The 243,793-nt window shown below is 38.3% G+C and overlaps 5 protein-coding genes across 15 annotated transcripts; 3 read left to right on the top strand and 2 right to left on the bottom strand.

The window, feature by feature from the left end:
• Nucleotides 1–1,287: 1,287 nt before the first annotated feature.
• Ctr1A (Copper transporter 1A) lies at nucleotides 1,288–80,173 on the top strand. 8 transcript variants are annotated; one of them, XM_083135635.1, is made up of 7 exons: nucleotides 1,288–1,520; nucleotides 53,649–53,829; nucleotides 57,276–57,409; nucleotides 60,613–60,711; nucleotides 67,571–67,609; nucleotides 69,713–69,742; nucleotides 79,215–80,173. In XM_083135635.1, exons 2-7 carry the CDS (start codon nucleotides 53,683–53,685, stop codon nucleotides 79,414–79,416), a joined length of 651 nt encoding a protein of 216 aa, XP_082991761.1. In that variant the 5' UTR covers nucleotides 1,288–1,520; nucleotides 53,649–53,682; the 3' UTR covers nucleotides 79,417–80,173. The 8 variants fall into 8 exon arrangements, with proteins under 8 accessions (XP_082991761.1, XP_082991765.1, XP_082991768.1 ...); XM_083135636.1 differs by lacking the exon at nucleotides 1,288–1,520 and adding an exon at nucleotides 42,237–42,353; XM_083135637.1 differs by lacking the exon at nucleotides 1,288–1,520 and adding an exon at nucleotides 45,205–45,458.
• Nucleotides 7,110–7,733, bottom strand: LOC145998365 (uncharacterized). The gene has a single exon (XM_083134775.1). The coding sequence runs from the start codon at nucleotides 7,731–7,733 to the stop codon at nucleotides 7,110–7,112; it is 624 nt and encodes a 207-aa protein (XP_082990901.1).
• Nucleotides 80,174–109,976: 29,803 nt separating the features above from the next.
• On the top strand, nucleotides 109,977–180,633 carry GAPcenA (GTPase activating protein and centrosome-associated). Of its 4 annotated transcripts, XM_083135623.1 has the most exons (20): nucleotides 109,977–110,194; nucleotides 111,339–111,440; nucleotides 113,336–113,750; nucleotides 121,832–122,021; nucleotides 127,187–127,370; nucleotides 127,898–128,056; nucleotides 146,921–147,109; nucleotides 153,663–153,935; nucleotides 155,731–155,899; nucleotides 156,185–156,277; nucleotides 158,380–158,621; nucleotides 159,693–159,881; nucleotides 162,971–163,096; nucleotides 163,917–164,102; nucleotides 166,045–166,219; nucleotides 167,498–167,604; nucleotides 168,810–168,893; nucleotides 170,609–170,680; nucleotides 176,897–177,094; nucleotides 178,622–180,633. In XM_083135623.1, exons 3-20 carry the CDS (start codon nucleotides 113,339–113,341, stop codon nucleotides 178,865–178,867), a joined length of 3,294 nt encoding a protein of 1,097 aa, XP_082991749.1. In that variant the 5' UTR covers nucleotides 109,977–110,194; nucleotides 111,339–111,440; nucleotides 113,336–113,338; the 3' UTR covers nucleotides 178,868–180,633. The 4 variants fall into 4 exon arrangements, with proteins under 4 accessions (XP_082991749.1, XP_082991750.1, XP_082991748.1 ...); XM_083135624.1 differs by lacking the exon at nucleotides 111,339–111,440 and having other exon boundaries at nucleotides 121,844–122,021; XM_083135622.1 differs by lacking the exon at nucleotides 111,339–111,440.
• Nucleotides 180,634–199,821: 19,188 nt separating this feature from the next.
• Nucleotides 199,822–227,857, bottom strand: LOC145998364 (uncharacterized). Its single transcript, XM_083134773.1, has 3 exons — nucleotides 227,641–227,857; nucleotides 218,691–218,807; nucleotides 199,822–200,098 (listed from the first exon to the last, which is right to left on the bottom strand). Exons 1-3 carry the CDS (start codon nucleotides 227,646–227,648, stop codon nucleotides 199,822–199,824), a joined length of 402 nt encoding a protein of 133 aa, XP_082990899.1. The 5' UTR covers nucleotides 227,649–227,857.
• A 140-nt stretch (nucleotides 227,858–227,997) lies between these two features.
• Nucleotides 227,998–229,781, top strand: LOC145998894 (uncharacterized). Its single transcript, XM_083135621.1, has one exon. The coding sequence runs from the start codon at nucleotides 228,233–228,235 to the stop codon at nucleotides 228,962–228,964; it is 732 nt and encodes a 243-aa protein (XP_082991747.1). The 5' UTR covers nucleotides 227,998–228,232; the 3' UTR covers nucleotides 228,965–229,781.
• The last annotated feature ends 14,012 nt before the right edge of the window (nucleotides 229,782–243,793 follow it).

The raw sequence follows: 243,793 nt of genomic DNA, 5'->3' as shown, positions 1-243,793 counted from the left end.
AAGGCTGTTCACGTGTTCAGCCATTGACTGTTACAAGGTTTGCTTTGTCACCCTAATGGGAAAACCATCTACCGAGTGGCTGAATTATAGTAAATACTACTATACTGCTAGGGCATAATTCATCTCACAGATTTTTGCACTGGAAGTTGTAAGATACTTGTTTTACACAGTAACAAGTGAATTTTCTGTCGCTTCCGCGGCTCATGCTAAGTTGACGGGACGAGCAGAAGCCCCGCCTGCTCGCATTTCTAAGTGATGACGTCAGAGGACCTCCTGTCTGTGGAGAGGACGTTTTCAAATCCGTGACGTAGTAGGTGAATTTCAGCGGTGTTTGAAAGCGTGTTTCTCGAGAACCGAAACAAATATCACCGAGATATTTTGCACATCTCATGTTTGTGTCATTATCTGTAAAATGAATGGATTTAAAACATTTTTCGTGTCAAAGTGGAAATGTCCATTGGTTAGTCAATTTTTCATCAACGGAACCTTAAATGCTTAGGGCTACTTGGATCTATGACTTGGATTTGTTAAATAAACAGGTTTTCTCATCCTTGCTTATAGAAGAAGATACTTTTTAGAGAGTTTTTTTTTTTTTTTGAATAGGGAAGAACACTATGGGAACGTTGTGAAGCAGTTTCTGTCCAAAGTTAGTTATCAGATGACAAGGGTCGCATATTCTGTTTATGAACTTACTTATGAACATAAACATTAGCCTTGTCACTGTGAAGGACTTTTCATTTAATGAAAGCATCACACTGTAAATTGTTCGCGACAACCATTCATAATGCGCAGCTCTTCATGGATGTATCCGATTAAAATCGTGTGCAATGGCATGCGAACTTCTCTCCCTAGACATGACTTTGATCTCGATGCATTACCGATGCGCTCAACAAATTTTTAGGCATTTTTGTAACACCTCGAAAAGGAACAAATTGGTACAAGAATTCAGTCATAACTTTTTACTGGTTAAAGATATGTCGAAAGAACTTTCATCATTGCATTTCTCGTGACCCATTTAAAATTCTGAAGTTGAATTCAAGATGGCGGACATCAAGATGGCCGCCGACCGTGCGGGTGACGTCAATGTGGTTCCCCCTTGGCCTGATAACGATTGGTCATCACCATTTCCATGTTGCGCACTGCAGTAGCCTTGTACCGAGGGTGTTAAGTGACTTTTTGAGCCACCATGTAGAATAATTTTTAAAATGATGGTTGGCAACATTGTATAGCATTATCCTCGGATATAATCTGTGCACTTTTAGAAACCTTGCTTTAGGGCATGTACAATCTGTGCTTTAGTGCCTTGGTTGGTTGGTTGGAAACTTGCGTTGGCGGAGTTCGTGTCGTCTGTAGCTGTGGTGTGTAGAAAGTACTCCGAGAGAGGAGGAATCTTAGTCAAGGGACTAAAATCTTCTTCATATTTTTAGTGCAGTGTGTAGGTGGTGTGATTGACTTGTTAATTTTTGCAATAATTCAAGATTTGCTACGCAGTGTTAAGGTTGCGGATTAATATCTTCAAGGTATGTATTGTACACTTATTATTTTTCAATATCGTGTATAATTTATTTCGTAATATTTACTTATTTCTGTATATCCGTGTATGTGAATAGTTATCCTAAAAATAGCGAAACGAGTTCATTTGCGGGAGTTATATAAATTGTGAATACTTGAACAACTTACCATCATATCTTCATAAATGTTATTGTTTGAAGTAATGTATTACTGTGGGGGTGTGACTTACTTTACGAACGATACAAATGTTTGGGACATTTCTTTTATTTCGTAATCGTCAGTAACTGAAAGTCACACGTTGCCCTATAGGTTGCGCGGTGGTTCCCAAAGTATGCACCGCAAAATGTTCCAATATTTTCACTGAAATGACACTTACTTGTTAGTCTACACATGGTTTTAGAATCAGACCATCGCATCAATCCAAATAGGCTTATGTAGTATTTTTGGTAAATTTCTCGTATCGGACAAACGGATTTTTTCAAATTTACAGGAGAAATTACTTACCGAATGCAGTTTCTTTATAGTTGTGGAAGTTCGGGGAAGTGTTTTCTCGCATCGTTCATTGAATTTTGCTGGTTAATCATATTTTTTTCGATATAAATGTGTGACCGTTGCACGAGAGCTCTTGCATCTATTTACTTCCAGGTGGATGTAGCCTGTGCGTGATGACGTAATCTGGGCCAGTGTTTCCAAATATGCGTTTATGTAACTGGTCACACGTTTAAATACCTATGATCAGTTGAACGTGATCAACGTTTTGAAAATGACGTGTGCAGGATGCTAAATTGAACGAAAGGAGTGCTAATGGAACCTAACCTAACAGGCCTAACCTAACCTAGTAGGCATACCTCGTCCCTGTGATGGTCAGTGGGGCATCCAAAAACCATTGACGTTAGCCTAAAAATTCACAAAAGCCCCACGGACCATCACGGGGACGAGGTATGCCTACTAGGTTAGGTTAGGTCTGTTAGGTTAGGTTTCATTAGCACTCCTTTCGTTCAATTTATCATTCCCGAACAAGTTTCCGACATTCGGACAACATCGGCTTCTAGCAGCAGCAATAGCGTGTATTGTGCTCTCGTGCAGAAAGCAAATAGTGGCAGCAGAAATAGCTCGTCGGAAATAGATTTTCGTAGAGAACCACATCCATTCGCATTAAAATGGATCAAAACTTCATTCCCGAACACGTTTCCGACATTCGGACAACATCGGCTTCTAGCAGCAGCAATAGCGTGTATTGTGCTCTCGTGCAGAAAGCAAATAGCAGCAGCAGCAATAGCTCGTCGGAAATAGATTTTCGTAGAAAACCACATGCATTCACATTAAAATGGATCAAAACTACATTACCGAACACATTTCCGACATTCCTCCTCACCGGTAAATAATGAGCAATTGTGCCGATTTCGCTTATCTTGCACTTTCTACGCGTGGTGGGGTGGAAACATTGCATATGGACTACAGTGGTGAAACTGTGACGGCCATTTCCCGTGTTACGGAAGGGAAGAAGCAACCAAGGAAACTTACTCGATATGTCGCAAATATAGCTATTTTCGGTGAAATTAGCGAAGTCTCACCTTCAGGAATGTTTGTCAATGCAGAATACGTAAGTACGAATATTAAAATCAAAAGAAGTAGGAAATTTCAGCTGTTTGTCCGATACGAGAAATTTACCGTACTTTTTACTTGTAAATTTTTTCTGAATTTGAAATGTGTTTACATTTTAACTAAAGACAAGAAGCCTAACCACACTATCTGAGCGTTGCAAGTGTTTTGGATAGGCCTACATGCTGACTTAGGTGCCGCGGAAAAACTGGAACCACTGGATTACAGTATACGTCCCCTACGTTTTACACACTAGACAATTTTACCAGAAAACTGCTGCGTTTCGCATCACTTCTTTAAGTTTTGATGGGAGATTTACTATTTTGAAGAAGTGATGATAATACAAACGTTATATTTTTGAAGTAGCATATAAGGATTGAATAGTTTTTCCCCCCTCATATTTATTCTCAAAGTGTTAGATCGCAAAGTGTTAGATCGATTAAGATGTTAAAGCATTGCACAGTGTCCTTAAATCGAATACTGAGCTTTGATGATAATCTGTTTGATGTAAAAATTACATTTAATAGCTTAAATTGGCACAAAACTACAGAACTCTAGGTGTAATGCAAGCACAGGTGGGCCTGTAGCATTCCAGAGCAGTAAACCTCCAGTAATGGACAGTAAACAATATCAATTTTTTGATGAAATTATTATATAGTAAGTTGTTTGGTTAACGGTTCCGATTGTTTTATGATTTCTCCTAGCACAAAGACTAATTATCGTAGAATTTTGGAAAAAATTGTCACACGAAATTTGAACCTTCCTTAAAGTAATGAGCACTGTTTGTACTCAAAAAAGTTATTTATGTTGAAAAAAACAACCTTAAAGATTACCTTACGCAATCATGCGCACTTCCCATGGACAAGATATTCTTCATCGACAAGGGACAGTAAATATCGTAGAAGTGTGGGAATGAATGTAAAGGTAAATCAGAACCTTAGTATAATGTATTTAGGAACTTTATTTTATTGCTAAGAGAACCGAACCTAACCATGAAAGCATATGTTGAACAAAATTTTAAATAATCACTAAAACTCCACAGTATGTGTTAACAGACGTACATCGAAATCGAACCATGTAAAGATTGTATTTGTAGCACGATGTAATCGCAATAAAACAAAAGGGAACTTGGGCCGTTGTGTTGTTTGGTATAGCACGATGGATTCTTATGCCGAGAGGGACCACGGGTCACCTGTGCTGATGCAGTTTCTCAGTTGAACCTCCACAGAACAACTCCTACCATGGTTAAAATATTATGAAGCTCTAGGTATATGGCAAAATACATGCAAACCAATACTCGTGAGCGTTCATATGGAAAAACCTGATATGCCCTCACAAATGCTCGAGCAGAACAGCATTCTCACTGCTTTCTCCTAACAGTGTTGCCTTGTGGGCTTAGAGTTTGAAGCTGCCAATCGGATGCAAATTCACTCTTATCTTTGTGTCAGTTTTGGGTAGGGTTACCAGATCGCTCTGAGGAAAATGTAGGTCATGTTGTCCCAAAATGTATGACTTTTAGTCAAAATGTATGACACAAAACATTCACAATAAATAATACAAATTTCTGCACAACACATTAAAAAGTAATTTAAAAATGACACTTTTTCAGTTTAAAAAAAATGAATTAACGAATTCTTAAATGTACTGTAATAGTATACTAAACAATGCACTACTACTACATGTTTTAACTGGTGCTTCTCAGAAGAGAAAATTGCAGGTTGAGTCAAAATATATTGATGAGAGACTGAACATTCAATCTTCGAAATTATAGGGACCAGCACTGAACGTTTTACAGACTTTATGAAAAGAAAATCTCTTGTGAGTCCATTGTGCTGATGGTAGTGAAAGTAGTCTATCAACATTTGCATTATGACCTGTAGTGGCTAACAAATGTTCAGCAATTACCATAGTTTGAAATGTTTTTTTCTAGTATAATTACAGGATTTCTACCAAAATATCAAATCCAAATTTTGGTCTTTATCAGGACTTTCCTTGAGCTTATTTTTTCGTTTTGATTAACCTTTATTTATTCGATCCCTACTTAGTTAACGTTGGAAAGTAGTAATGATATCTAATAATGCATCCTTGACTGCATTTGGCAGACTAGCGAGGTTCTGGCATCTAGATTCACAGCCAGTATGTGGGGCTTGTGTTGTCGTCCCTATGTGTATGTGATTGTTTCTTCATCCATCTCATCTCACCACACCACCATTCATCCTCATCTTTGTGATTAGCCAAAGGGGCAGAGAAGTGAACTAAAATAAACTAAATCAACCAGTCAGTAATTGTGATAGCAAAAATTCTGCACCACAAGTATAGTAGCGTGCAAATTAGTCCGAACAAGATGCATACTTTTCCAGGTATACAATAATCTTAAAATACGTTGCAGTTTTAAGCTTTAGTTTCACTTTTTTAATCTTCAGTTTCACTTTTTTAAAAATAATAACTGCACATTCTCTCTCGATAATGCCCTGTGCTATGAACAACGATCCATTTTTACTCAATAGTTCATTGTTGAAGACCCGAAGTGGAGTCTATTGTTGAAGTATTTTGTTATCGTTGACAGACAAAGAGTCAGTTGTGTTGCAAGTTATGTGCCAAGCGGAAGGTAAGTTTTTTCGTGTGAGTGGTTCTTATTTCGGCTGCTACCCAAATGGATACAATGCCATGCAAACGGTCGAAAATTGTTACATTATCACGGCATACTGCAATGAGAAACTGTTGGAAGAGAAACTACCTATTCCTGATTCACTGTGTGTCAGATTAAAAGTAGGCTCCAGAAGTCCACTAGTAGTTAGTTCCTTCATACATTCCAGGCGCAAGATTTCCCAATTCAGAATCAATCTGATTATCAGCAGAAAGGCTGTCTGCATCATCTGGTGCAACAGGGAGAACCTCATGCATTTCTGACTGAACAGAGGTAGGGGCAAGAGAGTCTGTTGAAACGCATGTAGTTTCATTTTCTCCCGAAGTCACTGTTGCACTGCTGATTTCTTCAACTGCTGCCACATCAATGCCTCTTCTCTCAAGTCTATCTTGGAAGTGTTTAATTGCAACTTCACATTCATCTCTTGTTGGTGTCACTTGAATATTAGTATTACCATCTTGTAAGTTTGTGGTCAAAGACATCTGCTCCGAAGCATTCTGCACAGAGTTTGTGTAGTCTACGGCCTTGGTGGCTCACTCGGTAAAGCCTGCGTTACTCCCCTACTCCCTGGCTACGGGCCTGCTCTGCTTTATAACATGTGAATAATGGACAAGCATGAAAAGTAAATTATTGTTGACCTACTCCCGTCATTCAGTTACCTGTAGGCTAATTATAATATGACTACAACTTCCAGCTTACAATTTCAATGTATTTTTCTTATTTTAATATGTGCTCATACCAAATAAACAACCTGCTTATCAATGAAATTATTGTAACAGGTGAAAGAGGCACTTTATAATAGCTAGAATTTTTAAATGCCTGTGATTTTCCTTCTTCAGCAGAGGGGGCTGACTACAGGATAAGCTGGCACCAGTAGTCAGCCACTTTCGTGATATGGGGGCTGCCCACTGCAAGTATTTGTCTCGTAGCATTTTAAACAAAACCACGTTACAGGGATTACTGTTCTAACAGTTGGGCTGAAAAGTTCGTAGGCTGACTCATAGATGGCGTTACTAGAATTAAATCCGTGTGATTTTTACTTAGTACTAACCTTCAAAAGATACGTGTATAAATTTCACAGCTGCCGGATAATTATTGGTTGTCCAGCGAAAAGAATAGACTGTTGGGTATATGAGAACAGCGTTGCCGCTTGCCGCAGGGGCGAGTAACGGAACTGCTGGCAGTGAAAGTACAAGACCAAACAAACGTGCGTGGCGCTTGAATCGCGGGTACGTACAAATTGAAGAAATAAGTTCACGGTGAGCTATTATTAAAAACAAGAAACAAATTCACAAAATTACATAAACTGAAAGAATAATTCTTAATGAACTTACTTTTCTCTCACATGTCACTCCAGAGGGTTAATTCCTTCCATTGCAGAATCATCACCAGAATCAGTTTCTTCTGTCAGACCATCACTCTCGCTGGAATCTTCACCCAAGTGGATTATTATCTGATCAACGTCATCCTGCAATTCATCTGCATTCCACATTTCCTTCTCTATGTCCATGACATGTTTTACGTAATTTTGCCAGTTTTCAACTGTTACTGTCTTAAATGATTCAGTGATTAAATTTTCAATGTCTTTAGTTTTGAATGTAGTGTTGTTACACCGCACATAATGCTTAACCTGTGACCACACAAGTTTAATCGGCTTCAGTTCGCAATGATATGGGGGCAAACGAAGCACCGTATGCCCCATCTGTTTTGCCATCTCATCGATCTTATACTTATCGTACTTAATTTTATGAATATTTCTAAGTTCCAGGAGATCTCTGCGTAACATGTCATCATAACGAATGCCACGAGATTTCAACCATTCTCTTAAATCATTCTTCTTCCACGAGGTTGTCGGCATTGGCTCTTGCTTGCGGCTATGATAAGAGGCATTGTCCACAACAATAACAGATCCCGGAGGGAGATTGCCGAGCAACTGTTCCCGAAAATACATCTCGTACGTTTCTCCATCCATTTCATCATGGGCATCTGCTGTATTCTTTTTGCACTGAAACACAAGTTGGGCGTTTTGCAGAAAACCGCATTCGTTACCCGCATGCACTAAAGCGTATCGCGCTCGGCGAGATGTTGGATTTTTTAAACTAGTGGAAAGACCTGCCAGAAACGCTTGTTTTGCAGTTGTAATTGTCTTGTCTTTCCATTCATAATTGACTGAGGTTCCGGTGTTCACTCAGGATTCATCAGTGTAAACAATATTTCTATTTTCACGCCTAAACGTCCTAATTTCTCTTAAATATTTATGGCGAAGAGAAATTAAATCTTCTCCTTCCATTAACATAGATTTGTTGCCCCTTTTCTCATACGAAAAGCCAAGTTCTTTGAGGAAAAAAATATATGAAATGTTGATCTTTTAAAATTCTGTAATGTGGAGTCAGATTTAACAGCAGCAAGAACAGAATTAAGTGTTGGGGGTTTGTTTTTAAAAAAGAATTCGTGAACTTTACGTCGCACATCACTTCTGACAAAATCATTATATTTTACATTTCTACTTGTAATTGGCGATCTTTTCCTGGGTCGTTTCTTACCTGGTGTTTCAAGAGGACCTTTTGAAACCTCGCCCCGAATTTTATACACAGTAGCCCGAGAAACTCCAGTTGCTTTCGCCGTCTCGCTGGTTAACCAACTTACACTGCTATCCAGATTTTTCTGTTTTAAATAAACAAAAATATTCATTACTATTTGCCTTTCTTTACTTTTGAGAACCTCACCACGCCTTCTCTTATTTACACTACTTTCGCTCACATTTCTGTCTTAAAACCAACTGTTTTTTTACAACACAACACAACCCAACGCACAGATCCGCCACAGTCATTCCTCGTCGAAACCAACGGTCAGTCACCCTCCCCTTCCATGGAATTTTGTCTACCGCAGTACTGGCTGAGGGGGTGGGGTGGAAAGCAGTCGACAACGCTGGACTCGCCGTTCCCCTCCGTGCACGTGCCCCTGCACAAATAAAATTAAAAACACGCGCTGCTGGAAGGAAATTTTGCTGGTCTGAAAGCTTAACCAGTTACAGAATAGTGTTTTACATTCGAAACAAAAGCAAGTGAGTTCACCTTTGCGCTCAGTAGTGAAAACAATATTTAAAAAGAGGGAGGATGTCAGGAAAGTAAAAGCCCATTTGAAGCAACAGTCTATTCTTTTCGCTGGACAATCTATAGTTCGTGAGATATAGCATTGTGAGTGAAGCAGCTTTTGTTATTGTGAAAAAATGGATAAAAAAGAATTTCGTGTGTTAATAAAGCATTGCTTTTTGGCGAAAAAAAATACTGTTGAAGCCAAGGCTTGGCTTGATAAACATTATTCGGACTCTGCACCAGGAAAATCAACCGTTGAGAAGTGGTTTGCTAAATTTAAACGAGGCGAAATGAGCATTGAAGACGATGCACGCAGTGAACGCCCCAAAGAGGCTGTTACCGACGAAAACATCAAAAAAGTCCACAAAATAATGTTAAATGATCGTAAAGTGAAATTGATCGAGATAGCTGAGACTTTAAAAATATCAAAGGAACGTGTTGAACATATTGTGCATGAATATTTGAACATGCGAAAGCTGTGTGCAAAATGGGTGCCGCGCGTGCTCACAATCGATCAAAAGCAACAACGTTTTGATTATTCGGAGCAATGTTTAGCGATATTCAACCGTAATATACACAAATTTTTCCGTCGATATATTACAATGGATGAAACATGGCTCCATAACTACACTCCAGAGTCCAATCGACAGTCAGCCGAGTGGACTGCACGTGATGAACCGAATCCAAAGCGTGGGAAGACGCAACAGTCGGCTGGCAAGGTTATGGCATCAGTATTCTGGGATGCGCATGGTATTATATTCATCGATTACCTCAAAATGGGCCAGACCATCAACAGCGATTATTACATAGCGTTGTTGGAGCGTTTAAAGGATGAAATCACGAAAAAACTGCCCCATTTGAAGAAGAAAAAAGTGTTGTTTCATCAAGACAATGCACCGTGTCACAAATCAATGAAAACGATGGCAAAATTATATGAATTAGACTACGAATTGCTTCCCCATCCACCATATTCTCCAGATCTGACCCCCAGTGACTTTTTCCTGTTTGCAGACCTTAAAAGAATGCTCGCTGGAAAGAAATTTAGCACTGATGAAGAGGTAATCGCCGAAACTGAGGCCTATTTTGAGGCTAAAGAGAAATCGTACTATAAAAATGGCATCGAAAAATTGTATGACCGCTATAATCGTTGTATCGCCCTCGAAGGCAACTATATTGAATAATAAAATCGAATTTTGTCAAAAAAATATTTTTTACTATGTTAGCCTACGAACTTTTCAGCCCAACTGTTATGTCCAGAACATGGTAAGATAGTCCCAACGAGCCAACCAAGGTTAAAACCAGCAGTCAGCCCCTAGAGGCTGACCACTGGCAGGAAGCCAGAATTCACAACCCTGTACTCAGCCTCCCCCCTGTCGACGTAAAGTAAAGTAAAGTGTTCCCCTGTGCTTAGCACCACGCCATGAAGGTGTATAGGGGGTGTGGGGGTAATGCCCCACACTTTCTTGATCCGGTCGTGAGTGAGTGATTCATGTGATCAGCATCACACCCCTGACCGCCTTTACCCCCCAGGGTTTCCCCAGGTTATTCGACGCTGGGTGGGCGCCGGGGCCGCTTCCATCGTTAGAAAAGTTCCCGGGTTTGAACCGGCCGGGGATCGAACCCGGGACCTTGAGCATGGTAGTCAGACACGTTACCGACTGAGCCACCGCATACAGACATTAATATACAGCTTAAAACGTCTTTGAAACTATTCCTTATTCCTTCTAACACAACTACAAACAAAATATTTGGTAATTCTTCAGTAAATAACCTTGTTACCTTTGTTATCACAGTTGCTGTTGTTACTTTTTTCATTAGAAAACATCAGTAATACAAACAGCTCCACTGGATGGTTTATTCCTTCTTCACCAGATGCCACCTCCTTTCACACAAAGGCTGGCTGACTCCTGGAATATGGTTTTCCAAGTCTGTTACCAAGTATAGAGAAAAGGCTTAGTGGCGGCCTTATAAATGTACATTTTTTTGTGATGTGGCTGATTACTGGAGGAGGCTGACTTTAGGAACATCCACCCTATCTTGTTCAGATTAATTTCCACGCTACTGTATAATTTCCTGATTTTTATTGACTTTTTTACCTACTTGTTGATTTCTTTACTTCTTCTTAACTTTCTTGACTGGTAGACACCCTGAATAACTCTGTTCTCTATACTCCCTGTTTTACAATAAAAAATATTGAATAAGAATGGGAAATACCTTGTTTCATCAGTAAACCCCAAGGCAAGAAATTCCGCTCAGGCACTGAACAGTAACATCAGAATGTAGACCCAGAACTTTGTTCATTAGTTGTTTCTGTTTTCTTGTTTGTTCTCTAGCAGGACAGACTTTTATTTTCATTTTGGGCAATGGACTTGTAACTTGCATGATTTTCCTTTGTTCAATGAAACATGTACATATTTTCCTAATTAATATTATGTGACATTCAAAATATAGGACATTTATGATATTTTTCAAATTTCTTCCGGATGCCGGACATACACTAAAAATGTAGGACATGTCCGGGGAAAACCGGACATCTGGTTACCCTGGTTTTGTGCCAATTTTCTTACAATAATTGCAAGACTGTGGCAGAGGTGGATGAGTAACAATGAATGAGAGCTGGAATTAGAGGTTGAATTAATAATAATCCGATTTTAATCGGATACATCCATGAAGAGCTGCGCATTATGAATGGTTGTCGCGAACAATATATATATTGTCAAAATTTCTTGTGCATGCATTCAGATGCTTTTCCTTAAAAGTGGAAACACTTCTGGTAAACGGAAGTGAAAGAATAATGCAATCTTAGACAAGAAAGGAAGATGCGAGTTACCCTGTTATTGTCTCAAGCTTGTTTGTTTTTGAAATGCTTGGATTGTTGTTAGAAATTACTAAATGATGGTTTGAGTGAAGTGAAGGGTGGACTGTGTTTAGGTTGCATCATTTGAATCTGTGTAGGCAGGCGTTGCTCTGTCTGCAGATAAGAAATGACCACTAGAAATGGATATGATCCAGGGATCCCAGGTTTGAATCCTGGCCTAGACATGTGTTCTTAATCTATGTCAACATATGTTGCACATCCTATTTCAACATCCCCATCTTTGTGATTAGCAAAATGTTGCAGGAAAGCAAAGTAAGATAAACCAACTCAATCAATCAAGTGTATTTCAATCAGGTTTGATTTATAGTATGTACATATCATTGGTTGCAATCCCTCTTTAAGAACTGTAATACCAGTTCTCATGAGTCGTTTTGCAGGTGTAGTTTACAATGGATATTTTAGTTTTTCTCCATGGTGCAACAGCCCTCTGAGGGCCAGGGCCTGCCAAGCAGCTTTCAATTGGGTGATTCATAGTCAGTTCATTGAGTTCCTCTGCCTTTCAAGACCAGAGCCTAAAAATTTAAAAGTGGTCCGTTGATCCCCTCTAGAAATTGACATTGTTCATTTGGAGTTACAAAAAAGCAGAAAGCTTGCCATTTTTATTATTAGCATCATAAAGTTCAGTTAGTACTCAAACCATGTGAAAACTGCGCTGATGGACAAAATGTGAGTATATAAGATACAGCAAATGGGGTTATATTTTCTTTTTCATATTCCACCATTTAATGAAAATAATTAATGGTTCCGCACTTTTCAAAATTACAAAAATTAGTTTTATGTGAGAGCCACAAAACACAAACTCCATTCTAAAGCTTTTTCTTAAACAAGGTATGTAGAAGTTAATAAGATAGAGTAAACTTGCATGCATTTCAGTGCATTATCTCTATGAATTGAAAAATTAAAAGAATGAAAAACTGCTGTGCTAGATATTCACTTGTATGATGGATGAAGTAGAAGAGTCTGCCTAGAGTTATAATAACAATAATGATGATAACATTATTGTTTGTACTGTTCGGGTTGTATCAATGGCCCGATCCCCCTTCACGAAAGATTCTGGCGACGTCCATTCCTGTAACCACATCTGTGGTGGATGTGGTCGGCATCCTGATTATGGCACTGTACGTTCCTGGTTCAAATCATGGCTTTGGCATGGGCGTTTTTTACGTATATCCCAGGACCTCCTCGAAAGCGAAGTGGTAACTCTGTCGCCTTTTACTTAAGAGGTTCTGGATTCGATCCTAGGTTGAGGTACATTGTGCAGTGGTTTTTAACTGTAGTTTCAGGCCACTATTATCCTATCTGAGAATAAAATAGACAAACTTCGACAAATGTTTGCGTGTATTCCATTCACGAAGTTAATCTGATCGTCATTCATTGACATCGTCGCGTTTAGCCTTATAAGGAAGAAAACTGTGTAAAATTAAAATACACTAATTTAATACCAGGTGGGTATAAGTACTATACACGTATGCTAAGGATTTAGCTGTTGCCACAGCTCTCAAAAATCTTTATATTCCGTAATAGATTAACATGCTTATGATAGTCAGAGACAAAAACTCCATATGACCTCGATGTGGAGATTTAAAGACCAAAATCATTCTCCCCGTTGTTGTTCCCCTAGCACGCTGGAATGAAGAGCGATAGGGGAATATCATGGGTTGCGACCTTGTGGCATTAAACTTCAACAGAGTCCCTAGTGACTCGGATTTCAGATAAGTACATCACATCGTAGATAACTTTGAACAGTCTGGGTTGAAAACACATGATTGCAATGTGGATATAAACACAGAACGTGGTGTTTGCTCAAAACAACTAACGCGACCTTGTGGTGCACATTTGTAAGAGCTGATGACCTGCAGAATGGGTGTTTCAAAAACATTTGTCCAAATGCATTGGTGCTCTCTCATGATAAGGTTAATAGGAAAACCTATCATCAGTTAGTTATGGGGGACATGTCCTGTGGCGTGGAATGTTTGCAGTCTCCAAAAATCTGGCGATGTTTTAAATCCACTTTATCTTTATGCACAGATATGCTAATCAGTACACCTAGTCATATGTGGGATCCCTTGATTATAAGGCGACGACATTCCCACTACGCCACCTGATATATGAAGGAATTTGTTATGGAGATAGGTTCTCGTCAAGGAAAGGGGTCGGACAGAGCTCATGAAATAGAATATTTCTTTTGACAAAAATACAATTTTCTTTCGTATGAATTTGGGAATTGTGTAGTGAATGTTTTACACTCAGGGCAGTGGCGTGCCCAGGATTTTCGAAAGGGAGGGGTTACATACACTTTTTCTGGTAGTCACCCCACATTTTGCCATATTTTCCTACCTTCGACGTTCTTTTTTTTAGGAATACTGGGCCAAAGGGGATTATGCCCCCCCCCCTCTTCGGCACGCCACTGGCTCAGGGTTTGTACAGAGTGACTCTCAAATTGCACATCACCACAGACAGTTTTTCGCTTCTGCGTGTGTAGCCTCTCTAAGGCGGCCCCTTAGGATTTTTGTTAACATTTATGCCATGACCAAAATGCTACCATGTAAAGTGAAAAATCTTACGGTATTTCAGATGCCTTTGCATATTTCATGGCATTTCTCAAGGATAGAATCAGAAGCGAGTGCAGATATAATGGCCGAGTGAGATGTGAACAATGTATCACTTCACATTTTTGAAAGCTGATAACTATTCAACCGAGAGGAATAACGTTTTCTATAATAAGTCAAAATCAACAGCTTAAATACGTACATTTATGGAAGAATTACGTCCCGCACCGTGGTCTAATGCGAAAACCTTGGGCTCCAACTACGGGACGCGCGCAGGTTCGAGTCTCCTAGGGGGAGGCGTAACAACTTTTCTCCTGAGATTTCGGCCTGTGTATGGGACCGGTGGCCACCCACCTTCGCCAGGAAATTGGGGAGCTACGAAGGAGTAACGTAATCCGGTCATAGAAAACCTACAAAGACAACTGGGGGTTTGTGTTGCTAACCACACGTCACCCCGTAATTGGTTGGATGATCCAGTGGGAGAACGCCGTGGGTTATTAAGAATTGATTTGCAAACACCGGGCGCTGGCTCGTGGACACGGATATATCAATATGCAGGATATTGAAGGTTAGCAAAAAAATGTATAGGTTTTCAGTTTGTTTGCACGATGACGTCAATTCATAACCACGTTCTATTTTAAATTAAATTTATTTGTTATTAAATTAAAACCGCGTAACTCGTACGCCTTTCGTGCTGTATGTAACGTGCTCTGCGCTCATCGCAATTGCAAATGCTATGTGAAATGCTTCTGCTGTAACAATGCTATGAGATTTTTCGAAGCCTTTGTGCTGGCAAAAATGTTAAAGGAAAAGTTTCCGTCTAAAGCGAGCCTAACTTTAGAAGACAACTTATTGGGTTCCCAACAGCTGTCTCAGTTGTCGCCCGAGATATTCCGAGTGTAAGAAGCTGTGATTGAATCTACCCTTGGTGTGTCTGCATAATGAATTGCACGTGCGATGCAAGTCAAAGTTCATATGTTTGGCATGTGAGACTAGATAGATGTTTTATCATTAGGAGGAGAGTGCCCTGACGACAGTGGCGCAACCACAGGGGGGGCAGGGGAGGCATTGCCCCACCCAACCTTGGACAGAAATGAGTTCTGGGGGGGGTGAACATTGACGGACAAGTGTACTTGCTGGGGTCAATTACCGCCCACAACTTAAAATTTTATGCAAATAAAAATACTTTTCGTAAAATTCTCTTGCTCGCTTCGCTCGCAATGTATTATTCTTGTCAAGTTTCGAACCATAGCTAGGTCGGCCTTGGGCGCCGACCGATCTAAATGAAATAAGGTGTAAGATTGATTGATTTGATTGAATTGTGGTTTTAAGTCCGCTTTATGCACAGAAAGGCTGATCGGGACTGGACCTACAGTTTAAAGTGGGATCCGAATCACTGTGTCATGTGCCTCCACCGGGTATTGAGCCCGGGACCCCATCACAAGGCGGCAACGTTACCACTACACCATCGGGGAGACCTAAAAGTTGTAAAAGAGAGAAAGCATTGACTGCAAAAAAATTGGATCTAAAAATTTTCTTGCTCACTTCGCTCGCAGGTTGTTTTCTGTAATGCATTCTAAATTACCAGAGAGAGAAGTAACACTTGTATTAATTAATTTTGATTTAAATGTATGAACAATTGTTTTGAGGAAAGGGAGCGTGCACAATTTATGCTGTTGATTTATTGTGAGATGGATGAATTGATTGTGTAATGTATTGAAATAATATATATTGTATATAATATGCATTAAATAAACTGAATACGTACACAATTTAGTGTCCACGTCGCTCCATGTTGCATATGTGCAAAACATATAGTGCTTGAACGTTATACATGTTAATGTAAAAGAGAATTATATTTGGAATGCATTTATCAAGCATTTTCTTTCAAAAATAGTTTGTGTGCTTGTATTTTCCATTATGAATGTGTTGAAAAAATAATTCAATAATTATAATAGTAACATACGTTTATCCTGCGACTTGCCACCCCCTCCCCAGACAAAAATTCGTGGTTGCGCCTCTGCCTGACGATATAAATGATACGAAAACTGTATTTAGCATTTCTTGTGCTTTTAGGCACTTTCCCATCTCATCACCGTCGTTATAAAGAATAAAAGTAACTTTTTTGTTCGTTTAAACCCGTTTGAGTAGCAAGCTAGTTTATTTTAAATTTTAATTAGGGTATTTAATTAAGATGTGATATCTTAGTCTGTGTGTTCTGGATTTAATTATTTTTCCGTCTTTCGTGAAGTTTACATGTTTATGTATCATTGTTCTTAAGAACTGAGTATTTTTAGTACATTTTCTTTGATTTGTTGTTTCGATTTCATGTAAGAACTGTGTGTTTGACATTTCAGGAGAATTTTGTTTTTAAACGAAGCTGGTATTCTCTCCATTGTTTTCTTCCAATCCGATTACGTAATTTTTTTGTTCTACTGCAATAGTGATGTGAGCATACAATACAGGTTGAGTATTATATTTATACTTACCAGTGAACCGTTTGTATACATGAAAAATTCTTTCAGTGCGGATTCATACTTTCTTGCACTCCCTCATCTTTGATGAAGAGGACTTCAATAGAACATATTTGCTTATCTTTCTCGGTTGACAGATAGCGTTTCGTCTGGATGCTTACTCAGTTGACATTCTTTGAATAAATTTGACGAACTAATCTCTTACCCGCCCTTTGACCAACCTACAGTTTAATGTTCAGTCCACAATAGATTGCATCAAGAGTGACAGTTAATTTAGTCACGTGGTGTTAACAGACTTTCCCTTAGAAGTTCAGGAACTCCAGAAGGCGATTTAGAAAATTTGTTCATCGATTGACACAATCTTTGGGCGACTGACGCTTAGTATGTATTGTGTATTGAAGTATAATTATATTTTATTATAAACCCTGCAATTGACTGTTAAGTATTATTTATGTGTAATCATAGTTTCCTGTGAGGTTATTGACTCCCTGCTTCCCTTCCTTAACCCGCCGACGTTGCTACGATACCAGGGGTCCCGGATTCGAATCCCGGCCTTGGCATGGATGTTCTTTGTGTGTGTCCCTTCGTTAGTTTCATCATATGGTAACTCATCCTCATCTTCGCCATTAGTGAAGAGTGGCAGAAGAGCGAAGTAAGATAAAGGAAATCAATAAAACCCTTCCTTATCAACAGCATGTTGATTTAGTGAGGTATAAGTTGGCGTCGGCAGGGGTTCATCCAGAATTTTCCATGTGGGTTAAAGGGGAGGGGGACTGGGTATGCAATTTAAAGTGGGATCTTGAAAGTTTAAACCCTCTGACTCCGCCGAGTGTCGAGCCCGGCATCCCTTGATTTTCAAGGTGACGGTATCTGGTCTCGAGTCGCGAAATACGTACAACTTATCATCGCAGAAACTAACGTATAATGGTCATTAATGCAACCAACTTTTCTTGATAATTTATTTCCACTTCACGTCTCGTTATGACGCTACGTCCCATGTAAGAATATAATTTTATTTTCAGCAATGCAACCATGCAGCATAGGTTCACCATTGCCACTTGTTGGATTCTGTTTGTAATTATTATAAACAAAATATGACTCGGGTACCGCCTGGAATGCTGAAAAAGTCGCATAATATAGTTAATTTGGTATACATTTTCAAGTATCACATCAAAATCTCGAACGAGAGTCGCGGTATCGTCTCGATTTCTACAAGCAATTAGCATTTCTATAGTAGTGTTTTGTTTGTCCGCTTCTATGTAGCAATTGCAGCATACTGTCATAATGTGAGTTGATTGATTGAATTCTTTAAGTTTCCTTTATGCACAGATAGGCTAATCGGGACTGAACCTACAATTTAATGTGGGATCCCAACCACCGTGCAATGTACCTCCACCGGGTATCGAACTCGAGGGGGCGGGGGCGACGACGTTACAACTTCGCCATCATGGAGACCCTCATTAATCTGAGGACAAAGCAAAAGGAGCTTTCTCTTCACAAAACATCCGTATATCCTCTGTAGATTCTCTTCTATTTCCGAATCGCCATCTCGCAAATTACAACCCTTTATTTCATCCACATCTTCACATCCCATCGATCTTTTCTGTGTGTGCTAGTCGGACCTCTGACTATAGAAACTGGAAGATGAACTTAAGCTTCGGCATGATAGAGAAATCCCCTTTTTCCAGCTTGTATTGTCTTTTAGTTCTCCGTCATGACAAGCACGTGCATGGTGCAATTAGACAATCTCGTAGAAAACATTCCTTGGGATTAACTTGTTCTTATGTTCTGCACGTGATTAAGATATAAGATGCAGCGTATGTTGTCAACTGTATCATTCACTTATTTCAGTATGAAGTGCTTAATACGCTGTTTGCGTGTCTTGTTGTCCATACGAGACATATTCTGAACTTTTAATTCGTTCATAGAAATAAACTATAAGCAACAATACACAAAACACATTGTATCATAGGTGTAACTAGATTCATTTGATTTTTCTTATTTAGCGTCGCTAGATGTAACTAAAAAATAGGATTTTTTTAGGGGGTCTTAAGTTCACAATGTATAAGTTATGTATTTTATTTTAAGAAATGTTCAAGTATTATTTATATACGAAATCCCTGACCTCGTCCACTCGTTATAGTTACGCCTTTGCGCGGTTCAAAGTTTTGCAGAAGGAATTGCTACAGGGAAGTACCATGTCAATAAGCGATGAGTTATGACATATTTTAGATAGGCTGTGTTACATTTTACCATCCTTCCACTCATCGATGTTCTTTTTTATGCAAGCTGGAGGTTATAACTCCTCCCCCCCTCCGAGCACGCCACTCTCCGCTGGCTAACCAATTTCGAATTTTGATCAAAATGTTAAGAACGGAGTGCATGCGAATGTAACGCACACTCTGGCAACGTCAAACCCGAAGGCAACAAAGGTCCTTCAGCATCCCGTGGAGTGTGGGGTCCCCACATCCATCGAACCCCATGGCATCTCACCTGCCAGCATTTTCAGTGGGGTGTAGGTTCTAGAATTCAAGTAACTTATTTTGAAGCTTAGGGGTTTCACACCTAGAATTCCTCAAGAGGTTAAAATTTACAACCTCATCCCATCGTTACGAATACAGCCCTGCTCATTTCCATTTGGTAACCTGGATTTAAGTAGAGACTCAATATCCTTAAGCTCCCCTCAAACACTCGTGCTCGTCTCAAGAACTACTTTTTGTCTATAATGGCACGTTTCGAAAAACATTTTACCCCCGAAACGAGGCACATTTTCTAAAAGTCGTCGTTTAGAAGACAGGTCAAAGTTTGTTGCAATCTTTCAAGTATACTTTTGTGTATGATGCCACTCGAAGTGTAGTGGTCTTTCCGAGCCAGCATATCAGTGCAGTGTACTAATTTCATGTAGTTGTTAGTTTCATGAGACTGTTATTAGTCACCGTAAAAATTACAATATTTCACCGTCAAAATTTAACAACTTGCCTGTGAATTTTAACAAACTGGACACAACCGTTTTTTAAATTTAAATTTGAATATTGTATCATGCATGCCGATAGAAAGTGATTGTAAATTTCAGTTCCGTGTCCCTTAAATATATTTTTCACAGCAGAGTTATTAAAATTAACTAAGTAATGGCCGTTAATACTAAGTCGTCATGGTCTTTTTCACGGTGGTTGTATAGTAGCTGAAATTGACGGTCTTAGACCGCTATTTCTTCAGTCAACTCTTTACGGTGTAGAGGAAAAATCTCACGCCGTTTATGCCCCGTACCAAATCGAAACTCTCCCCTTCGACCATTGAAATGTCGACATGTGCGAATCGATTGGGAGGTTAATCACCCCCTTTCCTAAAAGTAACCGCAATTATTAATTAACATAAGTCATATTGGTCTTATATTTACCCTCATACCCTCTCCCCTTTTCCATATGGGGATCGCTCCACACCGATGGGTATAATTGACTTGATTGATTGATTTGGGTTATTTTACTTCGCTTTTCTGCCACTTTTGGCTAATCGCGAAGATGAGGATGATGAAATTGATGAAAGGACACTCACAAGGAATGCCGATGCACATACCGAGATTCAAACCCGGTATCTCTGGCGTCGAAGCGCTGTGTGCTAACCATTCCGTCACGGAGGCCGGCAATGATTAACTGACAATCGCCAACTTTACGTCTAAGATTAAGTCGTCACCCCCGTGGGCACCGGGAGGGAGGGGACTGACTGACACCTTGGAAATCGACATAGTTAATTTACAGTTACAGAAAAAGCAGAAAGTATCAAACTTTCATTGTTAATAACAGAAATAAAGTTCAGTTAGTTAGTATTCGAACAGAACAAGTAAAGTAAAAACGACTCTAGATCGAAAAACTGTGTAAAATACAGGAATCATGTTATGTTTTTCCATATTGTAACATTTAATCCAAAGAATAAATGGTTGTACAGTTTTCAAATTTCTAAAAAGTAGGGTTTTATGTGAGATGTCAAAATAATAAAATTTATGACTGAAATTACCGCCTAATTTTTACAATTTTTTCTTCAACGAGCTGTGCAAAAGTTAATATCAAAGATGAAGAATGATCATGCATTACACTAACTTAGGAATTTTTTGAAAAAATGAAACAGTTGTGCTGGATATTCACTCATCTGGTGGACCGAGCAGAAATTCTCTCTAATCATGATGATGGTGATAATATATTGAACTTAAAGTGGTTTATTGTTATTAGATTGTATTAGTCATAATTACTGTATAACAGTAATAGTAATAATTACTGTTATTACTTCTACTATTAAAGCTTTATCAATGGGTTGATCCCCCTCCCTACAAAAATTTCTGGGCACGCCCTTGGTCACTCCCGAGACAAGTAAATCTTCATTGCACCTAACGGGTGCAGTATAAGAAAGTTCATTCGCCACCTCGCCTCCAAGACAATTCGCCACTGAATGGTGACATTGTACTTGTACCTTGCAGTCAGTCAGCTCTCACCTTTATGGTGGGATCGGTCACGAAAGAAAAACAGGTGGAAAGTGTTTTGTTTTCTTCCTTTCTCAAGGCACCGTTTACGTTTACTCCCCTCTTGCGAAAGTCTGTGATCTGTAATGGAATGCAGCCCAAATGTCTGGGTGTTCGATGAATCACGAAAGAGACAGTTCATGTGCAAATGTGGTTAGCACTCTGTAATCTTCACAGATTGAGGTGATACAATTCACTCCATCGAGTATAAGGTGTGCCTTCCAGCCTCTTGTGGTGGCGAGGTTTTCAGGAATTTTTTAGGTCGCTGGGTTTTACACATCGGTAACTTGAGTAAAAGTGCAGCCCCGTCGTGTGTAAAGCAAGACTAACAGTTGCATTGATGAATGTCTGTAGTTTCACTGATAGAAAAGAAAGTTTCTCCAGTGCAACTAACTCTGTGGCGTTCCCAAACCCGGAGGTTCATTGGCGCAACATCGTAAGTTTTCCATCTCTCCCTATTCTTCGCCAGACCAGTCCACTCTCTACCATCCTTTCCAGTTTCCTTAATATTGTCATTCCATCCATTAATTGGTCGATAGATTTTTCATTTCATAGTACTCGAACACTACTTAATCTAACATTAATTGACTAATGGATATCTTAAAACTGTCGGTTTGGTGTCATTGCAATACTTTTTCGATTATCATCCAGCGAACGTGTTCTATGCGGTACTCCATGGACTTCATTCTTGCAGACTAACGAGACTGTTTGACTTCTGGACCCACAGCCAATATAATCCTCTGAGGTCTGTGTTGTGTCCTGTCCATGGGTGTTTGACCTTTCATTAGTTTTATCTCATTACTTTTCATCCCCATATTCGCGATTAGCCAAAAGTCGAGAAGCAAAGTAAAATAAATAAATCACTTAAAACCAGCGAATATGTATTGCGAAAGAATTTTGATAGGGACTCCTCGATAATTTTGATGGAATGTTACATTAGAAGTACAAGATTCGGCAAGTCAGTGTGTGTGAAAGCATTGTGTTTCCCTTTCTCATTATATGGTGATCTAGTCAACACTGGCGAAAAGTGGTAGGGTAGGGGCAGTTGCTCCCCTACTTTTTGCCTCTTCTTGTCCCCCTCTCCCCCCATTGTCCCCAGTTTGGCATCCAATCGTCGCTACTGCTGGCGAAGTAGGGTTTCTGAAAACATTTAGATTAAATTCCAATTAACAGGGTCAGTTTTGTGAAATGTGCTTAGTTGTTTCTGTTTACTAGCGAACACATTCAGTCAGATTGTTTGGCTTTACAGCAACACACCTTGCAACCAAGAGGTTTTGCTTCTGATTGCCAGTGGAGGGTCCTGCGTTAGGGAGAGTTGGGCTATAACATTTCAAGATTAATTGATTGATTTAGTTTATATTGTTAAAATTATGGATGTTATTCCTATCATTAATAATATATTGGTTTGTTGATGGAATCATCTAATTTGTCAATCGATAGATGAGAATGGGTGTTGAGTGAACGGAATATGGTATTCGGCTGTTCGAGTGTAAATGGAGGCTCTTGTGCCTTGGGGCATCAAGATGACGTATCAGAGTATCGGAAGAACTTGAACTTCATTTTCAAGGCAATGGTCGCAGATGAAAAAAATCTGGGTCAGGAACAAGTACATACTTTTTGTTCCAGTACAACAGTTACTTGGTTGTTGCTCACAGACCTAAACGTTGTGGCTGTTTCTTTACCTTACGGTTTGTGTAGAGTCAACTCTCCGACTCTCAAGGGTTCGCGTGCGTAACAAATTGCACAATGATATCTAAAATAATAGATATGTACAGTGTTTTCGTGTTGGAGGGGAGGAAGAGGATGCCTTCCACAGCTGCATTCAGATGTACCCAGGTATATAGGAAATTGATGTATTTGTGTAAGGAAATCCCTCTCTTTTCGGAGACATAAATGCACATTATTTTTTTAACGGTGGTTAAATGATAAAAAAATAATAAAATTACGATATTTTCTCGATTAGATATATTTCCCTAGCGTACGCTGGAGTGCTGAATTTTCATGTATGTTAGTCGTTTTCTCGTTCTGTAACATTTCTTGTTCGTAGAACCAATTTTTAACTAAATTAACATTTCCGGATCTCTTTATATATAAACTTCCGGAAACAGATCATTAACGCCACCTTCTGGTTCAAGGATTTAACGTGACCGTGCAATGACGTAACTTTCCCGTCCTATGAATATCTTGCACTGATTTTATTGCACGTATACACTGATGAATGGCGTTTGAAAAAATGAAAAGTTATTCTTGGTTTTAGAACAAGTGTACATTTGAAAATCTAATCGACAATATTTGTGTAATGTGACTATTATTGAGGGGACAACCGGAAAAATATGAAAACTTACCTATGTAGCAAGGGATGCTTAATCTAGTAGGAGTAGGAGCGGGAGGACTTTAATTCGCACTCTTCATTTCTGAAGTTAATTACCTATTCGTGCTTTCTTCTGTTTGCTGTGCTAGGAGTCAAGCGTTCAACTGTATTTTAGAAACTGTAGATAAGCCGCATAACGGAATGGCCTGTTCTTCTGATAAAAATTACCACGTATGTAAGAAACTCGTTCGTCTACGCTTGTTTCTCCTCCATTGCTGCTTTACGAAAATCGTCCGTGGTCCAGTCGTTATGACCTAATACAGGGCCAGTGTGGTTTGCAATAATAATAAAAAAAACACCATTCTGTAAAGAACTGTGCAAAACATGTGCTCAGAACAATCGACATCACGACTGTTAGAGATAATTGATCTTTTTATTCAGAGTTTCCTTCTGTTTGCCATAGTAAGAACCTGATGGGTATTTAATATTTCGAAATGATATGTTGGAGCATTTGCTTATGTTCATCAAGAGGACGGAGAGTGTGTGGTCGATGCTCGTAGTATTTTGTTAGTTTATTATTATTGAGTTCCCAGTTACTTAATAGAGGTTACGAGATACATAGTGATGTCAGTTGGATGCTGTTAAAGGTCATCCATGGAACATCTCTGTTTTGATTCATTCTTACTGTGAATACACAAGGTGCGTTTACTTTAACGTTCTTTCATTCGATCAGCCATCTCCATCATTTGGAAAAAGGGAAAGCTAGAACTTACAAGGCTGCTGCCATTTGAAACATCGGTTTTCTCAAGGTTATCTACTCGCTCAGCTTCCGCCTCGGTTGAGTCACACGATATAGTCCCGTCTGGCGGAGTCTGTGTTTCTAAGCTCCAGGAGCAAAGCTGTTCGTACACGATCAAATGTACCACGAACAACACATTTGTTTTCATACTTAACGGAAATGACGTCAGAATACAATACACGTCATGTTGCTTCTTGAATTCGTAGTTAAACGTCAATTTTTTTATATTTAGAAACTGTTGTAAATGCTGGGCAGTGGTGTTCTTTGCAAGTGTCTTTATCAGTTTCGTCATGTCGCTTATGGTCGCGATTAGCCAGAAGTGGAAGAAAAGCGATGCTAAATAACAAATCAAATTATACAGGAAAGAATAATGTATATTTCTAAAACAATGGGTGATAAGGTAATAAATTATATTCGACATCGGACCGTGAAATTTAATATTTCTGTGTTGATCTTACATTCCAGTTAAGATAAACAAAGGGGAAAACAACTACTTATATATAGTACAGGCTGCTTCAAAATGATGTGAACGATTTCAACTCCTTATATTTTTTTTGTAATTCCTAAAACTGTCCAAGTTTTTTTGATAAAATTTTGAACACAGTATCTCACAAATGTTCTATGTGAGCTCCCTTTGTTACCCTGCATACACCAATTCGGTAATCCAATTCCGCCCAGACCTGTTTCAACATGTCTGCATCAACAGTTTGCACTGCAGCAGTAATGCGCTCATTCAGTTCATTGACATCTGTGGGTAGAGGAGGTTTGTACACGATGTCTTTTAGATGTCCCCACAGAAAAAAAATCACATGGGGTTAAATCTGGGGATCTTGGTGGCCAACGTAGTAACTGTTGATAATTTTGAGTAGATCGCCCAATCCAGCGGTCTGGCAGTCTGTTATTAAGGTAATTTCGAACATGGCGATGAAAGTGGCATGGGGCTCCATCCAGTTGATAGATGTGAAGTTTGCACTGTCACCAGTGGCGTGCGGTGATAAATCAGGCAGGGGAACAGGTCACCTGCACTTGCTCCCCCTCGCATGGGTGTCTTAATATAATACAATAGATCGAGTAAAATTCAACCCTTATTGAAATGTCAGAAGTGACAAACATGAGGCACGTTAAAATTATATGACAATAATAAATTTAAAGCAAATGTGATATAATATAAAGAAAACATTAAAAATAAAATTGTTGATGCGCAACAAAGAAAAAATTGATAATATAAATTTATGATTTGATTTAGTTTATTTTACTTCGCGTTTTGTGCCTCTTGGCTAATTTGCGAAGATGGGGATGATTGATGAAATGATGAAATTGATGAATAGACATTCACAAACAACCAAGCCCGACCAGGATTCGAACCCGAGACCCTTGGCGTCGCAGCGCGATGTGCTAACCACTCGGCCACAGGGTCGGGCTATAAATTTATGAGTCATCAGAGAAAGAAAATAATATTTTGTCGTGACCTGTTTCATCTCTTTATTCGTAGATTAAGTTGACGTTTTTCATAGAGTTCAGTATTCAAACGTCCTCAATGCAATAATGGCACACAGATGGTTGAGTTTTTTCATGACGTTCGGTAGATTAGTCAGGGTGGCTACTGTAGGACCATAATAAAATTCAAGTATAATTCCCGGTTTTCAAGGCGAACTGTACAAAAATTCAAGCAGATGTTTTATCTATTTCAAACTAAGGTTTTACCGTCTCTCACCACCCACACACATACACACCAACAAATACTTATATTAACAATATATGGTTTGTGCGATTCCAATGAATCCAATAATTCTAATCCACTTGGACGGTACATATATATAATTTAAGGCGCGGAGTTTACATTTGTCATTTCACATAGCTACTAGGCAGTGGCGTGCCCAAAGGGGGGGTTGGTAGGGAGTTTACCCCCCCCTTTGGCCCAATATTCCTAAAAAAAGAACGTCAATGGTAGGAAAATGACAAAATGAGAGCGGACTACCAAGAAAAAGTATAGGTAACCCCTCCCTTACAAAAATCCTGGGCACGCCACTGCTACTCGGGACTATAAATACATCTACAAACACAAGTCACAAATGTTACGGGAAATAGTAATCTACGAAAAATTGTTAATTCTATAAGAATTTTAAATTTACCTAATCAACTTCAAGATATTTTATCTTGCTATAATCTTCCGTCCATCAGATGGATTGTTCCGCAAAGGACACTAACAAAGCAAACGGATTGACAGAATTCTGTTTTATTTTCCACGCAGCTTTCTTTTCTTGATAAAAGTAAAATCTAAACTGTGAAAAACTTGTTTCAGGTCATTAATAAATATGTATAAATTCAATGGAATTGGGATTTTAAAAAGTTGCAATTTTCATGTCTACAGAGAAAATTTCAAGCAGAATGCACGCACAATTCCCGGAGCCAATAATTCACGCATAATTCCCGGAATTCAAGAAATTCCCGGTGAGTAGCCACCCTGTTAGTAGAAGTTGTTAATGTGACAAAACCCGACCTGTTCCAGACTCCCTTCTCAGTATTAAACAAGGACAACAATATAATTTGCCACTGGTAGAATATCCAGGTAATCATTTTACAGAGTTGTAACTCGTTTGAAAATGCCTTGTGTATGATTTCGTTTTAGTTTTTAATTCAGTTAGGATGTGTGTTGGTTTGTTGTATTTTCTGCAAAGTTCAATGAACTACAGGCTTTCGTACTCAGCCGGTCGATCATACAACACTCGCAACATTCGCTTTCTTGTCCTGCAGCTGCGTGCCTTGGAACTTTGGTCTTGGGGTTGGTGGAACAGGTGGATGTGAGCTGTTCCCTCGGAAGCTATTTCGCAGCGTTTAGCCAAGGAATTTAGCAGACGCTTAGACTGTAGAAGATTTTTTCAGTTCGTTATGAATGTCAGACGCAAGTTCTCAACGAGATTAGGAAGTTATGGACTTTCTACACTCAAAAGTATCACTTATGACGCGATTAAACTTCAGCACATAGCAAAAACTGGAAGAAAAGCGAATCCGCAATATCTCTCTGAGGGAACAGCTAGAGTTTTCAGCTTCCGTGGTGCCGTGGGGATCGTTTACCTTCGCGCGTGGTCGGAAATACTCGGCTTCAGGCAGTAGAGGGCATGATACTAAGAGACCATGGTAGAGCATGGGGTGAGAACCATGATGCATTGGGGGTAGATGACGTCAACAAACGTCCAGCCACGGTGAAAGATTTTCTTCAGTGTTACTTTTGGAAACGTTGATTTCGGGAGAAAGAAGTGTTCTTATTATGTTAATATAAATAATTTAAATAACCCAAAGCGCAGTAAGTAGGAGGGAACAGCCTGTTCCCTCTGTTCCATGGAGGGACCGCCACTGACTGTCACGTTCAAGCTGCGGCATAAGCCATGTAGTAAGCATGTGTAGGAATGTTTGTACAGTCACAGTTTCTTCGTGAAAGAAGCACGGACCGTACACTTAGGCAAAACACATTAGTCTTCGGTGAATCACGCACAACTTCATTGTTCACTCTTCCTGTCACATGGAACATAGCCTCATCACTGAAACAAAGTTTGTCAATAAAATCATCACCACCACTGCATAACTCTAGAAATGACTCACAATTTTTTTTGCGGGATGTGTGATCATTAGGTGTTAAATGTTGTAACAACTGCACTCGATAGGGATACATCTTTAAAGGCCTACGCACTACGCGCCAAACAGTTGCTCGAGGCATTGTTAGCTCTTGACTCACTTTCTTTGTAGACTTTTGGGGGCTGTGTTGAAAACTAGCTCGAACTCTCTCGACATCTGCCTCAGACGTGGACGGTCTACCGGACGATTTTCCTTTGCAAATGCAGCCCGTTGTCTTGAATTTATCATACCACTTACGTATGGAGTTCTTGGATGGTCGTTCTTTACGAAATTCCGTACGAAACTCATGCTGAACACTAACAACAGACCGACTAACGTGAAACTGTAGGACACAAAAAGCTTTCTATGCACCACAGGCAGCCATCTTGGAACTTATCACCCTGCCACCTACTGGAGAAATTTGGAACTACTACGACCATTGCAAACAAAACTTGAGGATATGGTTGAAAGTATTTACATAAAACTTTATTTGTTGATAGAGTTTTATCGCTCGTGGAACGGTTTCTTATCGTTCAAACCATTTTGAAGCACGTGTATTTGTGGAAGTGCTATTTTGTGTCAGCATGGTCACAGACTTTCGAGTTTCTGATAACCATCTTCCATTGAAAAGAAAGTTATATTTGTTAAGGCTAATCTTTTTTTTTTCGTATACACTCAACTTTCGGTGAAATTTGAATTTGATGTCGAATTTTTATTTCGTGTACATGTGCAGTTTCAGACCTTTATAGATTTCCGATAAGAACGTATTGACGTAACACTTTGTGCTATAATCCATACGGCGAAAGCAACCATGGCCACTTTTTGCGTGGATGTAGACATTCTGGATCGTGCTGGACATCGTTTTCTTTTGTATAACACCGTGGACCTGTGGTTCTCAATTTCCTAAAAGTGCACCTCGTCTGAAGTACGTATATACAGGATGTGACGAAGTTTCCGGACTGCAGCTGCAAAACCCAAATACAACTGAGAGAGGGAAATGTTTGCTTTTATTCTTACCCTTAGTACGCCGCGCGGTCTGACGAAAGTAAGCCCAGTGTCGCCAAGGCTTTGAGCGCGAAATTTGAATTCGTATACATAATGGAGAAAAATCGAAATAACTCTGGCACTATGGGACCAATCTACTTCGGATAACTTTTGTTTTGCAGGTAATACATCGGTGCATGCAACCATGTAAAATTTGGATGCCCCAACCGCGGGGGGGGGGGGGGTTACGGGCGGGGGCTGCATCCCCCGAATTTCAATGAAAAAATCATAAAAATGAGGAATTTGCCCCCTCTTCTCCAGCTACTTTGGGGAGAAAACCCGAACTTTTGCTTTTTTCGTTCGCACTTGCATCTTGTGTAGCTACTGTGGATCTATTTATTCCCTGTTGACTCGGCTCTTTGTGGAAATATGTCCGGAAGGAAACGATTGTGCGTTAGGGAAATCGATGAGCTGTTATATGATACGAACTGTTTATGGTGAGGCCTTTCCTAACAGAGGAGGGAAGGGAGCCTTTGCAATCGTTTGTTTTGTCTATACTTCTGGATAGACTCACGCTTCTGGCTGGCTATCGTCAAGCTTCATTGCATTTCTAACATAGAGGCGACAGAAAGCTGACACCGCCAAACCTCATCCAATCCCCTCTCTCCTTGACCCCCCCCCGGCCACTACTTCAGCTGGATCACCAGGTCTAAACACAAAGAAGAATGTGTGCCTTATCAGTACTAAATCACAGCGTTGGAAGCTTGGAGGAAAACAGCCTCGTAAATACCAAGCATTTATTGTGTCTGTCAACTGACCAGCGAACACGTGAGCCCAACTCCCAAACACGTGACATATTCCGAGAAAGGAGGGGGGGATTTGGAATTTTCGTAAACACGATTGCAAAACATGTTCCCGAACGAACTGCCAGTGTTTCAACCTCAATATACAAATATAAGTGTGGCAAACCCTCGATAATTGTATCTAAAGCTGTTCGTTGCATATCTGCAACAGCGGCTGCAAGGGACATACTTTTTTTGTTGCATATATGCAACGGGGGCGAACTAAGGGTTCCCCCATGCCACTAGTGCACCTCACACATCTTTTGATGTAAATCATCAAAACTTTTACGATTCAGGAATGTTGTGTAGAGCCTTTCTCACACTCCTCTGAATGCAAAGGGTGTTCCGTATAGGACGCCGAATTTGAATCGAGTGCTATTGTTTTGTTTCGAGGTTGGCAGGCCTGTTCTTACTAATGTTGGCATCTGTTGTCATGCCGATTAATGTAGTCAATTGTTTTCACTCGTTTTTTGTGGTTTCCTTCCGAAAATCCTCGAATAATCCAGTACCGTGAAATCCATCCATCCGCTGAGTGAGAACGACTGGGTGGTGTGGGTTGTGGCAGGTGGAGTGTGATCTTACACCATGTGATTTCTTCGTATGAGGGTATGTGAAATCACAGGTGTACGCCAACAAACCAGGAACCCTTTTGGAACTGAAGGCGGAAATCATACGGGTGATTGGAGGCATAGGGACAGACATTTGCGAGAGGGTTATCAATATTTTTGTGGAGCATATACAGGGGTTGGACAAAAATATGGAAACACCTGCAGAAATGCACATTACCTTTATTAATATCGATTAGGACCACCTTTGGCACGCAGAACGGCCTGCAGTCGACGTGGAATGGACAAATACAGGTCGCGTATGGTTGTCAAAGGGATGGTATACCATTCTTCCTCCAACGCAGCTGCAAGTTGTTGTAGAGACGATGGTGGTGGGGAGCGGGCTCGCACCTTGGTCTCCAAAACCGACCACAGGGGCTCAATAATATTGAGGTCTGGCGATTGTGGAGGCCATGGTAGATGTGACACTTCATCTTCTTGCTCATCAAACCAGCCCTGGACGATGTGAGCTGTATGAACAGGGGCTCTGTCATCTTGAAACACGGCATCACCATCTGGGAACAAAGTTTGCACCATGGGATGCAGCTGGTCACTCAAAATGGTTACGTAGTCCCTGGCAGTGACATGTCCATGCAGGGTGATGATCGGTCCTGCAGAATACCAAGAGATGGCTGCCCAAATCATCACTGAACCACCGCCATGCTTCACTTTCGGTAACAGACAGTCTGTATCTTACGCTCGTGCTGGCGTTCTTCACACGTACACTCGGCCAGCAGTTGGAAACAATGTAAAGGATGACTCATCCGACCAGATTATAGTCTTTCACTGCTCCATTGTCCAGTTTTTATGGGCGTTGCACCACTGTCTCCGTGTAGCAGCATGGTCAACAGTCACGAGTGGTTTGGGAATTGCAGATCTGTCATGGATACCCTGCTTGTGGAGTTCTCTTCTGACTGTTTTGACGCTAACAGGGTTTGTAAGCACTGTATTCAGCTCAGCAGTGACTTTTGGAGCCGTGGTGATCTTCTGCTTGGTTACAATCCTTCCCAATGTGCGTCTGTCTCTGTCACGCAACACACACTTGCGCCCACGCTGGTGCTTCGCTGATGCGGTTTTTCCGGAAGTCTCGTAGGCAGTCATGATCTTCGAGACTGTGCCTCTTGATACACCAAACATTTCCGCTACTTTCGTCACGGAAGCTCCCACCATACGCGCACCCACAATTTGCCCTCTTTAAAACTCTGTCAGCTCAGACATGATTCACGATAACCTGCACGGACCGGTCGCTGAACTGTAACTGGCCCACCTCGCAGGAAGTGCCAGTGACCACAGCGCCACCTACCATTGAGACGCAAATCGTGTTTGAAATGGCTACCTGTTTTATACCAGGTGTTTTCATATTTTTGTCCAACCCCTGTAAATGCATGCAGACTCAGTAGTGGTGGACATATGCCTGACATAGTCTTTCATACGTAAATGGGAGATGTTATTGTTTACATACACAGTGCAGCAATTTGAAATCGAGACTGATTTTTTTCCCTAGGTAGGTGGCGCCACTTTGCAAGCGTTCTGTGATGCGAACAAGTAACGGGTATCTCACGAACAACCGACGCAGAGATCGTTGGCCTTGAGCGACATTGCCACTTGTGGCGTTGTTGAATGTGGCCACGTGTCGTGAAAGTGCGTCGTGATTTAAACATGGAACAAAGAGCAAACATAATGTTTTGTGTACTCTTGGGTAAAACTGCTACGGAAACGTTTCATATGTCGTAGCAAGTCTATAGGGACATTTGTTTATCCTGTACGCGTGTATTTGAATGGCACAGGCGTTTCAGTGAAGGACGGGAGCCAATTGAAGATGACTAGCATCCAGGTGTAGCATGAACGGTGAGAACACCAAAATTGGTTGAGAAAGCGAGGACAATCATTACTGAAGACTGAAATTTCAGACAGACTGTTACTGCTGCCTTTTATCTTGAGGCAATGAAACGTTTGATGCAAGGAATAACACGTGTGAGGCCCGAGTATCGGGATGATGGCAGCTGGCGTCTGCTTCATTACAGTGCCCCAAGTCACAAGACTGTGATTGCGAAGAAGATTTTGGCCCTAAATCGACTGTGTGTGTGTGTTGTAACTCTCTGCCTACTCATCGGATCTGGCTCCGTGTGATTATTTTTTATTTCCTAAACCAAAATCTGCACTCAAAGGTTCCAGCTTTGATGATATACCAACAATCAAGAAGACTACGACATGGATTTTAAATAGCTTTACACAAAACGAATTCCATCAATCCTTCCATCCACTGGTAGGCATTGCACTACGATGTGTGGATGCAGGAGGGTCCTACTTTAAATGATCCAAGGTAAGTAACTTTTTATTTTTTACAGCACCAGTCTCGATTTCAAATTGCCGCACTGTGTATATGTGAAATATAACTATTTTCATGATATTTTCCGTATGTTTATTTAATTTTCTAATTCGGCGTCCTATACGGAACACCCTATACTTAACGATGTCAAAATGTTTCCCCTTAATGACAGTTTTCAGCTTAGGAGACAACATGACGTCGACAGGGGCTAGATCTGGAGAATGAAGGGGATCAGTAATCTTTAACAACCTCTTTTGTAGCCGGAAACTTCTTGTGACGAGACATTGTCGTCTGAAGAGGTTACAGCTGTCCGTTTACTGATGTCTAACCCGCCGGATTCGTTTCAGAAGGCGAGTAAGAACTTCTGTGTAATACGCAGCATTGTCGGTAGTATCAGGAGCAGTTGCGGATCCAAAAATTACTGTTGGGAGGGGCAAATTTCAGAGTCTGGTACAGAACCGAACCTACAATTGCAATGTTTTATATGAACAATATATGGTTATTTTAGCAGGAGACAGCTATGCTCTACGGATTAGCTTTTTTAAGGGGTCCAGAGTGAATACATGGTTATTTTAGTACTATATTTTAGGTAGTCTACCTCACATTGGTCCGTCGAAAGAAACAATCGTGTTGTAGATTATGAATATTTAGTGAGTTTATAAGCGACATAGGGAGTTTGAATGTACAAGTGCTACCAATTTATTTATTACAGACTCAGCTTTTGAAGTTACGTATTCCATGTCATCGTTGCATTTCTCGTAATTTCACACTTAGATATTTAGCTTCCTTTACTCTTCTAAAACTTTTCTCTGAGTTTCATCTGTGGGTGTTTATTAACATTCAGCTTAGCCTGTAGGATTATAAAGTGGGTCTCCTGGGTGGCTATCATCAATTTTGCCGTATCACACAAATCCTCGAAAGAGTTTATCGCAATGCTGGACTTCCTTTCCAACTCTGTTATTGAATTATCTTATATTACAATTATTACGTCGTCTGCATAGTCTACTTGTGCTTTTGATCTCGAAATATTTTTCTAGAGATGGTTCCAGGTTTAGATCCCACAATTTTGGACCTAAAACTCGTCTCTGTGAACATTCTTGTGTTGTTGATTTTGAGGCCGTGAAGTTAGGGCATCTGATATGCTTTCCTGTCGGTGCAATAGCTTCCATAATTCTGTCGAGGGTTCCTATATGTCTCCTAAGATCCTGAAAAGATTCGGCTTGGTTCGTACAGGTAGATGTCAGTTCAAAGCCTCACAACGCCGTCAACGTCTCTACCATCTGTGAGGGCCTCTTTTTTTCAGTTGGAAGAGGGACGCAAGGTCATTTGTACCTTACAGCCTTGCGCCGGAGAACCAACTGCAATCGACTTGATATATCGCATGCAAATACACTCGATATAAATGTCGATTGTATCTGTGTATGACAAGATCTCGCTTTCATGTCCACAGCGATCTCTTGTAATACAGCATTCTTCCATTTGAGTCTGCAATACTAACATGGTTAAATCTAATGTAATAAAAATTGTACAAGCACTTGAAATACCTATCACTCAACCCAACCTACAAGCTTAAGGAATTACTTCGCAGACCCAAAAGGAAAAACCGTTAGTGGTCTTACATTGCATACCTACACACACACACACACACACACAGTGGCTATCAAGACTTACTTCATTACATAGCTACATTTTCCTGAAGTAACATGGAAGATCTCGGAGATTACTGCTATTACTGTAATTGTACCTTGGTAAGCTGGCCAAGTTCACCCCAGCATAACAACAGTGGACACTGATCCACAGTAGGACCTTCCCGACCCAGCAATATTCCAGAGCTGACGAACTCTCACAGCTCAGAAAACGTCATGTACTATCACACCATAGTATAGGGCCACCAACGCAGAGGCAGGCCCAATGTCCTAGGTGGAACTTCCACGACGTCTCCTTCCGAACGGTAGGGAAAAACCTTATCGGGAGAGGTCCTACAGTTTGACTTGCCATCCAAATAACAGGAATCCGCGAGATATAGGGTGGAAACTTAACGTGTATAGTGCTTTTAATTAAAAAAAAAAATTGTCTTCGTTAGCAAAGTGTTTAATATGGAAACAAGGCATAATCGTGTTACAGCAAGGATCCAAGTTACTTCAGGAAAATCCTGTGTGTTATATTTTGTTAGAACCAAATATAACACACAGGATATAACTACGTAGTAGATAAAATAGCAGATAAAGAGAATAACTAGCATTCGTTCTGCAATCTAATCTATCAAGCTGTATACAGCAGCGGTGATGGGTGATGGGATTCTATGAGTTTACTAGGCACCTAACTGAAATCTGGTTGGCAGGCTTTGGCACTCTAAGACGTGTTGGCCACAGGGTTTATCTATTTTATAGACAAACAGCTTTGAACACATATAGCATTAATAAGGCTCCCAATTCAAATGATGGCCTGGGAATGGGTATTCTTTTTTGACTGTCCCATCATCTTCATCTTCGAAAGTAGCCAAAAGTGGCAGAAAAGTTAAGAAAAGTAATCCAAATCAATGTAGCATTAATAACATAAACACGCCGGTTCGGTGACCGAGTGTGTTAAGTGACGGACTTTCGATCTTGGCATGGGTGTTCTTGTAAGAGTCCTTTCTCTAATTCAATCAAATCATCACTCATCTGCATCGTCGCTATTAGCCAGAAATTACAGAAAAGCGACTGAAAAATAATAAAATTCAAAAACTTGCGTACTATCCTGCAGATGTCAGCATCTCTCCACTTTGAATGGAAATCCGGTATGAGAAACTTTTACTTTAAGTAAAAGTACAATGTAATTCTTATGCGTGTCTGGTCGTCAGTTTTTGGATGTTGGATGTACGTAGTTTCATAGCTACTGTAACTAGCTTCAACAATGAACAATAACTGTTAAACATTGTTGTGCTGTTTTGTGTTAGGTCACGTTCACTTACAAAATAATAGAATGTAAAAGTAGTAGTTTCGAACTCGATGAAAGTAAATATTGAAAATGAACGTGAAGTTAGTAAATCTCTGGATTTAGCTAATTTTTTTTTTAATATAGTCATTTTGACATCGTTGCTCTTTACCTGTATCAGTTCATTTTGAATTTCAGAACGTAAATAATTATTGTGAATCTCATTTTATTGTATACGTCTGTAATGTTCTTGTGGTAATCGGTCATATTTCGAAAGAAATTCCACCTAATACGTGAAGTTTCCTCAATTTTCTGTTGTTTCTGCTGTGTATAATGTTTCGCGATGTTCTAGAACCGCTAAGTTATGAGAAGTCAAGAATTGTGTTTATGCTTATCAACCTTTTGTAAAAGAACGTTTCATTGTTGTTGTTTGGCTTCCTGGATATTCTAAAATCAGATGGCTACCACCCGGTTTATTTAAAATTCTAAATAGTTGACATATTCAGTCGAAGTGTAATGTTTCACTAGAATTTATAACCGGTTAAAATGTAGTTTTATCGGCCACAAAAATTAGTCCTTTCCACCTATCTTCTCGCTTCTATTTATTACATTTAAAAAAATAATAAGGCCATGGGAGGCAAGGCCTCGGGCGCTTGCCCACTTCGCCCACCCGTTGCTACGCCTCTGTTGTTATCATAATTCCTCCCATTGTCACGCTAAACTGTCAGGCATGAGAAGTAAAAAGAATAAACAAAAAATAAAGACGCATTCTCTGCAGTGGAGTCGGGTCCGATTCCCATTTAACGCATCTTGTAGACTCGTTCTGATCCAAATTTGAACTGTAGGTCCAGTTCCGATTAGACTATCATGAGCATGAAGTGGACTTCTCGAGCCTGCTAAACGTGGTGATAAAAATACAGAACGAATGAGTCTTGAATATTATTAGGTATAATAACAATATATTCAAACCATGGCAGTTGGGAGGGGCCATCGCCCCTATCGCCCTCTCCGTGGATCCGCGCTTGGTCAAGAGTGTGAATAATCCCTGCCGAATAAAAAAACAACAACATGTGAACAACATTGTCTCAATTTTCTATTTTTGCAGGCGAGCATTTTTTCCCCTTTTCTTTGGGGAATCCCTTTTGCACAACTGAATACTCTGACGTTTGGTCTGAGGGTCATATTGGTTACACCATATTCAGTTTTTAATATTGCGTATGTTTCTGTTGCCGTTTTCCCGAGTTTTTGCATGGAAAACTTTGTTCTATTCTAAACTTGTGTCGAACCAGAAAATGCTACTATTCAACTAAGTATTTCACGTACTCAACGTGATATGTGTAAAAATGAATACACAGCCAATTATACTGTCAACCTCAAAACTCGACATATAACCCCAGTCCGGAAACTTTGTCACACCTTCTGAAAATGATGAAAGAGTTCACTTTAATGAAAATATGTTAACATCTTTAAATATGCATTTTTTTATATTAACAATATATTTTTTTAGAAGTTCTAAATTATTTCTATACAACATTTGTGAAGTACTGTTCATTCATTCTGTTCCCTAATGTTTGAAGTAAATATATTTTTACTTAAGTTAAATGTATGATATAAATATTAATTAAATCTTAGTAAAATTAATACCAGTTGCAATCTTTCATGAAAAATATTTCTAGCTAAGTCGCGATCAGAAGTTTCTTCATTTGAGGAGGAGTAGGTTCAAAAACGAGAAATAAAGGCTTTGTAATGTAGTTTTGGTATAGCATTTATTTGTAATTGATTCGTACTTTCTCATCTTATAGGCCTATATTTTGTGTCAACCTACTTTCTTAAATCAAGTGGACACCCTCAATATACCATTGTTACTCTTTTGTCAATCTCCCGGGTTCGTGTACCTGGTTGAGAGCCACTGTTGTAGACATTATTCCGGCATGTTGCTTCTTATTCAAGACTTAACCAACTTCGATTCTTGCTTCGGGCACAAATCACTGAGATCGAGCGGGCGGTAAAAACATGCGACATTAATTAGTGTAGAACAGTAAAATAAATTAAAGAATTCTTTCGGATTTCTGCATTAACGTGGGACACGCGTTTCCATTGTAAATGCACGTGTCATACAAATGTCAGCCATAAATTAATTGACGTTGATGTAGTTAAAAGCTCTGTCCCTGTTGCATACATTGTTATTTTTACCTGGGCACTGAAATACACGGTAGTCTCTTCTCCATGATTTTTTTTACAACATTCTCTAACTTGTGAAGGTGATTAGGATGATTAAAATATCATTAAATTGTTAGTTCCTCACTGCCTCTTCCATATCTGACAATGTTCATTTTCCATTATTTGCATTCAACGCATTGTCTTACATGCTGTATTATAAATACTTACTTTTTACTAAATGTGCATTTTTTCTTTTCTTACCATGTATATGAAAAATTGTAAAGGTATGGCGCAGTAAATTTAAGAGGACGTTGAGCGAGTCGAATTAACTCTTTCGCTCCAGGAGACTGGCAGTTTTTATGTTGCTGCCCAGCTGGTAGTTTTCAGTGATAGTGATTGATTGTTCGCTTCATCTATAAGCAGGGGCTTTTCTGACCCGAAATTCTTGGAAAATTCGGGGCAATTAGCCTTGAAAATGTAATGGAAAAGTCTGGAAATTTTGAAATACATTCAAGAACCTGAAAGAGTCCGGGCAATTAACCTTCTAGTGAAAAAGTCAGGAAAATTTGAAGTACATTCAAGAACCTGAAAAATTAGGGCATTTAACCTACTAGTGAAAGTTTAACACTTTAAAACTTGATTATTAACCACAAAATTCTCCAGAAAAACGTGGAATAGTCAGATAATTTGTTTTGAAAGCGGGTGGACACACTCGTAAGTCACGTGATAGGTCAGTAATATTTTATTAACGTGCACAAACAACCAATAAATAGCATACTGTATGCAAACTAATTAAAGATTTATCTCAGTTAATAAATTTAGGCGACTGATGCAAACAACAATTTCAATGGAGAACACTGTAACTGCTTGGTATGCCGAGATGATATCGGTGTGTGGAAATCTGTTTGAAAATTTATGTTGTCCTCATTCGCCGTTACTCTTGGCTGAGATGCTATGGAGTTTCAACTTTGCTCTGAAAGCGGAAATGCAGCTGTTAGCAATTACACAGGACAGATTTAAATTATGGAAAGACTGAAAAAAAAAAAACCTCTGAACTGTCCTGAGACATGGTTATCAGTATTTTGGAAACTTAAACACTAAATCAAATGAATCTGACAGATAAGCTTGTCCAAAGGGGAAAATGAGGAGATAGCCCTTACCTAATAGCCAGAATATACAAAGTGTATCAGTATCTAATCAGGCCCATAGCCAGCTTGAAAATGGGGGAGGGGGCTGCTGGGAAACTGGAAGAGAGGCACTGTTGTGGCATAATAGAGGTGAAACTGAATAGAAAGATGACCACATGATGTAATTTGGTTTGTATGCTTGCACGTAAGGTTGAAAAGAATGAAGCAAGGAAAACTCATTATAATAATGATAAAATAAATATTTTCATTACTTTGCAGAAATTATAAACTTTTCTATTGACAGAACGGTGCAGCAGGTAATTTTACTAAAATAATTCCAGTTTCATCCCAGCCTAATGTTGTTACTTCGAATCATTTATTCTGAAGAAGCTTTCTGGGTTGATATCCCCAGAAAACCTCTTCAGCATTCGCCGCCAGGAAAGCTTCAAGAATTATTTCAATTACTTATTCTGTTGAAAATACTATATTAGTTATTAATAACAAATTAAATTTAAAATTCTCTACTTCATATTTGAATAAGAGTTTGGCCCAACGTTCTTCAGATACCCTTCTTACTTATAGATATCTCGCCTCCCCTCTCCCTCTCTTCGTATTTTGTTGAATTTCTTGAAAGTGAACCCTCATTCTTGACGAAGGTAAAGGATAGGAATGAAAGGACAGTTCTGACGATGTGGTTGTAAATTAAAAATTGTAATTGTCTCCTGTGTTTACATAATTAACTAACTCTCTAGCCTTCTTAAACTCGAAGGGTTATGGCTGCAGAAACACAAGCCTTCCATCTGTCCCTATCCTGAGCAAGATCAATTCAATCTTTTCCATCCCTATCTTAGGTCCATGTCAACGTTATCCCTCCATCTTCGTATTGGCCTTCCTACAGGTCTCTTATCATCATGGTTTATATACAGTAGACTCGCGATTAACCGAGTCCCGATTAACCGAGGTTCCGGGTTAACCGAGGGAGTGGTTGGAAAACATCGAGTCTACGCCGCTTGATCTACTCTCCCTACAGCGTTGGCGTTACATTGCACGTCAAAGAGAGGAAAGAGGTTAGTCCAAAAAACTATGAAAGACTTTTTGAAAAAGTAATCTTCTCATTTATGTTGTACTAGTAATAAATAATTACTATACAGTTTTAAGTGTTGTTTCGTCATTTACGACCTATTAGCACATTATCTCCGTATCATCAGTTTTTTTCCGTATCCGAGGTAGTCTCGGTCCCAATTAGCTCGCATAATCGCGAGTCGACTGTACTTATCTAAATTGGATTCTCCAGTTGTCCTGGATTTCAAATTAGTTTCTAAAATTTAGTGGCACTTAAGACAAATTTAGGGGGTTGTGCCCCATTGACTACGGGCCTGTATGTAATTGCTCCGGTTTCTTAATGTTTTAACTCCAATGAAGATATTTCACATGCCCCTTTAGAGTGTCTCTTTTTTTTAATAAAAAAATAAACAGGCCGTCGCGCCGAAGGTATATATTCTCTATACCTTAAGTTTTATGCTCACTTAGGTATTATTCAAATTACACTAGTCTCTTACAGAAGTTTAGCTCTTTAGAAGAAGTTATAAAATGTTTCCATTGTCTTGCGTTTCATGTACTTGCCCCAATTGTCTTATGCGTGATTTACATTATTCTCACACATGTTTACTTTCCGAGACTTTGTGTTTCTTTCTATTGCCGGTAACATATCGGTGTCAAATTCGCCTTCAAGTTCTTCGTACTGATATTTACACGTAGGAATGTTGCTTGCTAGCTTTGGTTCTTGGTTCATATTTTCAATGGGTCATTCGTACATTAATAAATTCTGTTGCTTGCTTGTGAAAGCACGTGTTATTTGTGAAGCTTTAGAAGATATTGTGGTATTTTCGTTTAAATTCCCTACCGCCTATCCAAGGAGTCTGTGGAGCAAGGTTGTGCATAACGGCAGAGAAGGAGAGAAAGCCTATGGGCGGAACAAAGCAGTGCACGCTGCTGAAAACAGCTCGTAGCTGCAGCCGCGTTGCCTCCTCCAGGCAATCCCTTTTCGTATCGCGTGTTCATTAGTCGAGCTCTCTGGAGTCACTACTTGCGCATAGGCCTTGTTTTCGTTCGCTTGCTTCAAAGACTCCTGGGAAAAGAGTAGGGAGAGAAAGAGATAGCAAATTATGATAGTCATAAGCAGTAGAGTGAGCAAGAAATATAGACTACTGGTTTGATTTTTATTATTAGCGTCGCTATTCTGCCACTTTTGGCTAAGCGCGTCAATGAGAATGATATGATAAAATTGATGAAGGGACACTCACAAAGAACATCCTTCCCAAATCCTGGATTCGAACCTGGGACCCTTGACATCGTACCCTCTGATCATCAGACCGCCATGGAAGTCGGCAAATACACTTGTTAGTTTTATGTGAGGAATTGTGTGCAATGTGTTGTTTACGCTGAACTCTAAGGTGGCCGACCCATATTCGGTAATTTGCAGGTTCACACTCTGGACGCCTCCGTGGCAGAGTGGTTAGCACATCGCGCTAAGACGCCACGGGTCTCGGGTTCGAATCACGGTCTGGGCATGGAACATCACTCATTCCCATCTTCGTAAATTAGCCAAAAGTGGCACAAAAAGCGAAGTAAAATAAAGCCAATCAATCAATCAATCAATCACACTATGGACGGACGTTCAAAATGTAGTATTTTTGGAATAGGTACCCTGTATCCGATATCCGAATTTCGATCCTAGATTTGAATCCGCCCATCCTTAGTTCCAACCCCGCGGACGGCCAACCCAACCGAAGTTTCGACCGGGATTGTTCGCGGTCCCTCCAGGCGAATGTTGTGATGGTATCTTTAACGAGGACCACGGAGCGCTCTCTTCCCATCCATCGTAATGTCGCTTCCCCATCGCGGTTGACTATAAAGCACAAATAAGCGGCGGTAATTGAATCAGACAGTCATCTGAGGATCGCTTGTCCTGAGGCAGTACTGTTGGTTTGACTCACCTTGAACTTGCAGGGGAAATACGAGCCGCCTACTCCTTGGAAAAGGATGAACGATTTGTCAGAAGATGATATGAGCTGGTAATCCCTGACATTTACGTTGCCATTTGCACAGATTATTTGCGGTCCGTCGCTGGACTCCACTGCAATGAGCTTCCTCGCAACTTTTAAAAGGGTTCTTCCCCGTAAGCATCATCCTAATATGCCTCATAAGCTTACATACTAACAACTTCGGAACTCGAAGCTAGGAGGAGGAGCCAGCTGCGTAGATTCATATAGATATGGTTTCGGAAACCAGCGTCATTTCCTTGCGTACATCGAGTGCCTCGCCCGTGTCTGGATGGTTCAGTGTTGATTGCTTTTCCTGCGAACCTTCGGCAGAGGACTCGTACTGCATTCCGTAACAAGGTCAGTAGGTTTTCACAGTTATCCACAGCAAGAAACACTGTACAGATTGCCTTTAGGGCACTTTTTTATTAGTTCCTTTTCCTGGCCCCTTCCTTAGGATTAAAACTGAGTAATAAAAGTGTTATACATTTTCTGTATTGCACTCTTTTTGATCCTCTTCGATTCATTTTATAGTAAAAATATGAGCTCTTCTGCAGTGTTTTCCCCTAATTTTCATCACACTTCGGGCCTTTATCCTTCCTTTTTCGGCAAGTGTGTCACTCGTTTTCATCCCATTTCAAACATTTGTGCAGATTGTCCATTATATTTAACATTTATACAACAAAGATATACATGGGCGAACGTATATTATTGGAGTATAATAAATATTGCCAACGATCAACAAGTTCACTACTGGTTACATAAAAACCACCCATTGGCGGATTTGCACGTGACACGTGTCTCTCAAAGCCAATGGCTAAGTATTACGAAAAGAAATAATAACTATACAATCTCAACAAACAACAAAATGTTCGAGCAACATAAAATAGAATCCTTCAATAATATCCTTTTCTTCACTGCCAGAGATTTACTATAGTCTGTGCTGGGTCTCTTTGAAATTCATATTTGCCGCCACCGGAAATCGAGTCAGAACATATTCATTTTAGGTCAATAAAGTTAATAGTATGATAATGATGTTGATATACACATCAAAATATTCCATCTGTGGATGATAGTAAAAGCAGAGCTAAAATTACCATACATTTGGCCTTTGTGAAAAATTAAAGGGAGGGGATGGATAAATCAATGGGATAAGATTCTAAAAACGATAGTACGCTATTGAAACAATACCATGTCAGTAGTTAGTTACTGTATTTGTTGGGTTTGCGTTTTTAAATATAAATATTTTTTGTGAGGCATATTCACTCTTCTGAGGACTTATCTAGACTGCCCTTATCGTACAATAACTTCGTCTCTTTTCGACAGCAACTGTCAGTGAGAACAGTAAATGTCTGTTACCAGTGGCGTGCCCAAGGGGGGTTGGAGGGGGTTATAACCCCCCCCCCCTTTGTCCCAGTATTTTTTTTAAAAAAAAAACGTCAAAGACAAAAAAATGGCAAAAATGAGGGCTGAGTACTAAAAAAGTTACAAGTAACCCCTCCCTTTGGAAAATCCTGGGCGCGCCACTGTCTGTTACATGGTTGCCTACATACTGAGTCCTGCATGGGACTTTCGCATGCTCGTGATCGTTTTGAGTTCCCCACCCTCCAGCATACCGCTCTCGTAATGGAATGATTGACAGGTGTTATCGCCAGGCAAGAATTCGTCCTTTGTTAAAGAGCCTAAGTTAACAGCACTGTCAACCTAATACCCATACATGGACGGAAACTAGTCTATGGAATTACAATTTTAAATAATTCCCAAATACAGTATACATTATAGTACGTAATATCTTCAGACCAAAACGTAAAATGGAACCCCCTGGTTACATGCTGACGGACCTGCGTAAGGAATTAAAAATATCCTATCACAGTACAACAAATACCTGTACATCATTAGCCCCGTCTAGTCCGCTGCACTATTTGACTCTGCACTAACTAAATTTTCAGAAAAAGAGGAGAAAAAGTCACAATTTTTATTTTCAAATGGGATTTGCATTTTGTATTTAATTTTTGTTATTTAGCGTCACCCTTCTGTTATTTTTGGCTAATCGTGACGTTGGTGATCAGGTGAGATTTGCAATTTTATATTCAATCGGTAGAATATTTGAGGATATTTTGAACTAGAGATATATGTATTCGAATTCTACACCTCAAGATCGATACACGTAGCATGATTCGCATTTCAGAGTCCGTCACGAGGGCCTCCGCAACAGTGTGCTACTTTCGCTACTTTTTTAAAAAATACAGAATACATTTTCCATCGCTGTGTATTCTGTAGGAAGTGATATCCTTAAATGGTATTAAATACCGTGCTGCAGTGTAATTTGGGTTGCCTATCCGTAAGGGTGGATGTTAAGGATGTAATTTTCTTATGGGCGTGCTGTGCCATACGATTGGTTTTTGCTCTTGGCGAAAAGCAGTAGTGGAGCAAGTTGAACAACTGGAAAGTCGATTGTAGGCCACACGCTGTCTTGGGATTCTGTGGAGCAAAGCAGGACATGTTTTCGTTCGGTTGCTCCAGAGATTTCCGGGATAGAGTGTAGACTGCATGGGACCAACTAATAACCATCTGGCGCATGAACGTTTTTGATTTGGGGGCGGGGAGTACAAAGTTCAACCTCCATATCTCTCTTTTCTACATGGACCGTTTCACATAGCTCTCAATTCTTAAAATAAAATTTGCATAAACCTCTACTGCCAGTAAGAAAGCAATATTCAGCAAATATTTTTGAGTTTTTTTTAGAAATTTAAGGCTATTTTCAAGGTAGTATTAACAGGTTTTGAAAACGTACAATTCAGGAACAACATGGTCGATCTTCATTCCATAGTTTTACACCCATTGTAAGAAGTTTTTACATCCCTGTAAAGTCTTCCAAAAGAACAGGTCACGTAAGGTAATTAGTGCCACGATGTAGCAAATTAGGTTAATAGAAACGTTTTGCAATTAGCAACTAAAACTAGATTCTTTGAACGGCAGCAATTTGCGTATTAATATTATTTTAGGCTTTATGGACAATCTGTAGGAATACCTGTTTCATTTGCCAGCAAACCATTTATTTCTATTATTCAGTGTTTATTTTTGTATTGTTTATACATCGTGATTGCCGATGCAGTTTGAGCTGAAAAACAATGTATTGTTATGTTCGTGTCGGTAACATGCTATTGTGCCTTTGAACCCGTGTGCGTGCATGTTGTCATACTTAGAAGAGATAAGCGCGCAGCAAGTGAAAGCAATTCGTGCCACTACAGCGTACTCAGAATTATTTGCATAAGCACAGTGCTCCTTAGCAGATGAGGAAATTGAAAGTATTTTTAAGTGCTTCGTTATGCAGGCGAGTTTTATTAATCTCATCGAAATACATATTGTGGGATGAAGTCGCCATGATTGCGACCTGGCAATGCACGTGGACTCAAGAATTGTTGACAAGAAGGCATGGCCGTCGCCAGACTTTTCTGTAGCGAGGTCAGGCTAGTGATAAAACTAGAATTGTACAAATAATAACTATTATTATTACTATCACGGTTATGATTATTATACAAACTATTATACACTAATAAATATAAACCACTTTTATAACTATTATTATTATATCCTTGGAGAGACTTTTTACTCGATCCACGAGAAGAGTGAATATCCAACACACCGGTTTTACATTTCATACTGTACACTGAAATACATACATACATTTAACGCAGTTTGGTTCGAATATTAGCTAGCTGAACTTTATTTTGTTGTTAACAATAATTAATGAAAATATGTAACTTAAAATGAACGATGTTAATTTCCAGGGGGGTCGACGGATGGGTTTGCCCCTTTCCGATGCCCATGCAAGACTTTAGCTTGTTAGAATACACTGTGCTGGCCTTGATGAAACAAGTAAAAGTTTCTGAGTGTACAATGAACATTTGGTGTCAGGTAACTACAATTTATCACGTATTTTTCTGTATGTTAGTCAGTGGTGGCGATTTTTTGGGGGGGAGTTTGTTCAAGAAACAGGATTTTATTTTTTACATCGTAGAGATAATAACCTTTATTTCATAAAGCGAGGAATTTTTTTCACAGTGACCATAATATAACTTACAGCAAGATACTGCTTATTATATTAATTTCTTTAGCATGAAGTTCTTACGGCCCAGTACAACACAACTTCACCTTTTCACCAGTCCTCGAATATCTTTCTGGCGGTTGTACAGTCACGGACACTTCTGTTACAACCCAGAAGTATCCATGATTGTATATGCAAAAGTTGTAGTGCTATTTCCAGATGGCACATTATTTCGATTAACTGCTTTTCCCAGACAAGTAGAATGAACATAGAAAACAAATTATTCAAAGCTACACTTAGCTTGTTATTAAATATTAACACCAGGTTTTATTATCCTATATGCATGCGGTTTGAATAGGTGTTTTACCGGACAACAATTTTATCCAGCATTTTCAAAATGGGTAAGGGTGTAACAGTACACTCAAAATATTTTAAAAATTGACGTCCTTGGAGAATTGTGTTGAGGGTTTCATACTAGTAATTCTTATTATCGAACACAGCTCTTATACCTCTATAGGCTAATCACAAGAATGAGGATGATTTATGATTAGATCCAGTACCTGCAACCTGACCATAGGCACACCGAAGAGGGTATATGGTGGACAAAACTCACCCTTTTGGACTTAATTTTCTTGAAAAGAAAATAGGTCATTATTCTGTCCATAATGGCATTCAAAATGCTTTTATAGCAACCTAGCCCCTCATTAAAAACTTTCCAGTTGCAGATATGGCTCTGAAAAAACTTAATTGTTTTTATTGAAGGGGGAGGTGGTATTCATTTCTGCAACTACCAAAGAAAGATTACAAAGTTTACATTTTTGTTGTGTCAAATGAATATTTGAAATCTTCCACTGCCTACTGTCTGGCACTTTAACTTGTATCTATAGCCTCCAAGAAACATCTCCCTTAGGTAATATTTAAGAAACATCAAGGTGTGTTCAATGGAAAACCACATGTTTTTGTTTACAGAGAATTTATTGCAAACTCTGATATAATTACATTATCAATGTTCAACAGTCCCATCTAGTTCCATACACTTAGGCCAGCGCTTGACAAGAGCATAGATACCACGGGAAAATAATTATTTGAGACGGATGGACAGCCACTTTTGCACTGTCATCCCGGAACTGCCTTCCACTCAGCACACCCTTCAGGGGACCAAAGACGAGGAATTTCGATGGTGTGAGGTTGGCTGAGTATGGAGGATGTGGAATTTGCTCCAACCACAGCTCCTTAATAGTTGCCATTGTTGCTCTAGTAGTATGTGACTTCGCATTGTTATGGAGGACACACATACACACTTTTTGGAACTTTAGCTCGTTTTGTATGATAACATGGACTGATCCAACACTAAACGCACAGCTATGAAATTAGGCAGGTGGCAGAATTTTGCGCTGTTGCCATGTCAGAATACAAGCCCGTGTGTTCGGAGCTTTAAGAGCAGTCCGACATGTAGATATGGGACTCCATTTCTGGGGCCTGTAACGAACTTTCACTACTAGTTGATATGAGTGATTTTGATTTGTTGACATTGGTTATTTATATTCTCTAGAGTAAATAGCAATTAATAATGCAAATACAAAAGATTGAAGGCTTCGGCAGTTTCTATAATAATTAATAGAATTTGTGCTGAAATTAATATTGAAAGTCCAATAATTTCTAATATTGTTCCTGTGCTTCCAATAAAATACAATTCATTTCAATATTTATTGGAGTTAATTTAACATTTTTCCCACAACATTTTCTAGGGTTAAGAGGAATACCATGAGAATATTCAGACTACCTGGATGCTTACACAACATGAGATATTGTATCAAGATTAGGGTCAATTCTATCATTTACAGCACTTATTATAATAGTGTTTATTACCTGAGAGGCCATAGCAAGCACCCGCCCCACATTATTTAACATACAGCAAACATCATCAATCGAATGATATCAAGCAGCACCACCATCTGAACATACATATTCAGAACTCCCTATATTATTAACCAATTTTTAAGGTGGCAGAACAGTGCATTGAATTTAAGCTTCAAATATAAGGACACCTTTTCTTAAAGAATGCAACCTAAAATCAACTTGGGCTTCAAGATAGATCATCCCCATTAATAGAACAAATAATATTCTTTCATGATCATACAATACTAATTTTAATTATAATTACAACACTAGTAGGATACCTATTAACATCCCTATTTAACAACAAATTAACTAATTGAATATTATTAGAAGAGAGAACTCTAGAAACAACATGAACAATTAATCCAGCATACGCATTATATTTATTAGACAAAATTAATCAACCTTCGAAAGTGCCCCAGAGAGAGGTCTGTCTCATGCTAGAACTAGGCAACACAGTCCGGTTGATGTTGCCACAGTGCACAAGAACCATCTACTTTTGTCCAGTTCTCGCTTTGCTTTTCCCATATGTGGCACCAGTGCAATTCTGCCTAGCCACCTATTTTAATGGCCGTACGTTTAATGTTCAATAGTGATGCCACCTCCTTGACTGTGAAGTGCCAATGCTGGACCTGAGCAAGGAGAATCCTTCACACTAGTGACTCCAATGTTGAACTTCTCAGTACATGCATACACTTGCGTACAGTCATGGAGACTTCTGGGTTGTAATGATCACATTGAAAGTTAATAGGATTGTTACAGCCCAGAAATGTCCGTGGTTATACAAGTCATACACCAGTCACTGTACTTAATTCTAATCAGACAATGAATCTATAGATTTCATGCCTTAATAAACAAAAATCTTAAAATGCTATGTTGCTCTTACTTGGTGCACTGTTGCAAGGGTGCTGTCATCTTGTCTGTTTCCCAGGTTCCCATGCGTGCTATGCCGACTCTTGGTAGCTCAAGGTAGCCTCCGCATACCCTACACACAATGTTATCTGTCTTAAATGAGATTTTTAGTACAACTTTTCCGGGTTTCCACTGAACTGCCCTTGTATTTTACTTGAAGGAGCTATTATAATTATTTCCATCAATTATACTTCAAATACACATTACTGGATCATAGTTTTCAAAATAAATATTATTACATTGACACCAAAATAGCAACAAAACTTTGAAAATAACTTAAGTTCTAGATGGAACTTTGCACTACATTTTGTTGGATTTATATGAAGTTTTACTTTGATGGAAATCAAGGTGCCTTTGCAGTATATCTTTTCACTCCTATGAGTTGGTTGATTATTTTTCTTATATTTTTCTTATTAGCAAACAATAACAGTGCAAATGAAACATGTGAAGAAGAATGTAAGTTTTATCTTGTTGCTTTACTTGGCTTAGAAACAAAATTTGCAGCAGGGCATTATTGCAATCCAAGGTCACAAAGGGAGTCACCAGCATATGTGTTTTTCCCTAAGCAAACACTACACAATGAGCCTGTATTTACCTACAAATGACAGCTGAATTTACACAGCAAATTTTCCTCAGCATTCAGGAAATCGAGCACATGTTGGGTTTATTTGTTCCATCCACTCACAGATGGGGAAAACAAAGAACGTGTGATTAGTTGAATCCTTGGCTGTGATAAAGGTAACAAAATTTTATTCAGCTGGAGGAAATTATTTTCGTTTGTAGATACAGCATCTTTATTGCACCACACACTAAATGTCAGAAGGTGTAACATTCTTTCAGTGTAGCTATGGATGTTGTTGCTTCTTTCGAGAGTGTTAGCTATGTGGTCAGTTACATCAATGAAGCAGTCCAATTTTGTTGTGCGATTCCAATAGTACCATTGCCAGATATACAGTGTGTCTACAAATGATTGAAGTGGTTTCATGATGTTGTTACTGTACATGTATTATTGAACGTATCATGAAGTAACTTTACAGTTTTGTAGAGAAACTCAACATATTTTGTGACACATTAGAAGTTATGGAGGTTTTCTGTTCCCCATGCCATTGTTGAGCATATTCGTGACTATCTGAAACTCAATGCTTTTTGTGCTGTCTCAAAATTTAGAGTTTACGGCCCCTTCTTCTACAGTGAACAAGCCATTACAGGATACGTTTATCTTCACATGTTAGAAAATTGGCTCATGCCACAGTTGCAGACAGACCGTGTGAACTTTACCTACCAGTTTGATTGTGCTCCGCCCCACTTCCATCGCAATGTCCGCGAATTGTTAAACATCAGACTGTCTTAAAGATGAATCGGCCATTGTGCAAATGATGACAAACTGCTATCATGCCTCCATGCTCCTCTGACTTAGCTCCGTGTGTTTGTGTGTGTGTGTGGGGGGTGTAATTCTAAAGGTGGATTGTGCATAGGAAGGTGGTGTACACAATTATATATTTAGTATATTTAAAACATTCTCCTCTCAGAAATAGAAATCAAGGGCAATTTTAACGGGATTTTGTATTTACCACTCTGGTTTTGCTGAGCTCTTCTCTACTTTTATTTGAAAAATGTTGATTTTTCTCAATTTCGCAGGGGGCTTTAGCCCCATCAGCTCCTCTGAGTATGTGAATGCACCCATGCACATAACTGAGATTCTTCCAAATATTAGTTAATAAATGCTTGAATCGTGTATTTTTCCATCAAAAGACTCCATTTGGTCGAATTTATGTGGAATCATTGTGGAGAAAATGACTAATGTTTGACGACAAAAAATCCATTAGGGATTTCCTTGGAAATGGAAGCAGTAGAACTGCCATCCTTCAAAGATGAATAACAGTATTGAGACATTCAGGAAATTACATTTGTCAGCTTCTTAGTTATCTTTAACCATTTGCAACAGCCTAATATTTCAAGGTCATCTGGTGTAACTTCAGGTTAATCATGTTCTTATATACTAACTTGCATGATCTGTAGCTTTGTCATGGTATGTTCCTGCTGGCTCCTGTAACATATCTTGAAGTGCCTGATTGTAATGGTTTCACAGTTGAATCAAATATGATGTTCACCTTCCTTAATGATAAAAAACTTATGTCCACTTCTGCTTGGTAGTGGACATGGCTTTCTAATCTTCACATGTATCTGAATGCAGTTCTGTTTGAGCATGAAAAGTTTTGTCAAAATGGTCTATATGATGAATGTTAACCATGTTGAAATGCAGGAAATGATATTAGCTGTTAGGAATGTGATAAGTACAGATTTTCTTCCTTGTATTTTTTACCCTTTGCCCGTTGTCAAAGATAACACTGTTATTGAGAAAAAAATTCCTGCCAAAATTAAATATGGTGCATATATTTTTGGTTTATTTTCTAAAGATGCCAAGTAAGTTTATACTCAGAGACTCCATATTTCAAGTTTTTTTTTTTTTTTTTTTTTTTTTTTATGGACACAAAATAATAGAAATAAAATTATGCGAGTTGCCTGGAAATGTTAAAATTGTGATGGTTTATGATATGCCATCTATGCTTGAGGAACATGTGGTGTAAATATACAGAATGAGGCAAACATCACTACACAGGAAAGCAAATACCTGTAATGGTTACAGTTACAGTACATGTTCAATATGCGCATCATCTGTTTGAATGCATGCTTCTATCCATATAAAACATCTGCTAGTGTGGTGGTGGTGATTTAGGAGATGGCACCTGTTACATTTTCTTTGAGGTGGTCTAGGCTCTTAATTTTCGTAGCGTACATAATGACATTTATGCTTCTGTAAACAGATTTTTCCTCGGCTCTATCCCTACAAGTAAAAATTCAGGGGTGTTTGGTCTGGCAACCGTAGTGGTTATGCACTTATGTAACCTGACTTTTATCTCACCCTGTACTCATTGAACTAGAAGCACTTCCATGCATGGCTTCCTTTCCATTATAAAATTAATAGGCACACTGCGAACCATGTCTAGCTTGCTTGTTAATGATTGAAGAGTTTTATTTTTCTTTAGAGGGTCTTCTATACTACACTGTAGTTCAGGCTCAGAATTAATAGCAAATGCCATTAACAGAGATATATGGATAGATTCATGAAGCTTGTATATAAAAACATTATCAATGTGAAGCCCTGACACTCAATTTTGAAATCAAATTCCAAATTTATCACTGACTCAGTTTGCAAATAACCTTGGTGCAGCATGTAAACAGTTATTATCCATTTATATAGGTATATAATATTGAGCCTAATCTTGCATTGTGTTGGTGCCGTGATAAGATAATCAGTGAAGAGCATCTGCAAGATAAGCCTTTCAGTTGATATATTGTGAACCAGTGCTTAAAGTGGGAGGGGATGGAAAGTGACATCCTTGCATTTATCTCTGAGATGCAAGAACCCCCACCTTTTGGCAAGGTGCCAAAACTGGTGAGACAAAGACACTATATTTCCCTTTGCATATAAGGTTTAGCATAGTGTGGGGGCAAAAGTGGTGAAAAGTGCCCCCCCCCCCCCTAATCGCCGCCACTGTCCACACATGAATTTCAGGGAACAGTTGTTTCACTAATGACCTGTAATGAAGGAAATATGAACATTACTTTTCATTAAATTATAATTTTGGCACTATATGTGCAACATTTTTCTCATTTATATTCAATAAATCATCAATTCTTTTTAGCAAGCATTTGGACCAAGATATTTGAAAAATCTGGCTAAAGAAAATGTTATAGTATGCCAAAAGTAGGATGCATTCCAGTGTAATGGGCAAGACATTCAAATAGCACCTGGCTCCATACAGTCAGTGTAAGATTCAAAACATACAATCAGTGTAGACCACGGCAGGATGTTTATTTTCTGAAAGATATGTGCTTACAACTCGAATTGTGCACTAAGAAAACAATATGGAATTTGACATAACATGCATAAGCTAAATTGGACATAACATGCTTAGTGCTTATGGAAGATTAAATTTCCTGTGAAAGTAATATGGTTTTATGCCCTAAACTTCTGACTGTAGAAAGTCATTGTATGTATGTACTTCATTACCAATGTGAACATATAAACATCTTTCAAACAGATTCCAAGTGTCAATTGCTTGAAAGCCTGTAACAGATGTAACATAGCACCGTCTACTGCAACAGCTTATCTTTATGGTTCCTTCAACCATGTGACCAGCTGATCACATGATGCAGGGTTGCCAACCCCATGTTTCTATGTTGTTGGAACCATACACATGACACACACGTTATTACTTATGATTGGCAAATTGTTTCATTTCATGGCCATGTCCATTTCCTTGTGGAATGAATTACAGTTACACTTTCTTGCAAGAAGTAACTGTTACTTCCAAACATAATTGTGCATCACCATGTTTATTGTTTTTGTTTTATGCAATGATAGTTTCAAGAATTGTAACAAATAGCCAACAAGCTGCTTATAACCTGTGAGCCAGTATAATCAACAATCTGGGGCCTCCCCGATGGTTCGCCTTGTAATCAAGGAGTCCCAGGTTTGATACCCGGTGAAGGTACAAGTGGTTCGGATCCCACTTTAAACTGTAGGTCCAGTCCCGATTAGCTTTACTGTGCATAAAGTGGGCTGAAAACAACAAATCAAATCATCAACAATCTGTTCTTTAAAAACACGTGGAATGCAAGAAAAAAATTAATGAAAATAGTTGTGGACAATTTGCTGAGCAATACTTGTACATTCCACTGTACAAATCTATATGCAATGAACTTCTAACGTTGTTCTTTTCTACCCCCAGGGAATTGAAATATTAATAGGTGTGGATTCAGAGAATGGATCATAGTCACATGGGACACAACATGCCATCAAGTGGAGATCATGGAAACTCCCACCATAGCACACACATGGATGACATGGATATGGGTGATGGCTCAAGCAATCATACAATGGGAAGTATGGAAGGGATGTCACATGGATTGGTGAGTAGTTGTTAGCAATTTAAGCACATATTAAATCACATCACACATTAATTATGGAATTTTGATACCTTTGTTGCAATGAAATGCATAATGGCACTTGGAATGTTCTCTTTGGTGTTAGATCTTAGCATGCAATATCTGTGCTCAAGTTGCCAACTGGTATGTTGTAAGGAAAGTTCTAGAAAAATAGCCTGTATCAGCACAGGTACCAATATGTAGCAACAACTGTGAGATTTCTGCCACATCTGTCTTATCTACAGTGTTATATTTTACATACTTTTACACTGAAACTTGCTTGCATTTAACCTAGTAACATTTACAGAAGATGCTGGAAATATCCTCCATTTTATTGTGAATACACAAATTCACAGGACAACACATGCTGTTGTTTTTTGATTGTGTTTATTTAGATGTTCCTCACAGCTCTGATTATATTCTTTTGTAGATCTTGCACAGTTCTAAGATTGTTGGAGTGCCTTGTGTTTGTCAGAAGGCCCTATAAATAAAAATTTGATGAGCTGTGGACACAAATTTTTGAAGATCAATCAATCTTGGAAGAACTCGTGGAACATCTTCATTCTCGTTCGATATATTTCAGTTTGGACCACCTTGCTGGAACCAATAATAATGTTAGTCTTCTTCCAGCATTGTTATGAATTGATGGATGATGTCTGCATACGTTGCTGAAGTGACAGTTGTTTTTTTTTTTTTTTAAAAAAATGACCAACACAATTCACTACCTACAGAAATTGCACACCACACTCCCAACTTTTTCAGAATGAAGTGGTACTTCATGTAATGGGTGTAGATTTTCCACAGCCCTGATTCAAGTATTATAACTGTAGATATATACATCTAAGTCAAACCACACTTCATCACTGAAGATAATATTGTTAAGCTGGTTAATTCACATTATTGTGCAGGATTCTCTCAAATCATTGGCACTTTTACTTTAATCTTGTCTGCCCATAAATTCAGACGTGTGGTAGCTCTCTGGCAGGAAGAATAAGATGTCCCTACCTGCTGTGACAACTACTGAAGTGACTTTCGAGAAGAGCACTGCAGTCTTAAGCTGAACTTTCTTCAGTAAAGAGTGCATCACGACTTCTAGGCTTATCTTTAATGCTGTCTGCACCACAAAACCATTTCAATAGATAACACACAATTGTTTTCCCTGGTACAGGAAATTCAGGGAATCTCCAATGAAAGATCTGGATGCAAGGGCCGTAAGATTTTACAGCAAAATGAACTTTTAACATACATGGTTTGTCCAATAAGTATTGGGATTGATTTTGTCAGGCCAATGGAAAGGAGTGGAGGGCTGTCTCTGTGGGTGGGTTCGGTGTTGCGGGATGTCACGTGAGCTAGGAGACCCAGCTCAGTTGCCTCTGAGCCTTTGGAGTGTGTAGGTCACGCCTGAAGTGAAAGTGTGTTTAGTGCTCACGTTGAGAGTCAAGATGCAGCGAACCATCGATCAGCGTTATGCGATCAAATTTTGCGTTAAACTGAACAAATCTGCTAAGGAGACTTTTGATATGATCCGTGAGGCTTACAAGGACGAAGCCATGTCCAGAATGCGTGTTCTTGAGTGGTATAAAAAATTCAAAGATGGCCGGGAAGATGTCAAAGACGAATAACGTGCTGGACGTCCAACATCGATCCGAAACACTGAAAATGTGGCCAAAGTGCGAGAGCTTCTGAACAGTGATTGCCGGTTAAGTGTTTGTTTGATAGCACAGGAGTTAAATTTACTGAAATCCACTGTACATTCAATTGTGACCAATGATTTGCAAATGCGGAAGGTGTGCGCGAAGTTTGTGCCGAAGGTTTTGTCAGACGAGCAGAAGGAACACCGTGTGACAATTTGTCGTGAACTGTTGGAACGTTTGGAGACAGATCCAAATCTTTTGGACAGAGTAATAACCGGTGACAAAACCTGGATTTTTAAGTACAATCCGGAGACCAAATGGCAAAGTGCTGAGTGGCACACAAGCACCTCTCCTCGACCAAAAAAGGCCTGCACGAGCAAATCAAGAGTAAAATCGATGCTCATCGTCTTTTTTGACGCAAAAAGTGTGGTGCACAAGGAAAGGAGTTTGGGCCTGCTGGACAAACAGTGAACGGGAAATTTTACGCAGACGTGCTCGAACGTTTGAGGATTAGGGTCCGCCACATCCGAAGGGAGATTGCCGATTCCTGGCTGCTGCATCACGACAATGCACCCAGTCACACGTTGCTAATTGTGAGGGAGGCACTGGCCAAACACAATGTGGCAATGCTGCTGCAAGCACCGTACAGTCCAGATATGGCTCCCTCGGATCAAAAGGAGCCTGAAAGGACATCGTTTCGGAACGATTGAGGCAGTCGAAGCAGCTTCGACGGGGTGCCTAAACAGCCTTGCAGTTGCTGACTTCCAGGGGGCGTATGAAGAGTGGAAAAAGCGCTGGCAGTGGTGTATTGATGCAAGAGGGTCATATTTTGAGGAATATTAACACACTGTACATACGCGTATACCTTCAATAAATTTCTTTTTATGACTTCAGTCCCGATACTTATTGGACAAATCCTGTAAACTCTGTTCTTGCATGAAACTCGTCACAGACTGAATTCTACTTCTTACTAACCCCCACACACGCACACAATCATGTACAGCTATCGCATGCTGCAACATGTTTCCAAGGTTACCCACACATACCACAAGCAACAATACTTGGAAGTACATTTTTAGTTTTACAGCATTCATTTCCAATGAAAGTTGGAAATCAAAGTTAAGGGAGTTTTGAATTGCACTTTATTCATATTGCTTAACTCAATCAACTGTATTCAAAATTTTATTTGTGGGGTGGAGGGATCAGTGTAATCTTCCTTTAGGAAAAGTCTACTTCAGAGGTGTTCATATGGGGGCAGGGAGGCAAGGTGGTTGTCATCAGGAGCACCAGGACAAGGAGGGTGCCATATAAGCAAAAAGACAAAAGGTTATATAAAGAGTAAATGTTGTCGAGCCCTTTGAAATGATTGGCATCCCCATTTAATTAATATTATTTTAGTTTGCAAAGAAATACGAGATCTAAAGTTTTCTTTCTTACTTCAGTCACAACAGAGCCAGTAGTTCTTTAAATCAGCTCAAGTTTGTATTTATTGCCTAAAAACAGATATTATGTGCACTTTGTTCATGATGCGATATTAAATATCATTTTGTAATGACTAAAGGCTTGTGCATTATCATTTCCAAAATTGAAAACTGTCAATATTTGGAAGTGCATGTTTGGTAGTCCTGCGTTGTAGCAATACCATTGAAAGCTAATGGGAGCGTTACAACCCAGAAGTGTCCACAACTGTATATTACGTTTTACCAAGGGAGGGGAGTAGAAATAGAGAAATATGTATTTTAGATACAAACAAACCTTATTTTTTCCATGAATTTGACTTTGTCTGCTAATTTTCAGATGTATTTCCATTTTGGTTATCATGAAACAATCCTATTTGAATCATGGAAAGTTTCATCAGTTGGAACTTTGATAGGGTCCATGATTGGCATTTTCATTATGGCTGCACTGTATGAAGGCCTGAAATATTACAGGTAATTATAAATTTATGGTACATAGTTCCAAATAATATTTAGTAAACTTATTGCTTTTTTTTTCTGTAAAGTTAATCATATATCATCTCTTGTAATTCTGAACCCATAGTTGAAGAACACACACAATTTACCTAATCTGTTCACATACACAGTTGGAGATGAAATCTCCATTCTTCATGCAGCACTTTGTGGATCACAGTTGGCTGTATTTTAACCTTGTTCACCATGGCCCCACAAGTAAAAATCAAGCAGAGTCAGATCTGGGCTCCTTGGAGGTTATTCCACTTTCCTTTGTGCCCAATGCAATATTAGGAAACTATATTCTTCAAATTATCACACGCACAAAAAAGAAGCTCTTAAGGATCCGGACTTAGAGACACGCTGTAGAGAGATTCATGGATTGCTAACATGGTGAGAAATGTTTCACATATACAAGTTCACAAGCCTCAGGTTTACACATGAATCAAGAACATTACATGCAATGTGGATTGCTGTACTTTTGTCTGCAGATTGTTAAAGCATGGTTATTACTAGAGTCCGGATTTATAAGCACAATCGAACAGTAAAATAAGCAAGTTAATAAGCACAAAAAATGAAAATAATAAGCACCAAAATATGCATAAACAAATACAGGAAAATCTGAAAAAATATTTGTTTATTAGATCTCTTAACTTGTTGTTACAGTATGTAAGGAAGATCATCCTGTGGTTTTCTTGTGTGAAGCTCCGTCTGTCAGTGAAGTATGATTTGTACAGTGAAAATGTTCTTTCCACATCGCATGGCGTCACAGGCGCATGTGAAAAACACCACAGTTCTTTTTCTGTGAATTCCTCTTCAATGTCTGTTTCTTCACCAGAAATCTTTTTATAAATTTGACACTGTTTTGTAACAGAGATTTTTCAGTAATACCTGACTGAGCTTGTGGGGTGCAATTTTATCATGGCATGACGTGGATCGCGTCAGCTGACTTACGAGGAAAAGAGGTCAGGAAATTCCTGTGCGGCTATTTAGAAGCATTGATCTCGTCATCCCAATGCCATCGTGTGATTGAAATATGACAGATTTGGGTAAAATATGCTATTTTAAATCAAAATCATAAAATAAGCAATCATAACAGTTTCCTGCAGAAATAAGCATTTATAAGCACTTTCAACCTTAGTTAAATAGCTCATCAAGGTATGTAATACGAAGTATAACCTTTCTCCTTACCATTAGAAGTCTGGAAAAGAATATGCATTTCGCTTATAAATCCAGGCTCTAGTTATTACTGAATATCTAGGAAATTGAACATTATAAAAATCAAGAAACAAAAGAAATAGCAGGTAAGAAGTTAGTGACTTTTCATTCTCATACCATGCCATGGCATTTTGGGTTTATTGATCCAAGTTCATACACTTTCCACCCAATCACCCCCTCCCCCTCTCTCCCCCCTCTCTCCCCCCTCTCTCTTCTCTCTCTCTCTCTCTCTCTCTCTCTCTCTCTCTCTCTATATATATATATATATATATATATATATATATATATATATATATATATATATAGGATAAAAGCAAGGAGGGCCAAAAGGGCTAAGTAAAAATCAAAGAAGGTAAAAGGAAACACTCACCGGACAGTAGAAAAATTCAAAATTTTCGCTAATTTCATAGCATCATCGGTGTGAGGAGAAATAGACGGAACCGTTAGCGAAAATTTTGAATTTTTCTACTGTCCGGTGAGTGTTTGCTTTTACCTTCTTTGATTTATATATATACAGAAAGGCTAATTGGTACTGAACCTTCAGTTTAAAGTGGAATCCGAACTCTATGTACCTCCACCGGGTATTGAACCTGTGACTCCTTGATTACAAGGCAATGATGCTACCACTCCATCATCTGAGAAGTTCCCCACCAGCAGAAACACAAAATGTTTGTGTTGAAATCATAAATTAATTATTAAATGCAATTCAAATTGTTCATTTGCATTGATGAGATTCTGCCTGAAACTGTTCAGCACTAACCCAAGTCATGAAATACATGATAGATTATATTTCCGATATGCAGGTACAATGTTTTCCACCACATCTAAGTGTTATGTACTTTGCCATGTCTTAGGAGAGACAGGTGGATGGCAGGTGGGAGGGAGTTTTTTTTCTCTCTCTCTCCATCAGACTCCCCTCTCCTCCAAATATAATTGGTGAGAGGGGGAGAGAAGGATACCTTTTCTCTCTTTTTCCCCAGGCACTTTGCCTCCACTTAAATGTTATATACTTTGCCATGTCATTTAATGTTTATATTTGTCCCATGCGAGTCATGCACTTTTGATATTTCAGGATCATTTACAAATCTGGTTTTAATAATGGGATTTTCTCCCATATCATGAGATTGATGCAAATATCCTAGAGTGCATAATTTTTTAACAAACAATAAAATGCAGTGCAGATAGCAAATACATGATACCATCTCCCAGATTGTTCACAGTTCATTGCTATTGATGCAGGTCAACAGTTGACCTTAATCCTCATTTGAAAGGCTGTAGCCAACTTGTCACTGTTTGGTACGGCAGAACACGATCACTCATGCTTCCTGTAGCTTAACATGAGACTGTCATGCATTTCTGCCACAAGAGAACTGCTAGTTTGTTTTCACATAGCAGAAATGCTGCTAAACTCTGCATACTAGATTTCCAGTGTTGTTGCATTTTGAGAGAAAAACATAGTTGCTATGACTTTCAAAATACCACTTTCCTTTACATTTCCGGTTGAATGTATAAACTTTAACCATAGCAGAATAAGCAGTATCTTGTTCTAGTATGTGGTAGAATGGCTTGTATATTTAATAGTTAGTATTCATTTTTACTACAAGGACACAAGCAATTAGTTCCATTTTTAATAATATTACCCAAAACTGGGAGCTTAAAAGAAGGAATAGCTATTTTTGTAAAAGATAAAAAAAGTTTACCATATTACCTAAATTGCGGTATTTTGCCTTCAATGGTGCAAGTAATATTTGTGTAACATATCTGTGAGATCGAGTAAAAATTCACTTCTTAAACAAATACAGAATAATTCCATGTAACTTGCCAAAAAAATGTGCCTATCTGCCCCAATATTGTCAATGAGCAGCTTTGTGTGATTATTGTATTCAGTAACAATAGAGTATTTACAGTGTGTGTGTCAGGAAAATCACTTGTATTTGTTGAATTTACATTGCATTTGTTTACTGTAGGGAATACCTATTCTGGAGAACGTGCCAGTCACTTCAGTACAATTCAGTTCCAGCAGCATCAGAGAAAGAAGTTGTTAAAGGGACACGTCAAATAGTGCAGTAAGTATTCAGGAATATATCTATTTGCATGTAAATATGCACAATGTTTTATTTTAACTTTTACTATCATCATTTTACATTAGATAGTGCCCAAATTTAAGAACAAGTATATATTGTGATGATAAGTTTCTGCAATCAATGCTTTTACAAAATTGTTTTCTGGAAAATATTAGAATTCTCATCATTCCCTATTTCTTCCAGTCTTATTTCTAACAAAGCTGAAAACTATGCATGGTTTTCACTTGTAACTCGTAGGAGAATATGAAAATATAAACATTGACAACAATAATTAATTGGTTGATGGAAAAAGTCTTATTTATATATTAAAAAAGTAATTATCTTGACATGTCGTAAGGCTGTTATCACCAAGATCAATGGGCTTCTTGAGGGATAGGTTTTGAAACTGGAACACTTACATGTTGGAGACTGTGGTGTTAAAAATAAAAATGTGTACCCATTAGAAGGTTAAAATGGTGCTCTAGTTTTAACATGGAGGAGATCCTGTTTTAAAATTTATCCTTGAAGAATCCAAGAGAATGACAAAATAGAGGATATCAACCTTACATGCCAAGATGAGTACCTTTTTCTTAATATTGCAATGTTGGCATGACACGTAGCGTAAGCCAAGCTTTAATTAAAGTCTTATTTTTAGTTTATAAGTGAAATTTTACTTATTTTGATTATGGCTTACTGAAGATTTACCTTGACCTACAACTAATTTTATGAAAGAACTAATAGTGTACAACTAATCATATTTGCACATGCAGCAACTGAACTTGTTGGATCATATTAGTAAAGAAGAGTAGGTAGAATATAGTCAATTTTCATATGAATAAATTCCTCTCTGATGTTGTTTCCAACCTAGTAACTTCTCATGGACATATAAACTTTTTATGACCTGTTAACGCACATAAAGGTACCCATGCTTGAATCTGTGCATGTGTGTATATAGGCATAAGCACTGGCTCGACATCTGAAAATGTGCTTTTTTTCAAATCAAAATCTGAGCACATGCCCACTACAGGTGCAGGTACTTGCTAAGTAGTAGGTTCTCATTGAGGGGGTACATATTCCTTGAGAGCAAGTTTTCAGACTTTTTATTCATACAAAATTGAGTACATGCTCCAGAAAGTTGAGAAATGAGACGATGTTCACTTTTATTGATGTGATCCATTTTTAATAATGTAGTGTGGTTAACATATTCTTTTCTTACTGAGCAAGGATGGAAAGGTTTTTCCTATTTCAATGACTGTTTTTATTCCCAAACCTATTGATTTGAAGGTTAACCATGTCGTTGAAATGTGAAATATTTTTCATTCTTGTTACAATTGTTTTGTAATAATGAATAGTAATATTGCTTTGTGTAGTTTTTATAGTATCCAGGGAGACTTTTGGTGGTAGTTCTGATATTAATTCTATTTGTTGCTGGCCATGATTTTGATCTGTTTGCATGAAATATATCACATGATGTTAGTGGATGCACAATATTTAAGGTGATTAACTTGTTGTCAGCATTTCCTTAGTTCATTTTCGATCTGTGAACAACAAAATAAAACTACTCACAGAATGTAAAAAGGTAACTGAAAAAGTTTTATTTGGGAATTCTATCCTTGCTACGTAGATGGTGTGGGAGATTATCATATTCAGTAAGCAACCCCATACTCCTGCTTCCTGCCTCCAGCTTGAAACAGGGACAACAATTTTAAATCTTTGTACTGTGTATGTAAAAGCATGGATAGCTTGCTCTACCAAGTTCATGGTGATAGTTTCCACCCAGATCTTCATACAGAAGCTTGGTCCAACTGATGAACACAATACCTGGGAATAAGTGTACTCTCTCTCCCCCCCCCCCCTTCAATCCAAATTGAACAGACTGTCACATTTTTGACATTTCTGTAACTTCTTACCAAGAAGAATTTCGGAGAGTTTGCAGCCTAGTATTTGATGTTCCTGTGTAGTTCTGAACTGAATCTTCAGAACCCAAAGAAGCACACCTGCATATTTGGTGCATATAACCAGGATAAACTGTGGTATTTTAAGCATTTAAAGTTCACGTGGCCCTGTGAACCCCTCCAGGCAGTGGCGTGGCGTGACTTTTTTAAAGGTGTTACCATCAGTATAACAATTATTCTGCTAGACGTTATCATCTACACCCCCCCCCCCCAAATGCCTTCGAACTAGATTTTTGTTCATTCCCTTTTTTTTATTTTTTTGCAATCCACTCACTGATTTAGCCACAAACACTCTTAGCAAGCCCATGTGGAGTTCCTGGTCTTCTATCGAATGCCTCCTCAGGTGGCTGATAGAGGAAAACTCACTAGATATAGTGGGCACTGGGCAATCAAAATACCTAGGATGGACCAAAACCAGGACTACTGCCTTGTAGTTAGTAGAGGGATCTACAAAGACTAGGGGAAGAAAACCCTGAAAACAAATCACCTGGCCCTCCTGGTTGGGGATTGAGCGAAAGGCTGACACCCTTACGTTGTAAAAGAGCAACTCGTTGCGAAGCCAATAAACAAGCCTCTGAAGGATGGACTTGTTAAGACGACGACCAGGGCAGACCAGGAATATGAGAAAGGTCAACAAAGAAAGAACAATCAACATTGCAACCTGGAATGTACGCACTCTAAGAAAACCAGTTGTACTAAGAGTCGTTAAACAACAGGCTGAGAAATATGGGACCAACATTATGGCAGTATAAGAAACAGGATGGAACGGGCAGGATACCTTTAAGTCAGCAAACCACATAGTGTTTAATTGTGGCAGAAACTGAAAGGAATATGGGACAGGTTTCATTGTAAATAGAAATATGAAGAACGCAGCACTCAATTTCACACCTATAAATGAGAATATTCACCATGAGGGTCAAATGAAGAATGTTTAACATCGCAGTAATCTGTGTACATGCACCAACTGAAGAAACTAATGATGAGATGAAAGATGAGTTTTATGATAAATTGGAGTATGTTTATGATACAGCACCGCAACATGATGTAAAACTATTAATAGGAGATGTAAATGTAAAAATTGGAAAAGAAGAAATTTTCAGAAAAATAATTGACAAAGAAAGCTTACACAGTGATAGTAACGATAATGGTCTGCGCATAATAGACTTTGCTGTAAGCAAAAGAATGGTAGTTAAAACTACTCAGTTGCAAAGAAAAAACATAAAGATGGAAACATGGATCTCACCAGATGGAACCAGAAGAAACCAAATAAACCATGTGGTAATAGATGATAGACATTCTTCAGATATAATAGATGTCAGTAGGTGCAGACTGTGGATCTGACTACTTTTTAGTAAGAATTAAATACAGACAAAAAATTGCTTTTTATAGAAATAGCAAAGGAATGAAACAAGAAAAATATGATACAACAAAGGTAATAAAAGATGAAATGTATAGAGCAAGATATAAAGAGGTATTAAAGACTAGATTTGAAGAGAAGGATGAGGAATGGCATAATTCTGATGTAGAGCAAAAGTGGAAAGCAATCAGAGACAGCATTGAACATACGGCAGAAAAAGTACTGTAAAAGAAGAAACCAAAAATAAGAGAAGAATGGTGGGATGAGGAATGTGATAAAACCATAAGAGAAAGAAATAAAGATGAAAATGACAAACAGAAATACATGAGGAAATAGAGAAATGTTTAAGGAGAAGAGAAAAGAGGCAGATAAATTATGCAGAAGAAAGAAAAGATAGTATGAAAAGCAAAAAATAGCAGAGATAGAAGAGTCACGGAAAACAAGAGAACTTATAGAGTACTTCTGGAAGCTGAAAGAAGAAAAGAATGGATTTAAACCCAGGGTTGCCTTCTGCAAAGATAAAGAGGGCAATCTGATAGGAGACAAGGAAGGCATGCTCAATAGATGGGCAGAGTATTTTGAATGGAGATGATAATGAACATGAGAATGAGGACATGGGAAATAGTGAGGAAGAAAGAAGCTTGAGGGTAGAAGAAAAGGACATGGAAACGGAGGACATAGATCAATCAGAACTGATCAAACCCTCTTTCGAGAAATGAGTTTAAAGAAGCAATTGGAGAACTAAGGAACAATAAAGCTCCAGGAGATGACAACGTAAACGCTGAACTGCTGAAGGCAGGAGGGGACTTCATAGTGGACAAATTAGAAGAACTGTACAAGCAAGTATGGGAAGAAGAGAAAATGCCACAACAATGGGGAAGAGGGATCATATGCCCAATACATAAAAGTAAAGATAGAATGCTATGTGAAAACTACAGAGGAATTACACTTCTCAATATGGCATATAAAGTATTAGTCAGGAGTAGGGCTCAGAAGTTGAAGACCTGTAAATTGCCAAAAAGAGACCTATAAAAAGACCTAAATATATATAAAAAAAAAGGACCTAAAAATGAAAAAAAAAAGGACGTATAAATGTAATCCAAATTAATTAATAACTTCAGTTTTAATTTCATATTTAATGAAAAAAAAATACAAAATTCTGGTGGTATGGAACACACAGTGCGAAAAAACTATATGAATGAAATATATCTTCTTTCAGATATTATATATTTTTTAGATTAACATAATTTGAAAAATCATATTTGAAGAATCATATTTGGCCTAACCACACTAGGGTTACAGAAATAGTGTTACAGAAGAAGGTGAAGTTACAAAAGAAAGCCGTTAAGACCTAAAAAGAGGCTAAAAACGGACCAATAAGCCAAAAAACGCCGAAAAAGGCAAAAAAAAAAAAGGACAAATAAAACCCACCTTTTTCTGGCCTACAATGACCCAAAATGAACATATATTTTGTTGGGCCTCGTCTTCGGACACTAAGGGGGAAAAAAAGGATTTTTCCTCAACTTCCAAGCCCTAGTCAGGAGACTTACCCCAGTAGCAGAGAAGATGATCGGAGATTACCAATGTGGTTTTAGAAGAAACAGATCAACCACAGATCAAATTTCTTCAATTAGAATGATAATGGAAAAGTGCTGTGAATACGATATTGACCTGCATCACCTCTTCATTGACTTCAAACAGACATGTGACAACATTAAGAGGAACAAACTGCTAACAATCATGAAAGAACTGCAAATACCAACGAAACTAGTAAGATTAACAAGAATGACATTAAATTAAACAACAGATAAAGTAAAGATTGAAGGAGAATTGTCAAGAAAATTCCAAATAAAGAGAGGAGTAAGACAAGGAGATGTAATGTCAACCCTGTTATTTTATCTAGCACTAGAAAAGGCTATCAGGCATTTGAGTATAAACCCAGGAGGGACAACGTATAATAGGATGTGTCAATGCCTAGCATATGAGGATGATATTGATCTCATAGCACAAAACAAAGCAGAACTAAATAAAGAATTTCAAAAAACTAGAAGCTGTCAAGAATATAGGACTACATGTAAATGTACAAAAGACTAAATATATGCTTACATCAAAAAGAGAGGGGAAATACGAGAGAATGATAAAGGTAGGAGGTAAAAGAATTTGAGAGATGTGATAACTTTAAGTACTTAGGATCAATAATAAACCAAGCAAACAATATATCTGATGAAATCAAGGCAAGAATACTCACAGGATGTTGAAGAAGGTTTTCTCTTCCAAAGAAAGAAGCAGAAAAAACAAGATTAATATATACAAAACAATTAATACACCCAATTGTAACATGTGGGTCAGAAACCTGGACCTTAGTGAAAAAGGATGAAGATCTGTTAAGATGGGAAAGGAAGATGTTGAGAAGAATTTTTGGAGCAGTGAGAGAGAACGAAACCTGGAAGATAAGAACAAACAGAAATACAAGAACTGTATAATAATCCAGATAATGTAACAGAGATTAAGTGTGGACGAATTAGATGGTTAGGACATGTGTGGCGAATGGAAGATTACAGAGTGCCCAAGAAGGTATTAAGCGGGGGACCAGGTGGAAGAAAAAGGAAGACCTAGGAATTGATGGCGGCTGGATGACATGCAGGAAGATCTGAGAAGAAGGACAAAGGCAACAGATAGAGATGACTGGAGGCTGGTTGTGAAGGAGGCCAAGGCCCTATATGGGCTGTAGCTCCATGGAGTAAGTAAGTAAATCCATTATCAAGAACTACCACTCATGAGACAGTTACCATGAAAATTCAATGAATAGTGGTCGAGCCTTATCAATTCTTCATTTGTTTCTTTGCAAATGAGTTGGAAAGGGGAAGAAGAAGAACAACACATTTCTTGGACCAATTTGATGTTTGTACAGTGAGCGGATGACAGAATTCCGCTCCTCCAGCGACAGTCAAATTGTGAAGGGGAACTCCAGCTGTACGTACTACTGTTGCCAACTTAGTATTTTGGAGCAAGGTGTGTCCAAATCACGAATCGCACAAAGGAACTATATTTTCATCTAGTACCTAACTGGTCTCAACTGGTAACTGGGTCCCTGAACAGGCATATGAATAGCCCCGTAGCGCACTGTCCCAAAGTCATCCCCTACTCTTGCTTTGCATTGGTGCCCTCTCCTCTTGTTACCTCTTCAGGGTAGCGGAATGGCCTCCTTCTTCGCTACTGTCGGCTGCAGAAAAAAATGTTCTCTACAGTATCTACTCAACAGCAATGCAATTGGTTAATATATTTACAATGTTGTTATTTTATTCAAAACAACTTTTTAATTCTTCACATATTGCTGTTACCTGCGGCAACACCGGTTACATGCACGCCTCTGCCTCCAGGCAACCTTATAGAGTATTGGGTTCAGTGTCTAGTACTAATATCTATGTTACTGCTTTCTGGTGTGTGTCCAAAAAGTGTTAACTCTCATTTTGAAATATTGGAAAGAAAGCTGTGTGATAACATTGTTGTTTTGTTTTGAGTGCACTCGTTCAGCTTTTTGTCTCTGCAGGAGTCCTCGGCTGCTAAATGCTGCTGAAATGAGTGTAAGGTGAGCCATAGTTTCTCCTTACCCTGTTCTGCATGACTTTGTTTTTAGGATGGGAAGAATAATTGCATGCTGTTATATTTAATAAGGTCTGTGTGTGCAATGCATGGGGTCATTTAGGCATGTAATTTTTCCTTACATTATATTGTATGGTAACACTATTAAGCCTTGTGTCTATGTTTAATAAAGCACATAAAATGCTGACCAAGGTAGAATTTGTTGTGAAACAACACACTATCGTTTATAATGTATTATGTTTATAGCATGCTATTTTACAATAAATTCTGCCTTGGTCAGCATTTTGAGTCTTGTATCCTTACCATATTTGTGTTTTTCTTTTTTTAGTGAAGTGACAATGTTTTATTTTAACTAATAATTTCATGTACATTTACTTCACTCAAATAAGTGGAAACTCTTTATGATACCAGTAACTAAGGATCTGAAAGATTGTGCATAAAAGCACAAAAATCAAAACTTGAAAATTCAGATTGAAATCATGTAAAAAGTAAAAACTGGACATGTTGTTTTTATGCATGTGTATAAAAAGACATGTAAAATTTACTCATCCAGTCTCGCAAACCAAAGGGGAAAAAAGCTCCTCCATAAAATATTCACATTGCAAACAAAAAAAATCTCAAATTTGCATACATATTTTTCTCTTTAGCATATTTGTTTACATGTGTAACAACCAGATAAACTATAAAAGGATATAATTTTGAAGTGAAATTCACATGTGTGAACTTTTTCAGGTCCTTATCAATAACCAATAGTGTTACCATTTAAACATAAAGGTAAATTTTTTCTCTGTGCATTGCGTGATGAGTTTGAAGGCAGAGCCTCACATAGCCTCTTTTCTTTCTATTTATCATTTACATTGCTGGGATTTGAACCTGTGACTCCTTGCTTTATAGCAATGCTTACCACTCTGGCTGCATTTCCCAACCAGGATCATCCAAGGTGTCGCTGATTAGAGGCTGGAATAGCAAATAATTTGCAAGAGAAAAAAGAATTGAAATATTTGTGCACACATTATGGCTCTCGCAAGCAAGAGAATTACGTAGTGCAGGTGTTTCAAAATATAACATGAATGGCAAATTTTGTGCTTGTGAGTTATGCTATGGAACATTTAGAAGATTACGAAGTTTGGTGTATTTATTGTATTTTCTTTATTCACTGGTGTTTACTGAAAGTTGAGTCCTGGCAATGTATATATGTGTGTGTGTGTTTAATTCAAAGGGTTTACCATTCAACTGCAAATACTAATACTTCTAGTTTGATACTATTGAGCACAATTGTTTATGGAAGGATGCATTTTTAGTTTTGAAGGATGCATCTTTAGCTTTGAAAGTAAATTTTAAAGAGAAAAAGCTGTAGTGCAGGCACTTTATTCAAAAGCTTTTCATGATGAAATTTTTAAGTTCCATTTAGTGAATTAAATGCAAGGTAAAAAAGATCTGTTCATTTTTCTGTTAAATACGAGGGAAAAAGTGGAGGAATGGATTTTTGTCTTTTGAACAGTTGATGATGGAACCAGTATTTCATTCATGATAGTAATCAGCCACTGTAACTAGTAGGTGCATTCTCATCTATGAATAGTATGAAGGAACAGAAAATATAAGAAATTCTCGTTGCACTTAAATGGAGAAGTATTATACTACCATGATTGTTGTACTGCATCATGCAGAATCAGAATAAAAATTAAATGTCTAAAAAGAATCTGAATGTAGACTTCCTGACATGTCTTTGCAAGTTCTGTACCCTTGTCTTGAACTAATTCAAAATCCCCCAAAACAGTAGTGCATTTATAATTATACGCCCATATGTCAGGTAATGACAGATTTATGTTGTAAATGCAACTTTCAGATCTCGAGAAAAATGTAAAACAATCAGTAAATTTAATCATGTTTTTTTCAAATGTTACTCCTCAGATTTACACACATGCAGTCTAAATTGTAATTTAAAGAACAATGCAGGTGTAGTTGAAGTAGTAGGTTACAAGAATGTGCTTGTCAGTTACAATTCCAGTTAATGATTAACCGTAACTAATATTATTGTATACAGTATTATGATTCGGATGTGCTAATGTGGGTTTATTTTTCTCTCCAGAGTTGTAGGCGAAGTGATACACGGCCAGCCGTAAGTTTTGATTATTTTAATACTCACCACACTGATTCTCTTTAGCTAATTTGTTTTCAGTCTTACTCGGTGTGAAGCATTCTTTGGAGAAGCTTTCTGTTTGCAGCATGCTCCCTTTTTTTATTTACTGATCTGGCAGGCACAACTTTCTTCTTTAACATCTTGCACTCTGTGTTTTCTAGGCTGATCTATTCCTGATTTGCATTTATCATTTCCAGTTTTATTATTTTTATTAAAGATAGTGAGTACATATACATATGCACTATTGTGTGATTAATTGTTATCCTTTTAGTTGGAATGTGTTTTTATTAATTATTTTAGTGTGTCTACTAGTTTTCTTTGTAAATATGTTGTTTTAGAGTTAATAACAATAATGAAAAGTTTTATTTTTATGTGGTGGTTAACTCAAAAAACTTTAGGGAGGATATGAACATAGGGTGAAGAGTTAGGGTTTCTGCTTTCAGTAGTCATTGCTAAATTTTATGCTATATTTTTAGATGACAGGTGAAAGATGGCACCAAGACAGTACTGATACCTGGTACGGTATCAAAAATTGCCCCAGTATTATTACTATTATATATAAAGGATAGAATGTGAAAGAGTGCCAGAAGGGCAGATAAACAAAAATGGCGTGGGGGACAGTAAACACCACAATTGAAGAAAAGTTTGATATTTCGAGGTCTTGACCTCAATTTCACAGTAGGTAGAAAGTATGTAGTACAAAAGCGTAGAGGCACAGAATACTGACGGCAGCATCCGTCAGCACAGTGGTGCCAGAAACAAGTGATAGAACACAGGTTGTGCGAAAAGATCCTTTCACCAGTGTTTACTGCGGGATGGATGGTAGGTGGTTTGTGGTTGAGGGGGAATGGGAGAATACTTATTGGGTGGCCAGGTTGAGTCTGGGGAGGTATGGTGGCATGCATTCCTGAAATGTAAGCCCTTTCCCATCGCCTGCGGGTGGAGGTGTCAGTGTGCTGGGGTATTAGGTGTATTATGCCTACATGGAAACAGTTGTTGAAGGTGGTGTTGTGGCTGTTGGTGTGGGTGGCGACAGTGAAGTCTGAGTTTTGGGTGGAAGCTCTGTGGTTATTGGTGTGGAGGTTCAGGGGGGTAGAGGTTTCACCCAGGTAGAAGTAACCACAGATTTGACAGATGAGGGTGTATATTAGGTTGGAGGAGTTGCAGGTGCCCTTTGGGTGAAGGGTGAATTCACCAGCTGCAGTCGGGATCTGGAGGGTGGGGGAGGTGATAAGTATGGGACAGGCCTTGCATCTTGGTTTGTTGCACTTGTAGGCTGGGGGTGGTGGGATGGGAGCAGTGGGTGTATTATGGACCAAGATGTTCTTGAGGTTGGGGGGGGGTGTCTGAAGATGACCCTAGGTTTGTCCCGAAAGATGTCTCTGGTGTCGGGATCACTGTGGAGGATGGGAAGGAGGGAGTGGATGGTATGTTTGATTTTCAGGAGGTGAGGGTGGTATTGGGTGATCAGAGCGGGAGGGTTGGGTTTGGGTTGGATGGCACGGGTGTGAGACGTGGCTCTGGTTATTTGTTTGTTGATGAGGGTGGAGGGATAGCCTCGGTATATATTTTTTCACTGTTCCAGAGCCTTGGTATCTTGTGAGGCTTGCAAGACTTCGCTTTCACAGAATCCAAAATTCTGCAAATTATTCAAGATTTACAGTTTTCATTAAGTTTGTGCTAACATGTGACAAGATGTGGATTTCACGATTGGCACCTTATTTTAATATTCTGATCACCTCATTTGTGAAACTGAATATTCTAAAGCTAGAGCAAAACTCAGGCAGATTAAAGTGATAAAGTTGCAAAGCAATGTGTGCATATTAACATTTATAAATGTCGCTAACAGCCTTAGTTTGTTACTATATTCAGTGGCCTCAGCTCAGATCTAGTTTTAATCATCATCAACTCTCCCATCTGGGCAAGTCACTACTTTTATATACTCTAGATTTGTGTGTGTGATAGGAATGGAACAAGTGTATGTTACGAAGGGAGATGGTGGGAAGCATGGAATTTCCCCTTTTCCCTTCTACATTTTTGTTTCCCCATGACCTCTACCTTTTCAGTTTTGTTCCCAACCGATCACTTTTGTCTTATTATTGATCATCAAGTTTTTGAAGTATTAATAGTAATTTTAAGGAAGAAAAGTATTATTTCAAAGATAGAATATGTTTTTATAAATTTACTTCAAATATTACACAATTGTTGTTCTGGTACTATAATGAAACAGTTTGAATTTACTTTTTTTTAATTTGATTTTTTTTTTTTTGACTGGGCAGGTCATAAATTTCAAGAAATATAATTTGTGAAACACAAGTTTTTTAATCTATCCCTTCTATATTATCATTAATTCCAACCCTCCAATAGAGTACAAATATGAAATGTTTTATCAATACCAGTGGCTTATCAATATACCCTACTCCCTCCTCTTAATTGTACTCTATATTTCAAAGATATTGTTACCAAATCATATTCCAAGTTATACCGTAACTCTCATTTGAGTTTTGTTCCATAAGCTCAAAAAATATAGCCTACACACAGTTTTGAAAATGTCAAAAATTGCTGAAATATATGTCATTTGCTGTGACCATTTTGAACAGCATATGTACTGGAGTTCTACATCTCAAGATGAATGAATAAAATGCAGTCGGGACCTCATTTCCACCATGAGTGTCTATAATAGTGTATTTTCCTGTGGAAAAATACACTAATATGCCTATACAAATAACCAATAGTATACCAATCAAACGAAGTAAAAAAAAAATATTCATGGTGAATTATATATACACAATGAATGTTGAAGATTAGGCATGCACAGGAGATGTACTACATATAAAGTTTCAGCGAAAAATGCAGGCTTGACCAGGACTCGAACCTGGGTTTCTGGCATACCGAACCATTGCTCTAACCACTGAGCTCCCGAGCCAGCCTGGTCTTGCCTGATTTTTTGCCATTGCTGTTTTACCTGCGTGGAATCGTCTGCCAGTGCTACCGCAACGAGATCTGTTGCCTTTGAATGTATATCTGCGTGTGGGAGGGATGAGGTGTAATCATAATCATGTGACCATAACTTTTCGTAGGAAAGTTAACTGCATGTTCAGAAATTGAGAGACAGTTACGTTATTTTGCCTTGTTATTTATAACAACAATTTTAAAACTGTAAGTAAGTTGGTGTTTTAAGCCCACTTTATGCACAGTAAGGCTAATTGGGACTGGACCTACAGTTTAAAGTGGGATCCGAACCACTATGTGCCTCCACCAGGTATCGAACCTGGGACTCCTTGATTACAAGGCGATGACGTTACCACTACGCCACCAGGGAGGCTCAATTTTAAAACAGAAAATTGGCTATGTGCTTCCTAAAATTATTGCTAATTTGACTGATACCTATAATGATATGCCATTATCAGCATATCAGTTCTACAGATAACCCATTTGTTTACTTTTCTAAGGTTCTCTGAGTTTTACAAGCATTTTTGTTAATTATTATTTCAGGTCTTCAATGTTTTCTTGGTCACATGCCTATCAGACATTCCTGTTTACCGTTCAAATAATAGTGAGCTACTTTCTCATGTTTATCTTCATGACTTTCAATATTTGGCTGTGTGTAGCTCTTGTAATGGGTGCAGCTTGTGGGTATTTTCTCTTTTGCTGGAAAAAGTCTATAATGATGGATCAAGTAGAACACTGTCACTGAACCATGTGCATGTATTAATTGCGTCAAGCAGGCTTTGCCAAATTTAGATTACGTTGCTCACTGGTGCGAAGGTGCTGTATATATGAAGGGACAAAGTATAAAATGTGTTCGAAGGAAAGTAAGAAACACCAGAAAGAAGAGTGTGGGATATTGCAAATATTTTAATATATTGATGTGAATATCTATAGAGTTTGTAAGCGTAAAATAAAAGTTTTGTATTGTTATAGTAAAATTTGTTGTGTGCCTTACTGGAATTATTGTATTTGAATATTTTTTTAATAGTTCATGTTTTTTATTAGTAATTTTGTACAGTGGTGGAGATTTTATGTAATTATAAGAAAACATCAATAAGGAATTATTTGAAATGTAAGGAATATTTATGAAGAAATTTAAAATGTCTGTACATTGATAGACATATTTTCAGTGCTCTGTAATCTGTTACCATATCTGATTTTGTAAATGAAGAAAAGAATACATTATAAAATGTAAAGTAGTTAACAAATATTATGTAATAGCATTTTCATGTTACCAATCTATAAGTAAGGTAATTATGGAAACTGGAGAATTGCAATGCCTTTTCTGATCCCTAGATCATAATATATTTCCATGATCAAACCTCCTCTAATTACATTCACATTAGTGGAAATATTTACAAACATGTGAAAAGTTAAAAACCCAAATTGTAAAGTTTAAATTATTATAATGTTTCAAAACTACATATAAAGAATTATTAGCTTTCAAGGGGAGAGGAATTGTAATAGACCTGAAGGGGAGGAGGGATGTAATAAAGAGTAGGAATATTGACTGGATATTGGGGCATTATTGTTTTCCTCAAGTATGTTAAAAAGTAGATTTTAGAAAGAAGGAGAAATGCAAGTTTTTTGGGGACAGCATTAATGTATGTTACATTGGACAAGACAAATATTCTTTCCCCCTAATGTAATCATCTAGGACAGGGAGGATCTGCTGTTAACCTTTAGCATACTTTTTAGGCTGTAAACCCTTTAAAGATGGCATGTTTCCAAGTGTGTGATATTTAAATTTTCACAGAAGTAAAAGGAAATTGTAGGAGGAAAACTATTTATCACATTTTTTTAAAAAAAAGAAAGACTACATCCTCCCTCTAAAGAAGTATAATTGAAAGAAGAAGAAAATTGAAATTTTACCCATTTTTAGGGAGCAAGTCATACGAACCAAAGTGAATCATAAAAATTCTAAGAATAGATTTACTGTTATTTAGCTGCAAACATGCAAAGCCACATTAAAGAACATTAAATACGAGGGCAACTATTTTTTTTTTCATGCAGTAATGCAAAAATTCAAAATATACATATCGAAGATTACACTTTGATGGAATTGAACAATGTATGAACAAGGCAGGTCATTTGTACTAGGTGTTAATAGGGAAGTGCCAAAAAACATTAAAATAAGTTTTGGTATACATGCGTGTATTAGTCACAAGGTTACATTGTTAGTACAAACGCAGAAGGGGCCAACCAAGCACCGTATGAACCCCCAAAGTAATCCCAGAGAGCATCCACAACATGCTGCAATGATGTGGGAGATGTTTTCCCACCTGTGGGAGGTGTCTAATACCATCCACCTCATCAGGTGTAAGTCGGCACATCTCGCATTTCACGGCGATGGCAATTTCCTCTCAGTCCGAAGTAACCCTTATCATGTATAATTATTGAAGCAGAAATCATCTGAATTGTTCAACCCTCTGAAGTATCTTGTTATCATTGTTTGTGCAGTTTGTAGATGTTATGTGTAGCAATGTGCATCCAAGGTATCAGTCTGCTTCGGTGAACTTGAAATTATAAAGGTAAAAAGAAAGGAAATATGGTCAAAGATAAATGCTACATCATTGCATAGTACCATGAAGGCACATAAGGCCCCCACACATTCTTCATCTAAGCCATACTGGATAAGGCCCAGAGCTGCTGTATGCAGGGACATTGTCCGAAAAATTCCTTCTGAGATCACCCACTTGTGAATTGAACCCATTCTTCCTGTGTGGAGTCAGCACACTAATGACTGTATCACCATGGTTCATAAAATGCTATATCATATCAAAGACTGTAACCACATTGCACATCTTTCTGTATGACCTTGTCAGTCACATCAACCAAGACAATATAGTATGCAAGGGCTGTTGTTTCTAATCTGAATTGATATATTTTCTCAAGCCTCTGTAAACATTCAAAGTAGAGTTGCAGGTGAGATGGTGGATGTCATTTCATGTAATTTGTCTTGATCTTGGACAATGTCAGGTTATTCAAAAGACTTAGAAGAACCTTGTTAAAAAATATTTTCGATGGGCCTAAACAAAAGAATTGATTGATTGGTAATAACTATAGTATAACAGTCATGCAGTAGTATACTCAGGGTAATTTATGGAAATTACATTTCTATTGCCTCATAGATCTTAAAGGGGAAAAAAATGAACATTAAATACACAAATAAGTAGCTGATTAGGTGAAAAGGAATCATACAGTTACACCTGCTGTTACAAAAAAAAATTGAGTGTCTATATTTGTAAGTATTTGAAAATGTCTGCTGGATGTATTAATGCATAAGATTGAAATTCAAAGCACCATTTAACTGTTGATGGGAGTGACAAGAATTCACCATTCTGCACAGTAGTTGAAGAAATATAAGAAATAGACATAATACAAGAGCCAAATGTATATCAACGCCATCATATAAAGGAAAGCTATATTGAAGCAACTGTAATGCACCATGTGATAGACACATTATGGTGAGTGGATTTGATGTAGTTCAGCTTGAAGCAGTAATGTAGTGAAGCTGCAGTCTGTAGATAGAAGCATGTGACAACAGTAAAAGGATTAAAGTTGCTTAAAACTAGTCGTGTGTGTAGGAATTGTATCATTTTGCATTTACAGTACAAATACAGGCTCACCAAAAAAGAATGCCAGTATTATAAAAACGTACTAAAAAGGAAACTTATCCTAATGATTAAAGTGTTAAAATGAAGCAAAATAATTAAGTTTTGGTTGATTTGAGATGTCCAGCAGAACTCCCACTCAGTGTCAGTTACAATGTGGACCATGCGGACTTGGCACAAGATCAAATACCATTTTCGAGGTCTGTCATGTGACAAATAGAGCACACATTGAAAGTGGATAATGTAAAATGAGAACTTCAGACATTTCATAGCATTTTGACATATGAATCTGATAAGTTTAACGTTTTTCGAGTAATTCATTTCGATAATCGTGGCATTTTTTTCAGTGACCTTGCATATTTTAGTTCCTTTTCTTATGAAAAAGATCACTTAGTATGTCGGTTCTAGAACTAAGTAAGCTTTTTGATTTTGGGTAGAGTATTGTTTAGTTTTCCTTTCTTTACAACATACAAGGAATATATTTTTTATACTTTGTAGTAAACTCTTACTAATTGTAAGGGGATGTATTTGATGATATGTATATGATATATGATATGTATATGATGGATGTATTTCAGATAAAGTTATAGCCAATAGATAATTATTTGAAAGTTCTGGATGTTTGTGTGGCTCTGATGATAACTTGAGATTCGATGGATTCTATGGCTCTATTGGTCAAGCATTCAGCCAATATCATTCCACCTTGCATCACACTTGTACTTGCTCTCTCCAATTTAAGAAATAGTTAATTAAGCTATTTTAAGCTCTGGTACTGATTTAGTTTTTTTGTTGACTCTGCATCATGATGACAATTAGGAGCTACTTGAAAATGAGTCGAGGTAATAGAGGAAGAAAATTACAATAAGGATCAACACACTGACCTTATCTCACAATGAAAACCCTTATGGTAGGTCTGCCCTTATAGCTATCTTAGTGGAGGTCAGTGTACTAGAAAAGAATGTGGTAATTTGGTAAATTGATGAAGGGTATGAAGAACCTTGTTCTTGCAGCTGCCATTTCTGATTCAATTCTTACCTTGGTTTTCCTCAGTCATTCAGGCAAATGATGGGATGATGTCTTTAGTAAAACTGTGTGTTTCTTCCCATTTCCTTGTCCCATTCTTTTCTCCATTTGTTCTCCTCTTCCCTGTTGTGGTAAACCTGATGGTACAACATGTGGCATTGATTAAATCAATCAACCGACAGAGAGGCAGTAGTGAAAATGGATCACCAAAGCTCACCCAATTCAGTATTGTGCATGTATAAAAATGTATTTTCTTACTTTAACTGTACTGCTTATTTGTACAGAGTGGCCAAGATAAAAGAGGCCCCGTGTTATACGTGATATAAAAAGAACATTGAGCAAGTAAGAGCTGCATTTATGTTACAAGAATTTTTTTTTCGCACGTTGTGTGATGACGTGTTGTTATTTCTTACCGCTAGGGCGGCGCTCGAGCGGGGTCACGTGATGTCGAGCAGCGATTGAGTGATCAGTGCTGCGTTGTCAGTAGTCTGTTTGAAGTGTGTTGTGAAGTGCTGCAGAATGCCTTTGTCAATCGAACAAAGAGTGTTCATTATTGAAACGTACTTCGGATGTAAATCGTTTAAAACTGTAAATGAAAGGTTCACTATAAAATATCCAGAGACAGCTGCTCCTGCGAAAAGTGTTGTGCAGAAATTGATCACGAAATTTAGAGCAACAGGTTCAGTCGCTAACGCCAAACGTAACCGTGTAAAGACAGTTTGTTCGCCGGACAATACTGAACGTGTTCACGAGGCTATGGTAAGGAGTCCACGGAAATCAACTAGACGTCTCTCCTCCCAACTAAACATCAAACGAACGTCATGCCAGAACATGTTGCAGCAGTTACATATGCGACCATACAAAGTAAGAGTGATGCAAGCATTAAAACCTACAGATTACGGACAACGACAACACTATTGCGAATGGTTACTCACGAATGTTGCTGATGGTTATCTGGATCCTCATCTTTACTTCCACTCAGACGAAGCATGGTTTCACCTTAGCGGGTACGTGAACTCTCAAAACACACGCTATTGGTCAACAGACAATCCCAGGGAACACTTTGAGGTGCCTCTGCATGATTTGAAAGTAGGCGTTTGGTGTGCTGTTTCAGGCCAACGGATTGTAGGCCCCATTTTCTTTCACAACACTGTGAACTCGCAAGTGTATGTAACGGAATTGTTGCAACCATTCATAGCGCAGCTAACTGATGAAGAACGAGAGTATGCGTTTTTCCAGCAAGATGGCGCTATGGCGCATACTTCACGGTTTTCAATGTCATACGTCCATGAAGCTTTCGGAGAAGAACGTACAGTTTCCGCAGGTTTATGGCCTCCCAGATCGCCCGATCTGTCGACCTGTGATTTTTATTTGTGGGGTAATTTAAAGGGTAAGGTCTACAGTAACAACCCGCATACAATTGAAGAGTTGAAAACAAACATTCGCAATGCGATTGCGGAAATCACACCAAATGAATTGGCAAAAGTTTCCAGAAACATGTTGAGACGTGCTGAGTTGTGTATCGAGGTTCATGGTGAACATTTTCAGCACCTCCTGTGAACTATTGACCTATTGAATGTTCAGTACGTTGTTTTTCATAATAATACTTTCCTACTCTGTATTCTGTATATACAATAAATGAGTGAATTGTCTGTATGTTGTTTATAAGACATGGGGCCTCTTTTAGTTTGGCCACCCGGTAGCTTTATCTTTATTTGGCTTCTATACCTAGCTTCCATGTAGATCAAAAGCACCATGTATCATGCTGTAATCTAACACATGTATAAATACAAGTAACAATAATGTGTTAATTATCATTCCAGGTCTTCCATGTGCAGCAGAATGCATTTATTACAAACATTCCTACATGTGGTCCAGATAGTAGTGAGCTATTTCCTTATGCTTATCTTCATGACATATAATGCTTGGCTGTGCATATCAGTGGTCTTCGGAGCAGCTGTTGGCTTCTTCCTGTTTGGATGGAAAAAGTCTGTGATTGTTGATGTGACAGAACATTGTCACTGATGCAGTGGAACAATTAGAAGAAAAAGTGTATCATTACAGTGTTGAATAAGCTTTCCTGATTTTTGAGTACAACGCTTTTCTGCATGGTATTGTTTGGAACAGACATGGATGAAGTTCCTGGGTCTGTGGGCCCTGCATTTCGTAGCCTTGAGAATCAATGAAGTCTGGTACAAGTGTGGTATGATGAAGAATATGTTGCAACATAATATTACATTTTAGATAATTTCTACAAATTTTAATATATATTGTGTTAAGATGCTCAAATCGCTTTTACTGAAGTATCCATTTTAATTTGTTTTTAGTTTTATTAAAAGCAGTATAAAGATTCTGATTTTATGTGTGCGGTATATTCTCATATAAAACTAAAATGTGAGATTTGTGAATTCTGTACAAAATACTGTATAAAAGCCATTATTGGAGTTGTTGCTAAAGTTTTTTGTTGAAATATGTGCAGGCATGAATTCATATCAGGTTTTACTTTGTTGTTGGTTTCTGTGTAAGATACAGTCATGGTGAATTGAGATTCATTTTATTCGTATTTTGAGAAAAGCCAATATGAATTATGTACTTAACAGTCATGCACTTTGTCTAAAAAATTAATAATTTAGAATGTAATTTGAGTGGTTTATGGATATGCCAGTGTGCTCATGAATGATGTGAAAATGGTTGTCTTCTATGGAAATAAATATATATATACATATATTTTAGTTAGTGGTGGTTGTACAATAATTTTCAATAAAAAACAAAAACATCTATTTTACTAAATGTGTTTATTATTGACTTATTATGCATCCTGTATAGTTTCTAGCTTTATCTCGCCATTAACTTGGACAACATGTAAAATCAGAAATTCAGAGAAACTAACAGAATTGAAAAATTGAAATGCCTGGTGAATATTCTACCCTGAAAATGAGTTAGCTCTCGAAAGCTTGGAATGTTTTCCACAACTCACCTGGTTGATAGCCCGAGAGAATCTTTTCAAGAATGTCACAAATTATAGTTGAAAAATCATAGGAAAATGTCACACTGCACAGTCAGTGAAACAGCACATAATGTTGAATGACCATGGGCAATTTATCTCCCAAACAGACAGATGATGACAGCATAGCATGTATCACCCAAGCCCTCACTCGACTATGCAAGTCAAGTCAGAGCAGTAAATAAGTTAGGCAGGACAGGGCAAACCCAAATGGTAGTGAACCAGATGCTGTATGCACAATAATGTGATAAAGGTTTGTTCCAACAGGGTGGAAATGTCTCGTGACACTGCTAAGTGCCATTTCCTGGAATATCATGCACCAACAATTGGACAAGTATGGGTTTTATGCCTATAAGATGTGATTAACACTATACTGGGTGATTTTTTTAACCTGAATCATTTGAATATCTTGAAAAAAAAATCATTCTACAAAAAAATGTTCCAAATAAGAAGTTGATAGTTTGGATGGGGAAGTTTAGTGGTGCAACAAAAGAACACCCCTTCCCCTTTTGTAGGTGCGGTAGGGCGCAACTTTGAAATTTCAAATAGAAACCCCTATTTTTATTACAGATTCTGATTTTACGGGAAAAAATACATAAGTTTTGTCTGAAACATTTTTTTCGATTCGTGATAGATGGCGCTATAATCGACAAATTTTCATTTCTTGAATGTTTACACTTTAAAACCAATGTATTTCATTTCGCAATTCATTTAAATTCAAAAAATAAAACATTCTCGTGCATGAACTTTGTACTAATTCTTGACAAATCTTTTGAGATTTCATTAAGCTGGTAATTCGCCTATTTACAACATTTAAAAGAGTCTATATTTGTTTAATTTTTTTTTTGTTGTGTCAAAGATGCTTAACAAAGCTACAACAGAAAAATAAAATAAAAAATAAAATAAAACAAAGTCAAGAAACAGTTCCTTTTTGGACTTTTCCTGGTAAATCATTGTTTGTAATTCATTGATTTTTAGATCACAAGAATGCTTCGAGCGATTAATTTGACTAAGCTGTTGATACTTTTTAATATCAATGGATGTATTAACTGTAGAAGAGAAAATTGAAATGATTCTCGTGTATGGAGAATCTGGCAGGAATCTCCGTCAAGCTGTCGTTGTTTATGCTCAGCGTTTTCCAGACAGGGTGCGTTCTTTCGCTTCGTTTCAACGTACAGTCAATCAATTTACTACTGAAGGAAGTGTTAGACCTAAACAAAGGACCCGTCGAAGAACAGTTATTGGAGAAGAAAATGAAATTAATGTGTTAGCTTCTGTGGCCCATGATCCTCATGTCAGCTCGCGAGAAGTAGCTCGAAATTTCGGATTGTCCCAGAGCAGTGTTTTGAAGATTTTACAGCGTCATAAATACCATCCATATCATGTGTCATTGCATCAAGAACTTCACGGCGATGATTTTCAAAATCGAGTGACGTTTTGTCAGTGGGCACGTGAACAAATACAAATAAACCCAAATTTCATTCGTCTGGAATTGTTCTCTGATGAGTTATCTTTTACAAACCACGGAACGGTCAATCGGCATAATATGCATTACTGGAGTGTCGAAAATCCGCACTGGCTGCGCCAAGTTGAGCATCAGCGCCCATGGACTGTAAACGTGTGGTGTGGAATTATTGATGACAAACTCATCGGTCCCTACTTCATTGATGGAAATTTGAATGGCCAACAGTACCGCGTCATTCTTCAAAATGAACTGCCAATATTACTTGAAGATCTTAACCTGGAACTGAGACAGAACATGCGGTTTCAGCAGGATGGATGTCCAGCGCACTATTCGAGAGCAGCACGTGAAGTACTCGACCGTGACTTCAACGGCTGATGAATCGGCAGAGCTGGTCCTGTAAATTGGCCTGCCAGATCACCAGATTTCTTTTTGTGGGGGTACCTAAATGATAAAGTGTAACGAGAATTGCCAACTACTCGTGAAAATATGATAGATCGAATCCAAAAACGCTTGTGCGATAATTAAACCAGAGGTACTTTTGAGTTGTGTACATTCATTCGAAGAGCGGATCAATAAATGTATTGAAGTTGAAGGTCACCATTTTGAACACTTAATGTAATTGAGAAGTGAATGTAGTTTACTAGCCATCGAGATATCTAGAGCTAAGAATTGTCGAGTAATTTTGTATTTTCAAAATAAATTTATTTGTTTTACAACAATTTCAAGTCCTGGAACAAAAATGTTTTATTTTTTGAATTTAAATTAATTGCGAAATGAAATACATTGGTTTTAAAAACTCAAACATACAAATCAATAACGACAAATCACACTGTTACTTCCGCTCAAGTGCAGAAATCGGAATAGAGAAAGCAGATGCAACACGGTGGAAAATTACTACACAAAGGCTTACGGTCCGTTGTATTTGGAACTTTTTATTTGGAACATTTTTTTGTAGGATGATTTTTTTTCAAGATATTCAAATGATTCAGGTTAAAAAAATCACCCAGTATGTTTGTGATTGTCCCTTCATCCATCTCATCGTATCACTATTCATCCTCATCTTCATGATTAGCCAAAAGTGGCAGAAAAGCAAATTAAAATTAAATCAATCAAGAGCAGAGAGGATTCGGAATTCATGGCCAAGTAGTTGCAGTAAACCAAATATTTCTAGTGTAAATGCAAGCACTGCCTGGAATTGTGTAAAGAGCAATGCTACTGGACAGTGGAACACTGGAAACATGTGATTTGGAGTGATGAATTATGTTATACCATGTGACGATTAGATGGTAGGGTTTTAGTATGGCATTACATGTACCAAGAGAACATTTCTGTAGTGCCTACAGTGAAGTTTGGAGGAGGTGGTATTATAATGTAAAAAAAGGTAAAGTGCTCCCTTGTGCTTAGCACAATGCCATGAAGGCGTATAGGGGGTGTGGGGGTAACGCCCCACACTTTCTTGATCCGGTCATGAGTGGGGGTGATGTGATCAGCATCACGCCCCTGACCGCCTTTACCCCCCAGGGTTTCCCCCAGGTACCCATGTCATTCGACGCTGGGTGGGTGCTGGGGCCGCTTCCAACATTAGAAAAGTTCCTGGATTTGAACCGGCCGGGTATCGAACCCGGGACCTTTAGCATGGTAGTCTGACACGTTACCGACTGAGCCATGGGGGATGTTTTTCCTAGAATGGACTCGGGCCCTCTTTAACACTGCACAGCATCAATGCAGCAGAGTACAATAATATTTTGACCATTTATGTACTTTCTATGGTGGAGAACTAGTTTGGTGAGAACATTGTGTAATGTTTTTTTTTGTCAACATGGACCGACCTTCCGGGTAGAATACCTCTGGGATGATTTAGAATGTCTACTTTAGACCCAAACGTCCCACATTAGTACCTGCTTTAGCTACAGCTCTTGATGAAGAATGGGCTGCCATTTCTCCAGAAGTGTTCAGATTTATGGTGGTAAGTCTTCCTGGGAGAGAATGGGCCATGATCAAGGCAAAGGGGGCAGACCTGCCCCATATTAATGTCCAGTAGTGGGGAATGTTTGAATTTTTTGAATTTGAATTAAATTTTTTTGGGTGCGTCAGCACAGGCTATTTTGCACCTGTCACACTATACGGGGTCCAGCCCTTATCATAACAAAAATAAAAGCGTGTCTGAAAACTAAAATTTCCTTGCCTTGGTTAAAAGCTGAGGCTATAAAAGTGTGCTCAGCACAAATAAAGACAACACAATTATACTGGCCAGTCGCCAGAGCCTCGTTAGTCTGCAGTCCACAATGTACTAGGTGGAAGTGAGGTTGACTCTTGGGTGCACTACGTGGAAGGAGCACTCCTAGTGGGAAATGTGTCACAACTTGATATGCGTAGTTAGAGATCAATTAGTTCATTGAACTCTCCAGCCTAACTTGCCTATTTTGGGGGGAGCAGGAAAAGGTTTTATAAGCTCTTGCCTTGACTCATCTCACCCAACAGGTTGTTAGGTACTGGGGCTTGCCCTGAGTTGATAGCTTCCTGGAGATGAAACCTGCTCGAGAAAGTTTTTTTTTTATATAAATGTGTCACAACTTTTAATCAGATAGTGTATGTATTGCTTTGTATGTGTGTGTGTGTGTGTGTGTGTGTAAATGAAGGACAATCTTAATAATGCAGAATATGGGTGCTAATAAGGATCCAAGAACAAATCCTCTAAAAGTAAAACCATTTTATATGTAGTAGAATACAAAATTACTTCTTGTTCCTTGTTTTTCTAGGTTCCCCACAGTTACATATTTAAAATAGCTTTTCGGCTTGATCCTCACCCAGAATTTGCTGGCTTGTACCATCAGAAGAAAATTGTCTGTGTTATGGATCATAAAAAAAATAATTCTAAAATTCCTATAATTTAGGTTTCTTTTTGAGAGAAACTAGATAATGGTAAATTGAGAACCAATACATGATGAATGGTTGATTTTCAGGATAGAGTGAAAGTGTAGGAATTTCAGCATGTTTTTAAGTAATTTCCAGTGACAATGTTCTCCTAACAAATATAAGAATTAACAAGTTGTCTTACTTTGTATGTGTTGTATAATTCTGCTGATGCAATGTTTAGGTAATGTGCGGTGTATCACTGCCATATTTTATCATCCACTGCTGTATGCAACAACATGCTATCACACTGAACAAGAAATAAAAATTAGCTTCCCTAGATTCCTATGTAACAGGATTCAAGTTGTTTAGGTTTATCAGCTTAAAAGCCTGAAGTGCATGCGTCAGCATTGCATTGCACTGTGCTGTTAAGGTATATTGAGGGGATGGAAGTATAACCCCCACACTCAAACTTTTCCATATTGGAGGTGATGTGAACAGCACCATGCTCCAGCCTTTACTCCTCTAGTATTATCCCCATTGATTAGAGGCTGAGTGAGCCCCAGTGTCGCTTTACGCAGGGACATCGACAAATTCTCACTACATGGGAGCAGTGGCGAAGCGTGCTGTCTCAGGGTAGGCACAGGATGGAGCAGGGATTGGTGGGGGAGGGTGGGAGCTGTGCATTTTTTGAAAAGTAGTATGTTAAAATATAGCCCCTAGAAAATAAAAGATAACATATTGCCTGAATCTCATCTACTTCTGTTCGAAAAAGTCTGAATAGGGATTGTAAAGGATAATGTAGTGATTAATGCTCTCGCCTTATAATCAAGAAGTAGAAGGTTCGATTCTCCCTGGAGACATTGGTTCAGATTCTACTTTAATCTAGTCTCGATTAGATATCTGAAAATAAAGGTGCTTCTGTCTCGAAAGTCAGAAAACGTGACGATGGGACTCAATGTTCTGACCATGCATCACCCAATGAAAAAGCCATTCTGTGAGGCCCTAGTCCTCTTACATTTGTTATATTGAAGCTGCTTGTAAAAATTATTTGCTACTTCAATAACAGTATTGTAAATGTTTCTCACATTAAAGAAATGTATCACTTGATCGTCACTTAGTATTTATTTCTTTTTAATGCTCAGATTGGTTATAACAGCATGCTATGACAAGGGACTCAGGTTCGAATCTCCGCTTGGCCATAGGTGTTCTTTGTGAGGGTCCCTTTGTCAATGTCGTCATATCTTCGCTCATCCTCATCTTCCTAATTAGCCCAAAATGGCAGAAAGCCAAGTAAAATAAACTAAATCTATCAATCAATTATTTCTTTTTAACTCTTTTATGCATATAATTCTTCTTCAACACGTGACTTTTTTTTAAAAATTATATGTTTTAGAAAATGATAAAATTCTAAATGAGAACACGGACACCTTTCTGTGTAACACACCGACGAGAAAATTTCAGAAACATGGATTTTCTCAATACGTTTGCACTGTACTTTGCCCCCTTTTAAAAGTAGCGCATTTTCAATTATGTCACTAATCATGATAGGAAATTTCGCCTCAATATCCCTTTCCTCAAAGAAATAAAATACTTTCCCTCTCTGAATCGAGATTGGTGTGGGGCACATCCAGCAGCTAACACTTCGCGAAAAGCAGTTTCTCAAAAAAAGCTGAAAGCACCAAACTTAACACTGGTAACCTACTTACACGTATTATTTGCAGTTAGAATTCTAATAATGTCTACGTTGATAGGTTAGGAGGCCAGGTTTAGAGGTGTTAGCAACACATTTTCCTTTTCGCGACGTGTTAGCAGGTGGGTGTGCCCTACTCCCGGCACAGCTCTGAATCTTCCATGGAAACGTTGCTTCAACAAGCTCTGTGCGTCCACTGCCTGCCTGCCTGCTCGTACACGATCGGCGCTCTTCGGATGTCAGGGAGAGAGAGAGAGTGAGAGAGATAGAAGATGCTGGCCTCACAGTTTATGTTACAGGCGAACGTGCTCCTGAAATTATGTTTTCCCGCACGAATCTCTCAGGTTGTTATGTGACCAGCTGAGGCAATCTCAGGCGGGCCTCACTGAATGTGCAGATAGAGTTCCAGGCAGGGTTGGAAACTTGCGGTAATTATCGGAAAACCTAGAATTTCAGTTTTCTTTTATTTATCCATTTCCAAGGCTTTTCTCCTGCTCAAGGTCGCTGACCCTCGTGCCAGGCATGAGAACGGTTTATTGCTATCCCAACCATATTTGAAAGTGAATGGGGGTTGCGAGTGGAATCAAGTTCAACGATCCCTTCAGTTTTCCACAAAATTTAGGCATTCCAAACATTTGGAAGTTTTGCACAAGTCTGCCCAATTTGCGCATGCTCAAAGCTTGCTTTGTTGTTGTTCTGGTGTTTGATGGAGATGGTTGGCAGGTTTGGGGGGAATTTTCTGTGTTGGTATTTATGCAAACTTTGTAATCGCCCCTCCCAAATCAAGAGCTTAGACTAGGTTTTCCATACGTTATATTTAATTTATATTTCATTTGTATATCAGTATTATACAGTAAGCTCTCCCTTATTTAATTGGTGTAATCATTATAGGTGGTTATTATGAATATTTTATAAATATTGTAATACCGATTTTTCAGTTATTATTATTATTATTATTAATTATTTGTTTCCAAGCTTGTATTGAAGATGTGTGCTAAGAATATACTTTCTAAATCAAAATTATAAAAATAAGTAAATAACGACCCTAATGCTTTATGCATATTTATACATTTTTACATCAACATGGGTGACATGTTTCTATAGGAGAGGTTCTTGTTTCTTCATTTCCCCAATTCTATTCACGTCTTTATGTAATTGTAACAAGACATCTTTACCCCCCGATGAACCCCCCTCGGTTAAAATATCCTAGGACAGAAATACCCCCATGAAACGATAATTTTTATGATCTCCCATCCTGAATGAGGGTAAAAAATGTCCTAGGACAAGTTTACCCTCTACCCAAAACATTGTTATTGCCTGGTTTTGAGGCAAAAGGGGTACAAATGTCCTAGGACAAGTTTACTCCCTACCCAAAACATCGTTATTGCCTGGTTTTGAGGCGAAAGGGGGTACAAATATCCTAGGACATGTGACTGTTCTCTACAGCATAAATTTATTTTACTTCTTATGTTCATTTATAAATGTACAATTATAATTATTATCTGTATTTAACTTCAAATGTTAATGTTAAAGTTGATGTTTTATAAAGTTGGTTTTCTCTTTATGATAAGTTGTATTACATTAATCTGTTTGGCAACATTGCATTGGTTGGAATGAAATGCTCAGGACAAATACTAATCTGGCTTGCATTGTCAATCATAATTTCTAGGGAGGTATTATTTACATGAGCTTGAATGAAGAATAGGTTGTTTTTTTCAAGGATAGGAACTGTGTCAAATTTTGTCTTGCGTGTGGATCCGTCCCATCGATTCACACGGTTTTTCAGTTTAAATCGCCTTTGTTTTCATTGTTTGGGTTATAAAAACAGTCCCTGGTAGAGTGATTTGAACGGAAACAAATCTGGCATTGTGAAAACTGTGAATTTATTGCCCCCCGACTGGATTATTATTTCCACTCGAGACAATGATATGTGAACGTGCATTTCCGTTAACAGCAAGAAGGCTAACAGCAGGAAGTACGTGACATAAAAATTCTAAAAGCAGATAAGAATCGCAGTCAGGTGTCTGAAAATCAAGTATCTCAGTAGGAAGTCGCTGCTTCTGTTTCTAATTTTTCTTTTAAGTCTGACAGGTTTTGTACCTGCAAGTGTGCTCGAATTAGGGATGGCCAAACGGATCCAAAAGTCACGGATCCCGATCCGGGTCTGAAAGTTTTGGATCTGGATCCAGATCCGAAAGTTCTGGATCCGAAAATCCAGATCCGAAAATCCGGATCCGGGAGTTTAGTATCTCAATCCCATTATAATATTACCACACCTTAAAAGGTATTATGATCTTCGATTACAAAGAAATTTTTCATTTGTTAGTCCTACAAGAATTTTTTTCAAGTCTTGTTCCTAAAATACTTTGCTACTCATCAGCTAACACACTCGTGCACAAAAATAATCTTACTTGTTTAACATAAAATGTCAGAGGTGATTTTGTAAATGCCATTGAAACGAATATGTATTCATTCGAATGTATTGGAAATGAAAACACACATAAATGTGAGACATTCCATTCCAGGATGAAACCTTTAACACATATAACAAGATAGAAATGTTATACAAAAATTATACAATTGTTCTACAGTTACAGTTTTACAAATTAAAATAAAACATTATAATATATGCAGTGTTATATAATTACAAAGTGTAAGACTAACAAGGGAGGTTATCTAAGTGTCCCCCTCCGATTTCCATGAAACTTTGCAGGTGTATAGAGGGGCCCATAGGAAGAAATACGTGTTTTTTTGTTTCGGTTAAGAAACTGTTTTAGGGGGCAAATCCCAACTCAAATGTCAAGATGAGGACAAATTGAAGTGGGGATCTGACTCCTGTGTCCCCCTCTGATTTCCATGAAACTTGGCAGGTGTATAGAGGGGTCCAAAGGAAGAAATACGTTTTGTTTCGGCTAACCACACTCCTTTACCCCATGCCTATCCAGGAACAACAGTGTCTATGAATTCAGCATCTCTCTACAATTGCACTGTGTTCGGAACCGACAATCCTACAGTTCTGTGCTGTGTGTGTTCCAATTATATGTGCGTGTTCTTCCTATGCCAGATTTACGTGGTTTCGAGGTCAGATCCCCACTTAAATTTTTCCTCATCTTGACATTTGAGGGAGGGTTTTGCCCCCTAAACCAGTTTCTTAGCCGAAACAAAAAAACACGTATTTCTTCCTATGGGCCCCTCTATACACCTGCAAAGTTTCATGGAAATCGGAAAACGTAGTAAATTTTTCACCTTGAAAGTTAGTTGTACAGAAAAAATCGACGGTATGCAGCATCAGGCCCAATTTCGTCTTAATCTTAACATTTTTACTAAAGAGTTTCAAAAGATGATGTGCATGAACTAGGGGAGTGGATGGGACGTTCGGGCTACAAATGGCTCTCCCATGACATTCAGAACGAGATCGTTGATATGTTAGGGATAGCCTGGAGCAAATTCTCAGAAATGTGGCTGTAAAAAGTGTAGGAAGCATTTTTGAGGAAAAGCAGACAAACAACATTTTCTGAATGGAATTGATGTGCTGATTCTGAATATTTTGTTTGCCACTCTCGATTTTGATGTTATGTGCTTCAAATCGCTAAAAAACAAAATGGCGGCCATACGAAATGAGCTCCAAATAATTTTTGAAGGAGCAGAAACAAAATAGTGATCTTGGTGTCAAACATTATGTTTTTGGGTATGCTGAATCCAAATATTATGTTTTCTAATCTGAAATTTTAAGCTATGTGCTCCAAATCTCTAAAAAACAAAATGGCGGCAATACGAAATGAGGTCCTAATAACTTTTAAAGGAGCAGAAAGAAAATAGTGATCTTCGTGTCAAACATTATGTTTTTGGGCATGCTGAATACAAATATTATGTTTTCTAATCTGAAATTTTAAGCTATGTGCTCCAAATCGCTAAAAAACATAATGGCGGCCATACGAAATGAGCTCCAAATAACTTTTGAAGGAACAGAAAGAAAATAGTGATCTTGGTGTCAAATATTATGTTTTTGGGTATGCTGAATCCAAATATTATGTTTTCTAATCTGTCATTTTTGAAAAGTGTTGTAGTTTTCCCTCTTTTTTAAACAAAAGAACCACAAAAATGACTAAACTTTGTTTTTTTCTTTTAACTTTATTTCAGAATGATAGAAACATAGAACCATGGATCCACTTATAAATTTGAAAAGACCTGCACCTGTGAGCCATCATCTTAAGATGTTTCTTATCACTTCCTCCAGAACATTGCCACAAACAAAGGATTTAGCTACTTCAGATATTCAAGATACTTTCCTCAAAGCTGAAACATTGGGCCAGGTAAAGCTAGACACCTTCGTGAAGGAAAGGATGATGATGGCCCCTGGTAAAAGTCACACACAAGTCAAGTTAAATGATCCTCTACATAAGTCAAATGCAAAGACCTTTAAGTTCCTCTATGAAGTTCAAGTGGTAGTAAGTGGCAAGAAAACCATTTTGAAAACTGACAGGAATATTCTTCAGTTCCTCGCAACTGCCTATGAGGCAGGTCGTACTGTGGATCTAAATCGCATTTTGTGTCATGAACTAATGCCAATTCGAATCTCCCTTGCTAACACAAACGGAAGTCTGAGAACAGGAAACAAAGTCATTCTAGCTGACGTGATGACCAAGGATGTAATTTGTCCACCTGATATATCAATTCCGTCTGCGTCATGCCTTAAAATAGATGGTAGAGCATTAGATGTTGCACTTGGAAAGCCTGCAGGAATTTTTAAACTTTGGTCAACTGGCAGATGTATTTCTTATTCTTAACCTTGTTCTTTCTATGGGAAGAAGCTTTAAGAGGATTGATGTCACCTTTGATCGGTATAATGCAACTTCAATCAAGGCTGGAACAAGGGATAGGCGCTTGAAACATGCTCATTTAGTAAGGAGAATAATAGAAAATGGATCCCTTCCAATCCCCAACAAATTCAGTGACTTTCTTGCTAACTAAGAGAATAAAAAAGATTTGGCCTGTTTTCTCTCTAATCATTTGATCAACAATGCTCCTGAAGACAAAATATTTGTGGTTTCCGGTGGATTTCACAAGGAGGATGACGTACGGACAAACAATCGTGATTTGTCTATTGACGGATTGCAGGTAAACCACAAAGAGGCGGACACGCGCATTGTCCTTCACCATTGTTGTCTCAGCACGTGATGCAGATGTATTAGTGCAATTGGTAGCGTTATTTCACAAGATTAGATGGTTGCAAGCAGGAACATATATAATAAAAAAAAATTAAAAAAACAAAAACATTCCAGTACATGAAGTCAGGCAGAAGCTTTCATTTACGGATCCTGTCTTCAAAACTCTCATCCCATTCCACGCCATAACAGGATGCGACACAGTATCCTACATTGCTGGGATCAGTAAGAAGACAGCATGGAAAATAATTAACACTAATAATAATGATCTACTAAATCTTGGTGTTGACGAATTGAAACAAGAAACAGCACACAAGGCAGAGAAGTTCGTATGCAAGTTGTATGGTGTACCGGAGGCAAGCAGCTGTGATGAAGCCAGAGTGAAGCTGTTCAGCAAAGGAAAACACCACAAGCACTGCCCCTCCCCCTTACTACCGATGCTCTACGGTTACATGTACAACGGGCCCACTATCAAGTCATGGTGTGGATGCAGTCGGTCATACCAAAACCTGTGTTACCACCACCTACTATCTTTAGATGGAAAATGGTTGATGGACAGCTCGTTCCAAAACTTCAATCGCTGTGACCAGTTCCACAACCCTGATACGACATTGTCACCTGTGGATGTTTGGGTGGTTGTATATCCGCTACATGTTCCTGCAGGAAAGGCCAGCTTGTATGTACTGCAGCTTGCAAATGTGCAGATACTGGCACTAAGGAGTGCATGAATATCCGTGACTAGAAAAATGTTATACTATTTTTGTAGGCAAAATAGGTTGAATAAGGATAACGTGCAGATTTATCATACACTGGTACTGTTAATATTTCAATATGGTCTTATGCTTTGAATAATATTATTATTTTGCATCTTTACTTTAGCAATGTTCTATACTTTTTTCTGTATTAAAAACCTACTGTTACACTTTTTATTACTGGTTCAAAAGTATGGATACGAAACATACATAGCATGGATGCACGTAGCCGCCATTTTGTTTTTTAGCGACTTGGAACAAACAGCTTAAAATTTCAAATTAGAAAACATAATATTTGGATTCAGCATACCCAAAAACATAATGTATGACACGAAGATCACTATTTTGTTTCTGCTCCTTCAAAAGGTAAGAGGAACTCATTTTGTATGGCCGCCATTTTGTTTTTTATCGATTTGGAGCACATAGCTTAAAATTTCAGATTAGGAAACATAATATTTGGATTCAGCATACCCAAAAACATAATGTTTGACACCAAGATCACTATTTTGATTCTGCTCCTTCAAAAGTTAATAGGAACTGATTTCGTATGGCCGCCATTTTGTTTTTTAGCGATTTGAAGCATATAACACCAAAATCGAGAGTGGCAAACAAAATATTCGTAATCAGCACATCAAATACATTCAGAAAATGTTGCTCGCCCGCTTTTCCTCAAAAATGCTTCCTACAGTCAGAATTTTCGAAAATTGTCCCAGTCTAGGGGATCTGTTTTGCGCTCCGTGGTAGCAGATATTAAAAGTCGGGAATGTGAACAATTGACATTCTGCATTTGAACTGTGGATGAAAATTTTGATATTTTGAGGAATTCATGGGCTTTTGCGAGATTCCGAAAACCGATGCCAAAACTTAAAAAGGGAGGGAGGGAGTCATTCATTAATTTATTACAGTGATCAGAGCCCCCCTCAATAATTTTGACAAGTCGGCGCCCCTGCCTGTATATACATATTGTAATGTTGGACCAGAGTGGAGAGGATGATAGGAGGAAGGATAGAAACAAGGAATCTGAAACTGTACCACCAGAGCTGCCAGATAAGCAGTTGTGCATGCGGCGACAACGACCCTAAAGAACAAGCGAGAAGGAAGCCAATATTCAAATACAAATATCACACTCCAAAATTTTAATTTTATCTCTTCTTTCTTAATGAATGAATAGCAATCAGTGTTAGTGCAGGATGCGGACTTGTGAGTTGGGTTCTGTGGGTTTGATGAAGAAAATAATCTTGTATATCAAACCGCTCTGGAATGCCCGAACGGAATCCACTGCGACTCCGAGATTATGCATGCCTGTCTCACTGCCCTTGAAACGTTATCGAGAATGTTATTGAAGATGCTCTTCATGATGTTGTTAAAATAATATTATTAATATTGTTAATACTGTCCTACCATGTAAACATAAGAGTCGAAATTAGAAACAGTACAATAATGGAAAATGTTATATTCACACTATTTAAATTGGTTTAGAAAAAAAAAAATGTTTACATGTAATGTAATGTCACTCAGGAGGTTCATGTCCTCTGTTCTGGATCCCAGAACAGAAATAATATCACATAAAGTATTGTATACATCAATTATATCTTGTATAGCATTACAACTTATTATTATACCTATTTTAAAATGCAATCAAATAGTAATAAAAAGAGGAAATAAAGTCGGGGGAACCGTCAAATTCGGAGCAACTGACTTCCTGGTATATTTTTAGGAACCAGGACAATAAGACCATACCCTCGAATGTAGGCGGGAGGAGCAGGGCTTACTTCGGGGGTTCCCCCCTTATTACATGTATTGAATAGCTGTAATACGTACGTGTATATTTTGTTGCTTATAGTTGATAAATTATATGATAATGCAAATTCAATATGTAATGTAATGTAATAAAGGGAATTATTATTATGTACCACCAGAGCATTCGTCTCTGTTGATTGTGAAATTTTAAGAAAATCTATTTGTTTGTCAGTAATGTACATTCAGTGGTGTCACTTGAAGGGTAAGCACAGGCGCGTGCTTGGGAGAGGGAGGGGGGGTTGAGTTCATATTGTTATGGCTGTAATTTTTTTAGGAGCAAAAATGTTTTATGTATTAAAATATGAGAAAGCACCTACAAAATAAATATACCATATTACCTCAATCTCAGCGACTGCCTTAGCGATTAGCCAAAACGGAAGAAAAGTGAAGTAAAATACGTAAACTAAATCTCTCATTAAATTATTTATTTTAACTCTTTCATTCATGTAATTCTTCTTTATTATGCGACGTTTTGGTTAATATTATACTACGATTTCAAGGGCGTATCCAGGGGATGGGTCGCCCCAAATTCCTTTATTTTTTGTGGTCTTTGAAAGTAACATCCACTAAATGAAATACTAAACAAAAAATACATTGCATTATGTACCAGATATTAAAAGACTATTGTCAATGTGTGAAACTCGATTTCTAGAAAGACATGATTCACTATATGTTTTTGTTGTTAAATTTCTTGAACCTTGTCAGTTAAGCGGAGCTGTCCGAGTGAACCATCCCAAGCAAGTGATGTAGCCGAAGTTGAAAAAGGGGACTTTCTTAATTGTACACTTTATCCGAGAAGAGCTTTTGAGTTTTACTGTACAGTTGTCAAAGTATTTAGAGCCTTCATCAGAATTTAGCTTCTGCTCTTCCTTAGCCAAGAGACGTCAAAGAACTGCTTCAGAGACTTCGTGAAATTTCAAATGAAGAATTCAGTGAAATATTTCATATTGCTTCTGAAAAGTGTCAACAGACATACAATTCTGAAATTACGGTTCGAAGAAGAACAAAACACAACAATAATAATAAAAAAGAAGATAACTATCATTTAATCATTATAGAGGAGGACACGCCATTGGCCTTGGAGGATGGGCACCCCTGGTTGAACCCCCCCCCTCAAATTTTATTTCTGGATACTCCCCTGTACGATTTATAAAATGATAAAATGTCTTCTTTGCAACACAACGATCAGAAAGTTTCAGAAACATGGATTTTCTCAATACGTTTGCATGTACTTCGCCCCCTTTGAAAAGTACAGGGTGGTCCAAAAGTCGCAGTACAGCCTATTATTTCAGAAGTTGTAATGAAAATGAAACATTTGAATACACTAATGTACATTGGGTATGAGGGCCCACCTTTTGGGGCATAACATAACAATGGTCGCCATTTGAAATCCGCCATTTTGAATTGCCGTCCATTTTTTTTTAAATAGGAAGGGATTCATGTGGGGTATCAAAACACATTAAAATTTTGTCAGGAATTCATTTCTGGAATCAGATTTCACATAACTGTTACGGTGTAGGCATTATTGGCATCCAAAGTTGACACTGAAGGTCTCAATGATGTGTTCAATATGCCGACCGTCTTGTTGATTGCGTAACTCCAGTCGCGTAATCCAGTCAGCAGACACTCGCAGAAGCAGATGGTGAACATCACGAATTTTCTCTGCGTAAACGAGTTGCTTCAAATGCCCCACAAATAAAAGTCCATAGGTGTGAGGTCGGGTGATCTTGGTGGTCATTCCACTGGGCCACGTTGACCAATCCATTACCCAGGTAACTGGACATCGAGCCACTGACGAACAATTAGCCGATAGTGTGGCGGAGCACCATCTTGGAAAACGAAGGGAATGTACCATCTTCATTCAAAAGGGAAGGAAAGACAGTGTGTCTTAGCATGTCCAAGTATCGCTCGGAATTAAGGGTTCCATCGATAAAGATTTGTCCAACCACACGGGTGCCCCATATCCGACACCACACCATGATTTTAACATCTCCAACAAAATTGGATGGGTCAATCTAGTGGGGATTTTCATCACACCAATATCGGTGATTCTGCCGGTTCACTTTGCCACTGACATAAAACATTGCCTCGTCACTGAATAGGATACTCTGTGGGAATGTAGGGTTGTTCTGATGTTGACGTGATGCCCACGTACAGAACTCGAGACGTCTGTCTGGGTCATCCTCAGAAAGTTTTTGCAGCATTCGGATCTTAAATGGGTGCCACTTGTTGCTATGAAGAATACGCATAATGGAGGAACGACTAACACCAATTTCACTTGTGAGACGCCGAGTGCTGCATTGTGGGCTCTTCGCAAAGGCAGCCAAGACCATCGTCGAAGTTATCTCGTCAGTGGAAGATTTGGGACGACCATTACGTCGCCTGTCGGACACACTTTTAGTTTCCTTGAATATGGATAGGAGACATGCAACAGTGTATGTGAAATCGGTGGCGCCTGTTGAAATCTGCTGCAGCGACTCGACTGCTTCGTTCCCCAGACATCAGGATCACTTCAATTTGCTCTTGCTTCGTCAACGCCATCATATGTCACCTGCAATAGAATAAGGCTTGCAGACTTTTGGATGCCAATAACGCCTACACCGTAACAGTTACGTGAAATCTGATTCCAGAAATGAATTCCTGGCAAAATTTTAATGTGTTTTGATACCCCACAAGACACCTTCCCATTTTAAAAAAAAATGGACGGCAATTCAAAATGGTGGATTTAAAAATGGCGGCCATTGTTGTGTTATGTCCCAAAAGGTGGGTCCTCATACCCAATGTACCAGTGGCGTATGTTGAGTCTGAGCTATCTCACTATGACACCTGGTCCTAGGCTATGGAGGAAGGGAGACGACTAGACTCATTCTTGACGTCTTCAAGGAAGCCACGTTGCCAACCCAACGGTAGTCAGGTTGCAAACTTATAAAAATTTAGGTTGCCAACTTCTAAAAATTAAGGTTGCCAACTCCTAAGAATTAAGTTGCCAACTTATAAGAATTCAAGTTGCCAACTCCTAAGAATTCAGGTTTCCAACTTCAGAATCGCCATCATCTTCTTTTTTAAAATCAGCTTAATTCACACAGTTTATAATAGATTTCTCTTCAGTATTTTACTTTCTAGGCTTCAGGCTTCGCAGATAGCCTAGCTAGCCTGGAATATACGCTCCTGCAATGTACATTGGTGTATTCAAATGTTTTCTAAAAACCAGTTGGTAGATTTGAAAACCTGCCCCCCCCCCCCACTTCAAAATAAGTTCCGACGTCCCTGGCTTGTATTCACTTGTTTTGTTGATCGAGTGTCCCCATTTACATAATAATAGTAATTAATTATTATTATTATTTCGAATAAAATTTATTTTTGTTAGTTTACATTATTTATTTTATTATTATATAATAACATTTATAACCGTGGTAATAATACTATTTTTATACTATTCAACTTTTATCATTTGTCCGCCCCCACTGCAAAAGTTTCTGGCGACGCCCATGGGGTTACCAGTGTTTTAGTAGTCAGTCTTCATTGTGCCATCTTCTTCTGTTTTGATGTTCTTTTTTAGGTATACTGAGGCAAAGGCGGAGCCACGGCAGTCTAGTCGGTAGGGCGTCTATAACTGCCATGGGAGATCTGGGTTCAGTTCCCGGGTTGGGTGATCTAAGGTCGGTACTTTTTCCGAACTTATCCCCGCATAAGTGGTTCTGGGTTTCACCCAGCCTCAATTAAATGGATACCTAGGAGCACCTGATAAGTAAAGGCGACCGGAGCGCGATGTTGATCACATCACCTCCAAATTGACCGAGATCGATAGAATGTGTGGTCCCTACCCCCACACACCCCTTTATATGCCTCCTGGCATGGTGTAAAGTGCACAGGGATCTTTGCCTTAAATGCGGCAAAAGGGTGGGGAGTGGTTATGATTTCCACCAACACCCTTTGGGCACGCCACTGTTCTGAGGGTTGGTTTTCAAGTCACACGTTTGGCGTATCGCTTGTCACTTCGAAAAGCTTTCCGGTCTGTACGCCCACTGAATAAAATTATATTGATTCACCGGGAACTTCCACTTCGTCACGCTGTTTTTTCTTGTTAACGTGATGATATTCCCTTCCATGCAAGGGGGGGGGGGGGGCGTGGCATCCAATAATCCAGAAAAATGTATCATATGTAAGATATTGGCGTGTTGTACAGTCAGTGGCGCAACCACAGGGGCAGGGGCATTGCCCCCAAACCTTGGACGAAAATCGATTCGGGGGCAAACATTGACGGCCAAGGGCACCTGCAGGGGGCACAGTGTGACGTTCACAAGTCAATTATTTGCACGATTACAACTAAAACGCGAAGGTGAAGATACAACTTCTATAGGTCTATATATTAGTGAAATAACTGAGCAATATGCAGTTCACTATTACCTATATTTCCATTTTTGTCAGACACACTACTACATACTGACTATTGATTCTCGTTGCTATCGCAACGTTAGAATTACAAATATCTCGTTTATACAGCGTAGAGTGCAATGAATAACATAACATAATTAACGTTGTACAAAGTAATAATTATACATTTTTTTAAACGTTAATATAAAGTGATTTTTATAATATGAAATTAATAATTTCAATAAACATATAATTATATTGTGCGGATTCACAGCACCGTCACAACATTCCCCTCCTCCGGGAAAATGAAAACTACGAAACAACGAGGAGGAGTTTTCATTTATAAATCAGTCAGATGTGTATCAACATAACTACAACAAAGTTACAAATGGACAATATTATCTGACATTCGACAACAACGTGCACATAAACAGATTTGTGCCTAACAGGTAATAACAAATCAGAACATAATACAACATTCAATTGTACAAAATAATAAACAGAATGGTTTCATTTTTTTCAAGTATCTACTCTCATAAATTTAATTCTCAGACAAGAGTTGATTCCTCTTTTCTTCCGAACAGTTAAACACTCGAAGATTTGAAAAGTTCACCTTGTCATAATATTGCTGGTTCATTGTGTAAAGAATTGCATTATTGTCCTTAATTTCCTTGACAAGGAATAGCCCAATATACAAGTTGAACAATTTATGAATCTGGCTGTTAATTTTGGAACTAACTTGCCTATTTTTTATCATAACCAAATCTCCTGTTTGAAGTTTGATCGAGTTCAATGCATTCTTAATCTTCCTACTTCTTCTAGATTGTCTAGTCCTGTTCTTCTTCTTCTTCTTTTTTTTTTGTCCCTGTCAGCATTATCTTGTCGACTTTGGACATCGTTATTGTTTTTGTTTTTTTTATTTCTTTTAATGTTTTCTTCTAAAGTTGGCAGTTAGTCTCACAAAATAATCGGAATCACAAATATATAACAATTATTATAAATAATTCACTTTTTTTTGTCCATTTTGCTGTTTCTTAAAAATCACTTTATATTTCAAGTCTACATTTTCGAGAATATGCATACAGCATCCATATTAATGAAGGGGATAAATCTGTTAAAATGGATGATAGTGATATTGGAAATGGAATTTTTAAACGTTGAAAACCTTTGTAGAGTATGATTTGTTGATCTGAATAGATTGGGCATTCTAGAATTAAATGTTGAGCATCAGGATTATTATTGCCACATTTACAATTTTCTTGAGTTTTAATTTTTATTTTTGCTAAATGTGCTGGTGTACGTACGTGTCCTGTTCTTAATCTATTAATAAAAACTATGACTTGCCGTGGGAGTGTGTATGAATTGAACCAAGGGACTTTAGATTTAAATTCTGCAATCCATCTATATGTGTTGCCAACAAACTTAAATTGATCTTTGCACCATTCATTCCATTGTTCCATAAGTTTGATTTTTACTCGTGGTAATAAATCAGTATACATTAACCTATTGAAACTTATGAGTTGTAAATCTCTGGCCTGTTTAGCGTATATGTCCACTCTATCATTTCCTACATTAATATCATGTGCTTTGACATAACTGAATTGTATGTCAATGTTTCTTTTGAAAGCAAGTTGAATTTGTTGAATAATTAAAATAATAAGATATGATTGGTGACATAATTTGGGATAGGATGTAGATAATGCTTGAAGAACACTCAGCGAATCTGTAAGGAGAAGAATTTTTTTAAAGTCTTCCGCTATTCCATATTGTAAGGCTTTGTATAGGGCGTAACTTTCCGCAGTAAAAATAGATCAATCTATAGGTAATCTAAATTGTTGATAAATGTTTTTCTCTGGGATGTAATAGGCACATCCTACACTATTGTTATTCTTAGAACCATCGGTGTAAATCATTACATGCATTGGCCATTTTTCTCTGTACAATGCATGTAAACCTAGATCTCTGAAGTGGATTGAACATTGAGTATATAATGGAATATCTAGTTGATAGATCAAAGGATGTAAGAGAGTGAAAGTATTAGATCGAAGTTCTGGAAATAAGTAATGACAGTATACAAGGAAATATGAGGTGGTATGAGGATTTATTACATTGTCTAGTCCTGATTTCTGCTAAAAACAATTTGCGTTTCCATGGCAAAGATTTAATTTGTTCTGGCCAGCTGATTTCTTCAAATATTGAGTCCTTCATATCTTCATGTAAGAAAAGTTCACTAGGACATAATCCGGTAACTGAAGAGCATGAATGATTTAATAACTGAATAATAGAATTTATTCTTGGATACCAACTGGTGTGATTATCATTGCAGAATAATCGCAGTAATCTAACAATCTCCTTATTGTACCTCTCAATAGGATTAGATTTCGGATTGTATGTAGTGGTAGTAATATGCTTAATTTTTCTTGAATCCATGTAGGCTTTCCACTCATTTGATGTAAATTGGCTTCCACAATCTGATAATAATACATTACATACAGGGTAATGTTTAAAATATTGTTCTTCAAAACGATTGATAATTTCCCTGGCAGTTGCTTTTCTTAACGGATAAATCATAACAAACTTTGACATAACGTCTACAATTGTGAGGAGGTATTCATATGTACGTGATCTTGGTAATTTTCCGATTAAATCAATAGAGAGGAAATCGTGAGGTTGGTGAGAATCGACGTGATATTCAACTCTCCGCAACGGCCGACCTACAATCTTTATTCGTGCACATTCTAAGCAATCTTTCAGGTAATTTCTAATTGATTTTCTCATGTACGGCCAAAAATATGCCCTTCTACAAGCTGCTAAAACCTTCTGATAACCAAAATGTCCATTTAAATCATGCATTTTGTGCAATATCAAAGGTATAAGCTCACGTGGCACTACAAGTTTACAAATTTCATCTGAATTTGGTTTATAAAAAAGAATTTTGTTGTGAAGAAGATACTTTGAAAAGTTTTTATCAGTTGTACTATCTTCCAGGTGAGAAATTACATTATTGCATTTTTCATCTGCTCGTTGAGCTTTTAACCAAATAGAAGAAGTATCATCTTGTGAATCTTCCACAATTACTTGATTGATATATAATTTATCATCAAGTGCAGAATAAGTAGTACAAGGCGGAAATCTGCTCAACGTATCAGCAATATTATTCGAAACTCCTGGGACATGATATAACGTGAAATCAAAACACTGCAGTTTGAGAGCCCATTTCGTAAGACGAGAATTAAGTGATTGTGCAGTTTTAAGCCAAGACAACGACTTATGATCTGAATATAAGTTGAAATCAGTTCCTTTAAGATATATAGCAAATTTTTCCAGAGCAAATAATATAGCTAAACATTCCAATTCGTGTGTACTATATGTAATCTCTGCTCCTCTAAGAGCACGACTGCCATATTGTATGACACGAATTTCATCATTATCAACTTGCCAAAGTACACAACCCAATCCTTTCTGGCTTGCATCAACAGAAACACAAAACCTCAACTCAAAGTCGGGTTGACTCAATGCTGGTGCTGAAATTAGAGCATTCTTTAATAACAAGAAAGCTTCTTGACACTGAGGTGTCCAATAAAATGGCACATTCTTGCGTAAAAGATGATATAATGGACTAGCGATATCTGAAAATCCCTGTATAAAACGATTCCTCCAATTTGCCAGTCCTAAAAATTTGCGAAGTGACTTTTTGTTTTGAGGAACAGGAAACTGTAGAATAGCTGAGTCTTTATCATGATCGACCTTAATCTCAGAACCAGACACCACATGACCCAAAAACTTAATTTCCGTTTGGAAAAATTTGCATTTGGCAAATTTTATGGACATGTTCGTCTTCTGCAATGTCTGTAGAACATAATCAAGATGTTCAAAATGTTTCTCTATTGTTGGGCTAAATATTAAAATGTCATCCACATATATCATCAGAAATGAATGAGTCTCTGGTCCAAACACCTTATTCATTCTTTCAACAAAAACAGAAACAGCTGATTTTATACCAAATGGCAAGTAACAAAACACGTGCTGTCGTCCTCGATACGAAAAAGCTGTGTACTTATATGAGTTGGGCGTAAGTGGTATTTGAAAATATCCACAGGAGAGATCAATCGAAGAAAAATATCTTGCACCCTTAAAATGTTGAAGTAGCTCGTTTATCGGTTCAACATGGGTAAGTGGTGAAATTACATGTTGGTTTAGGCGACGAAAATCCACCATTGGACGCCACTCACCATTAGATTTTGGGACGATATGTACTGGGTTCAAATAAGGTGAAGACATCTCTTTAATTATTCCCCAGGCTTTCCATTTTTCTAGTTCCTTTTCTAACGCTGCTCTTTTGGCGAACGGTACTGGATATATAGGTGCCTTAATTGGTTCCTTTGTGTCTAGTTCAATTTGATAAGGTTCTACGAATGCAGATCGGGGTCGATCAGAAAACAAACTATGATATTCTATTATTAGATTCTCAAGCTGAGACTGCTGCTCCGTGTTGAGTGCTTCACACGACCGCACCTTCGTTGTGATCTGATCTAGAGAAACAACAAGTAAATTTTCTACTTCTTTGACTATAGTAACTTCCTGCATCTGGCAGGAATCCCTATCAGTTGTGCTTTTGCTAGAATTTAATGGCTGAACCAATTCGGAACCAGTAGACGCCATCAAACTAATTTCGTTTCTTCTAAAATCGAGTACAGCTTTGTATTGCCTTAAAAATGGTATTCCGAGAATTAATTCAGCATGCAGTTGCTTCAATACAACCATCTCCAAAGAAAAAACTTCCGAGTTAATTGAAATACTTATAATCTTCCGACCAGCAACACGAAACTTCTGATATCCTGCAAACGGCAATAACTTAAGTTGATCCACTGTATCCAGTTTGGCACACGGAATAATTGATTTTATAGTGCACCATAATTCATAACTGACTAAATTACACTGGCTTCCACTGTCGATGACACACTGTATGGTAATACCGCAAACTGTTCCTGTGATCAGAGGTTGATCAGTAATAGGAGTAGGTATACCAGTATCATTTAAAATCCAAGTAGGTTCATCTTCGTACCAATCTAATTGAAAAAATATTGAAAGTGGATAACAATGATCAACTTCAGATAAAACGGAATTACTTAATACAGCATACTGACAAGTTGTGCCTATATTATCACTACGATATGATTTAGCCGGACCCTCCATTATGTTAGTGCGAGCAAACTGGTCCACATTCACCCGCGACGTTCGTTTAATGTTGCTTCAGGGACAGAAGAAACGAACTGTTTACAAGAAGTTTCTCTTGGATCGAAAGATGGAGCATTTTCATTTAATGGAGTATTCGCCACTGCAGTTGCATTGCAACTGTTTCCCGTTGACAACTGAGAAGACGAATATCCGCAATTGGCACATACACTGCATGGTTGGAATGAGTGGAAATTATTGTTAGAGAAGTGAGAGTTAGGACGCAGTGTAAATTGCTGTTGTTCTTGCTCGTTTCTGGCATTGAAACTGTTGCTCATAAATCTACCATTATTGTTGAAGTATCGTGAGCTTTGTGGACTTCTATTTTGCCGGAAATTTTGAGTTCCTGCACCATTACGTCTGTAACGATTATATGGTCTGTTAGTTAGGTTAGATTTCCCAAAATTATTATTTCTATTAAATATCATCGTCTTTTGGCTGGAGTTTGATTGTTGGTTTTCAGCAACAAACGGAACATCTGTACGTGGAATCTTAATTCTTTTATTTTCATCGCTAGAAGAAACAAAATGAACACTATCATCAGGTCTTACGTTACGTCTTGAACCTTGATTTCCATTAGGTTCATCATCGTTCACAAACGATGAACTTTTAGCAACACTTTGAACTCTCAGTTTTGCCCTTGCACTTTTATTGTCTGTACAACTTTTCGAATTATTCCCATCATGTCGGAAATTTTTTTCACGTACATTATCATGAACATTAAAACTCTTGTTTGATCTTGAATTCACTAAATCCAACCTCAGTAACGCAATTACATCATCCATTTTAACTAATCTAGCAGCTAATATTGTTTGTGCAATAGATGTGGGCAACTGATTGATTAAAATATCAATAACTTCTGCATCATTCGGACGATCAACTAAATTATAATATGCTGAATGCGTACGAATAGCAAAAACTTCCATACTGCTCGTCGATTTAGGATCATATTTACGACTTTTAAGTTCAGATAATTGAGCCTGAGTTAACGAATAAGACGTGTAGTGATTCAGAAATTCGTCAACGAACTGTTTGTACGATGTAAACGAATCGACATGAGTATTATACCAACCTTCTGCAGGTCCTTGAAAACAATTAGTAATACATTCAAGCCTTTGCATGTCAGGAACTTGCAGTAAGTCTAAGTAGGACGTTAAAGTTTTAATAAACTTATGTGGGCTTGATTTTTCAGGATCTCCAGAATATTTAGGAAGAACAGTAAGTTCATTCAATCTTACCAACCGTCGAGGTTCTTGAGTAAGCGAACGCATGCAATTGTCAAGATAATCACATCGATGATTCTGCGGATTTGCTGACTTTTGGTTTACTTGCCTCTTTCTTTCCTGACCAGAACCATCAGAATATAAAGAACGGGTTGATTGACATAACTTGTTAGTATTACTAGTTCTCACTCGATTATTTCTAGAACGTTTGTGTCTTTGTGAAGCAATGCGATTGTGTTCATCATCAGAAACATCACACGCTGAAGAATCAGATGATTTCGGAGAGGTTAGGTTCCGTGCAGGAATACCAGGTTGACAGTTACTATTCACATGAGAACTGTAAACTTGTACAGGATTACTTGATTCAACATTAGTCGAAATATTAGATGTTAACTTAGTAATATTTTCCTCACATGCTTCCACGCTCTTAGTTATTTCATCCTTGCTCACAACGGCTCAAGTCTTTGAACTTGCCGAGACAATCCTGAAACATTGTTCTGGCATTCTGTAATCTGATCATTCAAGCCAGCAAGTTTATCAGAATTCTCTGTACAAGTAGTGTTTACTTCCTCGATTTTCTCTGTTAGTCCTTGCATTTCTCTTTCCATTTCCTGATGTAATGAACGTGTTGCTAATTTGCAGGACTCTGCAACTTCAGCTAATTCCTTTCGTAACGATGTACTCAATTCGTGGAAGTCAAGCTTGAGTAGTTGCTGTGAATTTTGAATTTCCTGTTGAGATTCCCTGATTTTTGTAAACTCAAGCTGTTGAGACTCTTGAGTTTGCCTCATTTTTGTAAACTCAAGCTGTTGAGACTCTTGAGTTTGCCTCATTTTTGTAAACTCAAGCTGTTGAGACTCTTGAGTTTGCCTCATTTTTGTAAACTCAAGCTCTTGAGTTTGCCTCATTTTTGTAAACTCAAGCTCTTGAGTTTGCCTCATAGAATCTTTCCCTAATTTTTGTAAATTCCATCTGTTGTGACTCGCTGATTTTTCTTAACTCTGCCAGCAGATCAAACATTTGAAAAGGAACATTACTTTGCCTCGTTGACGTCTCTGCCAACACAGAAGGACGAATGTCAATTTCTTGAACATTTTCTTGACTTCTTTTCCATTGCACAAAAGCTTCAATACTGAACGGATCATAAGATGGATCACAATCTCTACAGAAATAATTTTCATTTAACTGGTATAATTCCCAATGCTTATCGGACAAACCCAAACATTCTAAATGATACCAATGGCCACAATTTTCACAAGCTACCAACCTTTCCTTGTCGGGATCTTTGCAGCACTTCACCATATTCATGGCACCATTCTTATTTTGTGATTCATCAGGTTCATCACAACAATTGATAGATCTAGCTGTAAGACTTGTTTTGGATCTCAGATTATAAGGATTACTTGACGCGTACATAATATAAATTTATGTACAAACTAGATTCACGAGAACAATGGTGTAAGTTAACACGCAAAACACATCACTCAAGATCGTGCTGATAATGTTCCACAATACTGTACAGTCAGTGGCGCAACCACAGGGGCAGGGGCATTGCCCCCAAACCTTGGACGAAAATCGATTCGGGGGCAAACATTGACGGCCAAGGGCACCTGCAGGGGGCACAGTGTGACGTTCACAAGTCAATTATTTGCACGATTACAACTAAAACGCGAAGGTGAAGATACAACTTCTATAGGTCTATATATTAGTGAAATAACTGAGCAATATGCAGTTCACTATTACCTATATTTCCATTTTTGTCAGACACACTACTACATACTGACTATTCGCGATTAAAATTAACCGATATGCCATCTGGTGGGATTTTCAGGAAGTACTCTAAGTAGGATACGTTGTATTGAAGTCTGCTAAAGCATGGGGAATATGCGAGAGAGTAAGGTCTACTGTTCAGGTTTTTTTTTTTTTTGCTCTAAATCGTTTTATAGGTCAGAACAAATTAAAAGTTTTCATGTGTTTCCACCCAGTGGAATCAACAAAATGAAATTTGTTAATAAATCAGGGAAAACGTAATTGAAAGAAGATTGGTATGGGGAATATAACACTGTAATTCGACAAGGAAATTACGAAGAATGCACGAGTCTGCTTACTTTATTTTTCGAGAGATAAATATATATTACTATGAAAGTAAAGTTTTAAATTGTACTTTATAAATAAAGCTTTTTTTCTCGAAAAATCATGAAGCGTCTTACCCAATGTGTCCATGTATTACCGGTATTACGTATGTGTGAAATTTGGAACAGGTGCAAGTCGATTAAGAGAGAAGATGAAAATAGTTTGAGAATGAATTAATGTCAAATGTAACCAGAAAAAAAGTGGACATGCTAATGTTACTGTTTCATTCAGTACGATGTCCTTTCTCAGTGAGTATAGCCTGGTCATGAAATCGTGAATATTATTATTAAACCAGCCTTTCTCTTTCGAGAAAGAACTGCAACGATATGTTCGCAATTTTCTCCTGTCCCAGCTTTTCAAGTACAGGTCAATTTCAATTCCTTTATTTTCAAATAATTTCCGAGAACCCCAGTTACAACATGATGTGCAGATGATACAGCACTGCTTTGGACAACCAGTGAGTATACATAGTTTCGTCTGCATTTTCCGTGTTATTTTTGCCTATCATTATTAAATGCTTCGTTCTCAGTACAGCTTCACGTTTGTTAGAGAACCTGGAATTCACATCGCATTCACAATATTTAAAAATAATGCGTAATTTAAACGTTTTTTTACCATACCAGTCATGATAACACGCTGCTATTTTGTACTACTGCTGAATGTAAACAAAGATTTATCCTACTTAGAGCGGCCATATTGGAAGCCACACTAGCGCTCAGGTGGTAATTTTAATCGCGAATTGATTCTCGTTGCTATCGCAACGTTAGAATTACAAATATCTCGTTTATACAGCGTAGAGTGCAATGAATAACATAACATAATTAACGTTGTACAAAGTAATAATTATACATTTTTTTAAACGTTAATATAAAGTGATTTTTATAATATGAAATTAATAATTTCAATAAACATATAATTATATTATGCGGATTCACAGCACCGTCACAACAGAGGAGCAATTGCCCCCTCGATTTCAAATATTATGCACCGTCGCCTTGTAATCAAGGGGTCCCGGGTTCGATTCCCGATGGATGCACATAGTGGTTCGGATACTACTTTAGACTGTAGGTCCAGTCCCGATTAGCCTTACTGTGCATAAAGTGTACTTAAAACACCAAATGAACCAACCAACCAAATCAAATTTAATGCAAATAAAAATACATTTCGTAAAATTTTTTTGCTCGCTTCGTTCGCAATGGCCTCCCGTCAGTGGCGAAGCGTGACATTTTTACCTAGTCATCGCAAGACTTGCCGAACGCCAGGATCAATCTTTCATCCGTGAAGGGGGAGGGGGGGATTTCTACATTGATAATGATGATAACAGTGTTCGTACAGACGTGTGAAGTACAGATGGCCAAATTCATTTTCTTCTACGTTGTATATGTTCGTAAAATAAGGAAGACTAAACTTTCTTAAATTCTACCCGAAAAATGAAAAAAATGTTAAACGTCATCGCCGCATCTCCTGCTGATCAGATACTTCTGTCTCCTGTCTCCTTTCCTCCATTTCTAGTCTGTGTTTCCCAGGCCCGTAGCTAGAATTTATCTTCAGGGGAGGCTCGTGGGTTATCAAGGGGGGGCTTGGTGAATCAAATCCATTTTCAAAAGTATGACAGTGTTAAATGAAGGTAAATTATGTGTGTGTGTGGGGGGGGGGGTAGGGAGGTCACTAAGTTACATAAAATTTAGAAATATCATACAAATAGCCTACTACATTTTTTCTATATATTTTAAAATATCGCTTGAAGTGTTAATTTGCTGCTACTGACATCATCCCTTACTACACACTCCATACTACTTTTGATGATACAGATATTTATATCACACAAGAAAAAATGGACAATATTCAATTATAGTGCCTAGCGTACATTCTACCCCCCGGCCGAAACAATAAAACTCTCCTTCGTTCCCAAAACTTGGGAGCTGTTGACCTTTGACGCAGATGCGGAGGGAATTTGCATAATGACGTCAAAGTCACAGATTTCTGTATAAATGGGGACACGGGCAACGGAGGTACAGATAAAGAAACTTCCCTATGAAAGAACTTTCTAAAGCCGCTACTTATAGACTTCTTCTTATAAATAAGATGAACGAATGTAATAGGTGCTGTTCATGCTCTGTGCATTTATCCTTCACCAAAGCTGTGAGCAATATAATATTTGCTGTCTACATTTTCAGTCTTCACTGCAAACAAATTACATAAAATAATTTTACTAATGTCAAGGGGGCTGACCTCAGTGCCAGGGGGGGCTGACGGCAGTTCCAGTTGGCTCAGCCCCCCCCGGCCCCTGGCTGGCTACGGGCCTGGTGTTTCCTAGTCTTATCAAGTTCACATCCGCAATTAGGGGGCGGCGAGAGTCGGCTCTGCGAGCTGAATGATCTAAATGAAAAAGAAAAATTTGTAATAAAGAGAATGCCATAACACCTCTTGAAATTATTTGCCCCCTATTAAATCAATTTTGTTGTCAGTGTGCAAAAAGTTGGATCTAAAAATTTTCTTGCTCGCTTCACTCGCAATGTGGACAAAAATTCGTGGTTGCACCTCTGTGTACAGTACAGCATGCCACCTCCCCTCAACTCAAAGATAACATTACTATGATAACATTTGAAGATAACGAATTCAAACACAGGCACAGCCTCTTCCCTGGCTGTGTCACGTTAGCAGATCTGCCAGAAGTAATGCTGTCATCACACTATAAATAATTTAAAGGGGAAATAAAACTAATGCAATCCAATGAAACAAACTAACATAATAGATTAGGAGATGCTAGAGGCTTTAGTTTAATGTTAAGATAAGAGTGCTCTTTGTTACACCGAAACCAGTGCCGAAACACGCTCAAACCAGTCTCATTTGTTTACAGTGGTTGTTCTTCCTTGCTCAGATGGCAGCAGTGACACAAAGTGGGAGGAGAAATATCCGGATTCGCTTGTTGTAGATTAGTTTGTGCCTCTGAAAAATGATCAAATTGGTTTTTCACGAACAACTTTTGATTGTTATGATTACCAATAGTACCGTCCATCACAGTAGGAGAATGGTACAAGTGCATAGAAACAAATTGGCATCAAACGATGCTGCCCGGTGCCATAGAAAATAAACAGCGGGCACAGTAAGTGTGGGGTTCATAACTTGTGTGTTACTGCTCTGAGGTTTTTTCTATCAATTTATCGAGTGTTGACATAGTAATAGCAAGTTCTGTGATTGATTTCTCAGTGTTGTAACATATTATTAACTTCATATGTGGGAATTTGAACGTGACTAGTATTTGCGTATGCGTTGGCTAACTTCGACTACTTTGAGACAAACTCCAGCTAGATTTTTCGTAGGCGTACCTGTTAAATAAACCATACGAAATTAATGGCATTTTCTAGGGTGCGATTTAATTGAGTAGTTTTTACTGGTTATCGATGCCGAGCGTAAATGTTAATTCAGGGGCGTGGTTTTGAGTTGTATTGAATGACACTGTACACCTTGACACAGCTGTCAAATCTAGGTTAACATACAAGTTTAAATTCATAGCACAGCATCATCAATTAGGCAGATACGTAGAGCGACAACGCAGTAGTTATGTTATACGCAAATATTTTATTTTCTACCTTTGAACTTCCGAATGCTAGAAAGTTCCAAAATTTATGAAAGTAAACATGCATGACATGTCTTGTGTACGTACCAATGTAATATCTAGATAATAGTCCTACTTGAATTGCAATTTTGACCGATGAAAAATAACGACCGTTTTATAATTTTATGCTGCATCTTGTTACATGTACATCATGTTAAAACTCGCAGGCTGCATGCTTCCTCATCAACTTCATGTTGGCCCTTTATATTTTATAAACACTACACTAAATTACACCAGGTGTTCATGACATATCTGTATTCTGCAATTATTAAAAGTAATATGTTAGTGTTTGAACAGTTTTTCATTAACTTGTTTAATCATTGTAAATGGCCAGGCTCTTTGTTGTTGGATGCTGATCTCTTCGTTTTTTCTGCATATGAATTGGCTACATGGTTAAATGCACGTAAGGCTCCCTGATGGCTTAGTGGCAACATTGCCACTTTATCAAGGGGTCCCAGGTTTGTTACCCATTGCAGGCACATAATGGTGGTCATGTCCCACTTTAAACTAAAGGTCCAGTTAGCGATTAGCATATCTGAACATAAAATAGACTTGAGGCAAGCTTTGACAATAATCACAAGCTGAATACACATGTGAAGAGAGGTAATGAATAACTGCATCTTTCTTGCAGTACAATTATTGTGTCCCATGTAAGTCCACATATGTGTTTCACAGTGAGCAGCCATTTGCAGACTTTTGCCTAGGAAAATGACCAGTGCTGCCACCTGTGCAGGTATGTTCACTTATGTTTTGCAGAATTAAATTTAGTTTTGTTTACAAATTCTACACATTTTTTTAATATATTTCCCTAACAAATTGCTTACACGAGTAGGTTAGGCAGGTTTGATTTCATTATCTTAACATTTCCTCTTTTTTCTTCTTTACATGTATTTATTAAAGTGCCAATACACGCTTGTATCAACTAAAATTTACAAGTGCAACAACTTCCACAACCCTACATTTTAGTATGAAATATTACCACTATTACTGCTTCCCACAACAGATTCACACTTTACAAACTTCAAACATTGAAAATTGTTCAGATGCTTTCCTCGTCCACTATACACCTTCTGAAAATTATCCAGCATACTGATAATTGTAAAGATTAGAAATTTATACAGGGTGCTCGGAAATTCCCCTTACAAACTCCTAGGGCTAGTAGAGGGGACTGAGTAGACAATATTTGGAATAGGAACACATGTCCGGAAATGTTCCGTCCGTTTCCATGCTACAACCATGACAATGTGTCAGATGTGCCTTGTGTTGGTATGCAACCGGGTAGGCAGTACATGACTTCCGAAGATCACCTAATGATCTAAAGTGTAACCATGTCCAATGATGAGCGGCCGCGGTGGCTCAGTCGGTAACGCGTCTGACTACCATGCTCAAGGTCCCGGGTTCGATCCCCGACCGGTTCAAATCCGGGAACTTTTCTAACAATGGAAGCGGCCCCGGCGCCCACCCAGCGTCGAATAACATGGGTACCTGGGTTTAACCCTGGGGGGTAAAGGCGGTCAGGGGCATGATGCTGATCACATCACCCCCACTCATGACCAGATCAAGAAAGTGTGGGGCATTACCCCCACACCCCCTATACGCCTTCATGGCGTGGTGCTGTGCACAGGGGAGCCCTTTACCTTTACCTTCAAATGATGTGTTACGTAAGGTACAGAATTGAATGATGTGTGACAGTACATAATACAAACAAATTTATTTGGTAACAATGCCAAGGGAACAACAAAGAAACGTACTATTCATTGATCACAATAACACTTGTGTCAACAGTGGAACACAACAATTTGTTTCTGTCTTATGCACTGGGTGTGTCGCATACGGCACTGCTTAACTACAACAGTGGCTCGATATGACGACCACCAACGTCGTTGCACACATTATACCGACGAATCATTTTCCGGTACACTCGCTCCATCACACCGGTGTCCCGTTAGTTTCTTGTGCAGCGACCAGAACTCGTGCCAGCAGATCTTCCTCTGTCTCTACATGAGTCTCGTACACCATACTCTTCATACCCCCAAGAAATAGTCCATTGTCGTTAAATCCGGCGATCGTGGGGGCCACGCGGTTGGATCACCTTGGCCTATCCATCTTTGCCCAAATCTTCGGTTAAGATGTGTCCGAACGTCATGTGTAAAGTGAGGCGGTGCGCCCTCGTGCTGAAACCACAGTTGCTGATGGACGTTCAATGGCACAGCATCCAAGAACAGGGCCAATACTTCCTGTAGGAAGATCAAGTACGTGGCACCCGTTAGCCTGGCTGGATAATGTGGCAGGGTAGACGTCACGTGCCATCAGGTGATCTTCTGACGTCATGTACTGCCTACCCGGTTGCATACCAACACAGGCACATCCAACACATTGTCATGGTTGTAGCACGGAAACGGAACGTTTCCGGACATGGGTTCCTATACCAAATATTGTCTACTCAGTCCCCTCTACTAGCCCTAAGAGTTTGTAAGGGGAATTTCCGAGCACCCTGTAGCCTATATATTTAATTTACATGTAATTTTTGCTTTTTTTTATTTGTACTGTTTTTTCCTTATGAAATAAGGTTTGTTGTAAAATCCAAAGCACAACTGCTCTGATGAGCTTGAAATATTATTATTTCAGATAATGGAGGATAGTTCTCGTGTCCAATCAAATGAATCTTTAGCAACAAGTGATGAATATGAATTTGTGAATGGAAGTGAAAGAATCTGTGCTGATCGGGAACCTAGGTTGAACATTGCTAATAACGGAAATCTTGATGATCTGAAGCAATCATTGACTGAAGTGCTAAGTGAAGACGTTTCTAGAATGGATCATCAAGCAGAGCGTAGTGCTGCAGATGTAGCTAAGCCCCCTCCTGCTGTAAGCAAGGAAAAAGGAGTGATTCAACACCTTCCTGTGACTGAAACTGTAAAGAAAGTTGGAGAAAGTCAGTTTTATGGAATATATGATAAGAAGGAAGCATTAAAGGAAACCAAGAATAAGAGTGAACCAAAAGATGATGATAAGGAGGTAGAGGAGGAGGAGAATGAACCAGGTAAGCTAAAAATGATCTCTTATCATGTGTAAAGTCTTCCCCCATATACATTCAGATATGTATGTACTCCTGCATAACTGAATAGTTAGCACTTTTGCTGGTACTTGTTTACTATTCGTCGGACAGATTTCTTCATTTCTACAGAAGAAACTACTTACCGTAATAAGTTCCTGTAGTATTGTTTACATTCGGGAAGGTATTTTGTGTGAAATTCAGGTAAGTTTTCCGTATCCTGGAAAAGGATTTCTTCAAATTTAAAAGTTTGGGGCTCATTTGGGGGCAGGTGACTCCGGCCAATTTCTAACATGCCTTTAACAGGGAGTCTATAGAGAAAGCCAGGGAGCCGGAGTTGAGGTGGGACCACGTTAGCAGTTGGGGGCAGTAGGTCAATTACTCCAGGGGCGGAGCCCAGAATCGGTGGGAAATTTGAGTCAAAAATTTCAAACTAAAATACTTTTTCTTTAAATTTCGCACTGATTCCAGGATGGATAGCCCCAAAAACCATTCACGGAATGTTCCGCGAAGCAGATAGGTGAGTACGAATGTCAAAAATTGACGAAACTCAGAAGGTATAGGTGTCCGACGGATAGTAAACTTTTACCCTTTTGCCTTTGATACAAGAAGTTTCATGTTTGGGAACTCTCTACAAATACCCCTGGGTCAATCTGACCACATTTTCCACTCTTCCCACCAGTCTCCATTGGTTTTGATTTCTTGCACCTCTTCCATTGTGAGTTTCATTTTGGTGCCCCATTTCTGAAAGCCCAGGTGCCATAACCATTACCCCAACTCTCCTATTATTTGCTGATCCTGTAGAACTTTGCAACTATTATTTTTAAATTGCAGAACATTTTTTTTTATTTGGCATAGTCCATATCAATTCAGGCAGGCAAAGAAAAAATCTTACCTACATGATCTCAGATGTTATTGAATTAAACATATGTTAAAATTCAGGACAAAGTAAGGGTATGACTTAAGATGACCGGACCCCTCTCCTAATTTCTTCATATTTGACATACTTACTAATTGAGGCCTGCTAATGACAAACCAGAAGTTAAAATTTGTCGGAAACGTCTAGAAATAGCAAAATAATTGCGAACCATTGACGCTAGCCCCACAAACTATTGGCGCTAGCCCCACGTACCATTGACGTGTGGTTAGGTTAGTTTCGGCAAACGTAGTTAAAATTTGGTGTCGTGGTAGTATCAGGATCTAGAATTTGCAAAATAATTGTGAACCATTGACGCTAGCCCCACGAACCATTGACGTGTGGTTAGGTTAGGTGAGGCAAACGTAGTTAAAATTTGGTGTCAAGGTAGTATCAGGGAATATATATATATATCCTTGTGAAAAAAAAAATTCACGAAAAATAGACTGTTTCCATTCCGAAAACTAACGCCTTATTTTCGCCTATTATGCAATTTCTAAACGTTTCCGACAACTTTTAACTTCAGATTCGTGATTAGTGAGTATGCCAAATATGAAGAAAATCGGAGAGGGGTCTAGTCATCTTAAGTCGTTCCCAAAGTAAGAAACTTGTATTTTTTTTGTTTTGTACAAAAAATTCATGGCCCGAGATAAAGGCTGCCAAAGATGGCACCTCGGGCATCTTTTCTCACGTGCGATTTTTGGCAAAATATTAAAATGCTGGACAGAATATCAATAATGACACTAACTGAACAAGAAGAAGACTCCCATGGTGTGGATGATGATGAATTTGTAACTGCAGAAGAAAAATTAGATTCCCTGAATCAGTCAGCTATAGAGGTTGGTGTTAGTCCTGAAGCAACCATGGTCAGTGAAGTCAAGTCATAAGCTGTATGCATCAAGAAAGCGCAGATAAATTGTTGAAGCTGTGGTTGAGTACACCAAAACAAAACTGACCAAACTATTCAAAGTAGAAATTTCATCTACAGAAGAAAATTAACCAAAAGAAGCTTGTGCAACTTGCCGAGAATTTATATCAAACATCAATTCAGCTGTTGAATCGTGTGAATCCTACAATGAAAAGGTGCAAATTCTAACAATTATCCCAGTGTCCCTTTCTAAGGTACAAATTTTGCACCACATTCTATCTGTAACAAAATGCATGGTGGACAAAACAAGAAATGTAAGGTCTGCAAAAGGAATGTTTGGAAAATCGGATCCCTATTATGATCATCCTGTGAATGAAACACACGTGGAAATCGCACAGTCATTTTATCTGGAAGATAAATGGGACTGTTCTCACCAGAGCACCAACAAAAAAGACACTGTCACTATAACAGTTTCAGGAGAAAGAGTGGTGAAAATGAAAAGATACATGACCAGCAGTATTAAAGAAACTTTTGCCATATATAAGAAGGAACATTCAGTATTCCACATTGGAAGATCAACATTTTATGCACTATGACCTAAGTGGGTGGTTCCACACCCACCTAGAGATGTCTGTTTGTGTGTGTATTGTGCCAATTTTGAACTTTGCGTGGTAACTTTGAAGAACTTACTTGAAGGCGTGACATGTGACACCTTGGTTGGACGTGTGAAGTCCTTAGTAGTCTGCGATGTAGAGCGAGAGACCTGTTTGTTTCAGGAATGTGGTGACTGCCATGAAAAGGGAGGACTTGCCTTACAGACACTTTTTCTGGAAAACATAGTAGATGACTCTTCGGATGTTACATATGCAACATGGGAGGAAAATAAACTCGTTAAGAAAACTGTTGCCATTGATACCTTCATTGACGAACTTGGGAAATGAACAGAGAAAACAGTAACACACCAACATCTGAAGAAATTGCAACAACAAGACATTGCAGAAGTGAAGGGGCGTGTAGAGGCTGAACAACTATGTTTAGTGCTTCACTGTGATTTTGCTGAGAATTTGTCTTGTGATTCTGCCACAAGAAGTACAAGGGTATCACTGGAGTAATGACCAAGTTTCAATTTTTACAGGAGTCATATTTTCAAAGCAAAACCACAAGTGTTGCAGTTATGAGTGATGCCAGAGGACATGACTCATGCATTGTTGGAAATACGCAAAATTCAACAACAGTTGCAATCACAGGCAGAAAAGATCATCATTATTTCTGATGGTGCCCCATGTCACTTCAAAAATTGTTACCAACTGTTTGAATTGATGAAGTCGCGTGTGCCAATGGAGTGGGTATACAGTGCTACTGGTCATGGGAAGGGGCCTTGCGATGGTGTAGGAGGCCTGCTGAAGCACCATGCTACAAAACATAATCTTTCCAGCCCAAGTACAGCTGCAATTCAGAATGCCGAGAATTTTACAAGAGTGGTGAAGTCATACACATCAACAGCCCTCATCCTGTTGCCCAAATAGGAAGTTGAAGAATTCCTCTAGCAGAAAATAGAAGAATGATCCCTGTGAAAGGAATTCAGAAGACACATGTCTGGACTCAGTGATGGGTGAACCTATATTGCACGAACTTTAAAGAGCAAGAAAGAATCAATTTCATTTGTCCAATCATGATCTCAGAAACGGCAGGAGAATATTCAGATTCACAACCTACAAAGAGAGATGTTTGTGGCCTGTGTGTATGACTGTGACTGGTGGATTGCCGAGGTTATAGATATCAGTTGTGAGTTAAATTAAATTGTTGTGAACTTTATGCTACCACATGAACCGGCTGCTGGATATAGATTTCCAGCTGCAAGACAGCAACACCACCACCAGTGCTCACTTCCAATTCGTGATGTTTTAAAGATTGTGGGTGCCCCAGTTCCTATTGGTTCAACAGGAAGACATCGCTCAATATCAAAGGAAGATACTGATGCAGTTGAACAGATTTTTAGTTCATTGAATTGCTAATTTCAGTTCTAAGAAGAATGCACAGAACCTGTAATATGTTTTGGAACTTGTACATATTTTGGAAGCTTTAATACAAGGTTCATTCAATAAATAACCGGAAATATTTTTTTGTACAGAATCTATTATTAGAATGGAATACAACACATGATTATTATTCAAGGTAGTCCCCCTCAAGTTCAATGCACCTGCGCCAGCGCTCGACAAGCCTCCCAATTCCACGTGAAAATAATTATTTTGGGCGTGTGCGTAACCATCATGCACTGCTGCCTAGACGTCTTCATCATCCTCGAACCTTGAGCCACTAAGAGCGTCTTTAAGTGGGCCAAACATGTGATAATCTGAAGGTGCCAGATCCGGGGAATATGGGGGGTGGTGGGGGTAAGCAGACAAACTTTAGGTCATTGATAGCTAATGTAACTCTAGCAGTGTGTGGTCTCGCGTTGTCATGCAGTAACAGGACACCACTTAACACCAGACCATGTCGCTTCTTCAAAATTGCTGGTTTTAAATTTTCACCCATAAGGTTTGCGTATGTTACACTGTTTACATTTTGACTTCTCGGCATGTAATGTTCAAGAATTGTTCCCTTATGATCCCAAAACAAAGTCAACATGCCTTACCAGTACTTCTTTCGGCTCGTACCTTCTTGGGTCTTGGAGATGAAGAGTGTCGCCTCTCCATTGTAGCCCGCTTTCGTTCAGGTTCGTAAAAATGTACCCAACTTTCATCTCCCTTCAGCCTCGTACTGTTGCAAAAGCTCCCAGCACACATCCATGTGCCTTTCTTTCATTTCTGGTGTCAAATGTTTTGGCACCCACTTCGCACACACTTTCTTGAACAATAGTACGTCATGAACAATACCAGCATCAACTCGTCAACTATCGCAATGTTGTTCTCTGTGACTGCAGAGACAGAGCATCCTGGACGTGGCTAATCTTGACCACTTGTTACACCCTGTTTGAACTTCACTGCCCACTCGTACACTTGTGTTCGACTCAAACAGCTCACCATATTGCACTGCCATCCGACGGTGAATTTCGATAGGTTTCAACCCTTCAGAAATCTAATGACACTTCACTGCTCCAAGTTGGTGCAAACCTGCAAGGGTGCCGCCATCTTGTTTCACTGATTCCCAGCACCCCTTTCGTGAGGCTGGGGTGCCAGTCCCAACTGTTAATAGTTCTGGGACGCCACCACAAAATAACAAAGAAACACCAAACATGGTCGTATTTTAGATTTTTTATACAACTTTTCCGATTATTTATTGAATGGACCTTGTATGTTTTGAAAGCTGTGTCTGTTAGTTATGGTTTAATGCATGGCAAAATTTTCAATTGTTTATAAAACCTGTGGCTCAGTCGGTAACGCGTCTGACTACCATGCTAAAGGTCCCGGGTTCGATCCCCGGCCGGTTCAAATCCGGGAACTTTTCTAACGGTGGAAGCGGCCCCGGCGCCCACCCAGCGTCAAATAACATGGGTACCTGGGTTTAACCCTGGGGGGTAAAGGCGGTCAGGGGCGTGATGCTGATCACATCACTCCCACTCACGACCGGATCAAGAAAGTGTGGGGCGTTACCCCCACACCCCCTATACGCCTTCATGGCGTGGTGCTATGCACAGGGGAACACTTTACCTTTTTTTTTACCTTTTTTTATAAAACCTGTTAAACTCAAAAGTGGAAGTTTTCCTTTTCAGGGAATGTTGTACTGCATGGTACTGATCAACAGTAAAAAAATTTTTGGTATTGGCATTTTTGAATTTTTTAATTTTTTTATTTTTCAAAAAAAAAAATCAGAAGGCTACAGCAAGAGAACTTGGACACATATTTCCAAACAGAGGTTATCATTTTAATCATAAAATTATTCTCTTTTCAAATAAAAAAAACTGCAACAAAATATCATGAACTGTTCCAGAGATATAATATTTTAATATTTTGCCAAAAATCGCACGTGAGAAATGACGCCTGAGGTGCCATCTTCGGCGGCCTGTGGCCAGGAATTTTGTTTTGGACAAAACCAAAAAGCACGAGTTTCTTACTTTGTCCTGAATTTTAACATATGTTTAATTCAATAACATCTGAGACTATGCCATTTACACTAATTACTTCAAAATTAATATTTTTTTTATGGAAGCACTATTAACAATTTCCAAAACCATATTATTGTAATGAGGAGAGAAGATGCAAATGCCCACAAATATCTTGTAGTAATTTTTTTTTCCAATGGAACTTAGCCCAAGTTGCAAAAAGTAAATTTTATGGCACTAATGTTTGGAGTTTTGAAAACACACTAGCTCTTTCAACTTGTAACACAAACTGGAAACATGTAATTTTATGTTGCATGTGAATGTGATATTTGGAATCTTTATGAAGTTGTGAAATACATGGTGAATCTCAAAATTTTGTGTTTATCAATTTTCGTGAAATTTTTTAAAGTTGAGTATGTGATTCCATTAAAAAATTTCCATCAAACAGCAGGAATTTATAAAAACATTTAATTCAAAACTGTATTCGATATTAATAAGAAAAGACATGGTTTCTTAGGTCTTATGCATGGTGATACTGTACAAGAGTGACAAACTTCAGGAGGTAATTCCTGGCAGGTCAAAGAACAACAGAGTCCATGTGAACATATGACTGGAAATGCATGTGTTCCATGATAGATGGCACCACCGATCATCATGCCAGGTGTCTATTGTACGATCTCTAGGTGCCGAACATGCATTCGATGGGCTATTTTCGCAAACTGACCAAAATTCTCGTTTTCAGTTGCTCAAAATACCCCTTTTAGATAAATTGTGCTCTTTTGAGGGACTCCTTGTGCAACAGTGGGTGGTGCCATCTATCTTGGAAGACCTGCATTTCCGGACTATGTTCACGTGCACATTTTTGTTCTTTATTCTGTCAGGAATCACCTGACAGAAGTTTGTCGGTATTGTCGAAAGATACAATGTACGAAATTTCATCCAAATCTTGGGTGGTGGAATGCTTTTGTGGGTAAGTCATTTTGAATAGTTTAGGCTAATTAAGTTTGTTTTCCTCCTCTCCTTCATGTGTACAGAATGTTTTTTTAACATGAAAAATTAAAAAGTTTCAAACAGTTTGCAACCAAGGTAACTTACACAGTGTATTCTTTAAAATGTATTCTTTGCATGAGTTACAAACATGGCATTACTTTCTCAAAGATTTGACACTAAATTTGTATCTTAAAAACTTTTGCTTCATCCACCTTGTAAAAATCCCCACCATGTGGAAGTCAGATCACTTAAAAGTAAAAGGACTTTTTTACTTTTGTATTTTCTGAAGTATTAAATTTGAAAACTTTAGTTGCAAATATAAAACAGTCATTTTCAATTGTGATGTGTTGTAAGTAAGTATGGTTTCTTGAATTATTTTCCAAGAAATTCTTTGAACAGAAGAAAATTAGTCAAGAATAGTTGTGCATAGTACAGTGTCTTTCTTTTGCTACTTTGTGAGTGGTTAGAATATCTTGATTTGGTTGTCTGTGAATTTGAAACATCATTTGTTATTTCTACAGGTGTGCAACAGTGAAAGCACTTTCACATTGCACAAGATTTTTATAAACGTTTAAAGCACTGTCAGTGGTAAAATAAATTATAGTGTGTTCCTTTCAGCATCATAGTGTTGTTTGAGGTACCTAAAAGTAACATTTAATAATAAACATATACTACAATATTGCACAATGAATTTTGGTACCCAGATATTACAGATTATTATCAGTCTCTTTTTTTTCACAAATGTTTTCATAATGTTCACAGATATTTACTCTGGCCAGGCATTGTCTTTTTGTGTGTTACAAAACCTGTCTCAGTGAATGGATCATTTAAAGTTTTTATGGTCTGGCAGCCTAGATTTAGAACTTGATATGTTTAGAATACCCCATGTTTTGGGAAAAGAAAGACATGATATGAAATGAAGTTTGCACTTCTATGCAAAAACTAGTTTTGCAGAAAAATGTATACTTCATTTCAGTATAACGATTAGAATACTTGCGTATTATATTGTGAATAGACACTGTAAAGGTAATTTCGGTTAATTTACTTAGTTATAGTCAGAGTGCCATGAATGTGAAGGTACAATACTTGCATAACTCTCTACCCCCATCCCATTTTCTGTGGTGCACTGTTTACAGTGTGGCACTTTTCTTGTAACTAATTTTGTTTGCTCTGCATCTCTCCCACTTTTAGAAAAAGAGGAGAGACATATAATCCTTATGTTTTCACTTAAATTATTTTCAGTCTGTATGTAGTTATCTTTCCAGAAGTTGTACAAGAGTGCACCATATTCAATGGGGTGACCTACTTGGGAGCAGCTGCTATCAATGCCCCAAAGAGCGAGGCCGAGATCCAGCGCAACATGGCTATTCTGAATGAGCAGTCGTCTGATCAGGCCATAAAGATTTCAGTTTCTGTACCCAGTACTTCAGAAGGATCAGTTGTGTATGTACTTTTCTTAATACCAAAAAGAATGTTATTCACCTGTTCCATATTAAATTTCATTAAATTACTATATAAAATTTTGCATGCAGCCTCATTGGCTTTGTTAACTACTCGTATTTTCAATTCGCGATTAAAATTACCACCTGAGTGCTAGTGTCGCTTCCAATATGGCTGCTGTATGTAGGATAGACCCTTGTTTACATATTCAGTTAGTAGTAGGTAGCAGTGGCGTCTCATCCCTTGGGGCTTCCGGGGCTTAGCCCCTAAAGAAAAACGGACGTATTCATGTAATTATCAATCACCATAACACATAACTATCACACAGTCTTTTAAAAGGCGATTTTTATGCACATAAATTCATCGTCTGTTGCAATGGATACGACAGCGCTCCTATTGGCATTGATGTCAATTATCGTTTTCCGGGGCAAGTCGCAAAGGAAGGCATGGCCTACACCCACCTATGCTACAGTGAAGGTCACATGCTAGCAGAGAGAGAAGGGGAGAGTGCAATGGATTTGAGTGCTGAATCGGGGCTAGTTCCGTTGCGTCGCGTTCGATCTCGCGTGTTGTTCTGTAGTGTTTTGGTGGCTTTCATTCGCTATGTTTGAGTGATGTTCGAACACAAATTGATGAAGGACATAGGCTGTCAATTACAAGACACAATGAATTTGTCCGGAAATATATGCATATATTAAATAGAATTATCGATTGCTTAAAATTCTGTGGTCGACATGAACTTGCTCTACGAGGACATAATGAAAGAGAACAATCTTTAAACAGAGGCATCTTCCCAGATTTATTATCCCTTCATATTAGAGGGAAAACTAAAGATGGAACTTCGTGTTCTTTATTGTAGTAAAGAGTTGAAAAACATAAACTCTATCAGTAGATTGCATTCATTTTTTATTTAAAATTATTTAGAGGGTACCTTTTCAGAAACAGTAAAAATGACAAACATAGTTTTAATTACTCCAGTGGCAACAGCTGAATCTGAAGGATGTTTCAGTACATTGAAGCATATTAAAACCTGCTTAAGAAATGCAATGGGACAAGACAGACCAAATGCCTTGGCACTTGCTTACAATAGAGATAGAATACGTTTCAAACATAGAGGGCTTCATCGAAAAAGTAATAACAAAATTTGCTGAGCAGAAGAACAGGAGTCAACGTTCGTAGAAAGGTATGTTTCACAACAATACCTGTTTCTTTTGTAATCATGTGAATTGTCATTATATTTTAAATTCTTTAAAAAAATAAGTCCAGTTTTGTAGTTTAGAAGAAGATAAATACCCGTTTTTTTGTAATTCATGTAATTTGTCATTACATTTTAAATTCTTTCAAAAAAATAAGTCCAGTTTTGTAAGAAAAAAATACCTATTTTTTGTAATTCATGTGAATTGTCATTATATTTTAAATTCTTTAAAAAATAAGCCCCGGCCAAATTTGAGGCCAGGAGACGCCACTTGTTAATTGCCAAGACAAGCACCTAGTCTGGCATCGTGACTGTCCCTCTTTCCAACAAGACAAGATGATCAGTGAGTTGGTAGTCACAGAAAATCTCTGCTGGTTAAGCAAAATGATGTCTCCGTGAAAGTGTTTGGTTTGAGTTGCTGTTTTAAGTCCACTTTATGCACAGTAAGGCTAATCGAGACTGGACCTACAGTTTAAAGTGGGATCCGAACCACGTGTGCCTCCACCGAGTATCGAACCCAGGACCCCTTGATTACATGGCAATCACGATATCACTGCACCATGCGGGAGGCCCGTGAAAGTGTACGCACTACTTTACCTGTGCCATTCGCTACAGCTGCTGCAGCTACTCTTACCCGTTGCAGTATTGGCGTTCAAACCAGCAACATGTCCACTCAGACAACAACGCTTGCCAGAGTAGCTCGCCCTGATTCGAGGAAACCAGCAAACACTAGTCGCTTCACAGAGAAGAAATTCAAGCAGGTACATACCAAAGAATATTTTCTGAAGTCCACTTGCTCTCCAGTCAGGGTGGCATCAACCACCCTGAGACTTAAAGTGCAGCTGAAAGCTGCCCGGCGGCCGCTGAAAGCACCTGCCACCAACCCCCCTTCCCCATCTCATTCGCCCTCTTTGTCCTTACCCGAGGACATGATAGAGGATGTTGCCGCAGATGAGGAATTTTCAAAGGTGACGGGGATGTCGAATACAGTATGCCTTAGAAGGCCACGCTAAACCTTACATCATGGCCTCTTGTCTCCGATGGAACCTTAACAGTTTCCACACGCATCTCGAGAAACTGTAAATTTTAATATCCGAATTTGATCCTCCCATTATATGTCTCCAAGAGACTCATTTTCACCCAAACGAATCAGTTGTCCTTAATGGGTACACACTTTATTGCACCGAAAAGCTTCCTCAGGGTTGTCGTGCTCACGGTGGTGTAGCAATCGGTGTTCGGGATACCATCTACTAGACACCCATCTTTCTCACCAACCCCCTCCAAGCTGTCGCCGTGCGAGTCTATTTGCCGCAACCTATTACGATCTGTTGCATGTATATAACGAGGGAGGAACGCTTCTCTCTTCTTACACGATCATCTTCCTACTCCTTTTGTTCTTTTGGGCCATTTTAATTCATACAACGGTCTATGAGGATCTGTTTGTACAGAGCCCCGGGGTCAGACTCTGGATGAGTTCCGTGAAATATCCCAACTAACGTTCCTGAACGATGGAATTCCCACATATTTCAGCCCATCTTCTGGGACTTATTCTGCATTGGACCTGTCCGTTTGCAGTGCCAGTCTAGCTCCGACCCTTTCTTGGAGCGTTCATGGCGATCTATGTGGGAGCGATCATTTCCCATTACACCTTGTTTTCGACCATCTTCAGGTAAGCCAAGAACAACTTCCTCATTGGAATCTCAGTCGCGCGGACTGGGTAGTTTTCCAGCGAGCAGTGGAACTTGATATTGATCTTGCGTCGTCATTGTCACCGCTCGGCACCATACATCATTTTGGTTCGTGCACCCTTGATGCTGCATACACTTGGATCCCGCATCCCTGTGGACCAGTGAAGCGTCGCCCTGTCCCCTGGTGGTCTGCAGAGATCAGTGCAGCCATCAAGGACCGCAATCGCGCTCTAGATCGATTTAAGAGAAACCACACTGCCACCAATCTAGAGCAGTTCAGCTCCTCGCGTCAGCTCCCCGTCAGCTCCAACTGACTATAAACCGTTTGGTTGAGTGGTCTTCCCAAGCTGGTTTCATCTTTTCATCCGAGAAATCCGTGTGCCTTCATTTCTGTCATCAACGTACGTGTCGTGTTGATCCTGACCTGTACATGGGGAAATTGCCCCTAGGCTTCGTCAATGAGGTCCGATTTCTCGGCCTCATTTTCGATAAGAAATTAACCTGGCAATCTCACCTTTGCCAGCTAAAGTTCTCTTGTCTCAGAGTTCTCTTACGCATTTTAGCACATACATCTTGGGGTGCTGATAAAATGGTACTGCTTCGACTGTACCGTTGTTTAGTCAGGTTGAAGCATGATTATGGATGCATTGTGTATTCGTCTGCCCGTCCTTCTCGGCTTCGCATCCTAGACACAATCCATCATGCTGGTATTTGGGTATGTCCCGGTGCTTTCCGTTCCAGTCCTGTTGCCAGTTTATATGTCGATTCATCTTTGCTGTAGTTGTGACCTTGTTTTAAGTGTTTGACACATTCTTCTTGAATGTGCCGATTTTAACAACCTCAGACACAGTTTTAACCTTCCCAAGGACTTGTCATCCATGTTGGGTGATGATGTCAGTGTTTTAAGCTACATTTTTAGGTTTTTGAGAAGAGCAGGTCTCTTCCACTGTTTCTGAGATAGTTTTAAGCTTTCCTTACCTTTTTAATGTGTTGTGTTTGTCCAATGCAGGTCCGTTTACAACCTGCATTTTTTAAACCATTTTTGATGGGCTTTTTACACCCCTTTTTTATCTTTTAAATGTAAGGTAAGGGTTTTAGATAAGGGGATCTTCCCGGATTCATTGAAGGGTGCAAAATGGCCTGATGTGCCGATGCACCCAAAACTTTTAATTCAATCAATCAACATAATACATGGATGCATTGGGCAAGGTTTCTTTATGACTTTTCGAAAAAAGAGAAGGTTTATTTTTAAAGTACAATTTTAAACTTTACTTTCATGGTTATAGAGGACTCGTGCATTTTCGTAATTTCCTTGCCGAATTTCAGTGTTATCCCCCATGCCAGGCTTCTGTCAATCAATTATGTTTTTCCCGATTTATTTAGAAATTTCATTTTGTTGATTCCATGGGGTGGAAAAACATGAAAGCTTTTCATTGGTTCTGACCCATAAAACGATTTAGAGGGAAACATAACTGAAAGCATATTCCCATGCTTTAAACAACTTCAACACAACGTATATCCTATATAGAGTGGTTCCTGAAAATCCCACCAGATGAAATATCAGTTAATTTTAATCGTGAATAGTGGATGTGGCAATGTGAATTTTCATTTTGTGGATAATATGAAGGATTTATTGGTCTCTTTGTTTGACCAGAAATTTGATGAGTTTCGTTGTATTTGCATAGGGGGGGAGTAAAATGTTTAGAGATTCATTGAGAAGACAATGTACATGGAATTTTTCGATGTTGCAACATTCAATTACTTAATCTTAATGAGAACAAGTTCTATGAATCTTACTGTGGCGTTGTTTAAGTCGCGAATGTTTTTCTGTTATGTTAAGGAAGATAACACCATTAGTTTACACTGTGCTTAATTTTTCAACATTACTGCAGTGAGAAATATAAATTCTCTGACCATTTTCTAGACATTCCCTGTTTTTTTCCCCCTTGTTTTATGTAAGTGCTGCAATAATTCACTTTTTACAAGGTACAATCACTGACATGTCTATGCTGTAACTCGTCCCCAATGCCTTTAGCAATTCCTTATCCTCCACTTCCAGTAACACACAGAAATTTCATGAGGGGTATGTCTCTGCAAGACAGGAAGAGTACTCTCTTCTTATCAGTTAGTTTTTTCGTATGGTTTTCTTTGGATAAACCTACAATTTACATGAACATGCACACATACTGTATGTAACTTTCTGATGTTGACTGAGACATGTGTGTCTTTATGTTCAACTACATTGCAACTCTGATGGAACTTTATTTCTCTCCTTAAATATTCAGCTTGTATGATGCTGCTACACAAACTGAGATGGCCCAGTACGAGATCCACAGGATCCTGTTCTATGCGAGAGGAACGGCTGGGTCGAAGGAGGCCTCCTGTTTTGCCTTCACTTGGTCACACGGAGATTGCCAGGAGTCTGCAATATTCCAGTGCCATGTCTTTCGCTGTGACATTCCTGAAGCTGTGAGTAGGAACTGCTATATTATTGTCATGTAGTCCGGTTCTCTGGCATTATTTGAAGGACATTCAGTTCATTATAATACTCAGAAAATAGGATACAGTGAATATGAATAGTATACTACTTTCATACATATCATCAAATGATACCACAATGTTTCGTTCCTGTTTCACAGAACTTTCTCTGATGCCCAGACAAGATTTATTGTATTATGTATTAGTTTGTTATGCACAACAGTGTTATAGAAATGCTTATAAAATGAGTTGTGTGTGATGAAATCTAGTTTGGTCTTTCATGATTTTAATTCTCTTTAACGAAATGCTAAAAATGAGAAACTCCAGGTATGGGACATGATGACTTTTAACCATAACTTGCACCATATTGATAACATACAGTGTGAATCATGCCATTTTGGAACCTGAGCATAACATGTTGCTAGCAAAATTTTAATCTTTAATTGGTTATTTAGGGTGTTAAATAAGTGGTTTAATTTTCATGAATAATGTATGTGATAAAATCTCTACATTTGAAGGTTGGTCCTGTGTCTGCATGTTTTGCGAAAGCATTTCAACGTGTTCCAAAGTCAATGACCAGTTCCCAGATGGATTTCAACCAGCAAGGACTGGAGAAGCCAAATGTTCAGGTCTTCATTTTTGAAGTTAACATGGAGATAAAGGAAGATGACGGAAGGGTAAGATAGACACATAATCATTATTTATAAGTGATGTGACAGAGCAAGACATTTAATAGTTTGTATGTATTTTTCTTCCACTTTGTATAACAGTTATTGAGTGAGGATGAATGATGGTCAGACGAAACTGATGGGGTATTCACCAAGCAATACTCATGCTCAGGCTGAGGTTCGAACCCAGATTGTGAGTTGACAGTTCAATACACTCAGCCACTGTGGCTGCTAATTCCTATATACAGTGAAACCCCAATTTTATGTTTTTCAGGTGCCTGTAAATAAAAGAACGTAAAATGCGGGAAAGCATAAGGGAGGGGTGAAACTCAAGTGTCAGTAAGAAAGGACTACACAATCTACTTTGTAGGTGGTATATTGTGTCGAAAATTATTTAACAATGGGAAAGAAGTATGATAATGAATTTCTAAAGAAAAAATAGGGATGTGCGGGATCCCAAAAAGTCGAGACTTGGATCAGGATAAAAAAAACTCCCATCCCAATCCCAACTTCGGGAAATTACTTCCAGACTTTTCGGGATCCCGAGCAGTTGGGAAATACCGAATGGTCATTTTAAAAAGTTGTTAATTCTCGACGTTTTCTGGATTGTAAGTGTCTGGAAATTATCATAATTTGTTAGTTTTTATTCCAGAAATGCAAAAACAATCACGTAAGGTGAAAATGACATGTAGACCAGATTTTCGGGGTCGGGAAATTGGGAATTTTTCCCAGCCCGAATGTCTGAATTGAAAAAAATTTCCCATCCCGACCAAAAAAAAAATCTGTCCCGCACACCCCTAGAAAAAAATCAAGACATGCTGTGAAAGTCAATGACGGATTAACGGGACCCACTTTCGAATGTAGGGACGGTGGATGACTGCTTGTAATGCATCTGATTGTGTGAGATTTCCTTTTACTATGTAAACTGGTAATTAGTTGCTATTTTTAGAAGTCCCAGGTAATTGGAGGGGGGTGATAATTTATAGCTGGGTACCAAACATCTTTATATACTGTAATCAAAGTGTCCTGAAGACATGCAGAATGAGGGCCTTCCCCATGGCGTCATTGCCTTGTAATCAAGGGGTCCCGGGTTCGATACCCGGTGGAGGTACAAGTGGTTCGGATCCCACTTTAAACTGTAGGTCCAGTCCCGATTAGCCTTACTGTGCATAAAGTGGACTTAAAACACCAAATCAAACCAAAGACATGCAGAATGGTTGAGATTCCACTTTGAGCTGCATTTGTATCCAGTCCCGATCAGCCCAACAGCATGAAGTGAACAAAACAAGCTTTGTCAAACTTACGCATGTTTAGATGTAGCAATAAATTATCAGTGACAAGCGCAGGATTTTCGAAAGAGGGATGGGGTTACTTATACTTTTTATAGTAGTCAGTCCTCACTTTGCCATCTTTTCCTGCCTTGGACGTTTTTTTTTTTTTTAGAAATACTTGCTTATGATCCCCAACCCCCTATGGGCATGCCACTGATTGTTATTTACATCAATGTTAATGGACGATTTATTATTTGATTTAGAAGTCTTGCTGAGGGCAAACACCCCTTCCACCAATAGTTTCCCCATAAATAACGTGTTTCCTTTTTTTTTTTTTGTCTTCCGTCAACGTTTAATATTGCGTGATTTATTTTCAGCACGTGAATCGTTCTGATAATAAGCGATGATTATATTATTCTTAGCATCATGTGCATTTCCTTCCTGCACTGCTGTTTGTTGAAGGTGTTTATCAGATGGAAGAACAAGAACAATAAAAAATAGTTTTTTCTTTTTTTTTACTCCTCGCTTTGTACCTAGTGCTAGTGTTTCCTATCGTCAAAGCAAAACAACCTTTGGAGACAAGATTCAAAACAATGTAATTTTTCTTTCCTTCAGAGTGGATGAGTCATAGCTCTGGAGCCTCGAGACAAAAAACATTGGCGCGTGTTGCCAGCTGCCTGCTGCTCGCAGACATCCCTCGACTGGTTTGTAACGGGAGGAAGTGGAAGTGGGAAACAGACAGGTGGTGGAACGGCGCCAATGCAGTTGAACAAGTCGTATCAGAAGTGAGCTCATTCCGCGCCAAGTTGCAGAAAGAAAGGAGGAGGGAGGGTGGATAAGGATCACTGATTAGATGCTCTCCCATGCTGTCATGTCAATTCTTCCAACATATGAGCAAAATATCCAACCCCGGGCATTAAAGAAAGAGAAAAGGGTTGAATCTTTCAATTATTGCATAGCTGTGCACAGTAGCAGATTAATGATCTCCTGTGGGGGAAAATGGGCTTTTTTTTCTTTTTACAGGCTGTATGCTATGTTTGTGGAATGTGCATATTTAGGTTCAAAAGCAACAGCGTAATTTTAGATGTCGGAGGAAAGGAGACGGGAGATCGCGTATCGCCATTAGGTTAATTGGTTAAGATGTTTTGTGCAAGGGGCTCTCACTTCCACACGAGCAAGAAAATCGGGGCAGAAATACTTGGCACTTTTCAGTAATTACAAGACTAGTGAGGATACCATAGGGGACATGAGATAGCAAATGTCCCCCCCTGCAAATTATAAAAAGGTGAAGGTAGTTTCCCATGCACTTTGCACCATGCCGTGATGAATATATATATAGGGGGATGTGGAAGATGGTTTAATCAGCACCGTGCTCTGGCCTCCTTTACCACACATATTCTTCGATTTTTGCTAATTTGAAGGTGATGTGATCAGCACCATGCTTGGGCAGCCACCTTGCTATTTTGGCCCAAATACACATTTCAATGGCATTTAGATGCACACTAAATTTGGCTGCTCTCAGAAAATATTGCCGGACCCCTTGTTTATTCACTAATTTTTCCTGGCCCCATCACTTTACAACATAGGAGTTACACAATATGCATTCTCTGCCTCAAGTAGAAGAATCATTTATCCCAACTTCGCCCCCCCCACACAATTGATTTGACACGAATATTTTTCCGTCATCGAGTAAAATATCGCCCTATCTGCCCATAGAAAAAAATGATCACTTTTGCTTGTGTGTTTTCAACTTCATTCTGATAACCAAATGATATAGTGTCTGTGAAAAGACTTCAAATTAAAAATAATCGAACTAGATCCAATCATATTTCCTTAGGAATCTAAATGAATTTCCATTGAAGAAAAAGTGCCGTTGTTATCCAGTATGGTAAATACTTAATTTTTTCTATTTTCAAAGTTGCAAACAAGGAAGGAAAAGTTTTTGCAAACAAGTCTCCCCATCTTTTTCTCGTTCCCGTCAACTGGGAAAGGCAAAGAAGCGAATGGTGATCGAGTCCCGTTGTCAATTTTGCACTCACATTTTTGTGGAGGGGAAGGGCGAACAAATGCACCTCAGTCACACACATTGTGTCCAAACTCTACGGAAGGCATCATTTAGAGAGCATCGGTTTGGCAACAGTGGGCTTGTTGTCTGAACCTGAGGCAGAAGGATCGGCCCATTTCATCTTCACTGGGAATGCAAGAAGTGCTGTTTTCCCTTCCTGTCCCTCAAGGGAGGTATGACAATTGCAACTTGTGCACCTCCTACCCCCTCCCAGGAACTAGGGATGGCCAGATCCGGATCCTGGCGGATCTGAAATGCCGATCCGGTTGGTTCCGGATCCTAAGGATCCAGATCCTAAAATTTTTCGGATCCGGAATTTTCAGATCCGGATCCAGAACTTTCGGAATCAGATCCAGAATTTTCGGATCCGGATTCGGTACTTTCGGATCCGGATCCAGAATTTTCAGATCCGGATTCGGTACTTTCGGATCCGGATTCAGTACTTTTGAATCCGGATTCGGAATTTTCGGGTCCGGATCCATTTTGCCATCCCACATGCGCTTCTTTGGAAAGTAAGAATGTGTTTATAACATATTGTTACCTGCTAATATATATATATATATATATAAAAAATCAAATAAGGTAAAAGGAAACACTCACCGGACAGTAGGAAAATTCAAAATTTTCGCTAATTTATAGCATCATCGGTGTGGATAAAAGCAAGGAGGGCCAAAAGGGCTAAGTAAAAATCAAATAAGGTAAAAGGAAACACTCACCGGACAGTAGAAAAATTCAAAATTTTCGCTAATTTATAGCATCATCGGTGTGAGAAGAAACAGAAGACGGAACCGGAACCGGAATTTTTCTACTGTCCGGTGAGTGTTTCCTTTTACCTTATTTGATTTATATATATATATATATATATATATATATATATATATATATATATATATATATATATATATATATATATATATATATATATATATGTATGTATGTATGTATTGTTTCCTACATCAAAGCTACGTCCCATGCACGCTTCCTGCACTCATGTTTGATATTAGGCCTAACACCCAAAAGCCTCACACCCAAACTGCCATTTTCCGCCATGCCCTCAAGCATAAAACCCACGATTTTCCCACTAGCGAGAAATTTCGCTATTGTACTGACCCACGCCATGCACCGATCCCAGCTAAATCGCGCCCGAGAACTGTCCATCTCTATTCAATCCCTTACCAAAATCCTGTTGCTGACCCCAGGTAACCACCATCACAAAATAGACTCCTTCTGGTACACCACCCATTTCATTGCCAGTGACCTTAACACTAAACACCTCCAAAAACTCTCCAATCTCTGCCGTCAAGCTTTTCAGACTGGCTGCACCCTTCCCCTTCCACTGCCGCCCAATTTCAGTCCCACACCAACATGCCCGCTATTACCCGACCCCCCTCTACCATTGCCCACCCCTCCCACACCACCACAGACCCCCCCTTTAAACCAAAACTGCACTCCCACACATCGCACCTTGGGAAACAACCAGTCCACGGACAAACCCACCCCCACCAGATCCATGACCACCAATGACCCTAACCCACTCAAAAACAACCAGACTGTACTCAATTTATCCAGCCATAAACTGAGCACGGATGAAATAGCTGTTTTATCCAAAGGCCCCACAACTCCCCCCAACCAATTTCGTCTACTTTTTGACATACACACATTTGCTCGCAACCTCCGATGGCAACACATCTGGGCCAAAAATCCCTCACTCCAAACTACTACCAGTGAAACCCATCCGAGCCTCCTTCAATTTACCCCTCCCTCCTCCCAAGATCCACCCCCCCCTGCCCACCAACCACCCCTTGGAAAGATACATTACTGCTGTCATTTCCACCACCTCTGACAGCTCATTCTTAAATAACTTTCACAACCAACCTAACCTCAACCCTCCCCAACAGAAAGCTCTCAGAGACCTCCGCAACAACCACAACATCAAAATCCTCCCAGCTGACAAGGGGTCCACCACGGTGGTCTTGAACTCTCAAGACTACCTGGCGGAAGCCAACCGCCAGCTGGCTGACCCCTCCACCTACAAACCCACCACAGTTGACCTATCTGCCGAACACCTCACCAAAATCCGGGACTTCATCCACACCCGCGGCCCCCCTGAAGGCCTAACAGCTCGTACCACTGCCATGTTAATACCCGACAATCCCCGCACCCCCACCTATCTATTGCCCAAAATCCACAAACCTGGCAACCCTGGTAGACCCATTGTGTCCAGCTACAACTCACCTACAGAACGAATCTCAGCCTTTGTTGACTCCCATCTCCAGCCTCTTGTGAAAGCTCTGCCCTCCTACCTCCGTGACACCAACCACTTCCTCCAGAAAATCAGCACCCTCCCACCATTGCCCCCAAATACCATCCTTGCCACCATTGATGTCACTTCCCTCTACACCAACATACCTCACTCCCATGGCCTCCGCTCCATAGAATTCTATCTCAATAGCAGACCCAAACCTCACAACCCCAGCACCAACTTCCTGACCCACCTAGCCCACCTTGTCCTCACTTGTAACAACTTCACCTTTGAAAACCAAAATTTCCTACAGATCCGAGGTACAGCCATGGGTACCAGAATGGCAAACCTCTTCATGGGCAAACTTGAGCAAGAGTTTTTGGCTACCCAACCCCTCCAACCCCTCCTCTGGCTCCGCTTCATCGACGACATCTTCATGCTCTGGACACATGGAGAACCATCCTTGTCAGCTTTCCTGGACCAACTTAACCACTTCCATTCCCTCAAATTCACCTGGACGCACTCCCCCAACCAGATCACCTTCCTGGATGTGGACGTGCACATCGAGGGAGGACACCTGACTGCCTCCATCCACATAAAACCCACCAACCACATGCAATACCTACACTTCTCCAGCTCCCACCCATTCCACACCAAAAAAGCCATTTCATTCTCTCTGGCTCTCAGGGGACAGTGCCTGAACACTTCACCCACCTCCCGCCAGAATTATAAGCTCCGCCTACACCAGGCCCTGGTTAACCGTGGATATCCCTCCATCCTGGTCAACAAGCAAATATCGCGAGCTGCCTCACATACCACCACCACCAAGAAACCTGCTGCCACCAACCCACCTGCACTCATCACCCAATACCATCCCCACCTCAACAAAATCAGGCACACACTGCACTCTCTTCTCCCAATTCTCCACAGTGATCCCGAAACCAAAAACATATTTCCCGACAAACCCAGAGTAGTTTTCAAACGCCCCCCCAACCTCCAAAACATCCTGGTCCACAACACTCCTTCACCACACATCCAACACCCCCCTGCCCATAAATGCAACCGCCCCAGGTGCAAGACCTGCCCCATCCTCATCACTTCTCACACCCTCCAGGTGCACACGGCCACTGGCAAATTTACCTTCCATCCCAAAGGGACCTGCCATGCTTCAAACCTTATCTACATCCTCACCTGCAACATCTGTGGTGATTTTTACCTGGGGGAAACATCAACGGCCCTCAACCTCCGCATCAATAACCACCGCTCCTCCACCCACAACCTGGACTTCACTGTCGCCGTCCACACCAACCACCACAACATCAGTTTCAACGACTGCTTCCGGGTAGCGATCATCCATCTCCTACCCCAACCAGCCAACACCTCTGTTCGCAAAAGATGGGAGAGGGCCTATATATCGGCCATGAGTGCAACCACTCCACCTGGCCTGAACAAGGCCACCCAGTAATGCCCAACCCTCACCCCCCTCCTGCCCCCCCTCCCAACTCATCCTACACACACAGTTTACGAGGAGCCTTAATGCCCAACTCTCACCCCCCTCCTGCCCCCCCCCCCTCCCAAGTCATCCTACACACTCACAGTTTACGACGAGCCTGGTGACGAAACAGTGTTTTTTTTCGTTCTACCCACCGCTTCTTCTTCGATGGGGACCTGGCAACTCTGCAGGGCCCCAACTTCCGGTTCCGTCTATTTCTCCTCACACCGATGATGCTATGAAATTAGCGAAAATTTTGAATTTTTCTACTGTCCGGTGAGTGTTTCCTTTTACCTTCTTTGATTTTTACTTAGCCCTTTTGGCCCTCCTTGCTTTTATCCATTATATATATTATCCAAAACTCCGATTTCACAGTTGCCATCCACACCAACAGCCACACCTTCAATAACTGCTTCCGTGTTGCCATCATCCACCTTTTACCCCCCCGCTCTGACACATCTTTCCGCAGGCGATGGGGAAGGGCCTATATAGCAGGCATGCACGCCACTATACCCCCCGGACTCATCCTAGCCAACCAGTAACTCTTTCCTCTCCTCCCCGAAACTACCCACCCACCTTACAGTAAACACTGGCTAAAGTATTTCGTGTTTCCTTTCAACTGTTTCTGGCAACACTGACCGTAGAGACGCTACGGTCAGTATTCTGTGCCTCTACTCAAAGTGTCGTCGATCTTTTATCTACCTTCTTGAAAATGCGACTCAGATCGCGAAATATTGAATTATTTCTATTCGTGTGGTAAGTGTTTACTGTCTCCTTCATCATTTGTATATATATATATATATATATATATATATATATATATATATATACACACACACACACACACACACACAACCTGGACTTCACTGTCGCCGTCCACACCAACCACCACAACATCAGTTTCAACGACTGCTTCCGGGTAGCGATCATCCACCTCCTACCCCAACCAGCCAACACCTCTGTTCGCAAAAGATGGGAGAGGGCCTATATATCGGCCATGAGTGCAACCACTCCACCTGGCCTGAACAAGGCCACCCAGTAATGCCCAACCCTCACCCACCCTCCCGCCCTCCCTCCTCCCTCCCAACTCATCCTACACACTCACAGTTTACGACGAGCCTGGTGACGAAACAGTGTTTTTTTCGTTCTACGCACCGCTTCTTCTTCAATGGGGACCTGGCAACTCTGCAGGACCCCAACTTCCGGTTCCGTCTTCTGTTTCTTCTCACACCGATGATGCTATAAATTAGCGAAAATTTTGAATTTTCCTACTGTCCGGTGAGTGTTTCCTTTTACCTTATTTGATTTTTACTTAGCCCTTTTGGCCCTCCTTGCTTTTATCCATTATATATATATATATATATATATATATATATACATATATATATATATATATATACACACACACACACACACATACATACATACATACACATATACAGGGTGACTGGTAATTAGATGTATTCCCTGAAAGGGGTTAAAGTAGACACAATTTGCAATAAATTTGACCATATGATACCCCGTCCGAAAATTAGTAGTTTTCGAGATAATCGAATTTCAATTGTTTTTTAAAAAAATTACAATTTCCCACATAAAAACATGAATTGAGAAAAAACTGCTCATTGTATGGAACTTATTTTAGCGTTTTCTGATAGCTAGCAAATAAGTGGTTTGTTGAAAAAAAAAGTTTTTCCCAAATAACAATCACATGTAAGTAACTGGTGGGTCTAAACTTACAAGTGATGATAAAAAAATGCACTCTTAGTTTACTTGGCAATGTATTAATAACAAAAATGGTATGACATGAAGCGTACAAATTACTTAAATTACTTCCTTGTGACATCTGCTATCCAACAAGGTACAAATGTTGTTAACATTAACATTTGTGTACAAGAAATAATATTTCATTCATCTTCATGTGAATGGAATCAATGAACAATACAATTAAAGAACATTAGACGTCTTGCTGAAAGTGGGCATCTCCGTTACGAATGCAGGCACGCAGGTTTTTAAGGACATTTGGTCTCTTAACTCGTGATGTGATGGTGCCCTTGATGTGTTTACCAGCTGTTAAGATCCTCTCCTTGAGCTCTTCTTGCGAGTTTACCTGTGTCTTGTCATGTGGCTCAAAATGTAAAAGTCGAAAGGCGTCAAATCGATCGGGGGATCGAGCTGGGCAGTCATCATGCTGATAAATCATGTCACGTCTTGTAGCTAGAGGCACATCCTCCAACAACATTGCCTTCCCGTTCCTCAAAAAATGTTCATAAGTGATGCCATTTAAGATTTGGGGCAGGAAAAATGTCTCAATCAAATGATTGTTGATTACACCCATCCATGCTTCTGCCTGGGCATGCGACAGTGGCTGGATGAAAATTACCCAAAGAAATGGATTGGCCGAGGCGACCCGATTCCATGGCCGGCTCGATCCCCCGATTTGAAGCCTTGCGACTTTTACATTTGGAGCCACATGACAAGACACAGGTAAACTCGCAAGAAGAGCTCAGGCAGAGGATCTTAACAGCTGGTCAACACATCAAGGACACCATCACTTCACGAGTTAAGAGAACAAATGTCTGTAAAAACCTGCGTGCCTGCATTCGTAACGGAGGTTGCCACTTTGAGCAAGACGTGTAATGTTCTTTAATTGTATTGTTCATTGATTCCATTCACATGAAGATGAACAAAGTATTATTTCTTGTACACAAATGTGAATGTTAGCAACATTTGTACCTTGTTGGATAGCAGATGTCACAAGGAAGTAATTTAAGTAATTTGTACGCTTCGTGTCATACCATTTTTGTTATTAATACGTTACCAAGTAAACTAAGAGTGCATTTTTTTATCATCACTTGTAAGTTTAGACCCACCCGTTACTTACATGTGATTGTTATTTGGGAAAAACTTTTTTTTCAACAAACCACTTATTTGCTAGCTATCAGAAAACGCTAAAATAAGTTCCATACAATGAGCAGTTTTTTCTCCATTCATCTTTTTATGTGGAAAATTGTCATTTTTTAAAAAAAACAATTGAAAATTCGATTATCTCGAAAACTACTAATTTTCGGACGGGGTATCATATGGTCAAATTTATTGCAAATTGTCTCTACTTTAACCCCTTCTAGGGAATACATCTAATTACCAGTCACCCTGTATATTGTAGCGTGACGTCGGGTAAGGTACGGGATCGAGTCACGCCGGGCCGTAGCTCAGATAAATACAATAGGTCTTAAGTTTGACTTGGCTAACCACCTCTATCCTTAAGGAGGCTGATGAAGGATTGTTGGGAGCCTGTGTTGTTGAACGCTACTCACCCCTTGCTGTTGGTCTGGCCCCCGGCTTCTGGCGTCGGCGACGGTGACAGGTGTCCGCTGGAGAGATCGAAGATGACGATAAGAGACGGCAGGCAATTCGGTGACTTGTTTTATTCTTGCAGATTCTTCGGTTGGCTTAATCCGGACTGCTTATGGACTTCTCGCTTGTTGCCGCCTCGTAGTGTCGCGATCTCTCAGCAGGCCGTCGTCCTCTTCTCGTCGATCAGTTTGGTGGTGATATTGGAGCGAAGTGAGAGATCGATTTACTGTCTCCAGCAGTTTTATACATTGGATTTGAGTCATGGGTTGGTGGACTTTGCACCTCCACTGTGCACCTGGGGTATCCCTGGATGCAGATGGAAATTTACAGTGGAGGTGCACTCACCGCTGGCGAGGGCCGTTGCCTTGCTGACTGTGCAGAGCCGAGTGGAAAATTCTTGTTGCTCAACTCTGCATCCGGTGGAATGTGGGGTGAATGAGCGTTCAACTTGCGAGCTTCTGAGCGATGTTTGAGGCAAATTAATGTTTCTAACTTTATGCTCCCAATTCCTTCATCATTCCCCTGGCCAAGATGTATCCACTGTGAGTGGTTACGAAGCAGAGTAGAGATGGTTATGGAGAGTATATTTTGAAATAATAATTGAAGGTACATTGAGTAAAGAAAAATAAAAACCCTGTATATAATAATGTGTAAAAAAAGAAGTTGGAGCTGTCGGTATAGCTGGTACTGCACTGGTCTGGCTGCATGTTCAGCTGGAATGCTGACTGATGGTGGTATGCTGAGCTGCAGGCTGCCTGTGGTCTGCTGGCTACATGTTTATGTGCCTGCTGCATGATGTCTGGCTGGCTGCATGGTGTCGGCGTGATGATGTCTGCAATAGATGTTTGTTGGTTGGCTGGCTGCATGGTGTCTGCATGAAGATGTCTGCAATAGAATGTCTGCTGGCTGGCTGGCTGCATGGTGTCTGCTGCAATAGGAGTTCTCCTGGCTGGCTGACTGCATGATGGCTGCAATAGATGCCTGTTGGTTGGCTGGCTGCATGGTGTCTGCAATAGATGCCTGTTGGTTGGCTGGCTGCATGGTGTCTGCTGCAATAGGAGGTCTCCTGGCTGGCTGGCTGCATGATGTCCGCAATAGATGGCTGCTGGCTGGCTGGCTGCTTGTACAGCTGCTCCAGGATGACTGCTGCGCCATGATGATTCCTCGCTGACAGACTGCTGGGTGACTGGCTGTATGCGGAACTGCCGAAGAGATGCTTGAGAAACGCCGTGAGTGTAGTATGGCCAGATGGTGACTTTGTGCAAGGGGGAGCTGACAAGCGTAGGGAAGGGGAAGTTATAATAAAAGGTGTTCGCCTAAGTGCGGAAGAGTAAAGGTTGGAGTCGAAGGTGACATAAGTGAAATGACAGGGGTGGGTAGACAGTAGCCATCATCGAAGGTGATATGTGTGGGAAGAGGAGGAGCTAAGCGAGTGGGAGTTGTAAGTTGACGAAGAGGGGGAGGGGGTGGTGCGGAATGTGCGGGACGTTGAGATATAGCAGCTAAGGAAATAGGAGGACTAATAATTGGGACGGAACATGTCTTAGGAGGAGATGGGGTTCGCCGGTGACAACATGAACAGCAAGAAGTGTGACGTTTTAGACGTAAGTATATGTATGTAATGCAAATACAAAGAAGCAGGAGAGCTATGAAAATTAAGAAGAGATAGGAGGTTGTATGTGCAGGAGATTTGACAAGATCATGAGGGGTAAGTGCACGAGCCTTAGAAGTAAAACATAAGAAAAGGGGAATGTGGAGAAGTTTAAATTGGTATATGACACCTAGAGTGAGACATGTGAGCCAGACAAAAATTATAATGATGGGAAAATCCGCATGTCTGTAAAGTGGAGTTATGGGAGGGATTGCAAGAACTTTATATTGGGAGAGGTTAAGGTGAGGGATATGAAATGTCCATTGTTTATGATAAAGAGCCGTTGCATTCACAAGGGGGGAAATTTTATAATGGGTGTCGAGTAGAAAATTGGGATTGTTAGTCCAGGCAGCAGGAAGGATATGAATTGTTCGGTGGATTGTTGAATGATCGAAACCACAGGGAAAGATAGCATGAATTTTGATATCGGGGGTGATAAGTACATCTGTACGGCAAGCCACGTGTAACAATACTGCACCGGGTTCATGAAAAGTGGTAAGATTGTAATGTAAAGTGGAGCCATTAGTGTAAAAAAAGGTGATGGTAGGAGGAGGATTAATTATTGCATAAACATTTAAATCTAATTTGACCACATCAGTGAGGTGGGATTCGTGACATGTGTAGGTACACCCATTCATCGTATCAGCCACGGTTGTTGCTTGAATCAATTTGGAAAAACAGAAATTGAGCCCATCGTGTCTTCCTGTGTGAGAAGGCAGAAGGCACAATTTCTGTGTATGGACCTGACAATTTTCAAGGTCTGTACCACTAATAGTGACAATATTATGAGAATCATCAATGGCGATATACGATGGATTATGCGACACTACACATGTTAAATTTTGATATGAAAAGGGGACAGGGATTGCTAAATAAAGTTTATATTTCTTCTGAGTGGAAGTGATAGGCACTTTCAACTCAATATTGACAGCATCAGCAGAAATTCTGCATTGGGACAGTGGTGAGTTTATCGCCTTTCCAAGCTAAAACATCAGCATAATCAAATACTAACTGTATGATTTTTTGTTTGTCTGCCTCTGATAAGTTAGGGTTAATACTGATGCAAGATGGGTCAAATTTTTGCTGACTTTCCTTCAGTCTTGTGTTGTCTGTATTGTCTTCTGTGCATGCGTATGTAGTGGTAGTCATATCAGTGTTGGATGTGTCTGTCATGTCTACTAGAATGTCACATGGGGTTGCTTGGCCAAGTGGGGTGTTGGATTTGAGTGTGACTGGTTTCTCTGAGGGGTTATGAATTAGTAACAGAGGGGAAGAAGTGTTAAGGAGAGCATGGGGTATGAGGATATTGTATGTAAGGAGTGTTTCCTGAGAGGGTGTGAGTAGGATATTGTGGGGGAGGGGGGGAGTGATGGAAACTGGAACATATGTTCGGGTTCTAGGTTTTAGGGTTACATTTTGTGGGATTGTTACTAAACTGTGTTGGTTGCTAGTAGGGTGTAGTTTAGAAAAAAATTACATCAGGGATGGTGTAGGTGTGTGATTTTGTGGGAAGGTTATAGTTCGGAATATGGCCTAAGCGTCTAAGAGTTAACAAGTTAGTACTAAGTGAAATGTCACAATTTTGTGTCTTCAAGAAGTCATTGCCAAGGAGAGGAGGTAATTCTTTGCATTGCACAACTCTAAAAGGGTGGGAGTACCTATATCTTCCTATGTGAAGGGGGAGTATTACAATTTCTGAGATAGGAAGTCTGTTACCAGTGACGCCTTTAATAATGCTGTGCATTTGAATTTTCTTTGCATTGGGTGGAATTAAATGCTGAGGTAAAATACTAATCTGGCTTGCGTTGTCAATCATAATTTCTAGGGGGGTATTATTTACATGAGCTTGAATGAAGAATAGGTTGTTTTTTCAAGGATAGGAACTGTGTCAAATTTTGTCTTGCGTGTGGATCCGTCCCATCGATTCACATGGTTTTTCAGTTTAAATCGCCCTTGTTTTCATTGTTTGGATTATAAAAACAGTCCCTGGTAGAGTGATTTGAACGGTAACAAATCTGGCATTGCGAAAACTGTGAATTTTGTCGCCCCCCGACTGAATTATTATTTCCACCTCGAGATCTGAAATTACGTCTCATGCCGCGAGTAGAACCTCTGCGGTTGCCATTCCCCTGGCCGTAAAAAGTAGGCCGGGTCTGAAATTGATTACTGTTATTTGATTGTATTTGATCCGCCAGGTTCTGGACAGTGTGACAGAACGCTTCAACTTTATTTTCTAATGTCAAGGTTTGCAATTGATTTGTGACTGTATCTAGTTGATTCGCTGTTGAACCGCCAGATGGCAGAATTGCGTTACAAGACTGTGAAACGGCAGCGCTGGTAGAACTAGCGGACTGCGTGTGTGGAGCTTGACTGGAGGGGAGGGAAGGAGGGGCTGTGGGTGTGGTTTGTACCTGCCATGAGTTGGTCGGGAGAGCTGGTGTTGTTTGATAAGATTGCTGCGGAAGGAAGTTGTATGGAGCTTGAGAGATCTGCGGGAGGGGGGTATGGGGGGAATACGTCACAAATGACGAAGCAGGCTGAGGTGTGGGGAAAGGATGCGTGTTGCTGACCTGTGGTTGCGTATATCTGGGAAACTGAGGGGAGGCTGTTGCATAAATGGAGTGCATGTACTTAGCGGCATCTATCAGTTTCATCGCTTCACTTTGTTCCTCATTGCGTCTAGCTTGAATCAGCATGTCTTGCCTTTCTTGATTCTGCAGATGTGCAATAAGAGAACTTGTGTCGGTGAACTCTTTGTCTCCTATCGCAGCGATGTGTTTAGATCGAAGTCCCGACACAACATAGGAAAGGATTTGAGGGTTCGTGGCTTGCGGGAAGAATTGAAGGACGAGATTTTTCTTACGAATTACGTAATCATGAATGGGTTGGTTAATTTCCTGCTTTGTCTCTAATAAAATTTGGATAGGCATGCTGACTAAGTGACTGCCTTTAAATAATGAAATTAATTCTTTCTTGATTTGCGGAAAGATGAGGGTGTTGAAGTTTGGCTGCTTCTTGAGATCGTTCAAAAATGTGAGCGCTATGTCTGCGAGGAAAAATGGCAACATGTCGCGTTTTTTATTTTCCTCCCACGCCAAAGTGCCCGCAATGCTATCGAACTTTTCAAAAAACTGCTCAACTTCTTGAGGGTTTTTTCCTGTGAAGGGGGCGGGGTATAAACCATGGGGTATATTTACTGACATTCTTGACGGGGATGGATTGATGGTGGTAGGGGTAGGATTGATGATGGTAGGGGTGTTAGTTTTAGGTGTACTGGTTTGGTGTTCTGGGTGTTTCTTTTTTCGTTTGGGTGTTTCTAGACCACCTAGAAACTGGGGATAATCGGGATGTTGAGCCTTGGATCTGGATATTCGGGGGGAAGGAGCGGGGGAATTAATAGCGGAGGCTAAGGAGAGAATCTGGTCAAGAGAACGGTCTAGCTCTTCGTGAAGAATAATTTGGGATTCGTTCATGCGAATTTAGGGAGGGGGAATTTTTATGCACTTATTCACAAGAAATGAAGGATAGTGAGCGGAAGAGAAATTTTACGAGTGCGGAGTTTATAAAATGAAGTGTATTATCGAAAAAGAAGAATTTCTAGGGTTGCTGCTGTGTGCGGCGGGGATTTTAAATTGTGGGGTTTTGAGTGACGTAAAAAAAATTAAAATTTTATGGAAATCCACGGAATGGAGCCGGCTATCTCCACCATGTAGCGTGACGTCGGGTAAGGTACGGGATCGAGTCACGCCGGGCCGTAGCTCAGATAAATACAATAGGTCTTAAGTTTGACTTGGCTAACCACCTCTACCCTTAAGGAGGCTGATGAAGGATTGTTGGGAGCCTGTGTTGTTGAACGCTACTCACCCCTTGCTGTTGGTCTGGCCCCCGGCTTCTGGCGTCGGCGACGGTGACAGGTGTCCGCTGGAGAGATTGAAGATGACGATAAGAGACGGCAGGCAATTCGGCGACTTGTTTTATTCTTGCAGATTCTTCGGTTGGCTTAATCCGGACTGCTTATGGACTTCTCGCTTGTTGCCGCCTCGTAGTGTCGCGATCTCTCAGCAGGCCGTCGTCCTCTTCTCGTCGATCAGTTTGGTGGTGATATTGGAGCGAAGTGAGAGATCGATTTACTGTCTCCAGCAGTTTTATACATTGGATTTGAGTCATAGGTTGGTGGAATTTGCACCTCCACTGTGCACCTGGGGTATCCCTGGATGCAGATGGAAATTTACAGTGGAGTTGCACTCACCGCTGGCGAGGGCCGTTGCCTTGCTGACTGTGCAGAACCGAGTGGAAAATTCTTGTTGCTCGGCTCTGCATCCGGTGGAATGTGGGGTGAATGAGCGTTCAACTTGCGAGCTTCTGAGCGATGTTTGAGGCAAATTAATGTTTCTAACTTTATGCTCCCAATTCCTTCATCAATATATAGTGTGTGTGCGCGCGTGCGCGATTTGTAATTAATTAATACACTTACAAGGGAGGTCTAAGTCTCCCCCTCCGATTTCCATGAAACTTGGCAGGTGTATAGAAGCCCCCCCCCCTCAAATGTCAAGATGAGGAGAAATTGAAGTAGGGATCTGACCCCGAAACCACGTAAATAGGGCATAGGAAGAAACAGGGGCCATAGGGCTTCTCTATACAACTGTCAAATTTCATGGGAATCGGAGGGGGACACAGGGGTCAGATGATCCCCACGTCAATTTGTCCTCATCTTGACATTTGAGGCGAGTTTTGCCCCCTAAAACAGTTTTTTAGCCGAAACAAAAAAAAACACGTATTTCTTCCTTTGGGCCCCTCTATACACCTACCACGTTTCATGGAAATCGGATGGGAACACAGGGGTCAGATCCCCACTTCAATTTGTCCTCATCTTGACATTTGAGGGCAGGTTGCCCCCTAGAACAGATTTTTAGCTGAAACAAAAAACACGTATTTCTTCATTTGGGCCCGTTTATACACACACCTGCCAAGTTTCATGGAAATCGGAGGGGGCACAGGGGTCAGATCCCCACTTCAATTTGTCCTCATCTTGACAATTGAGTGGGTTTTGCCCTGTAAAACCGTTTTTTAGCTGAAACAAAAAAACACGTATTTCTTACATTGGGCCCCACTATACAGCTGCCAAGTGTCATGGAAATCGGAGGGGGACACATAGGTCAAATGCACACTTAAATTTGTCCTCATATTGACATTTGAGGGGGGGGGGGTTGCCCCTTAAAACAGTTTTTTAGCCGAAACAAAAAAAAACCGTATTTCTTCCTTTGGGCCCTACTATACGCCTGCCAAGTTTCATGGAAATCGGAGGGGGACACTTAGATAACCTCCCTTGTTAGTCTTACACTTTGTAATTATATAACACTGCATATATTATAATGTTTTATTTTAATTTGTAAAACTGTAACTGTAGAACAATTGTATAATTTTTGTATAACATTTCTATTTTGTTATATGTGGTAAAGGTTTCATCCTGGAATGGAATGTCTCACATTTATGTGTGTTTTCATTTCCAATACATTCGAATGAATACATATTCGTTTCAATGGCATTTACAAAATCACCTCTGACATTTTATGTTAAACAAGAAAGATTATTTTTGTGTACGAGTGTGTTAGCCGATGTGTAGCAAAGTATTTTAGGAACAACACTTGAAAAAAATTCTTGTAGGACTAACTAATGAAAAATTTCTTTGTAATCGAAGATCATAATACCTTTTAAGGTGTGTTAATATTATAATGGGATTGAGATACGAAACTCTCGGATCCAGATCCCAAACTCTCGGATCCGGATCCAGATCCGTAACTTTCAGACCCGGATCCGAATGGATCCGGATTTTTCGGATCCGGATCCGTTTGGCCATCCCTACCAGGAACCAGGCCCCTTCCCTCCCTCCTCTAGCACGAAATCCTAACTTCCGGAAGTTCAAGGTCACGTGGGGAGTGTGAAAGCAAGAAGAGGGAGGGAGGGAGAAGTCGTGTGGTCAACAGAACAGGTTTCTGGCAAATTTTAAAACATTGTCACGGCTCGGAGAACGTATAAAGCGGGAAACTGGAGTTAGAGCAAACGTAAGATAGAGGTGAACGTCCTATTATTTAAAATGGCCTTTTGCAGCAGTCTGACTGGATGAATGTATTAAGCAGGAAAACGTATAATGTGGGAACGTAAAATCGGGGTTTCACTGTACTTACTTCTTTCATTTTTAAAATTGATTCTGAAACCCTTTTGTGTATGTAAAAAGGTGACCCATTTGTGTACATTGTATTTGTTTCATTTCCAGTGCTTCAGATAAATATGTATTTAAGAACCTACCCAATGGCACAGTGGTAGTATTGTAGCCTTGTAATCAAGGGGTCCCGGGTTTGATAACCGGTGGAGGCTCATTGTACAGTGGTTCAGATCCCACTTTAAACTGTAGGTCCAGTCCCGATTAGCCTTTCTGTGCATAAAGTGGACTTAAACCAAAAACTCAAACGAGATAAATATTTATGTAGTTTTAGTAACTATGTGTTAATTTCATTTCCTTAGGAGAGGAAAATACAGCTGCTAGAATATTACTACAGGTATAATAATATCTTGGAACTTTTTTTTAAGGAAATGTGAATGAAACTGAATAGGGTATACATTATTACCAAGATTCTGTGAAGGAAAGCCAAACCATAGAAGAAATGGAACTTGGTTATTATTACTATTAAATTTTCTTCTCAAATTGAATTTGTCTTTGCAGTTTGATAGTTCAAGTATCAACCTTTGGTTTTCTTATTTTCTTTAACTGTTTGGAACATTGTGTAATTTTTTTTTCAGGGTGGTTTTGCTGCTATGCCTAAAGACAGGAGTTGTTTCAAGCTGCGGGTTAACCTTGAGAAGCAGCTGTGCCTCACTGTGCATCAAGTGTCAGAAGGCACCAAAGAACTAGAGATTGAAAGGTGTTTCGGAGTACTTGTAAGTCCAGGAAGGCATGTGAAACACAGTGATATGCAACTCTTAGAAATGGTGAGTATTGCATTATGGACAAGTTAATCCTCTTTTTGATATTCTGTTCACAAGTCCACATTTCATACAGTAATAACTAGGCGTCAGAAGTTCATGACCTAAATTTAAAAAAAAAAAAAAATCCTAAAATATTTTTTTGCTCTGAAAATAAAAGCTTCATTTTTTCATAAATTACAAGAGAGTAGTTGAATAATTCGATAAAACCCATTGTTTAGTGGTTTAAATGACTGAACCAAAAGGATAAAAGCAATGAAGAGCTTATGTAGTTTTTTGTTGTTTTTTTTGCTTCAAGATTACATAAAATACATCTTCCACGATACAGTTGTTGGCCAGCACGGTTGTGTTTCGTGTACATTACATTTTTTTTTTGAAAATATTGTTGCTAATTTTACTTTAAAATCACACTTTAAAGCGATAATAGAGGCCACCAAGGGAACCTCAAAGCAGGCTTTTCACACAAAGTATTTTAAGTTTACTGGAGGAAAAGTAAATTTACTGCAATAAATGACCGTACTTTTGATTAATGGCGAAATTGCTAAAAGGATCGATCATGTCAGGAAATTGAAAAATATAAGTTATGCCAGCAAATGCATTTAAAATTCACCAAACAACAAGGGAGGAGGAAAGAACATCATAAATGAAGAAAAATTTAATAAAAATAACACACAATACTGAAAAATTACCTAAAAGCCAAAAAAGCTGAAAAATGCAAAATTAAAATATAATTTCTGGTTCTAACTGAAGGGAAACTGACTGATATTGGGTTTAGAATTGTTTTCAAGGCTCGGAGGAAAAAAAAAGATTTGTCATCAACTTCCGAGCCCTAGTAATAACAAATTATGCTAGCAGGGGTGGCAGGCAAATGGTCATCTTAGTCTGTAATTTGTCAGTTTTTTGATCTTACTGTTAACATAGTCAGTATGATTTTGATTTTCATGGCTGCAATTTATTTTTTTGTTTTCGTTATTGAACTTTGGAAGATACATGCTGACCTCAATAAAAACCAAATGCATAATGATGGGTGCTCAGGAAAATAGAATCGTCTTTATTAGAGTGGGCGTGTTTCGGCCTCGAGGGCCATTCTTTTTTTATCTGCTCTTTTTTCTTTTTGTCAATCTTATTGCACCAACCGTTCAATTATTACACAATTATCTTTGACAATGCCAGTGGAAGCCAGCAAAATGTCGGAACTTTTAAAGTTTTATTTTTATGTATGCTACTTTTCTTTCTGCATTCCTGCTCTGACAGGTAAGACAAACATAAAATTTATTTTCAGCTTTATTGGTTAACACATTCGGGTCTGGCCTCATAATACAGCATTTTTACCTCTGGTCTGCGGTTTTTGGTTGTTTTTAAAAAAAATCATAGAAAAAATATTTTTAATTTGTTTTTATTTATCACACAGTTCTTAAATCTACAAAACTTCCTCTTTTCAATGAACAAAAATTTGTTAAATTTTCTTTTCATTTTCGGACATTTTTGAATATTTTTTTCAGCAATGTTTTGTGAAAAAAAAAGTATAACATTGTAATGTTAATATAGAGATATTTTAAGTTCATAATCTGGAAATTTCAATAATTAACTACATAAACTATCAATACATCTTTTGAATCTTTCATAAGAATACTTCTTATGTGCACATAATAAAAAATAATTACAAATTACAGGTAATTAGCTTTTGCATGAAAAAGTGGCTGCAGGACAGGACCAGACGATGTATCAGTTGGTTCTGCATCATTTGTAAATATCAAACAAATAAATAAATAAACTAAATAAATAAAATAAATTTTCATTTGACATACACTATACAAAATAATAAATGGAAAAACTAAAAATACATCAGTGCATGTAGGAGAATCAAGCAAGAGGCAAGATGAATAGACCCAAAAACATTACCTCTTCTCACTTCATTTATAAAATACTAGAGTTTGCAACACTGCTTATTTTGTCAACAATTAATTATTACGAATATAACCTACCTTCCAAATCTTCAAATTCATCTGCATCATCAAAATCGTCGCTAACTTCAAACTCGGGCAGAATCCTCATGCAGAATTTCCACTATGCAGTCTGGATCTAACGACGCCATTCTAAACAATTTAACGTACATCAACCCGAACACAAACAGTCGCAGGTGCGAGATAAAAATAGCACATGAGTTACCTAGCGGTCGGAATTTCAACAGAGGGGCTTGAGTGAACACGCACATGAGACGAAGTACGAACATTGCCCGTAGTTCAATCGGCAAAGCGATTGCATACCGCTGGATGGGCAATGCCCATCGTTCGTTCTCATTGACTTTAAGTACACTGCAGGCTATGCCCATCGTGAGACCCCAATGTGTTAAAGGAGAAAGAAGAAAATAAAAAAAGAAGAAGCCAAGTCAACCTTTTACTGTCCCAGCATTACAAACATCATCCTTATTTCACCTGAAAAAGACTGTTGAAGCAATGGAAATACATATTGTGTTTAATTTTGACTGCTTTGGGAACCTCCTCTTTCACATGGAGTTTCACATTTGAAAGATATTGTTTCTTGTGCTGTCACTGATGTTTACACTAGGGATTGCCAAATCAAAATAAATTTTTATCCATGGGTAATTTTCTATCCGGATGTTGGATATTCTGATATTCAGATATATGAATTATCCATATATCTGAATTGTCCAGATCGTTTGTTATTTGAATTATTCCAATATCCAAATTATCTGTACATTTGGATTATCCAAATTATCCTGATTTCCAGATTATCTGGATATCCTACATATGGATATTTGGATTACACAAGTATGCATTTTGAAACTTTTTATCTGCTTCACTGCAAGTAAGAACTGATTTACATAAACGTATGTGTGCTGAATTCAGATCTGCTTTCAGTTTTCTCCTATCACGTCATTTTCTTTTGAAATATCGTTTTAAAATTAATGTACATTAATCAAGTTTGGAGTATTTTCAATGAAACTGAAGTATTACAACAAGTCATAGGAATTAATATTTTATACAAGTTTTGTCATTGATGTCAGTGCACCATCATAAAGAGAGAAGTTCATAGAGTGTGAGTGAACCCTAACATATCAAACAGAAGATATTTTGCGCCGTTTCACTGAGACATTGTTGTATCAGCAATACTCGGGCACTGTTGGAAGCCAATATCAGGGCATTATTGAAAGTTAATATCAGGCCATTGTTGGACGCCAAGTTTCTTAAAACAAAATTGAAATTAACTGCAAATTACTTAAGTAGATACGTATATTCTAACTAATTGTGTTATATTAGCAAAAAGGCAGTTTCGTTAGAAATTGAAAAAGCGTAAAAAAAAAAACCTGACGTGATGAGAAGGAACGAAATGTCATTTCTGTCATCACTGATGGTAAGCTTTCTGAAAATGTAATTACTTTCGCTGAAGCAAATTGGTCGCATACTTGTGTTATCTGATGTCTAGATATCCTATGTGTTCATTATCCAGACAGTTTTATCCACGTGTTCTTTTATTCGTCATGTTCATATTTCATTGTACTATCCATATATTAGGATTATCTGAATACTAACTAACTAACTAACTCCCTAGCCTTCTTAAACCCGAAGGTTCATGGCTGCAGCAACACAGGCCTTCCATCTTTCCCTATCTTGAGCAAGTTCTATACACACTTTTCCATCCCTACCGATTTCCCTTAGGTCCATCTCAACGTTGTCCCTCCATCTTCTTCTTGGCTTTCCTACAGGTCTCTTACCATCAGGTTTCCCAACAAGAATCCTGTAAACTCCTCTTTCCTCTCCCATTCGTGCCACATGGCCTGCCCACCTAAGTCTTCTTGATTTAATTATTCTAATAATATCTGGACATGAATACAAATTATGTAGTTCTAAATTATGTAACCTTCTCCACTCACCTGTCTCCTCATCCCTTTTAGGTCCAAAGATTTTCCTAAGGATCTGATTTTCAAATACTCTCAATTTATGTTCCTCTTTCAATGTAAGGGACCAAGTTTCACATCCATATAATACAACAGGCAAAATTACTGTTTTGTATATTTTAACTTTTAGTTTTTTAGATATTAAACGAGAAGACAAAAGTTTATGAAGAGAGAAGTAACATGCATTTCCTGAATTAAGCCTACTTTTTATTTTCTCTTTAATATAATTTTCATTTGTTAATATTACTCCTAAGTATTTGAATTTGGAAACTGGTTCAAACGAGTTTTTATCAATAATTAGATTTTGATTATTACCTAACACTTGGTTTCGGCCTGTAAGCATATATTTAGTTTTCTCTTTGTTAACTTCCAAACCTATCTCTTTAGCAGTTTTGAAAAATATTTTAGCATTATTCTTAATTGTATTCACATCATCCCCCAGTAAGTCTACATCATCTGCATATGCTAACAACTGAGTCACACCATTTAATTTTAGTCCTTCTTTAGTTTCTTTTACCTTCCTAACAGCATATTCTAAGGCAAAATTAAAGAGCAATGGAGATAATGCATCTCCTTGTTTTAACCCATCATGAATTGTAAATTTTTCAGACATATTAATACCCACACGAATTTTACTTTCTGTTTCACTGGTGCATATTTTTATCATATTAACAAGCTTCTTAGGTATTCCAAACTCTACTAATATATTATATAATTTATCTCTTTTGACCGAATCATATGCTTTTTTGAAATCAATGAATAGCTGATGGACATTTTGATTATATTCCCACTTTTTTTCAAGTGTCTGTCTGATGTGAAAAATTTGACCTGTAGTTGATCTGTTACGTTTAAATCCACATTGATAATCACCTATAATTTCATTAGCATATGGGGTTAGTCTTGTTAAAAGAATGTTAGATAATATTTTATATGTTGTTGAGAGTAGAGAAATTCCACGGTAATTATTGCAGTTCATTTTATCACCTTTTTTAAACACAGGAACAATTATGGATTCTTTCCACTGTTGAGGGATTTCTTCTTTATTCCATATTAAACAAATTAATTTGGATTCTTTCCACTGTTAAGGGATTTCTTCTTTATTCCATATTAAACAAATTAATTTATGAATTTGACATATTAATGAATTTCCACCATATTTAATTAACTCAGCTGGTATTAAATCAATGCCAGGTGCTTTGTTATTCTTTAGCCTTTTAATAGAATCTTTAACTTCAGTCAAGTTAGATTCTGGAACTAAAGGTTCTGCTGTGTGTACTTCATTTACTTCTGATTTATCTCCTACAGGGACATTTAAAAGGTCATTAAAGTAGTTCTTCCATCTATTTAGAATATTGCTTGGGTCAGCTAGAAAATCACCGTCTTTATCTTTTATCAAGTTTACTTTAGGTTGCCACCCCTTTCTAAACTCATTTACACCTTTATATAAATCTCTGATATTTTTATTTTTGCAGTTTGTTTCAATTTCGTTAATTTTGCTTTTCAAGTAATCTCTTTTTTTTTACTTCTAAACGTGCGGTTAACTTCTCGCTTTATTCTATTATAATTGTTTAGATTTGTATCATCATCAGAGTTATTTAACCACCTAAGTCTAGCCTGATTTCTTATTTCTATTAGATTATGACATTCATTATCAAACCATGGCTTACTTTTTCTCTGTTTATGGTATCCTATACTTTCTTTAGCTGCTGATTCTATTGCATTACGTATGTGCTCCCAATTCTTATTTACGTCTGTTTCATCTATGTTTTCATCATCATTTAAATCCTGCAAAACATCAAATCTATTTGACAGTTTAATTTGGTAATCTTTCTTAATTCTTTCATCAGTAAACTTTCCTGTATCAAATTTTAGAACTTTTAGATTTTGTTGCTTATGATTTATCTCTGAGAGTCTTTCTCTTAATTTAGCAATTACTAAATAATGGTCACTGGCACAGTCAGCACCTCTATGTGTACGAACGTCAATTATACTAGTATGCCTTCTCCTATCAATGAGAATATGATCTATCTGATTATGAGTTTTACCATCTGGAGAAGACCAGGTATATTTATGGATATCTTTATTTTTAAAAGTGGTAGTTTTCACAATTCTTTGAGATTGCAAAAGTAATCAATCTTATACCATTATCATTACTTAATTCATGAAGACTTTCTTTACCAATCGTGGGTTTAAATGTCTCTTCTTTACCAATCTGTGCATTACAGTCACTTAACAGAATTTTCATATTATACTGAGAAAATTTATCAAAGACCTGTTCTAACTCTGTATAAAAATCATCTTTAGTATTATCATCTTTATCTTCCGTTGGTGCATGTATGTTTATTAAAATAATTTTACACCACCTACCCTGTAAAACTGCATATGATATCCTATCATTAATAAATTCTACTGTTTTAAGAGCCAAGATTATCTGAATACTCAGATTATAATTCAGATATCCAGATTATCCTTTGCATTTGAAACAGATATTGGATAATCTGAAATGCAGATATCCATTATCTGCATTTTGTGGCCATCCCTAGTTTACACTTCAGTACATGCTGACAATTTACATAGTTTTTAAATTTAATTTCTTCAAGATGCATAATATAACCCATTAAAATTTATTTGCATCTTCAGGTGTCCATGGGTTCGGGAACAGGCGACAAACAGTCCTACATCATAACGGGACACTGGGACCCTGGAGATCCTGCCTTTGAGTCCTTGAACCAGGAAACTCCCAAAGAAGGAAGGACGTACATAACAGTTGCTGTGGACCTTGTGATTAAGGGGATACAGGAGCCTGTAAGATTCGTTATCGAAACACATGTGAAAGTGTTTCCTCAGAACGAGCGCTTCTGGTATTTCAGCAGACGACCACTAGTTCAGCAGTTTTTCCTGCATTTAAAAGAGGTAATATACTAACATATCTATTCTACTTGGGTTACAGCTAAATTTGTTGTTTCAGTGAATTACCAGTTGTGAACTTTAACTCTGGATCCCAACATATTTCGTGAATGTTATGTTTCCTAGAAATGGATGTGTATAGAATGAGATTCTTGTTCGTTTATTCAAAGTTTAGTGTACTTTATTATATTCAGGTACTGTTTGAATGAACTAGGGATTGAACAGATTAATCTACTTTATCAGCATTGGCTGATATATACATATCAGTGAAATTACCGATCCGATATATGTGTATAGGTAAGGTAAGTAATGTTCCTCATGTATATTCCACCATTCCATTTTGGAGGTGGGGAGGGGGAGCGTAGGGCCCCACACATTGTCGATCTCTGCCATTTTGGAGGTGATGTCATTAGTGCCATGCTCCGACTGCCTTTACCCCCCCCCCCCCCCCCAGGATTGCTCCCTTCGTGAGCCCCAGAGCTGCTTTATGTGAGGCCAAGGTGGGAACAATTCTTTCCTTAGATCACCCAGCCTGTGAATCAAACTCAGATCTCCCACATGGCAGTCAGACACCCTATTGCCTAGACCACCGCAGCTCGATATATGTACATAAATATCTTAAAATTTAGTGCAATATTCTGCCATTTTGTTTTGAGTTTTATCAATGTAAACATGTAATCTCCATTCCCTAATTTTTTAAAAGTAATTGTTTAAATATGCAGCTTGCAGCTTCTTTTATATTGGAGTCATCTTGTAAAACATACATTTAATAAAGAGATCAATGAACAATTCAGTAATTTACTCTAATAAGGTCACTTTTCATTTTTCCGTGCAAATGTTCTTCGCAATCGATTTCGCTGATGGCTTCACCAGGCATGTACCGTCTTGCTGCGGGTGGCATGGTTCCTTCTTCTTCCACTTGTGCTCGTGGCTGGTTGACGTGGTCCTTTCACTTTGTGCGGTTCCGGTGTGGGCATAGTGCTTCCATCTTTTGCCACGCATCGGGGTTTTGGAACTGTAGGTGTCAGTTTTCAGGTTAGTCTTCTGCTTCAGTGGAAAAATAGTTTCTTCGCATGCGCAGGCAGGCTTTTTTGTGAACGCTTAAGCCACTCGCAGCAATACAGTACATGTCTGACGAATCCACCAGATGGGTGGCAAAATCGATCCCAAAGAAAATTTGCACGCAAACAATAAAAAGTGAACTTATCAGAGTAAATTATCTATCTCTGCGTAACCACCAGATACAATGTGAATACTTCAGGTTCTTCAAGGACCATTTGGAATTTTATATCTTGCCTTCCCGATGCCGTAGTGTTAAAGTCATCGCCTTATAATCAAAGGGTCCCAGGTTCAATACACAGTGGTTTGGATCACATTTTATATTGTAGGTCCAGTCCCAATTACCTATCTGTGCATAAAAGTGAACTTAAAACAAAACTCAGAGATACATTTACTCAATTTTGGTAAATTTTATATTGATACTTTATCGGTATCATCCAAAATGTCATATTGCTCCATTCCTTGTCTGTACAATAGTAAATTATGCTGTTTTCTCTCACTTGCTTTTCCTTGACCTGCAATCTTAATCACTGAAGTTCAACACAGTCATCTGTTTTGTAGCCGTTCAACGTTTCAGTCAATAAACATCAATCTTATTAGGTTATCATTGATATTTTCTATAATGTGCACGTGTGTTATACCACCAGGAAGGAATCAATTCCTACTTTTGATTGATGATTCATTTTCACATTCATTGCAATATGTTATTTTATTGTACCACTTGATGTGAAATCTCTTACAGGTTCCATCAAGTGAGACCAATGAAATTCTTTATGAAGTGCTTAGCATAGAAACTTCAGGAGAATTGGACAGAAGCCGAATGAATCTCTCTCTGAACCTTGCTAGTTTGATCAGAACTCCAAGCATTACTTCAATAGATACATTAACTCCAAAGGATGAAGCCATGTCAGGTATTGAATTATTCTTTGTGTACTCAGAGTTGAAAATTGAAATGTCAAGCTACTTATGTTTTTGTATTTTAATTAGCCACTAAGTATCATAATTTTATTTCAAACTGCCACATGTAACTAACTTTTGTGTCAGTTAACACGTATGTATAAAGTTAATTTCAAAATCAAATCTAAAAACATTGTGCTGCAAGGAAGAACAGGATTTGGAACAAAGAATAACATGAGAATAGAGAACAACCGTACCTTGGACACAGCCTATTTCTTATTTTTTTTTGTATTTCATAGCATTCCACGGCATCCTTCGACTAGCGGTTGCTACCATGGGAAAGAATGGAGTGAGCATTTTGGAGGGCGTTCAAATTTCAACCTCCTCTCCACGTAATACACATCAGATATTTTATTGCTTTTTGTATTGTTGAGAAGCATCTCTACGAGGTAGTAATGTGACAAAGCAGAAAGTTTACTGGTTGCGATATACTTGCTGATTTTTTAACTGATTTCAATGTGAATATTTAAACAATTCCCATGTACATTATTATTTAATAGAAATACAACGTGATTTCCTTTATGACAGAAGTAAATATTCAGCAAAAATGCATTTGTTTGTATTATAAGTATCCTCAGAGATATTACACTGGTTTAGAAGCACTTATTCGAATGTAGGGGAAAGGCATAAATTGTGAGAGATTAGAGTTAATTACAAGTGAGCTCAAAACCTGTTTTTTTCTCTTTCCAGAGATCAATACAGTACTAAATATGCCCACTTCTATTAAAGATTCAAAGGTAAAAAATTAAAAAGTTGGAATCGGTTAAATGTCAGATTTTACCATGTCCAAGACAATTTTTGAGATGAAATTTTTGGCAGATAATTTTATCGAAATCTGCTTAGTCACAGCTCTACCACAAGATTAATATTGATCTAGATATTCTTTGTTATAATTTATGAGCCGTGTTCTTTACATGGTTGTTTGAGTGTGTGTCCTCGTGTTGGTGATGGGTACATATAGTCTAAGTGTTGATGCAAAAACCAAAGCTGAATATCAACCAATCAGATGCTACTCTTCTTTTATAATCATTGGACACTAGTCACCAAGTGTGCTGCTGAAGATGCATTTTAGACACCATAAAATGTAGAGATGGAAATTGTGCAGGGTTTTGACTGAACTGGAAATCCTGGAAACATTGGAGATATCGACCTGTGATCAAAAAGATCTTGGGAAAGTTAGGGAATTTCATAGAAATATTCAAACACATGGAAAAGTCTGGGGATATTATATTGCAAAACATGGTGGCTGTACAGAGTGGTACAAAAGTGTGGAACCACTACTGTAAAAGAAATGGGCTGACACACAGTAATCCAAGGTCATGATGTGGGTTGGGGGAAAGCAATTTAGACCATGCTACCAAAATGGCTGTCATTTTCTTAAATATAGAAAGGTGGTCATTTGACATCAAAATGAGCTAAAATTTCACCGGAAATACAATGATGTGCTCAGTTTTATTGTAAGCATCAATAGAAAAATGCTCCCACGCATACCACCATATCATCACTTTTGCTGAGCCTACCTCCATCTAGTGAGGATTTTGTGTTAGACCAGTACCATTGGTTCTGTTTGTTGACCTCACCATTGATGAAGAATTTTGCCTCATCACTTAAAGAGTAACCTGATAAATTTTGCTTCATCACTAAAGAGTAACTTGATATTGAAAACAAGGGCTTCTTTGAAGTTGCTGTGTTTTCCATTCTACAAATTCCATCCAACAGTCTGGGTCTTCCTCTGTCAGGTGTAGCAGCAGTTGCAGTTTATGTGGGGTGCCCCTTATGTATAACCAAAATGCAACATATGTACATATGACCATGGACGTCCGCAGGATTCTTTCCAGGGAGGGGCAAGGAAGGTATTTTTTTCAAGGGGTGGGGGCAAACAAGGCACATTCTCTCCAAAAATAGTCATATGACTCACTCCACATTCAAGAGACAGAGTGAGAATGGTTACAGTTACAATAAAACTGATCATACCATAGTGTTTGTTGTGAATTTTAAGCCCATTTTGAATTTTCATATGATCATCTTCCAGTTAAGAAAGTGAAGTTGACTCTTAAATGGCGATTTTCAAGATGGTAGCCATTTTGGTAGCATCAGATAACCAGTCCCCTCCCTCTTGATTACAGCGTGTGTCTGGACATTGGATTGGTGCATGTCAGCCTGTTTGTCTTTTACAAGGTTAGTTCTAGCTCATCCTGTACAACCACCATACTGTGGTGGTGGATTCTTCAAATATGTAACATACATGTTCCTTGCAACTGGAAGCCATTTCTTATTTGAAAATACCCCCAAAATGTGGAAATGTCCAGGAATTTACTTTGGCAAGGTAAGTGGGAATCCAGCTGTGTGTTCTGAGGTAAGACAGAATAAGGTCTTGTGTAGTCTGGTTTCTTGAAGCTGCCAAACTTCATCAGTTGGCGTTCATTACTTTCAGACAACGACGAGCCTCTGTTGAGTGGAACTGGTGAAGTGTCAAAAGACTGTTCTGAAGTGGAGTTGGAATCGTGGGCAGATGTCTTGCAGAAGTGGCAGAACACCAATCAGCGCCCAAGGCAATTGGCTACTTTAGTGAGGCAGGGGATCCCAGAAGCTCTCAGGGGAGAAGTGTGGCAGAGGCTAGCAGGCTGTGAAAATGACATGAATATGATGGATACATATAGAATACTAATCACAAAGGTAAGCACGGTATTATTTTGATGATCTAATATGCAATATTGTTTACTTTTTTGTCACTGTAAATGCAATGAAACATCCTTAAAGCATTAAAATGCTCTTGGCATATATTATTCCAAGTTCCACTGAGTATGATGGTAATGGGCAGTAAAATAGAAAGATCATGGAAAAACAAGGCCCACTGGGGAAAGACACGTTTATACATTTTAAGACTAGTGTGCATCTTGTGTGAACAATAAGAAGGAACATAGATAAATTTTATGGGTTTATGAAACCAAGAAATATTACAAAAACAGTGAAACCCCATTTTTATGTTCCTGCATTTTCATTTTCGTGCTCGTAGCAAAAGGCCATGTTAAATAATAGGACATTTACCTCCCCATTTCCAGCTTTCTTCCCAGCTGTACCGATGTCATAAAATTTGCCAGACGACTGTACTGTTCGCCTCCCAACTTCTCCCTCCCTTTGCTTTTGCAGCAGTTTTTCATTCACCAAGCAACCTTGAACTTCTGGCAGGTAGGTATTTATTGCGAGGCAAGAGGCATAGGTGAGTTTGGTGGAGAGGGTAAAGAGGTTGCATACTCACTCTTCCTTTCTTGGATCCATTGCGAAATCACCCCACACCACATACACAACTAAATAAGTATATAAACTGTCAGCACATATACTCACCTACATGAAATTTTGTACACTGACTAAGGCATGATTATTAGAGATAAAATGCAGAGTTTACTTATGTGTGGCTTATAAGGTTCTTTCTAATACTGACGTTTCGGGTCAGTTGCTGGGATCCTTCTTTAGTGTTCAATAAAATTACATTAAAAAGGTAAAATGTTTGTGTGTGTTATGACTGTGAGTTGAGAACTCCTAAATTATATTGTTTCGCATTGAAAAATAAACATTATTAAGTGTTATGATGTTAAGTTATCAAAGTGTTTACTCAAAATGATACATAAATTGCAGTAAGGTTTGACCTACTTCCTCAGTGATTAAAATTTAAGTCTGATCGAGTTGAAACTATGTTTTGTAAGAATTGTAGGATGGTAAAGTAATTTTTTCATATCTCTCTTTCAGGAAAGTAGTTCGGAAGCAGTTATAAAAAGTGATATAAACCGAACATTTCCTGCACATGACTTCTTCAAGGAAAGAGGAGGTTTAGGACAGGACTCTCTGTACAGGATTTCTAAAGCTTATGCTGTGCATGATACAGAAGTGGGCTATTGTCAGGGACTGAGCTTTTTGGCTGCAGCTCTCTTACTTCATGTAAGTATTTTCATCTTCTACCTGCAGGATGGTTGAAAGCATCTCTGTAATCTTCAGAAATATGGTTTTAGAATGAATTTTAAGTAAACATTGTCTAGAAATAACTTTTTTGTGTGTTCAATATTTTGTAATGCCAGGAGAAATACCACAAAATGATTTGCACATAGAAAGGAAACAGGATTAAATTCAAATCACCAACCCTGAGACCTTCTGTAAATCAACCACGTGCATGCAGAAAGCATTGCAAACTCATAGAAGTAAAATAATTCACACGAAAATCCAGCGTTGTTACAGGATTCATTACGTAAGGTAAAACAACGGCCAATTTGTAGTATGGGATACGCTGCCACAAATGACGTCTCAATTTAAACCCAATGCTCTTTCTTTTGTACTTATTGCTTCACCTTTATGGTTAACTCTTTGCACCAGTAATAATTTCCCATAAATTTGGCTTCTTTCTTGCATGGGAATTGAATATATTTTACTTACATTTTTTCAGACAAAATGATATAACATGGTAATGTATATTTCTAAGGTTTGATATAGATAGGAGTGTATTTGAAATTTGTTTGTAGGTTTTATGTAAATTGTATCTTATGTAAATAAAATATATAATGGGCATAAACAGCGATATGCAGTGCTGTAAGTCCAATAAATATATTGATGATGATCAAAACAAGACAAAGAAAGTTCATAAATTTATTGCGGTTGGAAACTTTGACAAGCATCCTAATAATGATTTTTGTTCCGCCAAATATAGTGCACTTCGTAAAATAACTTGGTGATATGGCAAGGCAAGATAAGTGTGAACATTTTGTAGGAATATGCATTGTAACTTTCAATGAGCTTAGAGATTTGTGTACATAATGATATTTTATAACATTGTTTATTTTCTAAAAATAATCATGTGAACAGCAGGGAAGTAGTGCCACTTTCAACATGGCGAGTTCTATGCATGCGGGAAGGTCTCCGTGTTCTCCCAGCTTGTTTTCAAAGCACCAGCAAGGACAGCCTTTGAAAAGAGGCGAGAAGCAGATTCTACTCAATATTTATGTAACGTTCTGTCAGTGGTATTCTGAGAAACCAGTAAAAGAAGTTTTTAAGTTGGTATCCCAGTGCAGTGGTGTGTCAGTGTCTGCAGTTTTAAGGGTTATGAGAGAGAGAAAATGACCGGGAAAGTTGTCTCCCCCCAAAAAAAACACAAAGTTGTGTCTTGTGTTAATAAGTATGACTATTTCGAAATAAGTGCAACAAGGCGCAAAGTGCATTCTTAATTATGAAGTTTCCAAGTTTCAGTGTATGTACGTTAAACCGCCTCTTGCTGGAGGTTTTTTTTTTTTTTTGGAAAGAGGAACCGACAAGCAGCACTCGTTGATAGGGATGATATTGTTGTTAGGCGGCGAAAATACCTCCGATCCATTCGGGAACTATGAAACCAAGGTAAGAAAATCTATTACTTGGATGAAACGTGGGTGAATGCCGGGCACACTGTAAGCAAGGTGTGGCATGATAGCACTATAACCTCAAAGAAGCAAGCTTTCCTCGAAGGACTATCAACTGGACTTAAACAAACATCAGGAAAAGGCAAAAGACTCATTATTGCTCACATTGAAAGTGAAAATGGCTTTGTTGAAGGTGCGGAATTTATTTTTGTGTCCAAGACGACGATTACCATGAAGACATGAACGGTGATGGTTTTAAAGAGTGGTTTTTGTCTGTCCTTCCTAAACTTAATGCGGACAGTGTTATTGTGCTCGACAATGCTCCCTAGCATAGCGTGAAATGCGAAAAATTACCGACCACTGCTTGGAGGAAAGGTGATATTTTAAGATGGCTACGTGGCAAAGGTGTCGTACTTTCAGCTGATTCATTAAATTTGGAACTTTTGGATCAAGTTTCCCACTTGAAGCCAAGCTACGATAGTTACGTGATAGACGAAATGGCAAGGAGAGCGGGGCACACTGTGTTGCGCTTGTACCCCTTACCACTGTAACCTCAATCCCATTGAACTGATATGGACTCAAGTCAAAGGATACGTTGCTAGGAACAACAAAACATTCAAGCTTGAAGAAGTGAAGAGACTGACTGAGAGTGGCATTGCTCAAATTTCAGCTATCAAGTGGGCAGATGCAGTTCAATACATTATTGAAAAAGAAGAGAGAAAACTGTGGGATGTGAACAATTTAACTGAGAACTTGAATTTTGAAAGATTTGTTATCAAGGTCAGCGACAGGGAAAGTGAATCCGAAGACAGCTGTGACGAAGATTTGGCAGTAAGTGAACCCCTTCCATTGAATTATACACATTTTCCCCCTGTCTCAACAGTTTGGGTATTGTCTTGACTTATGAAATGTAAAGTGAAGAGGAAGAATCAATGTTTCATTTTTCTGGGCTTACGTTTGATTTGAGTCTGATTGAAAAAGTGGCGATCTTTTCGTTCTGCCACCAGAATACAATACTCTACACGTCAACAATATTGAGAAATGTTTTGGTGTGAGTGAAATACTGAAATAAAGTATAGTTTAAATATGCTTAAGATTGTCTTTGCTTTGTCACTGATAACAAAGGAAAATTTAGCATACTATGTTTTTGTTAGTAAATATACACATGGGACAGGTTATTATAAAACAGTAGAAAATAAGATTTGAAAACTTTTAATTCACCAACATTTCTGTTAGACATCCATTTTGGCTCTTAATATAAAATGAATAGGTGCGGCGAACTATGAGTGTAACAGCAGATGATTGCAATAGTCTGTGGTCATGAATCGGCTGACGCGGAGTGATACATCGAATCGGTGAGACTATTTGTTTATAGAAGGTCTGATTTACACTTTAAGTATGTAAACATGAATCATTTACCAATGGTTCTGGGTTTGAGTTTCAGTCAGAACATGTGTAAATTAAATTTAACCCTGTTAGCATATAATTTTAAAAACTTTCATAAAAAATGTAATAGCATTCATTGTAACACTAGTGATTGTTGTATGTACACATTATGTCCTCAGCCTAAACCTTGGCTGAATAGTACTTCAAAATTTATGTTTTTATAAATGTGTTTATTAATTCAGGATTTTTTTGTTCTTCCAGATGCCAGAAGAACAAGCTTTCTGTGTGTTGGTGAAGCTAATGTTTGATTATGGTCTGAGAGATCTTTTCAAAGATGGCTTTGAGAATCTGTACATGAGACTGTATCAGCTTAACAGGTTGATGGAGGTAAATTGAAGCATCATTCTTTTGTGCTAATTGAGGAAAAATTGTAACCATTTAACTAGGGATAGTAATGCTAGAAGAACTTCTTTACTAATTAAACTAATAAACTATTTAAGTCTTATTAAATGGTTATTCTTGTTACCTTATAATTATGAACATCATTGCCATATTTCTAGAGTTGCAAAAAAGCCAGCCTGTTTGAATGGATGTTTTTTCCAATAAAAAATGTAGATTTTTGGCTTTTGGAATACAAATATCCTATGCTAAATACAAATGTAAAGGGGTCGAAAACTAGATTTTCAATTTTAGATATACGGTAGTTCAAGAAAAATCAGTATCATGGGGGTACATTTGATAAGTGTGTTAGAGGATGTAGCAATTTTCTTTTTTTTTTTTTTTTGCATTGTGTGTATGTTCATATGTCAAATTCAAACATTGAAAATTATATATACTATTATATTGCTTCCTCATATCACTGCTGTAAACTATATGAAAGTAAGTTTATTCATTACACATTGGTCTGGTAAGTTATTCAAAAATACCTGGAAGATCTGCAGAAATTAGGGAATGAGTTTTGGTAAAATGTGTGTGGGGATCCTGTCATTGAATTGGAAGCTTACTTGCTGGATAATTTGCAATGCAATTCACTGCAAATGAATATTTCAATTGATACTGTGTACTCCATTACAGATATTCACCATTCAAGCTCTGGATATGCCAGAAATATTTAGTTTTAGACATGTCCACTATTTTGATATCTTGTACCTACAAATGAGAACTGATGTATATTTGAATTACAGTGTATTGCTTTACATTGTTTCAGGAACAACTGCCTGAATTGTGGCTGCATTTTCAAGACAAAGGAGTGGAGGCACACATGTATGGATCACAGTGGTTCCTGACCCTTTTTACTGCTAAATTTCCATTATACTTTGTGTTCCATATATTAGATGTCTTCCTTCTTCAGGGAGTTGAAACACTTTTCCAAGTTGCACTTGCCTTGCTTTCTGTGAGTATTTAATATTACATTCTGTAACATGTGTGTTTGGATATTCTTTTAGTTACAAAAAGTCGAGTTAGCTGAAATTAAGTTTATAAGGATGGGTCATATATTTGTAGTGTTTCATTCCTCTTGACAATGTTGTCAGCAAGCAACTATTCTGCAAATTACAATCATTGAAATCTATTGACCTTCTCCAATGTTAAGCCATTAATTCAAGTTATTTGTTATACTAGGTGGGTTGTTTTGATGAAAAAGAAAAACCCTTTTTGATGCCGTATATATCACATCTTTCAAGGAATTGGAACTGTCTGCCCATTAAGAAGTGCACCATGTAATGATCCTCTCCCTTCTTCTCATCTTTTGCCTTTTCCTGCCTCTGGCTGGGTCTGCATAGAAGTCTCCATTTTCATCTGGTCTTCCACCATTCCTCTCTTTCCACGGTGTTCGAATCTTGTTCTCTTCTCCTAACACTCTCCACTATCTGGTCTTTCCTTCGACATCTTGGTCTCCCCCTTGGCCTTATTCCCACTCCTTGTGCATTATAAGCTCGTACTGGTAGTCTTTCTGCATCCATCCATCTTCTTCATGTGCCCAAACCATCTCATCTGTGCCTGATCTATTCTGTCCTGGAGCTTCATACCCCCTTCCCCCTCATGTCTGTCGGATCTCCTCATTCCTTATTCTATCCCTTCTAGTCACGTAATGAATCAGGTAAAAATCTGATGGAGCAAGATTTTCTAGACCATACAAGTCTTGAATTTGCTCTTGGACCACACAGACATTGCCAGATTGCACGAGAGCCTTCTTTTGGATCACCATTCCTAGGTAATACAAACCAGGGGTTGGTCTGCATAAAGGTGCTCATTAATTGCCCAACCATGTGGCACAAGCTCCTAATGTATAGGATCCTCTAAGTTCGACTGCATTCGGACATAATGCCCATAATTAGTGATGATTCTCTGTGAAAACCTGTTATTGTGCTTTTACAATAATTCTAAACAGAGATAAACTGCTGAGCTTGCTTTGGGAGTCAACTCATGGGGAACCATTTTAGGTTACAAACACCTTGCTTATCAAAAAGATTGGTGTCTCGAGACCGGAAGCATTGGAAACATTTCCTTACTGTTGCAGGGTGTACTTCACCTTTTGTGCTACAGGTTTCCTTTGCTCCAACTGTTGTGTTCAATCCCCTTTTCCAGAAATGCTATAGGAGCCCATCAACAAGTACAATGAGTTGCCTTTCCTCTGTACTGCACATTTTACATGTGCTGTTCCAATGCTGCAATGTCTGGTATCTTCTCTGAATGATACAATGTAAACTATTTGTTTCAGTGAAACCTGTAACTTACTCAAGTACATTTTTTTGAGGTAATGCCTTTGCTAAGGACAGTGCATCAGTCTTATTCAGATACATTGCTGTACTATGCTGAGTAAAAGTGTGTTCAACTTTTTCCGAACGTGAGTCTACAAATGATAATTGTGTTTTTGTCATATCTCTCATCTATTCCATTACTCTTTAACAGAGTTTAAAAATTAGAATACCATATTTTATCCTTAGTCCAGGGACTAAGAAGAGTTTACAGGATTCTTGGTGGGAAACTTGATGGTAAGAGACCCATAGGACCAAGACAAAGATGGAGATGGACCTAAAGGAAATCAGTAAGGATGGAAAAAATGATTGGATTGATCTGCCCAGTATAGGGACAGATGGAAAACTTGTATTGCTGCAGCCATAAGCTTTCAGGGTTAAGATGGCTAGAGAGTAGTTAGTTAAACATATGTTATAAGCTAGAAGCAGTTAAGTTACGATTTTGTCTCAACCAGCGATCTAACCTGAATCAGTGTGCCATAAACTCCAGTGAAAAGCATTTTGTTTCAGGATTTTCTTGCCACTTTGTAAATTTTGCATATCAAATGAAGAACTTGTTTTTCTCTTTTTCTATTTCAGATGTGTAAAAAAGATCTGCTGTTGTTAGATTTCGAAGGGATTCTAAAATATTTCAGAGTTCATCTTCCAAAGAAGTGCAGAAACGAGGAAGTTGCAAAGCAACTAATGAGACTTGCATGCAGTATGAAGGTGAAGAAACTGAAAAAGTATGAGAATGAGTTCATGGCACTCAAAGGTAAGTATGTATACTCTGTTGCAGTGCCGGTTCTTGGTTTTGTAATGATCTTTTTCTCATTGAATAGATTACATGTAAACTAAAATTTTACCAATATGAAAGTGTGCCAGTCTCAATAACAGTACACTAATCGGATATAAAATGACAAATGCTTTGATCAGAACTAAATGATTCGTTCACCTTCATTAATAATTGAGTGTAACCAGTTTACAGAAATGGGGTTTGCCTCAGATAAAGAGACTCGATGTTAGTGAATAGCGCTAGCACAGAAGTTTCTGGAACTTTTCAAGAATTTTCTATTACACTTGATAACATGTAATTTTACATAATCTCAGAAAGTAAATGTGCAGATAATACAAGGAAAATTTGCATGTTGAAATAATTATAAGCAAAGACAATGATACAAACATTAAGTTGTTCCAATTGTAAGGTTAAGCTTTGCATTGTACATCAAAACCTGTCAAATGTAAATGAACAACAGTGTTACATGACTATAATATTTTGACATATTATTGACATCAGGTCTCAACAGTTTGTATTAGTTCCATAGCAACAGTCTGAGAAAGTTGCAAAATGAGAGAATGTGCAAGGTTCAAGATAGAAGGGCGAATGATGACATTTTTTATATATAACTGGTTGCAGTTTCATGTTTTGCATTGTAGTTTTGTATCATATATGCCCACCTTGCATATATAGAAATCACAAGTATGCAATAGCTAGAAATGTGAAACGTGCATAGTTTGGCCTGTCTTTTCTGGCTCTAGATTAAAACTACCATTTCTTCCTTTCAAGTAGCACACAAATTGTCCCCATGATGCTGAGTCAACACTGAAATTTTGGTGCTCCCAGCAGAGATCAAACTTGGACATTTGGTGCAAGTATTAACCATTTGTCTACATGAGAGCCCTTAAAGTGATGATTACAAAATCAATATATATATATATAGAAACAAACTGTTGTAAAGTGAAAATTTTGAGGTGAATCTGAACTGTGTTCCTGGACATTTGATATGGAAAAGAGTGGCATAATAGCATTAGGATCATAGGTGGTATTAATAATTTTGTGTAATCTGTTTGGCTTGTAGCATGGAACAACTTACAGAGTCACATTTGTGATTGTTGTAATCAAGATCACTCATTAGTTACCCACGTATAATGCTGTAGCAGATTTGGTCATCACAATGCAAACATTCCTAAGTGCAAACTGTGTGCTTGTGCATATATTATCACTAATATTTATTTGCAAGGCGTATTGATGTTTTATTTTGTTCATTTGTAGAAGCCCAAGACAGTGCTGCACAGTACACAAATGAATTAGAGAAAATGAAAACTCTGTTGATGAGAACAGAAGAAGAAAAGAAGAGATTAGAGGAAGAAATAACTCAGGTGAGTAACTGTAAATAATAGAATTTGTATATATGTTAGAAATGAGATAAGAGAAACGTTTCACAAAGAATGTATTTGAAATCAGTTGTTTTTAGTGTGTATAAAATCTCATTTCAGTTCATTAAAATCTGTGTGTTTCAAGTAGTAGTCTGTTATTTTCAAAGTACTTCCTCAACTATTGTGGAACACTGCCAGAAGTTATTGATGATTTTTTAATCTTTGGGTGGTCCTGTTTCTATTTTCATTTCCACCTTTTTCTGTCCAGATGCATTTTAACCTAGTTATTTTGGGGGGAGGGGGGAACTATAAGCAAGTTGTAGGTTTTTTTTTATATTGGGTTTTTCTTCAAAACCTCAGCAAACTTCATCTGAAAACTTGCTCTTAAAGTAGTATTTTAATAAGTATTTTTTTTTTGTATTTTTCACTTAATGTCTGATCATTTTATGACAAAATAATGCACTTTGCATTCTTTAAGAACTCATAAACTGAAAATTGCCACACGATTTAAATTTTTGCCATAAACTATATATACATATTCCAAGTAATGATTCATAGTACTTTTTGAATTTTTTGTATTAAGGTTATTGCTTTGTAAAATAATAAACTGACACACACTTAATTTTTTCCACAGCAAATCACTTTTGAGAAAGACCTTTCAGAATAGCTGTGATAGGTACGGCACAAAGAATATAATCCTCTGTGAGGCTCATGTTGTGTACTGCCCTTTTGTGTTTGTGATTGTCCTTTCATCCATTTTATCTCATCACCATTCATCTTCATCTTCATGCCTCACCTTCATGATTTAGCCAAAAGTGGCAGAAAAATCAATCAATCCATGTTAAAACATCCTCCCAGCTAGCCCCAAGGTTCAAGTAAGCATTCCCCCATCTAACAGTTTCCACCTTGAGCACTGCTAAGTTTGAATTTATGGCTTCTTATTGTTAATCATGGAAATTTTTTGATTGTATTACGTCATAATTGACTGTCAACATTCAGTTGTTTGTAAAGTTGTAGATATCTGAAAATGGAAGTTCAGACATCTTGAAAGAGTATATAAGGTATGTATTAAATATTTGTTACTGAAAATTCTCGTGAAGAACCTACATGTGTCCAAATTAACCTCTATCATCATTGTGTACTTTGTGGTGATCTGTGGAAAGGGGGAGAGAGATGACATTTTCTCATATATTCTGTTTCTCTTCCAGGTAAAGGATATGTTCAAAAGAGAACTCCAGCGTTCTGAGAATGAAAGTACACGGAACAACGCCATCATCTCAGACTACAAGCAGGTAACGACACTGTTAAATCTATACGCTGTGTATATTGGTTGCTGATTCTGCTGCTGCTGTATTGAAGTGCTTTATTTAAGTTATTAAAATTTTAGTTTGTTGTTATAATGCTTATACAGGGTCTGCCAGTGAATTGGGCGATTTTGCAACAGTGTTTCTATTTTTGGCATGAGCAGGAAAGGGGAATGATAACTGCCACGTGGTGTGGCCTTCAGTAGCATTAAGTTTGAAATGGAGTCGTGGACTGGTGCACAGCATGCATTCGCCGTAAAAGCATTTTACAAGAACAAGGAAAGCAACGTTGCCGCCCAACGTGAATTTCACAAGAAATTCGGGATTCATCGAAACAGTAAAGTGTCGTCAGCTCGTGCCATAAAAATATGGGCAAACAACTTTGAAGAGACCAGCTCAACTGTTAAGAAGAAAGGTGGTAGTGTTAAAAATATTCGCACCCTACAGGATGTTGACGGTGTGAGAGTATCATTCGAACAAAGTCCTTGCCAAATGTGTGCAGCGTAATGGAGGTCATCTTGAGGATGCAGTATTTAAGTAATATTTTCAGTGGAATGATGTGTTATGTTACGTTTCTGCAAATGCTATGGTATGTACTTCCTAATAAATGTAACTGTATCATGATATACAATAATTTTAAACACTTAAAAGTTGCCCAATTCATGGGCAGACCCTGGATAAAAGCTAACCTTTATGGATGAAGTTTCTTCACTTCTGCATTTGGAACCATCTATAGATAATAAAAAGTTTTATTTAATCAATATCTAATGTTAAAAGATGATGTTTTGATGTCATTGCATTACACATTTTCAACATGATTAATAAGATTTACTTCTTTAAACTGCCTCAGTGGACAAGGTTGTCTCATGATCTTGACACTGAGCCTCCGCATGCATGTGGATGTTCTTTTATGTGTGTCCCTTTCATAAATTTATTTTCTCATTCATGCTTTCTGCCATGATTAGCGTAGAGACGTGGAAAAGGATATGTTCGATTTGTAAGCACCGGGAAGCTCCAAAATTTGCATGTTGTGCAATTTTTTTAGTGTCTTGGTATTAATACTCTTTGGAGCAATTCCACTCTGGAAGTGCACTAATTCGCTGTACTTTTTGACACTCGGTGTCAGGCTGGTGCAAGGAAACTACGTTGACCCAAGTAGACGAATAGTGGTGTTCAAGTTCAGAAGATTCAACAAATGCCTGTCTCATGCTTTAAACGTTCATTTGATTAGTTAGCACACACCACATGATCATACACAACACATTACACTGCTACAGAACATAGTGCAGACACCAAGTGACACAAAATCAACGAAGTAGACGAGTCAGTGTTGCACCATGTAACCAACTAGACACGCAAGTGCAGAAAGAGTCAAAAAGTACAGCGACCTATATGGAGCTAATGTGTCTGTGTGTGTGGTGGGGGTTAGTTATTGTTTTTAAAACATAAACATAACTGACTATTTGTTCCATGTGACTGTTTTTATTTATTCTTGTCAAAATTATCTTATGCATATTTATACTGTATGTTAATTATAAACTGTGGAGAATTACATTATACATTGTAGAGTAAGAACTATTTAAAATGTACTTGTAATGTTCAATATTAACTTCTATAAGTTAATTAAAATATATTCAAAAATGTGAAGAAGAATAATGAATTTGTATCTAGAACTTCTTTTAATATGTTCCCTTCTTCTCTAGATATGTTCTCAGTTGAGCCAAAGAATTGACAAGGAGCAAGCTGCTTCGAAGATGGTGTTGAATGAGCTTAAAGTGAGTACATGTTCTTGTTTGCTACTAATACAATTAGCTTTGATTGGCTTCCAGTGATAGGCCATTGGCATTATTCCATGATCAGATGATGCTGGAAATATCTTGAGTTAAGAATGTGCCTTACGAGGGTCACTATTTATATTTTGAGCCTAACATTGAAAAAACAGGAATTTGGCATTGAAAACTGCTTTATTGTTTTTCGAAGTATTCTCCTTTATGGTCAATACACTTTTGCATTCGTTCGAACCATTTGTCAAAGTAGTTTTTCCAATCTTCTTGAGACACCTCAATAATATGGTTTTTGAACGCATCAACGGCGTCTTCCGCCGACGAAAATCGTTGTCGACGCAATTTATTCTTGACATTCGGGAACAAGAAGAAGTCATTGGGTGCCAAATCAGGACTGTACGGCGGATGAACCATCAATTCGATTTTTTGACTATTCATAAAGTCGGTTGTTAGACGAGATGTGTGACAGCTGGCATTGTCTTGATGAAGAATGATCCGACGACGTTTGTTTGTTTTCCGTATTTGACCGAAGACCTCTGGCAAACAAATTGTTGTGTACCATTCAGAGTTGACCGTTCTACGTTCCTCTAAAGGCACAGTTGCCACATGACCACTTTTCCCGAAAAAACAGGCGACCATTTATTTCGATGTGCTTCGAGCGCGAACAACTTTTGTTGGATTGGGTTCATCTTGAAACACCCATACAGTCGACTGCTGTTTACGTTCCGGCTCATATGCATATATCCATGATTCGTCACCTGTTACAATCTTATATACGTCTTTTGAAGCACCACGATTGTATTTGTTGAGCATTTGTTTGCACCAATTGACGCGAGCGTCTTTTTGAGTTTTTGTCAAATTGTGTGGGATCCAACGAGAATATACCTTTCTCACAGCTAAATGATCATGTAGTATTTTATATATGCTGGTGGAACTAATGCCTATGGTTGCCTCAATCTCACAGTATGTCACATGACGATCTTGCAGTATTAGGTTTTGCACAGCATCAATGTTTTCTTGAACAACAACTGATTTTGGACGACCTTCGCGAATCTCGTCGGTGAGCGAATGGCGGCCACGATTAAATTCGTTATACCAGCGTTTCACAGTGGCAAAGGATGGGGCTTCATCGCCAAATGTGGAAGTAAGTTGATTGAAGCACTATTGTCTTGATAATCCACGTCGAAAATCGTAAACAATCATCGCACGAAAATGTTCACGAGTTAATTCCATTTTATTGTTGTCGCGCAATCTCCAAGGCAACATAAACAACACAAATCAAGCTATTGACAAAATATTTGAAGTACATTATGGTCAATAATGCCAGACGATTCCGTGCAAACGTCAAATCGCACCTAACTTCAATCAGTGTTGCCAAGGCTCAAAATATAAATAGTGGCCCTCGTATTTTACATGCCAAATTCCCCTACCTCATCATATCACAATCACATGTAAAAAAATTTACGTTGCTCTATATTGAGTATAGATATATTTTAAAAAGCTAAAAACTCAATATGCTGACCAAGGCAGAAATTTATTTTCTTCTAAAACATCTAAACGTTACGTTTCAACCTTCTAGCAAGGTCTTCTTCAGACTGTACCAAATACAAATTTCAAATACAAATTTTGTATTTGGTGCGAAGACCTTGCTAGAAGGTTGAAACGTAACGTTTAGTTTATGTTTTAGAATAAAATAAATTTCTGCCTTGGTCAGCGTATTGAGTTTTTGGTTATCATGGAAACAAGGCTTAATGGTGTTATCTTTAAAAACCCATATATTGGCCAATATGAAATTTTTGCCAGTACCTTTTAAATGCACTAATACTGATATTCCCTGAGTTTATATAAAATTGCAAATGTTCTGTGAAGAACCTGATTGGTTCATTCACCTCCTTAATTTATGTTTCCCAGGTGACTGCAATAGTTTTGCCCTGGCAAAAGAAATCATGTATAGGCATTACTTGTTCATGAATTGTGCCTTTATATTCATAAAAATAATAACAAAATGATGGAATTTTGCGACAAGGGCTCCTTACAGGAATATTAGATTGGTAAAATTATTGGCAATTTGATGCACTTATATGTTTTTCTTGGCCAATACTGATAGGTAAGATAAAGTTTCCCATGAACTTTGCACCGTGCATACATATTCTATCGATCTCGGCCATGTTGGAGGTGATGTGATCAGCACCATGCTCCAAGCACCTTTACCCCTGCCTCCCAGGTATCCATTTAGTTGAGACTGGGCGAGCCTCAATGCTGCATTATGCAGGGACAAGGCTGGAAAAATTCAGACCGTAGATCACCCATCTTCCGAATCAAACCGGGGTCTCCCATATGGCAGACGACCTACTGACTAGATCATCGTGACTCCCAATACTGATAGAGGACTGATCAATTTGTTTTGTCCCTCCTTTAAATTACTTCATAATATTTATTCACAGAAGACTGCTCCGATTGCATAGTTTAATGCTGGTAATATTTGTTACTTCTTAGTAGGTATATCAAAGCATGCTCTCCTTCTTCCCAACCCCTAACAATTGTTATGTTCTTCTCTTCCCTTGAAGCACTGCTCCCTTTGCATTGAGCCCTTATATTCTCCGTTTATTAATCATAAAGATTTTTTGTACTCGTCAAGACTACCAATAAGTAATGCTAGATCATCTTGATATTCGAGGCCAAAGAGATCAAAAAGAACACTAGAACGTTCTTGCTTACCTAATTTTGCAACTGTTTCTAAAAACTTAACTAATGTGCCTTGTGCATTCTTACCGATTGCTTCTTCAAATTCCTTAGCATTTATTTTTAGCTGCTGAAAAGCTTTTTGAAAATTGCCACCTTGTTTACTTGCTGTTTGCAGATTTACTACATCCGTGAAATCGAAAGTAAATTTAAGTCAATATCTGCAACCAACTCCACATGCAAAAATTGATAGATATGTTACCCCAGAAGAGTTTGAGCATTATAAATAAATATATTACTTATTCCAAAGGGTCGCAGTTTGCATCTGTGGGGAGGTGTTTATTTTAATTTGTTGAGGGGGCATTCTTTCTACAGGTGTTTAAGCTTCATACTTGGTTTTTTGAGTTTGATGGGTGAGAGGGATGGCTCAGGAGGGGAGATGGGCTTTCATGAATTTTTCTAATGGTGGGGAACCAAGTTTTAATAGCACCACAGGGTTGGCATTGATATTTGCAGGGGTGGTCACTATTGCATATGTCTCTTTTGTTAGTTTCTCCGTTGATCCATCTTTCATGGTTTATTTTGTGGCCTTCGTTGGTGACGTGGCAAGCAAGGCCAATTCTCCTTCAAGTTGGTGGTCTGCATCGTGCTCCTTTAGCCTACCTTCCAGCTTGTTTTGGAAAATGGATTACCTCTCTCCACATAACCAGCAAATGTATAACTTTAGATACAATGTACCTTGAAGCTGATTTTACAGTTATTGAATTTTTATTTGATTGTGTATGTTCAGGTTTCAAATTTTTCCTCGTAAGAGTACCATGCCATTTCAAATTAAGGAGTCATTGATCTGTTTTGCCAATTTCTGACAAGATAAAAAAATGTCTCTGCCACTATTTACCACATATGGTTGAAAATGTATGATTTTATTATACTGAAATGAAGTACTCACTTGTCTGTGAAACTGGTTTTTAAGAAGTTCTATTAATTGTAATGCCAAGCGACACTACAAGTCCCCAAGAGGATGGTGGCAGTGGCCACGGAGATTGATTGAACTGTTTTTTAAGCAGTTTGGCAGAAAAGTTAATACTTCATTTCATATAATAATTTGCAACCACTCCATTCTTTCCCTGAAGCATGAATATGATTTTGTCTTTGTGAACCACCACCACCTGCTTGATTTCATGTTGTCAAGAACATCACGAAGTTGGCACATTTTCACACAATGTAAACCTGCATTATCACTTCTCCTACTTGATAATATATGTTTATTTCTAGTTCATGTTCCATCGAACTTGCAAATTCCAACAACACTCACCTCGAGAAGCACTTAATGAGTTACATCCCTACATAATATAAATAAGTTTTACCTCTGGTCTGGAACTTTAAACCCAATTAAGGCACACCCCTTTATTGAGTTTAAGGCAGTGTCCCAAAGGTGCAAGACCGTACTTGAAGCGAGCATCCTCCAAGTATGGTCGTGCAGTGCGGTCTTGAAGTCGTGGACTGGAAGTGAAAGTCTTTCGAATTGCACTTCGACTGCAGCGCCAAATACGATCAGTAGATAAAACTTTAGTACTCGTTGTTTTCCCCACGTTTTGAACACTTGTTTTTCACCATAGAAATCACATAGCATTTTCAAATGTTCGCACACATACATTTCTACACATTATAAAAACTTCAAAACAACTAGCTGGCCCATAACGTATATTGAACCTGTGTTGCTGGTTTTCTACCTCCGTGATTTTAAACAAATGAACAACGAGTGTGGAAATCACGTGACCTAGTCACCTCCCGTCTGTACTGCAAGCCGTGCACTTGCGTACTTCTGTTCTTGGTGTTCTTCGAACTGTACTAGGTGATGTCACTTCCGATAAGACCATACTTCAAGTTCGTACTTTGTACCTTTCGGACAGAGCCTCAGTTTTATTGATTGAGTTTGTGTTTGAGTCCACTTTATGCACAGTAAGAATAATCGGGACTGGACCTACAGTTTAAAGTGGGATCCAGACTGGACCTGCAGTTGAAAGTGGGATCCGAACCACTATGTGCCGCCACCGGGTATCAAACTTGGGACCCCTTGATTACAAGGAAATGTAAATGCAAGGTAAATATGGTATATACCAGAGGCATATATTCGGGGCTATCTAGGCTGTCTGCGAAGCCCAGACTCAGGGAATAAAATATAGAAAAAATATCTATCAGAAAATGTGCATAAAATTGTTCATTTCAATAAGAAGATGAACCTGATCCATTGCCCACTTTCTTTGAATTCGCGAGACAGCTGGCCCAACTGGCAGGCAACTCCACGGGGGTGATGGGTAAGCTTGACAGGGCTCCGATCAATGTTGCAAACCAATTTTTCCCACCATGTAATTTCCCCAGGATCGGGAAATTGTGGAATCAAACTGTTACAGGATATAGAACAGGGTTGCATATGGTGGGGAACAACCCTCTGAACTTCCTCAACAGTCTGGGTCAATGTTGCGAACCAATTTTTCCCAGCATGTAATCTTCCCAGGAATGGGGAATTTTGAAGCAAAATTATCGCGACCAAAGGGGAAAGAGTCATGTGGCAGGGACAAGAAAATCATTGAACGCTTGCAGAGGAGTTGAAAAAGAGGTTGTTGACCTTTAAACAACTAGATACAGTGGGGAGTAGAAAATTGTTGGCTGAGTGGGAATGGTTTACCGAAATGACAAGGACCAGTTCTAGTCTAGATCGCGTCGAGTGGTCTTGGTGCGTGGAATTTATTTAGAGGCAGGGTGTGAATACAGTAGTGAGTGGATTGTATTTTTGTGAATGTTATATGCTGTGTTGTGTAGTGAACTGAAATGAGGGACATAATTAACAAGCTGTCTTTTCGGCTTACGAATGACGATAAGCTCCAAATCATTGTGGATTTTCCTTGTATGTCCACTTTATGAACAGATAAGCTAATGGGGATCGGACCTACAGTTAAAGTGGTATCTAAAGCACCATGCAACATACCCAGGACCCCTTAGTTTCAAGGCAACGACGTTACTCCTGCGCCAAGAGTACCCGAACTTAAAATCGTGAAAATAGGTAGGTTGAAATTTTATTTTTATTCTCGTATATAGGCCTACATAATATTTCACAATATGGGCCTCTCATTTATGCAAATAAGAATAAAATTCTTGAAATCCTTTCCTTACTGACAGTGTATATTTCCATGTTTATTTATGAGGTATGTGTTTTTAATCACAGAGTCACATCACTTCAACCCGCCACCCCAAATGAGTTAAAAGAACAAAAACACCCCCACCAACAAATTTTTGTCCATTTGAACACTATGATATGGTGCGATAGCCCAGGTTCTTAACCCAGTATACGCCACTGGTATATATGCTCTCCTCTCCCTGCCACCACCATCAAGTATGTACAGCAGGTTAGTATATATAAAATTTTGAAATATCAGTTACTATGTGTAGTAGTTCCTGATTTTCTGTCATGAATTGTTAATGTGTAGGAGAAACTTTCTGTACAAGCTCAATTTTTTTCACCAGGTAAAATTGTCCCAGTGTGAAAAGTGTTCCAAAGGACTCATTATTGAAGGCATCAACTCCCCAGACATACCGAAGACGAATGCAGTCAACAACTCCCATGACCCTCAGTTGCTGAGAGCCCAGGAGAAGATCCGGGAGCTAGAACTAGAGCTTGCGCAGACGAAGCTAGCACGGGTTGAGGCCGAGTGTCTGAATCAGGTGAGATTTGCAGAATCATGTAATTATTTGTACCTAAATATGTAGTGACACAGTTCTCCCCATAAGAAATTCATTGATTATACTCAGGGAGGGATTTATAATATTTGGGCCCCTAGGCTATCCTTTGTTTTGGGCCTTGCTTATTATTATTATTGTTATTAACAGTTTGTTATCATGGTACTACACTTCCACTAATTGCATGCTCTGTATTAATAACACTTGTAAACTTCCAAATATACACACATCTGATTAAAAATTACTCATTAAACTTCAATAAAAAATACACTTAGATTTAACAAGGGAAAGACAATTTCTTGCAAGACACTAGCATTTGCTTTAAAGAATGCCAAAATAGAAAGTCTGTTATCCGACATTGAATTTCTGAAGGCAGTTTTAATTATTTTTAGAACACTGATTGACCGCTCTCCACTGGCATTTGATGGTAAAATACAAAAATTCTGAGAAATGTCAAGATTTTGGAAAAACACTGTTAAATGTTTTTACGAAAAAGTTTAAATAGTGACCAGCCGAATTCTTCATACTTTGCTTCAGTCAAGTGTAAATCCCTTTTAAATTCTTGAAAGTGCACACATTCTTCAATTAGCTCATATGCAACATCGCCTGGAGCATTTTTTTCTTTCATCTTCTGAAGAAAGAGTTTTTAAGTTATCAAGGAAACCAAAGAAGGCTTCAAGTTCATGGTATACAAATTTTCAACTGTCAATATTCCTCCACTTGACTTGATTTTCAATTTTTGGCATTCAAAATGTTTAAGGGCCTCCCTGATGGCATTGTGGCAATGTTGTCACCTTGTAATCAGGGGATCCCAGGTTTGATATCTGGTGGAGGCACAGTACTGAATAATGCGAAAACTCCTTCCTTTTACCTTCTTTCATGAAATAAGCAACTAAAAGGACTTGACATGTTTATTTTGCTATTATCACAATATTAAGGAATTTTAATAGTCAATGGTATTTGTTTCTTCTGCCTCTTCAGCATCTAATTTTCATGTGGCTGTGGTCATAGTGGCTCAGTCGGTAACACATCTGACTATCATGCTAAAGGTCCTAGGTTCGATCCCTGGCCGGTTCAAATCCAGGAACTTTTCTAACTGAAGTGGCCCCGGTGCCCACCCAGCATCGAATGACATGGGTACCTGGGGGGTAAAGGCAGTCAAGGGTGTGATACTGATCACATCACCCCCACTCACGACCAGATCTAGAAAGTGTGTGGCGTTACACCCACACCCCCTATACGCCTTCATAGCATGGTGCTAAGCACAGGGGAGCACTTTACCTTTTTTACCCCTGGACTTGAAGCCCCTAGGCTATAGCCTATGATAGCCTATTGGCAAATCCACCCCTCATTATACTTGTAAATTAGTACTGGTACAAATGGAAAAAATATTTAATTATTTTGTCGCTCAACATCATGGAGATAGATTGCTGTGGATTTATGCTGTGCTTCTAATGAGATGTGTGTAATTCATCTGATACCAGTAAGATAATACTAAATATACTTGCACAGGATTTGACACACCAGCTGAATGCAGCCCTAGCAGAGCTTCAAGCTTCCAAAAACACATGGCTTCAAAAAACCTTGACATCCATCAAGGAAGTGACAAAGAAGGAACTGACAAAGGAGATTATCCTGGGTAAGGATGGGGTAAGGAGAGATTCCTTGCCAAAGGATGCAACTCACAGAGATTCGATTCCCCGGGATGGACAGAGTAGAGAGAGTTTGAAAGATATTCGAGAGAAAGAAGGAACGTAAGTGTCTTTTTTTCAGAGAAGATATCTGGAACTCTGAAGAGCATTGCTTTTAAACACAGTTAAGAAGTACACTTATTATGCCATTATGTTATTTATATAATATTTTAGCATTTTGTGCATATTCAACTCAGTGAGGCTTTTTTCTAAACCAAAAATAGATGAGTTCAACAAGATGTCTCTAATTGTACGAAAAAAAAGTGTGATGTGTGTGACAAGGAAACAGGCATAGTTTAAAACTTTAGTTTCTGTTCTGTGCGTACAATTGCTGTAACATTCCTGAAGTCATTCCCAGTGTGAGTGAAGAGATGGTGCTGTGTCTGTTGAACAAACAGGGCATGCCTTCAATTAGCTTGTGATAATTTTGACAATTTAATTAATATGTATGAGCTTGGTCAATGCAAGAGTAAGTTTCTGTATAAATGCCATGTTTACTTGTTCGTAATGCTTGTCCATGGCAAGTAGTATTGTGGATCTTACAAGTTATAGAGTATAAAGAAGTGCAAAGAAATAATGTAGTTGTAACTGTCTTGGTGTAACTTTAGGAAATGTATGATCAATAAGCAAGAACTTCCATCTGTGATTGAGCAGTTATCTGGGAGTAACTAGTGCTACAGAAAGAAACAAATTACCATATCAGGTCAACTTGGGGGTAAACACAAAACTTTAAAATAAAATACATTTACTGTTTAACTCTGTAAAATAAGAAAAAACAGAAATGGATGCATACACACACTTTTACGTTAGTACTTGTCAATACCAGCTTCTTTGCCTCTCTTAAAATACTTGTACAGGGTGTAACAGAAATACATGGCAAACCTTCAGGAATGGATTTCTCATGTATAGAGTACGCTGCAATCATACTTGTCTTATTACTCGGAAAGTATGCCTTTCCTGACCCATGTTGATATCACCCTTTTGCCCCCCTCTATGCAAGATAATTCTGTTCATGAAGTTTTGCCCTGTTTTTTTTATACATCCTGTACATTAGATTATTGTTTTGCTTTCAGTTTTCACATAATGTCACTATGCATCACACCAAATGGCCAGTTTAGTTATATATACTTAAAGGAGATAAAAATTAATACCATTACAGTCTTTGGTCCATTACTGATTACATCTGCTTTTATGAATGAACAATATATAGGAGAAAGTTGTTATATATATACATACGAGACTGTGGTTTAGGAAGGTCCAATTGTCTCTTTTGGTTTAATATTTTATAAGAATGAAAACTACTAGTTAAAATTATTTTTTTGTGTGTGTATGTAAATTTCAGATATGATCTTTATTAAGTAATTCTTTGGGTTATTGGGCCAAGTATAGAAAATTACAATTGTGAGAAATTTGCAAGTTTACCACAAAATAGGATTAATGGACTAATGCAACATGTGCCAGTTCTGTTTATACAGGAATTACACGATAATGTTACAGTAGTTTTGCACCTTAAAAGGGAAGTTCTTTATTTTCTTCCTTACTCACCCTTACTACAATAAGTTTATATTCTGTTGGTAACATGTAGAATACTGCAAGCAGCCTTTATTCTTGTGTTGGGTTTTTCTCAAGGCAGGTAGCACAGAATTCTTCACATTCATTTTTCCTATTCTCAGTTATATGAAAGTGTTTTTGGTACCGTCAGTTTACATTATTGTGTATGTTTTGGTTATCAAAGTGTAATCAACATTTTAGATAGTACCAACATTTTCTAAAAGGATTGCTTTATAGATACTTGAAATATTATTTTGATTGTGCGAATTCTGCCAATTTTTTTTTAAAAAAATCAGTATACCTGTAGAGAAAATATACATAATGTATGTCTTCATTCGTATTTTTTAAGTGACTTCCTTCAGTACAAGTTTGTATGGGAGATGTTAGTGAAAGAAAGAAATTAAAACTTGATAAGCAAAACAAAACACATTTCTTTCATCCACTGGAGATATAGTAGTTAAAAAAGTAGACGAATTTGTCCAATTTTTTTTCCATGTTATTTGAACAGTTTTATCTTATGCCATTACAAATTTGGAAGCCAAAAGAGTGTAAGAATTCAAGTGTGGTTTTTGTTACAAATTCACATATTCTCTGTTGAATATGCAAAAATTTAAGTGCCAAAGAAAAGGTTACATTGTATTATGACATTCTAAAATTAATACTGATAAAGAACAAATATAATAAATGTTGAGTATACGTGGATATAAAAAATTGCTTAAATAAGCATGCCAGTGCTGAAATGACTAAAGTAGTCACATGGATTATATAAATTAACCCAAGTTTAGGATTTTTTCAAAGTGCCATGTTATGGAGAAAACCTGCAATCCCTCATAGAAGTTAAGTAATTATTTTAGGTAGCAAGATTATTTAGTTGTGTAGGTACATATATTTTTGTTTGCCTTTTTCCTATGTTAAATGTATCTAGTCCATTCTTCTTTGTGCATATGCTATTACTATAATTTATGTCTTATCTCATGTTTATCTATTGTATGAAGAATGTATATATATACATATATATAGTTATTTATATGCAAGAGTAAATGCAATGGTCCAAGTATACTTAGTTCACAAATTTTCTTTTTGTTTTAAGAAGTGTTTATATAATTTGTTTTCTGCTAGATCGTTCAAGTTTTGAGGATAAATCTTTTTTAAGAGTACATGACTCCATATGTACATTTCTAATGTAATTTTTTTGTTAAATATTTGGGATATGTAAGGCTTGTCTGTGCTTGGACAAAATTTGTTAAGGTAACAATTGTATAGCTTTGAAAAGAATGGCTTTGAGTTGTTTTTATGAAGTTGAATGGTCAGAACGACAAGTGTGTAGAAGGAATTCAGAAACCCCAAACCAAAAGAAATTTTAGATACTTTGTAACATCAGCTGTATCTTTTGCATGCAGAGCACAGATGGTTTACCGAAAGATGTAGGTCATGCTGCAAGATATCTAAACTGTATTTTGGGCATTTCAGTTCCTTGTATACTTTATATACATATATTTGACATTATTGGTCACATCTTCAATGCAGGTTGGGAGGTCAGAAATCAATATGGTGTACGATGAAGTGGCCATGTAGCAAGAATACTCACTGGGGATGAGGGAAGGGGTTTACTGGAAGGTGGGGATTCTAAACATTGCCTTTGGTGGAAGAAGGGTGCAGTTGGGATGATCACTGCATGGAAATGGTCATTGAAAGTGATGTTACGGCTGTTGCCATGGATGACGATTAAGATTGGATGGAAGAGGAGTAGTTGTTTCTACAGAGTGCATCTAGTGCTGTGTCTCAGGATCGACAACCACCTCTATCCCATCCAAAACTTTGATTTCACTGCATCACCATCACAGCGAAGCCGTCTAAGATTCAGTGTTTTGCTGCTTTCCCATAGGTGCCATCAAGGAATAAGTGTAAAGAAATCTGTACTGCTTCTCACTAAACTGCGCTTGATGTTTGAGCATTGATTATGATACTATGTTAGGACTGATTCAGTTTCTGGTCATCTGCAACTGATATGAATACAATATCCCAGAACTTGTTGCTTCCGTGAGTTACCTAGGTAGAAAAACTCGTTTGTAGTTTAATTCCAAACTTTAAAGAAAGACAAAAGACAGAACTTACCACATTTGTCAAACAACTGCTTACAAATATCAGATGAGCATTCTGTAACTGTTGCAATGCCTTGAACACAAAAATCTTCCAGAATAAACCTAAGTTTCTCGACAAGAATTTTATTAGTTATTATATTGGAGTGAAGCTAGATGGAAGAATAAAAATGCTTTAGAGAAATTGTTATTTATTTAATCCAATACAGTATTAAAAGAATGTAAATTGTAGCATTCAAGTTTTACATCTTGTTTGCTGGGATCATGTTTTCTAGGAAATATTTCTTACACATTCACACACACACACACACACACATGTATGTATTGTCATAAACACCTATGAGTACAGATCATGTCAAAAAAAAAAGAGTACAAGAATGTCTGGGAATTGCAACCACATTTCCTTACTTTTTTTATGTGAAATGCAACCACATTACATAATATAAGTTTTATTAAAAACTGATGTATAAATCTAGAGGCATTGTTAAATATTGTAATACTCAAAACGACCATTGCAAGAATGACATTAACTTTTCTTTGTACTTAATATAGTTGAGTAGTTGCAGCTACGGTGTAACAATTGTTATTTTTTATTTTTAAGTTTGTACATGCTGTGTATAGATTGAGTTTTTGTGTAAAATGACAAATTGCTTTGATAAATAAATGTAAATTCAATACAATGTGATGGTAGTTTCAGTAGTGACACCAGAAAAAAAAATGGGGGGGGAGCAAGCAGGATCTAGAGTAGCAATTAGAGGTGGGGTACACAAAAATTCTCACAAGTTCTAAAGTTAATACAGATTATTGTATATGGGACTAATTATGCTATTATATATAGTCACATTTTTCTAAAAACACTAGAGAGGCTAAAGGGGTGGCAGCCACTTGTCTCCTACCCACCCAGGTAACCTTTTAGCATCAACACTAAACGCATGGCTATGAAATTAGGTGGGTGGCAGAAGTTCGTGCTGTTGCCACGTTGGACTACAACCCCACAACCCTTGTGTTCGGAGGTTTAAGAGAATGAAAGGTGCCAAAATGGTCGGGGGGGGGGGGGGGGTAAGAACAGTTTACTTTCCCTTGGTAGATAAGGTTTAGCATAGTGCGGGGCCAAAACTAGCAAAAAGCAGGGTCAACTATCCCAATCGCCACCACTCATGAACATAAATTACTGACTGAAATGAAATTGTATGTGTGAAATGTAATAACTTCAGATTGACATTCATTTTCCAGGGAGGCTGTGCCCCCCTTGCCCACCCCCTGGATGTCCATCATGATATGTATTAAGTCTTAATACTCCCAAGAAAGTGGTCATACAGTGTAAACACTCAGATACATGTTGCAGTCTTATTGAACTATGCAGTGAATGAAGTTATCCTTGTCTTTAAAAACACAATTTTTTAACCTTTTCAATGTAAACCATGAAGGTACAAAATACCTTCAGGACAAAACTCCAAGTGCACAGCAATTTCGTCTTCGTTAATATCCCTTCTACCTCACTATCCCCACCAACGAACTCTAAAATTTCTTCGTGAACATTGGGCCTCTTCCTAACGGGTTTTGAAAAAGGCTGAAATGGTACATTTACTAGATATGTTACTTGGAGCAAATACACAGAACTACCCCTCACGTTACAACTCACAATAAATAATTTCCCGAGCACAACTTGGTGATACCTTGAAAGCAGCTAAAATTTGTGCTCCAGTGTGAGGAAGAACAAGTAGGTGGAAAATAAACCGTTTATCAACAATGCAAAAAAGAAAAAGGAGTTGAATTGAGTTGGTTTTTTAAGTCCACTTTATGCACAGTAAGGCTAATCGGGACTGGACCTACAGTTTAACTCTTTCGCTGCGGTCGTCGCATTTATGCACAGCACGCCAGGTGCCTTGCTCTGCGGAAGTCGCATTATTGCGAGTTCATACTTCCACTCGCTGCGGGTGTCGCATTTCTGCAGTATGTCGCTTTTAGTAGCCTTCAGATATCTGTTGATACTATTTGGAACTATTTGAACTTGTAGTTTTGTTTATATCCGTATGATGTCGCTAATTATGCCCCCGTTTAGAATATGAGCGTTGAGTGCTCTGACATGTCAGTTTCAAATGCATGTTCGTATGTAAACAACATGGTTTCGTCAAGTCGTCAACACTTGTCTGATAATGATGTTACTCAACTGTTGAATCAGGTGAATTAAATTGTGACGATAATAGCGACAGTTTTTATGAGACTTCAATTGGTGACTGATTGTGTAGTGTCTGATGAAGAATTTGTACCGCCGTCCGTAACATCATGGAGCAGACTGCAAAGCAGCATTGATCTAGGTGCGGGAAGTTCGACAGGCAAGTGCTAAGTTACTTGGTGACAGTACAGTATTTAGCACACCATTTTCTTGTTTTATCAAATATTTCCCCCGCTCGTTACCCCCACACCCCCTATACGCCTTCATGGCGTGGTGCTATGCACAGGGGAACACTTTATCTTTTCTTTTTTTTTCTTTTGCTCAGTATTTGAACACAAAGCAGAACAAACTGAAGTTTTCACCACCCAGTATCTTGATACTACTTACGAATTTCCACACCGCTCCACCACTCTGTGTCATCCCGTGTTTTGAGAAATACCATACCATCAGGGACTACAGAATGGTTTGCCAGTGCAAGGAATGACTTTTGTAATTTCTCTATAACATATTTTGCAATGTAATTTTTTAAAATTATTCTTTCTAAAAATTTTTTTAAAAAATTTCAAAATATTTCAAAATTTTTCAAAATATCATACCACCAGGGACTACAGAATGGTATTCCAGTGCAAGAATGAATTTTGTAAGTTCTCTCTCATATATAACGCAATGTAATTGTGAAAACTATTTGTTTATAAAAAAAATATTTTTTTAAATTTAATTACGCAGCCAAGGGATATTGTGTGCCAGAGAATTCCACAGCGAAAGAGTTAAAGTGGGATCCGAACCACTTGTGCCTCCACCGGGTATGGGACCTGGGACCCCATGATTACAAGGCGACGACGTTACCACTGTGCCATCGGGGAGGCCCCAAAAGAAAAAGGAAAAACTAACATTATGACAGTATTGATTGATTTGGTTTATTTTACTTCGTGTTTTGTGCCTCTTGACTAATTTGCGAAGATGGGGATGAGTGATGAAATGGATGAATGGACATTCACAAACAACCAAGCCCAAGCGGGATTCGAACCCGGGACTCTTGGCGTCGCAGCACGATGTGCTAATCACTCGGCCACGGTGGCTCAGTCGGTAACGCGTCTGACTACCATGCTAAAGGTCCCGGGTTCGATCCCCGGCCGGTTCAAATCCGGGAACTTTTCTAACGATGGAAGCGGCCCCGGCGCCCACCCAGCATCGAATAACATGGGTACCTGGGGGAAATCCTGGGGGTAAAGGCGGTCAGGGGCGTGATGCTGATCACATCACCCCCACTCACGACCGGATCAAGAAAGTGTGGGGCGTTACCCCCACACCCCCTATATACCTTCATGGCGTGGTGCTATGCACAGGGGAGCACTTTACTTTTTACTTTTTTTACAGGTCCGGCATTATGACAGTATTGTCATAAGGTTCATCTATTATACGGTATTTGCACATATTCAGAATGGATAAGATAAAAAATTTACATCCAAAGAATATATGTACCTTATGTTGAGAGATTTCACGACAGGTGGAGTTTAAATGCTGAACACAGTCGTCTCTGCTTTCGTTAATACGTGAAAAAGTCACTAGATGGCATTGGCTTTTCTACATGAAAAACCAAAAGTTCTAAAGTTACTTTTTATATGATTATTATTTGAATAATACAATTAATTTCATTCTTAATTGAACCTCATTGTAGGATGTTTCGGTCCTAAATCTAACAATTCTTAAGTTTCTCAAAATATATGCAGAAAATTTTGTGTCTGCATACCCAAGGGGACAATTTGGGGTAAAGCTGAATTTACTGGATTCCGCAAACTACACGAAAAATGATGTAAAATAATCTTCGGCATATTACACTTTTATGCTTTTACGAAAGGTAATTATTAAAAAATACTAATGTTCAAAGGATACACAGGGATCCTTAACACACTTACCAATGTAAATATTTATATCAAAAACATCCAGTGGTTTGCCAGTTGACAAAAGTGTTGTACAAAAAAGAGTAAAAGGACTTTGGTTCCCGCAAAAAAGATGGAGTGCCAGGTGGTATGTGGATAGCATCCAGAGGTAGAAATCTTGTGGTATTTACATTTGTGTGGCATTTGGATGTTCATGGTGGATTGTCCTTCAACTGTGAAGTTATGGAGAACAGTTTAACGTATGCATGAGATGCGGTACGTTAGCTGGACGACCGGAAATACGTGATGTAAGGTATGGAAAGTCATTGTCCCTGAACTCCCCACCACGCCATGGAGGTAAGCTGGATTTTATCTTCAAGTGTCGCATGAGCTCATTATAATATACACGTTAGTTAGATCTACCTTTTTTGTGATAAGTACTTATAGCATGCTTGCAAGTGCACCGTGTGTTGCACAGAAGATCGGGAAATGCTCGTTCTAAACAAAGTGGTTTGAATGTGATGGCGGGTGATGCCATTACTGTGAAAATTTGGTTTTTCATATAATAAGGACGTGAAATTAGTCCAAAATACTCTGTAAAGTTGGAAATAAACGTAAATGTTAATGAATGTTTCCTATATCCCAGTTTTGATATGTGGGTTAGTGTATTTTTACGTTCCAACTTTTGTCACGTGCCCTTATATGGGAATGTTCATAGTTGGTCAAGACAATACAAGCTAGAGTGTCTCTCGGGTTGCATAGTTATGAACAACAGAAGTTGGCTTATTATGATTTGGTCGAGTTATAAAACCGCCACATTTTATTATATATATATTCTGGTTTGAAAGATTTATCTGATATTTTATTTGTGGTGACAACATATGGACATTGTAGCCTAACATTTACTTCCATTTGTGAACAAGGAGTTTGAATATGTGTTGTAACAAGGTGTTACAATATATATATCCTCAGCTGAAAATAATCACGTGGGTACTCTTGAAATTTAAATATCAGCTGTTATTTACAAGATCAGATAGATTTTATTTCTTCTTCTTTTATGAAAAAAAATAATACAAGAAAACTCATACTGCACGTTGATGGTAGGATTGTAATCTGTTTATCATAATAAATGTGATCAATAATATTTCCGAGTACCATTTCATCCCATGAGTATATACCAAGGTTGCTTAGTATAATGTTGCATGTATCAGTGTACTAATTATTGTTCTTTCCTTCTAGGAGGGGGAATTCTGGGTGTGTACTGGTCATGAAAACTAACGTGGTTAAGCTTATGGAACAAGATTGCTATGCATACCGTATTTTATATTTTCATATAAGTGCTCCACGCAATATAGAAAAACACTTCACAGAATACAAGAGAGAAGGAAAAGAAAAATGAGGAGGAAGAGAAGGGTGTATATAGAAAATGATGTGTTTGTGATAAGGAATATATTGGGCAAATAGGAAGAAACATGGAAGTAAGGTGGAAGAAACACAATAAGGATATCAGGGATCAAATACCCAGAACAGGTTTATCTGAACACATCATAGAAAAACAACATAAAAATAAGAAAAGGGAGGTCATTAGAAGGAAAACCAACAAATAAATAGGAATGTGTATTAGGCTGCTAATATATGCAAGGAAAGGAATAAGAAATTGAATAGACATGTATAACCAACCAAAGGTTGGGTATACATCCCCAATACATACAGGCAGCACTCCACTCCAACCAAAGTACAAGGCCAATTCAAGCCAGGTAAAATTAATAGGAATAGATATTCCCAGATATGTTAAGATTAGCAGAAATTAGGCCTAATTAGTAAAAGTATGATAAAACATCAAAATATTAAGTAATTAATAAGCCCCAGACCAAAATTCATTGGTTATCAAAAAGACAACCTTTTGTGGATAGGTAGAATTCAGAGAACACATGTTGTTTTTCATGCAAATTTTTTTATTAACACATATATTTTCAGGATAACATTTGTGCAAGCACAAATTAACTTGCTTTCCCTGAAAATAACTCCAAGTCACAGTTATTAGTACAAATAAACCACAAAAACATCAAAAAATTGATGTTTTTGACAAAAGACAATCGGTCTCTCAGCACCAGAGCCATCTGGTGAGTGCCAGTGGAACTAGCCCCGACTAGACTGCCATCTAGTGGATTTCTTTAGGTACTAGATAAAGGCAAGTAACCCAAGGTGCTGTGGACCAATCAGATGGCCTCATGGGCGTGGCTACCAGACAATACAACTGAGATAGTTTTAACATGAGAGGAAGCCATCTTGATTTCACTTTGTGTTGAGATTTAGTACAGTTCACATCGCTCCAAGTTTTTGGGCCTGAGTAGGCCAGTGGAGAGAGGAACAATGGAGTAGCCATTGTACTCCAACATGTGAAATATCTACTAAGTGCTTGGAAATAGTCCAGTAGCGTATAATATGGACAAATTACAGCAGTTAAAGTGCCTTAAAGTGCATGGAACCAGTATCCATGAAAATTCGGAACTTTTCAAAACCACATGGTGAGGACAATGAGCCTTCAGGAAACCATGGTGCCTTGTATCCAAAGACATCCATGATTATTCGGCCCATCCTTTGTCATACAGCTCCCTGAAACAGTTCATGTGCAAGCCAATACCCATATGTATTAAGATACCGCTATATCTTTAGTGCAAATTCACAGAAATCCCCCCATTTATAGTTGGAGTGATAAGTGTTTGTAGCAAGGCCGAGGTGTGATGAGGTGAATGCAGGATATGTAAGTACCATGCTTTTCTTACCCATTTGTTGGTTCCATGTGTAAAAGCGAACCTATAAGTTTGTGCAGTGCTTGTATATAGTTAAAAGTGATAATACCCAGAATATTAAATGTGTCTTTCCAACATCTTGATTTATCAATTCATATTTGGGCGGGTAAGTCCGGGAAGCGTACTTCTCGCTCCGGAATAACTAGGCTGAAAGTCCCTATGATAAACCAGCAATCATTCCTCGGAATGGATGCTGGTCTACTGGGGACATCCTCCATGTTAATGGTCACTGGAGGACAGCGTAGAGCTGCACGGGGATGGGTGCGTCCAGGTTGCATAGCAGGGTAGTTTCGTAGGTTCAATCAAGCCCCAAGTGGGTGAGTAGGTTAGGTTCACCTATCCTATTGTTCGGCAATGTAACCTGGAGGCACGTATCCCTGGACCAGCCGCGTAGACGAAGCCATTCAACTCATGAATCTATCGTCTGTCTTTTGTCTCCCGCGGATCGCACATGACTAGAACCTAGACGAAATTTAGATAAAGATGTTGAAAAGGTGGGATAACAGTAGAAATAACAAAATAGGATTTCATGTCATGCCGGAAGTAAACCACGCAGCCCAGGAAACACAGTATTTCAAACTGGACATGACGTAAGCATAATGTGGGGAGGAGGGGAATAGCCACGAGGAACTTCCTGCATTCCGCTAGAAACCATCGGGAAACAACACAGACGTTTGAGTAAAGTGGATTTTTAGTTTTAAGTTTTAACTTTCATATTTTTCCGTGGGTTTTACATGAAGGAAGAAATAGAAAACGGAAAGCTCCATTTAGGCATGTGCAAGTTTTTAACCTACTTTTTTACCAAGTGAATCCTTTTACCCTATTCCTTGTTTGACGTAAATTGATGCCGCATGGAGTACTGACACATGCCAAGAAAAAGCCTGAAGAAGGGGGCAGTATGACCCCCGAAATGTCACTTTTATAAACTGAGTATACTCACATCACGTAAGTAAACTATTTTTATTTCTTAAAAATACTTTTTGTTTCCAAAAGTGAGTAATTCGCACAAGTGCAAATATGAATATATTGGGTTGAAACGTATTTATGCTATATAATATTTTGTTGACTACTTCATCTTTATAGGCATTATCATGTGGAACGTTTTGCTCATTTCGATGCTACGAATCCTTGGAAGAACAATTTCTAACCTATGTGTATGCAATGACGTGACAAACATTCACAATTGACACTGACATTAATTTATTTCTGTCAGAGTGAAAAAATTGTAGTATGGTACAGATAGACTGCAGGAATCCTGTGTATTTTAAATATCTCTTACAAAACTTAAATTCTTTTTTCTGAAACATATCAAATAGCCTACGATTAACAAAAAAATCAGGGTGTCTACCAGTCAAGAAAGTCAAGAAATCATACTTGTGGTCAAGAATTTTTGCTATATATTTTTTTTCATATAGTGAATTTACATTATTATATAATACCGTGCGTTCATTTCGATCTTCAGTCGAGAGATAGGGAGAATCGTAGATATGTGCAATGTCTCAGCTATCACTTGAAGTCAAATTCGTTTGTTACTCAAAATCAGGTCATGAACCTCATCCACTTTTTCCAGAGTTGACACTGACACTGGCCTCCAACATCTTTCACCATCTTCTGTGGAAAAATCACAAAAGCTTGAGCACCATTTCTTCACAGTGGAGTGTGAAGGGCAATGTACACCCAATGTGTCTAGCATGCAACCATGGATTTCCTTCGGCGACTTCTTACAGGAAGAACAACTTCATGACACCTTGCAACTCCTCCTTGGTAAATTCCACATTTGGCTGTGCCATGCTTCAATCAATGGCCTGTAAAGAAAAAACTGTTAGTGATATGATCATCCCAGCTGTCACTGAAACTTCCAAAAGATGAATGGTTCAATTGCAATGCATGATTTCAGGATGACATGTGCGGAAGGGGGTCAGGCCGAGAACTTATCAGCCCCACCTCGTAGAACAAAGAATTTTTATGTATGACATTTACGTGAAAACAGACTCGTGTCGAGACATGTGTAGGCAAGTTGTACAGAAATTCCCAGAGTTTCTCCTCCACATAGAGATACGATTAGACATCTTGTCCTTAAATTACGAGAAACTGGATCGTTAAATTGTAAAACACCTAAGCAAAAACGACGGATTCTAACCGAGGCAAAACTCGATGAAATTGGTGCAGCGTTAGAACGTTCTCCAAACAAAGCAGTATCAATTGATGTTAACAGATTTTTTGTGGCCAAATTTAGATGAAATTGATTTGGAGGACATGGTGGTTCCAACAAGACGGTGCCATGCCACTATCGATGTATTGCAAGAACAGTTTGGTGAAAGGATAATTTCAAGAAATGCAACTGTTAGTTGGCCTCCAAGAAGTTGTGATTTAACTCCTTTATATTGATTTTTGTGGGGTTATTTGAAATCTATAGTCTATGCAAACAGACCACGAACCCTTGATGCATTAAGATTGAACATCGAACGCTGCATTTGTGATATTAGGCCCGAGTAATTGCACGAAGTCATTTGAAAATTGGGTTCATCAAATTCACACGTGTGCACGAAGCTGAGGTGGACACTTAATGATGTGTTATTCAAAACATAATGTAATAAACTATGCTTCAAAACAATATAAAAAGTTTGGTTGTATCTGAAATCGTTCTTATTTTATTTCATTGTAAAATCATATTGTTTTTATTGGAAAACCCTATATAAGAATTCATGGGATGTGCAACTACTTGCAATCAAGCAATGCCTACTTTTGAGCTCTGCAATCTAATTGCAGTGTCCAAAAATAGGCACTGATTGAATGCAAGCAGTTGCTTATACCATGAATTCTTGCATAACCAGTTCCACGGATAGGATGTGTAAATTTTCTAATAAAACTTATGCTTTTTTACCTGAAAGTTTTCTTATTAATTTTCAGTAAAAAGTGATCAGAGGGGGGAGGAAGGTTAAAAAAATGAGTTCATTTTTTAGCATTTGTCTCGATATTTTCAGTTCAAAATATATATTAAATCAGAAACTACTAAACTCCAAATATTTATTCACAATGCTGTTACATGAATTGACAAAATTATCTCTACCAATTAAATGTAAACTACAAGCAATGACATGCATACATAAACAGAACTGCATTCCTGTCACTAAAAAAGTTCACAACAAATTGAACAAAGTAAACATTCTTACAATTTTTGCCTCTTCTTGACTGTTGTGCACATCAGAATGAAGCACGGCTGATATGGGAGTAAGGGCCACCATTGCCGCAGGAAGTCAAGCAGAAAATGATACATCACTTGGAAACTTCTTCAAATATCCACCAGTAGCTTCAATGAGCAAAAAAAAAAAAAAAAAAAAAGAAGTCTCCCACTAGAATTGTCACCTGAAAATTAAAATGGTTAGTACTTTAAAATTAACTTCTGGTGATTATATATAAAATTAAATGTTCAATATTTTAAATATACAGTGTGTTGCAAAATAATGTTTACACTCTTTGAACTTTAATAACAGAGAAACTATTAAAGATGACATAGGTCTTCTTTTGTTTTTAGTCCCATCACAGCCCACCAAGGGGTAGTCATTAATGTACACAAAATGACAAGAGGTGAGAAATTTCTTTCGAGAAACGTAAGAGTGAAATATCCATCCAGATCTCTTGATTTAACACAAATAAATTACTACCTGTGGGGAACTGTGATGAATGCTGTGTACGCTACAAAGCCAGAAACACTGAGTGATGTGGGACATGCATACGCTTCCCTTTCCGCAGAAACCGTATCTTCTGTTTATCGATCTGTTCAGATTGCACATAATGTATTACTGCCAATGGTGGTCATTTTGAACATCAATAACTTTAAGGTATGCGACACCAAAAAAAAAAGTTCGTGCTTGCTGTTATTGACATTCAAAGAATGTAAAAACTATTTTGGGACACACTGTATACATCTAAAGACAAAAAAATAGTGGTAGGAAATTATATTCAAAGCAACCCCCCCCCCTTTTTTTTTGCTGCTAACAAATTCCACTTCAAGGATTGGGTGGCAATAGCAAAGACAAGGGAAAGAAATCATATTTTGAATGCTATGAATTTGTTCAAAATGATGGTGTGCTACTGTTATTCTACAGAGTGATTATTTTCCTACACGACCCTGGAAAATGCAAATATCTCAAAGGCTATGCATTTTATTTAGAACATACGGGATGGTATCAAAAAGTCTGTTTGCAAGAAAGTACTTTATATACCTACGTTTACACACTATCACCTTCAAAATAGTTATAAAGAGTTAGTCTGCATAACATGTACGTATGTAGATTTTGGTTGGCATATTCAGTGCAATCATGGCTGTACTGTATATAAGGGGAGAGTTTAACGGGTCCAAACCCCTCCCATTTTTAATAAACAATTTGCATTAATTGAATAGTCGCTTTAACATTAATATTTCAAATCATTTTGAAATTATAACATTGATTACAGGTGATCCACAGGCATAATGCATTCTCTTATATTCTTCATGTAAAATAATTTTATTTTATCCATAATTCTATCAGAAATCAGTGTTAAAAATAAGCTTTAAAATGCAATAAAATCGTCCTCATATATTTTGAAACATAATTTGAAAATAAAAAAAATCTAAATGTATGTAATAAAAATATTGTAAAGAATAATAATAATAATAGTTTATTTATTTAAAGTACTGAGAACAGTTAACATGAAACCTTATACAGCACTATGTCACAAAGAGTAACATGGTTTTTACAGCAAATCACATCCTATACCTAAATATAATATTTTAATGAAAATTTGCTATTAATATTTTTATAAATTCACCACCATTTTTCAATTTTACTGACAATAATGAATTCTGTCTTGTTTTATATTTTGGAACATTATATACTATTGTATTTATAAAGTATTCACTATCAATCCTATTTGACAAAATATTTTGTATCAATATGTACATTAATTTTATCTTTTCTTCTTGAGCTCAAGGTTGTTAAATTAAGTATCTCCAACCACTCCATATAATTTAATGATAATGTACCTTTTCTTCAGTTTCATACACAGTAACGTAATAAATAATTTCTGAATTGATTCAATTTTCTCAGTGTGATTATTTGCTGCTACATTCCATAATTCACTTCCATATTCCACTAATGGGCGAACTAAAACTATAAATAGAAATCTAAAAGTTTCCATTCTATTAAGGGAAGTCCAATTAAAAAATATAAAACCTAAAATCTTTTTTATAAACTTCAATTATATGTTCATCAAATAGCAATTTAGGATCTATGATTATGCGAAGATCCTTATGGGTCATTCCATGCCAAATGATCCAATGGTGGTTGCACGACCATTTTAGAAAAAAAATCTTTTTAGTACATACATTTGTACATGTTTCTAAATATCAAAACCAATGTTCAAAAAAATGTATTGTCTTTAGTTCTCCTGGGGCCCATTTTTCCAACATGGCGCATGGCTTTTTTTGTTCATGTAGCAATATACAGAAACCTTAATATCTCAAAAACTATTAGAGCTAGACACCTGAAAAAAAATGTATTGTCTTTAGTTCTCCTGGGGCCCATTTTTCCAACATGGCGCATGGCTTTTTTTGTTCATGTAGCAATATACAGAAACCTTAATATCTCAAAAACTATTAGAGCTAGACACCTGAAACAAAATTCATTTTATAGCTAATGAAGTATACTTTCTATGATATTCAAGTATGTTTTGCTTAAAATTGCATCGTAAGTAAAAAAATTAGGGTGGAAATTGGGGTAACAATAGTTAAAAAATTGGATTTTTAAGCCTGATTTTTTCAATGAAGGGGTTTAGTCTAAGGCTTAATTTTTTTTTTTCATGTGTAGACCTGCCTGCAGGGTGTCTGTAAATAAAATATCAGTGCTTAGAAATGCCACCCTTTTTTACAGCATGGGCTCAAACATGGCTGTTCATTGAATATTGACAGTTTTCGGAGTTAAATATCTCAGATGGGCCCTCTTGAAAATTTCTGAAATTTGGCAAAAAGGAAGCCCTGCCTGAACCTAACTCACAGTAAAAATCTCAACTTTTAGATTCAACTCGTTTTGGTCAATACTACATTCCATACTTAAAATAATGAAGTCTTTTCTATTTCTTTTTTAAATTTGGGCTAAATAAAGGCTCAGAAAATATAGTAAATGGAAAAATGGCTGCCCCAGGAGAACTAAAGACAATATATTTTTTTGAACATTGGTTTTGATATCTAGAAACATGTACAAACCTATGTACTAAAAATGAAATTGTTCTAAAATGGTCATGCAACCACCATTGGATGGTTTGGCATGGAATGACCCCCAAGGTAATTGAACACTCACGGGTTCATCTTTCAAAGGTATTTTCTTTTCTAATACAAATTGGACAGCTTTGTTAAAATTCATTATAGATTCATTTATCAATGTTCTTCTTGAAGGTTCGCATAACCACTTTTTGTGCATGCAAAATAATATAACAGTTATTTTTAGGGGTTTTTATTTGATTTCATCTGCGATGTTTCACCCTGGTTTCCCAGAACTTTTTCAAGCTACACAGTTCTGGGAAACCAGAACGAAACATTGCAAATGAAATCAAATAAAAACCACTAAAAATAACTGTGTTCAATTATTTTGTTGATTCATTTATATAAACTTCAATTAAAAACACATTTGAAACCATAAGAAAATCATTATAATCCCCTTTTGCATAATTAAAGTCACTGCTGTTTACGAAAACAATACTCACTTTATTTCCTTGACCTAAATAAAAGGTGAAGGAAAATGTAGGGTGGTAGTTATCAATCCTGCATAGAGGGAAACTCTTAGTATCCAATTTAATATTTTGTATATTTGATAAGCCTAGGTCAAGGTGTTTGCACTGTTGATCATAAGATGCATTAAATTGTTTAACGTTTGCAAGAATAGCAACTTCACATATTTTCTCAGCTTTCTTTTTAACGTAATAGTCAGTGCATGCAATATTTCTAGTACTCCAATCAATACCACCTACATTAAAATCCCCTATTAAAATAACATTAACATATTTCATTAATATTTCTTGTAAAACCTAAATATTAAACTCATTTATATTAAAATCTGGTGGAAAATAATGAAGTCCAAATAGTATAGAATCATATATATGATTAAGCAATTTTATCCAAATTACATCATTATTTGGGAAAGGAACTTCAATTGTTAAAAAATCAACTGTGTTTTTTTGCCAATAAAGCACAACTACCACCACTTTTTCTATCTTAGAAGCAAGTTTCTATCTTTTCTAATCACACTATAACTAGGATCAAGATGGGTAAAATAATATTTGTCTTTCTTACAACAGTTTTCAGTTGTAAGTACTAATTCAGAATTTTCCAGATTAATATTATCTATAAATACATATATCCAATTTTGATTTTGTGTTTAATCCTCTTACATTTTGATACTAACAATTCAACTCTCTTTTAGGTGAGTTTGTCATTCAGATAAATTGTTATCACTGTTTACTATGTTATTAGTAATATTGTCTGTATTGCTCACGATTACATTATCATTTTTTAACTTTCCGTAAAACTGTGAAATTAATATACCTTCAAATCACACTTTCGGATCAAATAATATATCAAAGTTCTCTAATGTAACTGCTATGTGAAAAGAAGCATAAGTATTATATCTTCTTTTCAGCCTTTTTACTTGGTAGTTTCTATGATATAATCTTGAATTTCTGTAGAGGTAACATTAGGATAAAAATCTAGTAACAAATAATGCTTTTTCTTTTATACCTTTCTGTAAAACCGGTAGTTTTTTAGAAGAGTTTTGACCTTGCACCAGTTTCTTAGCTTCACTTGCTTTGTTTACTTTTTGCGACAGAAAAGTACGGATCACTGAACTGTTTCTTTTCTTATCTGATACAACATTGTTATGCAGAGCTACTTGCTGTTCTGACCTAGATACGTTTCTTATTTCCTTGTTGGGAAGGTTTGCTGTATGGCCTTGGCTTCTTCAAGAGGCTTATTAGTGTTTTGTTTACTTTGCACTGAATTAGATTGTAAAACACTAGCATACAAATTCTGCTGGTTAATTGTTTCAAGCTTCTTACTTAATTCTATATTTTGATCCCTAATTACAACTATTTCAGCCCTCAAACATTGCACCTGATTATTTAACTCTTGCACAGTTAATATCATCACTATTACCACCACTAGAATTTTCTTCAGAAATCATGAAATCGGAGTGGAGTTACTTACTGCTTTAATTCTAGTCTCAGATGGCGTTGGGGTCACCGGCATATCATCGTTGCAGAGTTGAATACATTTCATGCATTTATATGTTGAAACTTCATTAATTATGTAACATTCCACTTCAATCTTGCTAAGTTCCAAACATGGTTTCGCATGAAACCTAGTATTACAAACAATGCACGGTAAAACTTGTTGTTTACCGTAAATTCCTTTAGCACAGATCCCATAGAAGTCAGAAGCTGGCACCTTGTTGGTTTAAATGTTGACATACCAGACTGTCCCACCATCAGCACACTGACCTCCATAAGGTGAAGTTTGCGAGGGTAGGTGGTGCCACCGGTGAAAGGCTGTTGGCAGGCATAGAGGACAAGTTTGTGAGATCAAGTGAAGGCACACACTGTATGTTTGGTTTGAGTTGATGTTTTAAGTCCAGTTTGTGCACAGTAAGGTTAAACGGGACTGGATCTACAGTTTAAAGTGGAATTCGAACCACTATGTGCCTCCACCAGGTATCGAACCCGGGACCCCTTGATTACAAGACGACGACGCTACCACTGCGCCATCGGGCGATGCCCACGCACTGCATGTGTAGCAAGTGTTCCCGTGAAGTTAAAGTGGGCACGATGAGTGAGCAAATTGCACTTCAAGCAGTGCTGCATTTTTTATGGAAAAAAGAACTAACAGCAAAAGCAGCAGTGGAGGAAATTTGTTGTGTGGAGAACGAAGAAGTGGTGAATCGAGCGACAGCTTCCCGTTGGTTTAAAAAATTTGCTTCAGGTGATCTACGCCTCGCGGACAAGTCCCGCACAGGACGACCTCCGATAGACATTAACGAGTCTCTGCAGGATGCTGTGAATGCTACACCACAATCCAGCACACGTGTGTTAACAAGAGTTGGTTAGCATCCAAATCGACAGTAATCCGTCGCTTGCATGACATGGATTACACCAATAAACAGCCCCGACAAAGTCTGCATGAGCTGACAGAGGTGCAGGCCCAGCACAGAATTGCAATTTGCCAGACATTGCTACAAAACCCACGTGATCTTTGTTTCTGGAAAAGAATTGTGACAGGAGACGAGAAGTGGGTGTTTCTGAAAAACCCTGATACACGTAAACAGTGGGTGAAAAGAGGACAGGGCAATCATGTACAATTGGGTTGTATTAATACGCATGCGCGAGATACATGCATTTCGCGAGGCGGAAGATCTACAATGTTGCCAGTTCTCTTTGTAGCGTCTTCGCTGGCATTAGGGGGGTGCGTAGGTTGCAGCACGCATATTAATGAGCAATTGCACCTTCCACCGGTATCATGGGTATTTGTTGTTGCAGATTTTTGCTCGGAAATTCACGTTTTGCGAGGTGGAAGATCTCCAACGTTGCCAGTTCTCTCCTTTTTAGCATCTTCGCTGTCATTAGGGGTGTGCGGGAAAGATTTTTTTTGGGTTGGGACGGAATCTGGATGGGAATTTTTTAAATCCCGACATTCCCTGCGTTCGGGATGGGATTTCCGATAATTTTCACACACTTACAATGCAGTAAACTTCATTTTAAAATGACCATTCGGTATTTCTCGACTGCTTAGGATAACGTAAAGTCGGGAAATCATTTCCCGAATTTGGGATCGGGACGGGAAATCCGGGTCCCAACTTTATGGGATCCCGCACACAGCATTTACATCATTTGAGGGATGTGCGGGATTCCGAAAAGTCGGGACTGGGATCGCGAAAAAAAATTCCCTTCCCGATCCAGACTTTTCGGGATCCCGAGCAGTCGAGAAATACTGAATAGTCATTTTAAATAGTCGTTACTTTGTGTACGAGAAATGAGAAAACAATCAACTAAGGTGAAAATGTCGTGTAGATTTCGAGATTTTCAGATATTCTGGAAATTTCAAACATTTCCCGTCCCGACCCAGAAAATACGGTCCCGCACACACCTAATTATATTATATAAACATATTTTTTTTTTACCTGGAATCCTAAAATTTATTGTCTTCCAATTTTCAAATTATACATCTGCATTTAAATAGCATTACATTATTATATAAACATTAAAAAAATGTCACCTGGAATCGTAAAATATATTGTCTTCCAATTTCAGTTTCCCGTTGCTTAATGTTTCTGCGAATGCACTATCACTAAAATGAACACTAAAACTAAGAAGTACTGTTTAACAAAGAAAAGTAGTTTAATGTTTTATAACTAACTAAAACTCATGCTGATTAATTCAAAACAAAAACTCTTACACTGGGTACTGATTATTAACACATGTTAAAAATTCACCAAAAATACCAGTGTGTGGTTACTGGTTTCTCCAGATAAAGTCATGTAATTATGAGGCAAACAGGGCTTCAGAGGTACCAACTGGCATCTAAGTTTCCTTTTTGCTCTCATCCACATGTTCTCAACATTTTGTGTATCGTTGGGGTCTACAAAGTTTTCCTCGTGGACAACAGCCTGATGTTCGTAGATGCCACCTCCAATTTCGTTTATGCGGTTATAGGCTCTCCAGGCATCTGATACAATGATGGTTCCAGGTAGTATAAACCTGAAAGAAGTATAAACTGTTTTTAACACTAGAACGGCGAAGGATTTGATACCCCCTAGAACAGTGGAAAGGGGTCATTTTGACCCCTCATAAGGAATGCATTTAAAATTATAATTATATTACAATGGGAACATAATTTTTATTTTGTATTATTTTCTGCACTTTAGGTATTATAATCACAGTGTTTAGGTGGGTTTATGATATATTTTGATATAAAATAAAAATGATAATCGTCAACAACTGAATACTCCAGAATACACAACATTTCACTATGAGAAACTGCTACTTGATACCAAGGTCCATGAAGACTTTCTCCTACCCCGCTTGAAGATATCTGTTCATAACAGCCCCTTTTCCGCGAGGGGCTGGGATTGTAAATTTGTGACATTATCGCGGACGCAAGCTTTCCCTCTGCCTTGAAAAACTCATTTGAAAACAACGATGAGTTGTCAATATTTTCCAATAGTTACAACTAAATTTTGACTCATTTTGACTCATTATATCGTTTACTTTATTTCTGGGGCATGGCATAGACATATAGGTGCTTATCTAGAAATACACAGTCCGTCCATTAGGAAAGGTAACCGATTTTTTTGCCACGGAACCACCAATGCCATCTATGAAGAAATATATATACTACGTAGCGACACATCTCGACTTTCTTCCGGCAAATTTGCAAAGCACCAGCGTCGGCAGTCGAAGCATACGGATCTTGTGACTGACAGTACCTGTGGAACGTCGGTCGGAAACGGAGCAATGTGCCATTAAATTCTGTTTCAAACTGTTTACGGTAGTGAGGCATTGAGCCGTAAGAACGTGTTTAAGTGGTATGCAAGATTTCGTGGTGGTCCAGGCTCTCCAAAACCGAAGATAGTGCGCATGCAGAAGAGCCGAATCAAAATTTCTTCGATCCCAAAGCATCATCCACAAGGAATTCACTCCAGACGGTCACACTGTGAACGCTGAGTATTATGTGGGTATTTTGCATTGTCTATTGGCCAGGATTCGTAGAGTTCGGCCTGAATATCGGGAACAGGGCTCATGGTCTCTGTTGCACGACAATGCACACGTGCACAAGAGCAGGTTGGTACACCAGTGTTTGGCCAAAAAAGGGATAGCGGAGCTCAATCATCCCCCATATTCTCCAGATTTAGCTCCATGTGACTTCTGGCTATTTCCAAAACTGAAATTGGCGTTGAAAGGAAGGCGTTTCGACACCATTCCAAACATCCAAAACGCTTCGACCGCGATTTTGGAGGCAATTCCGAAAGAGGAGTACCAAGACTGCTTCACAAAGTTCTACAACTGCTTCAGTGCATGTATTGACTCATAAGGTGTCTATTTTGAATAAACGTTATTGTAAACTACCAGTCCACAACGTCTTGTCTTTCATTTCTCAATAGTCACCTTTTCCACTGGATGGACTGTGTATATATCGGGAAGAGTTCTTGGACGCTGGTCAATTATATCACATGTAATAATACTAGCAAAATTGTCTTGATATTACAAAATCTGCCAATAATACTATAAGACCAAAAGTGTTAAATAGTCGACTTTCGATCTCGCCACCGAAGTTCCCGTGTCTTGGCCTGGCCATGCGTGTTCTTCACCAATTTCATCCAATTATCACTCATCGTTGTGATTAACCAAAAGTATACCTGCCGCAAAATTAGTTTGGTATTGATGCTTGGGAAGCACGTGGAGAAAGTGGGTCTACTTTACTGCGGCAGGGTGGGTTGCTGGCATGTGAGCCAATCAAAATCGTCCCAGTGCTTCACCCAAGCTCTGGTTACCTAGCAACAGAAAACGTTTATCACGGTGTTGCCGCTTATCGGGCAATTGTTCTTGTGATCAGTTTTCATGTTGTTGGGAGAGGACGTGTTGTTTGTTGTGTTGCTGTGATATTTTAACTGGTCCGTTTGTTTAGTGTTTACTGAATTTAGATTATTCTTTGTTGTATATAGCGTGTTGTTTTAGGGTGTTTTTTTTTGTACATAATTTTCTGCTTGAGTGTGTCGTATGCTTGTGTGAAGAATGTCAAGCACAGGAGGCAATACTCGAGGAATTCCTCTCAAAGGCCAAACGTGGGAAAACGTTTGTTCTGTGCGCAAGTATTTTGAGCAAGAAAGAAACAATGGGGGTCCAATCATTTCTGTAAATAAAGTTCTGGACAGGACTGCTGTTGCTGTCGGCGTATCTAAGAACACTATTGTTACCATGGGAAAAGAAGAATATAATGTGGTAGAAATAAATCAATGCGAGGCTTCAAAACTGGAAACCCCAGGAAAGAAGAGGAATATCAGTAAACGCGTAACAAATTTAGATACCTTTTAGCGAGATGCTATTCGTCGCCATATTTACTCTTATTATAGGAGGAAGTTCATCGCACTGTAGGGAAACTGCACGTTTTGTTGAAAGATTCGGGACTTTTTCAAGGTGGGAAAACACCTTTAAGGACAGTCATAAAAGCTCTGGGATTCTCATACAAAAACAAATAATGGACGCAAATTAAAGTAAAGTATGGAGGCATATGGGGATGTGGAGGTAGGGCTCCACACATTCTCGACCTCAACCATATTATGGAGGTGATGCGGTGATGTGGTTCACCAACTGCTTTTACCCCATGTTTGCCCTAGGTACTCATTTGGGCTGAGTCGACTCCGGAGTCGCTAGGGATATTTGATTGATTGATTGATTCATTCATTTGTTGTTTTAAGTTCACTTTATGCACGGGAAGGCTAATCGGGACTGGACCTACAGTTTAAAGTGGGATCCGAACCACTGTGCCATGTGCCTCCACCGGATATCGAACCCCTTGATTACAAGGTGACGACGTTACCACTACCCCATCGGGGAGGCCTGCTAAGGATATTTGAAAGAGTTCCCCTTACCACCGCGGGTCTCCCACGTAAAAGTCAGACGCCTCACCAACTGGACTTTGTGCAATTCAGTTGCGGTATAATTGAAAGATGGGCAGACTTTAATGGCGACTTCGGAAAGAAATTATTATTGAAAGTGTATATATTCAATATTTTCAGAATGAATTGAAAAGGTAACCTGTAAACAATGCTCGTTTCGTTAATTCGTTCATGTTGTAAGGGAGATGGAAATGAAGAGAGAAAACAATAACACATTCATCATTGTTGTCATTATTGTTATTCCTTTTTCCTTGAAAAACAATAACACATTTCATCATTGTTGTTCTTTTTTATAACACATTTTCCTCGACACAGCGTCAGAAGGCTGCACTGCGTACCGTACCGCATGATATGGCAACACCGTGACGCATGTTCCTTCAGCTCTCAATACCAAACTAATTTTGCGGCAGGTATAGTAGAAATGATTATGGATTAGCTATGGGAATATAGGTTGGGAGGACGTCTGACTGCTACGAGACCGAGTTCGATCCCTTATGTGTGTGATCTAAGGTCGGAAATTTTCCGGCTTTGTCCCTGCATGAAGCACCTTTGGAGTTCATCCAGCCTCAAATAATTGGGTTCTTGGGGACAAACCTTGGGGTGGGCTAAGCCAGCGGGAGCGTGATGGGATCGAATATGTGTGGTTAAGGACACGGTGCAATGTGGAATGGGAACTTTGCCTTACCGATATGAACAGTAAAGAGATGGCGTAAGAATATGTAACAAAACACATTCATTATCTACCTTCATTATTTTTATCACAGATATGTGTTCTACTAAGAAAATTGATGTAAATAAATAAATAGTAAAATGAAAAAGTTATAGAATAACAAAAAGATTGATTGATTTGTTGTTTGAAGTCCACTTTGTGTACACATAGACTAATCGGGATTGGACCTACAGTTTAAAGTGGGATCTGAACCACTATGTCCCTACACCGGGTATCGAATTCGAGACCACATGATAACAAGGCGACGACGAGATTAACGAAAAGGTTGTTAGTTACAGGTGATAAAAATATAATGTATTATTGTTATCATCATGCACTAATTTCCACAGACACTGTCACTACAAAACTAATTCATTCAATAGCCGGAACGCCAACCACAAATGAATGGACGTGGGAACTACTTTGATTTTATTTGATTTAGTTAATTTTACTTCACTTTTCTGCCACTTTTGGCTAATTAAAAAGATGGGATTAGTGATGATGATACGCCTCTCACAAACACCCATTCCGGGATTCAAACCCGGGACGGGACCCCTGGCATCGTAGCACGATGTGCTAACCAGCACTCCGTCATGGTGGCCAGCTCATGGGAACTACTACTACTAATAATAATAATAATAATAATAAAACAATGTAATTTTATTTATAATATTATTATTAATATCATCATTAGTGATTTTTTGTTTTTATTATTATTATTTATGTTCATCATAAAAGATACTCTAAATATTGTGATATGATCATAAAGGATCGTGCGGGGTGTAATTAGTGACCCTTTCTCAATCCACCTAAATGACAACCTCACCGTACTGCATTATGCAGGCTAACAAGGTTCTGGCGTCTGACTCCATGGCCATGGGACTTGTGTTGTGTGCTGTCAATATGTACTACCAATATGTACTTGTAATTTCTTTCTTTTTTTTTTCTTTTCAGGCCACACACGGACAAAAGAAAAATTTCGTTCAAGTAATATATCTCCTTCCTCTTTACCTATTATTAACAAGGTGTAATAAAGGATGGACTTTCGTGTATTATGTCGCAGCAGGAGCTCAGGGAGTTCCGACAACAAACAGAGTGTCGGAGTGTTCCAGCTCACTAATCATACCGCAGACAATTGTCTGTGATCATACTGTAATCAAGTATTTTGCTTATTTAGTAGGTACTTGGCAACTTTTCCGGGGGAGCCTGACCTCCCGAACCCACCATCTAAATGCGACGTTGCATACAAAACCTCCAACAATAATTGCGTACAAATACTAATCGAAAACATTTGTGCCTCTAATGCTCTTCCATGTAAAAAGACTGGCGAAGGAAGGAAGGTGCTACCACGATGACGTCACAGAATTCTCGCCCGCAGGGGTTGTCAGAAAGCCCAGTTATGGTGGGACCTTCTCAGGCAGGGAGCAAAACCAATTCCATGGACCTTGACTTGATGGGACATGTTCAGGACGTCCTTCCTTGTCCAAGAACTCTACCTACATGAGTTTTTGTGAACTGCGACAAGTGGGAACATGCTATAAACGCAACCTACGTAACGCAGATATTGCAGCATGCATAAATTAAATTTTATAGGGGTCAAATTGACATCTCCCGCTGTTCTAGGTGAAATTTCACTGAAATAAATTGTACTTTGTAGATATCAATATACCATCTTCAAAGCAAAAAAATTACGAAAAGTCACAAAATTTCAATTACATGCCCACACCTTGTGTAAGTTGGGTTGCCTATTATAAAATGTCGTTGTCCTAAAACTTTTGAGAGCTACTTTTTCAGAGAAGTGTCAAAACACTTATAATGTAGAAAACATCAAGAATTAACCACTTTTTAAAACGAGCATTTGGAAGTTCCGAACTGCTCGGGATCTCGAAATGTCTGGAAATCATTTCTGGAAATTGGGATCGGGACGGGAATTTATTTAACCAACTTTTCTGGATCCCGCACACCCCAACTAATGACTCAGTCGGGAAAGTGATCATGTTCAGCTCCCAGATGTTAGATGAACATTGCTCTTAAACTTAACGCGCCTCAAGTGATATATCATTATGTGTGGAAGCATTTTCTATGCAGAACATTTGCTACGGTCGAATACTCTTTCTAAAAAAGGAGGACATTTACCGACTTCTAAAAAATCTGCCCAGATGCTGGACAGACACCTAAAAAGAAGGACATGTCCAGATAAAAGAGAACGTCTGGTCACCCTATTTGTAGTGCATAAAGCCACGTCCACATAGGCATCCACCGTTCCGTAACTGCATCGTGTATCACACGTTCTTATCTGGATGGTATTGCGTGCAACCTGAGCCCTAAACAATTATGTTAAGAGTTGGGGTTTGCTCCATTTCATGACTTGTTGGTTTTTCCACGTCACATCAAAGGGTTCAGCTCATTCAAGTTGCAGCAAGTCTGGACGTGCATAGAACATTCATAGAACAGAGACGTGTAACACTCATTCCGTGACAGTCGAAGAGAGACATGGAGTGGACCCAAGAACAATGGCGCAACCACAGGGGGCATTGCTTCTCCCCCAACCTTCGACGGAAGTCAATTCTAGGGGGCAAACATTGATGGTCAAAGACACCTGCAGGAAGCACAGGTGAGCAATTACCCCCCTTGATTTCAAATTTTATGCAAGTAAAGATAAATTTTGGAACACTTTCTTGCTCGCGTCGCTCTCAATGTCGTTTCTCAGTTTCGTCAAGTTCAGATCCGTAGCTAGAGGGTGGCAGGAGTCGGCCATGAACGCCAAATGATCTAATGAAAAAATATTTTGAAAGAGACAATGCTTTGGCACCCCGTGGTGCACCGTAATAAGGGCTAATAGGAAGGGGGCAAACATTGATGGCCAAGGGCACCTACAGGGGAAGGCACAGAGGAGCAATTGTCGCCTTCGATTTCAAATTTTATGCAAATAAGAATAAATTTCGTAAAATTTTCTTGCTCTCTTCGCTCGCAATACTTCCTTTTCTCAGTCTTGTCAAGTTCAGATCCACAGCTAGGGGGCAGCGGGATTCGGTCAAGGATGCTGAGCACAGGCATGCGTGGACCCTCTGATTAACTCGAGGGGGGGCAAAAACCTTGAACCTCCATATTTAGTTCTAAGTTTGTATAATTGTGTTCCTCACCAAATCTCGGTTTTCCTTTCCTTTTCAATGTGTCATGCATGTAAATGTACGCTGCAGCGACTTCCATGTTCGTACACACTCAACTGGGGAAACTCGGGAATGTTGCAGTTACGGACTCCGGTGCAAATTGAAAAACTTTCATGCCGTAACATCGTCGCGTGCATTGCCTTACCCTGTATCAACCTTGTTATGTTATGCGGTTACGGAACGGTGTTCTGTTACACCTATGTGGACGTGGCTTAATATCTGCACATTTCAATGATACTGCGAGTAAACAATAAATAAGAAGCTATGCCTCTTTGCGGAGATTTCGGATGCAACAACAGACGTTGCAAGAATTTTTTTTTTTTTTTAAAAAAAGATGGAATTTAGAGGCCCAAGAAGATTAGGTTTCCCAGATAAACATGCTTACAAAACATATTTAAGTTTATTATACACACATTTCTGTTATGATGTTTTAGTGATATTATTATTAATGTAATGTATACAATTATAAATTCAAAAATTACCACATATTGGAATAGAAAAAATTGTTCGAAAGTTTCCTAAAGATAACTATTGCGAATGTTTATATTTTTATTCCAAACTATGTGGAATGTAAATTCATAACCAACAAAGAGACTTCAGACATGGAAAAAGACACACGTGTCGCTTGGAAACCAATTATCATAAAAAAATGAAACCTTCCGGACTGAAGTGACATGCCAAACTGCACGTGTCACTCGAACTGGGCCATTTTCTTAATAACCGTCCATCGTGTCACCTTGGTCTGTTTGTGGCACATGCATGGTCGTTTTTTTTATTCAGACTGAAGTGGCGTGTGTCGCTTGTCGCCTCCAATAATGGAGTTTTAAGATCGAATGTAGACGCGACGTGGGAACGAGCCAGGCAACATTTAAACCAGCCTCAGCGGAAAGATAGGCTGCAGAAGCTTGCATTGGTGAAATCCTCAAAGTGGCAATTATCACTTGTTGTTTCGATATGAAATATATCTATTAATACCGAAGCGACAAACAACACGTGCTGCTTGAAAGTAAACCAATGCAACTTTTCGAACGGAAGCGACACAGCAAGCTTGCATGTCACTCAGACTGGTCCGTTTTCTCAATAACATATATCATCTCGCCTCGTTCTGTTTGTAGCGCATGCGCGGTGAATGCTTGCTTTTAAGGAGATTTTACACCGAAGCGACATGTGGCATGTGTAGCTTAAGGATTTCACCAATCGAAGGCAGGCTTTGTGCAACCTGTCATGCCTTTACAGTGTGAAACGTTGCTGTTGATTGGCTCGTTCTCAAGTGGTATGTGACACGCAAGCGCTTGAGAATTCACACCGGAGTGGCAAGCAACATTGGCTTGCCCCTTTAGTCCGAGGGAGAATTCACATAAAAGTGACAGGTGACATGTGTCGCTTGAGGATTTCACCAACCGAATGCAGTTGCAGCCTGTAATCAGCTACTGTGTGAAACGTTGCTATTGATTGGTTTGTACTCATGCGACACGTGCCGTCTATCGCTTCTGTGTAAATTCTTCCCAAGGCAAAATATTTACCGCAGTTTAGCGAACAACACAACGAAGCGACACTATGCATGATGTTGGAAAAACGACTCTGTCCAAGTGACACACAAGCGAAAAGCGACACGTGTAGTTTGTCATGTCGCTTCGGTTTTAAAAAAAATGCATTCATTTCTAAGAGTCGGTTGCCAAGATATATACGACACGTGTCACCTGTTGCTTCGATCTGAATGGTCCCATTGACTGAACGGGTTCCTATCTTTTGTCGCCTGTTGAGTGCCGCTTATCGCCTGATGTTTCGGTGTTGACATTCTCCTGAACGTAAGAATTAATATATTAAAGAGCAATGGCAAGGTAGCTGAGACGGGCTAAATATAGTATGATTATAAACAAAGAACACTAAATTTGATGTAATTGGGCCTTCCCTAGCAGCCATGGGTCAAAAATATGAAAAGTTAGATTTTTTTACACTACGCCTAATGTTTTCTTTTTCTGGTTGTGAATACTAATTCAACAGCGGAATAGGAATCTGATATAAATTTCTCAAAATTGTAAAGAAAATGTATTAAGTGCGTAAGCGCATGATATTTTTTATTATTATACACTATGACACTGTACCCTATCCGATATTATAATATTAACACATGTTTTCTTTCCCCTCCTATTCTCGTCCTTTATTTCTTTGGTTACAACAATTTTAAAATTATAATTCCTGTAAATAATAAAGTGGAAGAGATTGCGAGACATGAAACAGAATATACAATATTTTTGGTAATAACTATTCTCGATAAATGTGCATGTATAAAATAAAAAAACATATTTACTAGCCATGAGGGAAAAGTATGATATCACGTTAAAAAAGAGTTAGTTATGAAATAACAACTATAAAAATAAAAATACAGTCACGTGGAAGTATTATGTAGTATTATTTACCAGATTCACAAGAATAAAGCACTTAAACTGTGAAAAATTTAAGGCTTTTTTGAGTTCCGATGTCTGTTCTGTTGACGATTCTCTCACTAAATTCTTAGTGTCACACACCTGATTAATCGTCTATCATGATCTGACATAATTTCTAAAGTTAAGATGAAATTAAACTTGCACTTTAATGTAATAGAAGCAGGTTCTGCATCAAATTCCTTATGTATTTAAATGGGAGAACAATTGGCCATCAAAAGCGTAGGGATTGAACAGGGGTGCTGCCAGTATATTTTCGTTTCACACTTAGGTCTAGCCTTTCACCAAGCTAATGCATCATTAATGAGAAATTGCACATTCTAATATCTATCAGTTAGCATGCATGGTTGATTGATTAAAGTCCACATTATGAATGGGTGACCGCAGCAGGTGGAGCACTTGCCTCCCTTGAGATATCTAGAATTAACGTAATTTGAATAGTGATATTTTATAACAAAGAAATATTGTCTTCTGTGACTTACAGGCCGTAAATTACAGCAACTATTATTATTATTATTAACCGTGTATGTCTCTATCACTTCACGAAACACAATCTGTGCAATAAAATTCCATGTGCTTAGTTTTCAGTGGCACAACGGGTCCAAAGAGTCCTGCCAAGCGTATTTTCTTCGATGAATGGCTGTTCAGTGCATCGAGTCCCATCGCGTTTGTGTTTTAGTCTTGAAGATCGATGTCAAGTAGCATCCTTTGCATTGCTGCTCCCACAGGGGATCAAACGAGGGACATTTCACACAAGAGGCGCGAGAACTAAAAATCTTTCAAAGCGAAGGCTCTAATCTTGAAAATAGCCATGCAAAACATTTACATCTTGAATATTCATATCATGAAAAGTCCTAACTGACATCAAACAATGACGAATACCATAATGAAATAGTCAAAGAATATTAGGTGAGTGGGCAGAACGAATACTGTATTCCCTTCCGAAATCTAAATACTTTTAGGCCTCCCCGATGGCACAGTGGTAGCGTTGCCACTTTGTAATCAAGGGGTAACTGGCGTACACAGGAATTTTTTTTTCAGGAGGGACAATTTATTTTCCTTTGATAGATAAGGTTTAACAGCCCCCACGCAGAGTAATCGCCGCCCACTAATAGTTTTTTTTAGCCTCCCATAATTCTGTTCATTTAACATTCACCTTGTTATGCTTATTGCCTCTAGATGATGTGTAGTACGAAAAAATATGCAAAGTAATTATTTATTGATTGCAATAATAATCCTTATTGTAATTATATATGATATCCATACTTCACACTTTGAACAAAATTTTAAATTTTTTTACATGGGACCCGCATATATTTTTTTGCCCCAGACTCGGCACCCACCCAGGATCGCTTTCTGTTGTGTTTCTGTTCTTCTCACTTTATTGTACTTAACATAGCTCTTTGTTGCTATTCTTTAGACTAAGATGGGTACAAATGCTGTTCTAAAATACCCATGATACTGGCAGATATTGGAAAGTGCAATTGCTCATTAATATGTGTGCTGCCTACACACCCCTAATGCCAGCAAAGATGCTACAAAGAGAACTGGCAACGCTGGGCAGATAATAGAATGTGCAATTGCGCATTAATATGTGTGCTGCCACCTTCACACCCCTAACGCCAGCGAAGACTCTACAAAGAAAACTGGCAATGTTGTAGATCTTCCGCCTCGCGAAACGCGTGTATCTCGCGCATGCGCATTAATACAACCCAATTGTACATGATTACAGAGGACAGGAGGCCATCACCCATGTGAAACAGGACAGATTTGGGAAAAAGCTCATGCTGTGTGTGTGGTGGAATATTGACGGGGTTGTCCATTATGAGTTTGTTCCAGCAGGTCGTGCTGTAACAGATGAACTGTATTCTGAACAATTACGCTGAGTGTATGCCATTCTGAATGAGAAATAACTGGCATTAACGAGCAGGAAGAGGTTACTGCTGCAAATTGACAATGCTCCGAGTCATCGGTCACAAAGAGTGACCAACACCCTGGCTGAGCTTGACAGGTTTGAGTTGTTACCTCATCCCACCTATAGTCCGGATGTTGCACCATCGGATTACAGGTTGTTTCGCTCTCTCTCACATTTCCTGTGTGGTCGGCAGTTCAATTCCTATGATGAGGTAAATTCTGCCTGTCACGAGTTTTTCAATTCTAAACCTGCCACCTGGTATCGCCATCAGATTAAACTGTTGTCGCAGACATGGGTGAAGGTCATCGAACATGCAGGCCTGTACTTTGCTGAATAAAGTCTGTCTTTGTTTCTGATATTCTGGGTTTCATTTTCCGCCTTGTATGGTGCAAGACTTCTGGGACAGCCTGGTAATTAGTGCACGTCGATCATTTTCAGGTCCTAGTTTTTCCGATTTTCTGTCTATTCGGGTCTTTGGCAAAACCAGTCTCAAATCAATGGATACCTGGGTGGTAAAGACAGCCAGAGCATTGTGCTGATCACATCACCTTTAAAATGGCCGACATCGAGAATGGGTGGGGCTCTACCCCTCAATTTACCTCAGGGCAGCCATTAGGGAATGTGAGGCCCTGTTCGAACTATACCCGCGAGGCCCTTGTGTTATGTAATGATAAAATATCGATAACATCCATTTCTCGTAAAATTCTTCTCTAGCGCCAACCTGGTTATTAGAATTGTGTAATTATTACTTACTGTTAAGCACGAGCGCACGTTCGCAGTATCGCCGTTTAGCACTAATAAAATTTAAAATTTGGCAACCAGCTTTTCTTAATGACTGCTGGTTGAGACCTGCTTTAGTGATACAAGCCCTAGAAAAAAAAAAATGTTATCATGTGTGTTCGCAGCAATGTATTATAAATTTAACCTTGTTGTTGTTATGTATTTTTTCTGCCACAAAACGCACTAAATACGGAAAGGAGATCATGACACCAGGGGTTGGCAACTTGGGCACTCACCCGAGGCCTCACGCTCCCGGGGTCACCATGCTAGATAAAAATAATAGTTTGTGTGAGGTTTTTTTACGAGTTTATAGGATGCTGGTGCTTCCAATTAAGTAACTAATCTGATACAGCCTGCATTCATATCTTATTTTGACATACTTAAACAAAGTAGCTACTATAAAAGATAGTGATCCAAATATTTGTATCAAAAATACTTAACATATATTGTTTCTTTACTTATAGAATGAAATATATGAAAATATTATTTTATGGAAACAATGCAAATTCACTACAGTGTATAAATTCAATAAATAGTAAAGAAAACAATTATGTTATTATTGGATGTGATTAACACGGCCGCGGTGGCTCAGTCGGTAACGCATCTTGACTACCATGCTAAAGGTCTCGGGTTCGATCCCCGGCTGGTTCAAATCCGGGAACTTTTCTAACGATGGAAGTGGCCCCGGCGCCCACCCAGTGTTGAATAACATGGGTACCTGGAGGAAACCCTGGGGGGTAAAGGCAGTCAGGGGTGTGGTGCTGATCACATCACACCCACTCACGACCGGATCAAGAAAGTGTGGGGCATTACCCCTACACCCCCTATACGCCTTCATGGTGTGGTGCTAAGCACAGGAGAACACTTTACCTTTTTTTTGGATATGATTAAATATTGCTACTTTTTTAGTTAAAGTAACAATATGATATTGAACATTCCCGATTTTGCAATTAAATATGTACTAGAGTACATGAGATTGATTGAGATATTGATTTTTGTTGTTTTAAGTTCACTGAATGCCCTGATAGGTTAATCGGGACTGGACCTACAGTTTAAAGTAGGATCCGAACCACCGTGCCATTTGCCTCCATCTGGTATCAAACTCGAGACCCCTTGATTATAAGGCAATGACATACATCAGAATGAAAACGAAATGAACATGTAATAGTGTTTAAATTATGATTTTGTAGGACACTTGTACTTCAGACTAAGGAACAAAAATTGAAAAAAATAAATTAATTATACTTCCTGCAAATATTTTATGCCCCAGGCCCCGTAATGCAAGTTTACGCTCTGCCAAATACTTAAGGACATACAGTATTCGTTTGAAGACCTCACGCTAGTGCTGCTTTTACTGTGAAATCAACAGTCCCTGTTGCTCATCAATACTTCTGCAGTCTAAATTCACGTTCGGTCAATTTTTTTAGGCATTGAATTTGACTTAAATGCCTTCAATCATCACAGCCTTCATTTACCCTTCTTCCCAAACAGCTTACAACAAAAACAGAAAATCTTATCTTTCCTCTTCGAGTACAGCAACCACCTTCTGTTGACCGTTTCCCCACTTTGCATAACACGCTTATAATGTCCAGGTAAAAAGTATTGATTATCACCATTAATTGGGTAATCATGATTTATGATGCGATTGGAGCCCTTTTGAATGATTGCATCAAATTCAGAACGATTTAGAATTGACGTCCACTCACCTGGATCTAAAAGCAGAGGCGATCTGTCACCAGACTCAGAAACCTGGATCTAAAAGCAGAGGCGATCTGTCACCAGACTCAGAAGATGAACATGAAACATACTCCTCCTTGCAATTACGTCTTACATTTGGCACCTGGTTCACAGACGAGCTACATTTAAGGTCACCGCCCACCACTGGTACATATGACTTGGACTATATCGCGAACACACTCCGTAACACCAACATCAACACTAACACTAGAGCACTTGACCTCAAATGTATCTACACTATTTCAGTTTATTATGGCGAAATTTGAAATGGAAACTGTATTTACAGACAGCAAGATTTTCTCGAATGCACCTTTCTTTCCTTTTTTAGCCATTTGGAATCTAGATTCAAATTTACGAAATTTGTCCCATTCCCTAGACATTCCTACTGTGTCAAACACCAATGACTTGAAATTTGTTGATACTTCGGCATGGTTGTAATATCTGGAAGAAATCTGGAAACATTCCTTCCCTGGGAGGGTTTGAGAGGCAATAAAAATAAAGTACTCATATCTCCAGATCTTTACTTCTATTTTATCAGTGGGGGCAATATGCCGACCCAAGGTCCGATGACCTGCACACTGCCTGCCTTGAGAGGCCTGTTTCTGAAGCCCCTTTTTGAAAATCGATGAATTTGTAAAGATTGGCGTCAGAGGGAGGGAAGGCCGTGAAAAAAACACAGTACACCCCTGATTAAAAAGTGAAATAACCTTGTGTAATTTTTGTTGTATTAGTGTGTTCCTTATGATTTATTTTTGTAGAATTCTCATTTCATATCTAAGTTTGAGACATAAATACTGTCGTCAAGTACAGTAAAACGCAATATTAAAAAACTGATATTGTTTTCCATTTTTCCTTCAGACAAGGACTTTTGAAAAATTATTGAGAAGACAAATTTGACATGGCAAGTTCTAAATTTGCCGTTAATTTTTTTACAAGCGCTATTTACAATCTGAAGTGCTTGGAATATCACCAAATAAGGGACAAAAGATTGACGCCAATTCTGTGTTGCAAATAGCTTGCCTAAAAAATCGGGAAATTTTTTGAGAATTAGATATTTGAATAGTAGGAATTAAAACATGGAATGATATGAGTGAAGCAAAAGAACTGAACTAATCTTTAATCTCAAAATTCTTCACAGTAATGCTGCTACAAACAACTCCGTGGTGCAAGAGCCGTGTTAGGGGCACAGCCTGTCATTCAGCTTTTCTTTGGGTGACCCGTGGTGAGTGCATCGAATCCCATCGCCGCTATTTTCTGGCTTTCGAAATTGGAGCATGCTACTGCTTCTTCTCAAGTAGCTCCTTAATTGTTCTTACGATGCTGGGTTAACACCGAAATTTTGAGAGTTCGTACTGGGAATCGAACCCGGGACCACTCGTGCCAAAATCTAGAGCGCTAACCAGTAGACTTTGCGGGAGCCATCTTCACAGTAATGGGTACGCTTAAATTTATTTCTTTAATATAAAATAACATTATCCTAATTTCATCTAATCAGCATTCATCATCGTCACTATGATCAGGCCAGAAAACAGAGAAATGCATTTCTTATCCTTTGGGTGCCTATTTGATTCAGAGGTTTCTGCTGACTACAAATCCGCACCCCTACCCATTAATCTCGAAAACGAGCGTTACGTGCTTTGTACTAATGGAGTATTTATTAGACACTCGGTAGAGTTTCATCTTGCCGCTGCGGTTGTAAACATTAGAGGTTGTAGGAAAAAGCCCAGTGGACCTTCAAGGCTTTGATGCCGACTCTTGTTCTCACCTTTTCGCAGACCGGCACACCCTCAAATTTGTTGGTCCTCAGTTTCCAGACAAATAACCATGTTATTATACCTGTCTTCGGTCGAACATTAGGCAGGAAATCAGGAAAAGTTGGAGTCACAAATGGGTCGTTGATCCTTGTCGGCGAATTTTCACTGGTGGCTTGACAAGAGGGGACATACTTGTCCATTACCAGAAATACAACTTTGTTATGATGCAATTTTTCTTCTCACAGTTTTATTTTCTTCCTTCTATTCGAGTGCAATCGCGTTTGCAGAAAATATGAGCAAATAACTGATTTGGAAGCACGAGGCCTTTGCAGTGGCACACTTCGCACACCCCCTAACAGCGGCCATGATGTACCTTCATGGCACGGTGTTATATACAAGTGGAACTTTACTTTTAAGTTGCTAATGTGTAAACTATCCTTTTGAGGGAAAATTTTACAAACTTGTGTAATTTAAGTAATAAATATTTTTCTATACTCTTGCAGGAAGAAAGGTGAACTACAGTTTTCTAGTCATTAGAACTCCTCTCCATGTTTCTGCAGTGCTGATCTCAACATCATGATTGGCTTCAAACAAAGATGTGAAGTTATTTGTTGCAGTTTGGAGCAAGGGTGAGTTTAGTCACAATTAATGCTATTTCTGGATAGGACCTGCTAAAATCAGGATGGAAAAATTGCCCCTGGATAATAGCAGGTTCTGTCCAACTTGTTGGAAGCTTTTTATATTTTTTTCCCTAGAGCTGGAGGGAGGTATATTGAAGCAATCAACCATAGCAAAATAACAATGAATTTGTAATGTACAGTGAGTGGCTATTGGAATTACCACTTTCTTGCAAACATTACACAAAAGCTTAACAGTACATTTCTATTCAATATCACTTTGTTAGCTAAAATATGCTGATCTTACAAAAATGTTTAAATACATTAATTGCCTAATAACTAAATTCAGTGAATTTTGTTTCTGAATACTTTGAGATGTTTAGATTCAAGATCACGCCCTTCATTTTTCAATGAGCATAGAAGCTCACTTAGCTTTTCCTAAGATTAACCCTTTACCAGGATAATGATGCTGTTAGCAGATATTTGCCCATGTTTCACCACAAATTTACCACCGTTATAACTTTTCTTGTTCACTGAAGCAATTCTATATGCTTGTTAACTAATGGTATGTTAGAAGCACTTTGATTCCTTTGTGACAAATGAAACATCTTTGGAAAATAGAATTTCAATCAAAGATGGTAAGCTTATTGTTTTGCTCAAAGGGAGTATTTCAGGAAAAGTTGATCCACTGGGCAGTAACACCTAATATGTGTACAAATATGTACAGGGAGGTTAATTTTAAAGTCCTGCAATATTTTGTGTCCATACTTAATTCCAACTGTTGATCTTGCCTAGCATTTTTGAAAATGAACATACAAGTTCATATAAGCGAATATTATTGGCCTGATGTATTTTTCGAATTGTGCAATTATTACAAAAAGTTTTGAAAAGTACTGCCACGTGGTGCTTGGAACACTTATCAGATGGTCAGGAATACAGCACTCAGATCCCACTCATATTTCACTTATGAAAAATTGAGGACATGACCTTGAAATTCAACTTTGTATTTTTCACTTTTGGAACATACTGTGACTCAGGTAATGCTCAGAGATACATGTTTTTGAGTGCTTGAGCCTTGAGGCATCCTATTACTACATACTGATTTATTTTTCTCCAAAAGTATTAGCAACAAGTTTGCAATTCTTCTCACAAGAATGGAACACTTATAAGTAGGGATATGAAGTTTTCATTTTACTGATAACATCAAATTGTTCAGGCAAGTAAAATACATTGTTTAAAATGTATTTGAGTAGGTAAAGGAGGCAAGTTTTGCTGTTTCGGAATCATGGAATAACGCAAATTATTCTGAAAAATGGCATAACATCGAATTTTGCACATTAATGTGAAATATCCCCAGCTTGTATTGCCTAACACTTCTGTTGAAAAAGAAAGAACTACCTTAAGCATTATTTCTAGTCAAGCTGGGGAACGATCGATTCCAAAGAGACTGTCACACTTCATGTATTGCAGTTTAGAACAAACATGACTGACAGTGTTTAACCTCATCCTGAAATAGAAATCTGTGGGGGGGAATCTTCCCAGAAGGAAAATTTTGTAAGAACAGGAAAATTTCCAGGAAGAAGCACCAGTTCTGTTTGGGGGGAGCCTGTACACAAAATGGTATTTTGAGGCGATTTTTTGGCATTGTTAGGGAAATGTAATATGAATGATTGTTTTATCATCTGAGTGTTATCATTCAATGAACATTTCATATTTAGGGGATGATGAGATGAAATAGTTGGGTCATTTCTCACAAAGGTAAGCCATATTTTTTTGTCATTAAAACTAAAATTTCCAGAACTACAACAATGCGAAAATCTTAAGCATAGAAGGTACAGTAAAAATAACACTGAATTGCAGTAAAAAAAAAAAAAAAAAAAAAAAAAACACGAAAGTTAGGGACATTAAACGAAAACTTCACGTTCCTACTTATAAGGATATTTTGAATCCTCTTGTTCCTAGGTTTCCTGGGTGGGGAGCCCAAGAAACTTCAAATGTAAGAAAGCATCACATTTTTTTTCTTTCATCTTCTTCTATTTGATAAAAACAAAACAACCTTAGCAGCTAAGAACAGTGTATTTCTAGTTAATTTTGAATGGTGCTGCCAATCTCAATACATTTCAGTCCAGACCATGAGATGAAAAGCTTTAACACAGGAAATTTTGACCAGCACATTTTAATAATTTCACAGCTTTAGTCAGTATCATTTTATCAAAAACTTAGCAAATGAGTTTGGAGGGAAATAAAATTATCTGATTTACTGAAAAGTCAGCACAAAGTTGAAGCTATGCAAGGTTTTACACATGATTCATTCTAGTGGTTTGCTGTGCAAGAGCAGGCAGGCATTTTGTGTTGCTTTATAAAATAAAATTCATGTATATCTTATCACTGGGGATGCCACTAGTTGCAGGGATCTAAAAAAAAAAATCAATGTCCCTACATATGGCCTTACATTTTATGGTTCCCTGCAAAATATATTGAGATTGGCACTATATTGAATCCAATATGGTGGTGAATGGAGCCATTTACAATAAAAGGAAGTGCTCACCTGTGATTTGCATATTTCCAATATTTCAGAATAACTGCAGGATGGTGATGGGAGGTACAAGCTGGCAGACCAAAATCCACGCTGGCTTTTGTCTCATCTTTTCCAATCAGGAGCTTTCTGGCAACACAGCAGAAAAGTTTTACTAACATTTTATTCAGGATGGGACAGGTTGATTGTTATCAGACACATTGCTGAAATGCCTGCAATTTTGTTACAATTTTTATGAACATTATTTTGTATACCAGTTTTTTTTTTTTAAATAAATATGAAAATATACAATATTGTGGAGTTTGTTGATTTTTTAAAACCAGTTCTCACAGGTAGTGAAAGTGAGATGCTGACAACTTCCTCTCAAGTGTGGGTATGAGAAAATGAAAGTACCTCTTCAGCACACAAAATACACTATTTCCCTTGCAATAAACCCATGTGCATTGAAGAATTTAGTATTATGGGTCTACGGTCATGCAACGTTTAAAATTAAAGAGTTTCCTCATCATGCACTAAGTAATGTTCCAATTTTTCACAAAAAATTCAACAATTTCGACAGAGGAGTGGAATATTCTTTCATAGTCCTCATGTGTAAAACTGATTTTTCAGAATAGATATGGCAATACTTTTTTTATTTATTTTATTATTAGGCATTGTATTTTCAGTTTTTGTATGTAACGAACCCGTCTCGTCACAAGTTATACGAGTCGCACCTCTATTTTCATGAACATTCTAAGAATATAAGAATTTGAGATTTATCTAAATTTAAAAGATGAGTTCCACCTCTACTTAGTCATATCATAAATACTGACACAACATTGAAAGTGAATTATGACGAAAGTGTTAAAGATACTTTATTGTCCTGATTGTATAGGTTACTTACAGGTCTAACGAACACATAACACCAATCATTTTTCAAAATGGCCACCTTTGGCCTTCACACAGGCCTGAAGTCTCTGCGGCCACTCATCTACAGCATTACGCACTGTCTCCGTACGGAAAGTCGCCACTGCCTTCACCAGGGACCGTTTCAGACTGTCAATATTGGCATGCCTCCTCGTATAGACCATGCCCTCAAGCACTGACCACAATTTGTAGTCTAACGGGTTGAGATCAGGGCTGCTAGCAGGCCAATCAACTGGAGCAATGAAGTCCGGGACATTGCTCTTGAGCCACTCCTGGGTAGAGTGTGCCTTATGGGCTGGTGCAGAATCCTGTTGGAAGGTCCAATGTTGGTTCCTGAACAAAGTGTCACTCAAAGGCTTCACAACAGAGTTCAACACAGTATTTTCGTACACTCTGGCTGACGTTTTCACCCCTTTTTCACAAAAATGCAGCTTGGTGGTGCCATCATACGCCACGCCCCACCAAACCATGACTGAGGCTGGATGATGACCCCTCTGGATCTTCGGGGCTTTCTCCCGAGCTTTGTGGGATGTTGACGCATACACCCGGTCATTTTGGCGATTGAAAGTTTCCTCAATGTTGAATATCTTTTCATCTGTGAAAAGAATTTTCCTGTGGCCATTGTTGGCGTAATGTTGCAGGAGGCGTTTTGCTTTTATCACCCTCTGCTCTTTCAGACGTGCATTGAGGAAGTGACCTGTACTTCGCCGGTAAGCCTTCAACCCCAAGTCACTTCTTAACACACGAGACACTGACATTTTGGGAATGTTCAGCTCACGAGCAAGCACTGCCTGCTTTCGTACAGGATTTCTCCGAATACGGGCTGCCACTGCTTGCACTAACTTTTTGGTTCATACGCTGCGTGGGCGGCCTTGCCTTGGGCGATCATCAACTGTCCCAGTCTCTGTGAATCGCTTGATGGTCCGATACACGAAAGATTTGCAGATATTCAACTTTTTAAGTGTTCTGAATATCATGGGGCTGTTTGACCCACTTTATGAAGCACTATTACTGCCACACGATTTTCGTAATCGCCCCACTCCATAGCTACACTTTTACGAACACACTTCCTCTATGACAGCTCAACTCACAATGGCCCACCCCAGCCTCTTGCACAGGAAGGTTGGCCGGGACCTTGAAAACCGGTTGTACACACTGCCTCAAACTTTCTGTCAGTATTTATGATACGACTAGGTATTTTGGGAAACTTACTTTAGAAATATACTTTTATTAGTTTATTATTTCCCCACCCATCTTCGCTAGCGTCACAGACCTTATATAAAGGCCAAAGCTTAGCTGGCAAGTCAGTTAGACTCCGCCTGCGGGTGAGAGAAGGTGTGCTCCGCTACGGTGAGTGACCAAACACCAAGAAGGAAGGTCCGCTCCATCTTCGGATGAGAGAAGGTGCGCTCCGAAAACGCGAGAGTCCAAGCACCGCAGATGACAAGGTGTGCTCCGCTTCGGCGAGAGACCAAACACCACAGATGAAGGACTCCGCTTTCGGGCAAGAGGAGGTGCGCTCCGCTCCGGCGAGAGACCAAAGGAAACTCACTCCGCCGCCTCCCGCGAACCAAGAGTACTAAGGGCTCCATCTTCGGATGAGAGAAGCTGAGCTCCGTCTCCGGACGAGAGATGAGGTTGGACTCTGTCCACGAGTCAGAGAATCCGCTCCATCTTCGGATGAGAGAGAGCCTCGCGCCATCTTTGGATGAGATATGTCACGCTCCGTCTCAGGACGAGAGAAGTGAACTTGGCACGCCAAGGACACACTCCACCCTCGGGTGAGAGAAGTGACTAAATCAGTTTCCCTTTACTACTTTCTCTCCCCCCCCCCCACCATCGTCCAACAGCGTTGTAAAAATTTAAGAATTACTGTTTTAGGAGATACCTTAGTAACTAGTTTCAAAAATGTAAACGTTGGAGTTCCTATGTATCTAGGTAAATTAGGAATAGACTAAGTTTATCCTTTGTATAACCTTTCTGTGTTTGTTTCTGAACTTTGTTGGTAAATAAAAGTTTATATGTTAAAGTCTATCCTGCGTATCACTCTGGTCAAGCTTTTGGGCGCTATCCTTTCATCTGGCCACATACACCCAAACTCTGAGTCAGAGGCATGGCGTGTATGTAGCCGGTGTTACCGCAGGTAACAGCAAAATGTAAAGAATTAAAAAGTTGTTTCAATAAAATGACAACATTGTTAAATATGTTAATGAACACCGTTCCCGTCGAGTAGATATTGCCTAGGACATTTTTTCTGCAGCCGACAGAAGCGAAGAAGGAGGCCGTTCCGCTACCCTGAAGAGGCAACAAGGGAGAAGAGGGCGCCAATGCAAGGAAAGAGCGGGGAAGGACTTTATGGGGTTATTCATATGCCTGTTAAGGGGCCCTGTTGCCGGTCAGACCTACCGGGGCAGCCAGTGCTGTCACATCGGATTGGCAGAAAAGAGCTAAATCCATCTTAAAATAGGAATACAATTTCTGTGAAGCAACTAGAGGTAGACCGGACACCCTAAATACGTCCTTCGTGTCCCTCAAAGCCGTACGATTGCAATATAATCCTTGTCTTCCAATAAGTTAAGGAGGAAATTGTACAACAAATGCTAAATGAGTATATTTTCATTATTCAATTTTTCTTCAATAGTTCTTTCGGGTGTGTGTGGGGGGAGGGGATCAGGACCCCCTAAAAAATACGTCCTTCCTGTCTCTCAAAGCCATATGATTGCAATATAATCCCTGTCTTCCAATAAGTTAAGGAGGAAATTATACAACAAATGCTAAAAGAGTATATTTTCATTATTCAATTTTTGTACCTAATAGGTCTTTCGAGGGGGTGGGGGGGTGTCTGGACCCCTAAATATATCCTTCGTGTCCATCAAAGCCCTATGATCCCAATATAATCCAATAAGTTCAGAGGAAATTATACAACAACGGCTAAACTAATATATTTTTCATTATTTAATCTTAGTACTTGATAAATCTTTCGGGGGGGGGGGGGGTGATCCAGACCCCCTTAAATATGTCCTTGCCCTATGTGTATGTTCAATACACTTTGTAAGAAAAAAGTTTGTATAACTCAAAAACACTGTGATAGCCAAAAGTGGCAGAAAAGCAATCTAAAATAACATAATTCAATCAATCAAGCAACAATGACTGCTTAAGCTATGGTGTTCAAAAAATAATTTTTTCATGGATAAACCTTAAAGATACCTCTTGCAACAAGCAGATTCACCAGCATTGGTGAAATTCCAATGAGAATTTCAAGGTCTAGGTTTTGAATTTTGGTAGTTCCAATAGAAGTTTATGCTTCTTGGTCAATGCAAAGGTTTATGGTCTCCATATTCAACTGAGGGAACAGGGTAACCAAGAACTCCTGTAGCCATGATGAGAATCAGTCATTGCATAGTACAGAAGTAACAACCCAGTCCATGTCCTGATAAAGAGGAAAATGTATAACGGTGAACAAAATTATAAAGAGTATATAGTCTGCAATTTGAGACTGAGGGTTCAGAAAATCGTGAACTACGTTCTGAAAAACTTAAATTGGTTCAAAATTTCTGAAAAATATTGATTTTCTAACCAAATGTATGCATAATTTTCCAAATTATGTACTAATTGTTGCGAAAATTAATTATGTATATTTTGCCACACAGTACATACCAATCTTTCCATGTTATGCAGTCAAACTCCCACCTTTTGTATGTGATGATCATGTTTACATTGCAAAGCTTGAATGCCCGAAAGTACTGACAGTGAGCAGACCACATGGATCAGAAATTTACACTTTGAACAATGGAGGCAACACATATTTTGCTTTGTTTCAAGCTTTGAAAAAACATCATGAACTTGGAAGGAGCAAAATCGACATAGACTATCTTTCAAACAAGTTAGTCACCGAATTTTTTCATCACCAAACAGAGCATATACTTCTGTGTGATGTACAAATCCTGTAAAACCTTAAAAATAATAATAAAAAAGATTTGCATGCATAAAAGTAATATAGGTTATTGCATTTTTAATGAAATGCTTCTGACATAACATTTCTTTTCTGCCTGTAAAGAAGAAATACACTTTTAACCTAAAATCAGAGGTCTACTGATCACTAGACCCCAGATTTTTATGTAATATCATATCAAAGTATAAAATATGTAACAATAATTGATAAAATATATACCTAAATATGTAATATCAAAAGGATATGTAGCTAAATATGTGGTATCAAAGAATATGTAATATTAATAAGAATCAAGTATCCAAGCAATTTCAGGAATTCTGCTAGATATGTATTTTATTCAAACATATTCAACATAATTTTAAGGACATAAGTTGTTCAAATTAAAATTTGTATCAGGAACAACATTTCCTCTTTCCTTAGCAACCTTGCTCCATGACCCTCACCCTGCTGTCATGTGGATTTTATACGGGTTCGCCGGGAAACAAAACATCCTAATATAAACAAACCCATGTTGATCAACAAAGTGACCAAAACAAGGAAGTGTGATAAATAGTGCTAGCTAGTCTGTGTAGTGCTAATGACAAAGAAAAAGTGAAAAGTGCGAAACAGGTGAGAACAGAAAAGTGTATTATAACCTTCACATGTTTTAGTGTATTCTCAAATTCTTGGTAAAAGTTGTCAATCGGAATAACTGATTTCTTCAATTTTACAGGAGAAAGTACTTACGGAACTGAGTTTCTGTAGACTTTTGAAAGGTCGTGCAAGTGTTTTCTCCCTTTGTTAAATTTATTCGGCCGGTAACATGTATTTTTCGACATTAATGTCTCTCCGATGCACAAAAGCTCTTGCCTCCATTACCTTCGACTTTGTGAACCAAATGTTCCGTGTATTCGATGACGTAACCCCCGGTCAGTGTTTCCAATTACCCCATTGTTTTCCCAGAAGCCGTGAATAGTTCATGAGGCTATCCCTACATGGTTCATGGAGCTAATTGAATGGTTTGTGGGGCTATCCGTAAATGGTGTGTGGGGCTATGCGTGCATGGTTCGTGGGGTTTTGGAACCTGGAAAAAAAATCTGTAACACGAAAATAGGAATTTTTCGGTTAAGATGGTTTGAAACACTGCATATCCACTGATGATAGACAACGCTAGTTAAGATTTGCCCGCCATATTGCGTGTAACACAAGCAAAAGGAGAACGAACAATAATTACTCGATATGTGGAAAATTGAAGCTATTTTCATGAAAGAAGTGAAATTGAACCTTAAAGAATGTTTCGGAATGCATTATAGGTAAGTACGAATGTAAGAAATGATGAAATTAACAAGTTAGAGTTGTTCGGCCGATTGACAACATTTAATAAATTCTTTACCAGCGCTCACCTCTCAACCAGTGATCAAGATAGTTTGTTTTCCCAGCAGAAGAATAATAACAAAACCAATCGGAACTCGAACCCGGGTCTCTGGTACACTGTGCCATTGCTCTAACAATTGAGCTACCAAGCCGGCCTGGCTTCGCCTGATTTTTCGCTATCGCTATATTACCTGCATGCAATCGTCTCTGCCAGTGCTACCGCAACGGGATCTGTTGCCTCTGAAACACAGTAGACTTAGTAGATGATAATTATTGTAGATTAGGCACACACAGGAGATGTACTACATAGAAATTTTCAGCGAAAAATACAGGCTCGACCAGGACTCGAACCAGGTCAGACGAGGCCAGACCGGCTCGGTATGCCAGAGACCCGCATTCGAGTCCTGGTCGAGCCTGCATTTTTCACTGAAAATTTCTACGAAGAAGAACGTAGCATGATGAAAGCATTCGTATTATGATGAAATAGCAATAAAAGAAAAGGAACTTTGGCTGATTTTAGAACAATTTTCAAAAATGCAAATGAATGAGAACGTTTGCTTACAACTGCACATACTTACCGTAGCAACAAGAAAAAGTAGAAGTGTAGGGCTAGCGCATGTAATGAATTTTCTATAATTAATTTTGGTAACATTATAGTATAAGGGAAACGGATTTCTTCAAACTTACAGGAGAAAGTATTTTGGAAATCATTTTCTGTAGCTTAGTGGAAGTTCGTGAATCTAGTTTTGATCCATTTTAATGCGAAAACATGTCTTTTTCTGCGAAAATCTCTGTCCAACACGCTGTTTCTGCTGCTGCCATTTGCTTTCTGGGTAACACTTTACTATACCGGAGACGGATTTCTTCAAATTTACAGGAGAAAGTACTTACACAAATCATTTTCTGTAGCGTTGTTGATGTTCGGGAATGTAGTTTTGATCCATTTTAATGCGAATGCATGTGGCTTTCTACGAAAATCTATTTCTGACGCGCTATTGCTGCTGCTACAAGCCAATGTTGTCCGTATATGCTAAATTGAACGAAAGGAGTGCTAATGGAACCTAACCTAACAGGCCTAACCTAACCTAGAGTCGTTTTCACGTTCAGAAGACACAACGGCGCTTATGGAGAAACCGCACAGTGTTGCCAATACAGCGCTAGCTCATGTCGCCGGGAAATGATGACCTTCCTTCACAATGAAGGTGTTACATATTTTGTATATATAATGATAATTATATGTAATTATTAATATCAATATTATACTGTGAACATTACAGTTACCATTTTTACTATGATCCATTGCGATCACTACACGCGCGAGTGTAATGCACGAATATGACACTTCAGAAATCACTTAAAAAAGTAAAAATCACTGAGAGCTCACACAACTGAAAACACTTTTTCGGGAGAGGGAAAAAGTCTAAACAGACCAAAGTAGATCTCTCACTCAAGTAAGGGGAACCTGGCACATGGGTTAAATTCACGTTGCAACCCAAACAAACAAATGAGTTATGGCCCACGTGAACTGATAAGACGTGAATGACTCAAGCAAGGCATGTCATATTTCTATCTTGAAGTCCCATATTTTGTCACGTGTTGGAAAGCCTTTCAAAGGTTAATATGGTGTCTATGAATTTATGTGTATGTTGGAAACTGAAAGGTGATCTTCATTTTTTTTAATGTTGCTCACAACAGCAGCATTGGAAATAATTGTCAATTATTAAATTTAAGTAATTTCAATTCTATTATAACAAACTGCATGAAGTTCATATTTTTACTGAATGGAAATAAAGTAACAACTCGAAAACTTGGTGGTGATAGCCGGAATGCTGCGGTGAGTCGGCTCAAGATGGCCAGACAACGTCTCCTTACTTCGCGCACGGTTCGGGTTAAAAAGAAACTCCAAATGCATGGAAGTAATATTTCTGGGAACCTTTGAGTGGTTATAAAAAATAATTTCATTATTTTCTCCACAACTTTGTCGCTGGAAGTTTTTACTTGGAATTACAGAACAAAAAATGGCCAGCGACGACATTTTCTACTGCACAAATATAAAAAATCTCCACATACTTTATTTGAATATTTTTTAATGCGAATATGCTTTAAAGTATTGATAAATTCTGAGTACCACCATCTCCTATGACAATTAAAAAACAGTGTCAATTTTTTTAATAATGAATGCTTCAATTTTATGGCATGTTTCAACGTTAGGAATGAAAACAATGTAAAAATTGTGTTTTCACGGAAAATTTGCGTTTTTAATTTATCTAAAATTATGTAAGCAAGTTACCAGTTTTTTGTGTTCACCATCGTATTCTCTACAAAATTCCCTGCAAAACTGCAGGTACCGATTTTACTTAAGCTAAATTTGTAAATCCAGAAATTTCACAACAGCGCGCTCGTATTTCCCATAAGAGCCCATTGTGTCTTCTGAACGTGAAAACTACTGTAGTAAGCATACCTCGTCCACGTGATGGTTCGTGAGGCTATCGTGAAATTTTGGGCTAACATCAATGGTTTTGGGGGCTACCCGTGGATTTTTTGTGGGAAATAAGGAACAAGAGTAAGTACTCGTTAATGTAAGCAATAGACATTATTTTCGTTAGAAATTCAGAATTTCACGTTTGGAATGTTCCGCAATGCAGAATACGTAACTATCAATGTGAAAAATACGAAAATAAGGGAATTAGAGACGTTTGGTGGTTACTGAAATTTTAATCTTAATTTTACCAAATATAATATTCTACCTACCTCATCATCAAATTATTTCACCATAGAGTAATTTATTACAAAAATTCGAAAACCTAAACTCCATTGAACAAGTAATCGCAGACGCAGGGTTGCCACAACCAGAAATCAAAATGTCCTTTTTTACATGTGCAAAATTTCCCCCTTCATCTACATATTCCCGAATTGAAATCCGATTGCAAAACAAAAAGGCCGAATCACACGGAACTGAAAATTTCACTCGATTTTTCAAAATGATTTATCTGATGTTGGGTTCCGAACAGTCAAGGAATTTCGAATGTTCGTATTTAGAAGTGGTGTCTGTCCGATAAGTCCTTGGTCCTTGGTTATCCTGTGAAACAATCAAAGTGAGTCGAGTAGTCTGTGTGTGTAGTCAAATGTTTACGAAATGTGGCGGTGTGTATAGAAGACATCCTCAATACAGAAATACAATTGTTGCATTGTGAATTACTTAACCGTTGCAGTAATATGTGTCAGTGAAGCTTAAGAGTGATTGTAGATAGTTAAAATGTAGATTTAATGAAATATAAGTTACATTAATCTGTCAGTGAAGCTTAACATGTTAGCCTTCTGCTACATTTAATGATCCATAACCATGTCTGATACACCTGAAAGTAAAGACAGTAAACATAAAGTGATATTTGCTACTGCGGAAGACCATAAAACTCCGAGTAAGATAATTCTACCGGATCCTGAAGAACCACCAGGTATATTGCTTCCTAATGGAGAAATAAATTGGGCTTGCCCGTGTCTTGGTGGTATGGCGACGGGACCATGTGGCGTGGAATTTCGCAATGCTTTCTCGTGTTTCCAGTACAGTACTAGTAATCCAAAAGGCAGTGACTGTTATGAGACATTCAAAACAATGCAAGAGTGCATGCAAAACTATCCAACTGTATATGGATTGAAGCAGGATGAAGAGGAAGATGATGAATTTGGGGAGACTGAAATTGAAGAGAAGTACTCAAAAATTTTGGACACACCAGAACATGATTTACCAATACCAGAGTTCAAGCAAACATCTTATGGTGAATTGGAGGACTTGGAGGATAAGAAAACGATGGAATCAATACTTAGTGCAGCAGAGAAAGGGTCTGAAGACAGAGATGCAGTAACAATGGATGCCGATGTACCTGATGAAGATACAGAACTGACAAATAGTAGGGGCTCAGGAGACAAGGAAACAGAATCATCAACTTCTGGTGTGGAGGAAGTTGAAAGGATGGAAGGTTCAGGAGATTACACAGAAGCACAGGAATCCACAAGCAACAGCAAAGGAAAAGCTACAGAAGAAGCAGGAGGACAAGAAGAATTCATTAAATCTTGACTAGCTATGCACATTTTCTTAATGTTATAGTAGAAACGATAGGTTGGAAACTGGTATGTTAGTTTAGACATATTTCAGGTTGAGACCTGAAGCAAGAGAATACTTGAGTTTTTAATTTTGTACGTATAATTTGTAAATCAAAGTGCAACTACAGAGACATCATGAGAGGCTTCCTTTGTAAAACCAAAGCAGTAAATTAAAGCAATACAAATTGTATTTTACGATAATATATGTGAAATAAAAACATTTGTAAACATAGGGGTAAAGGCCCAAGTATGTTATGCTGCCAACTCTTCAATTTTATATTCAACTCTGTGAGGTTTACCATTTGCTTAGTGGTATTTAATGTGCATTTTCAGTGACAATTAGAAAGTTTATTTCTTTAAGATTGCTGTTTATGTCAGCACTCAGAAATTGTGTTCCTTTTAAGAATAATGCTTTTTGAAAATTGTAAGCCATGAATACCACATATTTCAATTATGGTACATGCAACTAGAGGTGATGATATTCTAGTCAAACACCACTTCCATATTTGAGAGAAGTGGGAAACTTGTGCGAATAATGTCATGTTCCTAACTGATGACAGTCTGTACAATTACTTTAAGTGGTGCTACATTCCTGTTTCATAAAGGTACATGCAACAAACTATTGTAAATGTAAAGCTTATTAGAAATGCTGAAGTAAAACTTAGTTTTTAGTGTAAAATTAAGAAACAATGCAAAACTGTAAGATCTCAAAAGAAATATGTATATTATTTTTTATTGTATTTGTGTGTTGAAATACATGTAAAAAGTTAGCCTATATTTCATAATTTAAAAAAAACAACATATTTTAAGCATATTGGAGTAGCGATTAAAAATTGTAATCTCACTAAGCATATTAGAGCAGCTGTTTTTGAAGCTAGAACATATTAGAGCATTGACGAGCCCAAGCTCTGAGTGTTTAATTCCGAATTCATCATGGTGCACAGGCAATTTTTACATGGTTCGATTTCTAATTGTCTATTAACACATACTTCAGAGTCTGAGTGATTACTTCTGCTTGTTTTCTGATTTTTCCTTTCCATACATTCCTATATGATGTCAACATCCATTTGTTGGATATGGACTGCTGCTGCCATATACTTCACATGCATGGGGTGCGAAGGGGTATTTCATTGCTAAATGCAGTCGTTCTTAGGTTAGGTCAGGTTTAAGGCTCTTAGCATTAGAATTTGTAGAAAATCATTAAGTATTTGGAACAGTTACCCATTGACCTTGTGAGACAGCCATTTATGCCAGAGTTGCATCTAGCAGCAGAGCTGACTGCAAGAGCAAATCTGACATTTTAAGGAGCAAAGAAAAATCAGTACAACTTATAGCTGAAAAAGCTTTATGGCTAGTAGCATCCTCAACATTCAAATTTTCTCTAGAACATAGTTGAACTATTGTGGTGATATTCTATCTGCAGTAGTTTTAGTATGAGAATGAGATGATGGTACTCTTCACACTTCTGTGTACATTCACAAATTTAATGAACCCATTCTGTCTTTTTCCCTCCACAAGAGCTTATACTTTTGAAACTGGAGAATCTTATATTGTACATTGCCCCTGCTCTGTTGATGTTTCTACCCTAATCTCTGATGGTCCATTTTAGATTAACATAAAGGCTATAAATAAATACATAAATATCTGATGTAGGAACTGATTAGTATGATTGATGTCCGGTGGTGTAAGTTTATCGTGTGTGTTTGATTGTGTTACTGATCACTAATTTTCTAAGACCAACAAGAAATGATGGACGTTGAAGAAAAAAGTCTATACTAGAGCTGGGTCAATACTATAAGGGTTGCCCAAATGAAACAAAGACTTTTGCCGTAGCTTAACTACGGAGAGCTTTATGTTTGCCCTGATAGGTGGCATTGTATGTAAAAAAGTATACATTGTATGGATACTTGGTATGGTCTGATGGTGCAGCGAGCAGGGATTTAATTTTTGAGGCAGAATGTGTTAGTGGAGCTGAAATTTATCGTCGTATGGAAATGCGTGTCTTGTCACGCAGCACAGTGTTCAGATGGTGTGGTCAAGCACACTTAGCCATCACCGAGGAATTAATTGCAGCCGTAGACAACTTTGTAAGGGAGAATCTGCAAATCACCACGTGAAAGATTGCAGAAACATTGTCCTCGAGCATCCTCCGTACCGCCCTGATCTCTTGCCCTGTGACTACCACATCTTCAGGCCACTAAAAAAGAAAAATCTGAAGAGCCACCAAGGATGCTGAGGTCCGTGATGCCGTTGAAGATTGGTTCTGCAGTCAACCACTGACGTTCTTCGCTCAGGGTATCCATACCCTATGTTGGGACACTTGCTTGAACAGACAAGGTGACTATGTGTGGAGGATATGTCACCCATAGATCACTATTACTTCCTGTATGCTCATATTTCCCAACCAATAAATAATTACAGAAAAAATAAAACCAAGTGTCTCATTTTCATTTGGGCAACCCTTATACTTTTAACATGTACTGACATAGCAATGAACAGGGACTTTCTGATTCCGATAATGACACCTTTTCTGCAATTGTTGCACTCATTTTGATCCGATTTCAAGTCTTTTTTTTGGTTTGTTGCATAATATTAATAATTCTTTCTATGTAAGTTCTCCATCACAACTATACGTTAGTTTGCCAGAGTTTTATCTTTAAATATTCATAATTTCACATAGGAGAGAGAGAGAATATTAAAAATAGCTGTCATTTAATGACAAGATCCATTTTCACATGATACTTGTGTAAAGTTAATGGAAATTACACATTTTGCATTATTCCTTAGGATTTTGAAGACTCCGTGAAGGCTTGTGTGGACAGCAGCCATTAAATTGCAACCAATACTATCTGATATCAATACAGCTGCTAAGGATGATGTTCAGCGAACAATGTCCCACATAATTCATTGCACAAAATCACACCGATGCCATATTTCGGGCTCAGATTGTGTGTTGAGAACATCTTGGGTAAGCATTGTGTGTATGATCTTTGCCAAAGTGATTCAAGCAGTGGCGTGCCCAGGATTTTTGAAAGGGAGGGAGTATGTATACGTTTTCTTGGTAGTCAGCCCTCATTTTGTCATATTTTCCTACCTTTGACGTTATTTTTGTAGGAATACTGGGTGAAGGGGGAGGGGGGCTACAACCCTCATCCAACCCCCCGCCCCCTTGGGCACGACACTGGATTCAAAGCATGATTGTCATGATCATATGAGCAGAGTATACATATTAAATATCATAACACAACATTGATTTATTTTGGATGCAGTCAGTTTTTATTATTGCTTTTACACTGTGGTTATGTTACATTTGAAACAAATTTCATGTAACCTGCTTCACCTTACTGCTTAATAGGATCACTGATGATGCTGAACCATGCAGTGTAATTGTTGGTGTTACTGATAAACTCATATATTCCTCTCCACTCCCTAGGGCCTCCCCAATTGCATAGTGGTAACGTCGTCACCTTGTAATCAAGGGTTCCTGAGTTCAATACCTGCTGGAGGCACATGGTGTAGGTCCAGTCCCAATTAGCCTATCTGTGCATAAAGTGGACTCAAAACTACAATTCAATTAAATCAATCCACTACTCCTCGCTTGATGCATCCCTAATATAATTTAATTTTTGAATTGCAACACTTATGAACAATGAGTGGTAGTACATGTGTTGGTTTTTACGACAACCAACTTTTACCTCATTCTTACAGTCATGGTATGTTGAATGACCTAAACTGGTTTACAACATTTTATGGTCAAATGAAGCAGTATTTCTGGTTGAGGATTTTGTTAAAAGATACAACTATCAACAATGGGTGGGTGACAAACTTCGCATTTGTGTTGAGAAGGCCCAGGGATGTCCGAAGATATCGGTATGTTTTGTTTTCACATCTTCCACCACAGTTCTGTACTTCAATTATGAAAATGTGTTAAGTTTTGAATTATGCCAAACAAAACCTCAAAGTGTAGATTACAAAGCAACATTAGTTGGAGCAGAATTGGTTGGCAAATAAAGAAGTTACAATAATTTTAAAATAGGGAGTTACTTATCAGACACCCTGCATAAAAGAAATACATCTGTCTTACTCTGGTGTTCAAACATAGGAGCTTTGTCATTTGCAGCTCCAAATCCCAACAGAGGGAAAGTCTGCCCACCACAGTTGTATGCATCACATCCTTTCACACCGTAAATTCTTTGTCAGTTGCAAATCATAACAGGCATTTCTTTATTATTTGTATTTTATTGTTTATCATCTTCATTCCCTTAATGTTACCTAAGCTGTGCATCAAGTTAACTTTGCAGCAGATTTTTGCATATGTAGATTCAAACGTGCACGCAAGAATATAGTTCCACCGAGAAGGGTTCTATTCCGACACAACTGCATACTTGCAAGAAAACAGTTATTTAATTTGTAAAATACAGACAAAATAGTACATCCATTAGCAGGTGTGGACTTGATTGATTGCAATCACTGTGCAGACGAACTTGGATCCGCAGATTTGCCAACTGGAGTTTGTATTGTGCTGAAGAATCACTGAAGATCAAGAGCGAGTCGAGTGAGACTGAATACGTTGCAGAGCGCATGGAATCCGTGATGCCAGTGTTGCACATCCCACTATTTTAACTCTATGTTTATTGTGATTCATAATCGTGCTATACAGCAGCGAGAATGGCTGAATCAAGGTCTCCTGTTCAGCACGTGGTTTTACCCGAGTGTTATTTTGAACATCATTCGAAAGTAAAAGCTCTTCAAAGTCAACCAAGTTGTTTTAAATGCATATTCCTCCTTACGGCAACAAGATCAAAATGAAACAGGTCGTGAGGTGATTTGCCGTCAATGTGGGCACGAACAGTGTCACGGGTATTGAATGATTTGGGGTTTGAGTTTAGGAAGAGGAAACAATTGTTTGTTGTTTGATGACAAAAGAATCTCCATGGTATTAAAATATATTGCCGTGAGAAGAAACATGTTTATTATTTGGATGAGACATGCGTCAATTCAGGGGGAGGGGGGGGGTACATTGAATCAAGTGTGGAAGGATACCACCGTGTAAAACCACCACCAGAAAGACTACGAGAAAGGGGGGAGGCTTATTGTTTCACTCACTGGCAGCAGTGATGGCATTGTTGAAGGCACATATTTACTGTAGAACACCTACTCAAAAAATTCTGGACGTAGTTGAAGGAACTACCAACATATGGTGCCTACATCTCTACTTTGTAGAAAGTTTATTGTAACAAATCGAGCTAGTGTTTGTTGTTTCACTGCCATTCGTGTTGTGTTATGCATGATTGAAGTTGAGTGAACAGACAGAAAATGGATAATTACCGTTTCAAATATGACAGGTAAGGCAAACACACATTATTTACAGTGCTTTTGAACTGGTGGCCTGATTATTTGTTTTAGTATATATCCAAGATTTCTATAAAGTTTTCGTAGTTTTGAGAACAACTGTCAAACAGACTTGCCAACTGCTGAAAGTTAGGTGTCCTACATACTTGGCTATCCTTTATCAATTGCAAAGAATCACTTAGTCTTTTTGAATTCATAGCTATCAGATCTAAGAGCCTGTGTACTTATGTACTATAAAAGTGACTGTATGTCTGTGTGTGTGTGGGGGGGGGGGGGGAGCAGGACGGTTAGGAATAACCTATGTTTATGTTTTTGCAAGCCAATAAGTCTTTCTTGGAAGAGAATTGTTACAAATTCGTTTGTTTTATATATAATTCATTTTATGCTTTTGGCTGAATATCACTTTTTTTGTTTCAGAGGGCTTACTCTTCATACCATTATGAGTATGATTGAAGAGGATGATGACGACATACCAGCCAACAGTGCTACCATTTGTCTTCAACCACCAGTCAACTCCTGTGGTAACATCACGGATGAAGATTCAGGAGAAGAAGATAATGTTTCAATAAATCATCTTCCTGGTAGCCAACTGCGAGCAGTCGCCGAAATTCAAATTGAAGAGACTGGTGATCAACATTTAGAGGAATTTCAAGATTTGGCAACAGATGAGAAAGCTGCCACAGAAACTGGGAAGTGATGCGAGTGAATTGCCCTCCCCTCCTTCCGTGAAAACACGAAAGATCTATTCATGGAAAAAATGTGATTTAGTTACAAATACACCTGTTTGGCCAGTGCAGTGTTTGGTTGAAAATCAAGAGAGCCCTCTGGAGTTGTTTTGCTCAATATTTGATCAACAAGTGATAGACATGTTCGTTTCCTACAGCAACATGTATGCAGCTGCAAAGAACAGTCCATCAGATATCACTTCAAACGAAATGAAATGTTTTTTTGGAATTCTTCTCCTTAGTGGATATGTACAAGTTCCTCGATGAAAAATGTACTGGGAAAGGAGTTCTGATGCTCATAATGACTTAGTGTGCAAAGCCCTAACTAGAGACAGATTTGATTTTATCATGTCAAATCTTCACATAGTTGATAATAATGAACTGGACCCTGCAGACAAATTTGCTAAGGTTCGTCCTTTGTTTGATATTCTGAACAGGAAGTTCCAAGAGTTGGCTCTACTGAAAGGAAACCATAGTATAGACGAAGCAATGGTCCCTTATTATGGGCGTCATGGCTGTAAGCAATTCATTCGTGGAAAACCGATCCGCTTCGATTATAAACTTTGGACTGGTGCTAAGCTGGTATGTCACTTAGGTTGAGCCTTATCAAGGTGCTAGGACGATACTCAATCCACTGTACAAGGAACATGGTTTGGGAGCATCAGTTGTACTTCAATATACAGATATATTGCTAAGTATTAGTCCTGATTCTCCTTTCCATTTGTATTTTGATAACTTTTTTACGTCCATTCACTTACTTCAGAAGTTGTCAGGAAAAAATGTGAGAGGAACTGGAACTGTGCGAGAAAACCGAATTTGTAAGTGTCCTCTCATTGAAACACGTGAAATGAAGAAAAAAGACAGGGGTTTCTTTGACTATAGAGTGACAGGTGACAAATCCATTGTTGTGGCTAAATGGCTCGATAACAGTGTAGTGTGTTTAGCTTCAAATGGACATGGAGTATTTCCTATTCATTCAGCAAAAGGTACTCACTGAAGGTGAAAAAAAACATACAGGTGCAGCAACCACATTTGGTTCACATGTACAATTCTAATATGGATGGTGTAGATCGATGTGATCAAAACATAAGCCTCTACAGAGTCAACATAAGGGGGAAAAAATGGTACTTTCCTCTTGTTGCTCACTGCATTGACTTAGCAGTAAATAATGCATGGCAAATACACAAATTTCGCAAAGGTGAACTGGATCTGCTATCTTTTCGTCGTCGAATTGCAACATCCCTGCTTGCAAGTAATGCCAGAATCTCAAATCCAAATTCCAAAGGATGCCCAAATGCATCTGGCAACGAAGACGTGCGATACGATAGAATTGATCACTTGGTAATACCGCAAGAGAAACAGACAAGATGCCGACAGTGCCATGCAAAAGCAACAACAAGGTGTGTAAAGTGTGACGTTGGATTGCACGTAAAATGTTTCGTGGATTTCCATACTGTGTAAAACATATGCAATTTAGCAAGACATTTGTATCATTCACATTTCTGGCATCCTATATATAGGATGGGCCAAATAATTGCCTAAATATGAACGAAAGTGTATAATTATTTTTTTTTCACATATTTCAGTTGGCAATGAAACATTTTATGCGAATAAAAGTTTGTTTTTATTTATAGTCCTCTTTTAGGGTCATCTGGGTTAAGTAATGACACATTTATTACATAATCTATGCGCAGAAAAAAACTTTCAAAATTTTATGTTTCAGGATACAAAAAGAAGCAAAAATAATTCTGCTTGACATGCATGCATGTTTTGATGTGTTGTGCAGTTTGCAACACTGCGGATTTTCTCAGTGTGTGCGATGTAAGCAGCTCGGTGGTTGAAACAAGACTGGCATGCAAGATTCTGAGCTCAGTTCTCGTGCAGATTGATACATAAAACCTGCTGCAAAGTTAGCACAAGAACAATTAAGATCAAGATTCTTTTCCACGCAATCCGATAAATTTCATAGCTAGCATATTTACTCCCTGGTCTGTTATTGATCCATGTTCATATCTTGTCAATGAGAATTGAGAAAAATAAGAAAAAATACAGTATAATCAACAACCAGTGACTATAAAGGATGGTACACCTCACAACCAAAATATGGAACAAACAAGATAAGGACATATATGGGTTAATGTTAAGGGTTCTTTTGTGAACTGTTTTTTTTTTTTTCAATAATAAAACCATGTTCCTTCTATATAACTTTTCTATATTCATTTCATTTCCATGCCAGAAATGTTCATCTATTTCACAATATTATCTCCTGGTTAAATGTTAATCCTTGAGTTATTGTTTAATATTCATCTCTTAAGGATGTAAACTTGTAGTACTGAAGCACTGAGAATAATGAGCTATACTACAGAATTAATATTGTTTTTATGTGGACACTTGCAAAGAACTTTAAGAATTTGGCATACTTGTATTAACACATTTAACTTTAAAAAGATATAAGAAAGGAAAGTTAAAAATTGTACTTACGTATGTGAGTATATTGTTTCTACTTTAGAACAACTTTTCAGAGATTGACTATCTCCTTCTTCAGGTTCATAAAAAACTAGGTACTTGGCATAGTACTGCGTCAAAGAATATATCTAAGAAACCAAATGTTTCAAAAACTCCAAGCACCAATAGGATGAAGTTAGTACATTCTTGCACTTCAGTTTGGCTAGTTTTGACTCTATTCTTTCATTCCTATAACCTACCTTAACCTCTAAATGAAAAAAAAAAGGTAGGAAATTAAATGAACACCTAAAAGGACTGGGAAACAGAATAAGGAGACTCCAGACACCAGACTGGAAACTTGGGCCTTTTACATGGGTCAACTTGAAGCCAATAAATGTTTGGTCTGGGTGGTAACAACATAACGGTGAGCGTACATGCATATTTCTACCTCTTGGAACAACTGTTTGAAGATTGTAAATCATTGCATCACACAAAATTGCAATTTTTAAGTTTACAGCTGCACAAGTGAATGCAACTAATTTCTTCATAGCAAATGAAAATGATAAGTACATTTCATCCCTTCTCTATACCAACAATATATGCATAACCATAGTCCCCGCCCGGTTCAAATCCGGGAACTTTTCTAACGATGGAAGCAGCCCCGGTGCCCACCCAGCGTCGAATAACATGGGTGCCTGGGGGAAACCCTGGGGGGTAAAGGCAGTCAGGGGCGTGATGCTGATCACATCACCCCCATTCACGACCGGATCAAGAAAGTGTGGGGCGTTACCCCCACACCCCCTATACGCCTTCATGGCGTGGTGCTATGCACAGGGGAGCACTTTACCTTTTTTTATAGTGCATGCTTCTAACTGTGCAACTTAAAAATTAATTTAGTTATGGAATCTGGTTGAGACAATAATGAATGCCAGCCCATAACTAGATATTTGGCACCCTAGGCAAGATTATGGTTAAATGTGATATCTAGCATTCCTGTGTGCTAACATAGGCATGTTAGATGGATCAGGTTTTGTGCAAACATATCAACATGGTCTCGGTGATACTATCTGTCCATTTTGAGTAGGTTCGGTTCATTTGATCACTAGTATTTCCATACTTTTCTTCCTTGTCTGCATTGATACAACGTGGTGAAGCAAGCTTCACATAACAGCTTGTTATAGTACAGGGCTGATCACTTTTATTTCGATTTGCATTTTCTTATTTAAGCTAATTCAGATGATAGAGAAATTAGGTAAAAATTCATGAAGTGACACTCGCAAGGAAACCTACATGGGAAGAGCAGAATTTCAAGCCTAAATCTTTGCTGGCTCGGCCATTTATGCAACCCACCCTTCAAGACAATCTTGCACACATTAATATTCTTTGCTACTTTAACCTTTAGCCGCCAGCTGGTACATACGTGCACAACATGGCAGCAATTAATGTGCAATTTCTTTAAAACTGCAGTTATTTTCAGTTATATCTGTTTTGTTCATTAGTACCATAGGCATGCACACATGGGGTAAATGACCCCCCTAATCATGGACGTCCAGAGATTTTATCCATGAAGGGACAAGCATGGTATTTTACCATGGGGCATATTACCCCGATAGTAGTGTTGCCTCCTCAAAAAATACCTCTCGATTTTGAGATTATCGCATTCCTGCATCCCCATTATAATAATTAATGTAATTCATTATGACTGAAATCAAATTATACTTGTGGAAATTTACTTTTAGGTTGACACTCGTTTTCTAAGGGGGGGATATGGCCATCCTTCCAGATTTCCATGCCCCTATATATTTTTATATTTTCACCTAGAAATTTAGGATAGATGAATCTTATCGCCGTTATTAAACGATATTATACTCTTAAAGAAAATGAAGTATTTTGAAACCGATGAAAGTTCAAAGCAACTACGGGCGAAGGGGGTGGTGGTGCAAATAGAAGGGGCAGAGGGCATTACCCCCAACCTTGGATGGAAATCAATTTTAGGGGGGCAAACATGGAAGTAAAGGAAAGCAAGACTAGCAGAAAAGCAGGACAAAAGGGTACTCAAGATTGTATTAATTTTCATGTCTATCTTGCATTATTTCTTCAGACGGCCAAGAACACCTGCATGGGGGACACAGAGCTGGAATTGGCCCCTCGATTTCAAATTTTATAAACATTTCGTAAAATTTTCTTGCTTGCTTCGCTCACAGTATCTGCTTTTCTTAGTCTTGTCAACTTCTGGATGCCAAAGATCTAAATGAAAAAAAATTGTAAAACAGAATCGCATGGTGCTCCATGATTTTTTTTTTGCACCATATTAAATCAATATTTTTTCATTTTGCAAAAATTTGGATCTCAGAATGTTCTTGCTCACTTTGCTCACAATTTGTTGTCTATAATGCATTGTAAATTACCAGGGAGGGAAATACTTCTGCTAAACAGTTTTCTCTTAAATGCATGAACAATTCTTTAAATCTACGCATGAACAACTGTTTGGAGAAAAAGGAGCGCGCACATTTGAGAGACAATTTATATGATTTTTGCTATTGGTTTGTTATGGGGTGGATGAATTGATTATGTATATATAGCCTATGTGTGTGTGGCAGGGAAGGGTGTATATATACACACACCCATCGAGGCAATAAAACAAACAGTGAGATAAAATTGTTTTACTTTCCCGATTGAACTTTCATCAAGGCTTTTAAAAATTCTCACACAGTGAAAACAGAATTTTCAATATAATACCTGTATAATTTGAATTTTACAGATTTGGGTATACTTAATTTTTTACATATCACGTAAGCTCTGATAGCATTGTAATAAACAGTGAATTTAAAAACAACAAATTTAAAACAATATAGGTATTATGAAGGTTTTTTTTTTTACATGTTGAAATCCTCAATGGTTCATTCTGCAGGCTCAATGGATGATATTCAACTTGATGTCATCAAGCAGTGCACTTTGTGAAGAAACAGCATGAAGTCCAGCAAGCAGATTCATGGATGTTAATGAAAATTTACGACAAGCCTTGTGATCTGTTTGCAAGAAATATGACTGTGGGCATGATTTCATGTAATGAATTGTTTGGGTTGTTGCTTGCTGAATATAATCCATTTAGAATGCGCATCTGCATATTTCAATCACCCTGGGTAGTGCGTGGCTTCAACCAAAAGCACATTATTTCCAGTCTGCTAATTGGAGGTCTGTGCTCCCAACAAATTAAGCATCAATACAGAACATCCAGAACCAGCAAAGGAAATGTGGAACAAAACCTATCATTACATTTCTCTGCTAGCATAATATGGTCAAAGGTCTACACTCAGAGTTGGAAAGGGGGGGGGGGGGGGAGGGGATCGATTTTATCATTTTAAACCATACAATCATTCCACACCCATCCCCAAGGCTCAAGGAAACATTCTCCTCACCTAACAATTGCAGTCAAAATTCTTATCAATAGAGACTAGAGTCATGTTCATGTTCTTGCTAGATCATCTAGGTTTAAGTCAATGGGCAACCCCAGTATTTCCCCTGAAGCTGCCATCTGGTATTCAATGAGTCAAGTTTTATACCTAGTAGAGACATTGCACAATTGTTCAGATCCCAATTTGAATCATAGATATAGTCCCAATTATTTTATCTGAGCATAAATGAAAAACTATGTATTATGTACAATACGTGCACACATACACATACATTCCCATAGTTGTGAATTTGTTCAAGTAATTTATCTTATTGCATATAACCTGTGCTTTTTTTTTCTGGCACTACACAATATTATGTCATGCCAGCACCTCTGTATAGGTGAGAATAAATCAAATAATATTTTAACAATATATATACCGGGTGATTTTTTTAACCTGAATCATTTGAATATCTTGAAAAAAAATCATTCTACAAAAAAATGTTCCAAATGAAATGTTGATAGTTTGGAGGGGGAAGTTTAGTGGTGCAACAAAAGAACACCCCCTCCCCCTCTTGTAGGTGGGGTGGGGGGCAACTTTGAAATTTCAAATAGAAACCCCTATTTTTTATTACAGATTCGGATTTTATGGAAAAAAATACATAAGTTTTGTCTGAAACATTTTTCTCGATTCGTGATAGATGGCGCTATAATCGACAAATTTTCATTCCTTGAATGTTTACACTTTAAAACCAATGTATTTCATTTCGCAATTCATTTAAATTAAAAAAATAAAACATTTTTGTTCCAGGACTTGAAATTGTTGTAAAACAAATAAATTTATTTTGAAAATACAAAATTACTCGACAATTCTGAGCTCTAGATATCTCAATGGCTAGTAAACTACATTCACTTCTCAATTACATTAAGTTTCAAAATGGTTCCGTGGTTTGTAAAAGATGAATCATCAGAGAACAATACCAGACGAAAGAAATTTGTATTTGTTCACGTGCCCACTGACAAAACGTCACTCGATTTTGAAAATCATTGCCATGAAGTTCTTGATGCAATAACACATGATATGGATGATATTTATGACGCTGTAAAATCTTCAAAACACTGCTCTGGGACAATCCGGAATTTCGAGCTACTTCTCGCGAGCTGACATGAGGATCATGGGCCACAGCAGCCAACACATTAATTTCATTTTCTTCTCCAGTAACTGTTCTTCGACGGGTCCTTTGTTTAGGTTTAACACTTCCTTCAGTAGTAAATTGATTGACTGTACGTTGAAACGAAGCGAAAGAACGCACCCTGTCTGGAAAACGCTGAGCATAAACAACGACAGCTTGACGGAGATTCCTGCCAGATTCTCCATACACAAGAATCATTTCAATTTTCTCTTCTACAGTTAATACATCCATTGATATTAAAAAGTATCAACAGCTTAGTCAAATTAATCGCTCGGGGCATTATTGTGATCTAAAAAACAATGAAAAACAAACAATGATTTAACAGGAAAAGTCTAAAAAGGAATTGTTTCTTGACATTGTTTTATTTTTATTTTATTTTATTTTTCTGTTGTAGCTTTGTTAAGCATCTTTGACACAACAATAAAAAAATTAAACAAATATCGAATCTAACTTTTAAATGTTGTAAATAAGCGAATTACCAGCTTAATGAAATCTCAAAAGATTTGTCAAGAATTAGTACAAAGTTCATGCATGAGAATGTTTTATTTTTTGAATTTAAATGAATTGCGAAATGAAATACATTGGTTTTAAAGTGTAAACATTCAAGAAATGAAAATTTGTTGATTATAGCGCCATCTAACACGAATCGAAAAAAATGTTTTAGACAAAACTTATGTATTTTTTTCCGTAAAATCCGAATCTGTAATAAAAAATAGGGGTTTCTATTTGAAATTTCAAAGTTGCCCCCCGCCCCACCTACAAGAGGGGGAGGGGGTGTTCTTTTGTTGCACCACTAAACTTCCCCCTCCAAACTATCAACTTTTTATTTGGAACATTTTTTTGTAGGATGATTTTTTCAAGATATTCAAATGATTCAGGTTAAAAAAATCACCCGGTATATATATATATTACTTTGTGTGTGTGTGTTTGTCATTGATGAGCATATCACAATATTTTGAGTTGTTGTGATGAGCACAATAACAAACCAATTCGAAGAGTACTGAAATACTTATTTCTTCCCAGAAAAAAAAAAACACTGTGTATAGCTATTGCCTGATTCATAATTCAAAGCAGTATTTTGCCTATATATATCATTTCATTATGTTACACAAAGCTTCAGAAAACTTACTGTTTAATAAAGGTAATAAGTTACAGAAATAAATTGAAATATTGCACAAAAATTATGTATTTCATCAAAAATAATCTATACAAGGTATTCGACATAAACAAATAAACAGACATATTCAAAGTAAAAATAGACTTTGGCAACTGACCAAACAACGAAACAATATTGTCTGTATTCTGAAATTATGATTATGAACTGAAGTAGTTGCATGATAAAGATTAATGAAATAAATAGTTTTTATGCTGGATATTTTTGCATGATCAAATATTTCATGGGATAGAGGGGAGAATAGTTATTTCAACAATCTTTACTCCATATTTTTTGATGGTTGAAACCACAAAATGAAGTATTAATCTTAATAGTTGCTGTTTCCTCTGGAAAGGTCACTACCTCACTCATTTTCCCCCATTGGTTCTTTCAAAGAAATTCATAGACTGAAAACAATTTCTAACAATAACCTTATCTAGCTTTCTTGGATTCTGTCAAGAGAAAATTCTGCCAGTGCTTGGAACAAGACTACACTTGTCCCAATAAATTACATTCCAATTTCAAATGGTGTACTCAATTT

The sequence above is a fragment of the Lepisma saccharinum genome, chromosome 14, assembly GCF_977018435.1.
Source record: "Lepisma saccharinum chromosome 14, izLepSacc3.1, whole genome shotgun sequence".
Lineage (NCBI taxonomy): Eukaryota > Metazoa > Arthropoda > Insecta > Zygentoma > Lepismatidae > Lepisma > Lepisma saccharinum.
Note: the sequence above shows the minus strand (reverse complement) of the source record. Positions and strands in the feature narration are given on the sequence as shown.

Bases quoted from the DNA above. Each gene is read 5' to 3' on its own strand.
- LOC145998365 (XM_083134775.1), bottom strand. From the start codon at position 7,733: ATGGATGGAGAAACGTACGAGATGTATTTTCGGGAACAGTTGCTCGGC.
- Ctr1A (XM_083135635.1), top strand. From the start codon at position 53,683: ATGGATCATAGTCACATGGGACACAACATGCCATCAAGTGGAGATCAT. The intron at 53,830-57,275 runs GTGAGTAGTTGT...GCTAATTTTCAG, and splicing joins AAGGGATGTCACATGGATTG to ATGTATTTCCATTTTGGTTA. The intron at 57,410-60,612 runs GTAATTATAAAT...TGTTTACTGTAG, and splicing joins GAAGGCCTGAAATATTACAG to GGAATACCTATTCTGGAGAA.
- GAPcenA (XM_083135622.1), top strand. From the start codon at position 113,339: ATGGAGGATAGTTCTCGTGTCCAATCAAATGAATCTTTAGCAACAAGT. The intron at 122,022-127,186 runs GTATGTACTTTT...TTAAATATTCAG, and splicing joins ACTTCAGAAGGATCAGTTGT to CTTGTATGATGCTGCTACAC. The intron at 128,057-146,920 runs GTAAGATAGACA...TTTTTTTTTCAG, and splicing joins TAAAGGAAGATGACGGAAGG to GGTGGTTTTGCTGCTATGCC.
- LOC145998364 (XM_083134773.1), bottom strand. The intron at 200,099-218,690 runs GTGAGCACTTCC...TACTTCTTTCAG, and splicing joins TGGAAATATGCAAATCACAG to GTTTATACTACCTGGAACCA.
- LOC145998894 (XM_083135621.1), top strand. From the start codon at position 228,233: ATGTCTGATACACCTGAAAGTAAAGACAGTAAACATAAAGTGATATTT.